This window comes from Vicugna pacos, chromosome 13, assembly GCF_048564905.1.
Source record: "Vicugna pacos chromosome 13, VicPac4, whole genome shotgun sequence".
NCBI lineage: Eukaryota > Metazoa > Chordata > Mammalia > Artiodactyla > Camelidae > Vicugna > Vicugna pacos.
In genome coordinates this window covers 41949581-42237938 of record NC_132999.1, presented here as the reverse complement: position 1 = coordinate 42237938, position 288358 = coordinate 41949581, and the positions used below count along the sequence as shown (strand labels likewise).

At 39.7% G+C, this 288358-nt stretch overlaps 7 protein-coding genes and 2 long non-coding RNA genes across 20 annotated transcripts in view; 5 read left to right on the top strand and 4 right to left on the bottom strand.

Moving 5' to 3' along the window:
* CLSPN (claspin) overlaps window positions 1-2983 on the bottom strand; it is a 24143-nt gene extending 21160 nt beyond the window's left edge. Inside the window, exons 1-3 of the mRNA XM_006212693.4 lie at window positions 2853-2983; window positions 614-722; window positions 1-90 (exon numbers count right to left, since the gene is read on the bottom strand). The exon at window positions 1-90 is cut by the window's left edge and continues 359 nt beyond it. Coding sequence (XP_006212755.1) covers window positions 1-90; window positions 614-722; window positions 2853-2876 — 223 coding nt within the window. The 5' untranslated portion in view covers window positions 2877-2983. The remainder of the gene's footprint in view (window positions 91-613; window positions 723-2852) is intronic.
* Window positions 2984-39997: 37014 nt separating this feature from the next.
* Window positions 39998-73617, top strand: LOC102542337 (protein argonaute-4). Its single transcript, XM_072974806.1, has 18 exons — window positions 39998-40195; window positions 45519-45684; window positions 50029-50149; window positions 51298-51479; window positions 51664-51800; window positions 51902-52036; window positions 52728-52815; window positions 54835-54982; window positions 55241-55360; window positions 55487-55615; window positions 55861-55994; window positions 57014-57198; window positions 58235-58394; window positions 61048-61363; window positions 61525-61659; window positions 67166-67267; window positions 67528-67727; window positions 69791-73617. The coding sequence occupies exons 1-18, from the start codon at window positions 40177-40179 to the stop codon at window positions 69897-69899; spliced, it is 2586 nt and encodes an 861-aa protein (XP_072830907.1). The 5' UTR covers window positions 39998-40176; the 3' UTR covers window positions 69900-73617.
* A 17505-nt stretch (window positions 73618-91122) lies between these two features.
* Window positions 91123-125062, top strand: AGO1 (argonaute RISC component 1). 3 transcript variants are annotated; one of them, XM_072974804.1, is made up of 19 exons: window positions 91123-91378; window positions 96364-96547; window positions 98893-99013; window positions 99457-99638; window positions 100033-100169; window positions 100395-100529; window positions 100680-100767; window positions 101406-101553; window positions 105333-105452; window positions 105826-105948; window positions 106087-106220; window positions 109278-109462; window positions 114788-114947; window positions 115133-115223; window positions 116313-116507; window positions 118644-118778; window positions 119392-119493; window positions 119821-120020; window positions 120262-125062. In XM_072974804.1, the coding sequence occupies exons 1-19, from the start codon at window positions 91354-91356 to the stop codon at window positions 120368-120370; spliced, it is 2574 nt and encodes an 857-aa protein (XP_072830905.1). In that variant the 5' UTR covers window positions 91123-91353; the 3' UTR covers window positions 120371-125062. The 3 variants fall into 3 exon arrangements, with proteins under 3 accessions (XP_072830905.1, XP_072830904.1, XP_031539882.1); XM_072974803.1 differs by having other exon boundaries at window positions 105826-105957; XM_031684022.2 differs by lacking the exons at window positions 91123-91378; window positions 96364-96547; window positions 98893-99013 and having other exon boundaries at window positions 99572-99638; window positions 99951-100169; window positions 105826-105957.
* On the bottom strand, window positions 110581-116769 carry LOC140700713 (uncharacterized). Its single transcript, XR_012079297.1, has 2 exons — window positions 116676-116769; window positions 110581-110778 (listed from the first exon to the last, which is right to left on the bottom strand). It is a non-coding gene; the product is annotated as an uncharacterized lncRNA (long non-coding RNA).
* A 6158-nt stretch (window positions 125063-131220) lies between the features above and the next one.
* Window positions 131221-227408, top strand: LOC102541657 (protein argonaute-3). Of its 2 annotated transcripts, XM_006212689.4 has the most exons (19): window positions 131221-131546; window positions 147400-147571; window positions 159661-159781; window positions 163392-163600; window positions 164428-164564; window positions 189411-189545; window positions 193676-193763; window positions 193888-194035; window positions 194466-194585; window positions 196960-197082; window positions 197408-197541; window positions 200257-200441; window positions 209166-209325; window positions 210667-210757; window positions 213896-214090; window positions 214429-214563; window positions 217176-217277; window positions 226420-226619; window positions 227096-227408. In XM_006212689.4, exons 1-19 carry the CDS (start codon window positions 131528-131530, stop codon window positions 227202-227204), a joined length of 2583 nt encoding a protein of 860 aa, XP_006212751.1. In that variant the 5' UTR covers window positions 131221-131527; the 3' UTR covers window positions 227205-227408. The 2 variants fall into 2 exon arrangements, with proteins under 2 accessions (XP_006212751.1, XP_072830903.1); XM_072974802.1 differs by lacking the exons at window positions 131221-131546; window positions 147400-147571; window positions 159661-159781; window positions 163392-163600; window positions 164428-164564 and adding an exon at window positions 171310-171394.
* Window positions 227409-244855: 17447 nt separating this feature from the next.
* Window positions 244856-247166, bottom strand: LOC140700712 (uncharacterized). The gene is made up of 2 exons (XR_012079296.1): window positions 246986-247166; window positions 244856-246133 (listed from the first exon to the last, which is right to left on the bottom strand). It is a non-coding gene; the product is annotated as an uncharacterized lncRNA (long non-coding RNA).
* Window positions 247167-247252: 86 nt separating this feature from the next.
* On the top strand, window positions 247253-251045 carry TEKT2 (tektin 2). Of its 4 annotated transcripts, none has more exons than XM_072974799.1 (10): window positions 247253-247325; window positions 248100-248308; window positions 248392-248517; window positions 248719-248924; window positions 249442-249585; window positions 249670-249784; window positions 249951-250058; window positions 250185-250328; window positions 250492-250571; window positions 250737-251045. In XM_072974799.1, exons 2-10 carry the CDS (start codon window positions 248153-248155, stop codon window positions 250939-250941), a joined length of 1284 nt encoding a protein of 427 aa, XP_072830900.1. In that variant the 5' UTR covers window positions 247253-247325; window positions 248100-248152; the 3' UTR covers window positions 250942-251045. The 4 variants fall into 4 exon arrangements, with proteins under 4 accessions (XP_072830900.1, XP_015102003.2, XP_072830901.1 ...); XM_015246517.3 differs by having other exon boundaries at window positions 247291-247325; window positions 248097-248308; XM_072974800.1 differs by lacking the exon at window positions 247253-247325 and adding an exon at window positions 247346-247400 and having other exon boundaries at window positions 248097-248308.
* Window positions 251046-251547: 502 nt separating this feature from the next.
* Window positions 251548-256431, top strand: ADPRS (ADP-ribosylserine hydrolase). The gene is made up of 6 exons (XM_031684026.2): window positions 251548-251796; window positions 253737-253833; window positions 254088-254295; window positions 254393-254577; window positions 254914-255014; window positions 255585-256431. Exons 1-6 carry the CDS (start codon window positions 251586-251588, stop codon window positions 255875-255877), a joined length of 1095 nt encoding a protein of 364 aa, XP_031539886.1. The 5' UTR covers window positions 251548-251585; the 3' UTR covers window positions 255878-256431.
* Window positions 256432-258313: 1882 nt separating this feature from the next.
* COL8A2 (collagen type VIII alpha 2 chain) lies at window positions 258314-280373 on the bottom strand. Of its 6 annotated transcripts, XM_031684025.2 has the most exons (4): window positions 280235-280373; window positions 272592-272636; window positions 262455-262669; window positions 258314-261803 (listed from the first exon to the last, which is right to left on the bottom strand). In XM_031684025.2, exons 3-4 carry the CDS (start codon window positions 262651-262653, stop codon window positions 259885-259887), a joined length of 2118 nt encoding a protein of 705 aa, XP_031539885.1. In that variant the 5' UTR covers window positions 262654-262669; window positions 272592-272636; window positions 280235-280373; the 3' UTR covers window positions 258314-259884. The 6 variants fall into 6 exon arrangements, with proteins under 6 accessions (XP_031539885.1, XP_072830894.1, XP_072830892.1 ...); XM_072974793.1 differs by lacking the exon at window positions 272592-272636 and having other exon boundaries at window positions 280235-280370; XM_072974791.1 differs by lacking the exons at window positions 272592-272636; window positions 280235-280373 and adding an exon at window positions 268788-269132.
* Window positions 280374-288358: the final 7985 nt, after the last annotated feature.

The window sequence follows — 288358 nt, the reverse complement described above, 5'->3', positions numbered from 1 at the left end:
AGTTATTTGTGTCCTCTTTTTCAGAATCACTGTCTTGTAGCACCTTCCTGCTTTTCAATTTCTTACTGACGAATATCTCTTCATCTGAATCTGGAGGAAACAAAGTATTTTTTAGAGGTCTACTGTTAGTCAGCCTTCATCCTAGTCCCACTACTCCTTAAAAACATATCCAATTATCCAAGTGATAGATCACCTTGTGAAATTATGTAACTAACATTAAGAACTGATCGTAGCAAAGCAAATCTAAAAATACATTTTGAAAAGTATTTCCCCTGGAAAATATCTCTTACTGAGAAATGTAATTATACATATTTACAATGTGTAAAGCTGTTCTGATCCTCTTGGCAGGTGTTAAAAATCCTTTTATTATAGGATGAATGCATTTTACCAGGCAATGTGGTAGTTTCTGGATATTTTAAACATTCAATAATATAATAGAAATGGTTATTTTCAAAAGGGTACAAGCACTATTATTTTGCCTTTGTAATAAATAAACAATAATGTTAGGCATTAATAATTTAATAAAAAGAGAATCATGAAATTAATCCAGTCTACTTACAACTCAAGCTTCCACATTCTATTCCTAAAAATAAAAGTACTGTCTATTACCAACCTTGTTCACTTGAGGGCCCAACTGTTTCAGAGCTGCCCTGTCCACTGTCTGAAGGACTATCTGCTGCTTCTTGTGAAAAGAGTTTTGAATCACTGACTTCTAGGTGAACCTAGAAAATAAGAATATACTTTGCATTAACCAGCAGGTGACCAAAAGCTCTAAGTACATAAAGATACACAAATCATCATGGAATCATCAGGCTGAAATAAGGAAAAAAAATCAATATAATGGTTTAACAATAGGATGACGTTGAGAATTACTGGACAAAAAAACAAACAAAAATACATCATTTACCTTTAAAGGATAGTATAATACCAACTCTTTATTTTGAGTTATGGTAAATAAATTTAAAGAATCAAGCATTTATTGTGTTTTTCTGTATGAATTGATTCTCACTGCATCCAAATGACATGTTAAATTACACCAGAGAGGCAATCCAGATAATGGAAACTCTATAGGACAAACCATGTGGTTTCTTTAACAGTAAATTGCAACAAAAAAAAAGGGAGAGGAAATAGAATTAAGATCTATACATACATGCATATCAATGACTGCAATATGTAGGCTTTGTTTGGATCCTGATTCAAACAAACTGAAAGTATATGTATGAGTTAAAGAAATCTGAACACTGGCTAGGTATTTAATATCAAGCAATAATTCTAAATTTTTTAGCTGTGGTAATAACATTGTAGTTATCTTTTTTGGAAAGACCTTACCTTTTGGAGGTGCATAGTGAAGTATCTGTGGTTTAAACATGTGTGAAATTTTCTTCCAAATAATCCAGTAAGGGGTACAGTGGGTGGGGGTTTAAATGAAACAAGATTGGCATGACTTGATAATTGTTGAAGTTAGGTGATATTTTCATTATAACAGCCTTTCTACATTTGTTTATGCTTGAAAATTTCCCCAAAAAACAATTTTTTTAAAAGCCACAAGTGAAAAAGCTAAGGAGGAGTGGGTATGTTAGGTGACTTTACCAGTTAGTGACCAAGCTGACCCCAGATGCCATGTCTACTACCTCCTTGGTGTTCACAGGGCTCTGAATCAACTTATTAATAAAGGGAAAATACTAATATCTGTAATATATCATGGCACAAGTCCTCACTAATTGTTTCTCAAACAGCGATTAAATTGACTTGAATGTTGAGTATCATTATTAAAATAATAACCAAAAATAACAAACTGAGGAATCACTGAGGATCATCATGTTTATGCTGATGATCCTCCGAACAATCCAAAGCAGGAAGGCTATTTGTGGATATGGAAACTGAGTTCGGGTAACCACATGCCTAAATACATGGCGATGCTCTTAATCACTCTATCCTAGGCAATCTGCAGCAGAACCAGCAACAGTCCCGGGCAGGAACACTCAGTAATCAAGGTATTTTAGTGCAGTATTAAAAGAAAAAATCAAATTGGCCAATTATGGCTCATGAAGTCAGCCACTGGCTTTTGTAAATAAAGTCTTCTTGGAACCAGGGTCGGGATGAGGGTGCGGTGAGTGACACAGAATAATGCAAAGGCAGGGCTGGATCTTGCCTTCATTTAAACGCTTGATATTTTGTTCAAATTAAAATCAAGGAATTGTTTGAATTAATTTTTGTTTTTAAAAAGACTGCATTAAAATATTATCTTGATTACTGAGTATTTTGGTGCCCTCTTACATTTTGCTCCCAAAAGAGTGTCTCACCCTAGTTCCGGCCCCAGAAAAGAACACAGATCTGGAAACAGATGTCGCTTCTACGTCCAGTTCCGACAGGGACCAGCCAGCCACCACCCAATTCAAGACCCAATTCCGAACTCCCTAAGGCTCCCGCCGTCCATTTACCGAGAATGCTGCCCGCACCCCAGTGGCCGGATTCTGCCTGGTCCTCCCTCTCTTTTGGGGCGCTGTAAGAGGAAGAGCTCCCGCCGCAGGAAACGCTCCAAAGGGGCGGGCGGAGCAGGCTGAGCAGGGAGTTAGTAGCCGGCAGCGCGCGCCGCAAAGACCAAGAGCAACACGGCCGAGGGACCCCGAAGCGCGGGGACCCCAGCGTCGAGACCTGCAGCGGAGTCGCGAGTGCGCGGGGCTAGCGAGTTTATCTCCACGGGGCCGCGAAGCCGAGACGCCGCGGTGCACGCCGGGAGTTGTAGTGCCCCTAGCCTCCGTGACCTGCTCGGCCCGGCTCGACCCCGCGCCACCTCACCCCTCGGCCCCTTGCCAACGTAGCCGCGAGTGGAGGCAAGTGCATGAACTCACCTCGGAAAACACTTCGCCCGTCATGACTCCGGCTTCCTCAGTGCGCCGCTTGGGGCGAAGCAGGCCCCCGGTTCCCTCACCCGGGTCGCGGCTGCTCCCGCCGTCTCCTGCCAGGCAGCGGCGTTCGAGCTTTCGCGCCCAGCTAGAGTGGAGGCCCCGCCTTCGACGATTTGGGCCAATCCAGAGGAGGCTTTCTGCATGAGGCTACGCCTCCGCACCTTCCTGCCAATCAAGAAGCGCTTTCGGCCAGCCGCGCAAGTATAATCTAGATTGGGTTGGCGGGTCTCCACACTTCTTGTCAACTGAGGCTGGGGGAGGCTATAGTGTTCCGACTGTCAGGCAGCCAGACCCTCTGGCCTTGCAAGACGGTACCATGTGAGTGGTGGTCTTTAACCTTTAACCCCTGCCATAGCGCGACTGCTCCCATCAAGCGCAATTTGAGGAGTAAGAGGGAAGTGAGCTGAGAAACGATTCCTGGGCACCGGAGGGCATCCCCTGTGGGGATTTTCTCCAGGACCTCCATGCCGGCAACGGCTAGATCCCGCTCCTTCTTGGTAGGTGACAATTAACACCACTGGACATCAATACAAGTTTTGTGGTTTTGCAGATACCAACTACTATATATAAAATAGGTAAACAAGTTTATACTGTATAGCATAGGGAACTATATTCAATATCTTGTAGTAACCTATAATGATAAAGAATATGAAAAGCAATATATATGTGTATATGTATGACTGAAACATGCTATACATCAGAAATTGACATAATGTTATAAACTGACTATACTTAAATTTAAAAAAAAAGAAAAGTTTTGTGGACTTCTCAGATACCAAAGAATATCCTTAGATAACCTTTATAATTTTATTTAAGGTTAATTTGAGTATGAAGAAACACCTACCCATCCCACTCCTATACTCTTTGGACAAGTCAGGAAAAAAGAATGAAAGGTCTGGAGTCAGACAAATCCCAGACAATTCTAATCCCTTGTCACTGTGCTGGTTCCTATCTTTTTGCTCCTCCAAGTCCATTCTCTGTCTCTCCTTATCCTGCTTTGTTCAAACAAAGCTGACTTATCCCCTCGGCATTATCTGAGCTCCCTTACCCTCCAGATTCTTGCTGAGTCAAGATACTAGAAGATACTTTACACGATTACTGTAAGGAAGAGATGAGTGCACCAAGAAGGAAAGGTCACAGTAGTTACCACCCTGACTTCACCCTCCATGATCGTATCCACTGATTGGGTGACCAACTCATCCCAATTTTCCCAGGACTTTCCCAGTTTTAGCATTGAAAGTCCTACCTTCCAGGAATCTCAGATGCAGGCAAACCAGGATGATTAGTCACCCTGTCTACTGACCTCCTCTTCCAAGTTTCCAGCTTTAGCTGGGTTCAAATAAAAGTTTTTTCTCCTCATCTTCATTTCTTTACCTCCTCACCACTTCTCAACACATTTCTGCTCCCCCCAACAAGAGCCCGTCATCCATTCTCTTCTCTCACATCTCAGTCTATCCACCTTTTCTCACACTTTACTATTAATTTCTACATTGACGATTCCCAAACAAACATCTCTGCACTTCTCCCTCATATTTGGAGGGCTAACATTTATTGGGGACTTAGCCTGGAACACAGTTGCAAGAATTTTGCAAACATTATGTTATTTAACCTTTAGAGTCACTTTGCAAGGTAAATAATATTACTACCTCCATTGTGGCAGATGAAAAAGCTAAACCTTTAAAAGGCTAGTAACTGGTGGAGCCAATATTCACACCCAGCTCAGTCTGACTCCAGAGCTCATACCTCCTCGGAGAGACCTTACTGCTACATTTCCCCTCTGTCCCCTGTCCTGGTTTCCCTGATAGCACTCACCTCTGCCTGAAATTTTATTTTTATCTATTTGTATATTGTCACTTCAAGAGGACAAGTACTTTGTTTTCTTTAACACTATATCCTTATTATCTAGAATACGCATTCTCAAACTTAAGCATGTATCAGAATGACTTGAAGGGCTGGTAAAAACAGATTGTTGGACCCCACTCCCAGAGCTTCTGATTCAGTATGTCTGATGTGAGGCCCAAGAACCTGCATTTCTAACAAGTTCCCAGGTGATGCTAATGCTGCTGATGTGGAGACCACACTTTCAGAACCGAAGGCTTAGAACATACCTGGCTCATGGCAGGGAAATCAGTGTTTGTTGAACTAATTAACTCAGTCACTTGACAACTATATTATTCTCCTTGCACCCCCTCTGGAAGTGAATAAATGAGATGATACTCTTGATATTAGCATTTTCAGAACTGATTAGCACTTTTCTCTATTTGGGGAGCACCTCTTCAGTCACCAGAGAAACTGAGAGCTCTGATTTGGAGAACAGGTGGAAGGAATGAGCTATGAAGGAGAAACCTTTTATTCTATATATTAACTTGTGCCAAACTAAAGTCAGCCTGTGTTTGAAATGAGCAATCTATATTCTAAATTTTAGAGAGAATATAGCACCATAATCCAACAGTCACCGGATCAGAAATCTGGACGTCACCATGACTCATCTCTGTCTCTTGACTCTCTAGGTTAATCATCCAACAATCTCTGTCTATGAATTTGAAAGATGGCAGCAAGGGAAAGGTCTGGATTATTCACTTTGCAGGGATTAGCCTGAAGCTGTCTTATAAATGGCTTTGTGATCTTAGGTAAGACATTTAGCTTCTCAGAGCATTGTTTTCCTTATTTTTAATTAGAAAGCATTGGACTAGATCATGATTCTCAATGGGTTTGATTGGCAGAGCACCTGAAAGTATGGTACAGTAGGAAATATTTTGCAATACTGATACACTTATTTTGGGCACGTAAATTAGGAAATGTTTTCACGAGTGGTGATATCTATCATTATATCAAACAAAATCAATGTAGAAAACCAATTATGAATAAATAAGTCATGTAATTTAATATGCTCCGCCCATCCCGAAGCTCTATATTTGCTTGCTGGCAGCAAACAAAAGCAGATTCCAAAGGCCTACGAAAGTTTGGAGGGAGAAAGTTGACTAAATTCCCATATCTTTTACTTCATCTTTTCTGCAAATTGAGACAGTCTACCATGTTAAATTTTTAGTATTCTTCCTCTGGGATTCAGTTATGAGAACTGCTTGCTTTTCCGAAAGGGCACTAAATCTTCATCCCTGGAGAAGCGCTGCCACCATGTGGCAGTGCTTGCTTATGTCAGTCCATCTATTGCCTGTAGTCACTCTATCCTAAAACTTTTTTTTTTCCCACTTTAAGATTATTCAATGAGTTGTTTAAACTCTGAAGTCTACTTTGGAATGGTGAAATAATTACATCTCCCAGAATCTTCTTTCAAAAATAATCTCGTGCTGTAATTCCATATAGTTATAAAGCTTCCTTGGAGAGTGCCTGCTTGAAAGCCAGGGTTGTTTTTCTTGCTTAACATACTGTACCCCCTAACCTTTAAAAATGGCACAGGATGTGGATACTTAATAAATAATTGCTGAGTAATTGATTAAAATATGCCTAAAAAACAAAACCAAAAAATACCAGGGGCTTTTCCCAAGGCACAACAGCACACACACCATCTGCTATTTTGTATGCAGAAGCTCCTTTACTACAACTTTTGACAACCTAAAATACCTGTCAAATATTCATCCACTCATTCAGCAAAACTTGAGCCCTTATTTTAAGCCTATACTAGACACAGAGAACATAAAATTAAATAATCAGCAAAAGAAAGGATAAAAACCACATGATCATGTCAATAGATGCAGAAAAAACATTCAATAAATTCAACATCCATTTATGATAAAAACTCTTACCAAAGTGGGTATAGAGAGAATATATCTCAACATAATAAAAGCTATTTATGACAAACCCACAGCCAACATAATACTCAATGGTGAGAAGTTGAAAGCCTTCCCACTAAAATCTGGGACAAGACAAGGATGCCCACTCTCACCACTTCTATTCAACATAGTATTGGAAGGCCTAGCCACAGCAATCTGTAGACAAGAAAAAGAAATAAAAGGATTCAAACTGGAAGAGGAGAGATAAAATAGTTGTTATGCAGATAACATGATACATAAAACTCTAAAGACTCCACACTAAAACGACTCGAGTTGAATGAATTCAGCAAGGTAGCAGGATACAGGATTAACATACAGAAATCTGTGGCATCTTTTTACACTAGCAATGAAATATCAAAAAAGGAAAGTAAAAAAACAATCCCTTTTAAAATTGCATCAAAAAAAAAATACTGAGAGGTCCAGGACCAAACTTAACCCAGCAGTGGGCAGGCACTGATTCCTCCTGCCAGGAAACCTGCATAAGTCTCTAGTCCAGCCTCATCCACCAGGGGACAGAAACCAGAAATAAGAAAGCAACAACCCCAAAGCCTCTGGAAGGAATCCACAAACACAGGCCAGACTCTACACTGGGACTGGCTGGACCCTGGCCCTTGGTGACAAGAGAGGAGTGTACTGCTGGGACACATAGGATGTCTCCCACAAAGGGCCACTTCTCCAAGGTCAAGATACGTAACTAACCTACCTAAAAATACAAATAGAAAGATAGACAATATGAGGCAGCAGAGGAATATCTCCCAGGCCAAGGCACAAGATAAAATCCCAGAAGAAGAAATAAGTGATGAGGAGATAGTCAATTTATTTGAGAAAGAGTTTAAAGTAATGATAGCAAAGATGTTCAGAGAACTCAAGAAGAGTATAGATGTACAGAGTGAAGTTTTTAGCAAAGAGTTGGAAAATATAAAGAATACCCAGAATTGAAGAATAAAATCACTAAAATGAGTAACACACTAGAAGGAATGAAGAATAGAGTAAATGATGCAGAAGAACGGATCACTGAGCTAGAAGACAGATTAGTGGAAATCACTACTGCAGAACAGAAAAAAGAATGAAAAGAAATGAGGATAGTTTAAGAGAACTCTGGGACAACATAAAGCTCACTAATATTCTCATTAAAGGGGTCCCAGAAAAAGAAGAGAGAGAGAAAGCACCTGAGAAATTTTTGAAGAGATAATAACTGAAAACTTCCTTAACTTAGGAAAGGAAACAGTCACTGAAATCCAGGAAGCACAGAGAATTCCACACAGGATCAACCCAAAGAGGAACACACCAAGGAACATAGTCATCAAATTGACAAAAATTAAGGATAAGGAGAAAATATTAAAATTAACAAGACAAAAGCAACAAATAACATACAAGGGAACTCCCATAAGGTTATCAGCTGATTTTTTCAGCAGAAACTCTACAGGCCAGAAGGCACGATATATTTAAAGTGATGAAGGGAAAAACTAACAACCAAGAATACTCTATCTGGCAAGGCTCTCATTCAGATTCGATGGAGAAATCAAAAGCTTCACAGACAAGCAAAAGCTAAAATAATTCGGCACTACCAAACCAGTTTTACAAAAAATGTTAAAAGGAACTTCTCTTGTCATCTAACCACAAGAAAAGATAAGAAAAAGAAGAAAGAGAAAAAAAGACCTACAAAAGATTGCTTTGGCAATCTGGGGTCTTTTATGGTTCCATATAAATTTTGCAATTGTTTGTTCTACTCCTGTGAAAAATGTCATATTTTGACAAGAGTTGCATTGGATCTGTAGATTGCTTTGGGTAGTATGACCATTTTGATAATATTGATTCTTCAAATCCAAATGCACAAGGTATCTTTCCATTTCTTTGTATCATCTTCAATTTCCTTCATCAATGTTTTACAGTTTTCAGAGTATAGGTAACCCCCTTGGTTAAGTTTATTTCTAGATATTTTGTTGCTTTTTATGCAATGGAAATGTTTATGCCAGTTATAAAATTCTGTTTTTTGAAGTGGAAAAAAAAAGTGAATGAAGGGCTGCATGGCAAAATGGCCTTCTTTTTTATGGGAGAATTGTATTCCATTGCATATATATGCTCCATCTCCTTTATCCATTCATCTATCGATGTGCACTTAGGATGGTTCCGTATCTTGATAATCATAAATAATGCTGCTGTTTTAAAAAACTGTATAGGACTAAATGTACACACCCAAAAGACTGTAAGATTAGAGTATTTTATCAATGTCAATATCCTGATTGCCGTATTGTACTATAGTTTTACAAGATGTTACCATTGAGGGAAACTGGGTAAAGAGAATTTGAGCTCTCTCTTCATTGTTTCTTATGACTGTGTGTGGACCTATAATCTCAAATATTTTAATGAAAAAAATTTCTTGGTTCTTATAACAGATTAATCTCTAAATAATTATGCTGAGTGTAAGAAGAAGACCAAAAAAAGGGGGGAGAATACATACTGTATAATTCCATTTATATAAAATTCTAGAAAGTGAAAAAAAAACCCTCCCCCCGGGACACACCTCCCTTTCCCCAACTTGCAAACCCAAAAGCTGAGTCAATTTGCAACTATGAAAGAGACTATTAGTTGCCTTCTAATTTTCACTTCCTCTCCTCTCTACTGAAAAAAACTCAATTTTATTTCATGTGCCATTGTGACCAGCAAAAGGAGTATTTCCAGGCCTCCTTTACCACAATAGTTAGTGAATATTATACAACAATAACTTGTTGGGTGGATTTTTCAGGGAGGTTTCTTAAAGAAAGCTGTTTCATCTAAGAGATGGACCATAGGTCGTTGATGACCATGAAGTCACATTACCAAATCTAAACTCCTACCTCTGGACTTCTTCTATGTACAAGAAAAATAAACACCAATCTTATTGAAAAAAATAAATAAATAAAAATAAAATACTTAGGAATAAACTTCACCAAGAAAGTGAAAGACTTATACACTGAGAACTATAAAACACTGATAAAGGAAATTAAAGATGACTTAAAGAAATGGAAAGATACCCCATGTTCTTGAATTTGAAGAATTAATATTGTTAAAATGGCCATACTGCCCAAGGCAATCTACAGATCTAATGTGATCCCTGTCAAAATACCCAGGATGTTTTTCACAGAACTAGAACAAATAATCCTAAAATTTATATGGAATCACAAAAGACCCAGAATTGTCAAAGCATTACTGAGGAAAAAGAAGGAAGCTGGAGGCATAACCCTCCCAGACTTCAGACAATACTACAAAGCTACAGTAATGAAAACAGAGTGGTATTGGCACAAAAACAAACATATGGATCAATGGAACAGAATAGGGCGCCCAGAAATAAATCCAAAGACTTATGGTCAATTAATCTTTGACCAAGTAGGCAAGAATATATAGTGGGGAAAAGATAGTCTCTTCAGCAAGTGGTATTGGGAAAGTCGGACAGCTGCATGTAAATCAATGAAGTTAGATTTGATACCATACACAAACATAAGCTCAAAATGGCTTAAAAGGCCTTTCTCTTGTCTTGAGACAGCCTGCACTCCATCTATGGATAAATCTACTTTTACTAAAAAAAAAAAAGGCTTAAAGTCTTACATATAAGAAGGACACCATAAATCTCCTTGAAGAGAACATAAACAAAACATTCTCTGACATAAATCATTGCAATGTTTTCTTAGGTTAATCTCCCAAGGCAATAAAAATAAAATGAAAAATAAACAAAAGTGACCCTAATTAAACTTATATATTTTTGCACAGCAAAGAAAACCATAAATGAAATGAAAAGACAACCCATGGACTGGGAGTAAATATTTGCAAATGATGCAACTGACAAGGGCTTAACTTCCAGAATATACAAACAGCTCGTACAACCCAATAACAAACAAACAAAAAGAAACAACTCAATTTAAAAATGGGCAGAAGATGTCCATGAATGACTGAAAAATTGTGCTGAACACTGGAATTTTACACAACATTGTAAAATGATTACAAATCAATAAAAAATGTTTAAAAAAATGGGCAGAAGACCTAAAGAGACATTTCTCCAATGAAGACACACAGATGGCCATGAAAATATGCTCAATATTGCTAATTTTCAGAGAAATACAAATCAAAACTACAATGAGGTATCTCCTCACACTGGTCAGAATGATCATCATTAAAAAAAAATCCACAAACAATAAATACTGGAGAGGGTGTGGAGAAAAGTGACTCCTTCTACACTGTTGGCAGGAATGTAATTTGGTGCAGCCACTATAGAAAATAGTACAGAGAGTCCTTAAAAAACTGAAAATAGACTTATCCTATGATCCAGCAATCCCACTTCTGGGCATATATCAGGAGGAAACTCTAATTTGAAAAAACACATGCACCTCAATGTTCATAGCAGCACTATTTACAATAACCAAGACATGGAAGCAACCTAAATGTCCATTGACAGATGACTGAATAAAAAAGTTATGGTGTATTTATACAATGGAATGCCACTCAGCCATAAAAAAAAGAATGAAATAATGCCATTTGCGGCAACATGGATGGACCTAGAGATTGTTATACTAAATGAAGTAAGCCAGACAGAGAAAGACCATATGATATCACTTATATGGGGAATCTAAAAAAAATGACACAGATGAACTTATTTACAAAACGGAAACAGACTCACAGACATAGAAAACAAATTTATGATTACCAAAGGAAAAGAGGGGTGGTAAATTAGGAGTTTGGGATTAGCAGATACAAGCTACTATAAACAGAATAGATAAACAACAAGGACCTACTGTACAGCACAGAGAACTGTGTTCACTAGCTTGTAATAACCTATAATGAGTAAGAACGTGAAAAAGAATATATACAGAAACTAACACACCATTGTAAATCAACCATACTTCAACTTAAAAAAATAAATAAATAAAATACAGTCTTGTTCTCAGAGAGTCTCTCAATGCTGGTTGAAGACAGACAAGTAAATAGACACATGTAATAGTAGAAGTGTTTGCAAGTAGCTGTGGGGACCCCGAGAGAGAGGCAACTGATTGTACCAGGGGCCGTTCATGGGGAGATGACTCCTGAACTGAATTTCAAAGATGGATTGGAATTCTCCAGGCTGGCACTGGGAGGAGAAGGCATTCCAGGTATGTGTAGGGGCTTGATAAAGCATGTTGTGTTGGGGAAGTGAAAGTAGGTCAGTGTGACTAGAGCACAGGGTGTGTGTTTGGGGGAGGGGGAGGGGTGGCCAGAACCATGGCTGAAATTTAAACAGGGAACAAAAAAGTCTGGAATGCTATGCTTGGAGTTTAGTTTTTCGACAGTAAGAACTGGGCAGCTGGGCGTAGGGGAGGTGTTACGAAGGAGAGCAACATGGTTAGATGTATGTTTGAGAAAGATTATTCTGGCGGCATATGAAGGATGGATTGGAAGGGGATTAGACTGCAGGCCGGAAGACCAGTTGTCTAGGTGGGAGATTATAGAGACCTGAACTAGGTCAATGGTAGTAACAATGGAGAGGAGGAGATGAATTGGGGGTGGGGGTGGAAACAGGCAATATTGACAGGGCTTGTTAATGATTAACCTTGAGGGGCGAGGGACAGTGCAGTTGATATAAGTGACTCTCAGTTTTCTGGATTGGTGAGTGACAGATTATGGTGCCAGTCTCCAAAACTGAAAATATAGGTCACTAATTCCAAATATAGACTCACTTTAGTTTGGCACAAATTAAAACGTAGAATAAAAGTTTTCCCTTTTCTAGCTCACCCCAGTGTGCCCATTGTCCAAACTGGAGCTCTCTCTCTTAGCTTTTTTGTTGAGTGAAGAGGTATTCCCCAGGAACATGCCTTTCCAGTTCCAAACTGCTAGCTGTGCAGCACCCCAAACCTTAACCCAGCAGTTTACAGTATTCCATTCATGTATTTTCTCTTCAATTCCCTTTTCCTTTCTGGCTACCTACCCAGGAAAAATGTATGAGAAATTCCTCTGCCCTGCTTTATTCAATATGTTTACCTCAGGCTTTTTGTTTCAGTTTTTGTAAAAACTCAAGTGTTTTCACAATCCAATCTTCCATGGCTTGTGATCTGAGTAGTATTTATTTAGATATTAGCATCCTTAGCACTTGCTCAATTACATCTCAATCACATATACCTCAGCCAGTCTAGGGAGAATTTATCCATATACGTATGTTTAGCAGAAGGGGATTCCATCACAGAAGGACAAAAGTGGTCTGCTCCATTCCTACTTTCTATTAAATTTCACCACCTGCTTATGAGCAGGCTAGTGCCTGACATTCTTCAGACATGCCAGATAATTCAAATGTACCTAGAAGAGCGGAGTCTTATGGAAATATAGTAACTTCTTCAAGAACAGTATAGCTGGAGTGGGGAAGAAACGCTTCCTAAGCCAGGAGGTGGTACTGGGCAGACAAAACAGTATTATTCCCACAGTAGACCCAAAGGATGGTCTTATTAGCAGTATTTGACCAGGGGATTTATCATGGTTGTCATAATGACCTTTAGTGGGTAGGGCCAGAGTTGCTAAATGTCAGTAAGAAACACTGAAATAAGCAAAAAGGAAGAAGGACGGTATTCTAAATGGGGAAAATGAAATGGGTAAAGGCATGGAGACAGGAATGATGATAAGATTTTCAGGGAAATATTCAATTAGTGACTTTATGATGATGGAACAGAAGATAGGAGATACGATGTCAAGGTTATTAAATTAAACTAAACTAATTGAAGACCTACAAAGTGTCCCTTTGGAGCCTGAATGTCTTATACATGGAATATACAGAAAGAATAAGGTAAGATTCCTTCCTTTGAGGATAAAACACACACACACAAGTAAATATATTATTGAGCAGATTGTGGTGAGAGTTCAGGAAAGATATGAGATTTGTGCTCTGGAAGCAAGATCACAGCAGACCTAAAATATAAAGCATGGAACATTAGACGTGATATAATACATCCATTCACTCCACAAACCTTTATCGTGATATAATACATCCATTCACTCCACAAACCTTTATCGAGCAATGTGATACATTGTTAGAATAATCACAGCTGTGTCCTCACCCTTTTTCAGTGTGATTTTGCTGCACCTCTCATCTAGTTCTTGATCTCTTAAATCTGGGCTGTCCTTGTTACTTTCATTGATCAACAGAATATAGTGAAAGCAACATTGTATAGATAACTTCTAAGGCTAAGCCTTAAGGAACTTTATAGCATTCACTTTTATCATCTTTTTTATAACATTTTTTTATTGAGTTATAGTCATTTTACAATGTTGTGTCAAATTCCAGTGTAGAGCACAATTTTTCAGTTATACATGAACATACATATATTCATTGTCACATTTTTTTTCACTGTGAGTTACCACAAGATCTTGTATATATTTCTCTGTGCTATACATTATAATCTTGTTTATCTATTCTACATTTTGAAATCCCAGTCTGTCCCTTCCCAAACCCTACCCCCTTGGCAACCACAAGTTTGTATTCTATGTCTATGAGTCTGTTTCTGTTTTGTATTTATGGGTTTGTTTTTTTTAGGTTCCACATATGAGCGATCTTATATGGTATTTTTCTTTCTCTTTCTGGCTTACTTCACTTAGAATGACATTCTCCAGGAACATCCATGTTGCTGCAAATAGCGTTATGTTGTCAGTTTTTATGGCTGAATAGTATTCCATTGTATAAATATACCACATCTTCTTTATCCAGTCATCTGTTGATGGACATTTAGGCTGTTTCCATGTATTGGCTATTGTAAATAGTGCTGCTATGAACATTGGGGTGCAGGTGACATTTTGAAGTAGAGTTCCTTCTAGATATATGCCCAAGAGTGGGATTCCTGGGTCATATGGTAAGTCTATTCCTAGTCTTTTGAGGAATCTCCATATTGTTTTCCACAGTGGCTGCACCAAACTGCATTCCCATCAGCAGTGTAGGAGGGTTCCCTTTTCTCCACAGCCTCTGCAGCATTTGTCATTTGTGGACTTTTGAATGATGACCATTCTGACTGGTGTGAGGTGATACCTCATTGTAGTTTTGATTTGCATTTCTCTGATAATTAGTGATACTGAGCATTTTTTCATGTCCCTATTGATCATTTGTATTTCTTCCTTGGAGAATTGCTTGTTTAGGTCTTCTGCCTATTTTTGGATTGGGTTGTTTGTTTTTTTTCTTATTAAGTCATATGAGCTGCTTATATATTCTGGAGATCAAGCCTTTGTCGGTTTCATCTGCAAAAATTTTCTCCCATTCCGTAGGTCGTCTTCTTGTTTTACTTATGGTTTCCTTTGCTGTGCAGAAGCTTGTAAGTTTAATGAGGCCCCATTCATTTATTCTTGCTTTTATTTCTATTGCTTGGGTAGACTGCCCTAGGAGAACATTTTTGAGATGTATGTGAGATAATGTTTTGCCTATGTTTTCTTCTAGAAGGTTTATTGTATCTTGTCTTACGTTCAAGTCTTTGATTCATTTTGAGTTTATTTTTGTGTGCGGTGTAAGGGAGTGTTCTAGCTTCATTACTTTACATGCTGCTGTCCAGTTTTCCCAACATGATTTGCTGAAGAGACTGCTTTATTCCATTGTATATTCTTGCCTCCTTTGTCAAAGATTAGTTGACCAAGAGTTTGTGGGTTCATTTCTGGGCTCTCTATTCTGTTCCATTGGTCCTGTTTTTGTACCAATACCATGCTGTTTTGATTCCTGTAGCTCTATAGTATTGTCTGAAGTCTGGGAGAGTTATTCCTCCAGCCTGTTTCTTTTTCTTCAGTAATGGTTTGGCAATTCTAGGTCTTTTGTGGTTCCATATAAGTTTTATTATGATTCATTTTTATTATCTTAAAATATTGCTGCCATTTAAGAAACACACGACATCTTGTTGGATGTGCCTCATAGAGGAAAATCAAGGCTCTTAACCAACAGCTAATTGCTAGATTTGACTATCTTGAACCATCCAGTCCCACTGAACCTCCAGATGAATGCAAGTATCGAGTGACCAAAGGTGAGATGAGCAGAAGAACTGACCAACTAAACCTAGCCAAATTACAGAATCGTGGGCAAATAAACAAGCCACTATTTCAATATGGTTTGTTATGCAGCAAAAGATAATTAAAACAAGCTCCTACCATGGGTCAGGAACAGGAAGTACAATTTGAAATAAAGTTTCCACTCTTGGTGATTATATTCTTGTAGCAGAAGATAGACAATAGCAAATAAGTAAATAAATATATAATGTCAGATAGTGATAAGGGATGTCAGGGTGGATCCCAAATAGCCAAAGCACACTTGAGAAAGAAGAAGAAAGCTTAAGGCATCATGCTTTCTGATTTCAAACTCTATTACAAAGCTACAACAATCAAAGAGATACATAGATAAATGGAACAGAATAGAGAGCCGAGAAACAGATTCATGCATATATGGTCAATTAATTTACAACAAAGGAGCTACGAATACACAATGGGAAAAGGACAGGCTTTTTAATAAATGGTGTTGGGAAAACTGGACAGCCACAAGCAAAAGAATAAAACTGAACCACTATCTTACATTATACATAAAAATTAAATCAGAATGAATCAACAACTTGATCATAAGACCTGAAACCTTAAAACTCCTAGAAGAAAACATAGGCAGTAAGCTCCTTGATAGCAGTTTTGGTAATAATCTTTTGGATTTGACACCAAAAGCAAAGGCGACAAAAGTAAAAATAGGTAGGTGGGACTATATCAAACTAAAAGCTGTACAGCAAAGGAAATTATCAACAAAATGAAAAGGAATTCTACTGAATGAGAGAAAATATTTGCAAATCATATATCTGACAAGGGGCTAATATACAAAATATAAAGAATCCATACAACTCCATAGCAAAAACAAAAACAATTTGACTTTTTAAAAATGGGCAGAGGATCGAATAAACTTTTTTCCAAAGAAGACATACTTACGGTGGACAAGCACATGAAAAGTTGCTCGACATCACCAATCATCAGGTAAATACTACAGTGAGATATCACCTCACACCTGTTAGATGCCTGTATCAAAAAGGGCTAACAAGTATTGGCAATGATGTGGAGAAGAGGGAACACTTGTACACTGATGGTGGGAATGTAAATTAGTAAAATAGTATGGAGGTTACTTAAAAATTTTTTAAATGGAATTGTCACATGATCAGTCAATTCCACTTCTGGGTATTTATTCAAAGAAAATAAAAACACTAACTTGAAAAGATACATGAACCCCCATGTTCATTGAAGCATTGTTTACAATAGCCAAAATATGGAACCAGCCTAAAAATCCGTTGATGGGTGAATGGATAAAGAATATGTGAGATATATATATGTAAAATTCAGCCATAGAAAAAGAATGAAATCTTGACATCTGTGAAAACGCAGATGGACCTTGAAGGCATTATGTTAGTGAGATAAGTCAGACAGAGAAAAACAAATACCATATGATCTCGCATATATGTGGAATCTAAAAAATAAATTGAGTTCTTAGATATAGAGAACAGATTGGTGGTTGCCAGAGTCAGGGAGTAGGGGGCAGGTAAAATGGGTAAAGGGGGTCAAAGGTACCAACTTCCAGTTATAAAATAAATAATGGGGGAGGGTATAGCTCAGGTGGTAGCTCGCATGCTTAGCCCACACAAGGTCCTGGGTTCAATCCCCAGTACCTCCTCAGAAAATAAATAAATAAATAAATCTAATCACCTCCCAAAATAAACTAAAATAAGAAAGATTAATAAATAAATAATAAATAAGACATGGGAATGTAATGTACAGCATGTGGACTATAGTTAGTAATACTGTATGGCATATTTGAAAGCTGCTAAGAGAGAAATCTTTACAAAGCTCATCACAAGAAAAAAATTGTAGCTGTGTATGGTGATGGATGTTAGCTAGACTCATTGTGGTGATTGTTTTACAATATATATATATAAATATCAAATCATTATGTTGTACACCTGAAACTAATATAATGTTATGTGTCAACTATACAATTTTTTAAATGTTTATTTAAGAAAGGGGGTTAGAGGATGACAGGTGTGGTTGGGAGCACAGGAAAAGAGATGCTATTTTAGAAAAATAAATCCTTTGAAGAAAATATGAAAATAGTCTAGAAAAGAGATTTTCATGCCTGTTGATAACTATCAGGAAGTTTTTCTGTTTTCTAACCCCGATCCTTCTAACTGCATTAAAATCCATTTATAGATTCATGGAAGAAACTTTAGAAGTCAGTTCATCCTATCTCCTTACATAAACAAACTGAACCCCAGAGAAGGTGTTATGGTATCTATAATTTACATATATTAAATATTATAATATGTAATATAAAATAGATGATGTATAATATGTTAACGTGATATGTATTTAAATATTCTGGGCTAGAAAGTTTGAGATACATGTGTGTTAACTCCTTTTAGTGTAAACCTTGGAGGCTATTAGTTAACTTTTGAAGTACCCTAATAAGAAATATATACTCTAGGAGTTAGTACCTAAGAAATTCTAGTCAATAGTCCACATTCCAGTAGCAGTTACAACAAGAACTTCAACTACTTTCATCTTAAATCAGCAGTAGAAGGCTGTTAAATATGGTTAGAAGTTAGATGTGTTTTCTTCATGGGTGAGATAAAAAGTGTCTAGATATGTGATTTGGCTAGAAGTACTGTATTATGTCGGTACCTCCACCCTTGCTTGGCCAAGATATAAGAATCTAGTGAGCCCAGCAACTAGGTTCTTCAGAGTGATGTTATGAGCTAGGAACTATTCAGTCCTTTTCTCCCTCTTAGTGGAGGATCCGGTCATCAGATTCTAACTAGCAGGTTAAATGAATCCTGCTGCTAGGATATGGTCTTATTTACTTACAATAAACCTTTCGTGCAAGGTACTTGGCACTGTGTCTAAAAGGATGAAGGGCTGGGACTTCATTGAGCTTACAAGTTGTATGACTGGTTTTGCCTGCTTGTTAATAAATATTTTGAACTTGTGGAAGATTTCAGTCTGAGACTTGCTTTCATTGTAACACACCACTTGGCAGTAAGGTTTTGAGAAAGAACTTATGGCCCATCTCTCACTGTTAGGGGCTGCTACTATCTGCCTCTCACCTCTGCAATAACAACAATCCAAAATACCACTCAATAATGAATAAATAAATGTTTATTAATATAATATACTTAATAAATGAGTAAGTTGGCTTGGGTCAGTTTGTGACAGGAGATGATCTGCCTAAGATCGCATAGCAAATTGATTCTTGTCACCATCAAATGCTAAACAAACGACTTGGACCCACAGTACCAAAAAGAAGCCAACCAGTGTTGAGTCAAGGTAGACAATGCAGTGTTTTAGGAAGTTCAGTTTGCTGCCATCAAAGAATGGGTTGGGAAGAGAAACCCTGGAGACAGGAACACCAGTGCTATATCATTGCTATATCACCCAGGTGAGGCACAGGCCAGAAGGGCAGCATGGTGCAGTGGAACAAGCATGGGCACTGGCATCACAGAGATCTTTCTTTGTTCACAGTCTGGCTCTGCCACTTATCAGCCATGCAACTGGGAGGAAATCGCTTCCCTTTTCTGAGTCCATTTCCCCAAATGAAATAACCATTAAATGAGATGGTATATGTTAAGACCCCTAACTCACTGATTGGCACGTGGTAGGCATTAAATAAATGCTAATTCCTTTCATCATCATTAAACCATAAGGTAGAAAGATGGAATGGATGCAGAAAAAAGACTAGTCTAAACCTGAAGCAAGGGCTTAACCTCTTGCCTGTAGCAAACATTAGAAGCAAAATTTGGGCTCTAATTTGCTAGAATTCTATTGTTCTTCTTGCTTGACAACATCATTTCAAATAAACAAACTTTTGTTAAGCAGAGTACTTAGTCTTATTCAAAGTGCAGAGATGATAAATAAAGATGATGTCTGTCTTCAAGGAGCATCTAGTCTTAATATTTTCTTTGTGTCTATTAATGCTTTAATTTCTCCCCCTTTGAGCTACCACTAGCCTTCCAAATACTGTGACATCAGATTCAACTATTATTTTTTAGAAAGAACTGATGTGCCAGGCACTAGACTAGACCCCTCACGTACATTGTTTAATCAACACAACAAACCTTCAAGGTCTGTATTGTTATTATCCCCATTTTATAGAAGAAAACTAAAACAGATAGGGAAAGAGGGTTTATTATCCAGGGTCACATAGTTAATTAACAGCATAGCTAGGATCCGAATCTAATCTAACTCCAAGTCCAATGCTCTTTCAATGGTTTCAGGATGTTTCTTTTCTATATTTATAGATACATGACTTCACTGTCTTTTTAGAAGTCAGATATCAACTCTGTTAAAAATGCCAAGTTTTTAGGGGGCTGTTAGGTATAAGAGTTACTAGTATAACAATATGTATTTGAGCAATAACCCCAGAGCTACCAATAATACTTGAATAAATTACCAAATGAAATGTCTGGCTTTGCTATAATTTTTTTCTTCTCATGGAAGCAAATGAGACTTATACATTATGACCATTACTCAAAGTACAGCTATCACAATCCTCTACCATTTCTTACAAGGTATCCACATGAATGAATGAAGAGAGATAGATGAACAAATGCAAATACCCTTTTTAAAGGTTCTTTATTTGGAAATCCTGGCTTTTTTTTTCCAGCGTGAAAAAAAATGTTTAATTGGAGTGCTTGATCTGTTTACATTTAACATAATTATTAATGTGCTTGAGTTTAAGTCTGTCATCTTGGTATTCGTTTTCTCTTGGTCTCATCTGTTCCTCATGTCCTGCTTTCTTTTGGGTGAATTTAATGTTCCATTTATTTCCTCTACTTCTGGCTATAATTCTTTAAATATGCATTTGTAACTTATCACAATCTACCTTCAAATGATACTGTACCCTTTTATGAATAATGTAAGAAATCTTACAATAGTATTATTTCATTAACCTACACCTGCCCATTGAATCCTTGTCTTATATTTGTAAATCCCACAACACATTATACACTTACATTATATATATGTTATGTGTATAAATAAAGTTAGATATTGTTTCTGAAAAAGTCTTCTATATTTATTCAGATATTTACCATTTCTGGTGCTTTTCATTTTTTTCCTGCAGATTTGAATTTTTACCTGGTATCGTTTCCTATCAGCTTCTAGAACTTGTAGCATTTCTTGTTATGCAGGTCTGTCTGAAATAAATTCTCTTAGCATTGTCTACCTGCAAATGTTTTTATTTCATCTTCGGTTTTGAAGATTATTTTGGTTTTTATTTCTAGCACTTTAAAGATGTCACCCGTTGTCTTTTGGCCTTCATTTCTGGAAAGTCATCCATCCTTTGTAACATTACTTTCCTGTATGTAATATGTCTTTTTTCCTTCTGGTTCCTTTTATTTTATTTTATTTTATTTTCACTTAAAATTTTTTTTTTTGTCTTGGGGAGAGGTAATTAGTTTTATTTATTTATTTTAATGGAGGTACTGGGGATCGAACCCAGGACCTTGGGCATGCTAGGCATGTGCTCTACCACTGAACTATACCCTCCCCCTCCTTCTGAATCCTTTCAGAATGCTACTTTCATGTTTGGTTTTCAGTAGTTTGAATAGGATATATCTAGGTGCATTTTATTTTTTGTTGTTGTTGATGATTTACAATATTGTGTTCATTTTTGGTATACAGCAAAATGATTCAGTTATACATATATATTTCTTTTTCATATTCTTTTCCGTTATGGTTTATTACAAGATATTGAATATAGTTCCTTGTGCTATACAGTAAAACACTGTTGCTTATTTATTTTATATATAGTTGTTTGTATTTGCTAATCCTAAACTTCTAAATTATCTCTCCCCTCTACCCTTTCCCCTTTGGTAACCATAAGCTTGTTCTCTATGTCTGTGGATCACTTCTGTTTTGTAAATAAGTTCATTTATATCATATTTTAGATTCCACATATAAGTGATATCAAATGATATTTGTCTTTCTGTCGGACTTACTTCACTTAGTATAATAATCTCTAGGTCCATCCATGTTTCATTCTTTTTTGTGGCATTATTTTCATTCTTTTTTGTGGCTGAGTGGTATTCCATTGTATAAGTATACCACATCTTCTTTATCCATTCATCTATCAATGGGCATTTAGGTTGCTTCCATGTCTTGTTATTGTAAATAGTGCTGCTATGAACATTGGGGTGCATGTGTATTTCCAAATTAGAGTTTTCTCCAGATATACGCCCAAGAGTGTGATTGCTAGGTCATATGATAGGTCTGTTTTTAATTTGTAAGGAACCTCGATACTATTTTCCATAGTGGCTGCACCAATTTCCATTCCCACCAACAGTGTAGAAGGGTTCCCTTTTCTTCACACCCTCTTTAGTATTTATTGTTTGTAGACTTTTTAATGATGGCCATTCTGACTGGTGTTAGGTGATACCTCATTGTAGTTTTGATTTGCACTTCTCTAATAATTAGTAATATTGAGCATCTTTTCATATGCCTATTGGCCATCTGTAAGTCTTCTTTGGAAAAATGTCTGTTTAGGTCTTCTGTCTATTTTTTGACTGAGTTGGGGTTTTGTTGTTGTTGTTGTTATTGAGTTGTATGAGCTCTTCGTATATTCTGAAAATTAAGCCCTTGTCAGTTGCATCATTTGCAAATATTTTCTCCCGGTCTGTAAATTGTCTTTTTATTTTTTTATGGTTTTTCTTTGCTGTGCAAAAGTTTTTATAAGTTTGATTAGGTCCCATTTGTTTATATTTGCTTTTTTTTCCTATTACCCTGGGAGACTGATCTAAGAAAACATTGCCTCAATTTATGTCAGAGTATTTTGCCTATATTCTCTTCCAGAAGTTTTATGTATCATGTCTTATATTTAAGTCTTTATGCCATTTTGAATTTATTTTTGTATATGGTGTGAGGGAGTGTTCTAACTTTATTGATTTACACATGGCTGTCCAGCTTTCCCTGCACCACTTATTGAAGAGATTGTCTTTTCTCCATTATATATTCTTCTTTTGTCTAAGATTAATTGACCATAGCTGTATGAGTTTATTTCTGGCTCTCTTAGGTGTGGTTTTATATGTATTTATTCCTGCTTAGGATTTGCTAAGCTTCTTGAATCTGTACATTTTATCTTTCATCTATTTTAGAAAAATCTCAGCTATTACCTCTTCAAATACTTTTTTGTTGTTGATTTTTCTCTCCCCTCTTTGTCTGGAACTCCAATTACACATATGTTAGAATATTTAATTTTGTCTCAGTTCTTGGACACTTTGTTCCATACTTTTTGCTCTTTTTTCTCCTGTTTGTGTTTAGTTTGGATAATTTATACTGACCTGCATTCAAGCATCTGATTCTTTCCTCTGCTGTGTTGTGTCTGCTGTTAAGCCAATTAAAAAACATTCTTCTTTTCTTATATCTTGTTTTTCATTTCTAGCACTTCCATTTGGTTCTTTTTTATAGTTTATATCTCTCTGCTAAAATTCTCCATCTGTTCATGCATTTTATCCACCTTTTCCCTAGAACACTTACTTATTTATCATAGCTGTTTTAAAGTCCTGTCTGATGATTTAAAATCTGAGCTATCACTTTATCTGCTTCTAGCACTATTAACATTCTTAGCCACGGGTCTTTTCCTTTTCTTTTCTTTTTTTTTTTTTTTTTTGGTTCATTGTGTGTCTCATAATTTTTACTTATTTGTTTTTGTATAAAAGAACTGTAGAAATGAACATAAATAAAAAAGTGCACCCCTTTTTTTGTCAAGTTACTAGTGTGGGGGAAATTAGTCAATCTACCTATAGTTGAGCTGGGTCTGAGCATTGTTGTAGCTCTAGGTCAGTTCACTACTGGTTTCAAGTGTTTTGAAGGTTGATCAGGGCTTTCCCTTCAGCAAGACTGGGACTGTGAGCATCAGTGATATTCTGGTAAACTCCTTATGCTTTAAGCCAGTTCCCAGCTGAAATGTGGGAGATATCTTTCTACTTTACAATTTAGATGATAGATTTGGGAGTTACTGGAGAGTTAGTCTCATGCCTGATTTTCTGTGCCTCAGGAGATCTCTGCTCACCCTGCTGCTCTGTTTCCAGCTTTTGTAAAGTGGCCGCAGTATCCTTTGTTATCCTTTGTTGAGGCCTGCAGTACTCCTGCTCACCCCTCCCCTGCCCCCAATGGATGCATCCGTAAATAGATGAAGAAAAATTTTTTTCCTTTTATATCTCAAATAAGAAAAAAAGGAAATTGTAATTGACTTTTAGTATGGGCCTGCAAACTCTGCTCCTGGGAAAATAATGAAAATGATCAGAATGACCCTTCCTGCTTGTTGGAACTGCAACCTGAATCAAGTGCTTACGTACTCAGAGGCTGTGTTGTAAGGTTGCAGACATTCATTTCATCACTGACTCCAACTGCAGGGAAGTAATACCACCTCTAGGGGCCAGGACTATTCAGCTGGTTGACAAATCCCAATTTAAAGCAGAAGGCTAAAATCATGGAGAGTACCATCAAGACGTGGTCTGGGTGTCAAATTTAATAATACATAAATGGTATGGAAAAACTTTGATTGGTTTCTGAGACTCAGCAGTATAAAATTTTTCATCTGATGAGTTAAAGAAGGCAAAATATGATCTTGCCCTAAGAAGAGAGGCAGCATAGGCTAGTGGTTGAGCATCTGGGCTCTGGAGTTTGAATGCCTCAATTCAGTTCCCTTCACCTTAGCTTTGCATTTAACTCCCGTGTGCTTTAGTTTCTTGAGTGGTGAATTGGAGAAAATGGTAGTACCTACTTCATAGGGCTGTTGAGGATTGTGTAGTTAATATATAATTATTTATTTTACAAGTTAATAGATAAACACTTGAAATAGTACCGGCTCATAGCAAGCATTATAGAAATGTTTCCAGTTATTATTAGCACCAACTTTGGCAGATTCAGAATCACCAGGATGTGTAGATAATGATATGAAATAAAATTTATGGCCTGAGTCTCTCCCACCTACTCCATATACACACTCTCAACCCATAGTTTCCAAATATTTTCCCCATATAACTTGGAGATTCCTTTTCATGGCTTACCATCACTTCCCAGACTTAGCAGACTTGTGCATGTATATTCTTCCTGTGTGGATATCACGGGCATAGAAGGATTGACAAAAGGGAGAAATCAACCTAAGTTGGCTCTTTGGCAAGTAGGAAATGCCTCCACAGTCAGGTAGCTGGGAAATAGATGAATTAAATAGGCAGAAATACTTCTGGTCCAGTTCTAGCCTCTGGAAAAAATAAAACAAGAGATACTCTAGAAGACCAGAGACATGAAGAATTCAAGTAATGTGGCTTCTCCGGGGAAGAATTTACACCTCTCTTGAAATTCTGGTCTGAGAACCTAGAAAACTGCTATATATTTGATGGTCTCAAAATACTATTGTTGAGAAAGAAAAATGGTAGTTTGAACATGTGTTTATCTCTTTTCCTTCTTAGAACCCCACACAAATGAAAGCAAGTGAATCAGACCAGAGTAAACCCACAAGGATAAAGAGAGTGGGAGAGGAGACAGAGGATGAGAAGGTGGAAAGCCACTTGGGAAAGTTAGCAGGGCTGAGAAAGCTGCATGCCAAGTGTCTGCAGAGGTGGTACTTATGAAAAGCAAGCCATTTCCCATCATTCAAAAGTCCGCAAACAATAAGTGCTGGAGAGGCTGTGGAGAAAATGGAGCCCTCCTAAACTGTTGGTAGAAATGTAGTTTGGTGCAGCTGTTAGGGAAAACAGTATGGAGATTCCTCAAAAAACTAAAAATAGGCCTACCATATGATGGAGCAATCCCATTCCTGGGCATATATCCAGAGGGAACCTTAATTCAAAAAGATACATGCACCCCAATATTCACTGCATCACTATTTACAATAGTCATGACATGGAAACAACATAAATATCCATTGACAGATGACTAGATAAAGAAGTTGTGATATATTTATACAATGGAATACTATTCAGCCATAAAAATAGTAAGATAATGCCATTTGCAATAACATGGATAGCCCTGGAGAATGTCATTCTAAGTGAAGTAAGGCAAAAAGAGAAAGAAAAACACCATATGAGGTCACTCATATGTGGAATCTTAAAAAAAAAAGGACAAACAAACTTATTTACAAAACAGAAATAGACTCACAGACATAGAAAACAAATTTATGGTTACCAGAGGGGAAGGGAGTGGGAAGGGATAAATTGGGGGTTTGAGATTTGCAGATGCTAACTACTATATATAAAATAGATAAACAGCAAGTTTATACTATATAGCTCAGGGAACCATATTCAATCTTGTAGAAACTTATGGGTAAAAAGAATATGAAAATGAATATATGTATGTTCCTATATGACTGAAGTATTATGCTGTACACTAGAAATTGACACAACATTATAAACTGACTATATGTCAATAAAAATGTTTTAAAAAAACAGTGTATTTTAGGGGTCCTTCCATGTCAATACATGTAGAAGTATCTCATACATTTAATACATACATTTTACTTATTATTCCATATGAATGTAACCTACTTTTTAAACCTTTCCCTTTGGTGAATGTTAAGGTCATTTCCATTTTCCCTATTGCAGTCAATGCTGTAATGAACAAATATTCTTGTTATACGTTACATATGTACAGAAGTTCAAGTAGTTTCTCAAGAACAGAGACCAAGAATGAAATTAAAGGTTTGAGGGAGGGCACAATTAAATTTTTCATAGACACTGACAGGCTATCTTCCAAAAAAGTTGTCCCTACAATCCCACTGATGCTGCTTGAGAGTATTAATTTCCCTCATTCTTACCACTGGATTTAATCAATTTAAAAATATTTTTCAAACTATGAGTTTTAAAAAGTTAATTTTTGTACGTTCCTTTTCTGATTGCTGATGATTGCATACCTTTTCATGCTTGTTAGCATTTGTATTTTTTCTGTAAACAACCAGTTTTTCTACTTACAGATTTGTAAGGGCTCTTCACAGTTAATTTTACAGTGGTTTTGTGAGAAGTTTTAATTTTTCATGTAATTAAATCTATCAGTCTTTTTCTTTGTGGTTTTCAAATTTTATGTCTTGTCAAGAATGCCTTTCCTACTCCCCCACCACAATTTGGAAATATTATATACTTTCCACTGTTACGTTGTTCTTAGAGTTTACCTATTTTAATCAAATTGGAATTTATTTTTGTGTATGGTGTGATGAATGATTGAAACATATTATTTTCCCTAAATGGATAGCCAGTTGTCCTGACAACATTTGTTATAGACATTAATTTCCCCTCTAATTTGAGAAGACATCTTCTTCATGTACTAATTGCTAATAGAGACAGATAGATGAGAGAAGTGGGTAGAGAGGGAGAGAGAAAGAGGATATATCTGATCTTGGACCCTCTATTCAGTTTTTTTTTTAATGTTTGTCTACTCCTTGGCCAATTATATCTTATTTTAATAATTATAGCTTCATAGCACATTTTGATATCTGATAGGGAAGTCCCTCTTCCTACTTGGTCACTGGCTATTCTCACATTTTTTTTCAACCTGCCAAATTTCAGTTTAAAAAACAGATTAATTTCAGTAGGGATGACATCTTTAATATAAGCAATCTCCCATATGTGTTTATTTATTTGGATCTTCTTTTATATCTTAGAGTAAAGCTTCATAATTTTATTCATATGGAACTTTCACATTTCTGGTTAAGTTTATTTCTTGTTTCTTTATAGATTTTCCAGCAATTGTGAATTAATCCTTTTCCATGACATATTTTAATAAGTTATCACAGTCTATAGGAAAATTATTGATTTCTATACAGTAATTTAAAATGTAACCATTTTATTAATTCTCTTATTCATTCTAATAATTTTTTCAGTTGGCCTACTTAGATTTTCTAGGCAGTATTTTTTATCTTCAATAAATGCTTGTATCTTTTTTCTGATATTTATACCTCATCTCTTTTTCTAGTCTCTCAGTAATAGTTAAGTACTTCAAAATGATGTGGACTAGTAGAGATGATCATTGGCATGCTTTTCTTGTTCTTTATTTTAATGGGGTTTGCAGTTTCCCATTTTTCTTGTAAGAGGAAATTTGGGGCATAGACTTTCAATTAACAGAAGCATGAATGTATTATCTAAACAAATTGTTTACTTAATAGTTGCTTGATTCAGCAGACAGCAATACATCACAGAAGAGATTCTACAGCTGAACTCCCTTGGTCTTATAGAAATATCTTGATCAGGGAACAAGATGTTACCAGTTTATATGAGGTGAGTTTCGTTGAGACTAAGTTGTTGCTCAGATGCTTTCTCAGTTACTCTTTTCTGTGCATGGGTAGCACAGTTTGTGCATATTACAGTAACAGGTTCAACTTAACAGGATACATCTGTATTTAATATAAAGTATTTAATATAAAGTATTTAATAGAACACATCTGTATATAACATTTATGTATTTATTTCACTCTGGATGAGTGCCTTCATGGGGTATTGTGGACATCCCCTTATGGGGAAGCTCCACTACAAGTAAAATGTTTGCCCCTGGTTTCCGGTGGATACTTTTTTTTTTAAATCACATTACAGAAAGATAGTAATAATAATAAGAGCAAAAGTTATTGTACGTTTAATTGTGCTAGTTACTGTTGAAAGTGCTTCATATACATTAACTCATTTAGTTATATTTAACTCATTTAGAAAATTTCCCTTTATTCTCAGCTTACTAATAGTTGTGTTTGTGTGTGCGTGCATGTGCATTAACAGGAAAGAGTGTGGGATTTTACTGAATGCTTTTTTCAGTGTCTATTGGGATAATTGTATGATTTTCCTCCTTTATTCTGCTACTGTATGGAATAATATGAATAGGTCTAGTGTTAATGCAGTCCTCTAATCCATCAACATCATCACTTTTCACTGTCTTATCCTCCTCAAGTTCTCATTTTTTTCTTTCCTCGTCTAGATTCTATGGTACATCGTTGCAATCACCATATTGGTAATATTCTTAATTATCTTGTCACTTTCTCTTCATTATGCTCACTGACAAAACTCCAGATCCTCCTAAACCTGATTAACTCAGTAGTCTATGTCTGCACCTGAGCAGCTGGAGAACATCACACAACTGGGCTGTCTCAACTAAAATTTCTGACTACAAATGAGCACTCATTACTGCCCAGCAATCCTGCTTTATGCCCTCAGCAGTTTTGTTTTCCCACTGTCCAATACGACTTCTCCTCTCCCTTCAAGCCTCCAACATACTCCCCACGCCCCCCACCTCATTCTCCTATGACCTCAACTTACAACTCACTGAGAAAACAGAAGCATTCAGGTTCATTTTCCTCCCATCTAATCTATCAACTTTTCTGACTTGTCCCAGGATTCATATTCTCTGCTTTTTCTCCTCAGTCTGCCCTACATCCCATATCCTTCTGCCTCTTCAGGGATCAAATTCCTTCTCTCTGCTGCATCATCAATTCCTCTTTCTCTACTGGATAATTTCCATCCAGCAAACACACATGACTTAGAATCTCTCACCTTAAAACACATATACATACAAGCAAATCCCTCCCTTGACACTATGTCTCTCTTCAGCTACCATTCCATTTATTCCCACTCATAGCAAAACTTATGGGAAAGTTGTCTATATTTGCTTTCTGTGCCACTTAACCTTCCATCATCTCAGCATGGTCCAACCAGCCTTTTAACCCCTTTGCTCCACTGAAATCTTGTCAAAGCTATCACTGACTTCTAGTTTACCAAATTCACTTGTCTGTCCTCTTGTTATTTGACCTCTAAGAAGCTTTCAAAATGGTTAGCCACTTCCTTCTTGAAACCCTTTCTTTCTCTGACTTGGGTAACATACCACTCTCCTGGTTTTCTTCCACCTCACTGGCTGATTCTTCTCAGTCTCTTTTGCTGGCTTCTCCTTGTCAAGCCAACCTCCAAATGTTGGAGTGATTCAGAACTCCATTCTCTGCCCTCTTGTCTTCTCACTCCTTTGGTAATTTCTTCCAGCTCCAGTGGTTTTGAATACCTGGTGGCTGACAAAGACTCTCTCCTTGATTAAACTTTGGACAGGTTCTAGGCTTCATCCTTCAGCCTTGTCTTCAGCCTGCCTAGCCACTTTTAGCTAAGTCAGTTTATCAAGAATGATCCCACTCTTCACATCTGATCAAGTTCCTCATCCCCAAGCCTTGCTGTCTAAGTTCTTGGCTTGCTATTAGCTACCCTTGATGTCTCCTCTTAGTGATTTTCCATTAATTGACTCCTTTGCTCTGCTCATTGACTATAAATCCCCAGCTGTCTTTGCTGTATTCTCAGTTGAGCTCAGGCTCTCTCTCTCCTGATGCATTGGTCTTAAATAAAATCCGTCCTGCCATCTTTAACAAATGTCTGGTGAATAATACTCTTTAACTTGGCTTCCAAGTTTTTATCTTCAGACCAGACAAGGCCTCTGAACTCCAGACTTATATACACTATTGCCTCTTTGACATCCCCTCTCAGATATCTAATAGGCATTTCAAACTAAACAGATCTAAAACAGATCTTTTGGTCTTTCCCTCTCACTTAATTAGAATATCTTCCTCAACCAGACAGGCTGGCTATAAGAGAAGCTAGACACTGAAAAGTCTCCAAATCTCCTAGTTTTCCAGTTTTCAGGCTCCTTCCTCTCCCTCCAAGCTTCTTTTTCCTTTTTTTTTTTTTTTGGGTTACTTATTTATTTATTTTCAGAGGAGGTTCTGGGGATTGAACCCAGGACCTCATGTATGCTAAACATGTACTCTACCACTTGAGCTATACCCTCCCTCCCTCCTCCAAGCTTCTTAACCATAGCAACTGTGGTGGTTTTAAACTATAGCAATTCTTTGACATCTCTCTCATCAAGAGATAGTGTCTGCATCCTCTCTCCTTGAATATGGGTGGGTTTGTGACCACTTTGACCAAGAGAAATGGTGAAAGTATACCATATGACTCCTGAAGCTAGGTCATAAAAGACCGTGCAGCTTCCACCTCACTCACTGGAACACTTTCTGGGAGCTCTGAGCAGGTACGTATGAAGTCTGATTACACTGAGGCCACTGTGCTGAAGAAGCCATGTGTAGATGCTCTAGTTACCTGTCCCAGCCTGAAAGCATAAAGGTCCTATGCTATGTGCTAAACATTAAGGATGCAGAAATAAATGAGGCAGGGTCCTTACCTTTAAGATTTCCCACTAGCTACAACGTCAAGAAGAGAATATAATTGTTTTCTCTGACACACACATATTGCTTTGGTATCATGGGATCTTACTTCTCTTTCTCTTATTCCTTGTCCTCCTTATGCTTTTCTTCTTCTTACTCATACTCCTCTTCAACCTCTTCCTCCACCTTTTCCACCTCCTCCTGTTCTGCTTCCTCTTTATGGCTTTCTGTTTCCTCCTTCTCTTTACAACCTTCAGGTCATGTCTTCACTCATTTATACTTGCAGGAAGGAGATTCAAAATTGGGAAAGAAAAAGAAACTTATCTGTTGATGTTATGGTTATCTATTTCTGGCTATCAAATCACCCCTAAAATTAGTGGCATAAAGAAATGACCATATTATAACAAGTTCTGGCAGAGATGTGTAGAAAAGAGAATCTCTGTGCACTGTTGGGGGCAAGTAGATTAGTATAGCCACTGTGGAAAACAATATAGAGGTTCCTCAAAAAATTAAAAATAGAAATACCATATGACCCAGCAGTTCCACTTCTGGGTATTCATCCAAGGAAAAAAATATTTTAAAAGATATATTCACTCTCCACCCCCATATTCATTGCAGCATTATTTGTAATTATCAAGACATGAAAGCAACCTAAATGTCCATTGGTGGATAAATGGATAAAGAAAATGTGAGATATATAGATATAGATATATAAATATAAATATACATACAATGGCATATTAGTCAGCTCATAAAAAAGAAGGAAACCTTGACATTTGCGACAACATGAATGGAACTTTGTGGGTATTATGCTAAGTGAAATAAGGCAGACCAAGAAAGACAAGCACCATATGGTCTCGCTTATATGTGCAATCTAAAAACAAACAAAAACCAAATTCATATATACAGAGAACAGATTGGTGTTTGCTAGAGATGGGAACTGAGGGGTAAGACAAAATGGGTAAAGGGGTCAAAAGGTACAAACTTCCAATTATAAAATAAATAAGTCCTAGGGGTGGGTATAACTCAGTGGTAGAGCTCATGCTTAGCATGCATCAATCCCCAGTACCTTCATTAAAAAAATAATAAAATAAATAAGGCTTGGAGATGTAATGTACAGCATGGTGACTATAGTTAATAATATTGAATTGCATATTTTAAAGTTGCTAAGAGAGCAAATCTTAAAAGTTCTCATCAAAAGAAAAAAATTGTAACTATGTATGGTAACTGGATGTTAACTAGACTTACTGTGGTAATCATTTTGCAATATATACAAATATCATATCATTATGTCATACACCTGGAACTAATATAATGTTTATATGTCAAATATATATCAATTAAACAAAGACAAACAACCATTCTATTACGTTCATGGATTCTGTGTGTCAGAAATTCGGAAAAATAATAGTGGAAATAGTTTGTCTCTGCTCTGCAATGTCTAGAATCTCAGCTAGCAAGACTCAAGTAGATGGGGGTGACTCAAATGGCTGGAGGTTGGAATCATCTGAAGGCTTTTTACTCATGTGTCTGGCACTTTAGCAGGAATAGCTGGAAAGCTGGTCTTAGCTGGGACAGTCAACTGGAGCACCTACACATGGCCTCTCCAACATGATGGCCTCACGGTAGTCAGAGTTCTTATAAGGCAATTCTAGGCTCCCAGAGAAAGGCTCCAGCAAGCAAGACAAAAACTGCATGACCTTTTATAACTTAGCCATGGAAGTCCCACAGCATCAATTCTGCAGTTCTTTGTTGGTGAAGTGCTCACAAGCCCACTCATATTCAAAGAGAGGGGACATAGATCCATCTCTTAATGGGTGAAATGTCAAAGAATTTGGGGCCATGTTTTAAAACCACCACAAGTTCTCAGCTCAAATGTCACTGTATCAGAGAGGCTATCCCTTCCCATTTTTTCTAAAATTGCCTTCCTTAGGTACTTAATGTCATTTGGTTTATTTATTCCACAACTCTTATCAGAATTTGTAATTATCTATTCTTTTTTTTAACATTTTTATTGATTTATAATCATTTTACAATGTTGTGTCAAATTCCAGTGTTCAGCACAATTTTTCAGTCATTCATGGACATATACACACTCATTGTCACATTTTTTTCTCTGTGATTTATCATAACATTTTGTGTATATTTCCCTGTGCTATACAGTGTAATCTTGTTTATCTATTCTACAATTTTGAAATCCCAGTCTATCCCTTCCCACCCTCTACCCCCCTGGTAACCACAAGTCTGTATTCTCTGTCCATGAGTCTTTAGATTCCACATATGAGCGATCTCATATGGTATTTTTCTTTCTCTTTCTGGCTTACTTCACTTAGAATGACATTCTCTAGGAGCATCCATGTTGCTGCAAATGGCGTTATGTTGTCGGTTTTTATGGCTGAGTAGTATTCCATTGTATAAATATACCACATCTTCTTTATCCAGTCACCTATTGATGGACATTTAGGCTGTTTCCATGTTTTGGCTATTGTAATAATTATCTATTCTTTTGTCTCGATTTGTCTTCTTTTTATTGTTAGTCTCACTTCAAGATTGTGAATTTCATCAGGACAGGAACCCTGCTTCTCTGGCTTGCCCTTGTATTCCCATGACCTAGGCATAGGGTCTGGCACATGGCAAGTACTCAGTAAATAGTTACTTAGAAAATTGAATAACACATAAGTCAATAAATATTTTCACATAACTTGATAGACTCTTACCCTTTCATCATCTCAAATATGCTTGAACACCCCCTGGAGCCTGGAGTTCACTACCTCCTGAGAACATTTCCTTCTTTGGACTTGGGTATTGGAAAAATCTTTTAAAAATTAGTTGTTTCCCCTAACCTACAGATAAAGGAGGCTTATTCAGGGCTAGGGAGAAAATCAAAGGGAATGGGCATTTCTTGAGCCTGTTCTAAGTGCTAAGCATTGTGTGAGGTACTTTCCACTCATTATCTTCTTTGAGTCTCTCAATAACCCTATGAAGCATCCATTTTACTGATGAAGAAAGCTAAGGTGCAGAGAAGTGAGGTTACAATGTCACATGGTCTATAGAACTGAATTTTGAGAATTACAATATAAAATTGGAATTCAAGTCCAGGTTTATCTCATTCCCTAATTCATTCTCTTTATTTCACCTTGAAGAAAAGAAAGAAAAATCAATAGTCCTCATTAAAAAGTGTAGTAGAAATAAAGACTGAAAGTAAAAGCAAACATGTTTATCTGTTTGTTTGTCAAAGCCTCATGCATCTCATTGCTAGCTATGCCATCTCATTGACAGAGATGGAAAAAATCAAATGGCTGCCAAACCATGAATATGTAGAAAGCTGCTTGCAAAATACACAAGAGGATCACTTCTGTTTGATATTGTACTGGAGGTTCTAGCCAGGGCAATCAAGCAAGACTGTAAAAGGGAAAGCATGCATATTGGAAAAGAAGAAGTAAAACCAATCTCTATTTGTAGATAGCATGATTTTATATATAAAATGGTAAAAAAAAATACACACATGCAAAACTATTAGAGGTAATAAACAAATTCAATAAAGTTGTGGACACAAGATTAATATAAAATATCAGTTGTATTTCTATACATTAACAATGAAAAATCCAAAAATGAAATTAAGAAAACAATTCCTTTATAATAGCCCCTCTAAAAATAAAATGCATAGGAGTAAATTTAACCAAAGAAGTGTAAGATATATACTCTGAAAACTACAAAACATTGTTGAAAGAAATTAAAGAAGACCTAAATAAATGGGAAGATATCCTGTATTCACAGATTGGAATATTCAATATTGTTAAGATGGCAATTCTCCTCAAATTGATAAAGCAATCCCTATAAAAATTCCAACTTTTTTTTTTTTGCAGAAATGGACAAGCTGATCGTAAAATTCACATGGAAATGAGAAGAGACCCAGAATCTTCAAAACAATCTTGAAAAAGAAGGACAAAGGTGGAGGACTTATACTGCCTGATTTCAAAACTTACTACAAAGCTACAGTAATCAGGACAGTGTGATAGTTGCAAAACAATAGACATAAAATTGAGGGACCAGACTTGAGAGCCCAGAAATAATCCCTTACGTTTACAGTCAATCAATTAATTTTGACAAGTGTGCTAGACCATTTGTTGGGGGAAAGAATAGTTTTCAATAAATAGTTCTTGGACAACTGTGTATCCACATACAAAGGTATGAAAGTGAATTTCTACCTCGCATCATATACATAAGTTAACTCAAAATAAATCAAAGACTTGAATGTAAGAGCTAAAACTATAAAACTCTTAACAACTTAGAAATAATTCATGACCTTTGATTAGATTTCTTAGATCTGATGACAAAAAAACACAAGCCATCAAATGAAAATTGGACTTCTTCTAAATTAAAAACTTCTGTATTTCAAGGGACATCATAAAGAAAGTGAAATGACATCCCACAATATGGGAGAAAAGTTTTACAAGTTTTATATCTGACAAGGGACTTAGTATTTACAATGTATAAAGGACCCCCACAACTCAAATACAAAAAAGATAAATGGCCCAATTTTTAAAAGGCCAGAGGATTTGAAAAGACATTTCTCCAAAGACATACAAATGATAAATAAGCACATAAATGGATGCTTAACATCGTTAGTCCTTAGGGAAATGCAAACCAAATCCACAATGAGACACCACTTCATACACATGAGGATAGTTATAATTTTTTTAATCTGAAAATAAGCATCAATGAAAATGTGGAGAAATTAGAACCCTCATACATTGCTGATAAGAATGTAAAATAGTGTAGATGCTGTGAAAAATAGATCCTCAAAACGTTAAACACAGAGTTACCATATAATCCAGCAATTCTACTCTTATATATATACCAAAACAATTGAAAACATATCTACACAAAAACCTGTACACAAATGTTCATAGCAGCATTATTATAGTCAAAAAGTGGAAATAAACAAATATCCATCAACTGATGAATGGATAAACAAAATATGGTGTATACATACAATGGAATATTATTCAGCCATAAAAAGCAATGAAGTATTGACACATGGATGAACCTTGAAAACATTATGCTAAATGAAAGAAACTAGGTTCAACAGACCACATACTGTATGATTCCATTTATATGAAATATCCAGAATAGGCAAATACATAAAGACAGAAAGTAAATTAATGGTTGCCAGGGGCTGGGGGTGGAGAAGGAATAGGGAGTGACTGCTAATGGGTACAGAGTTTCTTTTGGGGGTGATGAAAATGTTCTGGAATTAGATGGTGGTGATGATTGCACAACCTTGTGAATACACCAAAAACCAGTAAATTTTACACTTTAAAATGGTGAATTTTATGGTATGTGAATTATATCTCAATTTTTTTAAATGCAAAAGAGCAAGGGTGCTGATGGAGTTGGGGCAGGTAGGCAGAAATTCCGTTGGGATGCCAGGCTCTTGGCATGCTAGTCTAGTTCAGGAATGTGCAATGCAGGTCCCCATCCTCAGCCAGAGTGGCTCCATTTCAGCTCCCACTTAAGATTTTTGTATGAATAAGGGGGTCCCCGGCTAGAGAGGCTAAAAAAAGCTCCTAGCCTAATTGATTGCAAAGAAACTCCTCCTAAACTTTTTGAAAAACATTTTCTTTCTTTTCTTTTTTTTTTGGTTTTGGGAGGGGATTAGGTTTATTTATTTATTTAAGGGAGGCACTGGGGATTGAACCCAGGACCTTGTGCATGCTAAGCATGCACTCTACCACTGAGCTATAACCTCCCCCTCCTCCTCAACTTCTAAAGCTCCAGACTTGTGGAAAGATAGTATGAGGAGTGGCTGGATGGTCAACACTCCAACAGAGACCAGCAGCCCAGACAAGGGTTGGAGTATCACAAGCAGCATGGGTGGCTGGAGCCCTGCCATCTGGCACAGTGTCCACTAGCAAGGCTCCCTCTGGCACAATCTGGTCTCAGGGGAGCACTGACACATTCAGGAAGTCCAGTTCCATTCATAAACCTTGACTGAGCATGTTCTGGCTCTCACTCTCAGATAGGTGCGCCAAGTCCCTGTCCTCAGGCGGCTCAGACACAAGACGTGTAAACGTGCACTGCTGACTGCTCTGCTCCCCTCTCTTGAACTGAACTGGGATCATGAGCTCACTGTCTCTCAAGGGGCAGCAAGACAGCAGCAGGGGAGTAGCTTTTAGCTGGGGGAAAGGAGGGAAGGGAGGAGAATGAGTTATGACTGGGCACTTACTCTGTGCTAGACACACAGGAACAGACACCTATATGGTTTAGCTTCTTCTTCACAACATCCTTGAGCAGTAGGTGAAGGGATTTGTCCCAGGTGCTTCGAGCTAGTATGTTGTGGAACTGGGACCGGAACCCAGGACTACCTGATTGGAAAGTCTGTGCTCTGGAGAAGCTGGGAGTTCACCCAGAGTTTTTCTCATAGGCTCCTCCACTGGACAGTTTCTAGCTCACACGGTTTACACATTACTTGCTCATTCATTCATTCCACAAATTTCCCTGAGTACGTATTTGGTGCTAAGTAATATATTAGGCAACAGAAACACAAACCTGAATTCCTGAAAAAGGCATAAGCCCCGCCCTCAAGGATTTATAACATAATGGGAGCCAGGCCTGAACAGAGACATAAGACCAGGAGCTGAGTTAATTATACCACCAAGGGAGGACCTGTGATAGTGTGGCCAGATGGCAAGGGGTTTTAATTTGAGAATGAGAATTCAAGGTTTGGTGCAATGGGGACAAATCGATTGCCAATTCTCTGCCCATCCCCCACCCTGTTCCATAGCTGTGTGGGGTTTGGGAGAACAAGCAGTCACCATCAGAGAGAGTTGAGGGGAAGTGGTATTCTGGGGCACAGCTTCTCCACCACAGCAGGAAGTGGAGAGAGGGCTTGCCGAGCAGGCTGAGGTTTAGGGGGGGTTATTGGCTACAGAACTTTGGTTTGGGAGGGCTCAGTCAGAAGGGTCTTTGGAAAGCGGGCAGTGGGTGCCTGAGTGGGAGTGAGTTTTGGAAGGAGGATGTAGATAATCAGATCGGTCAAGGGTGACAGGGATGAGAGACTGAGGGACTGAGACATTGCTGTCCTGATGGAAACTATGGGGTTTCATTTCATACTCAGGTTTCTGAGGCTATTTTCAGTACAGGAAACAAGCTATGGTCTCTGCTCAGCATACCAAATAGAATACGGGGAAAATTTGTTAGGAAGTGTGAAGGGGAAATTCAGCCTCAAATCAGGCTGGAAGCCACCAGCTCTGTGTAAATTGTGGGAAGAATTTAGCCTGGGGTGGGGAAGGAAGGTGGCTACTAGGTTTAACTCAAACCTTGATGTTTAGTTGGTTTTTCTTATCCTCTTAACTGTCAACCTGTCTGTTCATTTAGTGAATACTTCCTCCCCTTCAAACTTTCTGTCCCTTATCATTGTTTCCAGTTAATATCTGGTTTAACGGAGAAGTGGCATGGTGCTATGGAAAGAGCTTGGAGTATGGTACCAGCAGACCAGAATCCAATTACTTGATGAAAAGTCCCAATTCCATAGTTAGTCAGGGACGAAATCAGCTAGGGCTAGAATGCAGGATTTAGAACTCCAATTTTTCCATGTTTCTCTGCCATACCATGTAATGCAGAGCCTGACTTTCTTAGCTTCCCTGAGCTTCAGTTTCTTCATCTGCACAAATACCTTCCTTAATAATATCTACCTTACAGAGGAGTATGAAGATTAAATGACATGTGAATCCCATAACAGAGTGCCTGGCCACTGTGTGCCCCAAATATGTTTTTAAAATAATTTTTATCATACAAAAATTACTTGGTTCTATGGCTGCACATGATAGGTGTTTAAATGAATTTCACTATACATGTTATGGGCTGAATTGTGTCCCCCTCAAAATTCATATGTTGAAATACAAACCCCTACTATCTCAGAATTCAACTGTATTTGGAAAGAGGGTCTTTAGAGAGGTAATTAAGTTAAAATGAAGTTCGTAAGGCGGGCCCTAATCCAGTATGGTTGGTGTCCTTTTAAGAAGAGGAAATTCGGTCACAGACTTGTACAGAGTATTCCATGTGATGACACAGGGAGAAGATAGCCATTTACAAGCAGAAGAGAGAGATCTCAGAAGAAACCAATCCTTATCTTGCATGTCTAACCTCCAGAACTGTAAAAAAAAATTAATTTCTGCTATTTAAGCCACTCAGTCTATGGTACTTTGTAATGGCAGCTCTAGCAAAAGAGTACAACACATACAAGTTATACCTTTTAAACTGGTGGACAGAGAGCTCCCACATTCTGAAGAGTAGAAACTGTTTCTTGCTCTATGTTGTCCAAAGTTCCAACAGAAAGCACCAATGATGCTGGGCCTACTGGGCTGACCAGGCCACATTGGAGGGAGTTATTTCTCCCTTGGCTCTTGGCTGCTAAGGTCATTCGAAAAAGTAAGACTTTTCTTTTATGAAGCGACTGGTGACTTACTGAGCAGAAATGCTTGTCATGGTCAGCGAGAGAATGCATTATTCCTCATGGTCCATTCCCGTGCTGCTTTCTGGCTGGAAGGGTGTGCGGTCTTGGATGAAGACATGGAGGGACAGCGCTGCGTCTGTGGTGTCCCTGGTGTTCTCTGTCCCAGGACAGTGGAGACAGAGGAGACAGAAGAGAAAGAAGTAGTTTGAGGTGGAAGGAAGGAAGAGAGATGCATGATGTGAATCTCAGGACCCTTTCCACTCACGGAAGTGGAGAGCTGTGTCTGTGGATCAGCGGGATTTGGAATCCGATCTTTTGCTGGGCACTGTGTGTCGGGAGGCTCTGGGAGGACCACATTTAGCCCCCCACAGCACTTTGCTTGGGAAAGCCGCCCAGGGCTAAGGGCAGTGTAGGCGGGCGCGCGCGCACCCGACACGTCCTCGGGGCGCTGGCCCCTCCGGGCGCGCGCCCGCCCCCGCCACACCCCGCCCCCGCCCCCCGCCGGGCTGGGTGGACCCGGAGCCCCGGGCCGCTCCCGCCCTCTCGGCGAGCCGGGACCCCGGGCCGCGTGCGCCCTGCGCCCCGCGCCCCCTCCCCGCCCGGCGGGCGCGCGCGCTGGCTCCCGCTCCCGCTCCAGCTGGCAGCGGCGGCGGCGGGGATTGTTTTTGTTGTCGCTGAGGCCGGAAGAGCTGCGGGAGCCGGGTCCCTGTCCCCGGGCCGGGCGCCGCCGCCGCCCCCTGCCCAGCGCCCGCGTCTCCGCGGCGCCCCTCCAGCGCCAATATTCCGGAGATCAAGCGTTACGCGGCGGCGGCGGCGGCGGCGGGGCCCGGAGCAGGAGGCGCCGGGGACCGGGGCGAGGCGGCCCCCGCCGCCGCCATGGAGGCGCTGGGACCCGGTGAGGAGCGCGCTCGGGCTGGGCCCCGGACCGGGCCCCGGGACTGGGCAGGGCGGGGGGTGGTTCAGCGGGCCGGTCGCTCCTGGTGGCCCCTGTCGGCTCATGCGTCCCTGGTTTCGGGCCGTCAGGCCTGGGGAAGGGGACCCGTGCCCCACATAGCACAAGGCAGAGGGAGCTGACCCGGGCCTCTGGGGGGCGGGGACCGCACCCCAGTCTGGAGAGACTCGCCAGTTCTCGAGGTCTAAGGGAAGGAGGTCCAGGAAGGTGACCCGCCTTCCCAGGTAGGGGGGAGACCTGATCCAACCTCAGGGAGGTGGTCTGGCCTCCAGTGTGGGCCTCAGTGGGGACGATCTGTGCTAGGTGCTGGCGGAGGCCTGGCCCGGACCAGTCCGGGAAGGACACCCTCCTCCCCTACTACCAGGGGCATTCTTGGCTCGGGGCCACACCCCTATTTTTCTTTGCACTGACGGGCCGGAGCCCTCAGATGAGGAAGCAGGAGAACTTCCCCTAAACACTTCTCATTTCCCCCCGAAGGCCAAGGGGCAAAGCGCCCACCCTTTCTCAAAGGCCCTGAAGTCTTGGAGAATATGGCCCTATGCCTCTGTTTTTTGTCAGTCTGTGCGACAGACCCAGAGTAGTCTGGTAACTCGCCTTAGTGACAGGCGAGTTACCAGCCAGCGCGCTCCAGCACAGGCTTTAATGCCCCGAGTGTCTTCTAATTGGGTTATGGGTAGTTGTGAGGATCAAATGAAGGAGAAAGTGCTTTAGAAACTGTAAGTCCCCATCGTTATGAGTGGCCTCTGGTTATCTCCCTGACTGCCCAAATCGAAGGAACCATTCCAGGTTGTAATAGATGCCCTGAAGATTGGAGGCTGGTGCTTCTACCTGGAACTCCAACAAGTTTCTGATGTCTTGGCTAAGCAGGGTAGGGTTTAGGGGCTGTGATAGAATTAACTTATTAAACCTTATCTACAGTGGACTTAGTTGTAGAGCATTTCATTTTTTTAACGCATAGAAAATTCAGACTACCATTTGAGTTTGGAAAAACTTTGCAGATTTACTTAACACTTGTTTACATAGCTGAATGATTAAACCACACCTTAATTTGCCTCTTGGAGTATTTCTTAAAGGCCTTCATAATCAAATTTCATATGCCTTTAAAAAATAAATTGGTTTTGCCCCATTAATATTATTTGATAAACCTCAGTGTGAGTGTTACACTGGGTTACTGCAGCTATGTCCCCAGGCTAAAGGCATGATCAGGTTTTTAGGAATGTAACAGACTTCTGTTCAAATCCAGTCTAGTAATTTAATAGTTGTACAACCGTGGGCAAATTGCTTGTTCCTTTAGACTTTCATTCCCTCATTTATAAAATGAGGGTAATAATAATTATGTGCTGCAAGTTTGTTGTGAGAATGAAATGAGATAATCTATGTGAGAAAACTTGTAGAGAATAATGTGTTATAGATACTCAACAAATATTTCTTCCCTCTCTCCCCTGTTAATAACTCATAATTGAATCAACTGTTGCTTTTATGAGCTGATAATGAAAGGACTATGTAAGTGTGTATACAAACTAAATTTCATGGAAAAGATCAATCTGGTGGTGTTAGGAACATCCCGGAGACTCTTTTTATTTTTGGTTTGATTTTAGCTTTTGCAGGTTTGAGGGCTTATCAGTTCACCTAGGATTGTGGAAAATTAATTCTCATTTATAAGACACTAGTGAGTAAACCAAAATGTCACATAGATATTTTTTGTTGACTGTAATATTTTCTTGTCTGCTGTCTAGCAAACTCCTTTTTTGGTGTCACAGTACCTTGGAAACCCAATTAATAACAAGAAGCTGCTTGCTGAGCATGGAATCAGAGCAAAGGGAGTTGGTAATCTTGTGGGTTATTTCATCCAGGCTGTTTAAGAATCCAGAGAAGCTTTCCTGCTTCTTTGTTAAAGCTCATGGATGCAGTGCCAGTGCCCTCCCTCTCTGGAACAATCACTGAAGCATGCTTAGTCTTGCTCTGCTCTCCCTCGTCCAATTTCAATTTCTGACAACAATAACTTGGAAATAGATTTAATTAGATTACCATTTATTTTGCTTGCATTAATGATAACTTTTATTTTTATACTGCTTTACCGTTTGGAAAGTGCCTTCACAGCTGTTAGCTCATTTGATCCTCTGTGAGATAGGCAAGGCAGGTATTATCCCCATCTTACAGATGAGAAAAGAGGTTCAGAGAGCTTCAGTGACTTTACCAAGGTCTCAAGGCTGAGTGATGAAATGAGGATGAGTCTCAGTCCTCTGACTCCTAGTCTAATGCCCTCCTCTTCTTTTTAGCTGGCTTCATCTGGTTTATGTTGGGTTATATTTGTTACCTTTTTGAAAGATGTAGTTCTCTGACTTGGTCACCAAATTTTGGAGATGCTCCCAATATAAAGACCTTTGAGCACTGGCTATAACATTTATGCAAGTGCAGTCATAATAGCTAACAGTGACCATGTGCTTACTATTCTGAGGCACTGTGCTAAGCCTTTTGTATACACCATCTCATGGGATCCTCACAGTAGCCTTAGGAGATAGTTGCTGTTTTTACCACATCTCCATTTTAGATGAGGCCACTGAGGCACAGAGAGGCTAAGAAACTGGCCCTAGGTCATGCAGTTAGGGAGTGGTAAAACCAGGATTGAAACCCAGGTGGTTTGCTTCCAGAGCCTTAGTCACTGTGCTTGTTTCTTCATAAATATTTTTGATAATTCAAATAAACCAGCTTTTGGAAAAGAATATAGAATATAGTTTTTAGAATGTAGTTTTCTAAATAAATCTTCTAAACTTATGAAAAGAAATGATCACTCACCTTCTAACTTTTCTCTCTTGCCAGGGAAAAGAAACACACTATTTACTTTTCTCTGCTTCTTAATCTCTTTTCTTTCATTTTCTCTGCCTCTGTCTCTTTGACATAAAATACTTCAGAGAGGTATAGATGCCATAGGATTGTGAAGAATATTGGGGGGAAAAAAGCACTGGACTGGAAATTAGGAGACCTAGATTCTAGTCATGATTTAAAATCAAAGTTGTGTATCCTTGGGCAAGTCACTTGATCCAGATTTCTGTTTCTAAATGTATACCATAAAGTTGGATTTGTGATTCAATGATTACTTAAGTGTATCTTGGAATATGCAGGACTGACTTATCTATATGATTTAATTGGGTTAGTTCAGCATGCCTGTCCACCTCCGATACTATTTATTACTTACCTTTTACTTTGTTTATAAACACCTTATCACACCAGAGTAGATCTTGTCCACCAGAAGAGGAACTCAACCCCAAGCTATAATAATATTTTTATTATGAATTGTGTCCTTTTGCTTTAATGAAAAATAATTGTCAATTCTTTTGTTTTAGAAATGACTAGGCTTCTGTTTGGTTTCTGTCTGAAACTGCTACTCAGATTGTTGGTGCTGTTCAGTTCAACATTTGTTGAATTCCTACAATGTGCTCGCCATTGAATTAGGTATTGAGAAGGCAACAATGAACTAGAAGTCAATTTCTTCTAAGAGTTTACAGTCTAGTCGAGGAGATAATAGTTTAACAAGTTGTTTCTACGTACTTGTGCAAGTGCTCCCTTATACAGAGGGTCTTGGAAACACAGAGGATTCATTGTCCAGTTTGGGAGACTGTGGGAAGTCTTTCTGAGGAGGTCACACTTGACGTGAGTTTTGGAGGATGAGTATAATTTAAGGGAAGAATGAACAATGAATTTAATACGTGAAAAGATTTTCAGTACTTTAAGAATTAGTATGTGGTGATCTGTCAACACAAATTTCATTGAAGTATTTGCTTTGATTTTCCTGTGATGTTGGACCAGAACAGCTTCTTGCTTTGAAGTTTTCTCTCCTTAGTGAATTATCTTTGTTCTTGGTGAAATACAATTGCAACAAGAGAATGTGTTGTAACTTTCCTTTGCAATCACAGCTCACTTTACTCCACACCTATTCATAGCAGAAAAGATGTTTATTTTTTAGGCCAGTGTCCATTTGACATTATCATCAAAAAGGAGTAAGATTTTCTGTAGACAGATGTTTACCAGACTGTGTTTCCCTAAATCCTTATCTACTGAAAATTGATAGATGTTGATTTTACAAACAGAGAGAGTTAGTGTGTGTGCGTGTGTGTGTGTGTGCATGCACGTGTGTCTGTGTTCTGGAGAAAAATAAGTTGGGTAAATGATGAGTTAAACAGGTTATTTATTACATGACTTATTAGAGAATTTAATATGATAATATATATTGGAATTTTAAGAAGAGGAGAGAATAGGCAGTTTCTTTAGCTTATGGGATCCTTTCTTTTTACAGAATATCTTGTGAGCCATCAGTGGAATGATTTGGAATGACTGCTCTGTCTAGACCAAGGTTTCTCAGCCTCAGTGCTGTTTGATACTTTGGGCTGAATGCCTCTTTGTTGGGGGTGGCTGTCCTGTGCATTGTTGGATGTTTAGCTGTATCCCTGGCCCCTACCCATTACATGTCAGTATCACCTCCCCCTGCAAGTTGTCACAAACAAAAAGGTCTCCAGAAGCTTGCAAATGTTTACTGGGGAGCAAAAACTCCCCCAGGTTGAGAACCACTGGTCTCCACTGTAAGTTCCTTGAAGGCAGAGGGGGCTCTTTTTCCTGAGTCCACAGTACAGGTTAGACATGTAATAAATGAGTAAATGTCTGTTGAAGAAATAAACTGGACTTTATGATCAAGAAATATCAGATTGTCCAAATTTTTAAAATATCAGGTTATAGACAAGAAAGTCTAGCATTATTGGTGTTGTTTCACTACTTAAATTAGCAATTAAATTGATAAATATAGCTGCTGTTTAATCTCCTACAGTCTGTGCAAACTATAATAAAGTAGATTAATTTGTGGAGGATTAATGGATCATCTCCAGCCTTAACAGGTGATGGCCCCCAGAGTTTAGAAATGGTACTAAGATGGTACTATTAAAATGCACATAATTTTATAAGCCTAGCTATGGATCTACTGATGCTGATAAAAGATTTTGTACAGTAGACTGCCTCTGAGATACAGTATACCTCATCATACTATATCTAATGTTGATGTCCTCCATATTCAAAACAATAGCAACATGGCAAAATATTTAGAAATCTAGAGAACCTTAGGTCAAAAGACATTCCAAACTCTTTATATCAGATTATGTTCAGTGAATAATAAGATCTCAGTGATTGTAGCTGTTACCAGCCCATCATCATCATGATCTGAAGGGAATGTTATCCTTCACAACCAAAGAGCACATCAAATGTCTTTCAATCTCTTCAGGGCCTCCAGCCAGCCTGTTTCAGCCACCTCGTCGTCCTGGCCTTGGAACTGTTGGAAAACCAATTCGACTGTTAGCCAATCATTTTCAGGTTCAGATTCCTAAAATAGATGTGTATCATTATGATGTCGACATTAAACCAGAAAAACGGCCTCGTAGAGTCAACAGGTAAGGCTTAGAAAGAGTAGACTTCTATGTGTATTTAAATACGTATACTTTATTTATTATGAATCTTATTCTTCCCTAAATTCATATAATATGTAGACTTTGTTTTTCTTAAGATGGTAAGTTTCCTGATAGCAGTTTTGCTGTCTTATGCTTGGGTATCCTCCACAGATTCTAGCAGAGTGCTGGAGACATCATTGTTCAATCAGTACATACTTAATGAATGAAGATGAAAGGTCTTTCTTTCATTGTCTAAAGGCAGCAGAAATGTATAAAAATAGATGAAGACATTGATGTCATTGGAAAATAGACATCTGGAAATTACAATTTTATTATTGTGTTGGATATGAGAAAAATATCAATGTAAAGACAGAAGAATTGTTTTGGCATTTTGAACAAAGTAAGCTCAGAGAGAAGCTCTGTTTAATTCTAGCATTATCCAAGAGGGGTCTAGATGAGATGATTTAAGCCTTGTGGTCTGTATGCCAGGAACTTACCAAGTATGAAGACATATCCCTGTAGCAGATAGTCTTACAGTGTTCTGAGATCACCCACATTCCTTTGCTCTGTTTCCACACTGGGATTTCAGGCAGTCTTTAATATTACAGTTCTTGTCTTTCCAAGGATACTCTTGCTGTTAAGTGAAATATTTTTTGCTGCTTGATTTTTTTTTTCTCATTATAGATTATTAGTTTGGCTTTCTGGCATAGTTCAATCTCATGCAAACCCTTTTTGGCTGTTGTATAACTGAGAGTGATAGTAATAGAAGTGGTGGTAGTGACTAACATTGATCCATTCAACATATGTTCTGTCGGGTGCTCACTGTGTGTCAGGTATTGTTCTGTGTTCCGGGAATACAACATGAACAAAACAGACAAACATTCCTGCCCTTGAGGAACTTTAATGAGGGAAAAGACCAAAAATACATGAATAAGCAAACAAAACATATTATTTGATAGTTGGTGATAAGTGCTGTGAAGAAAAGTAAAACTGGGATAGAATATGAGGTGGGAGTTAGCCACTGATTATATATGTTGTAATTGTATATATAGTGTGTATGTATATGATATGCATATGCATATATATTGCACGTATTATGTAAGATGTGTATGCATATATACATATATATGTACATGTGTATATATATGTATATACAGATAATGTTTTAAAAGAGTAGTTAGGGAAGGTCTCACTGAAAAGTGATATTTGGGGAGAAACCTACAGGAGGTGAGGGGTATCTGCATGAAGAGAATCCTGGACAGAGGCAGCAGCTTGCACTGTATATTCAAGGTACATCAGATAAGGCCTGTATTGCTGGAATGAGTGAGGGGGAGAGTGATGCGGGTTGAGGTTAGAGAAATTCTAAAGGGCCCTCACATGCAGAGTCTTGTAGGTAGTCATGGGACTTTAGTGTTTACTCTGATTAAATGGGTTTTGACATTTGATGTGACTAACTTAGATTTTTAATGTATCATTCTGGCTGCTGTGTTAAAAATGAGCCGTAGCAGGTAAGGGTGAAAAGCAAGGAAATCAATTCAGAGGCACTTGTAGTGATTCAGGTGAAAAGTAATGGTGGCTTGAACTTGGGTGGTACAAGTGGTAGTGAAAAGAAGTGGTCAGATACTACAAATAGTTTAAAGGTAGTGTCAACAAGATTTGTTCACGGATTGAACATGAGGTGTGTGAGAAAGTAATGAGTCATGGTTGATTCCAGAGGTTTTGTCCTGAGCAAATGGAAAAATGGAGTTGCCGTTTATCAGGGTGGGGACAACTATGGGAGAAAGCAATAGGGGTGACAGATTAGGAGATCTGTGTTTTGGACATGTTAGGATTGAGATGTCTGTAAGACATCCCCTTCAAGATGTTAAGCAGGAAGTTGGATGTTTTGGACAGAACCAAATGTCCTGCGAGGAACAGGCTTATTGTGTGACAAAGCACCTCATAAAAACGTGAGGTTGGATTCAGGGGAGAGGTCCAGGCTGGAGACAAATGTTTGAGAGTCATCAGCATATTGGTGATATAGCCACAAGGTTGGTTGAGAACTTGTAGAAAGTGAATGTGGTTAGAGAAAATAAGACTCCAAGACTGAGTCCCAACGTAACCTAATATTTAAAAATTAGGGAGATGAGCAAAAATCAGTGAGGAGACTGGCATGGAGAGGCCACTTGGATGGGAGAAAACCAGGACAGAGTGAGAAGGCAAGAGAAGATGGTTTTTTTTTTTCTTCTTTTTTTCTTATCCTTTTTTTTTTTATTGATTTATAATCATTTTACAAGAGAAGATGTTTTAAGTGAAAGAATTGATCATCTAATGTTTGAGGAGTGTTGAATTTCACAATGTGAAGCTCACCAGGGACCTAGACAAGAGCAGTTTTGATGGAGGAAAAACCTCATTTGAGAAGATTGAAGAGGGAAAGGAGAAGAACAATTAGAGACAACTCCTTCAAGGGATTTTGATGCAATGGAGAGCCGAGAACTGGAATGTCCAGATTAGGAGGATGTGGGATCAAGGAAGTTTTTTTTTTTTTTCAAGATGAGAGAAATTATAGCATATTTGTATGCTAAAGGGAATCATTCAGTAGAGTGGAAAAAAATTGATGATTCAGGAGAGAGGAAGATTCCTGGAGTGATATCCTTGAGCATACCAGAGGAAATAGGCTGGTTAGCAGACATATTGTCTTGTCCAAAACATCTATAAAACATTTGTTCCACATCAAAAGGTCCCTGAAATTTGGTCCTATTCAAAACATCCATGAGTATATTTGACCCATGCCAAATGGCTTTGGACAGAACTGAATATCAAGGACCCTTTGGTGTGGACCAAATGTCTCCATGGACAGTTTGGACAGGACTAGGAAAGACTGAATATTAAGGACCTTTTGGCATGGACTAAATACCTTATGGACCAAATATCTTGTGGGTGTTTTGGACAGGACCAAATGTCCCGCAAGGAGCAGGCTTATGTAACAAGCACTGTTCTACATACTCAATGTGTATTTATTCGCTTAATGTAAGAACTTTGGTGGAAGATATTATGATTACCATAATTCTACAAATGAAGAAACAGATGTGGAAGATTAAGTAACTTGTCCAAGGTCATACAGCTCTGCCATTTAATCATTGTGTGACCAGGGGTAGGCCTCTTACCCATTCTGAATTTTTATTTTTTCTTTTTAATATGAAGATAATAATCATTGCCCTACTTGTCTCACAAGGTTGTTGTGCAGGTTAAATGAAAACAGAGGTGAAAATATGCTTTTACTGTAAAACTCTTTATGGTTATATTTTAAGAATGTAGGATGAGAAATTACCCTTCCACTGAAAATGTATTGTTCTTAAGTCAGCTTTTTATAATTAGAATGTGTAAGACTACATTTATCTATCAGTTTTTATTTTTAGTTGCCTGGTGTGGTTTGAAAACATGTGGCTTACCCAAAGATTTCATTTGTAATAATATTTATGCCTTTAGCTAGTTGTGATATATTTTGGCTTTTAAGATACAGTCCCCACACATGGGGCTCACTAGTGTTGCTAAGACATAGCACCTGACTTTTCACTGACTCTGGCATTCCAAAATCTCACAGACTCAGACCTGTCCATCTTAAACTGTAGACTCTTGTTTCCCCACAACTGCGTTTATTTCAGGTCCTGCATACAGTGTGATCTGGCATGTATGCAAAAACACTTAAATAAAGCTCTTTGTGCTTGATTGAGAGCAAGGCTTTCATTCTAAAAAGAAAGAAATTACATTGGTAATCTTTATGAACTGAGGATATTTTATCACGTTCTCTTTATACTACTTGGGAGCAGTTTAGAATAAAACAAGACAGTATGCAGAATAATAAATTACTAACATTAGTCAAAAGGGTTGACTTATTCCTTTGCATGCATTCCGATGCATATTAAATTTATTGATCCTCAGATTTCTGAATTTCTGCCCACTTTCTTTTCCAAAGCCAGTATACTTGAATAAGAATGCTTATTTGATGACAAACTTATCCTTCAATTATAAGCATGCCAAACTTGGATACCTAAGATAGGTTATTCTTACAAGGCTATGTTTATGATAGGAGAGGATTTTGGAAAGCAGGAATTGGGAGGATGCTATAAATTTTATTCTCATTTTCCTTTTATTCCTCTCTTTCTGTTATCTTGTAGTTGCTTTTGTTCACTTGCCTACCTTTCTTTAGTTAACTTTTTTTTTTAATTACTTGAGTCAGTTGTAACTTTAACTCTTACTTTTTCCAAAGAGTTTTGAACTGAATGTAGATGATTAAGTTATGGTGAGAGTTTCCTTACTGTTTGCCATTTCTTAGCACTAACCTCTACTGTCTCCATTACCGTTAAGGGAGGTAGTGGATACAATGGTGCGGCACTTCAAGATGCAAATATTTGGTGACCGGCAGCCTGGCTATGATGGCAAAAGAAACATGTACACAGCACATCCACTGCCAATTGGACGGGATAGGGTAAGTGTTAACAGCAAGAAACATTTATTAGACTTAGGTCACTTAGTAGTAATTACATAGGACAAAAATGTTTCCCTTGCTAATAACAGTTCAATTCTTAAAAGTTGTTTCTCTTGGTGATGATAGATTTGTTATTCTGTCTGTATTCTCTTGTCCCTTAGTTAATGATTGATTATGTCATCTTTCCATATATTCCAAATTTCTCGTGATGTTAAAGTGCTACCTAAATCTGAACAATGGAGTTTTTATTACTGGTAGATTATATAACACCCTTTTATGAAAATATTTATAATACCACAATAACTTTTTAAGACATCTATTTTTAAAATTAGAAAAGCAATGCATAAATATATACTCATTATAAAACTTATTCAGGCAATCTAGGAATGCTATGGTTTCCTGCCTCCCCACCTGCCTGCACCCTCAATCCCATTTTTCTTTTCAGAGGAAACTACTATAATAGTTTGGTATGTATCCTTTCAGATATTTTTATGTACATTAGCTATTTATGCATATGTTTATATGTATTCTTATTTGTTTGCATATTGTTCTATGATTTATTTTCTCATTTAATAATATGCCTGGGAGATTTTTCCATTTGTATACATTTTAATCTACCTTATTTTTTAACTTACATTTTTATTATGGTCAAGTATTTATAACATAAAATTTACTATTTTAACCATTTTAAAGTGTACAATTCAGTGGCATTAAGCATATTCATGTTGTTATGCAACCGTGACCACTATCCATCTCTAGAGCTTTTCATCATCCCAAACTGAAACTCTGTACCCATTAAATAACTCCCCATTTCCTCCTCCCCCAGTCCCTGGTAACCACTATTCTACTTTCTGTCTCTATGAATTTAATTATTCTAGGTATCTTATATAACTGGAATCATATAATATTTGTCATTTTGTGCCTGGCTATTTCACTTAGCATAATGTTTTCAAAGTTCATCCATGTTGTAGCATATACTTTGTTTTTAACTGTTACATAATATTCAATATTAAATTATTCCCCTACTGATGGAACACAGGTTGTTTCCAATGTTTTGCAATTACAGAAAGTGTTAAAATAAATATCCTTATGCATATACTATATTGAACAGCCTTTGTAAATAGGTATGTATATGTACTTTCCCTTAGGTTGATATGGAAGTGACCCTTCCAGGTGAGGGTAAAGACCAAACCTTTAAAGTGTCTGTTCAGTGGGTGTCAGTTGTGAGCCTTCAGTTACTTTTAGAAGCTTTGGCCGGGCACTTGAATGAAGTCCCAGATGACTCAGTACAAGCACTTGATGTTATCACAAGACACCTTCCCTCCATGAGGTTAGTACCTTAGTTTGAATTCTTTGCTATAAATGTCAGACTCTTTTTGGTAGGTTGCAGGAAGCCATTGAAAGTTTTCTTCATAAGTCATAGTTCAAACTTGGTTTCAGTTTACAGAACTGAGAATGAAATGAAAGACCTTTCAAGTTTTTATTGTGAAACATGCAAACTCTTGTTCTTTCAGGTACACTCCGGTGGGGCGCTCCTTTTTCTCACCTCCAGAGGGTTACTACCACCCTCTGGGAGGGGGCAGGGAGGTTTGGTTTGGCTTTCATCAGTCTGTGAGACCTGCCATGTGGAATATGATGCTCAATATTGACGGTAGAATGGGATTCTTTTTACCCTTTATTCTTTTTACTTTTTTTTTTTTTTGATCCTTTCCCTTTCCTGGAAGCTAAGTATCCTTCTTCTTTGTTTGTTAGTATCTGCAACTGCTTTCTATCGGGCTCAGCCTATCATTGAGTTCATGTGTGAGGTTTTAGACATTCAGAACATCAATGAACAGACCAAACCTCTAACAGACTCCCAGCGTGTCAAGTTTACCAAAGAAATCAGAGGTAGGTATTTGCATTACTGTAGTCTTCTGAGGCAGCTCAGCATGGTGCAAGGAGCATGGTCTTGGAGTCAGACACACCTGGGCTTCCATTCCATCCCAGTCAGTTCTATCATTGCAACCTCGGGCAAGTTACTTAGTCGCTGTAAGCCATAGTTTATTCATCTCTAAGTTAAAGATAAGTATCTTGTAAGATTGCTGTGAGAATTAAATGCAACTAGATGTATAAAGCTTCTAGCACACTATTTGACACGTATCAGGTACTTAGTAAGTATTATTCTTACTTACTTGAAAACTTCCATTTTAATGAAATAAGACAAGTTCATTTATTCTCCTCTGAGAAATTCTTTTTTCCCTTACTTGTTTTTAGCTGTCTTCTCTCATTAGACTGTAAACTTCATTAGGGCTGTCTCCAGACCCAAGAATAAGCACAAAGCACAGCTGATGCTTAATAGATATTTATTGAATGACGCAATACATTAAAGTAGGTTGCAAATCTTAAGTCATCTGGGTTCTAATTTTTTTCTGCTTGGCAGAAGCTTTTTTGCCTATACATGATGAAATAGTTCCCATATCCTTGCAACTTTTGTCCTGTGCAATGTCAAACCTTTCCGAAGACAACATTCAAATCATTTTTTTCTGTCTCTGTGATTTTAATTAATACTGTTTTGATCTTTTTTTTTTTTTAACTTCAGGTCTTAAAGTTGAAGTAACCCACTGTGGACAGATGAAACGAAAATATCGAGTTTGTAATGTGACTAGACGGCCAGCCAGTCATCAAACGTATGTTAACCGCATCTAAAATAATGCCATTATGTTTTTGGTAACAGAGGAAGCTAGCATAATCATTTGAGAAATTAGGATCCCATATTGTAATTTTAAAAATCACTGAAATCTTCACTTTTAAGCACTCAAGCTTAAAAAAATTTTAAATATTTTTGTTAGAGCTCTTTATAAAACGTATTTCCTGCCTTTAATTCATTTCACCTCTTAGAGTAAGCTGAAACATAGATTAACTTTTATATAATCATCCAGAGTCATTGTTATAACATCGTTTATTATAGTTTTGTAATTCTCAGGGCATGGCCGGAAGGATCTATTAAGTCATAAAGGCTGTCATGGGAAGATATGTATTGCTTTATGTTTTATGTGGACTTTTCTTCCTCCTTTTGTAGCTAGCTGTCACGTCTTCCCAGCTGTCCGTGTGTATGGCATGCCTCCAGCAGCACACTCATTTTCACTCCTCCAGTCTCATTTTTCTAATCACTCAACTTCTCATTTACTGTGAACTATGCCTAATGAGAAAATACATATGCAAATGCTTTTTAAATGACCGTATCTGTAAGTTTTATTCTTGTAATCATTATCATTAAACTCATGTCTGACAGAAACATAAATATTGGCTCTTCTAAGTAAAAAGCATAAACTTGACTATATAAATTTTATACTATTTTACTTACTCAGAAGACTTTTTCAAACAAGTGTACATCAAAATCACCTGGAGGGCTTTGTTCTAGATAGTTGAAATTTTGAGGTGACCTCTGAATAGATACAGTATATTAATTAGTCTGATTTGAATAAATTATTCAGTACAAACTCATGTACACATCATTTGAATTTCTTGAGTTGTAAAGTGACATTTCATGTATTCTTCGTGTTATATCATTGACTTTATTCTCTAGGGAAAAAAAATGTTACCAAGGCCTTATGAGGTCACTATTGAGAATTGGGCCATTTGTTTCAAAAAGAACTGTGTCATAGTCATTTTAAATGACTATAACTCAATAAAAAATGTTTATATATATATATATAAAGCTCCTGGCATAGAGTAACCATTAAAAAAAAAACTGTATCTTTTTCATTATTTACTTACTTCACATAACCCTGTAAGAATAATTATACTTATGGAACTATGTAATCTTTGCATGAAAATTAAAAGCACATCAATTTAAATGTCTCATAGATAATCCTCAATGCATTGTTACTTTGTGGGGGGCATTAACAGGTAAAAAAGCAAAGTTAAAGTTATTATTATGCCAAGTGTTTGAGATAATTTGTCAACTGGAAGAGCCAAAGAAGGAGAGTTTCTTAAATCATGCTCCCCAGTTTATACCAAATATCTTCACACAGTCTCGAGTTCGTGTATTTGGTCTTGTGGCCTCCAAATCCACATATATTTGTCCTGGTTTGGGGATCTGACTGTGTGGCCCCAGTAACTATGATATACCAAAAGTTCTCTTAAGCAAATGAAACATGTGGATGATCCAGGACCTTATTTGAATCTAATCATCTCTAAGAAGCCAGCAAGAGATTTTACTTGAATCTAATCATCTCTTAAGAAGCCAGCAAGAGATTTTATTTGTATCTGTAGGTGTTAACTGACCTCTAATGAGTCTCTGTATTTTCTGGTTCTGCAGCTGCTTCTTGTTTTAAATTCTTTTTCCATTTTCTTTTTTTTTTTTAGGAGTAGTAATTTGGTTTGTTTGTTTGTTTATTTATTAATGGTGGTACTGGGGATTGAACTCAGGACCTCATGCATGCTAAACACACACTCTACCACTGAACTGTACCCTTCCCCCCTTTTCCGTATTAATTAAAAATTATTTTCCTCCTAGCTTCTAGAAACATGGAAAATTCCAACAGAGTTGCTGTCCTGATTAAATACTAGTGAAAATGGCCAGATAAAGATTGACTTTTGTTTTTCAAGTGATTAGTCAAGGTAGAAAATGTTAGTAGGCTTTTGTTTGTTTGTTTCAAAAAAAAAAGTGAAGAAATTTCTAAAAAAGACATTCTCTCCTATAGTTTTCCCTTACAGCTAGAAAATGGCCAAGCTATGGAATGTACAGTAGCTCAATATTTTAAGCAAAAGTATAGTCTGCAGCTGAAATATCCCCATCTTCCCTGTCTCCAAGTGGGACAAGAACAAAAGCATACATACTTGCCACTTGAGGTAAGCTAAACAAAATTTTCTTTTGCCAATCTATAATCTCTTGAATGAGTTTAAGAGAAAAAAAGAGTCATGTTCTAAACTAATTTTAGAATTTAGTATTAATTTTAAAATATATTGTACAGATAGCTTCAGTATATAACAGAATTTTCTTTCTTTTTTTTTTTTTTTTCGGAAATGGAAGATGTAAGATACTGTTCAGCAAAGGCTTAAGATACAGAAGCCCATTACACAAACTGATTCCGCTTTGCCTCTTGGTAGGTCTGTAATATAGTGGCAGGACAGCGATGTATAAAGAAGCTCACAGACAATCAGACTTCTACGATGATCAAAGCCACAGCAAGATCTGCTCCTGACAGACAGGAAGAAATCAGTAGACTGGTCAGTAAGGCATGGTCTTTAAGATAAGCTAGCTTTCAGATGAAAAAAAAAAAACCAATAGAAAACTCCTGATGGGACACAGTTACTCTTTGGGTTTTTATATATGCAGGCTTTCCTGTTCTTTAGGTGAAGAGTAACAGCATGGTGGGTGGACCTGATCCATACCTTAAAGAATTTGGTATTGTTGTCCACAATGAAATGACAGAGCTCACAGGCAGGGTACTTCCAGCACCAATGCTGCAGTATGGAGGCCGGGTAAGCCTTTTATTTTATTCAGCAAGCTTCTTCCAACAACCAGTCAAAAAGAGATGAATCCAGGGTTTTTCCACAACACCGCAGTGAATTTACCCATAGTTTTACTCATTATTGCTTTTTGTCTTTTGACTAATACCAAGTAGAGTTTTGTCTATCCCCTCATCAACTTTAAAATGGCCTTAGATTGTAATGTCTTTTCTCTTTTCTTTTGTTTCTTTTTTGTTTTTTGTTTTTTGTTTTTAAAGAATAAAACGGTAGCCACACCCAACCAGGGTGTCTGGGACATGCGAGGAAAGCAGTTTTATGCTGGCATTGAAATTAAAGTTTGGGCAGTTGCTTGTTTTGCGCCTCAGAAACAATGTAGGGAAGATTTACTAAAGTGAGTATCTTCATATTTTCAGCTTAGTAATATCCCTTCCAGATATGAAAATACCATCTTTATGTGAATGTGCTGTGTGCACTGGCACTGAATCCCTGACTCCTATAGTGACACCATCTGGCTGTAGGAAAAAGACCTTGTTCTTATAGTAAATTGCAAATGGGAATTATGTTAAGAATCTGACTCAGCTTCCTACATTTAGCGCAGAAATTTGTGACTAACAAGGCTGAAGCAGTGCCGGTTGGCAAATCCTTGAGTTCTTAGTGAAGCTTTCTTTGGGATTAATTGTATCTTTTCAGCTAAGAGAAAAACTAGTTCATTTTTAATCATTATAATTTACTAGTGAGCTTGTTTCCTGCAAGGTCACTGACTAAGATCATTGGTTCACGTCTTACAGATGCAGTTATCTATATAAAGGAAGTTAATGAGAAAGGTGGAAAAAATCAAGGCAGGAAAAGGGAACTGGGATGAAAGAAAGGAATCCTACAAAATATTGGCAAATGCACAAAAGAAATTATTCTGAAAGCTTTATACATAGATTGAAGTAACTTCTCAAATCCAAATTAGAACTTCACAATGAATTTTGCTTTTTCATAAAGTGGTGATTTCTTTTGACATTGTTATTGAATCACATCTTTTACAAGTTTGAATGTAATCCTAAATATGCTAATTTTGTGACCATGTGTTTCCATGTTCTCAGTTGAACACAAGCTTACCCAATTATTTTTGTACCAGACTTACCACAGTACACATTATCTGCAATTTTGACCTTGTTTTTTTTCAGTCCAGAATTACTGACTTGAATGTTTTTTAAAAAATCTTTCTGCATTGTAATTGCAGTGATACAACTGCCAGTCTATTTTTGGCAACCAGTTAAAGATTTTTTTTTATTTGTTTATTTGTTTGTTTCTAATTTTGGCTAAGAATTTACAGAACTGAAAGAAGTATCTTAGGGGGAAATAAATGCTAAGAATATACCCTGAAATGAAAGCACTGTGCCACTGGTTCTATTTTAACAGGAGTTTCACTGACCAGCTCCGTAAAATTTCTAAGGATGCTGGAATGCCTATCCAGGGTCAGCCATGTTTTTGCAAGTACGCGCAAGGTGCAGACAGCGTGGAGCCTATGTTTAAGCACCTGAAAATGACCTATGTGGGCCTACAGCTAATAGTGGTTATCTTGCCTGGGAAGACACCAGTATATGGTATGGACCCCTTTAATGTTGAATGAGATATAGCAGTCAGGATACCTAACTAGGTTATGGTGCAGTCACAAATAATCCTGAACTCTCAGTGGCTCAAAGCAATGGAAGTTTATCTTTTGCTCTTGCTGTGTGCCCATTGAGGGTAGACTGTGTCCTGTGCTCTGTATAATTTTCACTCTGAGACCCAGTTGCTACTTGGAATGTTGCTAGCCCCATGGCAGAGAGAAAAGAGAGCTCTGGAGGGTTCTTAACTTCTGCAGTTTTTGGCTGTGACTAGCTGAATGGCCCACCCAACCTATGTGGGGGAAGTGGGGGGGGGCAGGAAATGCAGTGGAAATGAGGGCCAGGGCATGCAGGGCAATTCTACCATCATCCCCAAAGCAGAGAGACTAGGACTGTCTTGTGGAAAGCACTTAGGCATATCAGCATGGGGGAGGCTATCACGTCCAGAAAGGGAGCTCCTTGGTTTGTATCTCTTTCAAGAAGGATGATACCAAAGTTCTTTTGGCTATCATCTAAGTAAAGGATTTGGAAACTACATAGACCAGCCATTTGAACTTTATAAAATGTATTCAACCCTCTCTATATTTGTTTCTTTTGTTGCCTTCTGTTTATCTTCAGTGTTTAGAGATGGGAAAAAGGAAGAAAAAAAACCTTAAAATTCAAAGGGCTGGTGTGTGTACTGAGAGGGAGGAGCTGGGAAGATTGATTCCTTTGCTAGACGGGTCCTGTGGGAAGAGGAACCTCAAGGGACAGAGTGAGTGGTGGCAGGCAGTGGAAGAATAAAGGAAGTGGGCTGGCTTTCAAGGCATACAGGAGGGAAGAAAAGGAAATGGGGAGGACCTACCCAAACTCAAAAAAAAAAAAAAAATTGCCCTTAGGGTTTAGCAGATGAAAGGACCACAGATGAAAAGCCTCTAGTACAGTGTACAGTATATAGTAGGCACTCTGTAAATGTTAATCTGTGGGAGGTTTCCCTCTACTTTAGGAGAATATATAAACATTTTAAAATTAATTAATAAGCTTATTTTTGTAGCGGAGGTGAAACGTGTTGGAGATACTCTCCTGGGTATGGCTACACAGTGTGTCCAGGTAAAAAATGTAGTGAAGACCTCACCTCAAACCCTTTCCAACCTTTGCCTGAAGATAAATGCAAAGCTTGGAGGAATTAACAACGTGCTCGTACCTCATCAAAGGTAGGATCCTGAACTCTGTTTTTCCTTTTTTTCTTAAGATCTAACTTATGTAATTTACAATAAAGTACACAAATCTCAAATATGCGTCTTGATTACCTTTATATACTTATATACTCATGTAACCACCTGCCAGGTTAAGATACAGAACACTTCCAGCACCTATTCAGCTCCCTTGTGGCCCCTCCCAATAGATAACCCCCAAAGGTACCACTCTGACTTCCAGCTCCATAGATTAGTTTTGCCTGTTTTTGAACTTCATATAAATGGAACCACACAGTATGTACTATTTTGTGTCTGTCTTCTTTTGCTCAGTATTATGCCTCTGAGATTCATTCACATTGCTGTTTTAAGTGGAAGTTTATTCTTCTTTGTTGGGTATTATTTCATTATATGCATATATGACAAATTCTTAGTTATTCTTGTACATTCATTAGACAAGTCGTCTACATTTTTGGTGGAATTAAGTACTCTTTCTCTTGTGTATTTATCTAAGAGTAGAATTGCTCAGTTATAGAAAATGTATGTATTTAGCTTTGGTGTATACTGTCAAATACAATTGTCCGCCTCCCCCCAATCCACAGTTTCACTTCCCACGGTTTCAGTTACCCGCAGTCAACCTCTGTTTGAAATGAAAAATTCCAGAAATGAACAGTTCATAAGTTTTAAATTGCATGCTGTTTTGAGTAGCATGATGAAATCTCGAACTGTCTCTCTCTGTCCAGCCGTGGATGTGAATCATCCCTTTGTCTGGCATATTCACACTGTATATGCTACCCATTAGTATAGGAGAAGCTATGGTATATTTAGAGTTTGGCACTGTCTACAGTTCCAGGCAGCCACCGGGAATCTTGGATCATATCCCCTGCAAATAAGAGGGCACTGTAGTATTCCAAAGTGGCCATACCGATTCACCACCTCCACTGAGAGTTCTAGCTACTCATGTTCTTGCCAACACTTGGTGATAGCAGTCTTTTCAGTTTTAGCCATTTTGGTTAGGGTAAGAGTATTTCATTATGATTTTAATTTCCATTCCTCTGATAGTTAAAGCATATTGAGCACGTTTTCATATGCTTATTGGTTATGTGGGCATCCTCTTCTGTGATGGACCTGTTCAGTCCTTTCCCCATTTCTTAGATTGGGTTGCTCTGTATTAATTTGTAGTGTTGTTTATGTTTTGAAGTAATGTCTGACTTGTCAACCCTAAAATATTTTTATGTGAAATCCTGTATGTGAAAGTGATTCAGAAAGTTAAATTTGGGCTGCGATCTTAGTCATTGCCATGCTTGAGAAGAAGGAGAACTTGATTACCTTAGTCTTGCACAGTCAGGTCACAGTTCTCATGTGTGTCCTTGAATGAACTTCTAGGTAAATAAATTCTTCCTGAAACATTGGTAGATGAGGTGTACAGGCCATAGGGGAAGTTAACCTAAAGCATGATTTAACTTCACCCCAAATACTGTAACATAGCAGCATAGAATGCATACGTTTTTGTTAGACTTACTGGGTTTGGATTCCAGTTTTCTCATTTCCTAGCTGTATCATCTTGAGCAATTTCCTTATCCTCTTATATCTTATTTTTTTTAAATCTGGAAAATTAAGATGATAATTGTACCACCTTCATAGAATTGTTGTAAGGACTAAATGAATCCGTCCATGTAAAGAACCTAGCACAGTGGCTGGTACATAATATATGTAATATATGTTCTGTATATGTATGTTTTATATACATATTATTCATATATTATATATACACACACACTCTTATACCGTTCTGTGCCAAGCCCATGTTGTATGATGATATAGATAGAGAAATACAATACAGTCTTTGTCCTCATAGAAGTTCATCTTTAGTACCTATTACATGAGATTGTGAGATTTTGAGTGCCTCCTAGATTATACTTTAAAAATCAATACTTGCAGTCTCAAATCTTACCTTTAAGAATTCATCAAAGAAGCATGTATGATATTTTTCTCCTTGGTTCCTTCAATGGAGAAATCAGTGCCAGATAAATGAATTTGTTCTTTCAACAAATATTAGTTGAATGCCAGCTGGGAGCTAGGCAGTGTTCTAGGCATGAGGGATACATACAGCAGTAAACAAGACAAAGCAAAACAGAATTCCTGCCTTCATGGAGCTAATATTTGTATGTGTGTGGGGGTGGGTTAATTTGGTAAATAAATTACGTAAGTAAAATATGTGGTAAAAATGATAAACACTACCGAGAAAAATAAAATAGGGATGGAAATAGACTTTATTATCTTCCTTAAGTCTCACATCTTGGGGATTTTGTCACAGTGCCATGTGCATCCTGCAATTTTGTATCCATTGTAGAAATCCTAGGATCCCAAGAGAGGCTGTTCTGGGAAGTTTTTCCCTTTACACACAGAGATTTTGTTAAATTTGGGTCAAGTCCTCTTCTTGATTCTTCCCTTCCTAGTATTACAGAAGAACCATGTTGGCTTCTTCAGTCAATTCAGATTCATTGTACTGGGTGGCACAGCTACTCAATGGGCCTTAGAGTTCTCTCTCAAAGGGCACAAGTCTTCATTCTCTCTTGTAAGATTGTATCTCTGATTGTATCTGGTGAGCTTGCTAAACGAAAACACTTGCAACTGTATGCCTGAGTGGCAATGTCTCCTTAAATCTGAGCAGGCCCTCGGTGTTCCAGCAGCCCGTCATCTTCCTGGGAGCAGATGTCACGCACCCCCCAGCAGGGGATGGGAAGAAGCCTTCCATCGCAGCAGTGGTTGGCAGTATGGACGGCCATCCCAGCCGGTACTGTGCCACCGTTCGGGTGCAGACCTCCCGCCAGGAGATCTCTCAGGAGCTCCTCTATAGTCAGGAGGTAATCCAGGACCTCACTAACATGGTTCGAGAGCTGCTGATCCAGTTCTACAAATCCACACGCTTCAAACCCACTCGGATCATCTATTACCGTGGAGGGGTATCCGAGGGACAGATGAAACAGGTATTCTCATTATCCTACACTTGCCCCCTGGGGCTTCTAGGTGTCTGATGGAGCTTCCTTCCATCTGCCACTCTGGGTAAATCAGATCTGAGAGATACCTGAGAGATATCTGAGAGATAAACAAGTTCTCAATTAAACATCATTCCATTTCTAACTCCTAGGTAGCTTGGCCAGAACTAATAGCAATTCGAAAGGCATGTATTAGCTTGGAAGAAGATTACCGGCCAGGAATAACCTATATTGTGGTGCAGAAAAGACATCACACACGACTCTTCTGTGCAGATAAAACAGAAAGGGTAAGAACACATAAGATAAGCTTTATCATCTGATGCAAGTGAATGTGTTTTTTTGTTGTTTGTTTTTTTGTTTTTTTAACATTTTTTATTGATTTATAATCATTTTACAATGTTGTGTCAAATTCCAGTGTTCAGCACAATTTTTCAGTCATTCATGGACATATACACACTCACTGTCACATTTTTTTCTCTGTGAGTTATCATAACATTTTGTGTATATTTCCCTGTGCTATACAGTGTAATCTTGTTTATCTATTCTACAATTTTGAAATCCCAGTCTATCCCTTCCCACCCTTGAATGTGTTTTTGAGTAGGCATACATACAATTTTTCTCCTAAAAGCAGAAGTGCCTAATAATATTTTAATGAATATACTGACTCCAATTGAGGTTAGATGAGCAATTCTAAATGATACAGGTTTCAAGACTGAGTATTTCTCTTATGTGACATAAATACTTGTTTCTAGGGTCCTTAGGTGGCGGGGGGTAGGAGGGAGTTGGAGGTAAAAACATGCCAGGTACACTATGGTGATGCAGGCAGCCTCCAAAGGGAAGGTTTATCTATTTGGACTTTATTGCCATTTGCTTCTTTTTCCTACCAGTGCCTAAGGCATTGTTCTAGGATGTAAAGAAGAATTTCTCTTCCAAATGATTTTACATTGGTGCACGGGATTCTTAGGGTACACACTCCGAACACCTGTGATGTCACACTTACTAACCATGGGCGAGTTAACTTCTCTAAGCCATAATGTTCTCAACTGTAAAGTGTGATAAGATCAATCTCTATCTCACAAGGTTATTATTAAGGATTAAATTAGTAAATGAATGTCAATTTGGGGTACAGTTTCCAGCATTTGATAAAAGGCATTTTGGATAACCTATTTATAATCTGATATTGTGTATAAACTAGGAAAATTTTAGGTACATAATGTTGGATGACTTTACTTCTATGATCTTTTCTATGACATCATCTTTTCCAGACCCTCCCTGATCTACCTCAAGAGAGACCAGTTCTTTCTGTTACCTAATCTTGTGGGTCACTCCCACTATTTTCTAATACATTCTTAGTTTTTGTCTCTAATCCAAGGCTAAGCTGTTTCTTCTTGTTTTCAGAATCATTGGAGAACTAAGATTTTCTCCTTGGGCCCCAGTTCCACCAATCACCCAAACTCTGACTTGGTAATACTTCTTAGATTCTGCTAATACAAATTCTCTTAACTCCTGCCCGAGCTCTGAGCACAGAACATCCTGGCACCGCTCCTTAACTGGGTTGTCACTCTCCATCCCTCTGTCAGTTTGCTGTTAATGTAACTTTAGGACCTGGATTATCTTTCTGAAACCCCAAGATATCTCATAGCTTTGTTCTTTACCGTCCAGTGTCATTCCTGACCTTTGAAGATTGACAGTCCCAATCCTTGGTCTGCTTTGTACCCCTGACACTTACTAACATCTTCAGTTCTCTAAACATGCCTCTTGCCAGTCTCCAGCTCTGACTTAGTGCACTTGCCCTTTCCTTTCCTTCTACTCTTAGGCTGATAGAGGTTGCTGAGGAAGAAAAGTCATTTATTTAACAATAAACCATATTACAGGTTTGTGATAGGAAATCTCAGCTAGGCCTTTGATGCTGTAATTGTTTTCATTTATTATATTTCCCCATAGCATCTGTTCCAAACCTTTATCCTCTTCTCAGATCCCCAGACCTATCCATAAGGGCTTCATTGCCAGCAATTTACATTGCCATCAGTAGAACAATCTTCTGTTTCCTCCAGAAAACAAAATCTGGAAGACATGGATTTTTCTCAGCTTCTTCTCCTCTGCATTCAAATTTAGCTAAGTTTTGTGTTTTATCTTCTTCCTTGAATCTCTGAGGCTAATCTCTCCATCTATGTGTTCTGCCCTCCCACCTATGCTTTTCTTAAACTTTCTGCCTTCTCTAGAGCCTCACTTCATTAATAACCCATTATTTTTCAAAATTTCAATTTTCCTCCGTCTATTGCCTCCCTCTCCTCACTCTCTAAAGTTTCTCAGCCCTTCCACAGGCACCCCCAAAACTTCCCTTCACTCTGCTTCTCCTTCAGCCCACCTGTCATCTTTTCTTTCCTCCCTTTCATGACCAGACTTTTAGAAAAAAAAAGACTTGATTTTTTTTTCTGTACTTCCTCACATCATACTTCACTTCTCTGTAGCCTAACTTTGATTTCAGCGACTCCACTGAAGTTGTTCTCTCAATGACTTGCTCATTTTGAATCCAGCGATGTCTTGTCAAGTCCCCATACTGACTTCTTCGCATCACTTACGGACAGTTGCCTTCTTTGGCCTTAGCAGTGTGACTTTCCAGGTTCACTAGCCACCTCTGTAATTAGGCTTTCTTTGACTCCTCTTCCTCGTCTGTCCATTAAACCCTGATGTTACCTGGCATTTCGTATTTCTCTCTGACTTCTCAATTTTGACTCTCTTTATTATATGAGACTTATTTACTTATAGATTGCTAAATCTGTACTTCTAGCCCCAGATTTTCTATGCAGCTCCTGCTCTGCCCTTCTAATTGTCTACCCGTTTACTTAGATGCTCTGTAGGCATTGTATCAGTCAAGATAGGCCAGGCTGTGCTGTGGTAACAAAAGACTCCAAAGTCTTAGTGGCTTACAAAGATTTGTTTCTTGCTCATATTACACATTCATTGTGGCTGCAGCTGTGACTCCACTGTCTTCCCTTTGGAGCCTAGGCTGACAGAGGAGCATCTATCTGGAACATCGCCAGTCATTGTAACAGAGGGGAGAAAAGATACATGACAAGCCACATGCTGGCTCTTAAAGCTTCTGCCCAGAAGTAACACATTTCAGGCTACATTTTATCAGCCAAAGGAAGTTTCATGGCCACTCCTGAGTTAATTGGGTGGGGATGTATAATCCTCCTCCAGGGAGGAGCAGCAGAATATTTGGCACCAGTGATACAATCCACCACAGACATTTCAAGCAAAGCACGTCTAAACCTTCTCCTTATTGTTTTATCCTCATCTGAAACCTATTCCTCCCCCAGTTTTTCTCTTCATCTATTGCTTGACATCACTGTATATTAATCAGCCAAGCTAGAAACTTCAGAGTTGTCTTTAAATTCTTCTCCTCTGTTCATGTCCCCCCTTTCCATGTTCAGTTGGTCAAATAGTCCTCTGTGTTCTGCCCTGAAATCTCTTGTCTCAGTTGTTCCTCTTGTGTGTTTCATCTGCCCTAGGCAGAACTCTGAGGCTTTGCAGGCATTCGACACCCTCCACCAGCTGTCAGGGCTAGGTTTTTTAAACAAAGGTTTTGTCTTGCCACTCCACTGTTCAGAAAATCTTCATATATCCCCCATTGCCTACCAAATGCTGTCTTATGGTGTTCCATGTTTTCCCAAGGTAGCCAAAATGTAGCATTTTAGTTTGATCTTTCATCATGTCCTCATTCACCTTCCATTAGCAATATGACTGTTTCCATTTCCTATATACGTTGTGTATTTTTATCCCTGGAATGACCACATCCATCCTACCCTTTTTTCCCATTGTTTTTATTAAGATATAGATAGAGTAAAGTTACTATTTTTACTGTACTGTTCTGTAAGTTTTGGCAAATTCATATAGCTGTGTGACCACCAGCTTAAAAAACTTATAGAATGATTCCATCACACACAACAATTTTCTCATGCCCTTTGGTAGTCAGCCTTTCCCCCCACCTACAGTCCCTGACAACCACTGATGTATATTCTGTCTCTGTAGTTTTGTTTTTCCCAGGATGTCATATGAAAAGAAGTCATAGCCTTTGTCTGGCTTCTTTTACTTAGCATAATGTATTTGAGATTCATCTGAGTCATTGTGTGTATCAATAGCTTGTTCCTTTTTGTTGCTTTGTAGTATTTTGTGATACAGATGAACCACAGTTTATCCATTCCTGACTTTAAGGATTATTTGAAATGTTTCACATTTTTATTCCATCCCCACTTTCAACCCTACTTATCCTATAAGGCATGGCTCAACCATTCCCTCCTACCAACTTTTCCCAGTGCCTTCCATAAGGCCCTTATTACATTGCATTGCAGTTCATTGCATATGGTTTTCATGAAGGGCAGGAGGGCAAGTTCATTAGTTCTCTCTGTTCCTTTGTCTCTTATCCCCAACATTTGCTGCAGAGCCTCACACGTGGTGTTCAAGCGATAATGTTTGAAATGAACATGCTGGACCACCCCCCACTTTTGCCCCAGGGCAGCCCCTCTTTAGGCTCTCATCTGTAGATTCCAGAAGATTTTTAAAAAAGGGATTCTACAATCAAATAAGTGTGGGAAACGCTTTATACTCTGTCTCCCTATTAAAAATTATACATTATTAGATAAAGGTTCTAAGAAGTCATATAATAGAAAAGCCTTTTAACTTTGGTTTAGCCCAGTATTACTCAATTTTATTTGACCATAAAAGACCTAAACACATCCTGCAGAACTAATATTCCTAAGTCACACACTTTGGGAAACAATGCTAGAACAATTGTAACTCACTTACATTTCCCCTTGTCCAGCTGGGTACCCAAGATCACATATGGAATTTGATGGAATGAGACTTCTCTGTACTCATGTATATTATTATATGCATTGAGATATGATCTTCAGCTGACAATAGTTAGAATGGAGCCAAATAAATTCCCATCAAATTTGTGCCAGTATGCTAAGTGAACTTCCTTATATGGAGCCCTGCTGTGCATCAGAAGTGGATGCAAACTCACCAAATAAAATAGCAAGATTTAATTCCTTTCCTTGCAAATATGTTTCTGAAATTCCCCTCTCTGCTTTTCCAGTTTGATTTTAGAGTTTGACCATAGAAGAACTTTAGAATTTTAAAAGTATAAGAGATAATCACCTAATTTTACAGATGATCAGATTGAGGCCCAAAGATACCATGCTTTGTTCAAGGCATGTAGTTGCAAGGCTGGGCTCAGAACTGAAACTCTGGTTTTCCTAATTCTCATTTCAATACACTCTTCCTGATAATGCACGTGTCAGTGAGTTCTTTTATTGATCCTATGAAAGTACTAGTTTTATGGAACTTGGTGAATCAGTTCAAAGATTCCTTCATCTTAACTTTTACTGAAAAAAAAATTTTTCTTACTCCAAGTAAGGAATTAAACCAATTTTTTTTTTTCCTCAGAAAGCTTATCCATCTTAAATGTCTCCCCTCTCTCCTCCACCGAGAACATAGCAATGTGTCATTGGTAAAATAGATAGCAATAATGCAGCCCAAAGCCATAGGTAAAATAATTCTTTGTCTGGATTCCCCTAGAGTATATTTGTTTGGGAAAATATTTAAGGATGAAATAGTAGGTCTAAGGGAAAGTTACAGAAATTTCAACATCTTGAATTAAACTAGTTTTCAAGAGTTCACTTAAGAACAGTTTACTAACTCGTTACTAATGAACACATAAAAGAAAAAAATGGTGTGAGCTCAGTTTAGCAGTTTGATGACTAATTATACTTTTTTTTTTTTTGGTAGGTGGGTAAAAGTGGCAATGTACCAGCAGGCACTACCGTGGATAGCACCATTACACATCCATCTGAGTTTGACTTTTACCTCTGTAGTCATGCAGGAATTCAGGTAATTTGGAAGCTGGTCCAGATCTGTGACTTGATAGGGAAGTGTTTGCAGATTCAGCAACCAGCTTGAGTAGACTTGTTATTAAACACCGTATGTAACTTTGTTAATGCTTGCATCTTACAACTGTTATCTTTTGGTCTAGGTATCTGCTTGTAGGTGTACTAGGCGGGAATACTTATGAATTTAAGAAGTGTGTTCCAATTCTTCTCTCAAGTAGTCAACCCATGTTGGAAACATTAATCATAAAACTCTTTCTCCAGGGAACCAGCCGTCCTTCACATTACCAGGTCTTGTGGGATGACAATTGCTTCACTGCAGATGAGCTCCAGCTACTAACTTACCAGCTGTGTCACACCTATGTGCGGTGCACGCGCTCAGTCTCTATTCCAGCCCCTGCCTATTATGCCCGGCTTGTAGCATTCAGGGCAAGGTATCATCTGGTGGATAAAGATCATGACAGGCAAGTTTCTCAGGCAAATAAAATCTTTCTATCTATGTTAGCAGCATGCTAAAAAAAAAATATTAACTACTACAGAAAGCTTTTTGGAAGAGTTAAACTTCCTTTTAGAGTTTAAATTTCAAGGAGCAAATAAAATTGCATGTGCCTTTGAGAGCTGATAATGGGACTTTCGGTCCAAGAAAGGCCCAGGCTTGTTTGTACTTGTGTGGTGTGTCTAAAGTCTGCCCCCCAAAAAGGAGTCTAGCTTAGAACTGTTTGTGGTTTTCCCATAGAGCCAAATGCATTTCTGTTCTGCTCGAGTTGTAAGCAGCCTCAAAACGTGTCCAGCTCAGTATCCTGGCTCCAGTCAGAGCGGTCGTAGGCCTGTGGATTCCACTTCATGCAAAGCCTGACTAGTTCACTTTGCTTTCAGTACCATCTGGAAGAAAGCACCAGAGGGAACCTGAGTGTGTGTTGGGGAAAGGTGGAGTGCTAGACCATTCTTATCTCCAAATAAGGATCTCAAGAGAATCAGACGTTTTGACCCGTTACTGAGCTACTATTAAATAACTAAACAAGTTCTCTGCGTTAATTTTTTTCTTCTCCCAAATGACCATCTGTGAAGTGTAGCAGTTTCTGGGCTCTTCCCCAAGTATGAATTCAGCTGCTAAATAGTAGACATTCCACTGCAAGTCTATTTCTGTAAGGGTTGAAAATACGCTATTATGGAAAATGCCCAGCTGTGGCTTTGTACCTTCCACTCTGCAATATACAAATTCATTCAACACATTTATTAGGTATTGACTATGTTGCCCAGCACTGTGCTAGGTACTAAAAACACTACATTGAGGAAGACATGTTTCTTGGGATTTTATATTTCAGTATGGGAGATAATACAGGCAAACATAGAACTGACAGTTAGCCCAAAGCAGTATAGATGAAAGTGCAGTTGAACATCAGAGGAAAGTCTGTTAGAGGAGATTTCATAGCTGGATGGATAGGATTTGGCTCTACAAAAAAGAGAAAAGGATTTTTGAAGCAGAGGGAGTAATGGACACAAAGAAGAAAAGTGACATGTTTGGACAACAGCAAGTTTTTCTTGGCTGGAACATTTGAAAGGGGAAGAGCAGGCACGAAGCTGGAAAAGTACATTAGAGCAAGATTGTCTTTGTTAAAAATAAAAGGCTATTCCTGGGATTTAAAAAAAAATTATTCAATAGTTAAGTGGGTGTGAGTGGCAGAGAAGAGGATGAAGTAAAAGATGACTAAGACTTTGAGCCTAGATGATAAGGGTAATAATTATTTAAGTAGAGAAATCAGAAGAGGGATGGTGATTCCCCATTTACTGAGCCCCTTTGGATCCCATGGTGCCCTGAAGAGGTATGTCCAGAAGTTGTTATTGTCATTCTAAAAGATCATAGTTCAGAGGAGTTGCTGCTTGTCCAAGGTCGTATGGCTAGTGAGGGGAACACAAGAAAGTCTCGTGGCAGAGTAACATTTGCTGAGTATCTACTATGTTCTAGCACTGTGCTAAACATATTCATTCATTCATTCAACAAATCGTTATTGAGGCAACGCTGTGTGCAAGGCACTAGAGATTCAATGGTGAGTAAGATAAACAAAGTTGCTATTTTCTTGGCGATCACATCCTAGTGGGCAAATAAATAATAATCTTTCAAATGAAAGAAAAGTACAGGATTCTATGAGTGTATATTCTAGGTGGCTCTAATCTGAACTTTGGAGTCAGGGAAGATTTCTTTGGGGGAAATGACATTTGACTGAAGCCTAGAGGACAAGTAGGCATTAGCCAGATATAACAGGCAGTGAAAGTCCTTATGTAGGCACTGTTAAAGATTTGGGTCATTGCAGACATTATTCTATTTAAGTATTGCAACAGCCTATTAAATAGGTTATATTGTATTTTTCAACTGAGTGAACTGATGTTTAGAGAGATGTTACAAGTTATTTAAGGAGCCACAAGCTGAGCCTCATCTTGAATCCAGGATTATGTATGCTATTTGAAACATGTGCAGTTTGAAGTGGTCTTTTGTGATACATGGTTTTTTGCTTTTTTCTCTTTACAGTGCGGAAGGCAGTCACGTGTCAGGACAGAGCAATGGCCGAGATCCTCAGGCCTTGGCTAAAGCTGTGCAGATCCACCATGATACCCAGCACACAATGTATTTTGCCTGAGAGTCTCAGAAAAAAAACTCAACCAATTTGACACCCCATGCAGCCTCAAAATATTTCAAATGCCTACTGCCTCTAGAGAGCCAAGTTGACTTCAGATGGTCTTCTACCAGCAACACGAAATAGTTGCACTGAATCTATACTTTGCAGTGCTGTCTGATGCATCAACAAAATTGAGCCATTTTTTTAAAAGTAATAGGTACTCATAGATTGTCTTTTCTGATGCACTGGACTGAATTTTTACCTCATCATGTAAAGGCTGATCAGCCTGAACTTTCTAAAGGACTTTACAAGAAAGGTTTCTATGGAATATTTTGCTAGCTGTGGTGTTCACCGCATCCCTCTAGTCTTACAAGAGAAGGTTATTTCTTTTTTTCTGTATTCATCGAGTGGGGTGTGTGCATAAATGGGAGAGAAAAACCAAACAATCTACTTCAGTTCAGTGTAACTATTTAATTGTGTGGGTCCATAGAGTTTTTAATGGAGATTTCTGACTTTGCCACTGTAAATGCCTTTAACGAGCATTAATTTTTGAAAGTTTTACAGAGTTTTATTAGTTTTATTACTTTATCTTTTTATCTCTACAGACTTGTGTTGGTGCAAGTACAGGCTGCCAGGCAATTGCACTAAATTTGGCTGCAGATTCAGACAGGCAGTTATCTTATTTGGTTGACTTTTGTGAATGTGTAACACAAACCGATGTAATGCATGTCACGGTGACAGATAACACTGCCATGGTAAAAGTACTCATGTTTCCCCCACTTAGAAAAAAAATTAGCTTTTAGTATTTTTCAAAGTTTTCAAAAGTGCCCATTTTATGCTGCTGTGTGGTTTGTTAGAGCTAAATGATTTTTAAACTTTTCTCATAGAAAGTTAACTTTGGCAATAAACATTTTTTAAGGTCCCTCCTCTTCCTCCCCCTGACAATGTAGTTTTTTAGATGAGATTTCGGTATGATTTTTATCAGCTATTTCTTATAGATCATAATCTGGCAATTTCTGAAACCGATCAGAAAAAACATATATTTCCTTCTTTTTAAAGAATTATTTTTATCTGTTTTATAGTCACAGTTGGTGTCCTGTCACTTCGTTTTAAAATAAGCTAGAACCAGGATGCTTCCTTATTGGATAGGCTTTTGTCAATCCTCAAGGTACATTGAGTGATGCTGCAACTTGCAAAAAATGTACCAGCATTTAAAACCTTTTTCCCTGGGAATCAAGGTTACTCACACAACTACTTGCAGTGCAAATTTTCTGTTTCTCTTTCAACCTGAAATATATTTGGTGGAGTTTCCTTCCTTTTATTAAACAAAAACTGCATAGAAAAGGTTGATTTTTCTTAATAGATTCTGGATTCAGTTCACAGGGAGATGGGATTCCTTTCTTGTCCAAACAAAAAGAGTTGATCTAAAGCAAGCATCAGTTAAAATGTAGGGGTAATGTATTTTGTATTTAGTGTAGATAACACTTTGTGAATGGACAACAGTTACATAGAGTCTTGATAGTTCCAGCCAGTGTTTCCCAGCCCAAATTTTAGTGACTTGTAATTCTTTGTCTTGGAACATCAGGAGTGAAAGCTGGAGAGGAGGATAAAAGGCCCAGAGCCACTCTATATGACTGAGGAAGGTGCTGGGGGAAGAGATAGATGCTACATGGTAAAACGATTTTGCCACCTCTGTCTGCAAACTGCTGGTGGGGGAAACACTGGATCTAACGGTGAAGGATGTTTGCTTGAACTCATTAGCTGGTCCAAATCTCTTAAACTAGCCTTCTCAAAATCCCAGCAATATAAAGCACTGTTTCTCTTCAGTCTTTTAAACAAGCTTGTAAATACATTAAAGTTTACATTTCTATGTGCTGTTGATCAGCAGCTCCACCAGTGTTTGCTGAGACTGGTCTCTGAGAGTTTTATAATGTATATCAAGTCCTAAAGCTCATTAAGATAGGAGTGCAGACATCCTTGTTCTCTGCATAGAGTGGGATGAAAGCAAGCGCTGTAACTGAGGCACAGCATAGGCAGGAGTGCAGAAGATGGCAGGTGTTAATTTCTTAAGATTTTCCTTTTTTGCAAATACCTCACTTGGATACTACAAATCAGGACATGTTGGTGAGGGGGCTGGCTGCTGCTTTTTATTCACACTTGTTCAGGGAGAGCACAGAAAATACCCTTCAGCTTGGCCACCGTGGACCCAAGAGGAGGAAGAACAGAAGCTTTTTTTAGAAGAACTGGCTGGAGTCCAGGATGTGAGGAACTCTTGGAGGCTGGCTGGCTGGCCAGTGGGCACCACACCTGCACTTGTGTGCCTCGGACTTGCTTGATAATAATGCACAGAAGAAGCATCACTTCTCACCATCTCCTGGCATGTATTGGAGCAGGGAGCGAGGCAGAGTGCCAGGAAGCCCTGACTTGCTTTCCTGCAATTGGGCTATACGCTCGACCTTGAACTATAGTTTATATGAAACTCAGTCAGTCCTAGTACACTGTGGGCAAATCAGTGTGGCAGAGGAGGAAAAGCCAGGAGGCCTATTTTTATAGGAAAACAGTACCTTTAAGGGTGCAATGCTGTCGTTTTGGACAAACGGAAAGAAATATGGAAGAACTAGAGTTGTTGGGAAAAACTTGCTGAGGGGTGAATTTTTAAGAGGGAATCACTGCAGAAACAGAGTTGCAGCAATACTATTGCAAGCAAGTCTGAATGCATGGTTTTAATTCAGCTTGACAATTTGAATACTTTAACCTCTTGGGACTGACTGAATCATTATGCATGTGTCAATCAATGGGAGGTGTGCATTCTCTAGAAGTAGGTTTAGGCTGTTTGTTTTTTTTTAAATGCAGTCTGTTTAGGCACTGTCATGTGGTATGAAAGATTTAAATGTAGCAATGCTAAAGAGTAACAATTTGGGGCTAAGGGGCAGGGGACATTAAAAGAGTGGTGAAGATCCAAATGTTGAATCAGGTATGTTTTGTTGTTGTTGTTAGCTGTAACATGAACTAGCTGGCCTAAAACAGCCAGCAGTCTGGGCAGGCAGAACACAATCATTCTTACTGTAAATTCTATTTGCTGCTTCCAAAGGTGATGATTTACAAGCAGACATATTCTATATGGTCTGTATTTTAGGATCTGGTGCCCAGCCTATATCAGAGCTTACCTACCTGGCTCAGCTACCTACTCTTCCTGTGGGAAAAGGTAATGCACTGTTTAACAAGGCTCACCCTCTCTGCTCTGCCCTAGCTACCCTTTGTGGATGTGCTGTAAGATTTTCTTGCTCAATAGCAAGGCAGTAGCTCTGCTTTCATTTTAAGAAAGTGGAGGCTGAGGGCATTGTATCAATACTGCATCAACTCCAAGGATTTTTCCTTGTAAAATTAAAGGGAAGATCTTGTTATTGATTAACCATTTTCTTATCCCTTGCTATTGACATATTCATACTCTTTCTATGTCTAGTGGCTGAAAAATGTTTGCATTTGTTCATTTGACTGATGGTGTCATTTTTGTTTCTATATTGTTAGGCCTGTAATGTTTTAATATGTATTTTATTAAATTTGGACTGAATGTCTCTAGCAATACGAGGTACTTTCTAAACTATTGAGGGATGGGTGGTATCCCCCTGTTGAGATAAGATGATGGTTGTTTCAATTTTGCAATTTTTTTTGGCCTGCAGGGATATTTTGTGTTCATGTGTCCAAAAAAGAATAAATTGGCATTCTTGTGCCAAACGTTGTTCTTCTTGTCAATTTTCTAATAAATATGGAGTATACTGTAACAGCAGCACACATCGTTGCTTTTTAAAAACAATTTCCTCAATTTAAGAAACCTGAGAAAAAAGAACAATGGGAAAACTGTGTTTTTAAATCCTAGGGCTCCCTATTTTTAGAAATTGTTATTTGGAAATTTTAGAAGAGCGTCTCACAATATTTCACGTGTAAGAATTTACGAACTTCATCAGGGTTCTAGGTACAGCTCTTAATGGGATGATTTCAGTATTGTTTTGAGAAAAATCTGCAGTCTCCAGAGGGCAGTATGGCCACATACTTTGTAAGACTACTTCTCTAGAGGAAGAGCTGCTCAAATTCACCTGTCTTGGGGCGATCCAATCTCATGTCTTTAAATTCTTACCAGCAAAGCTTTTTTTGTTAAGTCATGGCAAAGGTAATGAAGAAATTTATGCAATATAGCCCTTATCCTTAGGGAATTTATAATTTACCAGAGGAGCAAGTCTTACATACAACCAACTTTACTGCAGGTAATTGTTTTTTCCATCACTGCAATATCCCCTTCTCCATATTTGTCTGTTATCAAACATTTATCATGAACCCAACATATCCCTAGCTCTGCCTAGGTGCTGGAAACACAGAAGAGTAAAAACTTAGTTCTTTGAAGGATTCATTCTCATATGGCATAAGTTGTAAAGGAGGAGGCAGCAAGATTAACATTATCTGAGCACCTAGTATATGCCAGTCACTTTATATTGACATCTTTAATCCCAGCAACAGTCCTTTGAGGTTGATAGTTGTATCCCTGTTTTAAAGATGAGGAGTCAAAGCTAGAATTTGAATCCACGCCTATCTAACTTCATTATATCTGCTACTGAGCATGAAATTATAGGAACTTAAAAGGGGAACAACAACTCTTATCATGGGGACTCAGAAAAGACTTTACAGGGTCATGAAATTTGGAATAGATTATGAAGCATGAGTCAAACTTTGCCAAGTGGACAAGGGGGGAACAAGGGGATTCTAGACGCACTGTTTGTTCCCTTACAATAGATTATAGCAGCTATAATTTCCATCTACCCAAATGCTTTCCCTTATTACTTCTTTGGGCGATAGAATCCTTCTTTCTTATGGGAACCCCATCATTTTGTGTACTTCAAATGAGTCCAAATGGCCTTCCTCCCACTTCATCCCCCACTATTTGTATCATGTGAATGTCCATCCTTGAACCAGTCACTGGAGGATGTATTACACCATCCATAACAGCTCATGTGCCCACTCCTGTGTCGGGGGCATGGCCAGCAAGTAAAGAAGTCGCAGACTGACCAGCACCATTATAAGACATGGGCCTCTTCTGTCTCTTTTCTCCATCTCTTGGCTCTGATTTCCTCTGTGTTGACTATATTCTCCAGAAGCTATTGACAAATCTATAAGAAGAAGAGAGACAAAATTAGATGGGGAAACTAGCAATTATATTACAAACTGACTGGAGAAAAAAAAGAAATTATTTAGTTTAACAAACATTTCTGGAGCTCCTATTATGTGTAAAGATGAAAGACATATATGCTAGCCATTGGAAGGTTCACTTGTAAACTTGGGGGCCACATGTATAACAAGGTAGCTTTGAGGGTTAAGTATTATGAGAAATGTACATGGAACCATGGGACCACTTAGAAAGGTTGCTAACCCAGCCTGGGGGATCGAGGAAGTCTCAGAAGAAATGATGACTAAGCTGTCTTATAAAAATAAATGAGTTTTGTAAATGAACAAGGTGGAAGAAGGCATTCTAGGAATTCTTGTCATGGGCAAAGTCACAGGACGGAAAAAGATCATGACTTGTTTGGACGAATTACAAGTAATTTCAGTACTCTTAGATTATAAGGGGGGCTTAGGGGAAGTAGAAGTGATAAGTTTGGACCACAGAGGCAAGCACCAGTTCCCAACAGGACAGGACTTGAATGGCATTTTCTGGAGTCCAGAGTTTGTCCACAGGTACAGGGGAATAGCAGAGTCTGATCTGTGTAGTTATGCTGACAGTAGTGTTGTAGGTAGGTTAAAGCTGAAGTTCTGAAGGAAAGTTAGATTTTTATTTTGATAACTCAAGCAGAAGATGATGAGGCTTGAACTTGAGCAGTGATAGTGCAGTTGGAGAGAAGGAATGAATACAAGAGATATTCAGAGAGTAGAAAAAGCAGCACTTGGCAAAAGTGGACATAGAGAGTGTGGGGAAGGAAATAGTCTCATTAGAAGGGCTCTCAGTTTTCTGGCTTGGTTAGCTGGGTAGATGATAGTGCCAGCATGAGAAAGAACACAGAGAAAGGAGCAGATTTGTGATTTGCTGGAAGGAGGAAGGTGATTAAGTTCAGTTCTGGACATATAAGATTTGAATGTGGTGTATGTGGACTGGAGAAAGAGATTGGAAGCCATCAGTATATAATATCTATATATATCTATCTATATCTATAACTATATCCTATTGGTTCTGTTTCTCTGGAGGACCCTGACTAATACAGGCTGCTCTTGGTACCTTCTCTTTGATTTTCAATTTCAAAATTTTTACTTTAATAGGCCTAGGTATCTTTGTGTTTATCCTGTGTAGGACTTTACTTATTCATCTTTGTGAAACCAGCCCACAATGTCTGGCATATAGTAGGTGCTCAATAAATGTTAGCTAATATTATTATTTGAGGAAATTCCCCAACATGGAAGTTAGAGAACAGAACAGTGAACATGTCTCAAAGGAAATAGAGATCATGCAAATGGATCACAAGAAAACTTCCTCCCCAGATTGTACTTTATATTCTCAGAAAGATTTTAAAAAGATACTGAAGTCTTTAAACAAGAGGAGATTATAACAATAGGAACAACTTAATTAAAGGAAAATAGTAACAAAAAATTTAAAACTCATACATGAAACAAAATCCACAGACTCCCACAGATAATTGAGGAAGTCATGTTTGAACTCTCCTCCACCCTAAACTTTGCCCTCCAGTGATCCTGTCTCTTCTAATTCTGAACTCCAGTCTCTGTGGTCTTTTTCTTTGACCCTACTCCTGGCTCCTGGGCTTGCTTGGCATTTGGACTTGGTTTCTCTCGTGTTTAACCTTGCTTTCTCCAATTGCCTTCACTTGGCTGCCCTCAGAGTCTCAGTGTCCCATGCGACATTAACCCTCATCCCCAACCTATATGTGTATTAGGGATATAGATTCAGATATTAGAAATAGTGAAGAGTTTTTACATTCTTATTAAAAAGATACCAAACACATCAGCAATTTATCTCACATATCGCCTTTCAATGCATACATGTTTTTATATTGTTGTCATCTTAATGCATACAGGATTTTGTACTCTGTTATTTCATTAACAGTTACATAATGAACAGTTATCCTTTTTTGGAACTGAAGTCATGTCGTTTTATGGCCATAATAATTCATTAGGTAAGCATTATTGAATACTTATTGCCTGCCTGACATTGTGTTAAGCATTGAGGCTGCAAAGACAAGTAAAGTATGGTTTTTCTTCATGCTTTTGAGATTTTTACACACTTAGAGCAAGGAGGAAGGAGAAGGCTATATCAACAAAGGAGAGCAGCTAAGCGTTGCCACATGCACCACAGGAAATGCAAGCAGGGACACAAGGGAGGGAATGTCAGGAAGTTGTCATGAAGGCAGGAAGCCTTGAACTGAGTTTTGAAATACAAGTAAGTTTCATCAGTCAGATGGAGGAGATGTTGAGGTTTTAGGGGGTTAGTAAATCATACCCTTTTCCCTACAACAGTTCAGAATCAACTGTAAAATAGACACCGGATATCAGATAGTTGGACCAAGGACAAGATGTGAGCTTTATTATTGCTGATAACACTTAGATAAGAGGACTTGCTTAGAAGTGAGGGCAAATGGGAGTGTAACATTCCACTTTATTTAACATGCTTTCCTTTGTAGTCACAGTAAGCACAGGTTTTCCTCACAGGGAAGAATCTACTTTTTAAATTTTATTAAGTACTTCATAATGAAATGGAAAAAGTTTAGATCCCATTTAAATGACATCAAAAATTAAAAATGCTTAGGAATAAATTTGAAAAAATGTGCAAGATCTGTACACTGAAAACTAGAAAGTATTGCTAATAGAAATTAAAGACCTTCATAAATGAAGAGATGTACTATGATCATGGATCAGAAGACTTGATAGTTTTGAGGTGTTATTTGTAACTCACTTGATCTGTATGTCAGTTCTGATCAAAACTCCAGCAGGCTTTCTTGGTAGAAATTTACTGCTAATTCTAAAATTTATATGGAAATGCAAAGGACATAAAATAACCAAAAACAACTTTGAGAAGAAGAATATAGTTAGAATTTACACTACCTGTGGAGTATGGATTCTAAGACACTTTAGTGAGAGCAATCTTTTCAACAATTGGATAGACTTGTGCAAAAAAAAAAAAAAAAAAAAAAAAAAGAGCCTGAATTTTGCCTCTCACCAAACAGAAAAAGTAGCTCAAAATGGATAATAGAACTAAATGTAAAAGCTAAAACTATAAAACTTCTAGAAGAAAACATGGAAGAAAATCTTAATGACCTTGAATTTGGCAAAGATTTTTAAAACATAACATGTAAAGCATCAATTATTTTTTAAAAAGTATCAATTAATTACATTTTATGAAAGTTAAAAATTTTGCTCTTCATAAGACAGTTATGAAAATTAAGAGATATGCCATAACCTGAAAGAAAATATCTGCAAAACATATATCTGATAAAGGACTTGCATCTAAAATATATGAAGAATTTTATAACTTAAGAATACAACCCAATTTAAAAATGACTGACAGATTTGAACAGACACTTCACCTAAGAAAATGTACAAAAGGCAAATAAACACTTGAAAAGATTCTTTATATAATTTGTCATTAGGAGAGTATAAATTGAAACCACAATGGGATACCAACATACTCCCACTGGAAAGACTAAAATAAAAGACTGTGGGTACCAACTGTTCAGGAGGATGTGGAGCAACTGGAATTCTCATACACTTACGGTGAAAATGTAAAATTATGCAATCACTTTGAAAACAATTTGGCTACTTTTGAAAAAGTTCCTCAAGTTCTTTAAAAGTTATGCACCAAAATAAATAAATAAATAAATAAATAAAATAAAAGTTATGCACCTACCATAATTCCTAGTCATTTGACTCCTCCGTGTTTACCCGCACAACTGTCCTAAAGACTTGTAGCAGTTTTATCTGTAATGGCCTCAGACTGAAAACAACTTAAATGCCCATTAATATGTGAATGAATAAACAAATGGTCATATATCCACATAATGGAATACTATTTCTCATGGAAAAACAATGAACTCTTGATACACACAATAACATGGGTGAATCTCAAAATAATTATGGTAAGTGAAAGAAGCAGTCCCAAAAAGAATGTATTCTTGTTATATAAAATACTAGAAAATGAAAACTAATCTTTGGCAACAGAAAGCAAATCAGTGGTTGCAGGAGAGGAGAGCAAGGAAGAGACAAGAGATAGGATTACCAAGGAGCAGGAGGAAATTTTTGAGGATGATGGGTATGTTCATTGTCTTGACTGTGGTGATGAGGTGGAATGTGTATACTTTAAAAAAAAAAAGTGTAGTCAGTTTACAATGTGTCGATTTCTGGCTGTGTGTATACTTATGTCAAAAGTAATCAGATTGCCAACTTAAAATATGTACAGTTTATTGAAGATCAAACCTCAGTAGAACTGTTACGGACGGGTTGCAAGAAGCCAAGCTTTCTGCAGCCCTGAGAGTCTGAAATTAGGGGTGGTGGGAGGGGCTAGATCGGGCGCATGCTCAGTCGCCTCTCTACACTCACCAATCAGATCCCGGTTGGGCTACCGGGCTCGCTGCGGAGGCCAGGAGGCCTGAGAGGACGCCATGATGAGAGAGAGCCCCGCGAGACGTTCGCAGGAGCGCTGTCCGAGGCCTTTCAGAACTCGGTGACCTTTTATCCTGAGGGCACAGAGGCACCATGGAAGGGACTCTAGACAGGCAAGTGATTTAAACCTGTGTTCAGTTTGAAACAGTATTTTGAAGCTGCGTGGAAAATGGGCTGGAGAGGGTGGGGAATGACCCGTCGAGAGGCTGTGGTAATTTTTTTTTCCTCAATGGTCTCCACATTGAACCATGAACTCTTGGAGGGATAGAACTATTTTGTACTTATCACCAAAGTACCCCTTCTCACATACACCCCTGCCCCGTGGCTGGTGGTCAGTAAATTTTTGTGGACGAGGTTGAGTAATCCCAGGTCACACAGCTTGTAAGTAAGAGCAGGGTTCAGATCTAGCGCTTTTGGACTCCAAACCCGGAGGTCTTTCTTCCAAATAGAATGAAAATCTTTAAAAAAAAAAAAAAAAAGAAAAAAAGGTTCATTTTGGGATTCAGCCGTCTAATGGATACAGTGACTTTGCTAGCCGTGAAATGCCCGCCATCAATAATTAGAGATTTCTGATGGTGAGTTGTGGAGGGATTTGTGTATTCTCAAAAATTATGCTCCAATGATTCAAAGAATATTATACACCTACTCTTTCCCAGACACTGTGTTTGGCACTGGATGTATCAGTGAGGAGGGTGGACCTTGTCTCTTACCTCACATAGAACAGACAAAATAATAAACAAAAAAGTGTGATAAGTGCTCTGATTGAAAGCTCTAAGATGTCTCTCTTTTTTTTTTCTCCTGAAATTTTGAAATTTTACCATGATCTGCTCTTATGTGGGTTTGTTTGTTTGTTTGTTTATTTGTTTACCTCTCTCCCTCTTTTTTCCTCTCAGTGTGCTGAGCACAGAATGGTCCCCTACTGGAAACTCAGCCTTTTAGGTCTGAGAAAGTTTTTTTGTATAAGATCTTCAATAATTTCTTCTCCACTTTTCTTCTTCTCTCCTGAATTGGATCTGCTATTGTTCAGCTGTGAGACCTACTGGATGGCTCCTCCAATTTTCTCTTCTATTTCCCATCTCTGCTTTTTGTTCTACTTTCTGGGATAATTTTCTCAACGTTATCTTTGATGCATGAATTTTAAATGTTAGCTGTTTTAATATTTTCCTTTAAGTTTTTCCTATTGTTATAGGCTTGTTTTGTTTAATTAGTGAAGTATCTTATACTTTCTGTGAATGTAAAATGCAATTTGGGGGGAAAGTTTTCTTGTGTTCCCTTTGTGTGGTCGATTTCCTTTGAGTTGTGTTTAGTTTGTTTTGTTTTCTGACTTTCATGTTGGGGACTTTCTCAAATAATATTAGCTAACATTTATTGAGTACTTACAGTGTTATAGTAAAGTTCTAAGCTCTTACAAATACTAATTTATTTAATCATCGTAACAACTAATGAAGTAGGTGCTAGTACCTTCAATTTATAAATGCTGAAATGAAGGAAATTAGAGCTTGAGTAATTTAAGGTCACAGCTTAAAAGTGGTGGAGCCAAGATATTAACTAACCAAGGCAGCCTAGGGCGTGTGTTCTTAACCACTATTCTACACTGCCTCGCATTTAAGAGTGAGACCTTGCTTCTGGTTACAGATGGTGGATTACACACCCACATTTACCTTTTTCCTCCACTGACCCCACAAAAACAAAATTAAATGAATAAAGTAATAAACAAACAAACAAATAAATAAAACTTTTTTTTAAGGTACAAACTCATAAACATATAGCAAAGGAGAGGAGGAAACAGGAACAAAATTTTGGGATTTAGAGGTCCTATGGCCAATGGTAATTGACTTTGCATATCTCAGAAAACTAAACCTAAAGTGATGTGGGAGGAAGTCAAAGGGCAAAATAATTAATTTCCCCTGCAGACCACCTTCCTTCTCTCTCTCAAGCTTCCTCTCTCTCTCTCTCTCTCTCTCTCTCTCTCTCACACACACACACACACACACACACACACATACCCTACACACACACACACACACACACACACACAGGTTACTAATTGGAGGCACCAAGAGCCTCTGGACATGAGGATGAAGATGGGGCTGAAAACAGGAAGATAGGTTGAAAGAATGGTAAAAATCTGTTGGATGCTCAGATCCTCTCCAGCTTCACAATAGTCAGATGATTGCCCCTCTCTGCTATATCCAACCTGGTGTAAGATGAAGGTTTATTCTCTAGAGAGGATAAAACAGTCTTAGTCTGGGAGACATAAGTATAACTGAGGTAAGGAATACCGTACCAAAAACAGGCAATAAGTGAATGTTTCCACATCAAGTTGAGGCACTGTTGTAGGCACTTTGTGTGTATTAAACAATTATGTCACCCAGCAGCCATCTAGAGGTGGGTATAATTGTTTTCCTGGTTATAGAAGGAAAAAACTGAAGTACACTGAGACTGAATTAGTTGCCTAACATTACATAGATAGTTACAAAAGAATATTTATAGCATTACATATAGTATAAAGAAGAATGCTATAACAGACACCTATTACCCAACATTCCACCATTCAATTTACCAAAAAAAAAAAAGAATTTTTACCTTCGTGGATTTTTTTTTTTTTACCTTTAACTTTTGAGTTGTGTTCCTTCAAACTCCAGTACCATTCTTTTCCCTCTCAGATGTAACTACCATCTTGAAATTTGGGTTTACCATTCCCTTTCTTTTCTGTATTGTTTAATACATATGTTTTAATCTTTAAATCATACAGTTTATTTTGCATATTTTTGAATTTTATATAATCTGAGCCACATTGTATATATTCTTCTGCAACTTGTTTTGTCCCTCAGTTTCATGTTTCTGAGATTTATAAGTATCACAGTTTGTTTACCTGTTCTATTATGGATGGTGTTAGTATTGTTTTTGATATTTTGATATTACAAACAGTGATTCTAAGAACATTCTTATACATATCTCCTCTTGGCACAAGTAGAAGTTTCTCAGGACAAAAATTGCTGGATTATAGTGTATGCACATTTTCAACTTTACAAAATAATGTGTTCATTATACCAATTTACACTCTCACCAACAGTATCTAAGAGTTCTCATTAGTCTACATCTTTAATTTTTACCCTATTTGGTAGGTGAAATTCATGTCTCTCTGTGATGTTTGTATTTTCCTGATAAATAATGAGATTGAACTTTTTAAATATGATTTTTTATTCTTCATATTCCCTCTTCTGTGAAATGGCTGTTCATTACTTTTGCCTTTTAAAATATATACAACTGTATGTTTTTCTTATTGATTTGTAGTTCTCAGTATGTATTGTATACTTATAATTTGATGTTTATATGTATATTGTATTTTTCCTTGGCTTCACTTTCTTTATATTGTCTTTTGATGAACTTAAGTTCTTAATTTTAACCTAGTTGAATTCATAGTCTTTTTTTTTTTTAGTGGTTAGTATGTTTTTGGTTAGTATGGTGTGCTTAAGAAATTCTTTTCCATCTCAAGTTGCTTATATCTTTTCCTACACACTTTTCAAGATTTGCGTTTCACAGGAGTTGATTTTTGTGTGTGGATTGAGGTAGATCTCCAGTTTTATATTTTTCCATGTAGATAATCAGTTGTCCCAGTTCCATTATTGATTATTTGTTCTTTGCCTAGTGGTCTGCAATGCTACCTCTATCATACCGGTTTTGTTTCCATATGTTCACAGGTCTGTTACTAGACTGTATTCTGTTATACTAGCCAATTTATCTAATCCTAAGCCATTACATCACTGTCTTAATTACCACATTGTGTAATAAGATTTGATATCTGGTAGGACACATTCCTCCACCTTACTATTTTTCTCCTTAAGTGCTTGTGCTATTCTTTGGGCCTTATTTCATCTATAAACACTTTAAAATAAGCTTGTCAAATTCTGTACACACAAACTCACACAAACCTGCTGGAATTTTTTGATAATTGCACTGAATCTGTAGATGAATTGAGAAAACATCCACATCTGCTCCTGTCCAATACATCTGCACCTGTCTAGCAGCAGTTTTTCTCTCCTTTCTCTCCATTTTAGGTCTTTTAAAATATTTTTCAATAGAATTTTTATAACTTTTTCTATAGAGGTCTTGCGTAGCTTTTTTTTTCAGATTAATTCCTCAATGCCTTGCTATTTCTGTTACTGTTACGAATTATTACCTTTTTGATGCAGTGTATTTCAAAGGATATTAATCTCTTACTCATCAGTCTTTCTGAAACTCTCTTATTTCATATGTAATAATGTGTCTATAGATTATTTTGGGTTTCCATTTTAGACAGTCATATCATCTTTCTAGTCTTCTAACTTTTTTCTTTTGGCCTGACATGTTGGCTGGACCACCAGTACAATGCTGAAAGAAGTAAGGGCCTGTTTGTCTTACTCCCGATTTTGAAGAGAATGCTTATGATATTTTACTATTAAGAATTAAGTTTGTATTTTATAGTTGTTATATCTGGATGATGGGTACATGGGAGTTCATTATGCCAGCCACTCTGATTTTGTATATATTTGAAAATTTTCACAATATAATATTTATTTAAACAGTGTTTGTTACATGATCTTGGTAGATACCTTTTAACAGTTGGAGAAACTCCCTTTGTGTTAGTTTGCTAAGAGTTTTTATTTTAATCATGAATAGGTGTTGAATTTTATTAAGTCACTTTTCTGCATCTACTAACTGGTCATATTGTGTTTCTTTTTTAACATGACATTTATAGGTTTTCTAACATTAAACACCTTGCTTTCTTGGAATCAGTACAATTAGGTCATAATACATATCTATACATAAATATATATAATATATTAAAATACATTATTAGGTTTAGTTTCCTATTATTTTGTTTATATGTTTTTTACATCTTTGTTCAGGAGTGAGACTAGCTTGTAATATTCCTTTCTTGTACAGTCCTTGTTTCTTTTGGTATCAAGATTATACTGACTTGGAGAGTATTCCATCTTCTCTTCTCTGGAAAAGTTTGTAAAAGGTTGAAATGATCTGTTATTCTTTGAATGTTTGACAGAACTCCTGTGTAAAACTTGTTGATATATTTTTTCTTTTGTGGGAAGATTTTTTTAATTAGTTACTCAATTTCTTTAAACATTCTAAGGTATTTAGTTAATGGTTTGAATGTTCTGTTTCTATACTATTCTATTTCTATTCTTTTAATAGGTTTTTTGAAGTTTTATCATGTATGCTTACCGAACTCTAAAGTGAATCAACACCTTTATCTGTGTCATACACAATACAAGGACCTTTAGAACACTTTAATTCTGATCACTCCACCTCCCAACTTAACATGTTTTTTTGGTGTGTGTGTGTGAAAATAGACTGTATGTATGTATGTATTTAATTGAAGTACACTCGATTACAGTGTGTCAGTTTCTGATGTACAGCACAATGTCCCAGTCTTGCATACACATACATATATTTGTTTTCATATTTTTTTCTATTAAAGGTTATTACAAGATATTGAGCATAGTTCCCTGTGCTATACAAAGGAAACTTTTTTAAAATCTGTTTTTATATATAGTGGCTAACATTTTAAATATCAAACACTCAAACTCCCACCCCCTTTCCCTGGTAACCATAAGATTCTTTACTAAGTCTGAGAGTCTGTTTCTGTTTTATGGATGTGCTCATAGTGTCCTTTTTTTTTTTTTAAGATCCCATATATGAGTGATATCTGTGGTGTTTTTCTTTCTCTTTCTGACTTACTTCACTTAGAATGACGATCTCTAGGTCCATCCATATTGCTGCAAATGGCATTATTTTATTCTTTTTTATGGTAGAGTAGTATTCCATTGTATCAATATACCACAACTTCTTTTATCCAGTTATCTGTTGATGGACATTTAGGTTGCTTCCATGTCTTGGCTATTGTGCCAACTTATATGTTGATGTTCTGTCCTACTAGTGAAAGTCCTTCATCTTTCTTGACATCTGATACCAAATAGTTACTGTCTCCAGATATTCTCTTATTCTGTCTTACAGCAATCTTTTCCTTCAAAGCGTTTATCTTGAAGTAAATTTTGTTTTTCTTACTTGTTTGTTGTCTGTGATACTGTAATTTTCCTGAGGGCAAGGAATGTACACGTCTGCTTTTGTTCACTGCTTTGTAGGCATTTAGTAAATGTTTGTTGAATGAATGAGTATATATTTGTATTTTGGAAAGATCACTCTGGATGTAATTAATGAATGGATCTGAGGGTGCAAGGCTAGATGTAGAGAGATAAGATGCTGTTGCACTTATCCAGGTAAGAGTTAATGGTAACCTGGACTTGGATAATAGCAGTAGGCATTTAGTCAAAGAACAGAAACATTGTTAAGACTGTTGATAACTGTCACCAGATTGCTTTCCAAAGGATCATACTGGTATAATATTGCCAGTGTACCGGTCCCATCATGATATCTTGATCATTGGGTATGTAATAAAATTTTTAATGAGTATAGAATTATTATTCTATATTGACTTTCTTATGAATGAATGATAATTATATAGTCCTACTTGTGCAGACTGTCCTTTTCCCTGGCCCAATGATATACTAAGACCATATTTATTATAAGTATTTGCCCATTGAGTCCCCTTGTGCATTAATGGAGATGAGGGAAGATAATAGAAGTCAATTCTTCCCCTATTCTTTCCACTAGTCAGGAGCTTGGTAATACCCATCCAGGTAGATTCTGGGTTGAAAGTTGAGTTGTTAGTTTACATTCCTTAAGGGGTCAAGATAGGACACCACAGGTTGACTACCATCTTTGGGGTTCATTTTGCATAGTAGGTACATGTCTGCTTTTAAAGAGGATGCCTTTCCTGGGCATAACCTAGCCCTAGAGTTCTGTTCCTAAACTGGGGTGTTCCTAAAATCCTGTAACCCACTCAGGGCCAGGCTATCCAAAGGACTCTCCTGTTCTGCCAGGCCACGTGTAGGATTGTGGGGCTTCCATGTATGCTGCAGAAGATCCAAGGATATAGGCTTGATCTGGGTCAATTCTAGCTTGGGAGGAATTGAAATGTGAATCTGTCTTGGATGTCAGAACCAGGGACAGCTCCTTCAGGCCCTCCCCCTTGCTGCCCCTCCCCTGGCTTGGGCAGGAGAGAGAATGGGCAGATTTGGGAATGCGGTACTTCTCTAGCCTCTTCTCAATGTTTCTTACTTCCTTCTTTATGCTAGAATAGCAGTACTGGTAGTTCCTGGTGTAAGTGGTGTTTCACATCTTCATGCTCTCATCTGATGCTGCTTAGTATGCCATTCTCCTATCCTTTGTCTGGCTAATTCCTGCTCATCCTCCCAGGCCTGTTTAAATAGGTATCTCTTCTAGGAAGCCTACCCTGAGTACCACAGACTGGGTTAGACATATTTCCTCTTAGTTCCCATGGGACCCATGCTTGCCTCTGTCATACTCAAAATTGCATTGACATGATCATATGTGCTGTCTGGTACAGTAGCCATTAGCCACATGTATTAAGCACTTGAAATGTCACTAGTCTGAATTAAGATGTTCTGTGAGTGTAAAATACACACCAGATTTCAAAGACTTATATAAAAAGACTGTAAAATATTAATGATTTTTTATATTGATGACCTGCTGAAGTGATATTTGGGTTAATAATTGGGGTTAAATAAAATGTATTATTAAAATTCATTTCACCTGTTTCTTTTTACTTTTTATGATGTGGCTACTGGACAATCTAAAATTACATATATATCTCACATGGTATTTGTATTGGATAGCCCTGATCTATACGTTTGTCTCTTCTTTGGGGTAGGAACTGGCTCTAATCCATCTTTGTCTCTTTGTATTTCTGAAGCATAATACATGGAGGATGGTGGAGATACCTGATGCTAGTCCTCAGAATTTGGGGCTAGAATAGCAAGGGCCCAACAGACGTTATTACATTATTTGGTTCTTCCATCCATGAACTTGGCCTCTTTCTCTACTTAACCCAGGATTTTTTATATGTCTTTTTTAAAATGTCTTTATATGTCTTCTTATTGATTCTTACAGATTTTCTTACTTAATATTAAGGAAACAATAACATTTAGTAATGTTAGCTATTATTATTATTATTATCATAATTATTATCATAACTTTAATTATTCTCTTATAGAATTCTGTAGGCTAGTATTTGACTTGTGAATTTTGCATCCATAGCTCTAAGATCTCTTTTTGTAATATCATCATACAAGAGATGAAGATCTTTATCTGCTGTTGTGAACAAATTAGGAAAATTTCCTTTTGTCTCATGTTCTAGAACTGTTCATATAACATGGAACAGAATTATCTCTTTCAGGGATGGTTGGAAGTATTAGACAATAAACCTTCTTGGCCAGATGTTCTTTGGTAATGTTTGATAACTTTCTCAGTGTCCTCTTTAATTGTGGCTCAATTCTTGCTTTTTAGTCCTTGTTTTGCATTTTTTAAAGAAAAAAATATAATTTAAAATTTTACTGAGGGTATCAGATTTGTTAGTCTACAGTTACATAAAAAGTTCCCTTATATTTATTAAATCTCTGTGATGAGTTTTAAAATTGGGGAGCAATAAATATGTTCACTGTCTTGATTGTAGTGACGGTTTCACTGGTTGATACATATGTTAGAATAGCTTAAATTGTACACTATATATATATATATGTATATAGTGTACAATTTAATATATATATGTATATATATATACAATTTATATATGTCAATGATACCTCAATTTTAAAAAAGTAAATTTAAAAAGTCTACCAATTTCATAAGTTTTTTCAAAGTACCATCTGACATTTATTAATTCCATTGTTCATGATTTCTGATTTTTAAAATAATCTCCTGAAATATATAAGAAGTAGATTTCATTATAGGTAAAAAGAGATGGTATGTGCAGGAGGTGTTGATGATTGATTTCTTGATAGTAGGGTATATGATTGGTCTTATGTCTGTTATATTACCTTGATTTCATTATTCCCAGGCTGTTTTTAAATATTAAGAAAAGGGAAATATAGATGTAGATACAGGGTTTTTTTCTCCCTCAGGCCATTCTTTGGGGCCAGGAAATTCTGGGTTTAGAGAAGGTGTTTAAGTGGAAAGACCTTGGGTGTGAATGAACTGTGGATTGAGGTGCAAGGATTGAACTGGAATAGAAGGAGTCAGTAGTTTTCTGGGTAGATACCTCAGGAATTACTGAAAGAAGTTTATCTGCATAAAAAAGCAAGATGCTATCTGGAATTCCCTTATACTCTACTGCTTTGCCTAGCCAAGAGTGAAATTCTTGATGATGAAGATACTCTGCAAAGAGACGCTGTGAGGCTAGGGCCAGGCTTGACTCCACTAGCCACTCTGAAGGTGGATCAGAATAGTGACCAGTGCCTTTCCACAAAGTTAAGTGTGAGGCTTGGTATTTAGAACAGGGGATTCAAACTCTTCTTATGGAATGCTGAGCTTCCAGCTTGGTTATATCAAGGCTATTTCTGAGGATGTTTTGATGCCATCTATTTGATTAAGATCAACCCAAATTTATTGATCATTCTAGGCACCGCTTGTGCTAGGCACTAAAGGGGGAACAGAAGTGTAGCTGAAATGTTCCCTGTTCATAGAGAATTTAGAATGTAGTACAAGAGGAAGACAATAATTATAATAGCAGCCAATACTTTGCTTTATTCTTCTGGATACTCTTCTTAAGTTTTTGTATGTATTTACAACAACTCAGTAAGGTAGGTACTATTTTCACCCCGTAAAATGAGGGAGGAGGAAATTGAAATACAGATGTTAAGTAATTTGCCCAATGTTTCACAGATAGTAAATGGCAGCAGCAGGATTGAAACCAAAACAGTGTGGCTCTAAGGTCTTTGTTCTTAACTTTATATTGTAGAGCAGTAGGTCTCAAAGTGTGGTCCCTAAATCAGCAGCCTCAGCCTCATCTGGAAGCTTATTAGAAATGAGTATTCTTTGGATTCCACCCAAGACCTACTGAATACACAAATTCTGGAGGCAGTGTTCAGCAGTGTTTTAACAAGCTCTCTAGGTGATTCTGGTGCTGGCTATTTGAGAACCTCTATTAGAGAAAAGCAAAAAACATACTATGAAAAATGTCAGAAATTAATCTTCTCAATGGGTAGAGACTGGGTATGGTCTCTCTCTTAAGTTCTTAGCTTCTGCACAGCATCTAGTGTAAAGTGGGCATCAAAAAATACATATAGATGGAGACATATGAATGAACATATGGAAAAGTGATGTTTGAGCTGGTCTCTTACCACCTATCAATTGAAGCATATAGAATGGGAGAAATGTTCCCAGAAACTGTGAGACTAGCAAGTGTTACTTTTGGTAAGGCATGATAAGGGTCTGCACCAGCACAAGGAGCCATCAGAATGGCAGGGAGATCATGTGAGAGCAGATGAAGAGGTAAATATATTAGGACTTGGTAAGCAGTTGAATAGGGGAAGAAGCAAAGGAGAGAGAGAAACTGTCATTTCTGGGATAAAGGTACCCTTCACTGGACAAGCACGTTTGTGGGGGAAAGATAGAGTTTGATTTCAGACTTTTAAAATTTGAAGTGCTAGTAGATCCAGGTGGAGCTGTCCAGCAGACACTTGGAAATTTGAGTCTGAGGCATGGCTGGAAATAGAGATTTGGAAGGACAGTTGAGTCATAAGAATGGATGAGACCTTGAAGGGGAAGGTGGAGAGTGGAATGAAAAGAGAGCTGAGTTTGAAACCACGGTGAACACTTATTTAATGGATCAAAAGCAAGAGGTGGGGGCCCTTGAAGAAGGCTGAAAAGGACTTAGGCAATAGAAGACCTCAGAAAATGACGAAGCCAAGTAGAAGGCTCAAAAAGGAAGGAGAGGAATAGTGTCAGATGCTGCAGAGAAATAAGAGTGGAAATTATCCTTTGAGTTTCGGTACAAAAAGTATTTTAAGTGACGTGATGAGGGCAAAAGCGGATTGACTGAGTTCAGGCGTATACTGTAGATGAGAAAGTAGAAGCAAGTGCTTCCTAGGTCCCATAGGTGGAACTCAGAAGCCGCTCTTAAATTGAGACTCTGACATCTTCCAGGGTAGGCAGGGTCTCTTTCATATCTGTGGTCTCGGCGCCCATCACTTGGCCTGGAAGAGAGGGTGGCGTCAGTGAGTTCAGTGACTAGGGACGGAGAAAGGCTTCGCGGAGGCAGTCGCTTTGCAGCCAAGGCTTGAAGGATGAGGGTGATTGGGAGGAGAGGTGGGAGGCAGGGCCCCTGGGTGATGGGGCTCTCGGAGTGTGTGAGGGTGGCTTGGGAATGAGATGGAACTGTGTGCGAGGCTCTGTGCGAAGTGGGGAGGCTGTTTATAGGTTTGGAGGGACCTGTTTGGGGGAAAAGACAGGGCCGGAGGCTGCTGCGGGAGGGTGTCCTCCCGCCCCGCCCCAGTTACGCCGCTGCGCGGTTCCGCGGCGCCTCTACCGGAGCCCTTCTGCCGGGCTGCATGGTGACGGGTGACCGCCAGGGGCCGCTGCCTCCGGTCCCCGGTGCCCCCGCCCCTCTCCATTGGCCTTTGTTGCCGTCGGAGCGCCCCGTTTGACTCGTTCCCGTCCGCCCCCTGGGCCTGGCGGTCGCGCCTGCGCACTGGCAGCTGGCCGGGCGCTCGCGGGGGGGAGCTGCCGCAGGCTCCGCGGCGGCGGCGGCGGCAACGGAGGCTGCGGGGGCGGCGGCGCGAGCGGCCGGGCTTGGGGGGGGAGCCGAGCCCGGCCCGGGAGCCCAAGCAGCTAGAGTGCGGGGTACCTAGGCCCCTCACGCTGGACTCCACAGTCTCCAGGCCGCCTGACCTCCGCACGGGTATATGGGATGGAAGCGGGACCCTCGGGAGCAGGTAAGGGCCCCCCAGAAGAGGGGGACGGTGCATGCTCCAAGGACCAGGGGACTCCCGCGTGAAGAGCAGAATTACCGAGTGAGAAAGGGTTTCCTGAGTGAGGAAAGGGGCTCTTATGAGATGGGGGGCCCAGTTTGAAGGGGTTGTGTGCAGTTCCGGGGGAAATCTTGAGAAGGGAGCGCTGATACGGGGGCCGTTTATCAAAGGAGGCTGTATGCACTCCTGGAGGTGGGAAGTGATCTGATAGAAGGGCCTGAACACACGTAAGGACCCCCGGAGATCCCGGGAGGCCTGGGGAGAGGCCCGGCAGGTGGCAGGGGGCGGGATCCAGGTGTCCAGGAGAGGAGGGGGTCGACACAGATGGGCCCAGAGCTGCCGCATGCCGGGGGCGGGGGCTCCACGGGGCTGGGCTGGCCTTGGCTGGTGTCTCTTGGGAGAAGGCGCCAGAGCTGGGCTGTGAGCTCCTCCCCAGCCGGGCCTGACGCTGGGGCGAGGGTCAGGGGGCGGTGGGTGGGGATCCAGCCGCGGGATTCCCCCCCGTGAGTCTGGGGAGCTGGAGCGGAGGCGCCGGAGCATGCGCGGAGGTGGCTGCTGGAAGGGGCTGCCCGATGTGGTGGGGGCGTGGCTGCCCGATACCCACCCCCCCCAACATCCCTCCAGGTTTGGCTTGGAAAAAGGAGCGCGCTGTTTGGGTGCATTCTCTCTAAAGTCATCGCTAGCAGAGCACAAGTGGAAATGGGCCCCTTCCTCATCTTGGGGCTCTTGCACTTCGTTCTGAAAACCCTGTCACAATTTGCCAAGAATGGGTTGAGGGAAACTGCCAGAGTGCCTTTTTCTGCCACTGGGATTAAGAAAGAATGTGGAGACCAAGGCAATGTTTTGAGGACGGGTCCTTCCTGAGGACAGGCCTTAGAGAATGTGTTGGTTACTGAGGGACTAAGGCCAGGACGAGGTTTACCTAGGAGCTGTCTGCCTGGTTTGCACGTTTCTGATCGTGTAGTAGAGTTAGGATCTTTTAATCCAAGGATAATGATGTCAGAAGTGTCTCCTAAGAGGACAGCTTAATCTTTCTATACCTAAATGTTTTCATGGTTGCTATCCCCCTTAGGGTATCTTTGCTTTTTCCTCTCTCTACTCCCCAGAAACTGTCGGGGCCATGCTATTAGACCCAAGGTTGCCAAGCTAGCCTTTTGTCACAAATAAGTTGTTTGGGATAGGAAGGATTTTTTAGACTTCACCGTGGTGGATCCCAGGTGATAGCCTTAACTTCTTATTCACAGTCAAGAGAAAAAGAAGTAAGAGCAGAAAAGAAACTGAGGCAGGGCTGCCCCAAGAAGACCAGAGTCCCCAGGATGGGCTGTGGAGTGGTAGCAACTCCTGTGTCCTAGGTCTCTTACCCTTTTGATGGGGGAACAGTCTGGACCTGGGAATCCTTTAGGTCTTGTCTCACCACTTCCTTCCATTTGATCTAGGGGTGGGAATAGGATTTCCATTTGGGACATGAATTTCATTTCACTTGGGATATGAATTTCATTCTAGTTGAAGGAACTTTGACTTTTATACCAGATCTAACTCCCTCAAGGAAATAGCTCCTATCAACTCATTCAAGTCATCCATTCAGTAGTCTATAAGTACTTAGTGACTTCTTTCCCTTTACGAAAACAACCTTATAAAGGCTATGTAAGTCTTAAGATGGCATTTAGGAAGCAACTGACTTCAGAAAACCATTTCCTCCTTCTTTTAAGCCCCTTGCTCCATTCCAGGAACTCTCCTGGTTTTCTGGGTGGAAGACTATTTGTAACAACCCGTGGACTAGAGTGAGAGTAGGTCACAGAGGTCCAGATGGATTGCTGGGAGCTGGCATCCATACCAGACTGCTAATGATTTTATTCTGATGAATTCCTAATGGGCTCTGGTGTGATGGAAAAATTTACTTTGTTGTTGTTGTTGTTACAATAAGCTTCTAGGGAAGAAACTAGAGCTTGATGTCTAGAGTTGGCTGTAGCCTAATGGAGCAGGCTTTAACTCATCAAAGGATGTAATTGAAATTAAATCTGGAAGCTGTGAATGGAGGGACCCCATAACTGCCTCATTCCTAGGCCCAGACTATTCTCTTGGAGGTTGGGGGACATAGTACACAAAGCAAGGTATTGTTGCTGGCTTCACTGGACTTATTTCCAGGTGTGCCTTCTGTGCTCAGGTGTGTTTCAGGCACATACACTGGACTGGGAGCTCCCAGAGGGTAGAGGTGGTGACTGATTTATCTGTGGAATCAACGAATGTCTAGGCCCTGCCACAAGTACGTGTTTGTTTATTGAATTGAATGTGTGAACATAAATGGTTAAGCACGTGTGGATATTTAATAATTTATGTGTACTCACGTGTGGACAGATTCTTTTTGAAGGGATTGGCCTCTTATTTGCTTACCGGACAGCTAACCCAGCCTTGAGTTTGTCCTTTGAATGGTCAGTCTAGCTTCTTGGGAGGTATGTGGGCCTTGGAACTGCAGGGAAGGAACCTCTGAGCCAGGCCTTTCGGCTCTGTTACTTTTCCTTGTCAGGGCTGGTTGGGGATGGGGGAGGGGGAGTGTCCTTTACATAGCCCCTCCCTCCTTGCTTTTGTCTGCAGGGAAGGGCCCCGCCCCTTTCCCCCAAGGCCCAAGCTTTGTCCTCTGTGCTGGGGCCCTCATCTGCATCACAAAGTGGCCGTCTGTCCCTGTCTGGATCTGAAGGGAAGTGTCTCCCTTTCTCAGACTAAAAGCTGGGGGCAGGGTGGGGTTGGGGGGAACTTTGTACTGCTGTAAGTCTTGCAGAGGGTTGGAGTGGGAGAGAGGTTCCCTCTTACTTCTGCCTTCCCTAGTTTGGGGGTGAAAGGGAGGGTGGGGGCTCTCTCCCCTGTTTTCCCAAAGCCTCCTTGGAGTGGAGGGTGCCTAAGGCTAAGTCTGGTGTATAGTCCTATTTTGGGGGAAGAGAAGGCTTTGAGGCTAGAGTGTCTGTCCCATCCCCCATCATTTCTACTGAGCTCTAGGGGATGTCTTTCTCCCAAGACTCCAAACAATTATTCTGCCTGGGAGGCTAAGGAGATGAATGGAATGTAAGAACTTGGGGAGGGGAAGGTTGTCTCTTATCAGCTACATCCTTTTAGGGTCATGTTTGTCCTGTTCAGGGTTTATAATTGTTCCTGCTGTTTTTAGGTGTTCATGTGTTTGTGTGTTGTGTATGTATGTGTGTTCTTTGTAGTGTGTCTATGGATCTATTTGTTCATTCATTTAGTATCTGTATAGTGAACACCTCCTGTATGCCAGGCACTGGAGATTCAGCACTGACCAAGGCAGATACAGTCTGAATCTTTGAAGAACTCACAGTCTAGGGTGGTAAGGCGTGTGTGTATAAAGATAAACTGTTAAGGTCTAAGCGTGTGTTTAGATGTGTATAGAATAGAGAAATGTGTCCTTCTGTGTGTGTATATCTGTCTATGGCTTGTGTACAATTTCTGTCCAGCTCTTTCTGGAATAGGTAGCCATGCTAGTGGTTAAGCTTTCACTTCCCCAGATGGCTGCATTCTGAAGGCCTTTTCCCCCCAGGCTGGGCCTCCATTTCCCTGTCTGCAGAGTGGGGTAGGCTTGACAGGTGGTTAGAAGGAGACACAGCAGCTTAACTCTGGGAAGCATGCCCCTCCCTTAAATGGTTCTGACCTCTTCCTGACCCCCCAACTAAGGATATGTCCCATCCCCCCAGCTTGGCAGACAGTGAAAGCAGATCTCTGGTGTTAGGAGGTTCTGGGCTGGTTTATCCCTCTCTCTTCCCACCTGGGCTGGTCCCCTACCGGCAAGAACAATAGTAGATGTGGAGAAAGAATTCTCTTAGGCAGTTTCCCTTTTTTCTCCCTTTCCCCTCTAGCTAGAAAATAAAACTAGGGGCAGCAATCAGGCTGGTGGCAAGAGAGGAGAAAGTAGTGGGAGCTGGCGCTTCCCTAGTCCTTTCCCAAAGGCTTCCTCTCTCTTAAATTTGATCCCTTCTTCTGTCTGGGCACTGTGTAGAAGGAGCTGTGGACTGTGGAGAGAATCTTGTGTTCTCCTTCCCAGAGCCAGTCATCTCTTCCTTCTCCAGCCATCATGCTAATGGCTGCCCCTCCATCCCAAGTCCTTTCCTGTAGCTTACTCTTGCCTCAGTCTCCTATATTTAGCCTGTCTTCATTCCCTAGCTTTTTCTTCTTTTGAACTTTTTCCTCATTGTCTCCCCACTTGCAACCTTGCTTCTTGCCTGGGGCCCCAGCTCTAACCTGTCTTGCCCCAGCCCCTAACTTCAGCCTTTCTTCTTCCCAATTCAAGTGTTTTTCTGCTGTGACCTCTAGTTTCAGCTTCTTCACCAGCTTCCCGCTTCAGCCTCTCTCCTTCCCTTAGTCTCCAAACTCTGTCCTTTTAGTCTTTTCTCCTTTTCTTTTTCTCCAACATCAGCCATTCAGTTGCCTTAATCCTTTCTCAAACACTGCCCCCATCCTTCTTGCCCCCCACCCCCATTGGCCTTCTTTGGATCTTCCTCCTACCTGCGGTGCAGAGGAGCATTAAGATGATGCTATTTCATGTTCAGGGTGGTGATGAGTGAAGTGAGCATCAGGCTGACAGATAATAGGGCTTTCTTGGTTTGCTAGATAGCTGTTGGAGGCAGATGTCTTAATCTAGTAGAAGAAAGAGTTTTTAGTTACTGGAGCCAGATTTAGCCCCCTACTTAACATGTAATAGGAAGTTATTATGTATTCACTTGGTGAATTTAAGATAGATAACAGGGGTAATTTTCCTACTGGAAAGTTTTTAAAAAATGAGCCTAGATTGTCTGAGCCAGTAGAAGCCCTCAGTTGGACTGGGTAGGCAAGAAAGAGACTTCCCCTATAGTCTGCTGCTCCTGTTCTAGGAGGCCTTGACCTTCTCTGATTAGAGTGGTAAGAATATACAAGATTCTACCCTCACCAGCCTCTCTGTCTTATAGCTGCAGGCGCCTACCTGCCCCCTCTGCAGCAGGTGTTCCAGGCACCTCGCCGGCCTGGCATTGGCACTGTGGGGAAACCAATCAAGCTCCTGGCCAATTACTTTGAGGTGGACATCCCTAAGATTGACGTCTACCACTACGAGGTGGATATCAAGCCGGATAAGTGTCCTCGCAGAGTCAACCGGTAAGTGATATACACCTAAGCCGCCAAGTCCAGGAGTCCTTATTTTCCTGAATCTCAGAACCTTGAAAGAGAATGCAAAGAGGTAAAAGAAAAACTAGTAGAAGGTAGTATCACCAAATTCAAGAAAGTTTTTGAGAAAGAGACTCTAAGTAAGGCAAATGTTGAAAAATATCACTAGATCTGACTTAGGAGATAATTGGTACCTTTTGCCACAGCAGTTTCAGTGGAGGAGTTGGGCTAGTAATCCTAATTGTGAGTTAAGGAATAAGTGGGGGGTAATGTGGTAGGGATAGTGAGAGCAGATAGCTTTTTCTAGATAGCTTGAGGGTGAAGAACGGTGAGAGAGGGAATATGTTGGCTAGAGAGGATTATAGGGGTCAAGGACAGTGCCTACAGCATTTCAGTATTTGTTGAAATGAATAAATGATGAAAAGTTTTAAAGAATGAGACATGAATATGTTTATAAATGGAGAAGGAGCCAGTGAAGAGAGGTTAAAGGTACAGTACAGAGAGGGACAGAATGAATGGGATGTCCTTGCTGAGGCAGGAGGACATCTAGGATACACAGTTGGAGGAATTAACCTTAGAAGAAGCAATATTTATTCTTAAAATTAATTTGTTTTATTATTATTTGGAAAATATATATGTGCAATGTAAAAAGTTTTAAATACTACAAAAAAAGTAGCAGTGAACAGTATCTCCTATTACCCTGGTTGCCAGTCTCCTAGTCCCTTTCCCCAGAGACATTGATTGTTACCATTTTTTAGTATACTTCTAGATTTTTTAAATGTATATGCGAGCATATATGTATATAGAACACTTTTTTTAAATGCACAGAACGTAGACTCTTATATACCTTGTTCTGCACCTTGCTTTTTCCACTGAACAATGTATTTTGAAAAATAATATATATCATTACATATGTATTTGCCTCATTCTTTTGCATAACTCCATAGGTACTCTATTGAATGGATGTATTATAACCTGTTTAATAAAACTGTTAAGGATCGTTTAGGGTGAGTGCAAACTTTTGCTACAAAAATGAAACTGTGGAATATTAATATAGATAAATTTTTGCACTCAAATATGAGTGTATCTGTGGGATAAATTCCTAGGACTGAATTGCTGGCACAATATGTTTAAAACTTTTGAGATATTGCCAGTTTTTTTTAAGATAAGTTGTACCAACTTACACTCCCATCAGCAAGGTATCAGAGATGCCCCTTTCCCATATCTGCACCAATCCACTATATTGGATTTTTTAATCATTGGCATTCTGCTAAGTAGAAAATTATATCTTGGTCTAATTTTAAGTTGTGTTTCTTGAATGAGTGAAGTTAAACATTTTCATGTTTAAAAATTATATATGAAAGGGATATTTCAAATGTGAAAGGAAAGAATAGAAGAGGCATGTATATGTAAATGTGTTTGTTTATGTGACTGGGAACTTGTAGATGGCCTCACCTACTGCACTTAACTCTTTTGAAAGTTATTAAAAATGCCTTTTGATACCAGATAGGAATGAATTCTGGAAAAGATGTGTCACAGTCCATTAAGATGGAAGATCAGGGATATGAAGAAGATTGCTGGGAGCACTGAAGTTTAATTAGGATTGAAACCATGTGTTTATAGTTGCTTCCAGTGTTCATTTTGAACCTTTTTATCCAGTAGTATTAAAGAGCTTTGGTTTAGAAAGTGAAGAGGTCAGATAGTTGGATGAGCTGGGATTTTGAAGGACAGATAGATACTCTGAAATCTCTGAAAGTGGCAGAGGACAGGAAGGGAAATCAAGAAAGAGATGATAATGGAGAGAAAGCTGGGTGGTGAAACTAAGGACTTCAGAGAGATGCAAGAGATGAGGTTCTTCTTCCACAGTTTATTCCTATTCCAGTTCAGATCTCTTCCCCACCTACCATTTTTGGTTATCAGCCTGGGGATTGGAGCAGCCTGAATTTTGTTTCTGATTCTAGATAGACCCTGGGATTAAGCCCTTCTCTTCTCAGCCCCAGGCCCCCTACCCACCAGCTCAGAAGGTGCTCACACCCACTCTTTTAGGTCCTTCAGAGCCTTGGTGATCTGAGGACCAAAAATATCACCTGGGAGCATGTTAGAAATGTAGAATTTCAGACTTTGATCTAAACCTACTGAATCAGAGTCTGTATTTTAATAAGATCTACAGGTGATTTGTATAAATGTTGAAGTTTGAGAAGCACTGTCATAGAGTAGAGGTTAGTAGCTGTTAAGAGAAAATGTAATAGTTGGGATGTTGCCCAGACTTCACATTACTTCCAAAAGCTTGAAGTATTAGTCTTTCAGCTCCCACTTGCCTCTCCTATTCCCCACAGGGAAGTGGTGGAATACATGGTCCAGCATTTCAAGCCTCAGATCTTTGGTGATCGCAAGCCCGTGTATGATGGAAAGAAGAACATTTACACTGTCACAGCATTGCCCATTGGCAATGAACGGGTAAGGTTGGGAGTCAGGCTGGACCTGGGTCAGAGGTCTAGGGAGGGGCAGAACTCACAGAAGCTTGTTTAGAGTCTGACAATCCAGAGATCCCCTTCATCTTTTGTGTTAAGAAAGTGCATCTTAGGGTGAGGAATGGGTAGGTGCTGATTTTTATTTAGCCTACTGTATGTCTGTCCCTTTTGCAAACAGACTGAGGCTAGACTTAAAATAGACCTAAAGGACTTTCTGCTAAGTATGGTTGAGAGGGACAGAAGCAGTGAGCCAGTGTGGCTGGAGACTGAGGGACTAGATTTACTCTGAAGTCTTCTGTGCAAGTCCTTGTCAGCTTAAGAAACAGATTCTTGGCAAATCTATTGAGTGAAGGACAGTAGGGGTATGACAAGGAATGTTGGACTATGGGAAAGCATTGACAGCCCTTCACCCCTTTCTCTTTCCTGAAGGTTGACTTTGAGGTGACAATCCCTGGGGAAGGGAAGGATCGAATCTTCAAGGTTTCCATCAAGTGGCTAGCCATTGTGAGCTGGCGCATGCTGCATGAGGCCTTGGTCAGTGGCCAAATCCCTGTTCCCCTGGAGTCTGTGCAAGCCCTGGATGTGGCCATGAGGCACCTGGCATCCATGAGGTACTTGATGTAATTAGTGTCTGGGCTACTAGTGGTGGCAGAAGTGCTATGAGGGGAGGAGGGGAATGAGCATATATTAAGGTCCCACAGTGTGCCTTTCAAATAAAATATTCTTTGAAGCCCTACCATATGCCAGTCAAATGTGTACATTTAGATGGTTTAAAGCTTTGGCCCTGTCCCTTTTAGATACCTTTGGACCTCACCTCATCTGTCCCTGCAGGGCAGAGAAAGGGTAGAGATTTGCACAAGGTCAGTCACACAACTAGTGAAGGATCAGAGCTGGAATTAAAGCCCTGGTGTCCTGCCTTCCAGGCCAGGGCTCCTCCGTGCCCAGGATGCCTCACAGGGTGGGGGCCTGTGCCCGAGGGACCAGTTCTCTGCCTGTCCCTGCCAGGTACACCCCTGTGGGCCGCTCCTTCTTCTCACCGCCTGAGGGCTACTACCACCCGCTGGGGGGTGGGCGCGAGGTCTGGTTCGGCTTTCACCAGTCTGTGCGCCCTGCCATGTGGAAGATGATGCTCAACATTGATGGTGAGTGGGGAGAGCTATGGAGCCAGGGGCACCCTGAGTCCAGTGACCACACTCCCAGCCTCATCCCTCCCAGCTCTGCAACCACACTCCTAGTCTAATCCCTACAGCCCTGGGACCCCCTCCCCCATCCCAATACCCTATAAGGAAGAGGGTGTAAAGAGCAGTGCCTTCATTTATTTTGGAAGACAGAACCTGAGCTGAGCTTTCCCTACCCTGTCCCCACAGTCTCAGCCACCGCCTTCTACAAGGCGCAGCCAGTGATTGAGTTCATGTGTGAGGTGCTGGACATCAGGAACATAGATGAGCAGCCTAAGCCTCTCACGGACTCTCAGCGTGTGCGCTTCACCAAGGAGATCAAGGGTGAGGATCCAAACAGGCCGGGAGGGAAATCAGTGCTACTTTCTCTTTAGTCCTAAAAGGAAATCCCCTTGGGCTATGTTCAGGGGAGAGGCCAAGCCTGGGCACAGGAGCAGCCTTTTCCAACCCTGACAAGCAGTATGTGTATCCCAGGCCTAAAGGTGGAAGTGACCCACTGTGGACAGATGAAGAGGAAATATCGCGTGTGTAATGTTACTCGCCGCCCTGCCAGCCATCAGACGTAAGTTGACAAGGCTGCTAAGCCCTACCATTGATGGAAGAGGGCTGATATTTTAGCATACTCTCTTCACTCTCTCCACCCTACACCTTGCCCTGAGGACAAGCCCTGTTTTCAAAGATAAACTGTAGAAATTTGATATCCCTCCCATAACCTTCCCAGGTCCATTGATACTCTCCTACATTTTTACCTTCTTAGTCTCCACCTGTCCTCCTTTACTATAGAGCAAGCATCTTCCACTGACTCCTGTCTGAGTTGTATTAATGTTAGAATCTCTTATTCTTCTTCCTGAAAAAGAAAGCTGAGATCCTAGGCTAGACCTTGGGGAAGCTGTCGCTGATTCCATCCACCTTCTTCACCTCATACTATACTGGACTATGAGTGCCTACTGTGTGTCAGGCTTCGTTCTTGACACTAGAAATACAGATGAGTCAGATATGGTCCTGACTGTTTTGGAACTTACCTCTCACATCTTTGGCTTCACGCTTTGAGCCCCGTTTGCCTGCTTTCCCATGAGTGCCGATGGTGTTTAAAAAGGCTGGGTAGGGATGAAGTCAGGTCTGGAGTTTCCCATGGTTGTAGGTGTAGAAAGGTGGTATTGAATGCTGGGCTATGACACCTCTTTCCCTTTCCTCAAACAGGTTTCCCTTGCAGCTGGAGAGTGGACAGACTGTGGAATGTACAGTGGCACAGTATTTCAAGCAGAAATACAACCTTCAGCTCAAGTATCCCCACCTGCCCTGCCTGCAGGTTGGCCAGGAACAAAAGCATACCTACCTGCCTCTAGAGGTGAGGCTGCCAAATAATGACTAGGCTGAGGAACAAACATTGTACCTGTACGCTGATCATCAGAGGTCTGTTCTTCCATTTGTAGTCTCATCCTTATTTTGAAGTTTGGAAAATTGATGTTCTGGAGAACATTCTGTGAAACGTAGGCCTCATTCTTACCTATTGAGTTCTTTCCTTATGCCCCGTACTGCTCTCATGTTCTTTCAGGACTGCCAGGCAGAGGTGAAAGCTATATTTACTGTTTAATAAGTAATTAGTTCGTTCTGGACAGAGATTTCAGATACCCACACTCATATTCTCTTAATTTCTCTTTCCCTGTTTGGAGCTGGAGATCCTAAATGACCTAAAGATACAAGTGTACCTTATTTTACAGAAAATGGAGATGAATATTACCTGTAATGTGAATCCTGTTTCCTCAGTGATCAATGTATTCCTTTTGAAAAAGTTTTAGCCCAAGATTTGTCATGTTCTTATGCTTCAGCAGGCCTTTGAAATCCTGCAATTAAAGAAAAAATAGTAATACTCTTTAAGTCATAGAATACAAGTGGAGACCCACTGGGCTCTATTTGGTTTGGTATACACTAGCCAAAATGTATAATGAGAAAACTACCTCTGAATGCTTCGTTGTTTAGTCCGGTGCTGCTCAGAGTGTAGCCAGTGGACCAGCAGCATAGGTATTACCTGGAAGCTTGTTGAAATGCAAAATCTCAGGTTCCACCTAGACCTGCTGAATCAGGATCTTTTAACAGAACCCAAAGAAGATTCATATGAAAAAGTTGGAGAAGCACTTGATTATCATCTTACTGTGTTTTAGCAGCAGGAGTCAGATAGCTGGGACCAAAGTTTAAGCCTTCTGTGAGCTTCTGGGATTTCAGAACTCACCAAAGGAAATTAGACTGAAGGGAGAAGAGATCCCAAAACCCAAGAACTCTGACTCAGTTAATAGCTGTTGATGCACAGAAAGTGGAATGATGATAATATGTTCTTTGAGGTGTAAGCAGAAGTCTTCAGGGGCAATGCCAGCTAAGTAGATAGGGTGTGGGTAATATCTACTGCAAGCTCAGATTTGTTAACAAATTAACATTACTTCTGTTTAAACATAGTTTCCAAGGTAAATAACTTATATAATGACTTGTATTTTTTAAAATTTGGGGTTTTTTTAGTTATTTTTTTTAAATGGAGGTACTATGAATTGAACTCAGTTCCTCATACATGCTAAGCATGCACTCTACCACTGAGCTATACCCACCCCCCAATATAATGACTTATATTTTGATTTTTACTGTTGTTCATTTAACAAATGTTTATTGTGTTCTAGCTATGTGTCATATGCTTTTAGGTGCTGAGAATATAGAGATTAACAAGACAGACAAGGTCCCTGCTGTCTTGGAGCTTACAATCTAGAAGGGGGTGGTAGACATTAAATTGATAAATAAGATAATTTCAGATGGTGGTAAGTGTTATGAGAATAATAAAACAGGTTAAGGGACTAGGCATAGGGTGGAGGGGATGAGAGAGTCACTTTGGCTATTATGGTCAGAGAAGTCTTTTAAGGAGACATTTGAGCTGAGTTCCAAATTATGAGGTAGAACCAACCTTGTAACAACTTGAAGGAAGAGCCTTCTGGGCAAGAGGTAAATAGCAAGTCTAAAGCATCAGGGAGCTTGGATCTTCTTACGGAGAGATAGGAGACGTAGTGGCTGGCATGTAGTGTATGAGGAGAAGAGTAGTAGGAGATGAGTTCAGAGAGAAGTGCAAGGTCAGATCACATAGGCAATTGTAGCCAGGTTTTTTGTTTTTTTTTAAAGAATAGCTTTATTGAGATATAATTCAAATACCATAAAATTTACCCTCTTAAAATGTACAATTCAGTGGGTTTTAGTATATTCACAGAGTTGCACAACCATTACCATTATCTGATTCTAAAACATCTTCATCACCCCTAGAAAAAAGCCCATACCCATTAATAGTCACTTACCATTCCTTCTACCCTTCCACCACCACCTACTAACCACTGATCTACTTCTGTCTCTGTGGATTTGTCTGTTCTGGACATTTTATGTAAATGGAATTATATAGTATATAGCCTTCTTTAAAAAATTAGATTTATTTATTTATTTTTAATGGAAGTACTGGGGATCGAACCCAGGACCTCATGCATGCTAAGCACACACTTTACCACTGAGCTATACCTTGCCCCCAATATGCGATCCTTTTTGACTGTCCTGTATCACTTAGCATAATGACTTCAAGGATATATTGTAGCATATGGCAGAATTTCCTTCCTCTTTAAGGCTGAATAATATTTCAATGTATGTATCTACCACATTTTGTGTATCCATTCACTCTTTGATAGACACTTGGTTGCTTTCACTTCCTAGCTATTCTTAATAATGCTACTGTGAATATAGGTATACAAATATTCGTTCTAGTCCCTGCTTTCACTTATTTTAAGTTTATACCCAGAATGGAATTACTGGATCACATGGTATTTCTGTGTTTAGTTTTTTGAGGAATCACCGTACTGTTTTCCACAGCAGCTGTATCATTTTACATTCCCACCAGCAATGCACAAGGGGTCCAGTTTCTCTACATCCCTGCTTTAGTCTTTTTTCTAGTGTTGAGTCTGTAGTTGAAATCATTTGTAAAGAATGCTACAACTCCAAGGTGCCTTTAAAAGAACAGCCTCACAAATTTTAACAGTTCTGGGTTTTCATTCAGTGAATTGACTAACTTGTGTATTCTTTGAGACACAGAGTTTAAGGTCAGCTGACCTTGTCCTGGTGGTTTTCCCTACCACTGTTCAACATGAACTCTGGAAGTTAGGAAGAGAACTTACAGTGTTGGCCCTATGGGAGCAAGTTTTACATTTCATCTGAATCCTCACAACAGCTTTAGTAGAAAGCTAGTGTTTTTTTCCCATGACTGAAATTAAAGAAGCAGAGTCTTAGAGTGGTTAAAACTCCTGTCCAAGGTAACATCATCTAGAATTGGCAAAGCTGGCCTTCAAACCTAAGTCTTCCAAACCTACTGTCTCTCTCTGCCCTGCCAAAGGCTTTCTGTTCACAGCTTCCTGAATATAGTATATTGGGTAATGAAAGTCTTGTGTATCACTAGAAAGTTTTTCTGATTTCCATTGTGTTCTTTTGGGTGCAATACAGAGGAACCATGTGGCAGGATATTCCTCACAACAACAGAGGACACTGTCAGCCAATAGAGACAGTGATTTCTGTAGTCCAAGGGCTCAGTGATTATCCGTAGACTGAGGCTCAAGAGTTAAGAGCTATTGTTCGTTCTCCTGGTGTGTTGCAGTATGGAGCAACTGACTGCCTGCCACCATTGGAGAGCTGCCTACTGTCTAGGAATCCAGTTTGTGTATATAGAGTTTTTCAGTATTCAGAAGAGCTCTATTTTGGGCCCTTTGGTAAATAATAATTTATGCTACAACTTATTGAGTATTTACTATGTTGCAGAACTGTACTTGGTTCGTTAAGTGCTTTATTTAGTGTCCAAACAGCCCTATGAGATTATTACTGTTCTCATTTAACAATGCATGAAACTTGAGCCTGGATCTGGCTCTGGATCCCAAGTTCTCAATCACAAAGTGGCCATATTGCCCTTTGTATTGCACGTGGATATTTTCTAACTTGTCTGTGCACAGGGATTTTGTAGTCTTCTTCCCAGGACTGACAGCCAAGATCTCTTCCCTTACTGTGGGGCTCTGGGTACAGGGTGGACTGTACTTAAGCCAGAGCTACCTGTTCTTCTCGTTTCCTTAGGTCTGTAACATTGTGGCTGGGCAGCGCTGCATTAAGAAGCTGACCGACAACCAGACTTCGACCATGATAAAGGCTACAGCTAGGTCGGCCCCAGACAGACAGGAGGAGATCAGCCGTCTGGTCAGTGGGGCTGTAGAGAAATGTATGCGTGGTTGCTCAGTCATTGGGGTCCCTGGTAGCATAGATGCTTTTCTGCCTTGGCAGGACCCTTAGGAAAACACAATCCTGGATTTGTTGCCTGGGACTCCATAGGACTGCTGTTGTTTCTTGACCCTGTAGCTACTTTCCTTCCTATCTCTTTTTCCCTCCTGTAATACGTCCCTGTGTTGTCCATTCCCTCTTACTTCATCTTCCACTCGCCCCCCAACCCCACTTTTTAGGACTATTGCTTGCCAGCCTCAGCTACTCTTCAGAGCTTTCTGCTTGGGACCTGGAAGCTGAGCAGTATTTCCAAACTTCGGCTCCCCTGAAATCCCCTTTTTTTGTCTTGCAGATGAAGAATGCTAGCTACAACCTAGATCCCTACATCCAGGAATTTGGGATCAAGGTGAAGGATGACATGACGGAGGTGACAGGGCGAGTGCTGCCGGCGCCCATCTTGCAGTACGGCGGCCGGGTGAGCAGGGTCAGGGCCAGACAACATCTCTGGGGCATGTGGGGGGAGGTTGGGTTATATAGCTAGGAGGAGCTTTTGCTCCCCTGTCCACCTGGCTTTACTGAGGCTCACCTGGGCGCCCCCTCTGCCTATCCCCAGAACCGGGCCATTGCCACACCCAATCAGGGTGTCTGGGACATGCGGGGGAAACAGTTCTACAATGGGATTGAGATCAAAGTCTGGGCCATCGCCTGCTTCGCACCCCAAAAACAGTGTCGAGAAGAGGTGCTCAAGTAAGGAGGATTGGGTGTATGGGTGGAAGGGAATGGGAAGGATCCTAGAGCTGCCTAGCTTCCTCTACTCTCAAGATTTGATCAGTAGCTTGCTCTTTCTGACCCTTGACTCTGCCCCTCTGTGCTATCTGGCTCAAACTTCTGCCTGCTTTTTTTCTGTCCATCTGTGGTCAGGGGTCTTGATAAGGAGCCATATCTGTGTCAGAGAAGATGATTTTAGAGCATGCATCTCCTAGTGGAGACCTGAATTATTTTATGGTTATAATTATTAACAATGGTAGTAAACAGTAGTAGTGATGACTATAATGTTTATGCCAACACTGTACCTAATTTTATGTTCTCTTATTTCATCTTCACAGTGAGTGGGTGGTGTTATTTCCATTTTAAGGAGACTGGGGCTCAAAGAGGTTAAGTAACTGGTACAAGGTTTGCATATCAAGAAAGTGTCAGATTGCGATCAAATCAAATCTGCAGTTTCAAATCTTATATTCTTAATTGGAAATAAAACTTCAGCTGATACTCTTGAGCTATCCTTTCCTGTGCACAGAATTTGTTCATTTGGGTCCAAGTGACCTGAATTAGGTGAACAAGAGTTGTAAGGGCCTCTGAACCAACTGTGGCTGAAGGGCTGGGAGTAGATGACAACAGTGAAGAAAGAACAAAGTGATATAGCCAAATGGTTTAAAGGAACAAGTTAGGGGAGCAATGTTCTTGAGTGACTGAATGAGTAAGTGAGGAAGTCACTGCAGTTTTTTTTTTTAGCAATTTTATTGAGGTATATTTCAAATACCACAAAATTTACCTATTTAAAATGTATAGTTCAGTATTCTTGCAGTCTTCTGAAGTGGTGGCTCCTTCCCTCTGGATCTGTAGTAAGGTCAGTGCTCCCTGGGGCTGAGGAAGTTGGTAGAGCTGACCACTTTGGGCAGTAGCGAGGGTAAAACAGATGTGTGCCCTGGTGGGTTCAGCTGGCCTTGGGGTTTTCGTAAGAATTAGTTACAGCAGCATCTGATGAATGTGGGGACTCTGGTACCCCCTCTCCCCTCACAGATACACAACTATCACAGTTAGAGTTTCTCTTAAATGAGATTTTAGCCCTATTTAGGTCAGGCTGCCCTTAGCCTTGGCCAAGCTTTGGAGGGCTGGCCCTTAGCGATATTAGAAAGGCTCCCAGCTCTGTGCCTTTTTGTCACCTTGTTGGTAGCTCAATTCTCAGCGTGCTTCTCTCTCATTCCCACGTCCTTCCCCTATCCAGTTCTTTTGAGAAGCAGTTCATTGTTTTGGATATTTCTGGGTACAGAAATTGATAAACCTAGAATCTCAGTGTTGGAAGGAGTCAGTTCATCAGACAAGCCCTTCTTGTAATGGTCCCTGGAAGCAGGAGATAAAAATGTGACTTGTATACTTGGGTCAATGATACCCAGTTGGATGGATGTATGGTTCTGGGCTAAAGATTAAGATTTGAAAGTTTTTAGCTATGGCAATGGATGAGATTGTCCAGGGAGAAGGCGCAGTGAAAATAGAACTTAGAGAAATGAGAAAGGAAGTGGAGATAGTTCCTACATGTATATGAGGGAATGGGATCCAGAGCATAGGAGAAGTCATCCTTTCCATTGAGACAGAAGGGGAAGAGATGAAGGTGGAAGTGGAGAAATTGGTAATTGGGGATGAATAAAGGGTCAACCCTGAGAATTTTTATTTTGGCTAATCAGGCCCTGTTATCTCAGCTATGTCACTTTTAGGACAGGATTTTAAGACCTTCCCCATCCTAGACTTCTTTCAACACTTTGTAGCCCCCAGCACTAGACATAATATTCCAAGTGTGACCTGGTAATAGAAGATTGGAAATAACACTTTATTTGAAGTAGAGACCCACTTATTAATGGAATCTAGTAACATGTTGGCTTTTTTAGTAGCCATGTTGCAGTTGTATACAAAGCAGAGAAATGGAGGAAACACTGTAGTCCATCAGAGCCCTGGCTCTTATTCATGTGAAATAATAGATTGTATTTTTTATTCTAGCTTTTATTTTGATTTTTTTTAATTTTGAAAAGAATAATGTGGTAAACACCTATGTATCCATCATCCAGAGTATTGTCATATTTATTTTATCCTTTTTAAAAAAGTAAATAAAATGTTACAGGTGAATTTAAGATTCCTTTATATCCTCCATCCTAGTTCCATTCCTCCCTTCTGATGCAGTCACTGTCATGAATTACTATAACCTTCCTATCCAATTTATGTGTTTTATATGCCTATATGTACATAAGTGATTTAAAATTTCACACAACAGTATTGTATTTATCTTGTGTTTTTTCACTGAATAAGTGAGAAAACTTATTTTCTCACTGCATAGGCTTTTGAATCTATCATATTGGTATTTATATGCTGTGTAATAACATCCACTAAGCAATTGCTTTTATTCTTTATTTATACATTGTTGCTTTTAATCTAAATGCAGGATTTTCACAAATTAAATTTCCTGCTGCTCCTTTGAGTCTGTCATTATATTTATGTAGCTTGATTTTTTTTTTAATCTACTGTATGTGTACTAGTTTTCCAACTTTGTCTTCCTTTCATAGGGTAAAGCTCTAAAGCGAAAAGAAGACGCTTGTTTAATAATTTGTTCTCAGGCTTCAAAGAACCAATGGGAGAGGAGGGAGCTCACTTTTACTGAGTATCTCCTGTGCTCTAATCACTGTTGGAACCTTATTTATTTTAATTTGAGCAAAGAGGCCTTCCATTTGGGCACCTTCCTATTGCTGTGCACTTAGAGCATAGGAACCAGCTGCTTGAGTGGGACAAGGTGGAGGACTTTGAGAATTCCTGCAGGTCCCTTTTCTGGGCTCCCTCAGCTCTCTGCTTGTACCGTTGAACACTTAGCAAGCTCTCTATTGTCTTACTCAACTATAAATATGTTTTTTACATTAGATGTGATGATGTCTCATTATCTTAGAATGTGTCATAGTGCTAGATGCCTAGCACTATGGAGACTTTTGGTCAGAGATATTAAAATGGGACTTACTGCCCCCTGTTATGACCATGCTTGTGCTACAGGAACTTCACCGACCAGCTGCGGAAGATTTCCAAGGATGCAGGAATGCCTATCCAGGGCCAACCTTGCTTCTGCAAATACGCGCAGGGGGCAGACAGCGTGGAGCCCATGTTCCGGCATCTCAAGAACACCTACTCAGGGCTGCAGCTCATTATCGTCATCCTGCCAGGGAAGACGCCAGTGTATGGTACAGTTCTCTTGGGATAGTGATTACAATGATAAGTCTCTTCTTAGGGTAGCTCCCTGGAAGCTCCTAGGGATGACTCAATATGGATTCTTGGCTCTAGCCAGGGCTATTCTTTAATGTCAGTGTTCTTCTTGTAGGAGAAATATCAGCTTATATGAGCCATTTAGTCATTCCAGGTCCTGCTTACCTGCTCACACTCCCTCCCAGTAACATTTACTGGGATCTTCTGTGTGCTGGTCTTTATGCCAGGCTAAGCTTGGCCAGTTACAGAGATGGGTCAGTTCAGACTCCCATCCGTAGGAGTGCATTGTCCGTCAAGACAGAGTGCAGCACACTCAAGCAGAATTTATAGTGGTTCTGTTGGTGTTCCATTCCCTGAGAATGACTTGGACTTTTTCAAAAGTTTTCCCTGTCTTTTCCTTTCTTTTAGGAATGAGAATGACTATGTACATCTCTGACTCACTGCTTTTTTCTTAGTCTTTTCTCCCTCTCCATCTCTCCTGCTTCAAAGGAAGAGGTGTCCTTCCTCTTACCTTACTCACCCATGTGTGCTCTTGTTTCTGTTCCATCCTGCTACCTTTGGGACGTCGTACCCTTTAACCCTCAAACATCTTCAGATTCCCCGTCCTAGAGCACATGGCCACAATCATGCCATCTCCTTTAGCTTTTGTCTTCCTATCTTCTTGTTTTTCTTCATCAAACTTTTTGAATGCGTTCTTTACATTTTCTAACCCCACTTCCTCACCAGTCACATAGCCTTTTTCATCTATCTTAGCTCTGCCATTCTCCTAAACCTCTGCAGAGGGTCACCAGTGACCTTTCTCAGTTCTCCTCTTTTTGACATTTTCCCCTGTCTCTCCTTAATTGTTTTTGTCATTACCAGAAATGCTTGGTATTTTCCATATTTCTGTACTCTGCCCTCTCTGTGTTTTTATTCTAGTGAAATTCTCATCTATTTGTTGTTTCAGTCATCAACTATTGTTATTATATGTAATAATGTATTATTAAAATCTTGATTCACCCCTTGACCTCTCTGCAGCTCCCATCCGTCCCTTTGACCTAACTTTACAAGAGTTTATTGATCATTTATTATGTGTGAAAAAAAACACTGCTAGATCTTTGGTGAATAAAGTATATGTGGTCTCTGCTATTGTAAAGTGTTTTGGTGAACCATCTCTTTAGTAGTTTGTCTTCTCTGTCTACCAATAAGCCCTTCTCTTTACTTCTGTCTTCAGTATTTGGCATCACAGTTGTTTCTGGGTACCTCCATCCAGACTTTAGAGGTGGTCTGTCTTCTCTTTGCTTTACTACTAATGCTGTTTAAAAAAAAAAAAACAATATTAAGATGATTCCCTGCTTTCCACGCACTCTTCTCAACTTAGTTCTGTCTTTTTTTTTTTTAATTTTTTTTTTTTTGGTTGGGGGATGTAATTAGGTTTATTTATTATTTACTTATTCTTAGAGGAGGCCCTGGGGATTGAACCCAGGGCCTCATGCATGCTAAACATGTGCTCTGCCACTTGAGCTATACCCTCCCCCCTTAAATCTTTCTTGAATAGGTTACTGGATGAGACTTTGTGATTATACTCCCCCCAAAACCTTCATTGATCCACATTCACAAAAATAAAAGTTTTTTAGGGTCCTGATCTTAGTTTAACCTTTTCAACTCTATCTTCTACTGTTCCCTTTGCCACACATACAGGAAAGATCATTTGTTCTGGAGTTAGGTAGAACTGGATTTTAATCCTGGCTATGCCAGTTTACTGGCTTAGGCAGATTACCAAACCTTTCTGAACCTCATAATTAATTACATAAAAAGCAGCATCTAACACAGTGCCTGTGATGTAGTAGATACCCGAAATGATGCTCATTCTTTGTCTATGCTTTCCAGACTCTGGTTTTGCTAATATCATTTGCCTTTGCCTAGAATACCTAATTCTAATCTAATATTCTAATCCTCTACCTTGCCCTTAAAATTCTCTCCATCTTTCAAGTCCTAATTTAAATGTGCTTATTCCTGGAAGCTTTCTTTTGTCATCTCACCTAGTAGATGAACTTGCCTCTTTCTGGATTCCTCTAGAAATCTTATCAGGCTGCTGATCAGTTATTACCTAGCTTGATATTGTTTTGAGCATGGAGTAGATCTGATTCTGCTCTGAAACCTTCTTCCTTCTTCACATATATACCCAAGGTAGGGCCTTTCACTGACGTGATACTCAGTACTTATGGAGGCAAGTTGTTTGACCTCCAATACATGTCTCTCTTAAGCTTTAAATTGAGGGCCCTTTTAAGGTTGAGAAAACAAGGATGCTTTTTAGGAGAACTGCCTTGAATAATTATCCATGTTTCTGGTTCCCTTCATAAAGGGAGAATATAGTGTTTTGGCTTGCCTGGGGAGTATAGCACAGCATGCTTGTGGAAGGCAGTGCTTACTCAGAGAATTTTCCCTTCCCTGAGCTCAGTCATGTTACACCTCTCTCTAGTCTCATACCTTGATTAGGACCTTGGGTTTCTTCCACTTACATGCTATTCCTTGGATAATGAGGCCATCTGCCTAGAATTAAGTCTGCAGATAAGAGAAGTAGTCAAATTCTTCTAAAAAATCCTTCACCTTCCTTCCTGGGGGCCAAATGATGGTCAAAGCGAGGTCCACTGTGGTAGCCCTGAGACTGCAGAAGAGCAGTGTCACATTTGCCCAGTTCTAATGTGGTACCATACTTCTTTCTGTCCTTTGTATTTTTAACTCCTTCATCTCCACTAAATTGATACTATCATCTTTTTTAATATAAATTTTTTGTTGAAGTGTGATGTATATATAGAGATCTTATGTGTTCAGTTCAGTGAATTCTCACAAAGTGTCACAGCAGGGTAACTACTACCTAGTTCTGATAGTAAAACATTAACACAACCCCAGGATACCAATCACTACAATTCTCCGTCACTGGCAACCACTATTATTCTGGCTTCTAACACCATAAATTAGTTTTGACTGTCTGAACTTGATATAAATGAAATCATATGTTATGTACTTTTTTTTTTAATATCTGGCTTCTTTCACTAAACATTATGTTTGTGAGATTTATCCATGTTTACTTAGTTTTAGTTTATACCTGTCCTTTGAACATATATGTCCATTTCTATTGGATATCTATCTAGGAGAGGTTTTTAAGTGTACGAATGTATACTTCCACCAGCATACCAGAGATCTGGATACTCCACATCCTTACCAAACTTGGTACTGTTCCCTTTCATTTTAGCCATTCTTATGTATGTTTAGTGACTTGTTGTGCTTTTGATTTCTCTGATGATTGGTAAAGTTGAGTCTCTTTTTATTCTTCTGTTGTCTGTTTCACTAGCCTCTTTTGAAAAGTGCCTGCTCAGGTCTTCTCCTTTTTTTGTTGGCTTCAGTATCTTTTTCTTATTGATTTATAGATGTTCTTTATAATTCCTTTCTTATTTAATATTAGGTTTATAATATAATATCATATATATGTGATATATATGATATAATGTATATAACATATAATAAAATGTATTATAATATTTAATATTAAATTTTATTTAATATTAGTGTATTAGACATGTCCTCTTTGCTCCTGGCTTGCCTTTTTATTTTTGTAATAGGTTCTTTTGTTGAACAGAAATTTTAAATTTTAATTTAGTCCAATTTATCAATATTCTTCCCTTGTGGCTAGTACTTTCTGAGGCCTGTTTAAGAAACCCCAAGGTCATGAAGGTACTAGTCTGTGGGGGTTTTTTTATTTTTATTTTTTAACCTTTCACATTTAGAACTAGTCCGTCTCTGCCAGAAATTCTGTTGCTTTCTCTGTCCCCTGGCAGTGGTTCTTCTGTTAGTGCAAAGCCTGGAATCTCAGCCTCTTGCCCACACCTAGAGTCAGCAAATGTACCCAGGGTAAAAGCAGCTGCAGAAGGTGGCTCACCTCTGTGAGATTTTTCTCCCTCTCTGGAGTGTTAGCTCTTCCAGTTCTTGTTGTCTTGGCACCTCTCTGCTGTCTTCAAAAAGATGTTTATATTTTATCTGGCTTTTCTGAATGTTCTCTTTAGAGACACTGGTTTGCCACTATCTCTTGGATATGGAAATGATCCCTTTAACTTTTTAAACATGTTCAAGCCTTGTCCATTAAAAACATATCAAACCCTTCATTGATCCTGTATCTCCTCCTTGGTACTTTATAGCACCAAAATAGTTTTTACCTCTATACATTAAATTTTGCCTTACTGTCACTAAATCCAAAAGACATTTCTGATCTTCATTTTTCCTATCTCAGCAGCATTTGAGTTGGTTGAACACTTGCTCCTTTTTGAAACACTCTCTTTCTTCCCTTGGCATTTGTGATAAAACACTGTCTTGATCTTCCTCTGAGTTCTTTGAATTTTTGTCCTTTGCAGACTCATCTTCCTGTTCTGCAATTATTGTGAGTTCTTCAAGATCCAAATCTAAGCCCTCTTTTTCTTTCACTCTGTTCTCTTCCTTGATGATATCAAAGATCATGTCTTCAGTTACTACCTGTACCTACATATCTCATAAATTTGTATCTCTATTTTACACTGCTCTTGAACTTCCAACTACTGTACTCAGTTGCCTTGTTGATATCCTCACTGGGTTGACCAAAACGCTTCAAACTCAAGATGTCTCAAAAAGAACTTATGATCTATCTATTCAGTTACAAAAGCTAGAAACTCATAAGTTATCCATAAAAATTATTTTCCCTTACTCCCGTGTATAGTCTCCAAGTCTCTTAAATATCTCTTGAATCTATTTCTTTCCATCTTAAAAACTATCTTCTTAGTATAAGTTACCCTCCTTTCTTCCCTAGATCAATCTAATGACCACATTCTTTCTCTCACACCATGGTTCATTTACTCTCCTGTGTAGTTACTCTGGTCTTTCAGTTTCTCAAACATATGTTGCTGTCTCCTATCAGAGTGTGTTTTTGCATGCTGTTCCCTCTGCCTGGAATGCTGTCTCCCATACTCCCCCATAGTCCCCTTCCCTTCTAAGTTCTTTTCTACCTTCAGATTTCAATTTAGTCAGTACTTACTCAAGAATCCTTTCCTGACTAGGTTATTACCCCATATTATATACTCTTAAAGCACCATGAGGTTTTCTCTTGTAGCATTTATCATTGTTGTACTCTTCATGATTTTTAAAATTAGTCACTAGATAGTAAGCACTAGAAAAGTAGTGACCCTTTGTGTTTCTGGTGACCATGTGTTTCCTAGCACCGTGTATACTTCTGGCATCTAGTAGGCATTCAGTAAATATTTGTTGAATGCACTAATCAGTTCTCTCCCTGCTCATAGCTGAAGTGAAACGTGTTGGAGATACACTGTTGGGAATGGCTACACAGTGTGTGCAAGTGAAGAATGTGGTCAAGACCTCACCTCAGACTCTGTCCAACCTCTGCCTGAAGATCAATGTCAAACTTGGTGGCATTAACAACATCCTAGTCCCACACCAGCGGTATGAACTCTATTGCCCACTTGCCCTTGTCAAACAAGGTACTATACTGGGGATTGATGAAAAGAGAGGACCCTGTCTGGGCAGAGTGAATCAGACACAAGGGAGAGAAAACCAAAGTGGGTGCTGGATGGTGCCAGGAAGAGAAGACCCAACTCCTCACCATTTGTTTTCTGTCCCTTGCTTAGCTCTGCCGTCTTTCAACAGCCAGTGATATTCCTGGGAGCGGATGTTACACACCCCCCGGCAGGGGATGGGAAAAAGCCTTCGATCACAGCAGTGAGTGATACTCTCTAACTTCCTTATAAAGTTCTCTTAGCTCTGAGTTCCTAACATTACACATGATTTCCTTCCTTCAGCTTTGATGCTTGACCCTTCATGAGATCTTTTTATTTCAGCTGATCATCCCCATTAACCACTCCCTTGGTATCTTAATAAAACTAATTCTGTATGGTGTCGTCTTTTCAGAGACAGCTGTGAGGGTGTAGGTTTTGGCTAGAGACTTGGCCTCGTCTCCATCAATTCTGCTTTGTGTTCCAGTTTCCCTCTCTCTGTGTCCACTTTTGGGATATGAGAACGACTATATCCTTCTTCAAAATCCCTCTTAAGGGAGTTACTTAGTTGCTAGGATTGTCCTTTACTCGTCCCCATTCCTACCCCTAATCCACCTAGTAGATTAAATATCTCTCCAGTCCGTCTCCTGATTTCTCTGTTCCCCTGTCTCATAGGGGCTTCTGAATTACTAAAGGGACCAGGCCTCTTTTTCCACTTCTCTTTCCTCAACCCTCACATTTCTCTAAGCAGACTGGGCTTATTTCAGTGAATGCAGGGGGACCCTATACTATCCTTATCTCTATTTTCCTTGTGGCCATCCATCCTAGGCTCTGGCCACCGTCCCCTTAGGAAATGATGTTATTCTCACCACTCACAGGAACACTTCTCACTATGGTTCCTGGGGTTAGCAGTTGAATTGAAAAAAAAAACCAAACAGAGTTATATTTGTATGAAGTCACTCTTTGAGCTAGTAGTGCCAGATCGTCACATACCCCTCTACAAGGGACAGGAAATCAAACTTATCAAGTATGTACTGTGGGTTAGGCCCTGTGCACCATGCCTTATTTGTGCCGCAACAGCACTGCAAGCAGGTAGTATTACTGTCTCCATTTGAGAAGAGGAACAAGATCAGACGGATTACATAACTTACACATGTGTGATAGAACAAAGATTGAAACCAGGGCTCTTTGAATCCAGAAACTTACTCATTTGATTGCATAGTTTTCTTGCTAAGATGCCTTTCCCAAACCCACAGCCTAACAGTGTTGGGAGGGTGGAGGTTCTGGGAGCTGAACCTGCCTCTTTGATTATCAGGTGGTAGGCAGTATGGATGCCCATCCCAGCCGTTACTGTGCTACTGTGCGAGTGCAGCGACCACGGCAGGAGATCATTGAAGACTTATCCTACATGGTACGTGAGCTGCTTATCCAGTTCTACAAGTCCACCCGCTTCAAGCCTACCCGCATCATTTTCTACCGAGATGGTGTTCCTGAAGGCCAGCTCCCCCAGGTAGGGCTCACAGTAGGTTAGAAAACCTTTACATTGAGGCAGTGGGGCCTAATGGTAGCAGAGGATACTGCTGCCTTTTCTAAGCTAAGTTGTATCACAGAGATACAACTGAGAGGTGGTGTGTACAATCACCAACAGACCATTCTTACAATAGAAGACCCTCAGTACCTAGTTAATAGTTGGTTCATGTTGAAGAGTGATTCTTTAGACCAGTGGTTCTCAAACTTTAGCATCCATCAGAATTTTCTGGAGGGCTTTTTAAAATAGCCTGCAGGGCCCTACCCTTAGAATTTCTGATTCAGTGAGTCTAGAATGGGGCCCTAGAATTTGTAGTTCTGACAAGTTCTTAGGTGATGCTGCTGGTCTGGAGGCCACACTTTGAGAACCACTGCTGTTGATCTTACTTTTTACAAGGTTCCTGCTATTCTTCCTCCCTGTTCAGCCTTCATATTCTGTTGTTTAGACTAGTGTACTGAACTGAACTCTTTGAGTACCGTTTAATAAACAGTACTGTAACTACCATTTACTGGGTACCTCGTTTGTGCATGAGCTGTACTAAGCACTTTGCATGTGTTCTTTTTAATACTTACAGTAGCCTTATGAAATAATAATTATTATTATTCCATTTGATGCATGAAGAAACTGAAGCTTGAAAATGTTAAATGATTTCTTCAGTGTCACCCAAGCTAGTACTAAGTGGTAGAAATGGGATTCAGACAAATTGGTCTGATTCCAAGATTTATGCTCTTAACCATTATGCTCAATTTTCTCCAAGTCATCCAGTGTTTCCTAAAATACCAGGTAAATTTATCATATCACTTCACTGTTCAGAAATGTCTAGTGGCTTCACATGGCCTGGGGTTAAAATTCAAGCTGTTCAGCAAAGCAATCAGCAGTTATTAAGCCCCTACTAGGATTTTTATGCTTTTACTTATTTGTTTTAGTCTTCACAGCAGCTTTGTGAGGCTGATCTTATTAGTAACTTTAGTAAGTGTGGAGAAAATGAGACTTAAAGAGGTTAAGTAACTTGCTCAAGGTAGTATACTCCATAAAGCCTGGATTTAAACCTAGTTCTAATTGATTCCAAATTCTGTTTACTCCTGCCATACAGTTTTGACTCCCTATATCTGACATCCAAGGCCACAAGGCAACTACTGCCTATGGCTTTTCACTTGTGGCTTTTTGCGGTTTTTCACCTGTGCTTTTTTTTTTTTAACTGCTTTTTTTGTAGTACTGAATTTATCTATTCCCTCTATACCCATTCCTGAACTATGTGTCTACTCTACTGTGGTGGTCCTAAACCTGCGTGTTCTTAGAACTCATAGGGAACTCTCGTTTTCCTCTTGATCCTGAAATTGCCCTTTGGGCATTGTGACTTCTCTGTGAATCTTAGTTCTGCGTCTTGATGTTAGGTCTCATTATGCAGAGGAACCAGGTGAGTTCTCTTTGCTGATGCTAAGCCTCTAAGCCAAGGCTTTATAGGAAAATATCAGGTGAACCGAGTACAGGTATACCTGTTTTTATTGTACTTCACTTTACTGTGATTCGCAAATACTGAATTTTTTACAAATTGAAGGTTTGTGACAACCCTGCATCAAGCAAGTTTATCAGTACCATTTTTTCAACAGCAGTTGCTCACTTCACGTCTCTTTGTCACATTTTGGTAGTTCTCGCAATATTTCAAACTTCTATTATTACTATATTTATTATGGTGATCAGTGATCTTTGATATTATTACTATGACTCAATGAAGGCTCACATGGTGGTTAGCATTTTTTAGCCATAAAGTATTTTTAAATTAAGGTATGTACATTGTTGTTTAGACATAATGCTGTTGCACACTTTAAATAAACTATAATATATTGTAAACATAGCTTTTGTATGCACTGGGAAACCAAAAAAATTCATGTGACTTACTTTATTGTAGTGGTCTGGAACTGAGCCCACAGTATCTCCAAGCTATGTCTATATAAGGCTGATTTGGGCAGGAAGGGGTCTTATCGTCTCTAATGGTTGGTATCAGCTTATTAAGGGAGACTGAACAAAAAGCCTTATTACAAGTGGCAAACCCTTAGTTCAGAAAGTTGTGTGAACTCAAGAGGAGCTGTATGTCTCTTTGCCTCACCCTGTGCCTAGATCCTCCACTATGAGCTGCTGGCCATTCGTGATGCCTGCATCAAACTGGAAAAGGACTACCAGCCTGGGATCACTTATATTGTGGTTCAGAAACGCCATCACACCCGCCTTTTTTGTGCTGACAAGAATGAGCGAGTGAGTGAGGGATTGAGGAAGCCACCTATACCCCTCATCTTGTCTCCCTTCTCTCAATATGGAAGAAACTGTTGAAATAAAATCTGGGAAATTAGTCCTTTGCCTGTCCATCCTCCCTGGCCCCTTTCTTCCCCCAGCTCTTGTGGCCTTTCCTCTACCACTGCCTTCCTTTTGTTTCCTCCTTCTCCCCTCCTTCCCTTATACTTCATCTCCCTCCTCCTAGCTCCCTGGCCTATAGACCCTATATATAGACCAGCTCCCAGAGAAGGGAAAGGGAACTACCATTTATTGAACTTCTTCTATGTGCCAGACACTGTACAAGGCGTCTTCCTCACAGCAGCCCTGTGAGGTAGGTACTGTTATTATCTCCAGTTTAACCTCAGAAAGGTTAAATGACTTGATAAAGTCACACAGCTAGTAAATGGTGAAAGCAGCACTTAAACACAGGTCTGTGTGACTTTAGAAGCCCATTATTTCAAGATGTAGTACCCTCTGGGAACAGCAACTTCCACTTTACTCTTGGGGTTCTGGTGGAATCAGATTAGAATTGAGTTGGGGCCCTACTTAGGGCCAGGCAGGTCTTGGGATCTTGGTTGTCTTTGTCTCTATACAGATTGGGAAGAGTGGTAACATCCCAGCTGGGACCACTGTGGACACCAACATCACCCACCCATTTGAGTTTGACTTCTATCTGTGCAGCCACGCAGGCATCCAGGTAGCTGGGCTATGTCCTCGGGTTTCTGGTGGGTCAAAGATTAGTTGATCATCCCCACAACCTCTAGAATGTATCAGTCATTACTGAGTGGCATTCAGATCAGGATTATTCTCTCACTAAAACCTTGGTGCACTTGAACAGAAGTGCAATTTGAATGTCTTAGGCAGGTTTGCCATAAAATGAGTGCTTTATGACATAGGTAACTGTGTCTGCCTGGTTCATGGGTGGGTCTTCCAACACAGCTGTGCACTTCACAATGATCCTGTTCCTTATCATCATCCATCCCCTCTGCCCAACATGGGGCCACTCACCTTCCTATCTTCCCAGGGCACCAGCCGACCATCCCATTACTATGTCCTTTGGGATGACAACCGTTTCACAGCGGATGAGCTCCAGATCTTGACGTACCAGCTGTGCCACACTTACGTGCGATGCACACGCTCCGTCTCAATCCCAGCACCTGCCTACTATGCTCGCTTGGTGGCTTTCCGGGCACGATACCACCTAGTGGACAAGGAGCATGACAGGTGAGGCCTGGGATCAGGCTTCCTTTTTGCTTCAGCCTCTGGTACCAGACAGACCCTCTCAACTTTCCCTAGGTAGGAGGAAATGAGTGTTGTCCAATTTGGTGTCCTTGGGCTCGTCTGCCCAAGTCTGGGTTGGGGTTTTCTCTTAAGTTAATATGGGAATTGGCACTGTAGGGGTTGGGGGAGGGATTAGTAGCAGCTCAATTCACTAGGAAGGACTTATTTCATCTTTCCTTTTCAGTGGAGAAGGGAGCCACATATCGGGGCAGAGCAATGGGCGGGATCCCCAGGCCCTGGCCAAAGCCGTGCAGGTTCACCAGGATACTCTGCGCACCATGTACTTCGCTTGAAGGCAGAACGCTGTTACCTCACTGGATAGAAGAAAGCTTTCCAAGCCCCAAGAGCTGTGCTGCCCAAATCCAGAGGAAGCAGGGAGGAGGGAGGTGGGGTAGGAAGAAATGCAGAAGGCCTTGTTTCCTTCTACAGAGTGGATGAAAGAGTGGGGAACAGGGCCAGTAAGCCAGACCACCAGCCAGAAATCTCTGATATTCACCTCATGTCCTCCACCCCTCACCCCATCTTGTCACATCTGGCCCTGACCCCACTGGACCAAGACGGGCAGCATCGGTGCCCACCATACACACAGGTGTCTCATGTGACTCACAGTGCTAAAGACTCATGCCTGACAGCTTGGTAAGGTCGGCTCTGCAGCCCTGCGGACAAAAGCTGGTAGGTTTGGGTTTGATACTTTAGATGGGAAAGTGAGGGGCTTGAGAAAGTGGGTGGGAGGAGGGAAGAATATTTTAGGAGCCTTAATCAGAAAAGGTCTAGATTTGTTTAAGAAGAAAAACGAAACCAGACCCAGATCAATATTTTAGGATACTAGATGTTTTAATTGGTTGATAATCCAGTTTGTAGGAAGATTTTTAATGCTAATGGTTTTGGTTGCTCCTCCCCCAGCTGTCACTCCCCTTTCCCTATTCCTCTCTTTCCACCTTTTCTACCCCGCCTTACACCTCCTCCCTGTCAGACAACCAGCCCCTAGTAAGACTTAAGGCACTATGGCACTTAGCTCCGAAGTGACATGACCCTGTCTTCCTTCCGCCTGCTGGTGGGTAACCAGTGCCTTCCCTGTAACGGTAATGCTGCAGAACTGCAACCTTTTGTACCTTTTGGGTGGGGGACGGGGAGGGGTGGGAGAGGAGGTAGGTGGGGATGAAATACCCCTAACCCAACAAGCCTCCAGCCAGAGCGCCAGCTATTTTGCATTTGAAGGAATTGACTTCCATATTCATTGAGCTTTTTAAAAGATCATGACCTCAAGATGGTTAAAATCCATTGACATTTGCACTTTCAGACCTGACAAGTCTCAGAGCTGCTGAGATGACTGGCCCCTGGCCTTTCCACTTATGTCTCCTTTCTTCCTGTCTCCCATTCCTGGGTCTGGAGTTACTTTCATAGCATTTCTCACTCTTGGTTTCTTTTTTTCCCTGATGGTCAAGTCTCTTTACGTTTCAATATTTCTTAACTGGGGTGTCTTATAACAAACGATCCTTAGGTCTAAAATAAGAAAAAAGCAAAAACTAAATGTTATTTTTATACCATAACTTGAGTCTATTGCCAAAATCTGGAAATCCCTCCCATGCCCAATGAGTTTACATCCCAGAAACATTGAGCCATCAGAAGGAACTATATACCTGACTTGTTCTTTGGCCTGGCTAGTTAGGGGGTGGTTATCTCCCCAGGGTGGGGCTCAGGCTCCACCCTTCCTCTGTGCAGATAATATCTTTTTCTTGCTACAGGCTCCCTCTTCTGCACTGCCCTGCACTCTTTCCTGCAAATGCATCTTCCCTTCCTCTGGACTGTTTTCTGACACTTTGGCTCATCCCAGATTTCAGCGTGTCCTGTGGATAGGCTGGGGATTTTGCTGCTCCCTATTGCTTCTGTTTACACAAATGAATTTTTCCTGGTTTCCCACTAGGGCATGTGAGTGGGTAGCATGGGCTTTTTTTTTTTTTTTTTTTTTTCCATCTCCCTGGGTAGAGATGGGGTTTGGCTGTCTTGCAGAACTGGAAAAGTAGGGGGTTCTAGCTTGGTGCCTGTGACCTTGAAGCAAGGCTCCCTCTTTCCTTGACTGTTCATTTTTTTCCTGTCCCACTGTTTGGGATGCGGAGTTCAGCTTCAGTGTGGAAATTCCTCTTTTTGAGGAACCTGGGCTTGGATTTGCCCTAATCTGGTGATGAAGCCATGACACTTTAGACCTAGCTTGTGCTCAGAGGCCAGCCAGAGGAAGGTCGGTCTGAATACGGGCCTGTGCAGTTAGAGCTACCATTTCCCCTCCCCAGCAGCCCTTGTACAGACCCAGATTTGCTATGCAAAACAGTCTATCCCAGGTTCTTTTCTGGTTGGCTACTTCATTCAGCAACTTCACAAAACGTAGCACAAACATTGATTATGGAGAAGGCATCAGGACTGTTGAGTAACTCCTCCTTTACTTCTTTTGTACTGGTATGGGATGCCCCATGGGCACAGCCCAGCTGAAGAACAGAATGGAGGGCTCTGGGAGGAGGCAGCTCACTGGAGAGCCTACATTCCTTACACAAGTGCCTAAAGAGAGTGATGCCAACACTCCATCTGCCCTGTCCATCGCCTTCATACACTGTCTACTTCGTGTTCAGTCACCCTTTGGGGAGGGGAGCTCTCTTGGGACAGTGGGCTCTGCATGTTCTCTTCTTGGGTGTGTTTTGGGGCTGGGATCAGGGCAGCATTCCTGGAGGATCCAGTCATTCACCAGCATTTGCAAATATCCATTGGGAGCTGGTGGTAGCCACCTACTCTCAGCAACGAGTTTGTGTTCTCTCTTTTTTCTCTCTTTGCCTCACTCTCTCCAGTTGGGTTTTGAACTGGGGCTTGAAATGTGTATTTTAGCCCTTTGGCATTGTATATGCCATTTAGGAAATAAAAGCAAGAAAAACAGCTTGGGCAATGGCAAGAAAATGACTTCTTGCTGTGATTTTCTTTCTTTTCTTTTCTTCTTTTTTTTAATCTTTGAAACTTGAAAAATGACCTTGAGGATTATTCTTGTTTGAAAGGTGGTGCATGCAGATTGAGCAGTGGTGTTGGCAGCAAGCTTTGGCTTTCTGGGATTTGGTTAAAGTGGTGCTTCTTACTTAAGCTTTGAGGAATTGCTGGGGGGACCCCAGCCTCATCCTCTTAAACAGGTCTCTTCTCCCTTTCTTTCACTTTTTTGCCTTCCTTTTCCCCTTCTCTCTTCCTCTGATCTCTTTTAATTTTTTATTTTATTTATTTTTTGTTGTTGTTCACTCAGCTTGCTGGCTGGCCTGTCTGCCTATGTGATAATGAATTCTCTGCATGGCTACAATGATCCCACCGTTAGCTGGCAAGGTCAGGCTTAGCTCCTTGGCTGTAGGAGACCAAGAATCTGTTTCCCAGGCCCAGTGATGTCCACCCTGGGCTGTACTGCCCTCCAACTTACATGAGGGCATTAGCAGAAGGCCTGTCCAACTAGCATGATACCAGGAGGGCTTCTGGCAACTTCCACACTTGTCCACTCTTTGGAGTTGGTTTCTCTCATTGCTTTTTCTAGATCTGGTTTCATTTCTCTCTTCTTGGGGCCTCCCTTTTCTGAGGATGTCCTAGAGTTGAGCTACTTGGTCATCCGGAGTTGGAGGGTTAGGAGATGGACATAGGGGAAGAAGAGAGTGATAGGAAGAAAATGGAGAGAGTGTGGCTTAAATGTGGGAAAGGAGGGCATTGATCTTATTGATCACTTTTCCAGTCTAGCCTGACTCATTGGGGGTTGAGGTGCTACTGCTAGCCACTGGGGATAATCCTGGGGCTGTTGTTCCTGCGAACTTAGGCTTAGAATAATGCTGAAGAAGAAGGTACCTAAAAGTATGACACCTCCCTTAAAAGTTCCGGTTCTTTCCTATTCAGTAGATCCTCTCTGGCCTCCTCTTTGGCTAAGCAATGATGTTGTTGGATAGTTTTCTTTTTCTTGTCCAGAATTCTGTAAATGAGGCTAGCAAGATGGACAGCCACGGAGACACTTTGACTTCTTAGCTGGCCCAGGGGATATCTGCAAGGCTGACTGGACAATGTTTTTAGACTTGGCATCATGTGTAATAAAGAAGGATGAAAGTTCCTTCCCCTTCAGGGTAGAAAGTCATCTCAAACTAACTAAAATGTTGTTTTGGAAACTACATTGGGGAAGTTATTTTTATTTATATTTACTGGGCCTAGGCCAATCCAGGATGGTAGCTGGGATGCCTTCCTTCTTAAAGTCTGATCATGGCAGGGTTTTGCAGGGCACTGTTTCCTCTTTGGCCTTCTAAGCAGACTGGGGAGAAGGGATTCTCTGGTTTTCTCTCCCTCCCTCCCCCCACCATTTATTAGGACTTACCTTCTCCCTGGGCAGGGAGAGAGGCTAGGTTGGTGCTCTCCCCTTACTCTACTCCTTAGAACCTCTAGCTGCTGTTTGGGAGCCCAAGAAAGGGGATGGAGGGAATGAGCTCAAAAGAAAAGAAAAGAAAACAAAACAAAAAACAGAATAATGTGGGGAAGGCAGATTTCCTTCTTTAAAAAGGAAAATAGGAAACCCTCCAAGGATTGTGCAAGTAAAGACAATGTGTCGAATGCACTGAGTCCCCTGGTGTAGTAGCAATAAGGAAAAATGAAATGACTTTCCTGTGCACACAGTCCAGCCTGATTGGTGTGTGATGTTGCACTTAGCAGCCATCTGGTGGGCATGTGTGACTACTCTGGGTTTCACTTTAGTTTCTAAACTTTTTATCTCTCTCAAGTCCAGCATGGATGGGGAAATGTTCCTTGAACCCCACAGCTGTGTACTTGTTTGCATTTGTTTCCCCTTGAGACTTGTGTTTGTGTCCTGCTTTGAGCTGTACCTTGTCCAGTCCATTGTAAAATTATCCCAGCAGCTGTAATGTACAGTTCCTTCTGAAGCAAGCAGCAGCAGCACAATTCTGTGTTTTATAAAGACAACAGTGGCTTCTATTTCTAAAGTGCGGTCTCTCTCCTTTTTTTCTTAGCAAAGAAAATTCTTGGGATGAATTATATCTCTGATAGGTTTTAGATTAGAATAATAGATTGATATAAGAGTAGAACCATCACTTACTAAAAGGAGGACAGTGGGTAAATCAAATTCCAGAGTGTTGAAACTGCAGATCATATGTAATCATATTTCATAGGGCCTCCACTTATTCTTCATTCAACAAACATGCAAAGCACTGTATCCCACAGTATTGTGGGGAAGTAGGCAGGCACAATTCAAAAATGAGGAAAATAGCTCCTTAAGGAGCTTAAAAAGTTTGGTGGGGGATGTGAGTGGTCATATGGTTCCCAGGTACCATTTAGAGAGAGCGATTGAGGGACTGAACAAGCTGTAAGTCAGTAGCAATGAAATAGCAAAGGGCAGACTTGATAGATGCTCAGGAGATAGACTTATTTGGACTCAGTGAATGATGGAACGGGAAGAGAGAAGTAGAGGCTAATGCTCACTCTGCTTGAGCAAGTAAGTGTATTGGGACAGTCCTCTAGCCAAGATTAGGGGAAAGGGGAGGCAATAGAAGGAAGGTGGTGAATTTTGCGAAGAAATACAATTAACCTTGTATAGACTCAACTTTTAGGTTCCCAAGGGGCAACAAGGTTAAGGTTTCCAGTAAACACAATGTTTTGGTGCTCAGGGAAGACTACAAAACTGCAGTTATAGACATGGGATTCACATTCATATAAATGGTAGTTAAAGCCATTGGAGTGAACAAGTTGGCTTAGAAAAAGAGTAGAGCATGAGAAACCTAGTGTGCAACTCTAGGAAACACAGTTTAAGGGATGAGGAGAGGAAGCAAAATGGAAAATGACTGTCAGATTACTGGTAAATACCTTGTATATTTTTGCTTGATTTAATGAGGTGGGAGATTAGTCAAGAGAGTAGAATAGGATTCAAGAAAAATGTTATTAACATCATGACAACTGATTTTCACCATGAAAACTGAAAAGAGGGTATTTTTCTACGTAGTTTACCATCCTCCACCCCGTCTTTGGGATCTTATAACTATTGGTCATTCTCCAATATTTCTTAAAAATGAACATTGGAAAAACCTAACTTAAATAACGTTAAGACTGGGACTTCCAAGTTGTTCACCACCACCTCCACCTCCAGCTTCCTTCTATCCTCAGGAGATACTTGTAAAAGAATAAAATAAACAAACCTAATTTTGTTCCTAACCAGTGTCATAGATGGTGTTCCAGTGTACTTGATAGCTCTTAGCACCTTTCTCTATTTACTTTCATGACTTGTTTTCCCCAGAGCCCGTGAACTCCTAGAAGCAGAAACTACATTCTAATCATTTTTGTCATCTCAGAGCCATAGCATATATCAAGGGGTCAATATTTGTGAGTAGAATTGAAATGAGCTAGAAATCTGTGGTTCATGAATACAGAGGCGGGAATCAAGAAGTGATATTGAGTATACAGGATGGACTCAGCATTCCTGAATCTTGAGGTAAGCAGAGACAACCAGATTATCGTCACCTTTTCTCACTCTCATCCCAACACAGGGGTTCTATGATTTTGTACCTTAAGCTGTTGGTGTAGTTGTCAAGCATGTAAGTTCAGGCATTCCTCCCTGGTGCTTCTAGAGCATTGTTATTTCTGTGTATTGGGGGAAGGTGCACAGAAAAGGATTCTGGCACAGGGCCCAGTAAGAAATCTTCAGTGGCAGCTAGTATGTATGTATATGGGCCTAGCAGTCCTCTGGGGGCCAAGTGTTGTAAACTTTTCAAATTTCAGAGATAACCTGTAGCTACCACCTGCCAGATTCTCTCAGAAGGAAGCCAGCCAGACCCATGCTCCCTTTTAGCAGCAAGGACTAGTGAGGTTGGTTGAACTTGAAGAGCAAATTGGAACATGGGGGAGATTTTTCCCAGTTGAAACAAGACTTAAACTTATGACCTTTAATGAAGCAGAAATAAAGTGTTTAGCAGGGTGAATGGGAAGATGATCATTACGGCACATTTTTGCTATAAATTTCAGTTTCAGAAATGATTGGTGTTAAATAGGTTTCAGGACGTTGGTTGCTATTCAAGAGGAAAAGATGGTGGAAGCCCACGGCCTGATTTGTTTGGTGCTGGAGCTCAAGGTTTGAATTAAGGCTTATCCTGGCACCCCTGGACATCCTTTTTCAGTATTGGTTGAGCTGCCTTCCTTCCCTCTGCCCTGTCAGTTGGCATCATATACTGTAGCACATCCTGTCTATCAAGTGGCTTTGGGGCAGGATGAGGTTGGGTGTTTGTTGGATATCACTTGGCTTAACAGACCCCAGAATCACATGGCAGTTAGGGGTTGGTAGCTAAAGGAAAGGGTTATAGTGCAAAAAGAAGAATATTTTCAAGTTCTGAGCCTGGGCTATCCTCAGACTTGTCTGTACTGCTTGAATAGCATTGAATTGGAAAATTATCTCTCCCTTTTTGTTTCTAGCTTTCAAGACATTTATTCTTTTGTCTATTGGCTAAGGAAACCTGGCAGGCTTAGAAGGTGCACAGAGCATGACAGAAGCACTCTTTTAAAGTAGTAGTTGTCAAGGGGGAGCTGAAAAGTGGACTTGTTGGAGATGAGGTGCATTTAGAAGTTCTCCATTTAAGTACCACTGCTGCCTTCCCCAGGATACCATATCAAGGTTTTTAGACCATTGTGGCTTACCCTGAAGGAATACACTGTCCTCTTGTTCTAGACTGCAGCGGTTTCACCACTATCCTCTTGGCAGTGTCTTTTAGGGACAAAGAAATTTTGAGGACCTTTCTAAGGAGTCCTCTGTCCCTCTTCCCTACCTTCTAGAGGCAAGGAACTTTCCTTGGAAAAGAGGCAGTGGGAGCTCCCAGCCAGGTTTTTGGAAAAGGCCTCTGGGTTGTTAATGGAAGTGAACTGGAAAACGAATAGGGGCTTGGGTACTTTGAAGTATTTGGTTAGGTGTTTTGTACAGTATCCATTGTATTATTTAGTTGCATCTTCATGGTATTCATGTGAAGTAGTGTATCAGTTACCTTCAATTGCATATAACAAAACCCAATGAAATTGGCTTAAATACGGAAACCTTCACATGACAGGAAGCCCTGATTTAATATGGCTCCAAGGTTGGTTAATTCAGTGGTTCAGTGATAACAGGCTCTTGGATCTTTTTGCTCTGCTGTCCTTTATATTGATTTATCCTCATGCTTGTTCACCTCAGCATGCCAACATGGCTACTATAATTCCAGGAAGGAAATGTTGACAGAACAGTGTCTAGGAGAAGAGGGACTAATTTCTCCCAATATTTCATTTTAAAGAAAGGAAATCCCCGGAAGCCCCAGCAGGTCTGGCCTCCTGTCTCATTTGCTAGAAATGGATCATCTTCCCATTATTCTGCCATTGGCAAAGCAAATGAGATCATCCATCTTGAGTGGCTTAGATTAATTAGGAGTTATCCTATGAGTCATGTGGATTAGAAAGACAAGTCATGTTTGCTAAGCAAGAAAGAAAAGGATAAGGGCTCTTGGGTAGGCATCCAGCAGTGTCTGCTCAATGTAGGTACTCTGGTTTTTACAGATGAGGAATGTGATGTTCAGAGAGAGTGACTTTCCTAGAGTCACAGATAGTAGCAGAGGGCCTTCAGTGACAGCTCTGACTGTCCCTAAAGCCAGTATATTATATATTGTGCTGCAGTATAAAGTAGCTTGCTTTCTGCTGTGTAAAAATGCTGGTCTAGGAAAATATTTCAAGTGTTATGTTGGCTGACTTCAATCCATGCAAGAGGAGAGGATTCTGTCCAGTTGCTTTTCTCATCCAGTCATGTTTATCTAGCACAGGAAGCCTAGGAATGCCACTTTCAGAGGACACAGATTTCCTTGCCCCCCAAATTTGTTTTCTTTTATAGTTTTCCCTTCTGAGAGCAACCAGTATCACAAGGGATGAGGGCAGAGTTTTAGCCTGTTTCCTGAGCCCCATTCTTGAAGCCCAGTTATCTATTTGTCCATCCATCTTGCCCCACAAATATTTACGAAGTGCTGCTATGTGCCAAGCATTCACACTGTTCTAGGCACTGGGGCTATGACAGTTAAGATACAAAAAGACCCTGCTCTGTGCCCTTAAGAGCAGACTTGTGGAAAGTGAGGTTATCCAAATATAGGGTTTGCATGTGATCAGGGGAGAGCCTCCTTCAACTTTGCTTTTGGCAGAATCATTCAAACCTTTTGCCTTCCTACTTCCTGATTTTACAATTCACATGGGCTTATAGGTGAGGAGGTCTCTGGATAGCAGAAGTAGATGGGAAGGCATCATTGACATTTACTAAATTGGACTGAAGTAGAAGGTCCAAATCCTGCTTCACCCATCTCAACAAAGAAGAAGATGGCCCACTTCCAGGGTTCATCATCATCACTATGCCTGATCTGGGAGACACTGAGGAAGCCTGCAGTCATTTAGGGAACCAGTTGAGGGTGTGATAGGCCCTTGATATTTACCCCTGTCGAATGCTGCTACCTGCTTGGATTGTGTATAGTCAAGGGTTGAAAATAACTTTTAAGATACAGTGTTTAATCTAGTGACATTTAATTTGATACTTAAAATTGGGGAGGGCATTTTCAGTAAGAGGGTTTTATGATTGGAAGGAAGAAGTGAAGCAGAATTAGAGTCAGTGTGGATTTGAATCCCATCCATTTACTGTTTACAGTAGGTGCATCTAATAAGCGCTTTAAAAAGGTAACTATAGTAGATACCTTTTTTCTTCATTAACATCTAGGGAGGGTTTTCTCTGTGCTTTATGTACATTTCCTAACTTCACAACAGCTGAGGAAACTGAGCCCCGTCAGGATCAATTGACTGATCCAAAGTCCCACAATAATTGGGGGGAACTAAAAATAGGATTTTTCCCCCTTTCCTCTTTGTCCCAAGCTTTAAAAAAAAATACGTATTTTTGATTATTAAAACTCTAAACATTACTGATGCTTAGGGACATAGGGAGAAATCATGAATCATTCCTCGGCCTAAATAAAAAAGTATCACATTTCTTTACGGCAACAAATACTAATGTGCTGGTCCTAATAACCTTATAAAGCCTACATTCTAGAGGGAGAGAGGGATGCAAACTAGTAAAAACTGCTGACTGGGATAAGGGTTACTAAGAAAATACTGTAATAGTATACAGGAGTGCCTCACCATTGATCGGAGGTCTGGAAAGGGCCTCTGAGATGTCCTTAAGTTGAGGTATGAAGAGTAGAGGGGAAGGAGTGCGGAAAAGAGAACAGAGGGTTCCTGGCCAAGGGAACCAGAAGTAGAGAGGCTCCAAACCCAAGAGAAGCGCTTTGCCTGGTGGAGGAATTAGAAGCAGACGAGTATAGCTGGAACATAGTAACGGGGAGAAGTCTTCTTTGAGGGGAAAGACAGGGCCCCTTTACACCATACGGTTTGGCCCTGTAATGGAGTTTGGGTCTTAGTGTGACCAGGCGTTATTGAAGAGTTTTAAACATGAAAATTATTCGATATGATATTTGTGTGAAGTCCTGTTTCTTAATCTTTCCCTAAGTTATATTGTACATCCCCACCCCAACCCCCCCGTCCCCAAATGGTCGTCAAAGCAACTCTACAGACTTAAGAGTGATCCTCGGTGGTGGACACTAGACCGCGGGTTGAGTAGGTGGCGCGTGGGGCATCCAAACGGGGCGTGGCGGGAGGGCTGGAGAAGAGAGCCTCGCCCCGAGACAATATCGGCCCGGGGCCGTCACAGCTGCAGGTTTTGGTCCAGCACCTCAGGCCGGCCACGCTCCAGGCTCCACTCCCTGTTACCTACGCCGCCTTCAGCGACGTCGTCTCAGGCAGGCGCGGCCCCGCACCAAGGTGGCGGGAGGGGTCCAGTACTTCGGGGTTGTCTCCGGCCGGCACGCCCCGCGGAGGACCGCGCGAGGGCGGACCCGTCCTGGCTCTCTGGTCTCGGCCGCGCCCCGCCGCGCTCACCCCAGGCTCCGCCCAGGCTGGGCGACTGCTCCGCGACACCTCCCCTGCGTCCTCCGCGCCGGCCGCGCCCGCACCGACGTCGCGCCCGCAAGGCTTGGGCGGAGAGGCGAGGCTTAGACGTCGGGCGAGCCGGGGCGGCGGAACTGACGCCATCAGGCTTCCGGGGGCGGCCCCCAGGGAGGTCGGCGGCGGCGCCGCAGTCGTGGAGAGGCAGTGGGAGCGTAAGCGGGCGCGGGCGACGCAAGTTCCGCACGGAGCTGTCCTCTTCTCGCCTCACGCTTCTTCCTCTCTCCTAGTCGCGTGCTGCCTCCCCACGGCCGCTCTTCCTGACGAGAGCCTTAGGAGTGCGGTTGCTGAGAAGCCGTCGCCACCCCGCCTCGGGGCCGAGTGAGGGTTCTGTCGCGCCGCTTCGCCCCCCTGCGCCGACTCCTTGCCCTCAGTGGCGGGCGCCCTTCTCGCTCGAAGCACTGCCCCCAGCTCCATGAATGGAAATCGGCTCCGCAGGTGAGTCAGAGCTGCTGGTCCGGTCGGTGGAGGTATCCGCAGAGCATCGTCGCTCCCTCCGCCCCGGCCCCGGTGAGCGAGGTGAGCGCGGTCCGGGAGGCTCCCCTCTCCTCCCGGCCCCTCCTCCGCCGCCCCGCAGCCCCGCCGCAGTTCCCCGGGGCCACCGAGTAGGCGAAACTGCGGGGAGGGGACGCTGCTCAAAGGATTGAAGTTTGGGGTTCTCTAGGCGCTGTTAACTCTTTTTTTCTGGAGTCTAGAAGGGTTTGCCATCGCTTTTGTTATTCCAGTTGAAGATGTAACGGTGTGTGTGTCCTTTAACCGTGTTGTGTGTCCTGTAGAGGCACTGGGCGGCTAGCCCTCTCCCTTATTTATCTCGTAAGGTATTCGTGAAGATACATTGAGACGACAGATGAGAATTAAGTTTGAAATAGGTATTAGTGCAACATCAAATGCAAGATGGCATTTCTTCCATCCCCTGGTTCTTTTCTGATTGTGGCAGTATGATACAGAGTTCCTGACGATCTTGGAAATGTCATATCAGCCTGGATCACTGCTTATGTGAGGAGGTAGATCTTAATATTGCTGGCTATATATATATTTTCCATTTTCTGTTCCCTAGTGAATCGTTTGTCATATTCCTGGAAATTTGGAATTTAAGAAAACTGCTTCTCTCCTTGGGAAAAAATGACAGTCTTGAGAAAAAATTGCAATATGGGCAGTACTTAAGAAAAAGCACCCTTTACCGTCCGTAATTAATTGAAGGACATAAAGTAGATATTACATAACGGTTTGCTTTCCAAATGATCATACTTGCTAATGTTAAATTTGGAAATATGCTTCATCCTGTCACAAATTTATAAATTAATTTTTAAAATACTGAGGGGTGTCTTGTTACTAATGGTATCACAAGTTCCTGAATTTCACATCTCATTTTGCCGATTCTAGAGGCACCTAAATATGAGATAACAAAAACTTAGATGAAAGAAACCAGAGACATAATGATGATAAAAATTTTGTTGACTGTGTTGAGGAGTTTTAATTGTTAAGGAGTCTAATTGTTAAGTAGATGCAGAAAGCACTTAGAAATTGTAGAGGTGGACTGAGAAGGATTTATTACAAGTTTTATTATATGGAATTTTCTCTAATCCATTTCTGCCACTTCTCTTGCATGCTCCATTTTTTTGCCTTATTTGTATCTTCTTAAAAAGGGAAAGTTTGTCTAGATTGTGAAGAGTTTTAGACTCTCATTTGTTTATCATTGATTTGTATATTTCTGAAACTGTCCTTTGTTTTTCAGTTTTCTACTACACTATTTAGGGAATGTGATGATTTGGGGGCTACATATGATTTTTTACGTTAGTGTCTTTTTGTTGAGCCTGGAAAACAAACATGAAAGTTAAACACTGTACTAATTATCTTAAATTTTAAAGTTTTTTTTTTAACTCTTAAAGTTTTTTATTCTTTTTCTTTTTTGGGTTTTTCATGCGAAATTATGCCCAAATATATGGACAGCATCTTAGAAAATAGTTCTGAAGTCAAACCACCTAGCCAACAAGTCCAGTTAGCCAAGTACAATTCAGTAAATGCTCCTATGAATTCTTGAGCTACAGATAAATTTTACCTCTTTTTTACATGTGCCATTTCTGAAATACATACCCATTCAACTGTCTTCACATCTGCGGAAGTATAGTTAGACTTATCAACCATATGCTTGGACATCTTGAAGCACAAAATTATTCTTCAGTGCAGTTTAGACATGATTGACTTTAATTTAATAATGAAATAAAGTATAATTTGGCTCAAGATTGTCATCAAAAACAAAATTTTCATTCTTTCTGAGACTTACATGTAATTGTTATGCTGCAAATGAAATTGAAAGCATAGTTGGGAAAAATGTGCAAGTAAGTTTAAAATCAAGATTTTGACGGATACATATTTTGGTTTAAAAAATTTTAGAGGCAGATGTTCTCTAATAGTCTGTTGAATCAGTGTGGGATCTTGGCTCTCCAACTCTAAGTTTTTCTTTTGCGTGGAGATTCTCAGGAATCATCTTATGACAAGATACTTTAAATTCTAGTTGTCAGATGGATACATAGAAAACTTAAATTTATTTACATTAGAATATTTCAGATAGAAATTCTATATAATTGTTTCTTGGTGAATCATTCTTCACTAAAAGTAAATATTTGTGTATTCTTCCCATTCACAGGTGATATTTTAACTGATTTTTAAGGGTGTCCTTTACAATGTACTGATTTAGTACTGTATAAAACTTCGATTTAACTGAAAAGCTAGCACAATTTGTTTTTAAATAGTAATAATCAATAGTTTAGCATCTATGCCTGTGACTCCTTAGGGGAGCTTTTGATGAAACCCTATTTTTTATGGTTTAATTACAACTAGACTAATGGTATATATGTTATATTTTTGGTCCAAATAAAATGTAAATAGAAGAAACCGAAATGTTCATTAAGATACCAGTTCTCAAAAAACAAACAAACAAACAAACAAACAAATACCAGTTCTCCTGAGTAGCCATTTTTTAGGACCATACCATTCTAGTCTGTATTTTCAAGTAAAGTCAGACTACTGTTTAGGATAGAAAGAATTGTACTTACCTACCAATGGAAGAAAAACAGTTTGTACTACTTTAAATTAGTGATAATGCAAAGGATTTAATGTGTTTGGTAGTTGTCTTATACAGTCTTACAAAAGTGAATAGACTGTTTCTTAGTTGTATTCTCAAATTCATGTTTGAATGTAGTTCTTTTAGGACTGTGCATTGCTTTAATAATGAAAGTCAAGAAAAGTCATTTGAGAACAAGTTCCAAAGGAACAAGAATTGCATTTATGGAAGCTAGAATTGAATGAGATGAATAAAAGCTGTGGGTTCAAAATACTAAAATATATAATGCCATTAGGTTCTCAGTTTAGTATTTAAAATAAACAATCGTTTTTAATCACCTGGGAAATGTTTTTATTGTTATATAAATTTTCTCACTTGTAGATTTTTGTCTTGAAGGAAATAAAATGCTGCTCTGGGTAGAGGGCATGAATTTTAAACATCGAAAAGGTTTTTCTAGTTGGTTGTCGCTTAAATTTTAGCTAGTGCTGCTCTGGAGTGGCCATTATAACTTTTTTCCTAGTATTTGCTGCCCTCGGCTGGAATTGGGACTTATAAAAATGTGTTAGATTATTTTGATTTTTGTTTTAGAATTTAATTTCTCTGACAGTGATAGAATGCCCTGAAGGAAAACTGAAAAGGAGGCAAGAAACAACTTTTTTCTTGTAAACAAAGACTTTAAAAAGTAAAGAAGAAAAAAAGAACACATATGTAACTCTGAAATGTAATTAGATTAACATGATGAAGACTTTTAAAAATTATCCTTGATTTCATCACCCTAATATAACTACTCTTTAAATTTTTAAACTAAATTCCAAGCTAATGAATATATTAGTTAAAAAAATTTTTTTAAGTAATTTTGGAGAGCAGTTAGAATGAATGAAATGATTTCTAGATGCTACTTTTGCTCTTTTGGAGATTTTCATGTAATAAGTTGGTAATTTAGAAGTAATTTATATTAGTTTATATTTTTCAATGGGAACATTGCATTTGTTTGGTTCTATAAGCCTGGTCTGATAGTATGCAAAGAGGCCAGGGGCCCTGTAAGGGGGACATTTCCTGGAAGAATTCTCTGTTGTATATGGAAAAACCCTAGCTCAGGGTAGAATTCTTGCCAAATTGCCATAAACTGTTGGATTCTAATTGAATACTATGTTGCTTTATATCACACCCATCTTTTTGCATATTGGTTTCTGTGGTCTTTAAATACTTGAGGATCTACCTGAAAGATGAATTAAATAAATATTTTTTTAAACTTTCTCTTATAATACTGAAAACTAGGACTTTTAAGTAATTTTTGTATGTAGAGGGGTTTGTTTGGTTTTTTATTTTTAATGGATGGGAAGAAAAGGCAAGTTATCTATTTGCAAGAAGGTAAAACTAAAAAGATAATTTATTTAAGAATAGTATTCTTTCCAAACCTGTTTGTCTCGATTGGTTGGGATGAACAGCATTCACCAGACATTCCTACTTCTAATTCAGTTGTCTAGGATACTCAATAGACCCTCATTCTTGGCTCATTAACAAAACAGATGTGAGAAAGAATATTGTGTGGTTTTTCAACCATAGTGGTTATGCTGTTAGGATACATGAACAGCCTTTCTGTGTTTGGAGTTTCTGTAGTTTTCTCCCATTATCTGTGTTAATATTAATAACTTTCTTTGGCTACTCATTGCTTAAAAAAACCCAGACTATTGAGATTTAGCAAAATCTTGTCACATAACTGATGCTTTCTCTTATATCTTAAATGTGGGCTCTGTGGTTTGGTTGCAATAAAAAATTATGTCCATTAGTCTGGAATGTCAGTTTAATGAAATAATTTGAAAGAATTCTGTGTTTCACATCAGCCAGTTTTTCTTACATTGTTTCTAAATCATCAAGTTTTTGAGAAATCAGAAGATATCTATAGGATATAGACATGTAATATTTTTGTATTGTTCATTGGCAGAAGAAATTTTGCAAGAAAATGTTTTCAATTGTAGGCTTATGTAATGCTGTTTTTGAGTCATCACCAATACTTGATATTTTAACTGATTTCTAAATCTAACATCAGAAGTTCGTTAGTGTATCTGTGAATTTTAAAAAAGACTGAAGAATAGATTGCAAAATAGGGTTATACCACAGCAATGAAGTTCTTTTTTTTGTTGTTTTTTGAAGAAACTTTTGGCTTCTAAATTAGGACTTTCTATCTGTATATTTAACATAAAAGTAGTGATTCTAAAATTACTGAATTTTTCTAAAATTTTTGCTTGGATGATCGAAGTTTTTCAGAACTGTCCAACCTTTAATTATAAAATAAATCTCAAGGCATTTCCATACAGGGTCTACTTGTTTTCCAGGGGGAAAAGGCTTCGAAAAAATGGTTCCTCATACTGCCATCTGAGAAGTTTAACCCTCAACAGACTGAATATTCTAGAGTAATTATTTAGCTGTAGTGAGTATAATAAATGTAATTATGTAAGTGCATTGTATTTGTACAGGGTTCATTGAATGAATAGGTAGAATTAGGTAGGAAGTTACTAAAATCTCATGCTGATGTTTACTGGTTACCTCATGGATTTAAGTAGTAAACAGAGGCATTTAGTTATGTCACATTCTGAAGTCAACACAATTTATGTATTTTTCCAAAACAAAAATAGAAATTTTTTTCTGATTGCAAAAAATGTATGTTTATTATCTTTAAAAAAGCAAACAATATAGGAAACTCTAAAATAGAAATGAGAATAATATGATCCCATTTTCCAGATAAAACCATTGTTAACTTTTTCTTGTATATCTTCCCAGACACCCATCCATGTTTCTTACTGTCAATCCATCATATTGTTTTTAACCTGCTTTTTCTACTCAAAAGTGTCTCATGGACATTTTTTTCCCATATTTTACCTACATCTGTATAGCAATATAATAATTTTTACTGAGTACATAACATGTAATTTTATATATTATTAGTCTTATGGATGATGGTTTAAATTTTTTCCAGTTTTTAAAAAATTATGAGTAAAATTTTGGTAAGCATACTAGCATATACATCTTTGTATAGTGGTTCAGTGATTGCTTTAGGATAAATTCCTAGAAGTAGAATTGTTGAAACAAGAAGTAGTCCATGAATATAGAAGCCGAAGTTCTCAGTGAAAATTCATAATTTGGTAATAGGCTATAGTAATGCTATAGTTGATTCAGATTTATTTACTACTTATTTTTAATTAACCCCATTTGCTATAGGCTGTTATTTAGCTTTGGATTCACAACTAGTACATTTTAGATTGTTAGGTCAGTGAATGCTTTGAAAATGTATGGTTTTATGTTTGAAGTTTAATGTGGTTAGTTGTTATTAGCCATACTTGCTACAACTACTAGAAAAGTTTGAGGTAGAGATCAATTTCAGATAGTTTTCTATGTAATTACATTTTCAACTCTAGTGGGCAGTGTATATATTTGTTAAATAACTAAAGTGTGCTTCACTATAATTTATTCTATTGACAGAATTGTTTCTTCCGTTAATTTACTTTAAAATATGTTTGATACTTAAACTTGATGATTATTTTATAGTTAGTAACAGTAGAATTCTGTTACATTGCTTATTTATGAAACAGAATTTTGGTTTTTGCCAGTTTGTATAAAAAGCACCGGGCTTGGTTTCTCTCCTTTATAATGATAATGGAGAAAAAAATTGTCAGTATGATATAGTGTAGAAAGCATGGGTTTTAGAAGCAAATCCTAGGTCTCAAATTAATTGTGACTTGATAATGATATGTCTTTGTAGGTTCATTGATTGTAACAAGTGTACCACTCAGGTGCAGGGATATTGATAGTGGAGGAGGCTGTGCATGTTTAGGGGCAGGAGGTATATGGGCAGTGTCTACCTTCTGCTCAGTTTTGCTGTGAACCTAAAACTGCTCTAAAATATAAAGTCTATTAAAAAAAACTGTGACTTTGGGTAGTGTATTTAATCTTTGGTATCCTTAATTTCATTATCTGTGTAATGGCATAGTAAAGAGATTAAATATGCAAAGGAAATGGTATTCCTATCTTCCTGTTTTTTAAGACAGTTTATTATAGAGAATTAAGGATGTATACGCAGACTTGTATAATAAACTCCCATGTACGCATTACACAAACTCAGCAACCACCAACCGTGTCCAGTTGTGTCCATTCTAATTTTCTCTTCCTCTATGTATTTTGAAGCATATTCTGAAGATAATAACATTTTATTTATAAATGTCTACTATCTATAAAAGATATCAACCCTTTAAATAAGCCACAATACCATTATCACAGCAGAATAGTAATAGTAATCATCTTTTACATCAAATATCCAATCAGTGTTCAAATTTCTACTTGTCTCAGATATTATACTTTTTTTAAAAATCAATTTGCCTTTTATTTATTTCATTTTTGAGTCAGGATCCAAATAAGTTTCACACATTGTGAATGGTTGATATGTCTTTTAAGTGCCTTTTAATTTATAAGTTTTCTATCCTTTCTCCCATCTACAATTTATGGATTGTTTGTCCTTTTAGACTTTCTCAGTCTGGATTTTGCTGGTTCCATGTTCATGGTGTAATTTAATATGCTTCTCTAAATTTACTGTAAACTACCAGGACCTTAAGTCTTGACCAGATTCAGGGCATCCTTTTTGAACTTACTCCAGTCAGATTTTTGTCCCCACCACTTCATTGAAATTGCTCTTATCAAAGTCCACAAAGAATTTGCTAAATCCAGTAGTCACCTCCCAAGTCTTAATTTTATTTGACTCTTCAACTGCATTTGATTACATTGCTTCCTTCTTGAAACACCCTTTTTTGCGCTTGGCTTCCTGGGTACCATATTCTCCAGATCCTCCTCCAACCTTTTTGGAGATCACTTTTCTGCTTTTCTTTTGCTGTTTCTTCTTCATCTCCCAAATTTCTAAACACTGGGAGTGTCCCAGGGCTTATTAGTAGTCTTCTGTATCCTGCCACAGTCTGGGTGATCTCTGGTGCAGTGGTTTCAAATACCTCTAATATACCAAGGACACTCACATCTGTATCTCCAGCCTGGACCTCTCCTTTGAACTCCACACCTATCTAACTGCCTACTAGACACCTGCTTGTACAGAAACCTTAAAGTTAACATGTTCTAAAAATCCTCTTGATTTCTTCTCAAAACTTTCTGCTGTTATGAGTCTATTATCTCAGTAAGTGACACTTCCAATTCTGTCAGTTGCTTAGACCAAAAAAACTTTGAGAGCTCTATTCTCTCACATCCCACACCTAATCCATTAGCAGTTCTTATCAGGTCTGCCTTCTAAAGGTTTTCCATCCACATTGCCATCGTTCCCTAGCTGTTACCACCCCTGCCCTAGCCAACATTATCTTTTGCCTGGAAAGTCAGCTAGCCAGTCTCCCTGCCTGTACTCTTATATTATTTTTCATACAGCAGCTGGAGTGATTGCTTTAAAAAATTTAAGTCAGATCATAATGCTTCTTGACTCAGAATGTTTTGTTGGTTTCTCAGGTCTCAGAATAAAATCCAAAGGCCTCATCATACAAATCCTGTATGATCTGATCTCCCATTAACTTTCTGACCTCATCTCCTGTCATTCTCTCTCTTGCTCACTCTGCTGCAGACTTAGTGGTCTCTTTGCTGTTCATCAAACACCATGCAAGCTTGTGCTTTTTCCTGTGTACTTGATTTTTGCTCTGCTTGGAATGCTTTTCCAGCTATCCACATGACTTGTTCTCTCACTTCTTCTGTTTTCTGCCTATTTGTCACCCTTTCAAAGAGGCCTTCTAAACCTATCTAATATGGCGAGCTACCCCCCCACCACACATACATACACTTTCTATCCCTTTAACCTATCTAATTTTTTATAGCAGTTATTACTACCTAATTGGCAAAAAAGAAATACAATATAATCTGCTCCCCACACCCCTATAAAACCTTCATGAGGACTAGGTCTTTATTGTTAATATTAAAATTATTATTCACCTGAATCTGAACAGTGCTTGGCACTTAAGAGACAGTCAGTAAATATTTGTTGAACAAATTAATGAGTCAATAAATTAATGACTTAATGAATGATAGCCTTTCAGCAAATATTAGTTTGTAGTATAGTGTAATGATTAAAAATGCAAGCTCTGAAATCAGACTATTTGCAAATCCTAGCCTTGCTACTTTCTAACTGTGAACGTGTTTTTTAATCTCCCTATGTTTCAGTTCCTCATTATAATATAGTACCTCCTTCAAAAGTCACGTTGTTTGTAAACTGACTATACTTCAATTTTTAAAAAGCCCCCCCAAAATTATGTTGTAAGAAGTTCACCTAATGTATGTAATACTCAGTACATGTTAGTTGTTTTTATTGTTACAGTGTTGGGGTACTTCCCAATATATTATGAACTAATTAAGCAAAGTAAATGTGACTTTAATTAATCCATGTATCTATAAATTTTGAACATAATAATTGTTCAGTAAATAGAGAAATGACTTTATGATTTTGATTTTTTTTAAATTATCTATGGGGACAGTGAGTTTCATAAGGGAATGGGGGTATAGAACAATAAATCATTATTTTTAAGCCAATCTTGATAGAAATCACATGTAAATAAAACTGCCGGAAGTTATTTTTTTAAAACACATTAAAGGTTTTTTAAAATTGTAATGCTTAATGCTGGAGAGGGTAAAGAAGAGAAACCTGGTGATAGTAATGTGTTCATATGCGGTTTGGCAGTAAACATGAAAAATCAGAGACATGTTTCTGTTTCTACTCTTTGACCTGGAAGGTCTACTTCTGAAATTTATCTGAAGGAAAAAATTTTGTTTACTAGTTTCCCTCTCTGGCTCTCCCAAATAAAACAATAGGTGCTTGATGCAGAGAAATTCACTTAGCATATTGTGTGACATTCTGTAGATGTTGATTAATATTTATTGCAGAGCTACTATTTTTTAATGGCTTCTGTGCCAGGCACATCTAGAATGTGTAGGTCGTTTTATCTTATTTTTAAAATAAGGCAACTGAATGTACCTCAACATAATAAAGGCCATGTATGACAAGCCCATAGCTAATATACTCAGTGGTGAAAAACTGAAAGCTTTTTTTCTCAGATCAAGAACAAGACAAGTATATCTATTCTAACCACTTTAATCCAGCATAGTGCTGGAAGTCCTAGCTAGAACAATTAGGCAAGAAAAAGAAATAAAAGGCATCCAAAATTGGAAAGAAAGGAGTAAAATTGTCTCAGATGACATGCTATTATTCAAAGAAAACCCTAAAAACTGCATGAAAAAGCTGTTATAACTAATGAATTTAGTAGAGTTGAAGAATGCAAAATCAGCATACAAAAACTATTGCATTTCTGTACACCAACAACTATCAAAAAGATTTTTAAAAAATCTCACTTACAATAGCATCGAAAACAATAAAATACTTAGGAATAAATTTAACGAAGGAAGTGAAAGATCAACACATCAAAACTATAAGACATTGATGAAAGAAATCGAAGAAGACACGAATATATGGAAAGATATTCTGTACTCATGGATTGGAAGAATTTAATATTGTTTACATATCCACACTCCCTAAAGTGACCTACAGATTTAGTTCAATCCCTATCAAAATTCCAATGGCATTTTCCACAGAAACAGAAAAAACAGTCCTAAAATTTATATGGAATTATAGAAGACTCCATAGCTAAAGCAATCTTGAGAAAGATGGAGAAAGTTGGAGGCGCCACACTTCCTGATTTCAAACTATATTACAAAGCAGTATCAAAACAGTATGGTATTAGCATTAAAAATAGACACAGATCAATATGAGTCCAGAAATAAACCCATGCATATATCATCAATTAATTTTTGACAAAGGAGCAAAGAATATACAGTGGAGAAAGGATGGTGTCTTCAGTAAATGGTGTTAGGGATACTGGATAGCCATATGCAGAAGAATGAAACTGGACCCCAACATATGTCATATATAAAAATTAAAATGGATCAAAGAGTTGAATGTAAGACCTAAAGCCATAAAACTCCTTGAAGGAAACGTGGTGAATGAGCTCCTTGACATTGGTCTTGGCAGTGATTTTTTTTGGATTTAACACCAAAAAGAAAAGCAACAAAAGCAAAAATAAACAAGGAATACATCAAACTAAAAAGCTTCTGCTCAGCAAAGGAAACCATTGACAAAACTAAAAGGATGCTTATAGAATGGGAGAAAATATTTGCAAACCACATATCCGGTAAAGGGCTAATATCCAAAATATATAAGCAACTCTTACAACTCAATAGCAAAAAAACCCCAACTCAATTGAAAAATGGGGAAAGGACCTGAATAGACATTTTCCCAAAGAAGATATGCAGATGGCCAGCAGGTACATAAGGAGGTGCTCAACATCACCAATAGTCATGGAAATACAAATCAAAACCACAATGAGATATAACTTTGTATCAGTTAGGATGACTTTTATCAAAAAGATGAGATGAATGCTGGTGTGAGTGTGGTGAAAAGAGAACTCTTGTGTACTGTTGGTAGGAATGTAAACTGGTACAGACACTATGGGAAATAGTACGGAGGTTCCTCAAGAAATTAAAAATAGACCTATCATATGTTCCAGCAATCCCATTTCTGGATATATATCCAAATGAAACCATTATTTCAGAGATTTAATTGTACTCTCATGTCCTTTGCAGCATTCATAATAGTAAAGAAATGGAAACTATCTTAAGTGTCCATCAGTGGATGAATGGATCTAGAAAATGTGATACATACACACACAATGAAGTATTATTCAACCTTAAAAAAGAAGGAAATCCTGTCATTTCTGACAACGTGGATGAACCTGGAGGGCATTATGCTAAGTGTAATAAGACAAAGACAAATACTGTGTGGTATCATTTATATGTAGAATCTAAAAAGTCAAACTCAGAAACAGAATAGAAAAATGGCTACCAGAGGGTGGTGGAAATAGGGAGAGGTTGGTACAAAGGTATAAACTTTAAACTATAAAATGAATAAGGTCTGAGAATCTAATGTACAACATAGTGACTATCGTTGATAACACTCTGTTGTATAATTGAAATTTGCTAAGAGAGTTGAAGTTCTAAATCCTCCTTCCTCCCTACCAAAAAGGTAAGTATATGAGGTGATGGATGGATATGTTAATTAACTTGATGGGGAGAATATTTTCACAGTGCACAGGTATATCAAATCATTATGTTGTGCAGTCTAAATATAATTTAAAAAATAATAGTAAGGCAACTGAGTCTTAGAGGTTGTGACTTTCTCCTGGTCATTAAATCTGGATTTTGAAGTCAGGTCTGAGACTATAATTCATTTGAATTGATTAATTTAATATACTCACTCTTTTTATCAGTTAAGAGTTTTAGTTACAAATGACAGAAATCCAGCTGAAATTAAGCAAAAGTGATTTACTGACTCACTGAATCCAAGGAAGGTTGAATAGCAATCGGAAGAACAGGTTGTGTAGCTGAGCTTGCATCTGAAGCGATTGGAACTAGGAACTCATGGTATCAGACTGCTCTGTTATTTTGGCTTCTCTCTACATGTAGCTTCCATTTTCTCTCACTGTTGATTGGCTTTTTCTACACATCAGGACACCTACATCTACAACAGCTATTGTATCTCATAGCTTTAGGCCCTGGAGAAGAAATGAACAGTTTTGTTTAGGTCTTAAGTTAAAACAAAATTCCAGGGGAAGGACTTATTACTTTGTCTTGGATCTGATGTCCATCCATGGGCCAATCAACTGTGGGGTCAAGTTCACATAGGATCATAGCAATTGTTGATATTCATGTAGTACTTGAGAGAGGGTACAGTTTTCAAGAGAATAGCCAGTAGATGGAGGAAAAGAGTAGGATTGTGTTTGACATACAATTCTATGACTATCCACTACAACTGCTTATGCTTCACTATCTTTAATAGTGAAGAGGTGAAAACAGGCTAAATATCCTTGAGTGGAGCTTGGTCAGTTGTAGTTCATCAACTTAATGGATTATTATGTATCCATTAAAATTGTGACTATGAAGACTGTAGTAATACAGATACGCTTATGATGCTATGCTATTTTAAGTGGGAACAGAATATAACTTATTATATGTAGTGTGTTTGCTACTGTGAAACTTTAAAATGTAGTGGGAGGGATTCAGATTACTCAAACAGAAATGTATGAGGTAATATGGCACAGGATCACTGTGATCCAAAAGTCTAGTCCCTAGCTTTGTAGATCCTGACTCTTGGTTTTGTCAGGGCATCCGGAGCTGATGAGGGACTGATTGATGCTAGCCAAATTCACAAGAAACTAATATATAAATCATAATGCTAGTTTAATAATTTATAGAGAAAATACTTCCAGAGCATTGAGAAGATTCACATTGACTAGTCAGCAGCTTGTCTCCTTCAAGTGGTCTTTATGGGTAGCCAGACAATAATCAGAAGATTGCTCTGTAGTCAGGGAATCAGAACAAAGGATTTAATCAAATTTACTCCTAAGTATTAGAAATAGGAATATGAATCACTCTTAATCTCTGTCCTTAGATCACTCAATTTATATGAAAATACAGGTAGTAAAATAACTATAGAATTTTCTCTGTGTACAGCAGGCAGGTTATTTTATTAGGCTCTACTCCCACTAAAGAAAACTAAAAAATCTGGATAAAATAGAACAAAATGCCTTCTTAAAAGTATGGAATACTTAAGAACAGGTTCCTGAAGATCAGATATTCTACATCACAACCACTAATTAACCTCAACTAATTTCCCAAAATATAACTAAAACACATTAAAATATCTGTATATCAATCACAAAGTATCATGTTAAGATGTAAAATGCTTAAGAACATCTTTCCTGATCACCAGATAGTTAATATGGTTAGTTATAAACAGTTGTTTCATGAGTAATGACATGACAAATACATGAGCTTTTTAAAAAATAGTTTTGTTAAATTCATTTCTTAAATTGAGATATAATTAATGTATAACATTATTTTCAGATGTACAACATGATGATTTGATACTTGTAAATATTACTAAATGACCACCACAATGAATCTGGATAACATCTTTTACCAGACATAGTTAAAAAGATTTTTCTGTGGTTAGAACTTTTAAGATCTACTCTTTTAGCAACTTACATATATGCAATACAGTATTATTAACTATAGTCACTATGTTGTATATTCCATTCCCATGACTTACTATTTTGTAACTGAAAGTTTGTATCTTTGACCCCCTTCACCCATTTTGCCCACTCCCTGCTTCTGTATCTATGAGCTTGGGGTTTTTTTGTTTTTTGTTTGTTTTTCTTCCTCTTTTATATTTCACAAATAGATGAGTTCTTGTGGTATTTGTCTTTCTCTGTCAGACTTATTTCATTTAGCATAATGTCCTCAAGGTCCATCTATGTTGTTACAAGTAGCAGTATTTCCTTTTTTATGACTGAATAATATTCCATTGTGTGTGTATGTATATCACATTTTCTTTATCCATTCATCTGGTAAGACACCTAGGTTGTTTTCATATTTTGGCTATTGTAAGTAATGCTGCAATGAACATGTATGTATATGCATGACTGGCACACTGTGCTGTACACCAGAAACTGACAAATTGTAACTGACTGTTCCCCAAATAAAATAAATAAATAGGTAAATTTTTAAAAATTAAGTAATTAAAAAAAAGAATCAGGGTTTTTCTGGCATTTTGGTTGAATTGCGGTATGTTTATTTTCCCACCTGTTCTCTGGAAGAATTCGTGTAAGATCAGTATTATTTACTTGCTTAAATATTTGGTATAATTCTGTACTGAAGCCATCTGCATCTGGAATCTTTTAGTGTATGCATGTGTATGAATATTTTAAATTGTGGGTTTAATTTTTTTCAGATAGTTACAGGACTTTTCAGATATTTTAAATGTAAATTCATTCAGATAATAGTTATTAATCTACTAACTAAATTGTTTGAATTTTGTTTCACAAAGCTACATTTTGAGCTTTAAAAACTTAATGCTAGATATCATCTAGGGTTTTTTTTAACTAATAAAATATGCATAACATTAAATTTGCCATCTTAGCAATTTTTAAGTGTACAGTTCAGTAGTATTTAAGTACACTCACATTGTTGTGCAACTAGCCTCAACTTTTCATCTTGCAAAACTGAAACTATACTCATTAAGCAATAATTCCTTTTCTCCCTTTTCCCTCAGTCCCTGGCAACCACTCTTCTACTTTGTCTCTATGAATATGATTACTCTAGGTATTATTAAGTGGAATCATACAGTCTTTTTGTGACTGGCTTATTTCACTTAGTATGACCTCCTATGTTATAGCATGTGTCAAAATTTCCTTCCTTTTTAAGGCTGGTTAATAGTCCATTGTATGGATATACCAGATTTCATTTATCTATTCGTGTATCAGTGAACTCTTAGGTTGCTTCCACCTTTTGACTATTGTTAATAGTGCTGTTGTGCATAAATGTATAAATACCTCTTCAATACTCTGCATCAATTCTTTTGGGTATATACCCAGAAGTAGAATTGCTGGATCATGTGATAATTCTATTTTTAATGTTTTGAGGAACCACTCTACTGTTTTCCAAAGCAGCTGTACCATTTTACATTTTATCAACAGAGAACTTTTCAAATTTTATATACTTTCGTATATCAGTAAGCTGTATTTTTGTAGGGATTTGTTTATTTTATCAAACTTTCAGATTTATTAACAAGGTTTGTAATGTCTTCAGTATCTGTAATGATACTTTTTTTTCCTCACTGATATTGGTTACTTATATTGACCTTTTTTCTCCTGTTATAAAAATCAGTGTTGCCTGCAGTTTATCGATTTTATTTGTCTTTTCAAATAATTTATTTTGTGCTTTGTTGACCCTTTTTATTGTATACTGTTTGTTATTTTGTTCATTTGTTTTTATCTTTCTTTAAGTTTACTTTGCTCTTGGTCTCATACTCTCTGGATGTGATTTGTGCTTGCTTATGCTCACGTGGGTTTGTAGGATTGTTCTTTCTACCCCTTCCAAAACAGTGTTCCAGAAGTCCCCAGTTTTTGTTTGTTTGTAGTTTGTTTTAATGAGAAAGGTAAATTGGGATGAAAGAAGTTGGTGTTAGAAATGACGTCTTTCAGCACTAGGCTTTAACCATTATCAGCTGTACTTGACCTACTCTGGTTGACAAGATTATCAAATGCAGCTTGTAACAGTGTTATTCTTTTTTTTTTCCTTCCTTGGCAGGACCCGTTGGGGCCCAGCCCCTACTCATGGTGCCCAGAAGACCTGGCTATGGCACCATGGGCAAACCCATTAAATTGCTGGCTAACTGTTTTCAAGTTGAAATCCCAAAGATTGATGTCTACCTCTATGAGGTAGATATTAAACCAGACAAGTGTCCTAGGAGAGTGAACAGGTAAGAATCTTGAAGTCACAGAGATCTTTTGCTGTTGTCTTCGCTTTAGTAATTATGTTTATCTTATACATCTGAATAAAATGATAATGTCTACCAGTTTGACCAAGAACACATGGTAATTTGCTTTGAAATTGATTATACCTCAGCAGTGTCATGGTGGGAAGAATCTACAAACAACCTTGAAATTTTTCCATTACAACATGAACTCATATGTTTCCTCTGTGATAATAGAAAAGTCATTTTTATATGTTCTTGGAATCAGATTAAACATCTTTTCCCTTGCTGTTAGGTAGTATTTATGTGTGCTTTCTTTTTTCTCCCCAACCTACCCCCACCTTACTGACCCCTTTTATAATGTTCCCTTTAAGAAAATGGTGTTGGTAGCAATGGTGGATAGAGATGGTGGTTGTCATGGTTTCATGCTTTCTTTTCTTATGATCCTCAACTCCTAACTGTTCCTTACTCTTATATAGGAACAGGTATATATGATATATAACATTTTATCAATCTGCTTTCAATAAGCTTCTCTCTCACCTCCCCCAAATACTATATAGTATATATCTATATATAGTATACATAGATATAGATGTGGTTTAGGTGATACAGGGAATAGAAAAGGAATTTATGAGATGCTATACACCGTGGAAGAGGATTTTTTTCTCCCTTGATGGTAGGTTGTTTTTTTTTTTTTTTACATCTTACAGACAAAACATTTAGAAAACAATTATGTTCAACTTAGCATTTTGGTTTATAGTGTCAAATACCCCAGTCTTTTCTTATACAATTAGTATTATTATTAGGACCTTCATTTAAGACAGATTTATTGCTGTCAAGAAACTTGTAATTTAGTAGAAGAGATAAAACACATAAGAAAGTGAAGTGAATGAGCACTTAGAGACTTTGTAATAACAGTGAAAAAAATTTGTAGTATGAATGTTACAATTAGCATGTAGTGCAGTGTTCTTTCTGAGGTCAGGAAGTGAGCTGTGGAGTCTTACAAGTGGAGGAATCTAAGAGATCAACTAATTTGATAACTTTTATATATTTGAAATCGAGAGAGGTTGAGAGGCTTACTCAAGAACACACATTTCTCGTAGCAAAGGTGAGACCAGAACTCCAGAATCCTGACTTGGTAGTCATTAAGAAATACTTGTAAAGCAAGAAGGAAAGGAATTGAGTTAATCTAAACAATTGGTAGAATTGCAGATAGCTGTAGTAAAGAGAACACTTTTTTTTTTTTTTCCAAGATAAGGCTGAAGTAGCAAAGTTACAACAATTGAGAAGAACTAGGTGTAGGGAGAATAAGCCAGGTTCATGGAGGAAGTTCTAGTCAGATACTACAATAAGCTACCATCTATGAATACATGATTTCCTTATCTTGCCGTAGCCTCCACCTCTTTCCTGAGCTTCAGACTGACGCCTGAATTTCCCTAAAGTGCTTCAAACACAAGTCAAAACAACTTACTCTTTCAATCCCCATCCCCAAATTCTGCTCATACTGTTGTATTCTTTTTCTCTACCTAAACTCCCAAACTAGACGTCCTTTTTCCTCCTATTGGTTATCAAGTCCTATTGCTTCTATTTCAGAAATTATTCCCTAATCTGGCCCCTCTCCATTCATACTACTGCCACCTTGGTTTCAGACCCTTTTTTGTTATTTAGACTATTGTAATGATCTTGTAATTGGTCTCCCCAAACATCTTTCTGTTTCCATTCTCACTAAGTATCCACACTTCTGGCATAGTTATCCTTTTAAATCAGATACCTGATTATATCACCCTCCTGCTTTAAAATGTATTCAGCTCCCTATTGCCAAATTTAGTACAGCATATCCTTCTTATTTTGGCTCACACCTGTATCTTTTTCCATATTCTGTAACTCTGGAATGCCCTTTCTCCTCTTACCTCTCTTCCAAACTTCTATTATTTTTGAAGACAAACCTTTTGAACTCCATAGTCAGATGGTAGTTCATTCTACTATGACATTGTAATACTTGGTTGGTGTACGCTTTTGTTATAGTATTTTTAGTGCATTGTGGTTATTTGTTGTTACCCTCTCAATATAACCTCTTCATGAAAAGTAATATTCTTTGTCATCATCTTTGTATCCCTGATCTTAGCTCAATGATTGGCACATAATACATACTCAGTAAAGTGCTTATAAAAATAAAATGGGTTGACACAACATTGTAAAATGATTATAAATCAATAAAAAATGTTAAAATAAAATAAAATGGGTTGAGTGTGATGGTGTGGGATGGGAGAGAGAATTGGACATTATAGAAGGATTCATATGCCTCGATACGGATTTTCAGTACCCTGTGCTTCTCTCCTAGGATCTAGTCTTTGTCTTAATCTTTCTCTTTCATCTATCTTTGTGCTTATAGGGACCAACTATCTCATGCTGCACTTTCAAATTCCCTTTTTCTTGTTTCTCAAAACTAGAGTGTTAATGTGTAAATTTAAATGAAGGATAATCTTGACCTTTTGATAGACGTTTACAGTTTTTTAAAGGCCTTTGTTAACCAAAGGAAATCTCTTAACTGATAGAATGTCTAAGGCAGATGTTTCTTAGCTGAATTCCTTATTGCTACCTCTCTACCTTGCCCTGCCTAAAAAAATCACCCCTAACTTAAGCAGTGGAGTATTACAGGTTATTTATTGAATAGAATTATATGATGAAAATATTATGAAAATGAAATCACTTGAAGATAAAATGAGTTGGAATTCAGGGAATGGTGGGAGGTGAAGGCTTGGGACCTTAGAGGGATGTCAATTGAGGTTTCTGTAGTATTTCAAATGAGTTATGAGGGTCTAGGACAGTGGCAGTAATGTTAGGTAAAAAAGAACAAAATTGTTTATTAGATTTGTTCCTTCTCCTACCTTTTCTTTGGTAGGAGGGTAAGGGAATAATCATGTGTTATATGTGTATATATGATGTTCCATACCATAGAGTTTTGCATGTAGATGCTCAACATGCAGATTAAGTTTGGGGGGGAAAAGTATATGCATTCTGGTTTTAACTTACAGTCCTGTTGACATCCCTAATTGTATTTCATCTTTATGTTGTTTTGTCTTACATTATTTGCCAGTAGAAGTAAAGAATCTGTAATTTAAAGGTTTCCAGGTGGAAATTTTTTAATCATATATCTTTTTTTTTAATTAAAGTACAATCAGTTACAATGTGTCAGTTTCTGATCTACAGCACAATGTCCCAGTCATTATCATGTACCTTTTATTTGAGTTTTGATAGGAGCTACAGGACTTCTTTTGGACTCTAAAATTAGCATTAATTGATTTTGTACTTTGTTAATAATATTGACTTGGTTTTAATCAACATACACAAAACTTACTCCCTTTATTTTCTTCAAAAGACTAACTTTTATGCTCATTTTTTGCAGTGTTACATAAGTAGTTAAAATTGTTGGTGGGCTTCTGAAATTGGTTCAGTTCCTGTACTTCAATAACTGGAATTCTAGAAGTTAGAAAAAAACAAAATAGAATTTTGTAATTCCTTTTCAATATTAGCTAAATGGTTATGGGCCAAAATACAACAGTATTTAAGTCAACACATATGAGGCTTCCCTTGTCCATAAGCCACATGCTCAAATACTTGGCAGTATAGCATTAATAATAATAGTAGAATCATGTATTGCAGCCAAACAAGTTTCCACTTTAGTCAGAAGAGTTTTCTTGGACAAAATATCCAGGAAATGCTTGTGAATCATTTTGTGAGTCAGTTTTTCTACTTTAGACTTTCTGTTCATTGCTTTTTTTTGACCTTTCCTCACTTCTTTGGGGACTGTTTGTGTTTCTTTTTTTCCTGTTTAATGATTTGATTGGAAAAAAATCATTAGTTAAAAGAGCATGTTTGTTAAGCAGATTTCAAATGTTTCTCTCTTTTTTTTTTTTTACAAGAGAATGGTCTAAAAATTAAATTTTAGAAATATAACATAGAATATAAATTCTGTAAGTTTATGCTAGTTTGTCCAACTACTAAATATATATATGAGGATAAACCTTGAGCAGACTGTTACATATACTTATTCAAAATCATTAAATTGTGAAATAGATGGGGAAAATTGTGTATACAGCTGGATTATACATGCAAGACCTATTTTCAAAGATTTAAAAGAATCTTGAAGTAGTTGATAGTAGGTTGTGATTGAATTTTTGATGCAGTTTTCTTTTATAAATTAAACATTGTCTTATAGTCATACTATTATGATTACTCTTGTTATTCTATTACAGTTAATGACATAGTGCTGAATATTTGTGCATGTTGCATATGGACGTAATGTAATTCTGATGATTAAATTTTAGAAGGGAAAAAATAAATCTATATTGATACTGTTTGGGCTTTTAAATAGAAATCTCAGATCAAAGTATTTGAAGAACCTCTTCTGCTGTTATTAGGAATATTATTGGCACAGTGTTATAACAGGATAGTATGCCAAGAGAGGGACATTCTTTTTTAAGTAACAGTTTTATTGATGTAAAATTCACATACAACACAGTTCACTCATTTCAAGTGTACAATTCAGTGGTGTTTAGTGTGTTCACAGATACTACAGCTATCACCAAAATCTAATTTTAGAACATTTTCTCCTTTCCAAAAGAAATCCCATACTCTCCATAACAGTCACTCTCCATTGCCTCCCTCCCTGCAGCCCCTGCCCGACACTAATCTATTTTCTATCTCCATAGATTTGCCTTTTCTGAACATATCAATATAAATGGAATCATACATTCTAAGTTATTACAAGATAATGCCAAAAATTTCCTGTGCTATATTGTATATCCTTGTTGCTTATTTATTTTATACATAGTAGTTTGTATCTGTTAATGCTATAGCCCTAATTTGTCCTTCCCCACTTCCCTCTCCCCTTTGGTAACCACAGGTTTGTTTCTATATCTGTGCATCTGTTTCTGTTTTGCATATACATTCATTTTGTGTTATTTTTAAGATTCCACATATAAGTGATATCATACAGTGTTTGTCTTTCTCTGACGTATTTCACTAAGCGTAATATTCTCTAGGTCCATCCATGTTGCTGCAAGTGTCAGAATCTCATTCTTTTTAATGGCTGAGTAATATTCCATTGTGTGTTGGGGGTGTACCACATCTTTATCCATTTGTCTGTTGATGGACGATTGGGTTGCTTTCATGTCTTGGCTATTGCAAATAGTGCTGTTGTGAACACTGGGGTGCTTGTATCTTTTCAAATTAGTATTTGGTACTTACTTTTTAAAATTAGAGTTAGTGTATTGTAAGACTTAACTAACAGCAGTGGCAGTGGTGATGATGGGAGGATGTAGATAGAAGATTTAAAAGAAGAATGAACAATTTAGGTGTGTGAGGGAAAGGGAAGAGATAAGAATGGCTTCATAGTTCCTTGCTTGTGCATTGTTGATGGCTTTAACAGAAATACAGATTATAAAAGGGCCCAGTTTCTTACTTTCTTTTTTGGATATTTGGAGGTTAAAATGTGTAAGAAACATCAAAATGAAGAAGTTCAATAGATTTTTGGAAATAAGTGCCTAGAGCTCAGGAAATAAGATGGAGATTGAGGTTTGAGATGTATCAGCATATAAGTGATAGTTAAAATCTAGGGGAAGTGTGTATAGTTTAGGTAAGAAGACTGAGAACAGATCTGGGGATACTGTTGTTTCAGCCTTCCCAGTGAAGACACTGAGAGATTGCAAAGGTAGGAGAACCAGAACAAAGTAAGTAGAAGCTATTTGAGAGAAAGCAAGAAAGGATCATGATTTTCAAGGATAAATCACAGTGGCAAATGCTAAAAGAAGCCAGGAGTTTAAAGGCTGAAAAGAGACCATGCCTATTAAGAAGTCAGTGGTGGCCTGAGGGAGAAGTGTTCTAGAGGAGAATTGTTAGTGTAAGCCAGATTAAGTTAAAAATTTATTTCTTAACCTAAAGTAATCTATCACTTGTTTGTGAATACTAGAAATGTTTACTAGATTAGCTTGTGTGGTTATATAAGATTATGAAAGAATTCACACCCATGTGAATTGGCAATGAAGATAGTTTATAGTAAAATGCTCTGGTGTACTACAAATTTTATAAAGTACTAAAGTTTAAATCTAAAATGTAACTTCTTTCTTCTCTACTCTACATCTTTAAACTATGTTGATGCAAAAGTACATATTGGCTACCTTCTCTGTTACTTTGTAAAGAATTTGAAGATAAATCAGAGGTTGGAAGGGTACTAGGAGATGCTGCCAGTTGTTAGTTGTGTTTTATAAACCTCTGGGCTATTTTACTATCTTGTTATACTTTAGCAATCTTCCTTCATTCTGTCTGTACTATAATGACAGATGAATTTATTGTAGCTGGGAATACTAAACTAAGGTGAATATTTTCCACTTTTAGAGGAAAATATTACTTCATGTCTTCTCCTAAAGACTAAAGTAACATTTCCCATTCTACCTTTTGGGAGCAGAGAATTAAGAGGTACCTAAAAATGAGATGAAGATGGGTCTCTATGAGCTTATAATAACAATTAACCAGGAAAATAATTTCTTCTCCTGTTTACATTGAAGTTTCCCTCTTTTACCACTTTTCTTCTGTATGAGTTAGATGGTAAATTGGAACTTACTGAAACCAATATTAAATTTTACTTTACAGTCTGTGCACCAGAGCATGATGGAGTCAAAAGTCTTGGTACCAGAATGTAGGAAGTGGTGGTTGAGGTAAGAGTGGGAAGGTAGGCTGTAGCCCTTTTTTAAGACCTAACATACTCAGGTAGGCTCTTCCATTTTTTTAGTAATCGCCAGATATTCTTAAGGATTTTTAAATTCTATATTGAGGTTCTACAAAAATGCATCGTATTATTCTCTACGAGAATTGTTCCCTCCTCAGACTAAGGTTATTAGTAGAAGGAAGCCACTAAAGATTAGTTAGAAGTTTTCATCCCCATTTACTCAGATTTTCTTTTTCAAACTTTTCCGCTAAGTACTGCTTTAGAAGTTAAAATATTTTATGTATTTTGGTTATTATAGCTTCACTTTTTATCATAAGCTAAGAAGCTAGCGTAACAGTGTACACATAAAATATTGTCCTGAAATTTCTACATCTGAACAGAAGATCAAAGGATCCCCCCATCGTTATAATAAAAGACTACCAGTGCTCCACAATTACAATATAGAGAAAATCTCATTCACAGTTTCTGTTAATTATCAGACATTGTTCTTTGTATTAATTTACTATATTTGATGCTAATGCATTATAATGTGTTCTTTTGTTACCTGAAAGACTTCAGTACTTCAATATAATTCTTAAAGTATTTTTGAGATAATTGTGCTTAAATTTTTTATAAAAATAGTATCATATTTACTTTTTTTTCCTCAGAGTACTTTCACTAATATCCCACATGGTTCCTGTAACAGCCCTTTTTATCATTTTTTTTGATAAAGGAACTAAATTCAGAGAGATCAAGTAAGCTTCCTAACAATTTAATGGCAGAGTGGTACTGAAAACTGGTGTCTACCTATTTTTTCTCTGGTACATATGTTACCACATATTTTAAAGGTTTTCACATTGGCAGTTTCCCAATTCAAACTTTCTTCATAATACACTGAATACCTTTGCTGCTATAGATCACTAGATAAATTACTATATTAGAGAGTTTTTCCTCTAGTTTCACATGCCTGCCTGATGAACATTCTAATAAATTACACTTTGCCACAGTATCTTTTGAGATAAAAAATGAAAATTTGCAATTCCTGGATTTGTTACTTTGTTAAGTTGCATACTAAAATTACATTAAAAGTCTAAATATATCATTTAATTACATCATATTAGAGGTTAAAGTGAAGAGTCATGATAATAAATGATGGTCCCATAAAAGCTGATTCCCTTTGAAGCATAGATTTTAGCAGTTATGAACTTAAAAGTAGTTTAACGTTAAAATTGCCCAATGTATATAGAATTCTAATACCATTCTGTTAATGCTGTAAAGCCTTAAGTTAAAACCAGCATTTAGTTAAATTATTCATAAAGGAGTTTCTATATCTGATGCCATGATCAAATCTTCAGTTTCATTATTTGATATTCTCTTCACTAAATTTTACTATTAGAGGGATTATAGACATTATTCACTTCAATCTCCTAGTTGGTATCTTCCCTGACATAACTACTCTTTGAACAGTTCTAGCAAGGATGAACTCAGGTACTTCATGAGATAGTGTAATCCACTTGTGAATAACCTGGTGGTTAGAAAATGTTGGAAGTTTTTGTTCCAAAATCTGGCTCCTTATATTTTTCCAACTATTTGTCTTAATTCTATCTTTCCATACAAGGTAGACTTTCTACTCAGTTTTTCACGTGAGGATCTATCAAAATAGCTGAAGACTTCCATAATTTCCTTTGAGTCTTTCCTATTCTAGACTAAAATTCCTTACTTTGATTTATTTTTACTCATAAGGGTTTCTATCAGGATTACTTTCTTCTGGTTATGTTTCATTTTTTAGAGTCTTAAGTTTTTTCCAAATTGAACAGAGTACTACAGAATTTGAAATGACCTGTGTAATATATGATGGGATGGTTACTGGCCTTCTACTGGGTATTTAAATATATGCAACTGAGTTCTTTAGTTTTGAGGAAGCTACATCACACTATTAGTTCATTCTGGATTTATAGTCACGTAAAGCTCCTTTCCATAAGAGCAGTGGATAAGTTCAGGTCCTCTAATTTGTTCTTACTGCAGTTGAACTTGTGTTTAGACTTTACAGTTACCCTTATTATATTTTATCTTCATTTAGTTTATTGTTGTAGTTTGTCAGTAGCTTTTAACATACTAATTTTTTTTAGCATAATAGCCATGTGTCTCAAGTATGTATCATTTGAGGGTTTCTTAACCAACAGATATTTTTAAAATTATTTACTGTATGTAGGACACTAAATATGTTTCTTTTGCTTACGGTATTTATAGTTTTTTGTGTGTAGGGGGAGGAGGACTTCAGAAATTTATTCTGAATAAAAGTTTCCATGAATATCTAAGTTAACTTAGAAAAAGAAAAGGAACTTGTCCTGCCCCAAATTACAACATAATAAAACACTCTAGTAATCATGAAAACATGTGCTGCTGCTCCAAGAACAGACAAGTAGACAATATAGAGAACTCAGATCAGAACTTAAAAAGATAAAACTAGCATTACAAATTGATTGGTTAAGTATAGACTGTTTAGTAGACCGTGTGGGAGAACTGGCTCACTAAATGGAGAAAAATGAAATTGAGTTCTTATACAATTCTGCTTATAAAAAAGAACCTCACATGGATTAATGACCAACATATATAGATAAAATAAAATTAATAAAGCATAATACATCCTTGTGACTTCGTATTAGGAAACTATTTCTTAAAACCTCAGAAACATGAGACCGTAAGATGAAAAAATTATTATTTTGATGATACAATATTGAGGATTTATTGTTAACAGGCAGATAACATTTGTGGGGAAGATATTTGCAATAATTAAACCTGTTAGTGAATTAGTATTGAAATATCAAAGAAACTTCTTCAATTCAACAAGAAGACTGGGACCAGAGTGAAAAAAAATGAGCAATGGAAATAAACAAGGAATTCACAAAAGAAGAAATGCAGACACGTGAAGGGATGCTCACATTCATTAGTAATAAGAGAAATCTAAATAAACCAAGATTTTAGTTTTATCCACTAGACTAGCAAAAATTAGAAAGCAAAGCCAGATAATGCCAACTCTTGTCTGGGATGTAGGGAAATAGGAACCTCCAGGAGCATGGTTTAGTATAGCCATTCTGGAGAGCAGTTTGGCAGTTCTTCATCATTTTGTTGATAAAATTCATTTGGACCTAGTGGTTCTGTTCCTGGGTATATATATGTATAGCCAGAGATTAATTCTTACACAAGTTCATAAGGGGACATAGAAGGATATATTGCATTGCAGCATTGTTTTGGTGGCTGACAATAAAAGATACTCTGAGTCTGTATTGCTGGGAGAGTAGATGGACAACATGAGGAGTACTTCGCATTGGTCAGAAGCAATGAACTAAGTGTACCACAGCAACATGAATAGATTTTGAAAACCTAGTGCAGAGGGTAAAGTGAGGAATATGTACAAATAGAAGGATCACCAAACACATTAGAAAAAAATAACTTATTGGGAAAGAGAACAGGAGTATGGAATGAATATGGAAGGAAAGAAATCAATTAGTTAAAAGAGGGGTCTTATACAGATGAATGATGATAATGTGGCATGAACTGAGGAGTGTGATTAACTTAACCTTTTGTACCTGGGGAATGAAAGTGGGGTTTGGAGATTCATTTGACAGTGGTTTGTAAGTTGGGCCAGAGAAGAAAAAATTAAAGGCATAAAAAACAAGAAACTTAAGATAATCCACATACTAGGGCATGAAGTTTTAATTTAAGATGGTAGTAGATGGGAATCGAAAGTAAAAGACTGGTGCAAAAAATAGTGCAGAGAGGTGAAGTCGACAACTAAGTGGATGAAGAGTGATCCAGATTTTGAATCTGGGTAAGTGGGAAAATTGAGGCATCAATAATTAAAGAGAAGTACTAAACAGAAGGATAACCAGATCGAATTTGGGGGAGATATGTTGAATTCAGCTTTAGATAAAGTCCTTTGGAGGCTCTATCAGATCATTGAGGTAGATTATCTACTGTTAAGAACATTAAGAATATACTGTGTGCTAGGCATCAAAGCAGAACAATTTTTTATCTGTAAGATGTTTTGAAACTCTCTACTATTTTGATCTCTTCTACCATTTTGATCCTTAGAGTGGTTTGATTGGGTTGCCAGGATTTGATAAGCTTAAAATTATATACCAATTTACTGCTGAGTAATAAGTGACAAAGCAGTCAAAACATCCTGACAAATTAGATCTGTAAAATCTCACCTGAGAAACCAGAATTGATGATAAATCGCAAAAGAAAACTTAAAATGGCAGAATATCTTTGAAATTTTGTTTTGTACTCAAAAACTGATCAGTGAATCAAATCCTCATTGTAATATTTACTCTAGAAAAGACTTGATCTTCATTTAAATAGTTTAAGCAAAATAAAATTGAAGGGAGGGGAGATAGAAACTTTGAGCATTTGGAAATTTCTCTGGGTATCAAATAAGCTTAATTATTTTGTTCCAGAAAATGCTGTTTTGTCTTCTTTCCCTTCTACTTGACTGGGCTAGAATTGAATCCCCCCCCCATTCTTTAAATTATATTGTTTTATAACTTATACCAGTACTATGTGAACATACTGCCATTGTATTTAGATTGTATAAACAAAATAAAAAATCATTCTCTCCACTTCTCTCTCCAGAGGTAACTAACCACTGTATCTATTTGGTACATATCCTTCTAGATATCTTTCTACTGCTTTTACAAATTATGTGTACATAAAAATAAATATTTGTGGATATTTAATATTATTCTGTCTATAGTCTGTAATTTTTTTAAATGTCTAAGCCTTGAATATTTTTCCATGTAAATACATCGGATAAGAATTTTAGTTTGCTGGATAAAAACAGAAGTTTCAAAATATCCTTACTGACTAGAAACTATTGGAAGAATGGGGGGTGGGGGTACAGGTGTGTTTATTGCCCTCAGAAATCTCACAGTCTAGTAGAAGTGAGGTGTATAATAATTATAATACAGTAAAGTAAGAGTTTTAATAGATATTTGTATTAGGCACTATTAATAGATATATATATTAGGAAAGAGCATCAAGCTCTTTGATAAAGAGAGGTGAATGTGTCAGGTAGTGCTTAGCGATGGTGAAAGAGATTTTGGATCAATTTCTGAGGATAATATTTTGCAGGTCAGCTGTATCCCAGAATGATTAAGTAATTCCCTGGATTCATTCTTCTTTCTTTTGTGAAATTCACACCATCTCTTGCCAGAAATTAATCTTTCTGGTTTCCTAAGCCATGCTCCTGAAAGCAAAATTTTAATCATGTATGATTATCTTTTAGAATTTTGGTAGTTTTAAGTAGTATAAGAAATTACTTTAGTTAAGATTTTTGTATTTCATCATGCAGAGGATCATGTGAATGCATTTTTTTCCCCTTTTTTAGGGAGGTGGTTGACTCAATGGTTCAGCATTTTAAAGTAACTATATTTGGGGACCGTAGACCAGTTTATGATGGAAAAAGAAGCCTTTACACAGCCAATCCACTTCCTGTGGCCACTACTGGGGTAAGATATGCATTCCTTTATTGGAAAGCTATACTTTTGCAATGTCTTTTAAATACATTTATTACCATTTTATATATAGACTCTATATGGATTATTTATGTATTTTAGCTTTTTGTTTTGAAATAATTTCAAACTTGAAAAAAAGTTGTAAGAATCATGCAAAGAATTCCTGTATACCAGATTCACCAGTGTTGTTAAAGTTTGCCACATTTGTTTTATCATTTTTTCTTTTCTCCTTTCCTTTCTCTTTGTATCTATAGAGACAGCTGTATACAGAGATACACATATATACTTATTTTTTTCTGAAACATTCAAGAGTAAGTTTCATACATCATGCCCTTTAATGTGTTTTTCTTCAGAACAAGGATAATAAATGATAGTAGAATGATCAACTTTCCTAAATTTTACACTGATATAATATTATTGTCTAATCTACTCCTATTCCAGTTTTGTCATTTGTTCCCGTGATGTCCTTTAGCATTTTTTTTTTTCCCTTCAGTACAGAATCCAGTCTGGGTTCCTGAATGTATTTAGATGTCCTGACTTTTTAGTCATCTTTATTCTGAAACAATTCCCGACCTTTTTTATTTTCTTTAATGACATTAACATGGTTAAAAATTACAGACACGTTATTTTGTAGGCTATCCCTCTGGGTTTTTCTAGTGCTTCCTCTTGATTAGATTCTGATTAAGCATTTTTGGCAGGAATATTACACAGTTCTTTCATTAATAGTACATCATATCAGGAGGCACATAATACGTATTTTTTCCATTAATGGTAATGTTAACTTTGATCACTTGATTAAGTTGATATCTGTCAGACTTCTCTTGTGAATTTTTTTTTTTCTTTTGTGGGGATATGGAGATAGTTTTTTGTTTTTGTTTTTTTTTTAATTGTGATAAAATACACATTACACAAAATTTACCATCTGAGCCATTTTAAGGTACGGTTCTGTGGCATTAAGTACATTCACAGCCATCAATACCATCCATCTGCATCTTATAAAACTGAAGCTCTGTATCCATGGAACACTTAACTCCCCATTTTCCCTCCCCTCAGCCCCTAGCAACAACCATTCTACTTTCTGTCTCTGAATTTGGCCTTTGTCAGTGCCTCTTATGAGTGGAATCATACAGTATTTGTGATTGACTTATTTTACTTAGAATAATACCTTCAGCATTCATCCATGTTGTCATGTGTCAGAATTTCTTCCCTTTTTAAGGCTGAATAATATTCCATTGTATATATGTACTACATTTTACTTATCCATTCATCTGTTGGTGGACACTTGGGTTGCTTCCTCATTTGAACATGTGTTTACTCTAGGGACCTCATGTAAGTGGATCTATACAATATTTGCCCTTTTGTGACTGGCTTATTTTACTTAACATAATGTCCTCAAGGTTGTTGCATGGGTCAAAATTTCCTTCCTTTTTAAGGCTGAATAATATTCCATTGAATGTATATACCACATTTTGTTTATCCTTTCATCCATTGATGGACACCTTTTGGCTGCTGCAAATAATGCTGCTATGAACATGAATGTACAAGTATTTCTTCTAGTTCTTGCTTTCAGTTCTTCTGTGTATATACCCAGAAGTAGAGTTGCTGGATCGTATAAATGGTAATTCTTTTTTTAGTGTTTTAGGAAATGACCATACTGTCTTCCACAATGACTGTACCATTTTACATTCCCACCAACAGTGCAAATGTCCCACATACTCCACACCCTTGCCAAAATTTGTTGTTTTCAGGTTTTTTTGATAATTGTCATCCTAATGGGTATGAGGTAATGTCTCATTGTAGTTTTTGATTTGCATTTGCATAATGATAGTGATGTTGAGCATCTTTTCATGTGCTTATGGGCCCTTTATGTATCTGTTTTCGAGAAATGTGTATTCAAGTCTTTCGCCCATTTTTTAATTGGGTTGTTTGGTTTTTGCTTTTGTTGTTGAATTTTAGGAATTCTTTATATATTCTTATCAGATATATGTTTTGAAATACTTTCTCACATTCCATAGGTTGCCTTTTCACTTTGTTAATTCTATCCTTTGAGGCATGGAAGTTTTAAATTTTTATATGAGAGATACTTTTAAGGATCCTGTTTCTCATTAGACTTTTTTAGTAATTGATGATTTTTGCTTGAAAGGATTACTGCTGTGTAGTAATGGTGATTTTCTACTTCTGTCATTCCTTCTATATTAATAGTTGGTATTCTCCTGTAAAAGCATTTTATTCTCTGTTTATCCTTATTTACTTGCCCAAATCATCCCAGATTTGGCCTGTGGGAGCCCCTTTAAGCCGTTCCTGTGTCCTTTTGACATGACACATCTTTTTTTTTGATTATTTCCTCACTTTTGGGCATAAGATGTTCCAGGTTCATCTTGTTTTCCCTGCTGCAGTCCTGCAACTAGCCATCTCTCAAAGGTACACTGATTTCTTTTAGTTTGGGAATACAATTTAGAACCCAAAATCTGGGTACTGGATATGCTCATTGCTACTAAGGTATGTGTGCATCTAAGCCCTTTCAATGGATGGAGGTAGAAAATATAAATATATAAATAAGTAAATAAGTAAAACCCATAATAAATAATAAATAAGTATTACATTCATATAATAAACCTAACATGTATCCTGCAAATATCACTTATTGTATGCAGTATGTTTATTGGAAATCATGAGTTCAAACTAATTCTTCCAGTTCCAGTCTAGCCCCACTGGATTCTTTACTCTCTACATTGCATATTTGTATTTTCCTTCTTCTTTAAACCCCTGCCTCCTCAAAACATCACTTTTACTTATTTGTTTAATCCTATAGTACATATACAATAGTTTCTAAATTACTACACTGTATCAGTACAGAAAACAAACCTGGGGTAGTAAAAGTTCCAGGTTTTATTTTGTGTGCAGTTCTTCCCCAGCCACACCCCTCCTCCACACCCTTAACCAAGAGTATAGTCAATATACTATGTTCAGGAGTTACCTGCATTAGAGTTTTCTTATCTCTTCTTTTTTTTTAAAATATTCTTTTAATGTGGTTATGTTGTTTGAAATGCATTTGGTTTCATTTGATTTTGTTTCAGTTTTAGTTTTTTCCCTCCATTTTTGTTGATCTTATTTTTTTTAATGTTATAGAACTTAATGTGCTTCCAGAAGTCAAAACTATTCTGAAAAACATACCCAGAATTGCTAGTCCCTCCTTTATTTCTTCCAGTTTGTTCCTTCCTATCCTTTGAAAATAACTAATTTTTTTGTTTCTGATTCATGCTTCCCTTATTTCTTTTTACAAAAATAAGCAGATATATAAATATTTTTCCATTTTCCCCTTTCTCACATGAAAGATGGCATACTATTTGTGATCTTGTGTACTTGCTTTTTTCACGTAACAGTATAGATTGGAAATTATTCCTTAGCATTTCCAACAGCTCTTCCTCATCCTTTTTTTTTATAGCTGCCATTGCGGTGACAAAGAATGCTGGCATCAATAACTTGCCATTGGGATTGTTTCTTACATTTGCTTTTTCTCTCAAACATTTTTATAAGTTAAACTTAAAAATAATTGTATTTATCTTTTTAAACTTTTACCAGTTGACTCTTTTCCCATCAATAGGTAGATTTAGATGTTACTTTACCTGGGGAAGGCGGAAAAGATCGACCTTTCAAAGTATCAATCAAATTTGTCTCTCGAGTGAGTTGGCACCTACTACATGAAGTACTGACAGGACGGACCTTACCGGAGCCACTGGAATTAGACAAGCCAATCAGCACTAATCCTGTTCATGCCGTTGATGTGGTGCTACGACATCTGCCCTCCATGAAGTGGGTGCTTCTGGATTTTTGTCCTCTTTAGATTTTACATGTGAAAGCTTTCTTCCCAAGAGTGAGTTATATAGGCTTCCTTTGGTTAACCTTTAGATGTTGTGTATTTTGATGATTTCAGTTGAAGAATAGCACACATACAAGTTCATTGACAAAAGTAAGTTACAGAAAATTCTCTGACTTGTGAAAGTAAATGAACATCATTAGCGTAGCTATTCTAATGGGTATTTTTTCAGAAAAAAAAATGTCTAACCCTTTCTCTTAGGAGCTATAAATCTTGAATAACTGATACATCTTTAGTTTTAGTGTTTTAGTTAAATCACTTTGTTTTAAAAGTAACTTCATTTTTTATATAATAGTATCAGATTGTGTTGAAATTGTTACTCTTCTGATCACACTGGGTCTCACATATGTATATCTGTGTGTATATATATATATATAGGATCAGTGTGTCTTTTCAAAGAAAAATAATGTGTCTTATAAACACACAGAAGTAGCTTTTTGATCAATGATTTTTTATTCAGCATTTTCTAAGGTTGGAACTATTTTTTAAAGCTATTTTCAATAAAGTGTTTTAAATTAAAGTTATTCTTAGTCAAACTAATGTTAGTTTTAAGAATAGAGAATTTCAGTGAAGGATGCTGTTTTTTCATTTTGAGTAGCTACTTTTTGCTTTCACAAATTTGGAAGATGTTTAGTTTCATATATTCATAATGGTAGGCAGCATTATGATAAGTTAAGGTTATGTGCTCCACACTCACCTGTTCTGCAGACTTAAACACTTGATGGGAAGGAAAAGATTGAACATGCCATTTTAATTTTTGTAGATATACACCTGTGGGACGTTCCTTTTTCTCAGCTCCAGAAGGATATGACCACCCTCTGGGAGGGGGCAGGGAAGTTTGGTTCGGATTCCATCAATCCGTTCGGCCGGCCATGTGGAAAATGATGCTTAATATTGATGGTAAGGGAATTAAAACCATAATCTGTGTTGAGTATTGAAATCTATATGGCCTCTGTATGTATTTGTGTGTATGTGTGTGTGTGTGTGTGTGCGTGCATTTTATATATAATTATACTTACTAGTGTGTTGAAGTAATATTTGGACATAAAACAAACTGAAAAAAACTTTATTTTTTATTACATTTTATTTAGAAAGCCTTTACACAGAACTTTCCCTAGAATGCTACTAAATAAGCATGAAGTAAGCACATGAAAACAAATATAAACGCTTTGACATAATCATCTCAGAAATTGTAGTTCATTTTTGTCCTTAACTGTAAGTCAGGATTTCATTATGTAATACATATTTTAAAGGAAGAGTAGTCTGTCGTTCGTGATCACCCCAAGTAATCTTCGCATTTTAGGTGTTTTTCGAGAATATTTTTGAACATATATAAAAGTAGAGAGAATAGTATGATAAACTGCTACCTATGTTGCCATTATCCAGGTTGTCAGAGTTTTTCTGCCTTTGCTTAAACTGTCTACATTTCTTCCTCTACTGTAGTATTTTTAAAGCAAATCCAGACAGCGTGTTATTTTGTCCCTGCTACAGCATGCACCTGAAAAATTATGGGTGTTTTCTTATATAGTCATAGTGCCATTATCATATGGAAAAAAAAGTTTAAATAATTATGTATTTGTAGCCTCTAATTCCCTATCCAAAATTAGATTTCCCTGATTGTCTCAAATATGTCTTTCTATAGTTTCTAGTTAGGATCTAAATAAGATTTACACATCACATTTGGCTATTATGCCTTTTTAAAATGTAGTAGCACTATTTCCTTCTCTCTGCTGTTACTTTGTTTTTCCTTTTTTTTTTAATGCCATTGACTTGTAACAGAAACTCTTCGGCTTTTCCTATAGAATATCCAGAAATCTGGATTTATCTTTTGTTTTCTTATGGTGTCATTACCTTGTTCCTCTCTTCCCTGTATTTCCTGAAAATGAAAGTTGGCCCTAGAAGCTTGATTCAATTCTGATTCATAAGTGCTCCATATTGTATCATATTAGGGGCACACAGTATATAGTGGTCCTAACTGTAGTGATACTAAATTTGATCAATATGTTCAGAGATCAATAGGCCTGATCTCTCCGTTGTAAATTTCCTAGTCTTTCAATTACTAATACTGCATTCATTGATCATTGTTACCTGAACTATTTATTTTACTAGGAATTACCAACTGGTATTTTTTCTAATTCTGTTATCCTTTTTCATTAGATGGAATTCTTTTGAGGAAAATCACATTTTCTTGTTGATAATTCATTAGTCTTTGATAGCTTTCTTGCTTTCTGGCACAGCAGAATGTTCCAGATTCAACTTTATGTCCTCCCCTGGAATCAGCCATTCCTCCAAGGATCCCTGAATCTTTCTAGAACAGTATATAGTTTCATCATTATTTTCAGCTGCATCTACCATTGTGGGGATATGTCATCAAGAGGATTTATTTTTAAAGTCATCTTTAGATATATATACTAGGGCTGTTTTTAATCATTTGCCATTTAAGAACATCATTTCATATATATGTAGGTGTACCTTTAAGATAGATTCCAGGAGGTAAGATTGGTCAGCCAAGGGCAGATGTGTTTTGATTGTTATTGCCAGGTTGCCCTCCAGTGAGGTTGTAAACATTTTGCATTAGTAAATGAGACTGCCTGTTTCCCTATACTTTGCCCCTAGAGGTGTCAAACTCTAGATTTTTGACAGTCAAATTTGCAATAAATAGTTTTCTTATGTACTGTTATTTTTCATTTGGCCATCTTTTCACGTATGTAAGGCCCCCCTTATTTCTTTTTTTATTACTGTTAATGCCCTTCCTTTTTTCTGTTGGATTTTTGGTCTTATTTACTGAAAGAGCTGTCTACATTAAGTAGATTAGCCTGTGGTGATATGATTTGCAGGCATTATCCCTAGGTTATTATTTGTCTTTTGATATTTGGTACTGTTTTGTTTTTTGTAGAAATTTGTCTGTTGTGGGGTTGGGATGTGTCAATCAGTCCCTTCTTTTATAATTTTTAATATCTGATAGGGCTAGTCTAATTTTTCTCTTCAGGGTTTTCTAGGCCATTCTTACTTATTGTGCCATATAAGCTTTAGAAACACCTGGTCTAGATCTAGTGAATGTGAGAGGATGGGCTGTTACCTTTATTGTGATTCATTATATTTTTAAATTAACTTATTGAGTCTTTCTGTCCAAGAAAATACTATGCCTTTTCATCTGTTCAGGATTACTTTTGTTTCCTTCAGGAGTGTTTTAAAATTTTTCTCACATAAAATTTGCACATTTCTTGTTGTCATTCCTAGGTATTTTCACTCTCTCTCTCTCTCTCTCTCTCTCTCTCTCTTTTTTCCTCTCTGACTTACTGAATTCCATTGGCTTTTCAAGTGATTTCCTTGGACTTTCTAGGTTATAATTATTTAATCTACAGATAGTGATAGGTTTACCTCTTCCTTTGAATTTTTATACTTCTAATGTTCTTAATCATAATATTGACTGATTAGATAGGACAGTATTAAACTTTAGTTATCAGTGGGCATCCTCTTTTTATTCCTTAGTTTAGAAAGAATTCTTCCAGTGTTTCTGCTTTAAGTATGAGGCATGCATACATGTATATATATGTATAGGAGTGTGTGTTGGTTCCTATTTTATTGAGTACTTTTAATCAAGAATGGATGTTGAATTTTGTCAGATGTCTTTTTAGTATCTATGGAACTAATAAAATATTTCTCTTCTTTTTAACAAACTTTGAACTAAACTTGGGTTTTTGGATTCTGTTAATGTGATGCCAGATTTCTTTTTGTTAATACTATACCTTTTTATTCAAAATGCAAAAAAGTAAGATTGATCTGATCTGCAGTCTTCTCTTTTTTTGTGCAGTCTTTTTCAAGTTTTGGTATTAATGTTTTATTTCATAAAGAACTTAGAAGTTTTCCATTTTCTAAAATGTACAACAGTTTTAAAATAGTACTGAAATTATCAGCTCTTCTAAGATTTGGTCGAATTTCCCTTTAAAATCTTGTGGCCTGGTTTGTTTTGTTTTGTTTGATTGATAGTTCTTTTAAAACTTTCATTTATTTTGTGAAAATCTGTCTGTTTAGGCTCTCTGGGTTCAGTTTCAGTACATTGTATCTTACTAGAAAATTATCTGTTTTATCTATATCTGATAATTTTTATAAAGTAGTGTCTTATTTTTAAAATTTTCTCTGTTTCTATGGTTTACCCCATTTATTTGTTTAATGTTTGTGTTTTGTCCTTTTTGCTGTTGATTAGAAGAGGTAGTAGTTTAATCAACTGAGTTTTGGGGTTTTTTTTCTGCTTCTAGCCAAAGAGCTTTTGAAATTTTTTCTTAGTTCTCTGATTTTCTGTTTTCTCACGCCTTAATTTCTATTTTAAGCTTTATAAATTTTTTCTTCTACTTTTCTTCAGTTAATTTAGTTGTGTTTCCTAACTTTTTGAACTATATTAGTAATTCATTTACTTCAATTTTTTTAATTGAAAAACATGTTTAAAACAATGAATTTTCTTCTGATCACTGTTTTAGCTATGTTCCAAAGCTTCTAATATGTAGTTTTTATTACATTCTAGAAAGACCACAAATTTTACTTATTTCCCCTGTTATCCAAATGTTGTTTGAGAAACTTTTGTAATTTTCAGATTGAAGATCTTTTTGTTTTCTGATTCTATTATAAGTTTCTAGTTTCATTGTGTTGTTAGAGAATGTGCTTTGTATTTCTACTTTTAGAATTTGTTGAGACTTTTTTTTTATAGCCTAATATGCAGTCACTTTTTGTGAAATTTCAATAGCTATTTGAAAGTAAGGTATATTCAATTACTAGGGTACAGTTAAATGAATATCAATCAGCACTTCCATTTTTATTATATTGTTTAGGTCATTTATTTCCTTGTTTATTTTAGTTTACTTGTCTCAGAATGGGAGAAATAAATTTAAACATCCTATTGTTTTTCTGTCTCTTTCTCCTTATATTTCCTGTAATTTCTGCTTTCTTAATGTTGCTGCTATATTATTGGGAGCATATGTTTACCTGTCTGTTTTCTTCATTGTGAATTGTACTCTTTACAATGATAAAGTGATTTTTTGTTTTGTTTTGGGCCAGAAGTCTACATTGTCTTACAAAATGCTCCACCTAACAAAATGCTCCAATCCATGTGGTTTGTTTTCTGTGCTTTTTATAAAAGCTAATTCTGATATTATGAAGGTTTTTTCCCTACCAGTAGTTACTTTTATACCATATGATATAATACTAATCTTTCTCTCTCTTTAAAGCAGTGTCTTTGGCTTTCCTTAATGAGAGACAATTAGATTAGCTTTATTATCTTCCTGCCCTTCTTCCGTCCCTCTCCTTTATTAACTAGTTTTAGCCAATATAGCATTATTTTATTGTTCTTTATAATTTTGCTTAAATTTTTACTACCTGACTTTCAACTTTGACTCCTATTACTATATGTGCAGTGAGTTATTCTACTTTTTATGTTTTTTCTGTCATCCATTTATTTGTACATAGTGCTATTCCTGTGTTTTTTGAGCATGTAACAGTTACTTTCCATGCTGTCACCTGTATGTTCATTTTTTTTTTATCTTAAATCTCCAATTATATGTATCAGTGCTGGCTTAAAGTCCTTTTACTGAAATTTTTTGTGTCATCTCTTGGATGTATTTTGTCCTCAAGTTGTTACTTCAGGAAGGGCTCAAATAGTAAGAGTTGAGTTTTTGTGTATTGAAAACCACTTGTTTATAGGCTTGTTCCTGAAGGGCTGCTTGGCTAGACATAAAATTATTGGCTCACACTTTCTTGAGTTTCCCATTAGATATTTTTCCACTGTCTTCTGACAATCAATGTTCAGTAGAGAAGTATCATGTCAGTTCGAGGGTTTTTTTCCTTAGAAGGGGCCTGGTTTTTTGTTTTATTTTGTTTTTTTGTCTGGTTACTGAAAGTATTTTTTACAATTATTTTACTAGTTTTTTTTTTCCTCTGTGTTGACCTTTTTGGGTCAGTTTTGTTTAAAATGTGGGATTACTTTTCAAAATGTAGATTCAACTCTTTTATCTTTTTATTTTAATGTGTCATTTTATGTCTTTGAAAACAAATTTTATCCTATTTGCTCTTTACTGTGCCTTTTGTGGTATAATTCTTACCATTTGCCCACTGTAGTTTAGTCTTTAATTTTTTAATTTAAAAAAATCTTTTTCTTCTATTTCTTTCATGAGTTCTGCAGTGCTTACTTATTTCATCTCCTTCTCTCTCTGTCTTTTTTTCATCTCCTTCTCTTGATTGTCTCTTCCCTGAGTTCTTAAATTTCTACTGAGATCTTTCTTTATAGCTGCATTAAGAATTTTTGAATTTATGTTGAAAAGTAATGTTATAATTTTTGTCTACTTTGTGGTGGAATTTTCTGTTGAGTTGTTTTTTGTTTTGTTTTGCTTTTGTCAGGGATGCTGTGCTGCTTTTTAAAATTTTCTAAATGGTGTCTTTTTATGGATACTTATCACTTTTGTCATTCTTATTTGAATGAGATGAGTTTTCCAAAATCACCTATTAGAAGAGACTGGAGTGGGAGAGGGAAGTGGATAGGACATTAGGAGCAAGGTAGTTTTCCAGATTTCTCTGCTCAAGGCTTCTGTCCTCTTATTCTGATGGGTTCTTTCTTTAAAATATAGCCACATCTCCTTTGCCTCTCAGTAAATTCCATGTTTAAGCAGCTTCTGTTACAAGGTGATACAGCTCCTGCCTTAAAGTGCCTACTCAAATGTTAACAATTACAGGATTTGTGAAGGATATATGATAGTTCTTTATACTATTCTTTTAACTTTTTCTCCAAGTTTAAAATTACAGGAGAAAAATGCATGCCTTAGTTTTAAAAGGGTAGTCAGTCTGAGATTTGTCACTTCTAGTTCACCCTCCACTCACTCTCATGACTTTTTCTACACCTCCTTTCTCAGCTTCCTTCTGTGATTCTCCCATTCAAACTCAGTTCTAAACATTGTAGTTCCCACTTAGGATGGGACCCTGTTTCTGGGAGTGAAACTGCTCTTCCTCCAGTAGGATCCTTTCATACTTCATGTCTTTCTCCCTTGCATAGGCTCTGCTAGTCCCAAGTAAAAGTACTTTTGTTTTGGGCCATATTTACTTAGAATTTGGCATTTTCAGGTTTTTATTATCTCCTAGGTTCATTGAAGATGTAGGGTTTTTTTCTTTTCTCTCTCTTTCTTTTACATTCTTTTTGTTGCTTTGCATTGAGTTCTAGGAGGAAAGTAGGAAATTTTGAAAATAAGTTGCTGGTATTTACCTACTGGAACTTAAAGTTCATCTTTGGATACTATTAAAAAATAATTTATAAATAATCTGTTTGTCAAAGAAATCACAAAGAAAATTTTAAATATTCTGAACTGAAAGATAATGAAAATAGTACATACCAGAATTGGTATGATTAGCTAAAGCAATGCTCAGAGAGAATATAAAACCTTAAATGCCTATTAGAAAAGAAGAAAAGCATAAGTGACCTATGCATTCTTCTTAATAATTTAGAAAATAACATAATTAAATGCAAAGAAAAGTAGAAGGAAATAAGAGTTAAAAACAGAAATTAATAAAATAGAAAACAAATTTTCCTCTATCCTGTAGGTAGAAAGACTTCAAAGATTTTTAAGAAGGATAGTGACATGATCATATTTGTTTTCCAGAAAGAGACCTCTGGCAGCAGTGTGGAGAATAGATAGAGGAGAAAAAACTAATCTGAGAAGCCAGTTAGGAGGCTTTTTCAATCACTAGTTCAGGTAAGAGATGGTGATGGTCTAATGTGGGATGGAGAGGAAGGAACATATTACAAAGGTTAAGTTGTAAAAATAGGCTTAAGAACCATGTCCAGAAAAAAACTTTGGGTATAATTACTGGTACATGGAACTGATTGGAAATGAATAGACCAGAAGGTTGACTAGATTATTGAAGGGATTGTTTTTTGGAAATTAAACTATAAACTTAGTGTATTACTCCAATTCAACCAGAGAAGCAGAACCAGTAGGAGATAAATAGATTGAGCTTTCACAGTCGTAGGGGCTAGCTAATCAAGTCTGAAACCCTTAGGGTAGACTGTCAAGAAGGGCAGGCTAGAACTCATGGGCGTGGGCTGAAGCTGCTGTCCATAGAAGGAAGTTACTCTCCTTGGGGATACCTCAGCCCTTTATCAAGACCTTTCAACTGACTGAATGAGGCCCACCCAGATTACCCAGGATAATCTCTGTTACTTAAAGTCAACTGATACGGACTGTAATTACATCTATAAAATACCTTCATAGTAATATCTAGATTAGTGTTTGGTTGAATAACTGGCAACTAGTAACCTAGTCAAATTGGCATATTAAAAATAAAAAATTTTGGAAAAACATACCTGGCCTGCAAAATTCTGTGATTATTCAGTCTTTCAAACAACCTTCATAGTTCCAAACCTTCAGGCTCAGTGACTATGCTGTATTAGAAACTAGTTTTCAAGGACATACTTACCAACATACATTCAGAATGTACTTATGCCAAGTATGAATTACAATGTTGAGTATGGGAGGTAGCTCTGCTGTGGCTAGTTAGTTGGCAGTATATACCGTGTATAAATAGATCAAATGTTAATATGCCTAAAGCTTGAGGATTCTATGGAACATATGGGTAGAGTCATCTAGTATGTAGTTGGAAATTCAGGTATGAAAATCTGTAGTGGTAAGAGCTAAAAGTAAAAGTTTTGGGACTTCTTAGACTATAAATCCATATTTGAAACTCTGGAAATGAAAAGACTTCTTTAGAAATAGTATTTAGATTGAAAACAGGAATGAGAAGGATAGAGTCATAGGGAATACTAGAATTTAAGGAAGGAAGAGGAACCAGTGAGCAATTAATGATTATTACAGGCAGTATGAGAGTCAAAAAATGATGTCAAGGAAACCAAGAGAGGAAACGTATTCAAAGAGTAGGTCATTTCACAGTTAAGCAGTGGGAGCTTTTCCAATAAAATCAAGAAAGACAAGGATGTCAGTACTGTGATATTTAGTTACTATTGTGTTTGCTAACTTCTGTTCTTCTTACAGGTTTTAGTCTACATGTTACTTCCTTGAGAAGCAATATTTAATACCCTTCTCCCCCGTATCCAGCCATCCCCCAGATCTGACTTATATACGTATTTCTCTTATGTATTCCCATAGCACAGTGTACTCCCCCTGTAATAGCATGTGTCACCCTGAATTATAAATATTATTCTGTGTCTCCTATCAGAATGAAAGCTCCATGAAGCTAGAGACTATCTATCCATCTTACTCATCAGTATGGGTACCCTCCATGCCTGGCACAACTCTTGGTCATATTAAGCTAAGAATGAATGAATAAAACCAAGAACACAGAGGAGGAACATTCCAAATGAGCCTGGAAAGTTTGAAAAATATTTGTAGAAATGAATGACGTTTTAACTGAGCTTTACGAAATATGATGAGTCAAGAGTTTGGATTGAAAAGGAGATACGTAGGAAAAAAAAGATTTCTGAGAAGTCTCTAAAATGTAAAACTTTATTGAAAGATGTAAGTGAAAATCTAAATGAAAGAAATATATTAGTTTTATTGAGAAGACTCAGTTTGATAAGATATCAGTTCTCCCAAAATTAATCAATAAATGCAATTTTAAGTAAAATCCCAGTAGGACATAGAGTGAAACTTGATAAGTCAGTATTAAGATTTATTTTTTAAAAAATGGAAAAATAAATGACCATTAAAAGTCAATGTAATTTTAAGGAAGAATAAAGAGGAAGGAACTACCTTCCTTATTTTAAAACTGTAACAATTATACCACACTTCCTTAACTGCAGGGACAGACAGATTAATGAAGCAAATACAAAGCCTAGAAACAAGCCCTCTGTGTGTGTGTGTGTGTGTGTGTGTGTGTGTGTGTGTGTGTGTCTGCGCACGCGCGTGTGTATAAACTTTGTTATTAAGTTGGCATTTCAGATCACTGAAGAAAGAGTGAAATATTTAATGAATGGTGTTTATACAGTTGTTAACTATATGAAAAAAATATACCCATCTCACATCATATCCCAAATTTATTTCTAGGTGAATTATAATCTAAAATTTAAAGCAAAACTTTGAAGTTCTTTCAGAGAAAAAATAAGAGACTATCTCTAATATTGAACAAAATGTAACATGTATAAAAATACTGATAAACTTGGCTGCATCAAAATTTAAAACTTGTTTTTTATTAAAAGACACATAAAGTTAAAACGCTTGGAGAATATTTACAACACATATAACCAAGAGCTTTACAGACTCTAAGGAGATTGGTAAAAAAACAGTTCACAAAAGAGGAAAACCTAATGGCCAATGAACACATGAAAATCAGATTCTCAAATTCATCAGTAATCAGGAAAATGCAAAAAAAATCAATAAGGTACCATTTCATACTATCAGATTTGTAAAAATTTTAAAGTCTTGTATCAAGTGTTGGTGAGGGTGAAGTAAAAGAAACTCACACACTGTTAGTAGGAGTATGATTTGATATAGCTACTTTGGAGAGCAGTTTTTAATACCTAGAAAAGAAGTAAAGATGAAATCAAACATCTTAAAACCCTTAATATACCATACATATATTTTGCACATGTGCCGGAGGCATTATTTGTAATAGAAAATTGGGAACAGCCTGATTCCTGTCAGTAGCAGAATAAGTAAACATTCGATTGAGTACATAAACTGTTACATCGTGGTGTACTATATAACAGTTAAATGAACCAGATCTACTTATATCAACATGGATTATTACTGAAAACAATGTTGGGGGGATGAGCAAATAGCAAAAGGATATGTTACTATTTATATAAATTTAAAACAACAAAAGTATATCCTGCATACATACAAATGCTGTAAAATTATCAAAACATAGATGAGGCAAATACACATCAGTTTCAGAATAGTAGTTCCCTTTAGGAAGAAAGAGGAAAGAAGAATGGAATAAATTGGTTGGGGTAGCGAGAAGAGATGGACTAAAAGGCTGCATGTTTCAAGAAAAATGTGAAAGCATGTTTGTGTGAACAAAGTATGTAGATAACTTTAGTTGCCATTGTGATGCAAAGAAATCAAAAGATAGGATTTTTTTTAAAGATTTGTAGTATCTTAATGAAATGAAAATAAAGCCTAAAATTTTAAATGGGTTTATTAAAGTCAATAGTATGTACTGTTGCTGTGAAAAATAGTGAGGGAAAATATTGCACTGACCACCTTACCTATTTATATTGCCTTTTTTATTTGTGTAATTTTGATTTTGCAACCCTTGCCCTCGGTATATTGCACGGAACAAAACAGCCTTTATTGAACTTGAAATCTACTGGAAAGGATTGGTATTAAACAGTATAATGAGTACAGCAAAGAAGTACTGAGTCCAATGGGACCATGTAACAAAGGAATCCATTCTGGTCTCAGTGTTTGAGGAACATTTCTCTTAGGAAGTGACAGATGGGAGCTCGGTGAAATTTGGGTTGGGGATGAGTATGGAAGAGTACTTTAAGAAAGCAAGCAATTTAATTCTAATTGCATGACTTAAATCGTGTCTTCAAAATGATTGTTTTCACGGTATTTAGTATCCTAACTCTCAACTATGTAATTAAACTTACTGAATTTTACCAATCTAAGATACAAAAAAATTTTTTTCCCATTTCATCATCTCTGAAATTGGGAGAAGTCTTACAGTGGATGGTTATCACAATTTTATCAGCAAATTTCTCTTTTAGGATGTATGAAATATTGATGTACCTTATCATCACTAGCATTTTAGAGTCAATAAAATGCAGAATATTTTTTTAGTTTAGCCTGCTTTTAGGCCTAACTCATTGGCAACATGCATTTTGTTGTTGTAATTATGCATTTTCAGAGCATTAGAGTGAATCTGGCATTTATTAGTTGTATCTCCCTGAAGATATTTTTGTTTACCACTCATGTCCCAGGTAGAATGCTAAGCATTTTACATTAATTATAGTCAGCCCTCATTACCTGGGTTCTGTGGATACTGAGGGCCGACTGTACTATGCCATTTTATGTGAGGGACTTGAGCATCCACTGATTTTTTTGATAATCTGAAGGGGATCTTGGAACCAATCTCCCACAAGATACCAAGAGACAACTGTATCTCATATGAACTTCATCACAGTTGTTTGAGTTAGGTCATACCCCCAACTGAAGTTTAGAGAGAGAAAATCTCTAAACTTTCCCTCTCTAAAGTGATTTTTCTCTTTCTAAAGGTCACATAGTTTATATTCCATATTTATATTAATTTATATGTGCTATAACCTATTAAATGTGTATTTAAATATAACCATAGTTTATATTTGAGGTTCAGTAGTTTATATTTAAATGATAGAGGTCAACTTCTCCAATTCCAAAGCTTATGCCCTTACTATTCACAGCTCTTTACTGCATTCTTAAAGAAGCAACATTCCTGGCAGACAAATCTCAGACCCAGGAAAGAGAAATGTTATTTTATTTTTATTTACTCTCTTGTGCTTTTAAGTGAAAAATAGCTTTCTATAAAATATTCACTATGTATTTTGCTGCTAGAAGGAAGTAGTCAGAACATATAAGTGGTTGTAGAATTTAGTAATTGTAATTTATGCTGCTTAAGAGTCAAAAGTTCACACTGAATATGTTTCCTTTGCAAGGAAAACAGATTTCTAGTAAGTAATTTATTAATCACAATATAAATATTGCTTGCTTCGTATGCTTGTCTTGAGTTCAGGTATAAGATCCCTAAGGTTAAGAAATAATCTGATGTTTAAAGTATTCAAATTAGTCCTCAGAAGTAGATCAAAGCAGAACATTCCTTTAGGGTAAAATGAGAGTCTAATGTCAGGCAGCAGGGCAGGAACTTTATCAACACTGGTCAAGCTAGGCGAAGTAAAGATCTCAGTACCAGGCTTAGCCAGTCTATCCTCGCATTAGAAAAACAGTATAATGGCAGCAGGAGTTCCAGTGATAGTCTTTGTCAAATCTTTTTCTTGATTCACAATGTTTCAAGTCCGATGAATATGCCCTTCATATTTGATGCACAAGGGCCTCTTGCTATCTGTATCCCTTCCATTCCCCCCTTCTTTTTTTTAATGTTAAGAAGCTTCGTGAGAAAAGGGTACACAGGAGGCAAATTTTTGATGCGTTTCACATTGGAAAAGGTATCAGCAAACCTAAATGAAAGTTTAGCTGGGTTTCTGTGCTGGAAATAATCTTCCTTCATAAATGTGAAAGTGGTGCTCTATTTTTTAAATAGCTTTAGTGAGGTTTTGTTTCCCTTGTTTTACTTTACTTTCTGATAAATTCACTCACCTTCATCTTCTAACCCTCTTTTCACTTTTTCATTTTTGCTATTATTTTTAAAAATTTTATATATATATATATATTTAATTGAACTATAGTCAGTTTACAATGTTGTGTCAATTTCTGGTGTACAGCATAAAGCTTCAGTTATACGTGAACATACATATATTCATTTTCATATTCTTTTTCACTATAGGTTACTACAAGATATTGAATATAGTTCCCTGTGCTATACAGTATGAACTTTATGTTTTTAATTTCTAATCATTTTTTATTCCTTGAATGTTATTTTATTATAGCATACTATTTTTTTAAATAGAGATATAGTAGATTTACAATATTGTGTTAATTTCTGGTATACAGCATTGTGATTAATATATATATATATATTCCTTTTCATTAGAGGCTATTACAAGGTATTGAATACAGTAGGACCTTGTAGGACCTTGTTGTTTATCTCGTTATATGTAGTAGTTAGTATCTGCAAATCCTGAACTCCCAATTTATACCTCCCCAATTGCTTCCCCCCACTAACTATTGTTTGTTTTCTGTGTCTGTGAGTCTGTCTCTTTTGCCAATCAATTCATTTGTCTTTTTTTTTTTTTTAAGATTCCACATATAAATGATGTCATATGGTATTTTTCTTCCTCTTTCTGGCTTACTTCACTTAGTATGACGATGTCCGGGTCCATCCATGTTGCCGCAAATGGCATTATTTCATTCTTTTTTATGGTTGAGTAGTCATCCATTGTGTATGTATACCACAACTTCTTTATCCAGTCACCTGTCGAAGGACATTAGGTTGCTTCCATGTCTTGGCTATTGTAAATAGTGCTGCTATAAACACTGGATGCCTGTATCTTTTCAAATTAGAGTTTCCTCCAGATATATGCCCAGGAGTGGGCTTGCTGGACTGTATGGTAAGTCTATTTTCAGTTTTTTCAGGAATCTCCATACTGTTTTCCATAGTGGCTGCACCAAATTGCATTTCCACCAACAGTGTAGGAGGATTTCCTTTTCTCCACACCCTCTCCAACATTTATCATGACTGGACTTTTTGATGATGGCCATTCTGACTGGTGTGAGGTGATCCCTCATTGTATTTTTGATTTGTATTTCTCTGATAATTAGCAATACTGAGCATTTTTTTCATGTGCCTGCCTATTGGCTATTTGTATGTGTTCATCGAAGAAATGTTTGTTTAGATCTTCTGCCCATTTTTTGATTGGGTTGTTTGTTTTTTTGTTATTGAGTTGTATAAGCTGTTTGTATATTCTGGAAATTAAGTCACATCATTTGCAAATACTCTCTCCCATTCCATAGATTGGCTTTTCTTTTGATTTATGGTTTCCTTTGCTGTGCAAAAGATTGTAAGTTTAATTAGGTCTGGGGTTTTTTTGCTTTTATTTCAGTTGCCTCTATCGACTATTCTAGGAGAACATTGCTACAATTGTATCAGAGAATGTTTTTGCCTATGTTCTCTTCTAGGAGGTTTATGATGTCTTTTCTAATTTTTTGAGGTGAAAGTGTGATAATTAGGTTTGTTTATTTTTTAACAGGGAGGTACTGGGGATTGAACCCAAGACCTCATACATGCTAAGCACATACTCTACCTCTGAGCCATACCCTCTTCCTGTGGTATTTTTTTCTTATATTTAAGGCTTTAAGCCATTTTGAGGTTTTTTTTTTTTTGAGTATGGTGTGAGGAAGTGTTCTAATTTCATTGATTTACATGCAGCTGTCCTGCTTTCTCAACACCACTTGTCAAAGAGACTGTCTTTTCTCTGTTGCACATTCTTGCCTCCTTTGTTGAAGATTAATTGACTGTAGGTGTGTGGGTTTATTTCTGGGTTCTCTATTCTGTTACATTGATCCATAATGTCTGTTTTTGTGCCATTACCTATAGCGTACTATTCTTGTTTCATATATGGTAGTAGCCTCTCTGAGCTCACTGAGAATAATTTATTTTGGAGTTTTCTTTCTCTTGCAGGAGCTTATGCTCTTTTTTTGTTTGTTTTGGTCTCTTCTATTTTGGAGGCTTTCCCGAAATATATAGTATCCTTGATTATTTATTCATGATGCAGTGGGAGTCTAAAACACTGACTAGATACTCTGAGTGCATCAGTGGGGCCTGTTGACTTTGAGCTTTATCATAGCATAACTTCAGTGGTTTAATATTGGGGTACTAATATTACGGATAATATTCGTATCCTTAGGTCTTTATTCTTGCCTTCAAATTACCCAAAGATGAGTCTTCCAAACTCCTGCCTGAAGAATAGTAGTTTCATTGCCTGCATTCTGGAAGCCAGGTTAGGGATTCTGGCTTGGGAATTGTCTGCACTCAGTATTTAATATTTATGGTTATTTAATTTCTTGTTTGGGGTACAGTCCTGTGCCCTCAACTGTATCTGACATCCTCTCTCCAAAAAGTCTTTTACTTTTTCCAGAAAACAGACCTACAGATTATGCCAGGATGAAGAAGGGGCAGTTGTTCAGCAATATGGATGGAGCTGGACAAGGGATCTAGGACTCTACCTGCTTCTCAAACAGCTTTCCTCTTTATTTTTCTGCACTACCCTCATACTTTTAGCACCGGTTTCAGAGGTACCTAGTACTACCATTTCTCATGCCTTTTGAGGATTCTGTAGTGTAAATGCAGTTGATTCTTATCTTTCCAAACATAGCTGGACTGGGATTTCATTTTCTTGGATCTGTTGTGTCAGTCACAACTTGTCCACTTGCTTTTCATCAGCTACAATGCTGATGCCTTTGTTTTCTGTTCTCCTTTCCTTCTAGGTTTATGTCTTCTTTTTTTTTTTAAATTTGTTACCATAGTTATAGTGGAGTTTGGGGAAGGATGAAATGAGCTGCTTGTAGTTCATCTGCTATCTTAACCCAGGATCTGTTCTTAAAAGACAGGCTTTATCTAGTTCATCTCTAAATTCCAATCCGGAAAGGAGTTCCTGATATAGTAGGTACTTGATGAATGTTTAGATGAATGATTAAGTCTTGTTTTATATCTGTAAACTCAGTTGGTAACAAGTTTGTGCTGGAAGCCTAATTTCTTGCCACCTGGACCTCTCAGTAGGGCTTATTAAGTGTCCTCATGATGTTGTAGTTAGCTTCCTCTGTAACAGGTAATCCATGACAGAGCAGAGCAGAAGCTGTAATGACATTAAGGCCTAGCAAAGTTACATTCTGCCATTTTTATAATGTCCTGTTAATTATACAAATCAATTATATTCAGTGTAGGAGAGACTTACACAAAGATGTGAATCCCATGAGGCCAGGCTTATTATCAGGGAACATCTTGGAGGCAGGCTACCACACAAAATTTCTGTCTTAATCTAGAGAAGAACAAATTAAACCCCAAATAAGTAGAAGGTAAGAAATGATAATCAAATCAAAAATTAATTAAGTAAAAAAATAGTACAGAAAAATGAATGAAACAAAAAAGTTGGTTCTTTTAAAAAAAAAAGTTAATAAAATTAATAAACTCCTAGCAAGAGTAATCAAGAAAAACAGAAAAAAACAGATTACTAGCATCAGGAATGAAAGAGGAGGTTATCACTAAAGGTTCTTCAGTTTTGAAAGATTAGTAAGGGAATGTTAGAAACAATGTTATATCAATTAATTTGATAACCTAAACACAACTTTACAAAAATTGGCTTAAAGAAAATTGATTGTAATAGCCTCATATCTACTAAGGAAATTTAACTCATAATCTTTTCTAACAAAGAAAACTCCAGTCCCAAATGATTTCACTGGTGATTTTTATCTAACATTTAGAGAAAAATAATACCAATCTTTCACAAATTATTTCAGAAAACAGAAGAGGAAAGGCTTTTCAACGTAATTTTATGAGGCTAGTATACTCCTGAATCTGACACCTGACAAAAACAATACAATCCTCTCAATAGACAGAAGTTCCTTGACACATTTTAACATTTTCATGATAAAAATTTACAACAAACTAGCAATAAAAGGAAACTTTTTCAGCCTGGTCAAAGCATCTAGAAAAACATACAGGCATTGTCATACTAAATGATAAAAAGAGTGAATGCTTTTGCTGTAAGATTAAGAACAAGTCAAGGATACTGGCTCTCACTATTTCTATCCAACATTGTGCTGGTATTTCAAGAAAAATAAAGGCATAATGTTGTAAAGGAAGTAATATGACTATCTCTGTTTGCAGGAGACATACTTGTCTACATAAAAAATCCTGAGAAATCTACCCTCTCCCCCAGAAAACCCTACTAGAATTAATAGATGAATTTAGCAAGATCACAAGATACTAGTTGTATATGCAAAACATAATACTAGCAATATAATAAGAAATAATACCAGCATTCAACAATGGGAAAAATGAAAAACATATGTACCATTTTTAATAATATACAAAAATGTAGTATTTAGGAATAGATTTAAAGAGAGACGTTTAAGGCCTCTACCCTGAAGACTACAAAGCTAAGAAGGATAAGGAAGATACAAGTAAACAGAGATACCATATACTTGGCCCAGTGGACCCAAATTATTTCAATATCCATTATCATCCCCGGGTTGATCTGTGTACTCAACATAATCTGAAAGTCTCATCAGACTTCTTAAAAAATACGTAAGCTGGCAAGCTGATTCTAAGATTTATATGGAAATGCAAAAAAACCTAGAATAGCCAAAACCATTTTGAAGACGAACAGAGTTAGAGGATTTATAATACCTGATTTCAAGTTGTGCTGTAAACTACAGTAATCGAAACTGTGATACTGGGGTTATAGATGGACATATAAATCAAGTTTCCGAATAACTGTATATACTACACTTAGTCAAAAGGCTAAGGAGCAATTAAAATAGACACGGAAGTAGACCCACTCATGTGGTTGATTGGTATTTAACAAAGAGGCCAAGATAATTCACGGGGAAAGAATAGTCTTCTCAGTAAATGATGCTAGAACAACTGGGTATTTGTATGAAAAAAAAATATTAACTGCTGTTTCACACCATACTCAAAAATTCAAACTATATCACAGGCAAAAACATAAAAGCTAAAACTTTAAAAAAAGGAAAGATATTTATGTCCTTGAGGTAGACAAAGATTTCCTAATACATTGGAAACCTCATCTAAATGAAAACCCTCTCGACACTGTTAAGAAGATGAAAAGGCAAGCTACCTGTGGGGAGAAAATATTTACGTAACACATCTGAACAAAAGACTTGTATCCAGAATATATGAAAAACTTGCTAACTCACAGACAATTTTAAAAAGTGGTCAAAAGCAGATATTTCACAGAAGAATATGGGAATGGCCGATAAGCACTTGTGAAGATGCTGAACATCAATGGTCATCTAAAAAATGCAGATAAGAACCACAGTGAGATATCACTTTGCACCCATTAGATTGACTAATTTAAAAAGACTGGCAATATCAGGTGTTCTCAAGGATATGGAGCAATTAAAAATGGTAGGAGTGTAAAACTGTACAACCACTTTGAAAAATATTTTGGCAGATTCTTTTAAATTTAAACATTTTCTTGCTGTGTGTCCCACCAATTCTATTTTTAGAACCTTCTCCAAGAAAAATGAAAACATAGTTCCATGCAAAGATTTGTGCATGTATATTTACATGTTCATAATAACTAGGAATTGGAAACAACCCAAATGCCCAGCAACAGGTGAACTGAGAAACAAGTAATGATTTATTTATACAATGAAGGACTACCCAGCAATTAAAAAAACTAACTACTGATTTATACAATGGTATGGATGAATCTCAATTAAGATGTGCAAAAGAAGCTAGATGAAATGGTATGTATAGTATAATTCCATTTATATGGAATTCTAGAATCATTTAATCTATTATGAAAGGAATCAGATAAGTGGTTGCCTGGGGCAGATGTGAAAGGAACTGATTACATACAGACAGGAAAGTACTTTCTGGGGCAATGACATGTTCTGTCTTAATTGGGGTGGTCATAGCATAGATGTATATACATTTGTCAAAATTGTTGAATTTTACAATTAAAATGCATTTTATTATATGTAAGTTATACCTCAGATTGTTTTTTAAGTGAAATATCACTGCACATCCACCAGAAGAGCTAATATTCAAGTCTAACAATGCCAACGATGAAAATTTGGTACAACAGTGACTCTTACGTGCTGCTTGTGAGAGGGTCATTTGTTAGAAGCACTTTGGAAGAGTTTGGCATTATCTAGTAAAGTTAGAAATACACATCCTTCATGACTCATAAATTCTCCTAGATAATCGCCTTTTCTACTAGAGAAGTATATGTGTGTGTGCATCAGAAAGACCATCTATAAGATTATTCATAAAGTTAATCTTAGTAACCAAAGGAAAGTACCAGTACAAACTGTCCACCAACATTAGAGTGGATAAATTATTTCGTCAATAAAGTTTTTAGGCAGAACAATGAAAATGAAGAAACTAGTTACATTTAATACAGATGAGTTAGAAACAATCTTTAGCAAAAGTCTCAAAAAAGATTACATGCTTTTTATGTTTCCAGTTACGTAAAGTTTAAGAACTAGGAAAACTAAATTGTGGTACTTTGTGATCTGTACTTATGTTGTAATTCTATAAAGAAAAGGAAATGATTACCATCCTTTTGGTTACCTTAAGAAGAAAGAGAGGAAGTTAAAGTTGGGAAGGGGCTAGGGAAGAAGCTTCTAGGATACTCGCAGTATTTGGTTCTTGATGTGAATGTTGGTTATGTGGACATTCACTTTATAATTTAAGTGACACATTTATGTTTTATACACCAATAAATATGTGATATTTTATATTAAAAATAGAAAAAAATCCTTTAATCAGTATCTCCAGAGTATTATGTTAATAATATTTTGCTAGGTGATAATAGGAAATGCAAAGATGTTTAACATGACCTCCAAAGTGCTCACTATTACCATAAAGAGGCAATCTGTAATAAGTGGTCTTAATTTCTGTTCTTACACCTTCAGGCATGGAAGTACTTATAAAATTGAGGCACATAACTCAAGAGGTTAAAGTATGAGTGTGGTTATGTTTTTAACAGGATCTAACATTATTTACTGCTTTATTTTATACTCTTATTTTGGACCTAGACTCATTTGATACTTGTAGTCCTAGTTATCTTAAATATGGCAAATATTTATTATTTTCTTTTTTCTCATGTTATTTTACTTGTGTCCTAACAGAAATTTTTAGTTTTGACATAGTGAAAAGCAAACTCAAGAATCCTAATGTCTTCTTCATGGACCATTCTCCTGTACAGTGTCTTTGAGTTAGTTTACATTGACAAAATGATTTTGCCAAGAATTAAAATCTCAGTAGATAGTGAACAAAAGACATAAGTAAACAATTCTTCAAAAAAGAGAAAAAGAGCTCTGATGAACTCCTGCCATCTTCTGGGCATAAATAGGTACCTTACATTAAATGCTGGACCTAAAATTAAAATCAATTTCATTTCAAACTTACCCTTTCCTTGTTATTTTAATACTGCTTACCATGAAAAGAAGAAAATAAACCTAGTTTAAAAAAACAACATGTGACAGTAAGTTACGAAAGATTAAAGGATCCATTTCCAACAGTGACAAAATTTTTTATCAGTGAATAAATCTATTAAAAGATATGTGAGTTATAAGGTATAGCATAAAACCTTAATGAAATTGGAGTGACATTAATAAATTATGTTCATGAATTGAAAGACTAGCCCACTAGTATTCCAGTCTAGTTTCGTAAATTATTTTGCCCTAATTGGATATCATACATGTGTAGATACTTGCAATCTAAGTAGTTGGTAATATTTCATTTTCTACCAAACTCATCTCAAGTTTTTTATTTCTTAATTTTATTTATCTCAATTCTAACGCTTGCCCATTAGTTTTAATTATATAACCTAGTACAAATTTATCCAATTTGATAAATGATTATTTAGGTTGTTTCCTTTCTTTTTATTATTAAAAATGGTGCATCAGCTGCCTTATTCATGTCACTTTTAACAGATATGGAATTTTTCTAGAGTATATATTCCAATAGAGTAAAATTGTTAGTTTGAAAATTATGCTCATCTTCAAACTTACTTTAAATTACCATTTGCTCCTAACTGCATCAGTTTATATTCCTGCAGTCTATATGAGAGCTTTCATTCTTCATTCTTCTTTTGGCTTGTTGTCAGTTTGTGTTACCAGTCTTGAATTTTTTGCCTATCTTGACTGGTGTAAAAATGATAGCTCAGTATAGTTTTTATGTGTATTTCCTTAATTACAAATAAAATAATTAGTGAAAATTTGTTTTTTGACATTTAGATTTTCTCTTCTATGAAATGCCAAGTCTTATCTTTTGCCGTTTTTATTGTATTATCTTGATTTGTAGGAACTCATTACATATTATGGATAATAATCATTTGTTACATGTATTACACATATCCAATCTATAGCCTGGGTTTTTTTGGGTTTTTTTGGTTTTGTTTATGATATCTTTTATATTTTGTTTAAATTCTTTCTTGCCTCCAAATCATAAAGATGTTCTATATTTTCCTCTAAATGTTTGTTTTTCTTTTCATATTTAGTTCTCTGGAGAAGAATTTGTTTTTGTATATGGTATGAGGCACGCTTTCAAGTCTATTCTGCTGGTTAGTGTTTTTGTTCCCGCGGTCTCTTGACTTGAATAGGATTATAACAAATCCTGATGAATGATAGATAAGATTTCATTCTTTAAAACTGTCTTGGTTATTCTTGTTTCATTGCTCTTTCATTTTAATTTTAGTATCAACTTCTTAAGTTCCAGAGGTCAAGGGGGTTATATCTTGTTGGTATTTTGATTGAAATTGCTTTGAATTTGCAGATTAATTTATGTAATTAATTTTTAATTACATTAAAAAGGTACATTACTTCATTTATTTAGCTCTTGTGTAATAGTGAAGTTTCCTGTTACTTCTATAGGTCTTATACATCTTTTGTTTAGATTTCATCCCAAGTGTCTTACGTTTTTTGTTGTGATATTAAATGGTATTTTTAGCTAACTTTTTTTTGGACGGGCAGGTAATTAGGTTTATTTATTTATTCATTAATGGAGGCACTGGGGATTGAACCCAGGATCTTGTGCATGCTAAGCATGCACCCTACTGCTGAGCTATACCCTCCCCTCAAGTAATATCTTTTCTTAATTACATCTTAAGTTGATTGCTAGTGTGTAAGAATGTAATTTATTTTTATATATTGATTTTAAATCTAGCAACTTGCTGAACTCTTATTCTAGAATTTATAAAATATTGGGTTTTCTATTTAGACAGTCATAATATAAATAATAATAATTTCATTTCTCCCTTTCCAGTCATTTTACCTTTTATGTCTGTTAACTTGCATTACTATGCTCACTAGGACTTTCTATTAAATGAAGTTGAATTTACCATAGATTTTTGGTGGATAACTTTAATTGAGGAAGCTCTTTTCTAGTCCTGGTACAGTGAGAGTTTTAGTTGTGGTCCTAAATTTTATCTAATGCATTTTGGGGGGGCCATCATCTATAGAAATAATCGTATGTTTATTTCCTTGTTGCCATATATTAATGTAGTATATTTTGTTAGTAGGTTTTTAAAATATTAAATGTAAATACTACTTTTTCAATTAAACTCAGCTCATTTATGAAAGGGGAAGAAGGAATAAAATGCACATTTATGTAAGTTTATAAAATGCTTAGGATTCAACCAAAGGGTAGAGAGGCACATCCTTTTCTCATTAAAATTCATGCCTATTTCAGCTGTACTCACTGATTTCATCCCGTCTTTTGTAAGAACTTTTCTTCAGTAGCTTTAATTTTTACCTCAAGTGTCCACATTACTGTAGAGAAGATGATAAACTTTAAAATGATTAGAAGCATAGTGGGATAAATACTAGGGAAAATTAATAGAATGTTGAACAGGGTAAACGATGTTAGTAGTTTCAACTCTGTGATATAAGACACATGAGAGCTAGTATTATAATAATCCAGTGAAGAAAATTTACCTGTAGGATTAAAGGAAAAATAAAATAAGCATGTTACCATGTATTTATTTTTCTTTATCTATTTTTTGAATTAACACAGAAGCAATTATGTGGTTATTTGATATGTATCCTGCCAGCCTTGTTTTATGCACAATATTCTCACGTTTTTAATAGAAGAATATAATGTATACATTTTTTAAAGTACTGTGGGTTTGAGTAAGATATCCAGAATGCTGATATAATCTTATCAGTTGCTCTTTTTTTTTAATTAGTTATAAATTGTAGAGGTATTTCTAAAGTTTATTTGGATGGAAGTGTAGCAATGCGTATTGATTCCTCTTAAATCTTTCCTACAGAAGTACCATGGTTGTGCGCTTATACACAGACACAAACAAGCAGGACATTCATTGGACCGTCTTTCTGTAATGGTGAAAAACAAAACCAAAATAATTATCCATCATTAGGGACATGAAGTACATCCATACAATGAGAGATCCTACAGCTGTGAAAAGAAAGATATAACTCCATATTGGTACATATAGATCTGTCTCTAAGATATATAATAAGAAAAAAGAAATCAAAGCCCAAAATAGTGTTTCTCATGTTCTATCATTTGTGTTCTCTTTCATTAAGAGAAGAACAGAATATATATTCACTTAATTATCATGCACTGAAACGGCAGAATTATATGAAGCCATTAAAAAGAAAGTATTGATATGGAAAGATCTCTAAGATATACTGTTAATTTTTAAAATAATAATAAAGCAAGTCATAGAACATACTATCTGATCTCATGTTTAAAAAAGTATATTTTTATCTGTATTTTTTCATTTTTCATTTTTATTAGAATTGTTACAATATGACTGCACATATATAATATATTGCATGTAAATACATATATACAATATACTGCACATATTTTTTCAATTTACGTATATGTAGTGTTCATTGTTTCTAAGAACAGTTTAGAACTTTAGCTTTTTAAACTTACATTGTTATCAAAGGAATAAAGCCAACCACATATTTCTAAGTACTTATTAAAAGAACAGGATATATACATACCTAACTTAATAATGGTTACTTCTTAAAAATACTTGAAGACCAGAAGTCTTTACTGTGCATATCTGTATTGTTTAATTTTTTTATGATGAGACTTCATTCATATATTATTTCTGTAATAAAGGAAAAAGTAATATCTGCTCACTATTTAAAAATGAAGATTTAAAGATAAAATTAAAAAGAAGAAGATTTTAAGTATTCACAGTAGCCTTACCACTCTGAGATAACTACTGTTAAAGCCTTGATAAATACCTTTCAGAGATGACATTTTGTGGAAGATACTTAATCCTAAACCAGGGAGAAGGAGAGACAAAGCTCCACAGTGGGCATGTTTTTTAAGTAGAAAAATAACATGAAAGCATGTAGCTTATTGTCTGTCATGGTTTTGATTTTCATTGTATCCCCAGTGCTTTTATAGCACATAATATCCGTCAGTAAGTATGTGTGTAAGAAATGAGTGATGCTGATCTACTCCCTGTGTTGAAGCTCTTCCGGTGCTAAAACCCAAGGGTAAGAAATCATACTTGTTGGCTGTTAGAAGACTGCTGACTGTAACTAGATAACATTGGGCAAATAACCCTCACTATTACTACATCTTGCTTGGATTAGCACACGTAACATTTAATACCACTCTCTTCTCACATCTGTGTAAGACATGGAAAGCTCTTATTAGAATAGATAAGCCATCTAGGGTGGCACAGAAAGCTTTGTTTAAGAAAAAATACCTAACCTCATCTGCTAAGTTGCTCTAGCCTTTGTCTCTTTACAGGCCTTGTCTCATAGCCAGAACACTGCTCTGTAATGTAGTAGGGAATGGAATGTTTCACTTACCCGTGATGAAAAAGGTAGATTATAAAAACTGTAATATTAGGCTTTTCTGTTGTACTTATCTTCCAGTCACACAGGTCAAATTAAAACTGCTTAATCTTAGAAATATTTTTATATGTGTATAAGTATATATAAAAGGGTAATTTTATTTTTTTAACTTTTTTCTCCTTTTTCAGTTTTATTAGGTAGAATTATTACAGTTCAATTGCACATACACATTATATTGCATGTAAACACATATATACAGTATACTGCACTTTGTTTTAGTTTACATATATGTACTAATTATTGTTTCTAAAAACAGATTAGAGCTTTAGCTTTTTAAACTTATATAGTTACCAAAGAAATAAAGCCAACTACAAAATAAGAATCAACAGAATGCGGTAATCCAATCATAAAGGACAGTCAAATGTGCTTACACATATTCAAGAAATCAATCGTCTTAGTTATAAATAATAAGTAGTTCATTTGTGTCCTTATTATTATTGTTACTAAAAGGGTAATTTAAAGTCTATGATTAGTTAATTATCATGAAGCCTGAGATCAAATTTTTGAATTTTTTTAAGGAAACAGTAATTTGTATTATTTGTGTTTTTCTTCTTAGTTTCTGCCACTGCCTTCTACAAAGCACAACCTGTAATTCAGTTCATGTGTGAAGTTCTTGACATTCATAATATTGATGAGCAACCAAGACCTCTGACTGATTCTCATCGGGTAAAATTCACCAAAGAGATAAAAGGTGAATTAATTAACATTTGGAACAACTTAAGTATAAAATGCATGAATATAACAAACTTTCGTTGAAAGTTTTTTAAGTTAAAATCTTTTCATGTAACATCACCAGTAAAAATGTAGATTGATTATAAAATGTCACGTTAAATTCATTACCATAACATCTTAGGTAGTGTTTCAATGAAAGAAATACCAAGTAATGAAATTAATATTGATACTAACTAGTTTTTTGTTAATATTTTCTTTTACTAGCTGAAGAGATGAATATCTCATGGGAAAATGCTTCTATGATATTGTTAAAAATAGGAAGCTTATTCCAAAAACATTGTTACTTCAGAACTGGAGCCATTCTTTGAACATATTCTAATATAATGACTTCTTTATTTTTCTGAAATGATAGCAGAATATTGTGGATATGGGGCTAGCTTGTTTCATGTGTTATTCTAGAATTAAAACTTAGTTATTTCATATGCATTGTACAGTTGACCATTAATCTTGCCTCTTTTAGTTAGTAGCTAAAATTTATACAGTGGTGTTGCATCATATGTATATTTTACTAATATAAATTCATCTCTAAATGGTCTTCCAAAGATAAAAAGAAAAAATTAATTTCAATTGTATTCTAAAATTTATATTTTGCATATATTTATTCTTTATATATTTGTACATTTTTATGTACATATACAGTTTTATGTGCAAACCCATATAAACTGTACTTTATCAGCAATTTAGGGGATTTTTTCAAGAGGAATCTCCCCCACCCCTTGGGTTTCTTTTTTTTTTTTTTTTCCCTACTTTTTTTTTAATGCAAGTACTGGGGATTGAACCCAGGACATCATGCATGCAGAGCACACACTGTACCACTGAGCTGTTACCCTCCCCAAGAATAATTTGATTATGTAAAATCCTTGCCTTGTTCATAACTTTAGAACCTAATCCTCATATAAGATGTGACTCCACTGTATTTAGTTCTTTATTATTTAGACACAAAGAGAAATTAGATATTCTCTAATTAGAATGAGTAGGATAAATTCTTCTTATCATGTTAGATCTTAAATAGTCAGAAATACTTGTGTTGTTTTATTTTAAGGTTTTACCTATTTGCTGCAGATAATTTTCAGCTTGTGGTTTGAATGAAGTATTAAAGTTTGTTCTTTGAACATCTTTCAGTTCCCCAAATCAATTAGTGTAGCTGAATACATCTTACTTGCTCCAGTAATCATTTTTTGCCATTCAGTAACCAGGAGAGAGAGAGTCACTGTAATAAAACATTAAAAGGAAAATCCTTCCTTCTTTGAAAATAAGCATCCATTTATCACAATTTATTTAAGTGTCAGAATAAGAAAGTGTTATATATTCTCGTATTGCAGTCATAGCGTTGTCCTTTCATAATCTGTATTAACTGCACAGTTCGCATTGTTAGGAGGTAGTGCATTACCCACCATTAATATGTGATCATCTAAATGCCATGGTTTCCCATGGAGTTGCTGCTTAGTTACCACCTCTGATATCATGAAGTCACTTACATTATTTTGCGGTAACTATGCAATCAACTCATATCACCACTCTATCACAGAAAATACAAGATGTACAGAACAAGGATTCAACTGCTGCCCGAAGAGCATGGACTCGATCTTAACGTCAACTGCTCAGGGGGCCAAAGAAATGACTGAAAATATGACTAGACAAAGCATAATAAAGTTGATGTTATAGTGAAGGTAAAGCCAAGTTTATAGGTTAAATTATTTGATTTATTAAAAGCCAAAAACATTTTTGGTTGGATGGAGGGTTTGGGGAGGGATCTGGGCAGAGAATTATCTAGTCCATTTTTTTTTTTTATTTAACTTTTTGCTAACCCCTGAATTTGGACCTAATCCTTGGCAATTATGACCATAGATTTGGGTTAGAGAAATCTGAGTTGGATCTAATTGACAAACTGATGGTTTTTTCCTCTATTCAAAGTCAAGAAGGCTTTTTCTAAAGAGGACTCTTTAAAGTACATCATGTATTCCTACCTCAGTAACTCAGAATCAAATTTACATATTCTGTGTTGTATATTTAGGTTTAATTTTTAGTTGACATGAGAAATTTGATAACTGTTAAATAGTGATACAAAGTATGCTATAATGAATAGATTTTCTTGTACTATACACATTTGACTCCAGTTGAACTTTTTTCTAAATATTTAATAATAACTTTAGGATGGTTTCCTTGTGCAATAATTCATCATAGTTAAGCAGCAGAAATAATGGGGGAAGTGTATGGTAAAAGTACCATATGTATGTAAAAGTGTCAATTTATTCTTGATAAAAAGTTATGTAGTAGGTTTGCAGAATCTTACTGATTTTTTTTTAATTCATGGGGGAGATTTGAAAAGAAATTGCTAAGTGGTGTAGTTAATAGAAATTTGTTTTAAATTTTTCTATCATGTTTTCACCCTAAATATTTTTATATCTTGCTTTCTTCATAAAGATAGTTACTAATAAAAATTATTTCTCACTGATTCAATTACGAGTACTTCTCAAGAAAACCCCTTACCTATCTAGTACAGTGACAATGTGTCCATTTAACATCTTAATTTATGGTGATATATCAGAAGAAAATATTACTGATTGAACTTTGTGTTTTGTACTGCAGTTGGTAGATAGGAAAATAAGTTATACTATATCAGGATTTCTCAACCTTGACATTATTGATATTTTGGGCTGGATAATTCTTTGTTGTGGTTGGGGATGGGAGGCAGTGGTGTCCTATGCATTGTAGAATAATTTAGCAGCATCCCTAGATCCAAGTATTCCTAAATCTAGCATCCACTAGATGCCAATAGCACCCCACAGTCATGACAATCAAAAATGTCTTCAGACATTATCACACAGATGTTTCCTGGAGGATAGAATCACCTCTGATTAATAACCACTTCACTGTAGGATTCACAAATGTAGAAGGGAAATAATACAAAAATAATAACCATTAACACTATCAGGGAACTCAGAGTTGTATGCCATCTACCCCTTTTTAGATTTTCCTCCTTTGAAGTGTAGGCCTTATAAATAGAGTTGCTTATCTGTGACCAGTAGCCACTGTGTTTGCTTGTTAGTTCTTTAGGTAGTTCTAAGACTGCATTGGCCAGTGTGGTAGCCACTAGCCACGTGTAGCTGTTTAAATTTAAATTTTAATTAATTAAAATTTCAGATTTTCAGTCACACTAGCTATATTTCATGTGCTCAGTAACACATATTGCTATTGATTTTAGTGCAGATATAGAACATTTCATCATCTCAGAAAATTCTGTTGAACGTCACTGCTTAGGAAAATTCATTCCAAATAATTTCAGCTAATGGTTTAAAAGCCTATGGCTTCACTTTTCTAAAGTAGACCTGGGATCCTCAAACCCTTAGGGTCCACAGATGGATACAGGGATCCAGGAACATCTAAAACCATATGCTAAATTATGTGTATGTGCATTTTTCTGAGAGTTTATTGCCTCCATCAGATTCTCAATGGGCTCATTGATTCCATAAGAATGTCTGCATCATCTGTTCTAGGAATTATTTTGGTTACATTTCATTTCTAATAGTCAGTAGTAAAAGAGCTATGTTACTATATTATGCTTCAACAAAGGGCCTGGGGGAGGTTTTTTTTGTTTTTTTTTTGTTTGTTTGTTTTTTCTTCCTGCTTTAAAAATCTTTGAAGGACTTTCTTCTTGAGCTTTATGAAATTCTGATCTTCAGTCAGTATGTGACAACTGGACTATTTAAATATCATGTACTTTGAAGGTTATAAAATATCTTGAGAGTTATTGCAAGTCCTTTTTCATTGCTCCTTCCCTCTTCCAGCATAAAAACCTGCATTATTAACAGAGGTTTTTATTAATGGAGAACTTTGTCCCTTGATCTACAGGCTTTGGAAATTTTATACTATTTTTCAATAGCTTAATAGAATAGGGAAAAGATTTGGAGTTAGGTCTATTATTATTTTAACCATTATTAACAATGTTGTATATAAAATCCTTTGTTGATATCACATTGCCAAATTTTCTGTTTAGAGTTTGAGTTTTCATAGGAGTGAATAGGCTTTAAATTATAAGTATTTTACATGTGACAGTTCTATAACCTCCGTTTTTCTTGTTGGGAACAGGTCTGAAGGTTGAAGTGACTCATTGTGGAACAATGAGACGGAAATACCGTGTTTGTAATGTAACAAGAAGGCCTGCCAGTCATCAAACGTAAGAAAAGCTGGTGTTTGTCAGAGCAGAGATGATGTGAGGCAGCTTGCTCTAGTTAGTGGATTGGGAGTTTTGCTGGCTCTTAATGAGATAAGAGTTGTTAATGTGCAATTTTTTTTTCCAGCTTTCCTTTACAGTTAGAAAATGGCCAAACTGTGGAGAGAACAGTAGCACAGTATTTCAGAGAAAAGTATACTCTTCAGCTGAAGTACCCACACCTTCCGTGTCTACAAGTGGGGCAGGAACAGAAACATACCTATCTGCCACTAGAAGTAATGTGTTTAGGCTGTTTATTAATATCTTCTTATTTATCATTCTGTTGGGGTTTTCTTAATGACTGTAACTTACTTTATACTTTCACATTTATTTTGGAGATTGAACTGTTTTTAAATTTCATTTTCATCTAAATTTTCAGTTATGAAATAATACAGGGAAAAAATTAATCCCCTGTCCTAGTACTATAAATGTAACCACTGTTAGCATTTTGGTATACTTCTTTTCAGCCCTTTTATCCAATATACATTTTGCCTAATTATAATAATACTATAAAGCAGTGTTGTTTACCACTTTTTTACTTCACATGATATTAAAAAGAATTGGTTTAATGGAGTAGATTTTAAAATTTAATCTCACATGTAATTGGCACTCAGAATTTTTAAAAAAGATACATACATCAAGCACAAACCTTTTTTCCATTTGTAGGTCTGCAATATTGTGGCAGGGCAACGATGTATCAAGAAGCTAACAGACAATCAGACCTCCACAATGATCAAAGCAACAGCAAGATCTGCGCCAGATAGACAAGAGGAAATTAGCAGATTGGTTAGTACTTAGCCCTAGAAATGGAAATTGAAAACATATTGTGGACGGTGGGGCAAGGTATAGCTCAGTGGTAGAGTGCATGCTTAGCATGGACAAGGTCCTGGGTTCAATCCCCAGTACCACCACTGTCAGTCAATCAGTCAATTAATCAATCCATCCTCCCCACACCAGAAAAATAATTTTTTAAAGGGACAAACAAATAAATAAGCATAATTACCTCCTACCAAAAAAAAAAAACATTGGGGTAAGCTACTAAAGAACCGTGTCCTTACTACCATTTCATAAAGTATCAGAATTAAAAGAGATTATGGAAGTAATCTAGTGGTATTCTAGGAGTAAACCTTATTGGTTCTATGAGAAGCGTTAGATCCTTCTAATTTAACCCTAAGCTCTTTAGTTAGATCCAGAACAGATTCTCTCAGAACCAATGTTTCAGTTTAGTGAACTGGACCTTTATATCCTCCTACTTAAAGAGGAAGGGAAAAGGAAGAAAAGTCAAGGTATTATGATGAGCAATGGTGGGAGTCTTAACACGCCAAGTAGGATTGCTTAGCCCTAGTATCAACACTGGTGACTGTACAGGATGAGTAAAGAAATACAAGACCATATGGGATCTCTAAGGTGTCTCCTTGTTCTGAATGGGTAGAAAAGAAGAGATGTCAGTACCACCTTATACAACTGACAGAATAAGGCAAAATGAAAAATAAAGGCACCTGGATCTTATCTTACTGTCTTCTTGAATATCATGTAAATCACCCAAGTTAAGAGAAAAAAGTCCGGAAATATTAGTATTTACCCAAAATTAATTTAATAACACTTTTCAAAAACAATTTTAAAGATTGTTGGAAAAGGGTCACAGAACTGGCTCTTTCATTTTGTAAGCCAGTTACCCAAAAAAAGACCTTTTTTTTTTTCTGATAGTTCTGTTAAGAGTAGTTATTACATGATATTTAATTAGGAAAATACGGCTGGTTCTCACCATGGATTTTTCTCTGATCTACTATAACAAAATTTTAAAACCTTTAAGAGACTAGAACATCTCACTGTCTCTATAAAATTTTAATAACTAATTTGACTCATTTATTATAGCTTTTCTGTTCAGAGAGATAATATTGTACAGTGATTAAAAGCATAGGCTTTGGACTGTTAATAGCTGAGTTCAAAGTCTAACTTCTCCACTCATTTACTGATACTATTATTGCGTTATAAGTATAACGTCTGGCAGGCTAGTGCAGTGACTGAGAGTAGGAACTCTAGCATCAGAACGGTTTCAGATTGTATGTCACTTGCTTAGCTATGTGGTTTTAGGCCAATAATTTTACTTTACTAACCTTTAGTTTTGTCCTCTGTAAAATAAAGACGATAAAAGACTTTTATAGTGGTAAGTCATAATTAATTGTGAAATTTAATTGTAAAACATTTAGCACCAAGCACATTACCCAGCAAGTCTTGGAAGGTAGTAGTTATTGCTATTCTTTATAACCTCATAAAAATGAATGGCATTTAAGCTTGAAGAAAAGATACATTAGTGCCTAATTTAGAAAACAACTTTTCCTGCTTATTGTAGGGAAATTCTTCTTACATAGTTACATTATATAGTGTGTTTTAATAGATTGTTACTCAAAGACTTGAACACTGCCTTCTTTTTGTAACCTTTGCACTTTACCCTGAGACTAAATATGTTTTGAAAAAGAGTTATTATGGCACACTATAAGCATGAATTACACTTTGAGATCCAAGCCTATATTGAATTACAATAAGTTCTTTATCTTTGAACGTATGGATATATTATATAAAAGTTATAATCTGTATCTCAAACTGGCTTTTTTGTCTGTCACAAGTGTATCTTTTAAATTTTTAGTGTGCTATATTTTATCTGAAAATATGTAAGTAGATTTTGTATAATTTGTAAATCAAGTAATTAGGGAAAAAGCCTTAGGATTATCAATATTTGCTATCAAACTGTACATAAAATAAATTTTAATAGTGTACGTATAGATCCTTTGATTAGAAGTTTTTAACCATTTTTAGGTCAGGTATTTCTCTTGCAGTCTCTAGACTACCGTCCCCAAAATATATTAGGCTTAATCATACAAAATTACCATTTTCGTGAGTTATAAATAGTTAAAATTTCTTTTTAATCACTCTAATACATTGAAATGTTCTGTAAATTACCAGAAAGTTCAGCGACTTCCTGCAATCCACTCATGGTCTGTGGTCTCCAAGTTTAAGGTTCTCTGCTTTATAGTTGGGGTATCAATATCTAGAACTATTATAAAACATTGTTGACACATGAAGGAAAAAAAATAGATGGTTCTAAAGCAGGGGATTTGGGGGAATTTTGACAGTAACTACAAACTTTTTATGTTGGTAGGTAAGAAGTGCAAATTATGAAACAGATCCATTTGTTCAGGAGTTTCAATTTAAAGTTCGGGATGAAATGGCCCATGTAACCGGACGTGTACTTCCAGCGCCTATGCTCCAGTATGGAGGCCGGGTAAAAAACCTCTTGATAATTTTTAAATTATAAACATACAGTTTCTGTGTATGGAGAGAAGGACATCCTAGCTGAGTCTGGAATTTAGAAACATGTTTTATTGTTCTAACAGTTTTTAAGATGAGTGCCTTTGCTTGAGCTTTAGTAGAACTTTTATTTTTCTATGATAAAAATATAAGATACTGATTTAGAATAGCCTATTCCATATAGAATATCAAATAGATACCAGTTCAGCAATTCGAGATGCTTATTTTCAGCTCATTCAAATAAATTATATGTTAAGTATTTGTTCTTTTTTGCCTTTTTATTTCTTTTTTCTCTGTAGAATCGGACAGTAGCAACACCAAGCCACGGAGTATGGGACATGCGAGGGAAACAATTCCACACAGGAGTTGAAATCAAAATGTGGGCTATAGCTTGTTTTGCCACACAGAGGCAGTGCAGAGAAGAAATATTGAAGTAAGGCTTGTCATTAGTTTGGCTTTGGGACCTTTTTGTGTTTAAATTTTGTATTTCAGTTTAAATTACTCTGCTAATATTCTAACAAATATTGCCTCAATATGAAGTATATTTAATCACTGAACTTTTAAAAATGTTCCTTCTCGATAGTTTTACGTAAGATTCCTGAATTCGTTGGTTATAGCAAAATCACTGGCTTAGGAGTATCATTGGCTTTGATGGCAAATAGGTTAGGTTTAATTCCCAGGTTTGCTACTTCCTAGTTTTATTACTATGGATAATTTATTTAACTTCATTATGCTTCAGTTTTCACCTTTTAAAAATAGAGATAATAGGATCTATCTCCTGGATGAGGATTAAATACCATCCTTCTCAATTGAGTTCCTTGAAAGAGTCATTTAACTTCTCATTTTCACTTCCTTACTTTCCAAAATTTGGCCTTCATCTCCACCACTTTTCCTTTTCTCCAGATTCTTTGCCTCAACATCTAAGTGTTCAACAATCTTCTGTTTAAATTTAAAGTAAACCCCCACAAATCTTCAATTTTCATTTTACCCGATTTATTCTCTCAGGCTGCCAGTCTTCCATTCTCTCTCCTTCCTTAAAATCTTAGTGTTTGCTGAAACTGGTTCCTGGAAGATCCTAAAGATCTTTGTGCTTATCAATTCTAATTGATAAGCCATTCTCTTCTCAGTCGTTATTTTTCTCAAAATTTGTGCAGCATTAAGAGATAATTGATTAGCTTCTTGACAGTCTCTCCATTTTTGCCTTCCTGGTTTCTTTTTATCTCTGTAGCTTCCTTTCTTTATCACTTCTCCTTTGGTACTCTCAAGTCTTTGGGGCTTTGGCAGTCTCAAGGACTTCTGCTGGCACTCTTGTTTGAGGAGTCGTGCTGTTACGAAAAGAGTACCAGCTGCACTTGTGACTACCCCCACTAAAATTTTTAGGCTTCTCTTTTAAAAGAATAACATTAAAAATCAGTATGACATTTAAAATTTTTCATTCGCCTAAGTCCTTTCTCCATTTTCATATATTCTGGACAAAGAAACTGAAGCAGCGTATTCACTCTATCTCTGGTATTTTTTTTCCATTCCACTCATGCTGCTCTTTACTGAAAATGCCTCCTTTCTATCTCTGCTCTTCTAAATAATACCCAATCTTCTGTGATTTGTGATGCTAGAAATAATCCATGGTAGTAAACATAGTAGTTTATTAATATCCTCTGTTTGTACTTGTCACTTCCTGTGTAAAATAGAATTGTATTGTAATTATTTGTGTAAATTTATCTCCCTTCTAGAATCTACTTTTCTTAAGAAAATGTTTACTGTCTAATTTAAATCTCCACTAATAGATCCTATAAAGTATGATAATGAATAGTTCTTGAGTAACGTAGAGACCAGTTTACCCCAGATCAATTCAGAATTTGCTTTGCTTCCTTCGTGTGAGAAATAAAAATTTTTTTCTATTTAGTTTTGTTCCCTCCTTTTTATTACCTCCAGATCTCTAAATAGATGTCTGAAGGTTAACTTAGTATAGTTTTTTCTCCAAAGTTTTTATCCCCTGGCTTTCATATAAAATATCATGAGGAGGGCAGTTAAGTACAATGCTACGGTTATCTTACTTGACCTCCAGTGACCAAAGAAAACACCTCCAATTGTTTTTCAAGCTTCAAGTTATTCTTTTCATTTTACATTGGGCTTATGACTCTTGTTTAGGCTGACTGAAAATATTTAACTTCATACTTCTTGAATTAAATACTAACAAGGAAAAGGAGGAGAAGGGAATTCCTACAGACTTCATCTCTGTCCTGAGGGAATCAGTGTTTTTGAGCAAAGATCACTTAGATCCTTGACTTAGGACCTTATTTGTTTTAAAAACAAGTAAAGTGATTGTTAAACCCCGACATTATTACTTATTTATCCTAGGCTAAATGCAGAATTCTGTTTAAATATGGAATTACTAGTCTTTCATTTTTTCAGTATGGATAAAAATGCTTTCAAGTGCTGTCTGCCTCATTTGTTTTTAATTTTTTTTTTTAATCTTTTCTGAGGACAGAATCTTTTCTGCTATTCTAGTTTGAGATAGGTAATACTGTAGAAGGAAGTTCTGGACTAGGTCATAGTTTTGACTCTGCCATTTGCTAAGCATTTGACCTTGGTCCTTGGTCAAATACTTAATGTCCCTGAACTGTTTCCTGATCTATAAAATGGGAATGATACCCTACTTACCACTTTCTTATGAATTTGGTCAGGATACATTAGAAAATGTATAATAGCTTAAATTTATCAAACTTTTACACTGTATCTTGGGCAGTGTGTAAGTGCTTTACATGTATTATCTCGTTTAATCTTCATACCAACCCTATAATGGAAGTAATCATTTTACAGATGAGGAAAATTGAAAAATTTTGCCTGAAATTCCATAGCTAGTAAGTAATGGAACTAAGATTGGAACCTGTCATGCAAATTCTAGAGCTGATCTCTGAATAAGCACAGTCTATTACTAATGCCCTTTGTAAACTACCAAATGCCACATAACTGTATAGCAGTGTTCTTAGTTTGCAAAATAGATTACTAGCCATTGCCCTTACCTCTTCATATATGGAGCACACAAATCTTTGCTTTATTCTTTATTCCCTTCCCAAACTTTCCATTACTACTTTGTAGGTGTTGATAGCTAAACAAAGTTTTTATTTTTAGTGATTTCTCCTTCTAGGGGTTTCACGGACCAGCTGCGTAAGATTTCTAAAGATGCAGGGATGCCTATCCAGGGCCAGCCTTGCTTCTGCAAGTATGCACAGGGGGCAGACAGTGTGGAGCCCATGTTCCGGCATCTCAAGAACACTTACTCTGGGCTGCAGCTCATTATTGTCATCCTGCCAGGGAAGACGCCAGTGTATGGTAAGGATATCATATTAAGATTGCATTTTTCCCCAAGTACTCAATATTCCTTTTAGAGTTATGCTAACGATATTCTAAAATTTTCAAACATTAAAATGTATTTTATAGCTACAGTGTTTAAAATCATGTATTGCTACTATAAAAAGACAAATCAGTAGAGCAAACTCAATAGTCTAAGACCCTGTAAAAAGAATTTCTGTAGTTAAAGGAGGTATTACAAAAGAATGGTTAAGAGAAGAATTATTTATTAAAAATGTCATTGAGATATCTTGAATATCAGCATAATGTAGTGGTTGAAAGCACAGGGTCTGGAATCAGACTGTGCTGCTTAATACCCAGATATTGCCAGGTATACTGCATGTGTGATCTAGCTGAATTACTTAACCACACCAAGCCACACTGAGCCTTCCTCATATTTGAAATTAGGATGCTAAGAATATCTAACCCATGGAAGATTGTTGTAAGGCTTAAATAAATTTACATATGTAAACAGAGCCTAGGATATAGCACCTGACATATAATAAACACCCAGTAAATGTTAGCTGTTATTACTGTAAACAAATTAAAGTTTTTTTGAGATTAATAAGTTAAATATAAATCACTGAGTCATGGAAAAACACAAAGAAAGTATAATTTTCAAACTATTAAATGGAGTATAATAATTTACATTTAGAAATGATAGAATTCACAGACGAGAAGTGTTAGATTTGACTACATAAAAAAATTAAATTTTCTGTGTGTCACAGATGTATAACTAAAATTAAAAGGAAACCATAAACTGTGAAAAATATTTGCAATAAATGGAGACAATGAGGACTAGCTTATTATTATTCAAATACATCTGTTATTGCATTCAAAGGAACACATTTTTATATTCTTTTAGAGTAATGAGAAAAGACTATAAACCAAAATTTCTCAAGAAAAAACAAGTTAAGTATTTGAGAAAATGTTGGCTTTCACCAATAAAGTAAAAATTAATAAAAGGAAAATTTTTATGGTACTAAATTAGCAAATATGTTTAAATACTGTAATACCTAGTGCTTGTGAGTATGTAGTGAATCTAATATTTTAATACATTGTTGATGGCAGTATAAAGTGATAATATCCTTTCCTTGAAAGTATAAAAATGTGTTTTTAGTCAGAAATTCAATATTTCCAATTCCAAAAATGTGTTTTCAAAGGAAAGAATTTATAATGTAGAAAAATCTCTATGCATGAAATTTTCATACCTGTGATGTTAAAAAAAAACTGAGAACTGGTTTTAAATAATGAGTGCGTTGTAGTATGTTGGTGAACTGGTATGTAGTGATTAAAAATGATGGTTATAAAATTCAAAAGATACCTTTTAAGTAGTGGTAAAATGAGGAAGGTTTTAAACTCAAAGAATTTGTAAATTAAGGAAAGAACAAACAACTGAGCTGAAAAATAGGCAAATACCTGAAAGAGAAATACAGATGGTCAGTTACCTTATGACAGGATGCTTAACCTCATTAATTGTTAAAGAAATATGACCTAGTATTTTTCACCAATGATAACACCTATTTTGGGCAAAGCTGTTACTAAATATACATTCTTATACACTATTGATGGGAGGGAAAGTTGATATTACCACATCCTCCAAACTGGTGGTCTTGCCTGCATTCCTTTTAGTTCACTTTCAGTCCATTTTCTACACTACTTCACTGAGTGATTCACTCAGTGATTTTTCTAATTAATAGATTTCATTTTTTAGAATAATTTCAGGTTTACAGAAAAACTGAGCAGATAGTAGAGAGAGTTCCTACATACCCTTCCTCCCATCTGCACAGTTTTTCCTATTAACATCTTGTATTAATGTGGTACATTTAATGAACCAGTACTGATTAATTATTATTAACGTATTGCCACAGTTTACATTAAGGTTTAGTCTTAGTGTGTGCAAGTCTGTAGGTTTTAACAAATGCATGATGTCATGTATCTACTATTACAATATCAAAGAATAATTTCACTGCTCTAAAAATCCCGTGTGCATCTCTCCCTCCATCTCTTCAAACCGCTGACAACTGTTGGTCTTTTTATGTCCCTCTAGTTTTGCCTTTTCTAAATGTCATATAGTTGGAGTCATATGATCTGTACCCTTTTCTAATTGGCTTCTTTCACTTAGCAATATTTAAGATTCTACCATGTCTTTTTGTGGCTTGCTAAGTCATTTCTTTTTAATGGTGAATAATATTCCATTATATGGATGTACTACAGTTTGTTATACATTTACTTGTTAAAGGATATCTTGATTGCTTCCAATTGGGGGCAATTATAAATAATGCTGCTGTAAACATTTACGTGCAGGATTTTGTGTGGACAAAACTTTCCAACTCAGTTTGGTAAATAAGTGGGAGCACAATTGCTGTATCAGATGGAAAGACTGCCAAATTGTCTTCCAAAGTAGCGGTACCATTTTGTATTCCCACCAGCAATGAATGAGAGTTCCTATTGCTCTGCATCCTCTTCAGCATTTGCTGTTGTCAGGTTTTTGGATTTTAGCAGTTCTAATAGATGTGTAGTGGTATCTTACTATTATTTTAATTTGCAGTTCCTTAATAACACATACTATTGAGCATCTTTTCATATGCTTATTTACCATCTGTATATCTTTGATGGAGTGTCTATTCCAATTTTTTGCTCATTTTTTAATTGATGTGTTTTCTTATTGTCAGTTTTAAGAGCTCTTTGTATGTTTGACTGTGGTTCTTTATCAGATACATATTTTTGCGATTTTTTTCCTCCCAGGCTGTGGCTTGTCTTCTCTTAATAGTGTCTTTTGTAGAGCCCAAGTTTTAAATTTTAATAAAGTCATCAATTTTTTTCTTTCACGGATCCTTTTTGGTATTATATTTAAAGGCTTATTGCCAAACCCAAGGTCACCTAAGTTTTCTGTGTTGTCTTCTAGTAGTTTTATAGTTTTCCTTTTTGCATACAGGTTTATAATCCATTTTGACTTAATTTTTGTGAAAGATATAAGGTCTGTATCTCGATTCATTTTTTTGCATGTGGATGTCCAGTTGTTCCAGCACCGTTGGAAAAACTATCTTTCTCTATTAAATAACCTTTGCTATGTTGTCAAAGATTGATTGACTATATTTGTATGAGCCTATTTTTGGACTCTTTATTTTGTTCCATTGGTCTGTATGTCCATTCGTTTGCTAACACCACACTGTCTTGATTAATGTAACTTTGTGGTAAGTCTTGAAGGCCGATAGTGTCAGTTTCTGACTTTGTTCTTCCTCCCTACTAATTACTATTACTATTAGTTAATAAGTTTCTTGCCTCTCTAAACATTAGAGTCATTTTGTCAGTATCACAAAATAACTTGCTGAGATTTTTATTGGGATTACATTGAATCTGTAGATCAAGCTGGGAAGAATTGACAATGTTAAGTCTTTTGTCCTTGAACATGGCAAGTCTGTATTCAGAGCTTCTTTGATTTCTTGTATCAGAGTTTCATAGTTTCCTCATTTATACAAGTATACCTTAGGTATACCTAAGTATACTGGTTTTTTTCTTTTGGTATTAGTGTATATGGTATTGTGTTTTTAATTTAAAATTTTAGTTGTTCATTTTTAGTATTTAGGAAAGCAGTTGACTTTCATATATTTATTTTGTATCCTGTAACCTTACTATAACAACTTATTAGTTCCAGGAAGCTTTTTGTCAATTTTAGGAGGATTTTCTGCATAAATAATCACTTTCCCTGTGAACAAAGACAGTTTTTTTTTTCCTCCCTGTCTGTCCACTTTTATATCCTTTTCCTTGCACTAGCTAGGACTTTCATTACAATGTTGAAAAGCAGTGGTGAGAGGAGACATCCTTGCCTTGTTCCTAATCTAAGAGGGAAGACATCTAGTTTTTTCAGCAGTAAGCATATTGTTAGCTATAAGCTTTCCGTAGTTGTTTTTTGTCAAGTTGAGGAAATTCCCCTGTAATCCAGATTTGCTGAGGGTTTTTATTATGAATGGATGATAGTTTGTCAGAGGTTTTTTTCTGTATCTATTGATATGATCATACAATTTTTCTTCTTTTTTCTCTTAATATGATCGATTAATTGATTTTCAAATAATGAGCCCAGCCTTGCATGCCTGGAATAAATCCCACTTGGTCATGATATGTAATTCTTCTACTTTGTTGGATTCAATTTGGTAATATTTTGTTGAGGATTTTTGCATCTGTGTTCATAATAGATACTGATCTGTAGTTTTCCTCTCTTGTTATATCTTTATCTGGTTTGGGTATTAGGGTAATTTTGGCCTCAGAATAAGTTAGGGTATATTTCCTCTGCTTCTATATTCTGGAACACATTGTAGAGAATTGTTATCATTTCTTCCTTGAATGTTTAGTAGAATCACCAGTGAAACCATCTGGGCCTGGTACTTTCCTTTTTTTGGAAAGTTACTAATTATTGATTCAATTTCTGTAATAGATACAGGCCTACTCAGGTTATCTGTTTCTTCTGTGTGAGATTTGACAGTGTCATTTCAGAGTTGGTCCACTTTATGTAAGTTAATAATTTATAGGCCTAGAGTTGTTCATAATGATCTTTTATTATTCTTTAACCTTGGGGCCAGGGACCCTTTTTTCATTTCATTAATAGTTTCTGTCTTCTTTCTTGAGTAGTCTCGCTAGAGGTTTATCAATTTTTTTCATCTTTTCAAAAATGTTTTTGGTTTCCTTGACTTTCTCTATTGATTTTTTGTTTTCAATTTCATTGATTTCTGCTGTTAATTGTTAATATTTTTTTCCTTCTGCTTGTTCTAGGTCTGTATTGTTCTTCTTTTTCTATTTTCCCAAGGTAGAAACATAGATGGTTAATTTTAGATCTTTTCTAATATATGCATTCAGTGCCATCAATTTTTCTCTTAAGTACTGCTTTCACTGCATCCCACTAATTTTGATAAGTTGTATTTCATTTTCATTTAGTTCAAAATATCTTTAAATCCCTCAGGAATTTCTCTTTAACCCATATGTTATGTAGAATTATGTTGTTTAATATGCAGGTATTTGGGGATTTCCTGGCTATCTTTCCATTACTGATATCTAGTTTAATTCCATTGTGGTCTGAGACCATATTTTGTGTGATTTCCATTCTTTCAAATTTGTTGAGGTGTGTTACTGGACCGAAATGTGGTCTATCTTGGTGAATATTCCCTGTGAGCTTGAGAAGCATGTATATTATGCTGTTATTGGGTGAAGTATTTTATAAATGACTCAGAATCAGTTGATTGATGGTGCTGTTCAAGTCAGCCATATCCTTTGATCTTCTACCTGCTGGATCTGTCAATTACTGGATCAAAGTGTGTTGAAGTCTCCACTATAATAGAGGATTTGTCTGTTTCTCCTTGCCAATTCTATCAGTTTTGGCCTCATTTATTTTGGAATTCTTTTCTTAGCAGCATACGTATTAAAGATTGTACTGTCTTCTTAAAGAATTGACCCTTTTATTGATATGGAAGACCACCCTTTATCTCTGATAATCTTCCTAGTTCTGAAATTTATGTGTGAAAATAATATAGCTACTCCAGTTTTCTTTTCCTTGGTGTTAGCATGGTATATCTTTCTGTATCACTTTATTTTAAGCTGTATCTTTATATTTAAAGTTGGTCTCTTTTTTTCCCTTTTCCAGTTTTAATTGAGCATTTTATGTTATTCGGTTTTCTCTCCTCTCTTATCATATCAATTATACTTGTTTTTAAAAAATTTTTAGTAGTTTCCCTAGAGTTTGCAGTATACGTTTATAGCTAATCTAAGTTCACTTTCAAGTAATTCTATACTATTTCACAAATATTGTAGATGCTTTATGACAGGGTATTCCCAGTTCCTCCTGCCCGTCCCTTAACAGTATTGCTGTCATTCATTTCACTTATCCATAAGGTATAACCACCCAATATATTGTTGCTATTATTATTTTGAACAGTTATCTATTAGTTCAATTATGAATAAGAAAATAAAATATTTTATTTTACTTTTTTTATTCCTTCTCTGACCTTCCTTTCTTTAATATATATCTGGACTTTTTTTTAATTTTCCTTCTCTTCTGAAAAACATCTTTTGTCATTTCTTGGAAGGCAAAGTATACTGTCAACAAATTCCCTTAGTTTTTATTTGTCTGAGAAGGTATTTCCCCTTCACTTTTTAAAAAATTATTTGCTTATGTTTACTTATAAATCAGATTATCCACTCACATAGTTACCAGTGTTAAAAATAATTCCGAAATTCTTATTTTCAGAAACAGCCCCTTTATAGCCTTTATCTCATTTGTTTTTCTCATAGAAAAACTCTTTCATCATTTGCCACTTTTTTAATTTAATTTTTGGTTTTTGAGTGTGGCTACCTATTTCATCCTCTTCTGTAGTATTGCCCTCTTTTGCCAGAGCCCTGGAATCTCTATATTTGTCATGTTGGTATAGGTGATACCTTCCTTAAGTTAATCATTTGGTGTCAGATTTTGATTGTGGTTTTCATTCCTTCTGAGGTACTGTTTTCATGGGAGTGTTCCTTAGTTAGCTACTTTTTAACAAGTTTCTGTGTGTGTGTGGTAAAATATACATAACATAAAATTTACCATTTTAACAGTTTTTAAGTGTGCAATTCAGTGGCATTAAGTATATTCACAGCATTGTGCGCCATCACCACTATCCATTTCCAGAACTTTTTCATTGACTCAGACAGAACCTCTATACCCATTAAACAATAACTCCCCATTCCCCTACCCACCAACCCCTGGTAACCTCTACTCTACTTTCTGTCTCTGAATTTTCCTATGCTAGTAACTCATATAAATGGAAGCATATAATACTTGTCCTTTTGTTTCTGGCTTATTTCACTTAAGGTAACGTCCTCAAGATTTATCTATGTTGTGGCATGTATTAGAATTTTATTAGCCTTTTAACAGGTTTACAGTTCAGTGACATTAAAAACATTCACATTTTGGGGCATCCATCACCACCATTCATTCATCTCCAGAATTTTTTCATCATCCCTATCTGAAACTCTGCACTTACTAAACAGTAACTCCCCAACTCCCCTCTCTCCCCTCAAACCCTAGAAACCTGTGTTCTTTTTGTCTCTATGAATTTGACTATTCTGGTTACCTCACATAAATGAATTACAGTTTTTCAGTTTGTTCAGCTTTTTATTGTTGTGAGGTAGGGAGTGATGACTTCTAAGATTTTACATGTTGATACTATAACCAACGTCCAGAGTAAAATTTTTAAAATACAGATCTGATTGGGTCTCCTTCCCTGTCACCCCCACTTCAGTAGTTTTTCATTATATAATTGATAAAATTGATATTTAAAATTATCTTCCAAGGGTTTGCATGCTCTAATCCATGAATTCCTACCTCTTCAGAATTCAGTTCACTTTATGCTCTTTTTTCCCCACAGAAACTCTTTGTTCACCCTCTTCCTTCTACCTGTATTACTTCTCATAACTCATCTTCTTCCCTTCACCAACTAAATGTACATTATTCTTTTGAATTTTAGTTAAGACATCCCTTCCATCCAGAAGCTCTACCTGCCCTCTCTGACAAGGTCAAATTCTCTCACTTTTATTGTCTTATAGCACCTTGTATCACTCCTTTATGTTGTTTCATAGTTGTAATGTTAAATTTGAAGTTATTTAATTAATGCCTATTTCTCTGACTAGACTGTACTTTCTAAGAGCAAGAAGAATTTCTCTCTTGAGTAACCAGAGCTTCACACAGTGCTAGCATGTTTAGGTAGACATTAAACATTTGTAGAATGAATGAATAAACCTTTTTGGAGGGTAATTTGTCAGTATCTGTTAAAATGTTAAATTTTTATGTATACCTCTGACTCCTCAATTCTACCTGAGGAAATTAATCCTGAAGCTATAGTTATATCAACCAAACAAAAGTAAATATACAAGGAGGTTACTCATAGCATTGTTTGAAATAATGAAAACCTGAAACAGGCTAAATATATGTCAGTATATGAGTGGTTAGGAACCTTATGGCATTTAAAAACAGAATAACTGCTGCCATTATAAATAATAGAGTCATCTTTATAAGAAGGTATATACACTGAACTTATGGTAATTACAGTGACAGAGGAAAGGAACAGGGTAAAAGCCTATTTATACTGTAATACTTCTATAAATTTTGAAGAATAGGATTGAAATCTGTAAATATACTGTGATTATAACTGCATTAAAATAATATAAATGAGAAAATTATTAGAAGAGAGTACAATTAAATGCTAAAAAGGGATTATATATATTTTTCTCTGGTTTTTCAGTTATTGTGGTTAAGCTGTTCTTATGATGACAAAATATGCTTTTTTAAAATTTTTTATTGAAGTGTAGTTGATTTACAATGTTAGTTTCAGATGTACAGCAACGTGATTCAGTTATACACGTACATACATACATATATATATTCTTTTCAGATTCTTTTCCATTTGTATATTATAAGAAATTGAATATAGTTTGTGCTATTCAGTAGGTTATCCTTTCTTACATGTGAAGAAAAAATGGAAAAATTATCACTAAATATTTAAGCTAATCTTCAAGGCAATATACTTTAAATTTTAATAGCCTTGTTTTAGTATTGATATAATTTGGGGGATCCTGCAGTACAATGATGTATTTCGCAGAGGGAAACCTACATAGCAGCTTAATTTTGAGTAAAATTTGACCTTTTTCTAACTAGAGGTATTTGTATTTGTTCCTTAGCGGAGGTGAAACGTGTCGGAGATACACTTTTGGGTATGGCTACGCAGTGTGTTCAAGTCAAGAATGTAATAAAAACATCCCCTCAAACGCTCTCAAACCTGTGCCTAAAGATAAATGTTAAACTCGGAGGGATCAATAATATTCTTGTACCTCATCAAAGGTAAAATAAGTGAATCACATAATAAAATATTCATTATTTTTCATATCTTAGTTTTTCTATATATTGCCACGTCTAACATCTGTGTAAGGAGACAGGTTTGATGATTCCTGCCGTAGGAGATAAGTGGACATTATGGCAAAAAGTTAAGAGTTTGGATTGACAAGAGTTAAAAGATTCCATTGTGAAAAATCCGCTTCCACCTCCATTTTCATTTAGTATGCAAAGTACCTTTTTCCCTAGCTAGAAAGTATTGAGAACTTTATTTATAATAATTTCTCACTAGCGACCCCAGCTTGAAGAATCTTCTCTTTGTTTGATAGTTGTCTTTAATCATCTTCAATCACGAACCTACTCACTTACCTAGAAAGTGAAGGAAGAAAGGAGGGGCTTGGGCGGGGGCGGGGAGGGGAGGCACATGTCAATGAAGTAAATCAGCCATATCAACTCCTGCTGGAGTCACTGAGACAACAGTTGTTAACTGTTAGATCACCATCTTGTCTCAGAGTTCTTAGGCTATATGGGGCATGATGACCTAGAAACAGGGTGCTGGGAAGAGACAGTTATTTGGGGAATGAAATGATAGGTTTCCTTTTAATAGTTGAAGCAATTAGGGCTCTAAAAAGTTAAATATCTTGACCAGTGTGCACCACAAATAAGCATTAGAGTAAGGATGGGACCTGTGTATGTTTGACACAGAATCTCTTTTCCTGTTTTTCCATGTTGCCTCTATTTTCCATCCCTATTAAATATGAGATTCATAAATGAGATGAATGTAGAGTTTTAGCAACAAGTCCAAGAACTAAGAGAAGCAGTCATTTGAATCTTAAAGGATATAGTTTTAAAATAAAATGAGCTACTAGCTACTTTATGACTATTAAATACGTTACTCAAATTTTATACTTTTGGTTATAGGTCCCATAATCCCTCCCAGTGTAGTTTAATGATTGTTTTTCTCCTTGAGAGATTACATTGGCTTAAAATGTAAGTAGATTAAAGAAAGATTGATATAAATTGGTGGATTAATAAGAGGAAGTTTATCGTTTTATGCCTGTTATGAAAAATGCTAGCAGCAATTGCCCTTTGTAACCAGCAGCACCACTGCTTAAGGCAGAAAACTGCTCTGAATAAGACATTGGGTAGATCCCTTACGACAACTTTTACTTCATTTACTTAGGGATTCATGAATTAAGAGAATAAAGCTGTCAGTAGTTCAGGCCTATGAAGCTGTCTATAAAGGACCTCCACTGTGCTATACCAGCAACCTATAATTGTGTTGCAGTAGTATGAAACAGATAACTGGATAATGAGAAAAAATGAATTATCTAACTCTTTGTGTTTAAGACCATCTGTGTTCCAGCAACCAGTGATCTTTTTGGGAGCAGACGTCACTCATCCACCAGCTGGTGATGGGAAGAAGCCTTCAATTGCTGCTGTAAGTGTCATTAGGCACTTTTATCTTATCTAAAGTTTATACAAAGATCAACATTTTGGTTTCAACTTTTTGAATTTTAGTATTTTCTTTGAAACCAACTTTTATAAATATAAAGTTTTTAAAATATATTTATGAAGTTTTATAAATATATATCTATTTATAGACATAGCTAGGGCCAACTTTTAAATGTTCTTTGGGTTTTTGAAAAGAATGATTATTCTCTGATTTGGAGGCTACAGGTTCCGTATGTATCTGTTAAATCAAGTTTATTAATATTACTCAGCTTGTCTGTATCCTACTTTAATTTGAACTCTTCATGTTGTATATTTTCAGTTACTTTTTGTAATTCAAAAAGTTTAATGTATTTTAGTAGTGTCTTTGTTACAGAAATGTGCATTACCTATAAGCTTGGTGGATTGTGTTTTTTTTCAGTGTATCTGCCACTTTTGTCCAATTAAATACTTTGCATTTGAATTCTTTGTTTAATACTGCCCCTCTTACTTTTAATATCTGCCCGTTCTATCTTTTGCCCACTTTTACATTTGTAACCTTTCTATGTCAATTCAAAAACTGTATTTCTTATAAACTTCATAAAGCCAGCTATTTTACCCAACTTGAAAATTGCTTGACTTTAACAAATGCCAACATTGTGAAAATGTCAATATTTTTAGGCATACTTGATAAATTTCAGAAATTACACAAACTTTTTATGTTTTTTCTATCATTCATTATAAACTACATTTTAATTTTAAAAATCTAATAAATCTTAATCCTTGAAAATTATAGTAATATTAAATTTTTATTTATTATTCTAAGCTACTTTTATTAGTGAAGAAAATTAACTTTTATTTATTAATAAATTACATAATCTTTGTATTCTTAATGTTATGCATAAATTGTGTACATTTCAAGGGTCCTAGAGGTAGTATTGAGCCATCTCTGATATTCATTAAACTATTCTTATAGAAGATAAAATGATAAAAAATTCAAGAGACTCAACTTTGGATTTGCCTTTTTTGCAGTTATTTTCCAAGAAAGTTTAAACATATTTAGATTCTTTGAAAATTCTGGGTTGTCATTGTCCTTTTTTGCTAAATCCATTTTTACCAAATATCCACTTTCTTTTATGATTATCAGAGGTTTTGTAAGTAGGATTTGATTCTTTTTGCTGTATGTCTTCTATTCCCAAAAACTTAGACTAGTGTGAGAAACAATGTAAGTAATAAATGCCACGTAGTATAATAGATACTACCATGATAGTGATATAAATTAAAATTAAGCATGCAGAAATCTAGTGTGTTTGGGGATATTCCAGATGCAGGGAATTGGAATGTAATACAGTAGGTTGTTGGGCTAGTAAGATTTTGTGAGGATTTTTTTTTCCCCATCAGAAGGGGTATGGATTTATTTTTTTTAGTAGTGAGAAAGAAAAGGTCACACTTCCTTTTTTTTTAACATAGAGAAGATAAAGAAAAAGCAGATACAATTCCATGTACATAAGTAAGCAGCAAGTTCTGGCTCACTTTTTTTTAAAACACTTGATTATTTTCTAATCTGACCTGAGACAAGAGAAATATAAGAATTTTCCATGTTTTGGTTTCTAGTAAGACATTTAAATTACTGACAGGAATTTGATACTCTTGAAATACTGTTTACTTTTATTTATTTATGTTGTAATTGAAGTATAATTGACATATAATATTATTTTAGTTTTAAATGCACATGATTTAATATTCATATATGTATTACAAAATGATCACTACAATAAGTCTAGTTAACGTCTATCACCATGCATATCTACAGATTTTTTTCTTGAGATGAGAACTTTTAAGATTTACTCTCTTAGCAGTTTTCAAACATGCAATACAGTATTAACTATAGTCACTCTGCCATATGTGACATCCCCATGGCTTATTTATTTTACATCTAGAAGTTTGTACCTTTTGACCCATTTCACCCATACCCCACCCCTCTGGCAACCACTAGTCTAATCTCTTATCTGTGAACTGATTTGGAGTTTTTTATTTGTTTTTTGTTTTTAAATTCCACATATAAGTAACATCATATGGCATTTGTCTTTTTCTGTCTGACTTATTTCACTTAGCATAATGCCCTCAGGGTCCATCCATGTTGTCAAAAATGGCAAGCTTCCGTTTTTAATGGCTGAATAATATTCTGTTTTATGTATATGCCACATTTTCTTCATTCATTCGTCCTTGTACATTTAGATTGTTTCCATGTCTTAGGTATTGTAAATAATGCTGCAATGAGCATGACGGTGCAGAGTTCTATTTTTTAAGCATGACTATGGTATAGAAGGAGAAGCTAAAAGGAGAATAACCAGCTGGTTCTCAGCTGAGGCTCTGATCACAATGATGTGTGGACGTTTGTAAATATTCTGTTTCCAGAGATCCTGCTTCAGTAGGTCTGTGAGTGACAACAATCAAGGTGAACTTACAAGTTCATGCTTCAAAGTTCCCTCTGCTCCAGACACATAACAATATTAAGACACAGAAAGAGAAAATTAAGTTAGCTACTCTCAAAACTAAGATTAACTTCTATGAGGACCAGATACAAAGCAAAATACAGTGCAATAAGACTGAGTATAGATTCAAGCCTTCTTGTCTAAGACGTTACAGTAAGAGAGGAAAAATTATTTTATAATTTATGAAGTATAACAGTTCTAAGGTATGCCAAAGTCTTGAGTATGACTCCTGGGATGGTTTGCAGGACTGTAAGAGCTATAAATAGAAATCAGGGGTTTGAATGGGCCCTCTGTTTTACTTATCTCCTTCCTCTTATTCTCTTTATGTACATCTTTTTGTCTCTTTCTGTCCTTACGAACCATTAAGTCTACCTGCAACACCTATGAATTAGAATCTAATTGTTAGATGTAAAGTGCAGCCTACTTATAGGCAAATAGTTTTTGACCCTAACTGGGTCTTTTATTCTTTTCTTCACTGGAATTATCTATTTTTATTACTTTCAAAATGAACACTGATAGCTAAGGTTATAGTAAAGATACAAATTTAAATGAAATCCATGTACTTCTAAAAAAATTTTTTTTGGTGATAAAATTCATGTTAATATAGTTTTGGTTATCTAAATTTCTATTTTTCTTTACTTTTTCCAACCTAGGTTGTAGGTAGTATGGATGCCCACCCAAGCAGATACTGTGCTACAGTAAGAGTTCAGAGACCCCGACAGGAGATCATCCAGGACCTTGCCTCCATGGTCCGAGAACTTCTCATTCAGTTTTATAAGTCAACTCGGTTCAAACCTACTCGTATCATCTTCTATCGGGATGGTGTTTCAGAGGGGCAGTTTAGGCAGGTTGGTTGCCTGAGATCTCATACTGTGGTTAAATCAGATACTGTGTTCATAATATGGTGTCTAGTTGTGAAGTTAGAAGTCTTAATTAAATTGAAAGTTCCTAAAGTCAAATTTTGACACTTCCTTAAATTTTTTCCCTTTTAAAATGTTTACTGTGAATGTGTAAGCCTTGATCACTAAAACCATGCTCTGATAATAGTTAGGATGAACTAGAGAAGTATAATTAGCTATACAGTGATGAGACTAAGAAATCCTGAGACTAAATTATTAACTGATCTTTCAAGTATGCGTAAGAGAATAGCTGACTATATCAAATCTTTCCATTTTATCTTCTCTAGGTATTATATTATGAACTGCTAGCAATTCGAGAAGCCTGCATCAGTTTGGAGAAAGACTATCAACCTGGAATAACTTACATTGTAGTTCAGAAGAGACATCACACTCGATTATTTTGTGCTGATAGGACTGAAAGGGTAATCTTTTATCTTTTGTAATACTGTTATAAGCAAAGCTTACTTAGCATAGTTCATAGAGCACTTAACAAAGGCTCTCTGCCAACAGCAGTTTCTAATGTATAGTAGCAGGTTACAACAAAGCAGATTTTGAGTACTGAAGCATCAGAATAGGTTAATTTTTAACTTTCTAGAATATCTGGTAACACTATAAATGTTCAGAATCCCATTATGCTTTTTTATTGTGAAGAAACTCATAGTTTTAAAATTGTTCTTTTTCTTCATATTTTCCTTAAATGTTTAGAAGAAAAAAGTTATGTTCTCTTTTTAAAATACCTTGTAAAAATTATTTTTACAAGTGAGGCACTTTCTAGAGTGGGTTAGTGGAAATTCATGCAAACGGACTTTCATTTCCCATACTCTGCCCCCATCTTACAAACCTTAGAGCAGAGAAATCTGAGGATTGCAAGTGTCAGTGTCCCCTTGGGAAAGGGGTTCAACAGAAAAGGAGAAAGGGAGGAGTGTGTCTTGTCTTTGGTATATATTTGATCTTTGATTACACTCATTGAGTAACTCTGGACAAGTAACTTAACATCTCTGTGCCTGTTTATTTCTCAGCAAGGTTTGGATAATATTAGTATTTACCTTATTTGCATTTTTGAAAGGATTGAAAAATTAAAATTATATAATGCACCGAGAATGGTGCTTGGCACATCCTAAGCACTCAGTTAAGCTTAGCTAGTTGTAGAGTGGTGGTAATGGTGGCAATGATAAAGAAAAAGAAGTCATAATAGCAGACACTGTTCAGGATATTTTTTGTAAATAACTCATTTAATCCTCACAAACAACACTATGAGGTACTTACTATTATTTTTATTATTATTATTCCCATTTTCCACAGGAGGGGACTGTGGTGCGTGGAGGTTAAGTGAGCTCTAAGGTTACAAAGCTAGTAATTGATAGAACTAGAACTTAAATTAGGCAGTCTGGGTCCAGAGTGCTCTTAATCACTGACCTATACCACCTCTTTAATAGCAGTGATAATAGTTTTATTATGGCCTCCACATTGTTAAAGGCCTTTGATCCCAAAATTAGTAGGTACATTTCTGTACCTAGAAAACCAAAGGCTTCTTCAAAAGTAGAATTAGGAAAACCTAAGTTAGATTTAATAATTACTAGCTTCTGATGTCTAGTCATACCTTTTCTTCATTTGTTTGCTTCTCTTTCACCTCTGCTCTAAATAATTCTAATTATATTAGATGAGAGATAATTGTAAATGAAGAAACAGAGGCACAGAGAGGAAAATAGCATGCCCTAGATTTCACAACTAGAAACTGGTGGAGCTGAGATAGGAACACGTGTATTCTGCTGCCTCTCTAAATGGAGTAAACTTTTCTTTTTTAATGGAAGTATAGTTGATTTACAGTGTTGTGTTAGTTTCAGGTGTACAGCAAAGTGATTCAGTTATACATTTACATATATATATATTTTTTTTCTTTTCAGATACTTTTCCATTATAGATTATTATAAGATAGTAAATATAGTTCCCTGTGCTATACATTAGGTCTTCATTGTTTATCTATTTTATATTCTAGAGTAAAACTTTTTATATGTATTAATTAGGAGATTTGTGTGTTAAGAATAGGCATATAATTTCATAGATTATGAATGGTTTTCTTTGTTTTGTGCTTTGGTAAAGGCTAGCTGGTTGGTCCACACAGTTATAATTCAAGCCATCACTTGATAGCAGTCCCTCACACAGAGGAAATAATGTCTGAGTCAGTAAAAAAAGTTTCTGATTTGCTAGCCGTGTAAACCTCAACTTATAATTAATGATTTTAAATGTGTTAGGGATAAAGAGATAGAGGTGAGTGTACCTATGCATTTTAAAGTGTTTTATTAAGAGCATTTCATTATCAGGCATTTCATACTATTTCATTCACGTGATACTCTACTCAGAGAAAATCATGATGCCTCATTTTTTTTTTATAAGATATTGAAACTGCTAGTAGGAAGTAAAAGGAATAGAGCCTTTGCAGCCATTTCCATATTTGACTGTCGGTTCTGCCCTTCATTTTATGCTATTGAGCAAGTTATTTTGTATTCCTGAGCCATGATTTCCCCTCAAACAAATGGGAATAATGCCTAATTTTCAGGATTATCACAATTAGAAATAATTTATGTAACGTACGTGGCATGTAAATGGTTAACAACTGATGACTCTAGTTGATGTTATCAGCATTCTTTCCCTCTTAAAATATAGGGTTCTCCAAGGAAAATGCTAATTTTCATAAAATTACATATTCAAGAGTACCTGCCATGCACAGATACCATAAATTAGAGCACTTAAAGTAACTTTAAAAAAAATTTTTTTTAGGTCTTCTACCCTCATTAGGATCAACTACCAGCTAAGCATCAATAGAGACTAATAATTCTTTGTTGTTTATCAGCTCTCTCAGCAACATTTAAGAGTAGAAACTAGGAATAGAATAAGATCTGCTCTTAATGCCTGCTTAAGTAATAATGTAGTGACACAGGTGATCAGTGTATATATTTATACTTTTTTACAAGTGCTTTCAGCCACATTCTTTACCTTTGTCTTGTTTGTTTAAATTTTGACCAAACAAATCTAGGTCGGAAGAAGTGGCAATATCCCAGCTGGAACAACAGTTGATACAGACATTACACACCCATATGAGTTTGATTTTTACCTCTGTAGCCATGCTGGAATACAGGTAAGCCTATAAACTTGGGGTGAAATGTTTCAATTCAGGAACTTCCGTTTTTACGCTTTTTTTTTTTTAAATCTCAGAAAAAGGAGAAATACTCTTCTCTGCAGTTCAAACTGTTTCCACATGAAATGAGATGAAACTTTCAATAACTAAACTGTATCCCCTTTCTCACCTTGAGAGGGACTTATTTCTGTGAAAATACCATAGTATAAGTAGTTTAATAGAATGAATCTCCCTAAATGAGGTCCCTAATTTAACACAAAACTTCAAAAAAATCTGAAATACCTGATTATTTCTTTGACATATACTTCTTTTTGATAATACTTCTTCATAAAAATCTTTGACATTTACTGGCAGATACTGAGTATGTGAAAGAGTTTAATTGTAGAATTACAGCTTTAGGTTTCAGTTAAATAATTTTAAGAGTCTTTTCGTATTTTCAGAAAATCTTTTTGTTAATTTGTTAGCTATACTTAGTAGAGCAGAAGCTTTATTAATTCAGTGCTTCTCAGCAGCAGACAGTGAATCCATAGTTTCAGGATGTCTGAGAGAATGTAGCCCAAACCTATTTTAGTTTACTTGTCGTTGATTAAAATAGAAATTTCAGGAAGATGTACCTAACTGTGCATCTCTATCTTTAAGCTTTGTGTGTCACACATGCACTAACCCCAGTTTCACTCTTACGGCTTTAAAATTATTATCCCACTCATTTATGTATGTTCTTATATCTGCTCCTCTTTACAATGTACATTTTCATGGTGGGTGGTAATAGTCAGCAAAACAAAGTTAAAAGTATCTTCTAGAGGTAAAATCTGTCTCATTTGAGTACATGTTTTAACCTAGTGTTTCCCTCTACGTATCCCAAGGAACACTACTGGTATGACTTTTTAATAAATATAGCAGAAGGGAGAAAAAAAATTCTCTGTTCATGTAAATTTTAGAAATGTTGGTTGAACAGATTTTTTTTTTTACTCTAGAACTCTTGGGTTCCAATGATATGCAAATGGTTATTATGAATCCTTAAGACAGAATATTTCCGCAGTGCATTTAACCAGAAACTAGGGAACATTTTGGGCGGGGGAGGGGGATACCAAATTGAAACGTTACTCTAGTCAGCAAATAACCAGGAATATTTCACAGGAACTAAAGACAGCTCATTATACACCTTCTTAGCATTATTAAAATTTTCAAACTTTGAGATAAAAAAAAAGTCTTGTTTTTTACCAGCTAAAATTAAAACAAAATCATTTCTAGCCAGTATAAGAGATTATTTTTTCATATCACTACTTTTAACTTTACCATTGAGTAGCAACTCCTTTATGGCCAAATTCCATTACTTAACATTTATACTGGTCAGCTTGGTCCCATTTCCTCCCCTCCCCATTTTATTTTGAGGTAAAATTCCCATTCATTTTTAAAGCTTAAATTTACAAATCAAATCAAAGCTTGGCTCTTCCCTTCTACCCTCCACCTGCCCAAGACAGGCTAGAGCTTTGGTCTTAGTGTTTTGAACAGGTAAGAGGACCATAGGCTGACTCTGAAATACCCACTTCCCTTCCTCCTTCTAGGACTCTTAACTCATCTGGTACCACTGACTGCCAGAACGTCAGCAGTGGAGAGGCGACACAAGTCTTTCTGTAGTCCATTCAGATTCTTTCTAACCCTTTAGCCTCCATGGAGCTGAGGACCCTCAAAGGGCAGCAATGTCTTTCTTTGGCCCCTTCAGTGGTATAGACCCCAACTCCTTTAGGTTAGATTATTTCATTGCATGGCGCCAAGGCTCCTCCTTCTCTGCTCATTTTCATTTTTTTAAGCTGCCAAAACTGCTTCCAAGAACTCTCACCACTCTAGCTCTGTGGAGTCAGCAGAGTGGGCCTGTGGACTCTGAGCTCAGAAGTATCCAGTTGTGGAATGAGATGATAGTCTCTCCCTTTCTAACAGGTCTCATCTTTATAACTGATTCTCTTGGAGTGCCCGTTAATTCTCTTCAGGGGAGAGAGAATGACTTTCTTCACAACTAAAATAACATATTTTCACAAAAACTTCTGCCTCTTCCTATGCTAAGAGGATGAGGGTAAGATGAGAAGAAGCTAGAGCCAGGGATTTGGTGATCTCCTTCATTGAGCCCTTGAGAGAGGATGGCTGGCTCCAAAGATTGGTAGCTGTTTACAATGTAAGCTGCTCAGTACCTTTAGTCCTCTGCTTTGGGCCTTAGTTGAAATTCTAGAACAGCAGGGGAAAAAAAATCCCACTTATCATACTGTTAGAAACATATTAACTGGATGGAGCATGTGACCCCTCTGACCCACTGAAGGAAATTCTCCTGAAGAGACGAATGCACCCTATTGAGTCAGAGTGGGCCGTGTCCTAAATTATGACTTCCTGATATAAATCGGCAGAACTTCAAAGATATCCTTCACTGTCGTTTAATAGTTCTTTGACTCCTCATTCATTAACTCTTTTTACCTTTTTCTGTGGGTTCCTAACCTTGGTCTGTTGCCTTAACACTCAGCACGTGACCCCTTCCTTTTACTTCATTAAGAAATTATATTGTCAGTCATGCCTGTTTTCTTCCCTCCTTTCTCACCGGAAAAAGGGTCAACCTGTAGGACTGTTCTCATTTGTTCTTGCCTGCCTTAAGTTGGCCTTAGTTCACCAGTTATCCTCTCACATATCTTCAGTGTCTTCTAAACTTCTGATTCCATTCCCTTAGCTTATAGTTACCCCTGTCCTAAAATACGGTTCCTTGATCCTGCTGTTCTTTTAAGTTATTGCCCCATATCTTTCTTCCATTTGTCACCAAACCGTGCTTAAAATAATAGCCTAAACATACCCACCAGGATGGCTGAAATTTTAGAAGACAAACAATATTAAGGATATATAGCAACTGGAACTCTTACACTCTCCTGGTAGGAGCATAAATTAATATGAACATTTTTTAAAACTACCTGGCACCTACTAAATTTAAATATATATATGCTCTATGACCAGGATTTCCACTCCAAGTTAGCCAACAGAAAAGTATGTCTATGTTCACCAAAAGATAATATGTTAATATTCATAGTAGCACTGGTCCTAATAGTCAAAAAATATAAACAAGTCAAATGGCTGTGATCAGTAGATTGGATAAATAACTATACAAATGAGCTTATACAACAGAATATTATACAACAGTGAGAATGATGCCAACAATATGAATGAATTTCATACACAATATCCAACCAAAAAAGCTAGACCAAAAGAGTACATACATTATAAAGTTCAAAAACAAGCAAAACTGAACTATGATGTTAAAAGTCAGGTTACGAGGAGCAGGGTGGCAGGTGGGATAGTGACCAAGAGAGGGCACAAGAAGGCTTTGTAGTTGCAGTTAATGTTTTTTCATTTGGGTGCCAGTTTCGTGGGTATATTCACTTTGAAAATTCATCAATCTATATGTGAACATGGTCTATGTACTCTTCTCTATATGTTTATACTTCTATAAAATGTTTCCATTAAGAACAAAAAAAGACTAAGCTTCTTCTTCCTCATCAGCTTACAGCAGCCTGCCTTCTGCTCCGCCACTATTGCTCCTTGATCTCCCTAACATCTGTTTTCACGCACTCAAGGAAACCACCTACCATTTGACTTCCACTACATGTTTTAGCCTACCTGTCATCTTGCCATCGTTTTTTTTTCCAGATTTAGTTCTTCTTCCATCCACTCTTTAAAATTTTAAGTTCAAATAATATTCATGACTTTGAAATCTTTTTACAGACAGAATGTTTTTACGGATTTCCAGGTTTTGAAGCTATTTTTGATTGTACCCTCTCACGTACCACCCTTATGTAATGAATCCCTCAACTCTACAGAATCTACCATCTCACTCTTAGATCTAGTCTTTATTCTTATCCTCACCTCCCCTGCTTAGTTCCAGTTCTCATTATTACTTTCCTGTACAATTACACAATGATCCCGAGTGCCCTCGTTGAGTCTGTTCTCATCAGATTATTTAAAACACAACTAAGGCCTATCATTCTTCTACCTAGTGCTTCACATCCAGTGAAGGTGAAGTCTTATCTTCCTAGGACAACGTGTAGATTCTATTCCGTATATCTAACTATCTTACTCCCTTCACTTCTGCTACACCCTCAGTCTCTGTCTTTTGCTCTTTTCTCCCATTCTTCCCTCCTACTCCTCCCCTCTCCTTTTCTTTTCCTCTCTGTCTCCTCTCTTTACATATACAAACACACAACACATCTTCAGCCATTCTAAACTACTTTTAGATAGTCTCATAACTGTCTTGCCCATGCTACTCTCTTACCTTAAGCATTCTTTCCCTAACTCCTGCTCTTCCTTTAAGACTCATCTCAGACAACAGTTCTTCCCAGTAGCCTTTCTTGTATTCTTCCCCAAGACAAATGCCCTTCCCCTGCACTGCCTGAGCACCCTGTGCATACTTCTTTGTTGCATTTATTACACAGCATTGCAACCATGCTTTTGTTTCTCTCCCTGTCTCACTAGTCTATAAGGTGAGAAAAGGAAGAGGTTACTCATTCATTCAATCAACAGATGTTTATTGTGTACCTCTTAGAAGATAGGTGTTGATACTAGGTATATGGAGTGAGCAAATAAACATAATCTCTTCCTCTTTTAGTTTATTGGGGGAGATGTATTAAGTAAGTAACCTCATAAATATATATTTATAAATGGGGTAAATGCAATAAAAGGAAAGTAAAGATAGGAAGAGAGACTTTAGTGGGAAACTAATTTAGATTGGGAGATCACAAAAAGCTTCCCTGAGAAATGGCATTTAAGATAAGATCTTGAGGGATGAATAAGAGTTAACCAGGCCAAGAATTAAGAAGCAGCACATATATAGGCCATTTTGGTGGAAAGAAATTTATCCATTGAAGGAACCAAGTGGAGGCAGCTACTGCAGTATGAGAGTAGATTAGAGAGGTAGCCTGAGCTGGACCATATAGGTCTTGTTGGGCAAAGATGAGGATTTGGATTTAGTCTAAGTGCATTGAGAAGCCATTAAAGCTTTGACTGGGCACTAACATAATCAGGTGTGTGTTATGCTTTGTTTTTTAATTCACTCTTATTGAAGTACTGATTGTACTAAGTAAGAGTAATATTGAGGACATCAGTTAAGAATCTGTTACCATAGTCCGAGCAAAAGATGATGGTGGTTGGGACTAGAATGGTGATGGGAGAAAATGAATGAATTGCATATAGTTAAGACTTTTGCCCTATCTCTTCCCTGTGCCTGAAATGCTCTTTTCCCTGGTCTCACCAGCCCTCATTATCATACAAAGCTCACTTCCATGTCTCCTTCTCAGAGAGACAGGCCTTCTCTGACCACCCAATCTAAAGTAGCCACAGAGTAATCAGTCTTCTGTGCTATCCTACATTTTAATTCTCTTGATAGCTCAGTTTCTGATGGTTTTATTTATATTTTATCTGTTTCATCGCTGGGATATGTGTCTTACTCATTATTGTGGGCCCAGTACCTGATACAGGACATGACATATAGTGAATGTTCAGTAAATACTGAATGTGTGAGTGTATAATATATTATATATGCATTATAAACATATAATTTAAGGGAGGTTGGATCCGGTAATAGTTTGAATTTTATCTTCCAAATCTTGCACAACATCTGACAAATGGTACTCAAACAAATGTGTGTTAAAGTATGCGCTGATCTTTCTCCTTTTCTCCTTTGCCACTGCCATTTTCTTAGTTCATACGTTCATCATCTCACAGCAATACAAATGCAACATCCTCCTAATTGTTCCCCTTGCTTTCAGTTCAGTCTCTTCTTTCCTTTTTCTTTTTTAAATGATACATGTTTTTTGTTTTGGGGGAGTGGAGTATTTTTTAATTCATTTTAAATTGAAAACAAAAACAGTTCACCCTTTTTTCACCACACCCCACCTCTGATAACCACCAATCTGCTCTGTGTATCTTTGACCTTGTTTTATTTTGTTCTGTTTTAATTTATTCATTCATTCACTTATTTTGCTTCCACATATATGGCATTTGTCTTTCTCTGTCTGACTTATTTCACTTAGAATAATGCCCATATATACGTACGTATGTATGTATGTATGTATGTATGTATGTATATCACAATTTCTTTATCCATTCATCCATCAGTGGACACACAGGTTGTTTCCGTATCTTGGCTATTGCAAATAATGCAATATAGGAATGCATACATCTTTTTGAGTTAGTGTTTTGATTTTCTTCAGATAAGTACTCATAAGTGGAGCTGCTAGATCATATGGGCTATTTCTATTTTTAATTTTTTGAGGAACCTCCATACTGTTTTCATAGTGACTGCAACAGTTTACTTTCCCACCAGCAGTGCATAAGAATTCCCTTTTCTCTACCTCCTCACCAAAACTTGTCATTTCTAATCTTTTGGATAATAGCCATTCTGACAGGTATGAGGTGATATTTCATTGTAATTTTGATTTCCATTTCTCTGATGATTAATTATATTGACCATCTTTTCATGTACCTGTTGGCTAACTCTGTGTCTTTGGAAAAATGACTATTCAGATCATCTGCTCATTTTTTAATTGGATTTTTTTCTTTTGTTATTGAATTGTATGAGTTCTTTATAATTTTGTATATTAGCCCCTTATCAGATACATGATTCGCAAATATTTTCTCCCATTTAGTAGGTTACTTTTTCGTTTTATTGATGGCTTCCTTTGCTGTGCCGAAGCTTTTTAGTTTGATGTAGTCTCACTTGTTTATCTTTGCTTATGTTGATTTTGCTTTTGGTTTCAGATGAAAAAAAAAAATTATCAAGACTTAGGTCAGGGAGCTTACTGCCTGTGTTTTCTTCTGAGAGTTTTAAGTTTCAGGTCTTATATTTAAGTCTTTAAACTATTTTGAGTTAATTTTTAGCGTGTGGTATATGATAATGGTCCAATTTTAGTCTTTGCATGTGGCTATCCAAATTTCCCAACACTGTCCTTTCCCCATGGTAAATTCTTGCCTCCTTTGTCATAAATTAATTGACTATGTATGCAAGGGTTTATTTCTGGGCTCTGTATTCTGATCCATTGATCTACCTACATGCTTGTTTTTATGCCATTGCCATACTATTTTAATTAGTACAGCTTTGTAGTATACAGACATTCCCTACCATATGATGGTTTGGCTTACTATTTTCTGACTTTACAGTGGTGTGAAAGTGATATGTATTCAGTAGAAACCGTACTTCAAATTTTGAATTTTGACCTTTTCCCAGGCTTGTGATATGCAGTGTAATACCCTCTCACAATACTGGGCGGCAGCAGCAAGCCATAGCTGCCAAGACACACCATCGCTAGGGTAGACAACTGATGTGCTTACAACCATTCTGTACCCAGACAACCATTCTGTTTTTCACTTTTAGTACAGTATTCAATAAATTACATGAGCTATTCAGCATTTTATTTTAAAATAGGCTTTCTGTTAGATGATTTTGCTCAACTATAGGCTAAGTATTCTGAGCACTTTTAAGTTAGGCTAGGCAAAACTATGAAGTTTGGTAAATTATGTGTATATTAAATACACTTTGACTTAGGGTATTTTCAACTTAAAATTGGTTTATCAGGACATAACCCCATCATGAGTCATGTAAGATCTGTGTAATATTTTATTTCTTCTTCTTGGCTAATTGCTGTGGCTAGGACTTCCAGTACTATGTGAATAAAGTGGTGAGAGTGGCATCTTTGTCTTGTTCCTGATGTTAGAGGAAAAGCTTTCACCCTTTCACCACTGAGTATGATGTTAGCCATGGGCTTGTCATATATGGCCTTTTTTATGTTGAAGTATGTTCCCTCTATACCTGCATTGTTGAGAGTTTTTATCATAAATGGATGTTGAATTTTGATTTCTATTTAATCTGCTTACTAGTAATCAGTCTGTTAAAATTTTCTATTTTCTGTTTCATCAGGATTTTTTATAAACTCCAATCTCATCCCTCCTGAAAACCCTCCTGTTTAAAAAGCTGTGCAGTGCTTTCCCTGCTGCCCCTAAGTGAAAGTCTGAATTCCTAAGCATGTCATTGAGTCTGATTCCAACTGTTCATATCACCTTCATCTTTTCCCTCTCATGTACCATATACTCTGTTCATTCTAGTCTGTTAGCTATTCCCCAAATATGCCAAAAAATTTTATGCCCCTTGTGCTTTTGTTAAGGCTGTTCATTCTGCCTGGTGTCCTCATCTTGTCCACCCCAAAAAGGCCAAATCTCACTCCTCCCCAACTTGGTGAAGGGCCCCAGGACTCACCCTCACCATTTGTTCCTTCAGTATTCTCGTGCAGGGCTTAGTAGTAGCAGTACTATAGCCATGTATTAGGTGTTTTATAATTGTAAATGCTCTGTTTCCTCTGCTCCTCTGCTAAAGTACAGTTTTTCCAGAGACAATAAATTTTTTTACTTTGTTGACTTTTTCTTTGAATTCATAGTAGCCAATACATAGGAGCTCAACTAAATGTGCTAGGTTTTTATTATGGTATAATGTGTATACATAACATACAGTTTATCATTTTAACCTTTTTAAGTATATAGTTCTGTGGCACTAAGTAATGTGCACTATTGTGCAGCCATACCACCTTCTGTCTGTGGAACTTTTTCATCTCTCAACTCTCTGTACTGCTTAAATACTAACTCCCCATTCTCCCCTCCCATCATCCCCTGGCAACCACCATTCTACTTTGTCTATATGAATTTTACTACTTCAGGTACCTCATATAAGTAAATCATACAATTTTTATTTTTTTGTGACTGGGTTATTTCACTTAACATAACATCATCAAGGTTCATCCATGTTGTAGTATGTGGCAGAATTTTCTCCCCTAATAATAATATTATTACCATACCACCTTTTATTTATCTGTTCATCCATCAGTAGATACTTGGATTGTTTCCATCTTTTGGCTATTGTGAATAATGCTGCTTTGAACACAGGTGTGCAAAAATCTAAGTCTCTGCTTTTACTTCTTTTGGATATATAAAAACTAAATGTGTTTTTAATTGATTGTTAAATTAGAATGTTTTACTAATGTACAAAGTTTGTTTTTTATTTAACTTAGTCCGTAACTAATATTTACCGGGAAGTTTAGAAATCAACAGAATACGCCATTGCCTTTTATAGGGTACCAGCCGTCCTTCACACTATCATGTTTTATGGGATGATAACTGCTTTACTGCAGATGAACTTCAGCTGCTAACTTACCAGCTCTGCCACACCTATGTGCGGTGTACACGATCCGTTTCTATACCTGCACCAGCGTATTATGCTCACCTGGTGGCATTTAGAGCCAGATATCATCTCGTGGACAAAGAACATGACAGGTAATATAAAAGCATAACAAATACAGATTCTCACCCAAATCCAAGTATGCTCTGTATGAGAATTTTCTTTGGAAATTTCTTTGTTTCCATGTAAGAATGTGCCTCTCTGTTTGCCATAAAGCACTGTCGTTTAGAATTAAAGTTCCATGAGCTATTATTAGTAATAGTATGATATAGTGATTTTGTTGCTTTACCTAGTTAATTCAAGGGAGAGGTTATTGGTGACAAAAGTGATATAAACAGACAAAATGATAGGATGTCTTGGATTTGCTTCTGAATAATCCTAGGGAGGTGAGAGAAGTAAAACAAAATTGGCCTTGAGTTAGTAATTATTGAAGCTGGGCGATAGACATGTATGAGTTCATTATACTGACCTCTTTTTTTTAATGTGTTTGAAATTTTCTACAAGTAATATTTTTCAGAATTATTATATCAGAATAGGATTGGGTTTGTGTTCATTGCCACTTTTCTTACAGTGCTGAAGGAAGTCACGTTTCAGGACAGAGCAATGGACGAGATCCTCAAGCTCTTGCCAAGGCTGTACAGATTCACCAAGATACCTTACGCACAATGTACTTTGCTTAAAAAGTTGAAGGATATTCTCTGAGAGGAAGAACTGGAAGATGAATCGACATACAGTATATGCTTCCAGTGGAGTCAGTTGAGTGGGGAATGCCTCCAGCCATACAGAAACCAACACTGTGTGGGGGCCAGGGTCTGATCTATATGTTGATACAAGGAAGATCGTTTACTTCATCAAGGAACACAGCACCATTATGCAATATGAAACCAGCCAACTGCTTTTTTGTGCGGTCTCCTGTAGGAAGTATCGCAATTGTTTCGTTTTCACTTTCTTGTAGTCTAACCCTTTTAATGCCTTTACCTCAAGTTGCTTGGCAGCACAACTCTTTGCAAAAAAAAAAAAAAAAGGTAAAGAAAAAGTAAATGATGATTTAAAAAAAAAATACCGATATGAATAATCAAAGTGATTGTTCACAATTATGTGTGCAAAAAAATTAATGTGCATTCGTGTATTCTTATAAAAGATATCTGTATATTTTACATATATACATGTATACTGCATATGCATATATATCTGGATCTACATTGACAATAGATATATATGTGTCTGTGTATATATTTTATAGTTCATTCCACTGGGAAACTTTCTTTCCCTTTTATTATTCTCCCACCACCACTTTTATTTCTCTCTCTACCTTCCTTGCCTTCATCAGCTACATTTTTTTTCCCTAATGCTACCAGTGACATTCAAATGTTCATGTATCTGGTTCATTTGAATATGAAGCATGGCAAACTAGATTTTGATTTTTATTTTTATTTTGCACACCCTACTCCGGTCTCTCGTCTCATACACAATTCTGAGTCCTCAACTCTTAACATTGCTTTCTTAAGAAACAAAATTATTTTTGTTTTTTTGTGAGGGTGAGTGGCCCTTCCTGCTCTGCTCTGAAGTTACATTTGCCATTTGTACAATGTGTACATAAGCAGTAGCAACCTAAACTATTCTTTTTCTTTAGTGAGTTTGTTAAAGCTGCTATAAATATAAAACCTTCTCAGAAGTTGTAACTCTTTCTCTCTGTAAGTGATATACATTCTAAAGTCTTCTGTTTCTATGGGTTATACATGGAAATCCGTTAAAGCTTTTATAGAAGATAAATATTTTAAATGATTGGAACTGTATAGGGTTGAGGCCTCTGAAATTAGGTGGAGAGAAGGGGTTGTGGAGATCTCTTAATTTTTTTTTTTTTTTGCTAGTTTACTTGCTGCCTCTCATACCTTAATGTGATGTTCATATATATATTTTTATATATATGTGTGTATATATAAACATATATGTATGTGTTTTGAAGTATAGCTTCCTTTTCTTTATATTTATTAGAATAGCGCTTTAATAATTATAGAATCATATTGGCAACATCTTTTATAGAAATATAATCATGTTTATCTTAAGAACTGACAACTTGTTTTTGCTATCTTTTAGTGCAATAAGCAGTTTTAAAAGAAAGCTGTGTCTGTTTGACATCTCTACCACAGATAGTGGGAGAAACAGGCACCTCCATAATTTTAAAAGGGCAAAGTAATACAGCCTTAATTTCAGAAGGAAAGTTTTGTAATTTTCAAATTTCAAGTATGTCTTTTTAAAAATCACAGTGAAAATGAAGGAAGTTAAATTTCCTAAATGAGTCTGACCTGAATATTAGAAATAAAGTTGAAAACTTTAAGTAATGACAGTAACTAGCTTAAGATTTAGAAGATATTTAAATTCTTTGAAAATAGATCATGTTTATTAAAGAATCATACTAGTGAGGTGTTCATTTTCATTTACTGAAATGAATCAGAAAAATGTAAAATGACATTTAAAAAAATTTTTTTTGCTAATTCATCACCAGTGTAACTTTCCTTTTAAAATTAGGGTAATGGTGACAGAGGAAGTTAGGCCTTTGATCATTCTATATGAGTTAAATAACTGAAATGTTGGAAACAGTTTTGCAGAACTTTTGTTTTATTGATTTCACTTTAAGATATTAATAAGTACTATAAAGCTGTCAAACCGAGTACATCAGTAACCTTGGATTCAGGGGAGCTTTGCACTTTGTAACTCATGAAAATCGCATTTTAATTTTTTTTTTTTTTGCACTGGTTCAGAGTATAGATATTACAGATTGTTTCCAGTGGGCATTGTTGTTAACCTTTCAGAATTCCATCTGCACATGAAAACAAATGGATTAGCTCTTTTAGTTTCTCTCTTACCTGTACCCACATTTATTGTCGATTTACTGTATTTTGAGCCTAAAATCTGAGCCCATGTCCTCTAACAGTTAGGAAATCTTTTGTCCCTCTGCCAGAAAACTAACAAAGTACTGTATTTTGTATGTCTATTATATTGAAGTGTCTGAAATGCAATTTAAAACACTGTTTCCAAGCTCTTTACATAAGGTAATATTTGTGTAATATATACATTTTTCTCCCAACCCTCTCCCCCCAAAAAAAATTCCTGTAAAGGATGTGTTTTTTTCATTGAAATTTCGCTGAATATCAAAAATTGTTGAATTTTTTTTACACTGAAAATTCATAGAACATGGGCAAAAGAAGAAAATAGTATATCCTAGATGGTAAAAACTTGATTGTATATGTTTCCTCAGTATGCATAACACATCTTCCTTTATCAGTGGGAATTGCACAGATTCACATGCGAAACTTTAGGTCCCAAGAAAGAACTTTAGATAACCTTTCCTGATTTACTGCTTTACCTAATTTTTAGTCACTTAATCTCACATGTGCTAAAATAAAGCCCACAATTTAAACCTATTTGGAAGGGCTTTTACAGAGGAAAAAAAAATTTTTTTTAATATAAATTTTACGTTGGAAGTGAGTTCTTTTTAGGGTGCTCTTAGAGTTTCAACACTGCTAGTTTAAAGTTGGTTAACTTGAAAGAATATGTATAGTGTATTTCTGTTTTGCTAGCTAACAGATTGGTATATTGAACTTAATTACGAGAAAATTTGTGCTTAGAATTTTAAGGTAAAAGACTATGTGGCAAATATGTTTTGAAATTTGTTTTAATTGTTACTACACTTCTGGTGTAGAATTCCTGATCATTTTTATTTAAAAAAAAAAGTTTTGAGTTTAATGGTCATGAAATTCAACAGTGACCTGTCTGTTCCTGCCTTTGCTCACTATACAATGAATGTCTGTTGTTTTCTATGATATATGAGTGACAGGGTGACTTTAAAATGTCAGTCCCAGCAACTGGTATAATTGATTTTCATGTAAAGAAGAATTGGGAGTTTACTGTATATTCTGGATGGCAAATGTGTCCGTGTAAAGGGCTGATACATATTTTACATTACAGTATCAAGTTACTGGCATTGAGGACCATGCATTTATAATACTGTAGCTGCTATATTTATTTAATGAAGTGGAGTCTGACAGTTACTGCATTAAACAGTAAGGAGATGAGCAGGATTCAAGGCTAGTGTTAGACCCTTCTTTCTTTCCTTTTCTTTTTTTTTTTTACCCTAAAAAGATTAAGAGCATAAAATATCAAGGTAACAAAGGGTGCTGCCATTTTAGTTTCAATTTAACATCAGGATACTCTTTTTATGGTTTTAGAAATGTGGATTTTGACTTTAGCAGTTTTGAAAAGGGTACCTCAACCTCCTCAGTACTGGTTTTTGGCATATTTTTACGGAAGTATAGATGCCCTTTATTTTTTTCTTAGTATTTTACCTTTTAACAAGTTTCTCAGAAAAAGTATTCTTCTATGGAAATCTTCCTGTTTATAACCTATTAATTTATTTATCTTCCTAGAAGAGAGTCTAGCTAGAATTCTAGTGGGAATGTACTAGGTTTTTCAGAAGGCACCTGATAAAGATTCATCTCTACCTTCTAGCACAGAGACTCCTAGCCTTCTGAAGGCCTATACTAGTTTTCCAAACTAGGTTCTCTGATGACCCACCACTGCCTAAAGTTTACTTGTATATTCTGTAAGGATTTTAGTATGACAGACCTCATGACAGGCTTAGTCACGGCAGACTTAAGGTATGTCTAGGGAAATAAAAGCTGAGCTGCCATTCAGTAGAAACGGCTAGCAGAGGATTTCAATGTTTAAGGAAAAGGTGAACACTCAGAGTGCCAGTAATAGATCTGAAGTAATTAGATGGATTATAGACCAGGAATTAGAGATACTGTTCAAAGAATTTGGTGGGTGTTTGATTCAGAGGCCAACATGAATTTGCTGTGAGTGGTGGTTTTTATGACGCCCATGAAGCTAGCCACTTGGATTCATCCAGAATATTTTGTAGTCTTGCTAGTTGAAACTTGATAGTAATGTTTTGCCAAGAAGCTTAACTGAAAACTCAGTGATTTTTATTCAGTATCATTAGACTTGAGTTCAATATTTATTTAACTCATCCCCTTAGATATTCTCCTATTGAAAACTTTTAAAGACACATTATCCCTAACAGGAACTTGCTGCCTAAATAATCTTTTAGGAGTTATCAGTCAAGCTGCAAAAAGACATCATTGGCCTGGCAACTTTATTTTATTTATTTTTATTGAAGTATAGTTGATTTACAATATTGTGTTTGGCCTGGCATCTCTATTTTGGCTTTTTTATCCATATGAATTTTAATCCTTTTCATTCTTTTTTGAGGATTCATGGTTGTCTCAAAGCTTCAATAATAATAGTTGGGAGAGCTTACATCAAGTGAGGCCTTTGTGAGTGACAGTATAACCCTGACTCTAAAGTCTGTCTTTATTTTCCTTTTTCTCTCCCATTTGTTCATATAAAGCACTTTGTGATTCTATAGGGAGTCAAAAAATAAGCCAAGAATAATGTGTAAAATCAGAACATAAATGTGAAAGTGAGAATTTTCTCCAGAAAACTCATTTCTTTTTAAATTCCTGATTATACTAAGAACACTCTTGATCAGTGGCAATGTTAGAAATGATATTGTGATTAATGAAACTTAAGCTGACTCCCAGGAGAAAAAAATCTCAACCTTTCTTCCCCTCTCCCGACCCCCTTCTCCCTCTCTCCCTCTCTCTCCCTCTCTCTCTCTCTCTCCCTCCATATATATATATATATATCTATCTCAAAGGGGGGAAATATTTTTTACTCTTCCTGTTTTTAAAAATGGTACATTTCAGCTTATAATTTTCCATGTTGGTCAGAATAATTTCTTTCAGCTAAAATATAATGGTCAAGACTTGTGCTAATATTATTGACTGCTAATTGAATTTTATTTTTATTTACCCATCAAAGATAGTGCTCTAGATTTTTCCATTGCTGTAAGAATCTATTGCTCTTAAAGTTTGGATGTTAAAGATTTTTATTTGAATTAAAGATCATAGGTTAATAAATTTCATATGGAGGGCTTGAGATTGACCAATGAGAAGCCCTGTTTGAAGTTATCAGGTCAAAATTAAGATTCTGTCAGACCATCCAGCCATTCATTGGTCTCCCTTCCATTTTGAAATCAGTGTCTAAGGTAACCAAAATTTACTCTTGTGTCTATGTTAGGGTCTCAGTAAAGCAAAAATGTTCTTCAGGGTAGATGCTGGATTAAATTTTTAAATCATTTTTAAGAGCAAGGCGGTTCTTAGAAAGTGCCTTTTCAGAAGATGGTGCTGTAGATTTTTATTTTTCAAATAGCACAAGGCTAAACATTTTAAAGATGAATTATTTTAGGAACTCCAAGGGTGTGACCGTTTCATATAAATAATGTTATTTGTTGTCCTGAATCTGGTCCAAAGGAACCAAGTAAAGCTTTTATTCAGCAAAGTATCTAGGTAAATGCTCACCAAATGAATTTTGTAAGTTTAAAAGCAATTTTTAACAGAATTAACCTTTTCATTTCTCATCTGTGTTGCAGGTAATTTATAAGGCACATAAAACAGCAGATCTGCTTAACTTTTTGACAAGAGTATGGGTATAGTAGCAAGTGCCCAAAGGCAAAGGTAGCTTGCCAGGAATTACGTCATAGGCTACCTTTCCCCCCCAGCATAGATTGACCCTTTTGTAAATATCTATTGGCAACCTTTCCTGATTAATCTTTATTAGAGAAGACTGTATATAAGGGTAGAGCCAAGTGACCATGGGAATCAGTCTAAAGGAAAAAGTAAAATGATTATGTCTCTGTCTTTAGGGAAGTTTTCTTTTTCAGGTACCAAGAAATATTCTAAATGATTCTCTCTCTTTTCTAGCATAGATGAAAAACAATGACAGTGCATCTGTATGATCAGTTAATTAGAAATAGAACATGTAAAATTGGGCTTGGGGGGAAATAAGCAAAAGGAAGGATAATAGCAGGAGCATCATGCTTGTTAGAAACCTGGTGATCTACCAGAAAGCAGTTTTCCCTGAGCTAGGAAGTAGTAAACCGTAGTAAATGATCACCTAACCAGTTCTTACTTGTGAATTTGGTGAGCATTCTTCCAGAAAAGAATAGACATAAAAACAGACAAAAAAACATTACACCTCAGTAACCTTGTATGCTGCATTATGTAATAATGATAGTAAAATTATATTGACTGTTTGGAGTGTACTATGTCTGTCTGCAAATATACATGCACATTAAACTTTTTCATTTTTTTTGTAATGTCTTAATAGCAATTATGAGTTTATTTTTTAATATTAATTTTCTATTGTGATGTTTGTATTTATTGGCAATTTGTGTGCAACTTTTATATTTTGCTTAGATTAAGGTATTTTTTTAATAGATATTTCCAGCTTTTCCTCTTTCTTTGTTATATTAGCAGAGGTTAAGATGGACTGTTAATATACCAACCAAACTACTAATTCCATAAAGTCTAGAGTTTGGATTTTTACCAATAAACCAGTAACACTATTTTGTAACTTAGAATACTTAATGTTGTTTATATAGTGGGCATTAAAGACAGTCTTTAGACAAATTTCTAAATGTGGAGGGGAGGTGGGTCTTTTCTGTAAGTTAGATTTCTTTCCCTTAAGTAGCAAACTAACATTAACGAATTGGATTTATTTTACCTGATCTGTAGTTTGGGGGCAACTTGTCAAATAAATGATTGTTAAATTTCTTTTTCTAACTTCAGCTACATTGAAACTGCTTAAATGGTTACATCATCCAGCATTAGGATTATGATACCATTTTTATAGGCCTGGAAAACAAATAGCAAATGATCAAGAAGTCAGTGATCATTGACTCTGAAATGGAGTGTCCCTTCCCCTACCATAATTATATTATATGGAAGATTTGCTACCCTGATCTTTTCCCTAGCATAGTTCTAAAGATGAGTCAACCCTGAGCATCAGCGAAGGAACAGAATTTAAGTGGCTAGGTAGAACCAGAGATAAAGACTGATTAATACAGTATTTCAGTTAATTAAAACTTTAACTAATAATATGAGTGTGAATTAATTGGAAGGTAGTGAAAAGTATGATTATAGAATATTAATTTCAAGCATTTATGGTCACTCCAGTTTCCTAGTGAATAGACCAAGATTATTTGTATTGACATTAATCTTTTATAAAAATACATTTAAAATTAATTCTTTTAAACAGGTAAAATATTTCCATTGTGTTTTTACATGGTGAATTTGCTTGATAAGCCATTTTTTCAGTAAGACATTGAAAGATAAATTTTATCCCATTCTCTGAGTTTTAAATTCTAAATTATCACGTTTCAATGTATGACATTTTGTGGTACTATATTCTATTCTTCCACTGAGAGGGGGTAAATGAAAAAATTTTAAGTAATTGGGAAAATGTTTTCATATTACATGAAATTTTACAGTTTAAAATGAATCCACATATTATTTCATATAGACATTAGCCATTTGTGTATAATATACTATTCTGAGCTACTTCCTTCACCCCTGTGTCAAGTATTAATGGAAGGTTGGTACTCTGAGGATAGGAATTTGTTGCTACTAAAAAACTTTTGAGCAGTCAGATATATTTTTGTTGCAAATACATGTCCTCCTCTTAAGGATGTTTATTGTGGTTATAACTTTAATAGTTTTATTCATTATGTTTCAACGTTGTCCTTGGTTGATAAGCATATAATTCTTGTAGAACAGTATTTTTAAGGCAGCTTTGACTAGAAATCATCCTTCACTTTCTTTTCTTCCTTCTGAAAGATCATAGGAATCTGACACCTAGAGCTTATTTTGCTCTTTTAACTGGTTGGCTTCATAAATCAGAGTCCCTGGCATCAGCAGTGAATTACCACAGTGAAGTACTTGGTGACTTGTTCAAGTTTACAGTCCCCCTCTTAAGAAAAAAAAGTATTTCTGCAGTAATAGTACATCCCAAAAAAGAACATCATGAATAGTCTTACGTGAGTCGAAAACAGAAGGGAGAACTGGTCATTAGAACTTTGCTTTGGGGATTTTATTATTTCTAAAAACTGTGTGCACCTCTATAATTTTATGTTTAGGAGGCTGTGCCAGAGACTAGAGAGGGAGATTAGTCTTGTTTAATGTCTAAAACTTTCCATCCTTATTTATTTCATGGCTTTAGTTGGAAGGGCAGACAAACAAAAATCCCTTAATTAGGCCCTTTAATAATAATTTTAGAACCAAAGAAGGACAGACTCTTTGTACAAAAATGTTACAGGTGTGACAGGAGGTCTCTGTGAAGAAATGGAGTAGAAGAATTGTGAGAGTATGTAGTGAGGGGAGAAATGAGGAAAAAGAAAGGGTTTCTTTCCTGGAATCCTTGGATAGAAACCTTACAGCTGTTTAACATTTGTCCAGTTCCCACAGTCGCATTGTAAAAGAGGGACTGTTGCTGTTTGAACCTACAAGAGAGACCTGAGAAGAGTGCTTCTCCAACGTAAATTTATTTTATGTTGTTCTCCTAGACCTAAAGTTGCATCTGTTTTCATTAAATTAGAGAAGTTGTGTCTGAATTATAATAAACAAAATTAAATGAAGTATTTACTCTTAAATAGAGCCATGGCATTGCTATCAACATGGCTTCTCTAGCTTTTCCCTTTATATAGAAAACACCGAACAGGGCCTTTCTAGACAAGGTATTCTTTCCTATAAAGAAAATGTTTTTGGTGAAAGATTTGGGGAAAACACTGGTAGGTTGTAATAAGGGGGGAATTTTGCCTAACACACACAGTCCAATCAGGTTAATGGATACAGTAATGGATACAGTTTGGTCCCAGGGAGTTTGACACGAGGAAGGTTTGGTTTTGGTAGCAACAGACTTGGATCTCTGATGATAAATAGCTCCCTGTTTTACAGAAAGGGAATGGCCTCATAGTATTGATGATCCTGCAAGTGTGCATGTGCTGTTTTTCTAATTCAAAAATCAGGAATGGGGGGAGGGTATAGCTCAACTGGTAGAGCACATGCTTAGCATGCACGAGGTCCTGAGTTCCCCAGTACCTCCTCTAAATATACATGAATAAATAAACCTTAATACCTCCCCCTCAAAAAAAAAAGTATAGAAAAGGAAAGGAAAGGAAATCGGGAATAGCAAGCACAAAATCTTCTAATGCTTTATCCCTATAAGATTCATTAAAAGTTTTCCAGGAGTTTCTCATTTCTTAGCCCAAGGCGCAACTGTTTTCTCCTCTTTAAAAAACAAAAAGGATTTAGAGGCAGCTTCTGTAGAATTCTACTGTGAGTAAATAATAGTCTCTAAAAGACTTGAGAAAGGAAGATCACATGCCACAAGTTATAGCGTGACTGAGAGACTCTTTGAGCACTGTTTTCATGTTCATGTCAGTTTTTCCTTCAATATATATCACTCTTTGATTTACCTGAGTAACATCATTCTGTTTTGGGATATAATCAGTGTTGTATGCCATTTATGAATTGTGCGGTTCTCTCCCCACCCCCATACACACACACACACACTGTTAAAAATAAAAAGAGGAGAGATTTTGAAGAGGGAGAGAATGAGAATCATTAGGATGTAACTTCAGTTAATACAGATGGAAAGAAATCCTAACTCAGTTAAATGATAATTAAGATTGAAAGTGTTGATGCTGCAGGTATTCTCTCTAGCCATAGAATTTTTTGCTAGCTATAGAGTGATAATGTGAATAGAATATGTATCTGAAATAGGATGTTATAACAAAGTGACAAAAGAAAATTATTCTTGAAAGTAATATTTCAGTCTTCCGCAACAGAGATTTCCCATATTATGGATAATTAATATGGCTTTTGGTTATGATGAATCAGACTGATTTAAAATTCAAAAGATTTGTGACTTTTATTCTGACATATCTTCTTAAATATATAAATATTCTATCAAATGAATACTTAGACTATTATTTCCTCTTAATTGATTTTGTCAGACCTCAGTTCTGTAGATCTCTCTCTCACATATGTGCTTCTTGGTGTGTGCAAAATTCTATATAAAAAACTTTTTTTTTTAGCTCAGCCTATTTCCTTGTCAAACCTGACCTGTAAAGGAGAAGGCATAAATAGGTCTCAAATGCAGGAACTTTTGGAAGATCACAACTGGAAAAAAACGGTTGAGAACTTGTTGCCTTTGAGAGTAGGAAGGGCTCTAACACTTGAGCTGAGATTTTCAGTTAGAGCTCTACCACTGATTTGATCTGTGTCCTTAGGGCCATTTTCTTAGTTTCTGCGTGCCTACGTGCTCTGTGTGAAATAGTGGCGATGATACCTGCCCTCACCTACCTCACAAAGTAGTAAGAGTAGAATAATGTTTATGACAGTGCTTGAGTTCTCCAAAAGAAAAGCTATTCAGAAGTTCAAGATTAAAAAATGTTGTATGAAGAGTTCATTTCCAATTTGCCTCTATGAGAGTGTCTTTACCGTACATCATTTTATCAAGCAGGTATAGGAGAAACTGAGGCTTTATCATGGTATGGTGTTCACATACAAATGTATCCTGTTCTGTCCCCCCCCACCCCCACCCAGCACACAGGCTGAATTTTTCTTTATAGGAAAACTTTGGGAAAAGTGTAACTTCAACAACCAAACTCCTTTTAGTGGTGCTATGGCAGCTAGATTAATGTGGTGAAATCATCAGATAATCAGAAATTAACTTTGCCTTTTGCCTTCAGGCATTTTTACTACATTACTGGCATCAGAGGCTGTTGTACAACCAGATAGTTATCCCTTTGTGTCTTGCAGATTTTTGGTACCTTTCTTTGGAATAGGGGGTTAGGTCTTAAGAAGGAAAATGTGCTTATTTCAGTTATCACTTTGCAGAGTTGAACCTTGCTTTCCAATCGCCATGTTCCTCTAAATGTTAAAATACAGCAAAAGTTTTTTTCCTTCATTTCAGTTCAGTGCTGAGCACCTGCAGGTGATATCAGGCAGCCCGTTGGTGTCTGACCCAGTTATCTTTTTGGATCATGGGCAGAACCTTACATTTCTACAGGCTTACCCATTTCCCTGGGGGGAAGGGACTCCTGTTTCTAGGAAAAAAACAAAGGGCACAGCACCACAGGTTGTGTGAGCAGTTCCTTGTTGAAACAGACAAGTTTGGTTTTTTGGTTTTTGTTTTTTAAGGGAAAAAAAAGGATGCATTTTAGGTACACAGGGTATGAATGCATTCAACATTTATTTTTATCTCTCTAGATGCTGACCTCCCCTTGTTGCAGGCAGTCGGGCTTTTCTAGCTCATCACTAACATGGGTAGAATCTGCGTGAGTTTTTATAGGATAATGAAAATTACAAGTACTAAAAGTTGGGGAGATTCATGCTTGGAAAATGAACAAAAAAAACTACCTTGCTGGGTGAGATAGCTAAGAATAATGGATATATCAGGAATACTTTTAAACAATTTTTGCTGTAATGTGTAGCTTTAATATCTGTCTTCAGTTATAGACCCATAAAAGTATTACTGTATCTTGTGAATAAAGATCATTCTTGTGGACTAGTGTATGGATGCATTCATAGGCTGAGGGAAGCAGTGGGGTGTGTGTGTGTGTGTGCGCGCGCACGAGTGTGTAAATATTCTGTGTTTATAACACTGTGTATTACATAAGTTTATATAGAAAAAAATACTGTGTTTCTTTAGTGTTTGGGGGACTAAAATTGTGATATAACCATTCCAGTGTAATCTGACCACTCATTCTAGAGAACATTTATATTACACACAAATGCACACCCCTAAAGCGTTGCTAACTGCTCCCACTTTAGATAATTGCTGCTTTTTTTTTAAACCCGAAGTGATGGAGGAGGAAACAGCACTCTTTTTAAAGGGGCTTTTTTGAAAAGTAAAATGTAAATACAGGACACGTGGGGAGGGTGGGGCCACCTGCAAATGTCCTGCAGATGGACAAATAGCCTTTTAAATTTTACTTTTTAACCATCTTAACCGTGTGTGCCTATTTGTATTGCAGATGTGAACTATTTTTGGGAGTTGATCTCAGTATGTTTTGAAACTGAATTATTACATAAAATCAGAGTAACCTCTTTCTCCATCCTCCTTTTCCACACTGACTATTCTTGCCAAATATTTCTACTGATACCAAGTTTCAGCATGGTAAAATGACAGACTTTCAAACCTCCTTCCTCATCTTCCCTATCCTGTCTTATGCCTGGCCTGGCCTTACATTTTTTGTTAGCTTTTCATAGGTAAGAACAATTTACTGTAGTAATTTAGAGACTGCAGAGTTTCAAAATGTTTCTCCATAAGCCTTCCTTTATTAATGTTTGGTTACACAGTAGCATCAGTTAAAACAATGGAGTGAGTGTGAGTTTGTAATATGCTGTAAGATAAAATCTTGAATGATACTAAACTGACTGCCACACTTTATTAAGAGGAAATTGGATTATATGGTGGGTGGGAGCAAGTCTATGATATATATGTAATCACTGTATAATTAGAAACACCAAATGCTGAATCCTGTCACTGTGTACTTGGGGGCCAGGCTTTGAATATGGTGGTTATTTTAATTCCTTGAGGATAAACGTAATTAAGACAAGCAGAAGGCAAATAAAGTTTTTAAACAAAAGTGCTTTTTTTTGGTATTTAAATTATCTTCCCAAAAAAGATCACTACAAAAAACTTAGGGTTGAGATTGAGAAGCTTGAAGAAGCCGCTTTTTAAGCAGTTCAGTCACTTACACTATTTTATGTTGAAGAAATTGTTATAATTCTTTCTGAGCCAAACTGTCACTGAAATGTCCTGTGACAGAACCACTCCTCTTTTTTCTGCCATTCTGTGTATCGGAAGGGTTCTATGTTGTATTTGTTTTTAATCCTTGATTTTAAAAAATTAATGGTTTTAGTGTTGCTTAGCTTCAGTTTGAAGTGTAACTTTCACTAATAACTGCAATAAAAAGAAAAGCTTTGCTCCAAACTTTCTGTCGTGTGGACATCATTATGCTCTCTCTTCAGGCTTAGGTGAAGGGAGCCACTGTGATAGAGTGGGAAGAATGTAGGTTTAAGAATCATGACATCCTGGGTTCAAACCTGGATTGCATGACATTCTGGACAAGTTCCTTGATGCTTCTAAATCTCCACTATAGAGAGGCCTGCTGGAATATTAAATGAGTTAATAGATGGAAAATGCTTTATAGTGCTTGGCATGTAGATGGAGCTCAGGTTTTAAAGAGATTCCCCCCCCCCCACCTCCATTTTCCCTTAAATATAAGACATTGAGTGGGGTGGAAAGGGGGAAGCAGGATGCCAGGCTTACGAACTCTGCCAGGCAGTGAAAGAACTTAAGAACGGGTAGGAAAAACAGAAACTGAAATGAACTGGGGGAATCTTCACAGGCCTTGAAGTGGATACACAGCTCAGGTGTGCTGTGCAAGAAAGCACTCAATTGAAATTTTGGAAACCAGCTCTCAACTGTCATAACTATATAATTTCAGGTATATAACTTTTCATTTTATAATTGAAGTTAATAGACAAATGAGAGGTCTCAAAGTGGGCAGGTCAATTTCAGTTTACAAATAACTTTTGTTTGGTATTTAAAATATTTTTTTAGTTGCTAACATTTTTAAAAAATCCCGTAAAAAGTGAGGTGATTCAGCAGCTTCACTCTTCCTGCAATATCCTTTCACGGCTGCCACCAGGGGGAGCTCGGGAGTGGTTGCCCCCTTTGGATGGAGTAGACTCTCCACAGCCCCCACAGCTCATTGCCCAGCCTGCACATTATTTCCCTTGCCATCGCTGGACTCAAAGGAACCCCAGGGTGAGGTGAGGCCTCCAGCCAACCCAGGAATTTCTACAAGGACATGCTCCTTACCCGGGGGTAACTCACTACTTTGAAGCAGTCCAGCCTAAGAATCAAAAATGTGTCCCTTCCTGATTTCCATTTACCCTATTTATGTTCTGATGTTCTCCAGGACATCAGAGAATTCAGTCTAATCCCTTCTCGCTATTACGTATTTTGCACCCCAGTCTTCTCCCATCTACATGTCCCCACACCCTGTGCAATCCTAACAGTACAGTTTGTGTTCTTGAAGGATCTTGTTACTGATGCTGAGGAAGCGCTAGTTACCTTAACTAACCTGCTGATGGATTGTGTTTGGTCTTTTTTTTAACTATATGTATCAGTTAAGTTTGACAAATTGAAGAGAATCACTCTAATGTCAGTCTGCCCAGTAACTACACTGCTATAAAAAAGTTCAAAAAAGATCATATTGTTATACTCAAATTCATATGGTTCAGTGGGGGAAATATGTGTAACTGTGATGCTAAGGCCATCCTCTGAAAAATCAGGCTGAAGCACAGATAAGTGTAGTACCAGAAAAGCAAAACGGTTATCTAGGCAGATGGTAATTGGCCTGTGAACAATCCCTTCCGAATCTCCAGTCTGTTGGAACATCAATAAAAGCAGGCTTTGATTTTCAAAAAAAATTTTTTTAAATGTTCTAATCGATTAATAAGACAGCTAAACTGGACAGAACAAGTCACTAATTACACTAGAGCCCAGCTGCTTGAAACTTTCTTCTGAAGAAAAGGATGCTCAGAGCACTACATTTAAGCATGCAGAAAGGAGGTGGCAGTCTAAGGTAAAATTCCAAGGTGGTTTGTTTTTGTTTTTTGTTTCCGGAGGGGGGCCATACACCTTGAATTTTAAGTTCTCATGGTTACCATGTTTCAGTCGACTGATCAATTAAAAAATTCCTTGGCTGCTGAGACTTGCATACCCTGTTGTTGCTTTTGGGAAATTAATTAGGTTAATCTGTCAGTGCCAGGAAGGGAGGGGATCATTTTTACAACATTTGATAGGATGTTTTTTTATCACAAAGGGGACTGGAATCTTTAGTTTCATCTGTAGAGAAAGATGACTGTTTGCCTGTCTTCTGTCACTTTTGTTACTTCTATAATTACCACAGTCTATAAAGAGCTTTGCAATGCCTTAATAGAGCAGTACTGTTCTCGTACTTTTCTCTATTAAAATCTTTCTCCTTAAGAATAATGCTTAGGCTCAAATTTTACTTATAATCAAAGCAGACACATTAGTGGCTTAGGATTTTGAAGACTTATATAATTTCTGATTCTCTGCTGAAACAAAACACCAATAGGCTTTTTTGCTAACTGACCCAGAAATAGCCCCAAAGTACTTAAAACTGCTAAAAATACAATATTACTTTTTTTAATGCAACACAACTTGCTAAATGGAATTTGTACATTATGTTGCAAAAGCTGAAATCAAAAACAACTTAGGAATTGTTTGGATGCTGCACCGGGCAGGACTTCAGTCACCACCATCATCCAGATGGTTTTCATGTGTATTTTATATAAATGTAAAATTAAGTTGTTTAACCATATTATGAGTTTAATTTTTCTAATTTATTTTTGTACTTTTATAAATATTTTAGATTACAAAAGTTTTCCATTGGTGGTATCCCTTTGAATAGTTATAATATATTAAGTTTTAATATATTAAGAGGTGTATTCGAAACCTTTAATTAAGAAGTATTACTGTTATGTACGTTAAGACCATTTAGATATTAATTTGAAAATCTGCACAAAAGTATATAACACTTTACTTTGAGTGCAGTAAAGCTACTTTTCATTCATTTGAACCAAGAGGCTTTTCTTTCTTATGCAGTAAGAGTGGGCTCGGAAAATAAGAAGGGCAAATCAAGTCGGGGGAATGTTTGCTTCAACCTCCAGGGCAAATCATCTGCAGCTGGGTAGTGGAAGCAGCAGCTCCTGCTCTCTGACTAATGTGCTGTTCAACACTGCTTGGCCTCACATATGTCTCAGCCTTGAGAATCAAAACGTGAATTTATTTGGCCTGAGACAAGGGCAAGATCAACAGAAGAGTAAGCTGGAAAAAAAAGCCAGAGTCAAGCACTTTCCTCTGGAGGAAGCAAACAAAAATGTCTAAATTAAAGGGAGCGATGTCAATTATTCCCACCCACTCCGTGTTTAAAAAAAAAAGTGTAATTTCACTCAGGGGCAGGTATGCCCAATTCCTTTGGCAAACAACTCTTATATAAAACCTCAAAATCTTACACTATACCTTTAAGGAGGGTCACTTTGTAAATAGCCAAAGCCAGTCCCAATTTAAAGCAGAAATCTTCTAAGGTGACACTAAATTGTTCTTGCTTGAAAGACACTTTCGCAGTCACAGTTCTCACATTTCTAAAATAGCAATTTGCAGAGGGAAGACCAGAGTTTAACAGTAAACTGTAACATAAGTCTTTGCTGTCATTTGCCAAACACATTAATAAGCTGATTAGGACTTAATTTTAATTATCTGCATATAAAAGAAAGAAGGTAAACAAACAAACAAATCTCCAAATTTGTACTTAAGAGGGAAGAAAGGCCGAAATAGCACAGCTCTTAAGATGTTCAGTTTTGCATTTTTGCATATTTTAGCACATTTCTAACCAGACAAGGGTGAATAAAGTCATCATTCACCCTCTGAATTGTCTTTGTATCTATTTTTCTTTTAGATTTAAATTTAACTGAAAACAACCTCAAGTCAACACCAAAATAGGAACTACTATTTTGTTACATTGGCCACTTGAAAGAAAAATAAGGAAAGATAATTTACCTGAAATCTTTCCAGATAAAAGGTACTTATCATGGAGAAATTATAACCCAATATTTAATTAGTTTGTAATATCTACAGACATCAAGACACACGGTAGGAAAGCAGGGAGATAGAGTATTTCAGTAGGAAAGACTTGGGAGACCAAGTAATCCTATGTCTGCCTCTGGACACTGGACGTATATTCTAAAGGAAGATGCTAAGGCTTCAGAGGGCAGTGCCCAAAGCAGGCTGTGCAATTATATACCTCCAGGAAAGGCAATACAGTTCTAACTTCAGTAGCTAGATGTGGAGATCGATAACAAGATATTATTTTTCATATTAGAATAAGATCAGCTGACCAAGTATTAGCTAAAGCACTTTTGAACATTGTCCTGCTTCAACTGAAGGTGTATACTCTAAGGATTTTAATCACTGGAATTGACTAAGTAAGGTAATCTGTGACATTTACTGGGAGGAGAAGGTTGAGAAGAATGAAGAAAATATACATACCATAACACTTCACAGATTTTGAGAGAAAATGGCTTGTTATTGCTAAGGCACTAGGTGTCTCCTTTGGCTAAATCTCAATCACTTAAAAAAGTTATGAGTGGGGAGGGTATAGCTCAGTGATAGAGTATGTGCTTAGCATCCATGAGGTCCTGGGTTTAATCCCCAGTACCTCCATTAAAAAATAATAATAAATAAATAAATAAACCTAATTAGTCCCCCAAAATTGTTTAAAACAAAAAGAAGTTTTAAAAAGATAAGAATAAAAACAGGAAAAAAGTTATGAGTTCATATCCTTCTGTTCCATTTTTTTTTCACATTTAAAAGAATTTCTTGCTTCATTGTCTACATTTCTGGGATCCTTTTTAATCCATGAGAATGCGGAATGGATAGTTAGGTTCTTTAAATCTGAAGAGAGAGAGCAGCCAACTGAAGAATATTAAAACTAGACACATACCGACTATGGACATTATCTTCCTCTTTATAATGTTCACACGAGAGATGGCAGCTTCATCTAAGAGCACCATTCCCAGGGTAATGGACACATGAAACAGAGAAACGATGTACATTTCTGCCATGAACTGAGAGAAACTCACTCCATGAATATAATGGGTATGTCCTGTGTGAGGATTGCTTTGAGCATATGGGGCTCCTTTTATATAAGTCCACATTTGACCAGAAGTCATCAAGATCACAAAACACAGAACTAAAATGGCCCAAAAATTTTTGCTTAAAATAAATTTCCTATTCCATTTCAATACATACACAATTCCACCAATGAGAGCCAAAGAGACCCCTAACTTGAAGGGATAGTAATTATGCGCCTGCTCTCTGACTTTGATGTTGACCATCCTTTTCTGGGTTCTCTCAGCTACCCATGCAGACATTTGCTGCACTGTGATACCCCTTTCTTCCAAATGATAAATGTCATCTGGTGTAAATGTCCTTTTAGCAGAAAAGTGGAGGAAACTTGGAATTGACATCAACTGGAGCATTTTAAAGATCTCAGGGCTTTCCTCAAAATCCACCATAGCAAAAAATACCTTGTTGCCGAATGCATTGGAGAATTGCCAGGAATTTGCCAAGATCTGAAATTCTTCAGCAGCAGGTTGGCATATTACACATGAGCTAAACTGGAGAGTAGTAAACATCACAATAACAGAATAGTTTCGTGGTGTTTCTAATACAAAATGACTGAATGTGGCATCATTCATTTTTATCACTCTGTTTTTCTTGGTCCAAGTCATCAGCTGTCTGGTCTTCTCTGCCAGTATCTTCTTCCGTCGGTCAGGATGTGCAGGAACTGCAGGAGTCATGAACATCAAGGCCACCACTGCAGTCAGAGATACCCGCCAAAGCCACCACCATTCTGCCATATTTGTTTACTTCTTTCTGTTATGTTTCCAAATATCTATGCCAAAATTGGATCATTCCTTCTGGCAATTAATTTGTCAAGGGCCTTTTTTAAAAATCTTCTTTAGTCCTAGTAAAAGAGCTTTATCACAAATTCCCATGCATGTCTGGCTTATAAGCCATGTATTAGAGTTCAGAAAATATTCTGTGGGGGAAAAAAAATTGTGATCAAAGAAGTCTGGGAAACGTTCCAGGCTCTATATCCTCCACAAGCACCTCAAACGTCTCTAAAGCCAACCTCATCCTCCCCTTGCCTACCAAGACATGGGTTTTCTGCCTCTCTGCCCTCTGTGAAGGATAACCGCATCCCATCAATCACTGAGGTTCTAAGACTGAGGACTCTTCTTGGATTCCCCTCTTGGCCTCATCCATCAAACCTGAACTTAGCCACTGGGGCAGACTGCCTGGGTTCGTATCCAGGCTCCACCACTTAGTTATGTGACCCCGGGAACGTTCCTCACTTCTCTGTGCCTCAGTTTCCTCGCCTGTAGCACAGTCGTAATAGCACCCTCCTCCTAGGATCTTTTTGCACAGCCTTCTGATGGGGAGCGGGTCGGCACGCTGGGGATAGCATCCCTGCCTTCCTCTTGATGTCCAGCACCACCACTAGAGGCAGTGCGGAGGCGTAACTGGGAGAACGTAGACCAGGGGATCAGACACCTCCGGCTTTTCATCCCTGACAGTCTCTTAATTTACCGACGAAAATGGGGATAATGCCTACTTCACCTATTAGCTGTGTACATTAACTGTTAACATTTCCCAAGGCCTACAATGGTACTAGCGAGGTTGAATTTTTTCCCCTTCCTTTTAAATAAACGGTTGGATTTTGAGCACTACTTATAATACCTCAGTTAACCTCTCCCAGGGACGTGCCCTCTCCAAATACGATGATCATTCCTTCTATATCGTCAAGCAGATGATGAAATTGTTGGGAAAGACAGGATCAAAGGAATGTGCATAAATAAAGTTAAATATATACACAATTTTGGAACGGTACCTGCTGTGAAGTGAGCCCGAGCAAGAGATTAGTTACGCACGGCCGTATTTTTTTTGCCCTGTCGATGCGTAACTCTTACCAAAATAAAAAAGTTAAACTTGTAAATGAAGTGAACGCGATATCCTGATGCCCTCCTCCTCCCGCGCCTCCACCAGCAGTCCCAGCCCCGCCGCGGGCCCTTTCCTACCCCGAAGGCGTCTGGCCCCGCCGCAGCCCGGCGGTTGCCAAGCTAAACAGGCGGGCGGTGGTGACCCGCGCGCGGAGGGGCGGGTACCTAGCAACCGGGGGCGCTCAACAGAAGAGCGGGGGAGGCGAGGCGGAAGTGCGGGCCGGCAAGGAGGTGAGGGGACCAGGGGAAGAGAGGGGGTCTCATACCCAGGGCCCAGCTCCCTCCTTCTCCCTTCTCTGCGCCGGGGTATTAATTTAAACCAAAGATGATTATCCTAGGAAGGGAAGGGAAGGGAGGGATTCGGCTGGGAACTAGACAAACCCCAGCTCCTCCCACTGGGGCCCCTCACACACACGCTGTTTCTCCTCCAACAAAGGGCGGAGGGAGGGAATGTAACGACCAGATGGGGAGGGGACCATGCCGCCCACACCCTACCCCACCCGCAATTCCCTAGTGCCAATTCATAGCCCCTGCGAATATAGCCCGTCCTCTCTGGCTGGAGAACAGGGCTTCTCTTAGATACCCTGGGGTCCTAGCCCGAAGTTGGAGCAGAGAAAGAAAGTTCCACAAGACTTGGTTGCTGGAAGTAGGGGTGGAAAACTAGATTAAGGGCTATTTTTCCTGCTACCGCTCTCCCTCTGCCACCCCACCAAGCACTTGGCAACACACACACACACACACACACAGCCCAAGGGACTCCATTATTCCCTTCCACCTGCTCCAGGACCTGTAGTGTCCAGCAGTTTGTGTCTGTGGATCGATGGGCGGGCGGGAGGAGACAGTTAATGCCTCACACAAAGTTGAGTGTAGGGGGAGTTATTCCCAAGCTTCCTGCAGAGAGGGGCTTGGAGCAAAGTGGGAAGGAGCACATCCTTTGGAGGGGCTTTGAACCAGGAGAGGCTCTCATGAGTGGTCTCCTGCAGCATGGTTTGCTATCTCCAGCAGAGGGGAGTGCCTTGGAACAGGCCTGAGGGCTCTGACCCTTCGGCTCCTGCACCATGGCCACGCTGAGCGTCAAGCCCAGTCAACGCTTCCGGTTGCCAGACTGGCACACCAACAGCTACCTGCTGTCCACCAATGCGGAGCGGCAGCGAGATGCCTCACACCAGATCCGCCAGGAGGCCCGAGTCCTCCGCAACGAGACAAACAACCAGGTTCGGAGTCGGAGCCCAGCTGGATGGGAAAGGGATAGCCCCCAACCCCCAACACCCTCTTTATCTGTCTCTGTCTCTTCCAGACCATTTGGGATGAACATGACAATAGGACTCGATTGGCAGAGAGAATTGATACTGTCAACCGATGGAAGGAGATGCTGGATAAGTGTCTGACGGATTTAGATGCTGAGATTGACACCCTGACACAGGCATGGAGCTAGGGCAGGGTGCCAGGAGACTCTGCTGCAAGGACTTCCCCTCCCTCCCCACTTCTGGAACAGGGAAGCCTTGATGGGGGTATTTGGTGGCATGTCCATCTGAGTCCCTCAGTGGCCCCTCTGCTAAAGTGGGGATGAAAACTACTTTCCAGCCAATGGCCCCACCAGCCTCCTGTGCCCTTTCTTTTCTAGATGAAAGAGTCAGCAGAGCAAAACCTGCAGGCCAAGAACCTGCCTCTGGATGTGGCAATTGAGTGCCTGACCCTGCGGGACAGTCGGCGTGACATTGATGTGGTGAAGGACCCTGCAGAGGAAGAGCTGCACAAAGAGGTGGAGATCATTGAAGCCACCAAGAAGGCCTTGCAAGAGAAGATCAGCCAGGCCTTTGAGAAGCTCTGGTAAGGGAGAGACGTGTCATTCTCACGTTCACCGGCCCTTGAAGGCTGTATCTTGATGTGGAATGCGTGTACCGTGGATAACGAGTCACTGGCTCTCAGGCTACCTTCTGCCCCTGCTGCCCATGGCAGAAACCACTCACCAATTGGAGCACCTTTTCTACCACCTAGACATGGTCTCAGAATACTTTTCATGACCCTGCTCTAGGCAGCCATTGTCAATTGACTGGGAGCACAAGAAAGGAAGCCCATTGGCCACCACCCCTGACTTTCTGGGAGTGTAAGCCTTCTGAGTATAGTCACATGCGTGTGCCCCATGGGATGTACAAGCACTTGGGTGCCAAAATTTTGTCTGTGGGAGCTCATCCAGCTGTGCCCATCTTTGTTTCAGCTACAGCAGTAGCTCCATTGTCACCCCAGCCTTCCCATCCCCATCACTTGTTGTCCCTTCAGTGCCATGTGGGCTGCATTCCAGGGCCTTGGAGAGATGGTTCCTGGATCGAGTCTGTTCCTTCCCCAGCCTCCTACAGGAAGTCCGACAGCAGCTCAACTCTGACCATCGGGGCAAAATGGAGACACTGGACATTGACAGAGGCTGCCTCTCTCTCGACCTCAAGTCTCCAAACATCTCCCTGAAGATTAATCCCACACGTGTCCCCAGTGGGTAAGAAGAGTGTTTCACTCATTCTCTCTTCCTCCCTGCAGAAGCCATACTCTTAATGACCCCAGTATTTCCTGCTACCTGCAGCTCTTCCACACTCCAGCAGTGGGATGACTTCAGTCAGTTCAATAAGAACCGGGCAGAAGCTGAGATGAAAGGAGCTGTAGAGCTGAGGGAGGCCATTGCCCTAACTATTGCTGAGGTGACTGAACACTCCCCGTACCCCGATCTTCCCAGGCTAAGGGATGGCCCCAGCATGCACTCAAGTCCTTATCAGCCATGTGGCATCTCCCCCCCCACCTGATCCACATCCTCAGATGGCCAGAGCTCATACCCTCCCCTTGCCCATTCTACTTCCTGTCCTTCAGACTAACAACGAACTTGAAGCCCAGAGAGTTGCAACGGAATTTGCCTTCAGGAAGCGGCTGCGGGAGATGGAGAAAGTGTACAGTGAGCTCAAGTGGCAAGAAAAGAATGTGAGCCATCTCCGTTTGGTCTCCTGGGGCCTGGGCTTCCTGTGCTGGGATGAGGAGCCTGGTCCCTGCCAGGAAGCCCTGGGGACCGGGTACACCAGGTGGAGACCAGTCACTCTGTCCCTGCAGACCTTGGAGGAGATCGCAGAGCTGCAGGAGGACATCCGGCACCTGGAGGAGGATCTGCGCAGAAAGTTACTGAACCTGAAGCTATGCCACACCCGGCTAGAGACTAGGACCTACCGTCCCAATGTGGAACTCTGCCGGGACCAGGTGTGCAGGCATCCCAGTGGAGCACCGAGCCTCTGCTAAGGTTTCCTCAGGATGCCTCACTCCCTGATGGAGCAGGGGTGCTGGTGTGGGGCAGTGCCCAGGCCTGTGGGCAGAAGGAGAGTGTGCCTGACCTGGGACTCCCAACTTGCCCCTCTGCCTCTAGGCACAGTACGGCCTCACTGACGAGGTTCACCAGTTAGAGGCCACCATTGCCGCCCTGAAGCAGAAGCTGGCGCAAGCGCAGTAGGTTTGGAGAGTGGGCAGGACAGGTGGGGAGACGCCTCCCGCCACTGGGGTCTCTTGCTGCCTGTTGGCTTCCCCGCTGTCTTCCTGACTCAAGGCAGGTGAGCTCGGCCCTGACCTCCCAGCCTTACGCCAGGGTGGTGGGATGTTAATTCTCCTCCCCAGGGATGCTCTGGACGCCCTGTACAAACATCTGGCCCGGCTGCAGGCTGACATTGCCTGCAAGGCCAGCTCCATGCTGTTGGACTCTAAGTGCATGGACACCCGTCGGAAGCTGACTGTGCCTGCTGAGAAGTTTGTGCCCGAGGTGGACACTTTCAGCCGCACCACAAACCGCACCCTGAGTCCATTCAGAACCTGCCAGCTGTAGCTAACCTAGGGAGGGGGCTGGGGGAGGAGGGGAGGCTGGTGGGAAATGAGAGCGGGACAGGGGCTGAGGGAATGAATCCAATAAAGGTTGGGGTTCTCAGTCCAGAGATTCTCTGCTACCCTTGCATGCAGTCAGCAGGGAGAGGGCTCTTGGCCCTCTGCTCTTGGAGGAGCAAAGATGAGGAACATCACCCCTCAAGCTCTGTGTTCCAGATCCCATGCCTTCCCTTCTCTCTCCTCAGGGAGCCCCTCTCTGGGCTAGGCCAGTACCCCTGGGCTCCAGCGGCGTGACCTCTAACCACTTCTGTTTCTTGCCCACTTTTTTGATGCCTAGGGGAGGCGCAGAAGGGGCTGGGGTGCCAGGGCACAGAGCGACACATCATTAAGGCAGGACGCGGAGGGCAGTGACCTGAAGGTCTTGGAGACCATTTAGTGGCCGTCCCTCCCGGCTGTGACACCGTTTACAGGTGGGGGAAATGCGGGCTAAAAACAAGCCAAACCCAATCGCACCTGGGCTGCGGGACCGCCCCTAGCCACCCGCGCGGCAGCTGCGACTCCGGGCCGCGGGGCGGCGCTGTGGGGCCGGCTGAGAGGCGCCGTGGGGCGCACGCCGGCCACACCGGAAGTGGCGGCGGGTCCGCGCGGATGGCGGCGGCGGCGATGACCGCGGCGGCCTGCGGAGGGGCTGGGGCAGCCCGCTCCCTCTCGCGCTTCCGAGGCTGCCTGGCGGGCGCTCTGCTCGGGGACTGCGTGGGCGCCATCTACGAAGCGCGCGACACCGTCGACCTGACGTCAGTCCTGCGTCAAGTCCGGGACCTGGAGCCGGACCCCGGCTCGCCCGCCAGTGCGGGGACAGGTGGGCGGGGCCGGGCGCACATGGGCACTGGAGGGGGCCGGGGGCCCACGAGAGACTCGGGGAGGGAGGGGACCGCAGCCGAGAGGGGCCAGATCTGCACGACCAGCAGGCACCTCGGACTCAGCTTAGCTAAATCCGAGCCCGGTCTTCACACCTCTCGCCCCGAAGGTTCGCCAGCTCGGAGCGTGGCCACACTATCCTCCCAGCCGTGCAAGCCACGCCTAGATTTCGCCTAGTGCAGTACTTAACATCCCTGTAGATTTTACCGGTTTCACCTGGTTCTCCTGAATCATCGCGCCACGCAGCTGGGAGTGCGCTTCTCAAAACATAGCTCTGATCGCGGCCTTCCCCGCGTGAATCTGCAGGGATTTTCCATTACCCTTAGGACAGAGCCAAACTCCTAAACGTGCTCTCCGTGGATGGCGCTCGCCTGCGTCTCCAGTTTCATCTTACAGCACCGTCGGCCGTGCTTTCTGCGCTGAGGTTGCTCTCGCATCATGCCTCCCTAACCCAGGCCTTCGCCATGTGCTGCCGCCCCTTTGCCTGAAAAGCTCTTTCCTGTCCGCTTCTCCCTCCCCTTGTTCGGGCAACACATCACCCAGATCTCACCTCAATATCACAGCTGAGGTCAAGCATGTAGAATAGTAAGGAAAAGGAGCCATATTCAGAACCCTGTAGGAGGAAAAGGAGCTAGAGAAGGAAACCGCTGGGTAAGAGGAGAAGCAGGGGAGAAATTAAAGATGAAGACACTGGTTACTGGCGTGGGGCTACAGAGAGGCCAAGTAGGGGGAGGTCTAGAATTAGAAAATTATTTTCAGTAGGTTGAAGCCTGGAAGTTAGATTTCAGTGGGTTTAGGAAGAAGTGGAAAAGGAGAAAATAAGAGTATGGTTTGGAATGAAGGGAAGGAGAGAGATGAACTGTGGTTGAGGTGAAGACAAGATGGAGGAACAGTTTACAATTTCATTTTCAGTCTGATGTTAAGACAAGGAGAAAACACTTTAGGTTGAGGTTTTAGGACAGTTTGAGTGCAAGGGCAGAAAACCCAACTCAGAATGGCCTGAGCCAAAAGAGAATGCATTGGCTGATGTCACTGAGAAATCCAGCGGTAGATCTTGCTTTAAGCAGAGCTAAATCAAGCCGTCTCCTCAAGACTCAGTTCCTCTCCTTGTTCAGATCTGCATTCTTCTGGAGGAACTTCACTCTGTCAGACCCTTCCCATGAGGAGGCCCCCAGCAGCTCTCAGCTCAGTAACTCCAGCAGAGGAAGTTTCTCTTTGCAGTAGCCCCAGCAAAGGTCTCCGATTGAGTCTCACTGGCCTGGTTCAGGTCACCCGTCCATTCCTGAACCAGGGAATGGGGTATGCTGTTTGGCTAGACTAGAGGTGGCGCTGACTCCATGCCCTAATCACCTGGACTGGGAATGGGAGCAAAGTGGTTCCCTGGGGAAGAGCAGAGTGCAGGGACCAAGCAAAGGGAGAACAGGTGAGACAGGAGAGGAGAAAAAGGAAGGGCAAGGGCCCGGGGAACTGGGCAGGGGGTGGACTGCAGGAGAGACTCAGTCTCTTTGAGGGGAGACTGGAGAGTACAGCCCTGGATAAGGTCCTGTTAGCCTCTCTTCCCAGTGAAGTAGGGGGTGGGGACCTCCTGAGAGTGAAAAGGGAGGGGAAGGTGGGCCGAAAGTAGGTCTGTCAAGACTGGAGGTGGAGTGATAGCAGAAGGGAGTGGAAGGTTTTCCTTCAGAAATCAGCAGGATGTGGTGACTGACTCACAATAAAAAACTGCTGAAAATCCCAAGGCTTAGAGCCCAGGAACCTGGATGGGAATGAGAGGCTGACTTAAGGCCTTCTAGAAGTAGTAGATAAAAGGAATGAGCAGAAAGCCAAAGCTACTGCCTTCAAGCCCTGCAGCTTGATCTCCGCTCCCCCGCCCTGTCCCTGCAGAAGCGTTGTGCTACACAGACGACACAGCCATGGCCAGGGCGCTGGTGCAGTCCCTGCTGGCCAAGGAGGCCTTCGACGAGGTGGACATGGCTCACAGGTGAGGGGCATGGTCCTGGAGTGAGGCAGACCAGGTGGACAGAGTTACTGCACCCCTTGACCAGAGCAGTGATTCCTGTGCATGCCGGGTCCCCCACCCTCGGCAGGACACTCTCAAGGGCTGCTGCAGCTTCCCAAGCCAGAAGCGACAGTGTCGCTGGCACAGGGTCCTTCAGTCCCCAGACCAGCTGGGTTCTTCCCTCCCAACCCTGACAGGCATCTTTTAAAGGCTGTCTTACCCCTTCTCTCCCCTAGGTTCGCTCAGGAGTACAAGAAAGACCCTGACCGAGGTTATGGTGCTGGAGTGATCACTGTCTTCAAGAAGCTCCTGAGCCCCAAGTGCCGTGATGTCTTTGAGCCTGCCCGGGCCCAGTTTAATGGGAAAGGCTCCTATGGCAACGGGGGCGCCATGCGGGTGGCTGGCATCTCCCTGGCCTATAGCAGCGTCCAAGATGTGCAGAAGGTAGTCCGGGCAGGCTGGCTTCTGGGCACTTCCCTCCCTCCCTCTGCAGCTTGGGTTCGGTGACAGCAGGTCTTTGCCTCCATTGCCTTTGCCCTAGTTTGCCCGGCTCTCGGCCCAGCTGACACATGCCTCCTCCCTGGGTTACAACGGTGCCATCCTGCAGGCCCTGGCTGTGCACCTGGCTTTGCAGGGTGAGTCGTCCAGTGATCACTTCCTTGAACAACTCCTGGGCCACATGGAAGAGCTGGAGAGTGATGCCCAGTCCGTGTCGGATGCCAGGGAGTGAGTATGTGGGATGGAGGCAGGCTGGAAGGGTGTTCGCGAGTGTGCATGCTGGAGGGGTGACACTGTCGCAAGCTGAAGCCTTCCTTCTGTAATTGCAGACCCCAAGGAGGGGTGGGAAGAAGCCCTTGGCCTTGGCTGTGCTTCAGGGCTCTCTGGGTCCCAAAGAACAAAATAGCTGGCTCACACCTAGGCCTTCCCACTACTTGCCCGGCACCTGTCCCTGGTGTCTGCCTGCTCACATCCCGCCTCGCCCTGCCCCACAGCCCTTCCTCCTGGCTTCCATCTCCTCCCTGCCGGCTCTGACTTCCCTGAAATCTCACCCCTGACGCACAGGTTGGGCATGGAGGAGCGTCCATACTCCAGCCGACTGAAGAAGATTGGAGAGCTTCTAGAGCAGGACTCAGTGACCAGAGAGGAGGTGGTGTCCGAGCTGGGTGGGTAGCACCCCCCCATCATCATCATTCAGGGTCAGACTTAGGCTCAGGGGTGGGAGGGCTGCCTGGAGTCGCACTTTCGCCAGAGCTGCCTTGACATCAGAGCCGTGATCTGTAGGGTCCTTGGCAGGCTGTGAGCATAGCACCTTCTTGCTCAAAGGCCACGGCACCCCTCAGCCTTATGGATCAAGGTCCCCAGAAATGGCAGCCGACTGCTAGTTTTTACAGCTAATGGTGATAACTGATGTTTATTTATACAGCACTTTTACTGTGTTCTGGGCACTATGCAGAATGCTTTACCTGTATGGTGTCATTTCACCCTCATACCAGCCCTGCAGGAGTTCCTAACTGTATTTACTCTTGCGCAAGCAATTGAACCCAAGATACAGGAATCACACAGCAAGTAGGTAGGAGAGCCAGGATTTGAACGCAGGCAGTCTAACCCCAGAGCCTGTGATCTTAATCACAGCCTAACTTGAAGCTGAGAGTGACAAGGGGTGGGAAGCCCCTTGGGGCACAGTTGGGGTGGGTAGTGGGCGGTCAAGACCCCATAGTCTGACTTCCCTACAGGGAACGGCATTGCTGCCTTTGACTCTGTGCCCACCGCCATCTACTGCTTCCTGCGCTGCATGGAGCCTGATCCTGAGATCCCCTCAGCCTTCAATAGCCTCCAGAGGACTCTCATCTATTCCATCTCACTTGGTGGGGACACGGACACCATTGCCACCATGGCTGGGGCCATTGCTGGCGCCTACTATGGGATGGAACAGGTGCCAGAGAGCTGGCAGCAAAGCTGTGAGGGCTACGAGGAGACAGACGTCCTGGCCCAGAGCCTGCACCGGGTCTTCCAGAAGAGTCTGTGAGGCCACAGCTACTGGGGCTCTGCCAGGTCCAGCAGGACGACTTACAGCCCAGATTGGAGACTCTGGGCTTCCTCAGGCTTGGCTCCTGCCTGGGTCTTCCTGCAGTGTGGGCGGAGTGCACCACTGGGACTCAGGTCCCTTTTGGGGAGGTCACTGGAACAGCAGGAGAGGGACCAGTGCCTCCTGGCGTTGGGTTCCTGGCTCCTGCAGAGCCTCGGGCGTTCCTGGGGCCTCAGTCAGGCCTGAGGGACCAGGGGAGGTTTTATTTTGGAGGGGTTCTTGTGGCGTTTTCCTTTATTATCTAGGATATGGGATTTGGGGAGGTGGAAGTGGTCTGCAGTAGCATCATTTCTTCTTGTTCAGATTTAGCCAGTTTGCCAGGAAGCCTGTCTTTGACTGGGTGGGGCCCTCGAGCATAGAGTTTGTATGGATCGAGGAGGTGGGCACATGAATCTAGCTGATCTAGATACACACCTGGCCCTTGGCTGTCATGGGTCTTGTTAACAGCTTCCAGAGGAAACCACAGAGCAATAAACAGTCTTTGGTAAATCTCACCACTGTTTCCTGTGTTTCTCCTCTGCCCTGAATGGATTCTTCCCCTACTTCTGTGCCTAGTGCTTCTCTGTCTGGGCCTCACTCTCCTGGGAGCTAGGGACCCAGGGTGGTGAGCTGCTGGGTTGTGGAGGCAGATTCCTCCAGTTCTTCCAGCAAGCTGTGTTGTTCGGGCAGGAAGGGCAGAGCGGGCATGGAGGTCACTCAGAGTGGCTCAGGCAGTGAGTGGGAGGAACAAGCCAGATTCTCCTACGCTCAGAGCCTGACTTCTCCATCCATTGTTCCCCAGGTAGGGCCCAGGCCCATGGGCCAAGAACCGGAGCCCTGTAGGAGGCTGCAGAGGGCACCTTCTATCACCGGACTGCCGACCTCTGGTCGAAGAGGGTGCATCAACTCAGGTGAAGGCTGTGCCTCAGTCTACCTCTCGGGCCCCAATCAAAGGGGGGCCCTACCATCCGTTTTGAAGAAAGGAAAGTTGAAACGGAGGACACTTCCCCTCAAACTTGAGGAATATTCTAGACCCAGTAGAGACGCATGCTCAGCTCTGCGGCTAGCCTGAGGTTTCAGGACTGTTGGGCCTGCTTTCAGCCAGGGTGGGGTTTTTCCAGGCTGGGGCAAACCACAGGACTTTTCAGGGCATGGACTGGCCTCGGGTCTGCCGTCCCCACCCCCAGAGGCAGGGACAGATCCCTCGTTGCCTAGTGTGGTGAGCTGTGGGGCAGGAGCTCTCTCCCAGAACAGCTCCCCCTGCCCTGCCTGCGGCCCTGGGCCTGGCACTAGCGCCGCTCACAGGAGCAGATTCCTCATTTCATTCATAATTTGTATCAGATGTTGAAACTTGGCCCATGGGCTCCTGAGCCAGCTGTCATGCTCCACTACCCCTGAGAGCTTGCAGGAATGTTCCATCTCCCCCAGCTCCAGCCACTGCCTTTCTTTGGTTTCTTAAAATGCCACTTGGTGCAGAGCCTCGGCAGCTTCGGAGAATCAAGCACTTCTGAATCAGTGGTGACAGAAGCCCTGGCTGGGGGCTGGGGAGGAATGCAGGCTCTTTGAGTAGAGGGGGCAGAGCAAGAGCCCCAGGGAAGCTCCCTGGTGCCTTATGAGATCCAGAGGCTTGAGACACCTCTGCCTCAAGGCCAGTTTCAGCACAGCACTGTTTATACAACAGGTTTTATTGAGATTGCGTCAATACAGTCAAGACCATTTTTCTTTTAAAAAGAAGTCCCATTTTCTTTGATTCCCAAGTGCATTTTTCCCGATTCTTCTGTGACACAGGGCACATAATAGGTATGTAGAGAACTAAGCTTCCTATACCAGGTTAGACATGAAATTACTAATGGAAAACATTTAAACCTTAATCTTAAAAAAAAATGAGGAATCAATATAAAAATACCCAAGGTAAGTGTAGTTCTCATTGTTAAAACCCAGCATCATTTATCAAAACGAGTAAGTTAAGTGGACACCTGAACTAAACCCCATAAACATTTCAGAAACACCCACCTCTCCCCAGAGGCTTCAGGAATGATATTTAGCAGAAGCTCAGTTCTATGAAATAGATCTTTTTTTTTTTCTTTTTTTTTTTTTTTTTGGCTCCTTGTAACCCTCCTTAGGGCCCTAGGCTCCCACCGGGAGCTGATGAATTTCCGCCCATCGGAACCCTTGCTATCAGGTCAGGTAGTGGTGGCTCTGACCTGGGAAGGAGGCTGAGCAGATGGTCCCCACGAGGTAAGGTTTGAGACTTAGTTCTCGTGGATGCTGATGAGTAAGAAACCTGCCAGGAACCCCAGCCAAAACCTGTTAAAGTGCCAGTTGGACAGATTGGGGTTTTCATTTCTCTTTTTGAAAGTTAAAACGAGCGGTCAAATGGCCTGCTTTTTGGAGAAGTTTTGGGTGGGGAGGAGGCCTGGCGAGGGGCCCAAGGGAGCCACAGTGTGACAAGTCAGAGGTCGTGGGTCAGCCTTCATTCCCAACACTGGCAGGCTGCCATTGGCCAGAACCAGAGCAGGGCAGCAAGAGCACGTGGTCTGGCCCAGGTTCACGCTTGGCCCAAACCTCAGTGGTATCCACTCGACTTGAACTAGGGGCTGAGGGGACAGGAGGAGGTCCTGCCTGTTTCCTGCCGAGGGAGCTCTGATTGCAGAAGATGGCAGAAACATGCAGGATGAATTCATTCCAAAGGGGCCTGTTGGCACCCTTTTTCTCAGGGCCTCAGCCTCCCAGGCCCTGATCCTGCCTAAAACAGGAAATTGGAACCAGAGGGTGGAAGGAGAGGAAGCCCCCACAGGTTAACCCCTCTAGTCGGCACATAACCACCACATGGTTCTTATTAAGGACAAGTAGGCAGTTGCCTTCTTCATCCCCGAGCTCGTGAGCACCTTGTTCTGAGGGCAAAGAAGAAGCTGTCTACCTTAGGGATACTGGAGTTGGGGGGTGGCAAGGATCTCTTACAGTCTTGTCTGAAAAAAATCAGCCCTCCCCCAGCAGGTGAAAGGAGAAAAAGGGAGGCATACTCATGGTCGCTTATTGCCCATCCTGCCTCCTGTGCGCCTGTGGCTGTCCTGAGGAACCTGGGCGGCTGCCCTCGTACTGAACAGAGCCAGAGCTGGTGGGGGCAGCCTGGGAGATAAGAGGCGCACTTGAGGAGCTGCCATCCTGCCCGACCCCCATCTTTACCCCTCAAACTGCCATTTCCCATGAAATGAAATGAAATGAAATGAAAGCAATGAAAGGGGGTCGGCCCTTCTCAGGAGCCTGCAGGAGGGGCCATGCACCTGTACCTGCCATGGACAAGTCTGACACCACTGCGCCACTGCTGGGGTTGCAGTCCTGGCAGGGTGTCCACACTGGCCACCTCCGTGGCCCCCCTCATCTCCCTTTCCCCTGGAGAGAAACTAAAACTCTCCCAGGGGACCCATTGTCTTATGCTGAAGGTCCCGGGGGAGCTGGAAGAGCCCCAGCCAAGTAGTGAGGGATGGGCCACGCCCCATTCCCCATGCAGGTGCCATCAGAGGGCCAGCAGAAAGGGCAGGGCTTGGGAATATGTCTCCCCAGGGCGATGGATGGGGGAATTCACTCCCCTCTCAGCTCTGATTCACAGAGAAGCAGCATCCTTCACCGCCCAGCAGAGCCCAGGATTCACGGGGGCAGGGATCTCTGCCAGCTGGGACGGGTGCCCTGGGGCCCTGTCTGCAGGTCAGGCAGGGCTGGAATTGGGGCACAACCCCAAAACTGCACAGACACTTGGGGGAGAAGAACTCAGGCCAGCTTCTTCCAGAAACAACCTCAGCCAAGGAGGGAAACACCCAGTCAGTCTCCTCAGGCCAAGGCCACGGCCGCCTCTGTTCCCGCCTCTGTTCAGCCTTTGGTTTTTTCCTTTAAGTGGAGGTTCTTTGTAAGTGAGAAGGTCTCTCTATCACTAAAGAGGACGAGGCCAGGGCAGCAGGGGCCCCCGCGGGTTATGTGGGGCACAGCAAGAATCCTGAAAAGGAGGAGTGGATGTACTCGGTGGAGTAGAGGCCGTTGGCCTGGTCCGAGGGCATCTGAACCCAGACCTGGTCGTTGGGCCGTAACTGGAGCACGGCCCCGCCAGATGCCTGGTCCAGGTAGCCCTTCTTGTACTCGTCGTAGGTGTAGGTGGCTGGCACGTTGTTCTTGTATAGGGCCACCCACACATTGGTGCCCTTGACGTGCACGTGGTAAGCAAAGTAGTAGACCCCGCCCACAGGGCAGGTGAAGATGCCGGTGGCCGGGTTGTAGCCACTGTGGCCATTGTAGAGAGTCCGGTCAAACTTAACGGGCATGCCCGAGGCGGGGAAGGGCGAGGTGAGCACAGCGGTGAAGGCGGGCGTGGCGTGGGCCGACAGCTCGCCCAGCCCAAACTGTGGCTTGACTCCCTTGCCCAGCACAGCTCCCTCCACGCCACCGTTGGGCAGGTGCAAGCCAGCGATGCCAGTCTCATCAAAGGCCCCAGGGGCACCAGGGGGGCCAGGAGGCCCGGGAGGCCCAGGAGGGCCCGTGAGTCCTGGGGAACCAGGGACCCCAGGGGGCCCTATAGGCCCGGCCATGCCAGGTTCCCCCACTTTCCCCTCTCCAGGGGGCCCTGGCAGGCCTGGTTCACCCTTCATGCCTGGCAGGCCCTGGGGCCCGATAGGGCCAGATGGGCCCTGGAGTCCTGGGATCCCTGAAGGCCCCCTCAAGCCAGGCTGCCCAGGGAGCCCCAAGTCACCCTTCTGCCCCAGGGCTCCTGCCACCCCTGGTCCTCCAGGGCGGCCCGTGAAGCCTGGCTCACCTTTGGGTCCAGTCGGTCCAGGGGGTCCATGGGCCCCTGGAAGCCCTCTCTCTCCTGGGAGCCCAGGTTTCCCAGCCAGGCCACTAGGACCCTGGTCACCCCGAATGCCGGGCACTCCTGGGGGTCCTCCAGGCCCTGCTTCTCCCTTAGGCCCAGGGGGTCCACGTCTGCCAGGGAGCCCTGCAGACCCTGGAAGTCCAGGGGGGCCCCCAAGGCCCTGTGGGCCCTGTTCCCCCGGCTCCCCATCCTCACCTGGCTCACCCCTGTCCCCCAAGAGCCCTGGAACCCCAGCTGGGCCCCTGTCCCCCTTGGGACCTGGCAACCCTGGCATCCCATAGCCAGTGGGGCCTATCAGGCCAGGGGGGCCCCGGGTTCCTGGTTCCCCTTTGGCCCCTGCTGGGCCCTGAGGGCCTGGCATCCCTACTGACCCTGGTACCCCTATACCATCCACCCCGGGGGGCCCTTTTGGGCCCAAAGCCCCTGGCTCCCCCCTGGGTCCTGGTACCCCGGGAGGCCCAGATTCACCCTTATCTCCAGGGGCCCCAGGAAGCCCATCCAAACCTGGTTTGCCCAAGCCAGCTGGACCAGGGAGACCAGGGGGCCCGGGGGCACCCCCCTGCCCTGGGGCTCCAGGCAGCCCTGGCTGGCCCACTCCATTTTCCCCCTTGAGGCCTCTGTCACCCGGGGGCCCAGGCTCTCCCTGGGGCCCAGGCTCCCCCCCAAATCCTGGGGGACCTGGAACCCCCTGGGGGCCTGGTTTTCCAGGGACAGCAATGCCTGAGGGCCCAGGTAGGCCAGGGGGCCCTGGGGGTCCCCGGAGGCCCTGGTCCCCTCGTATCCCTGGCTCCCCACGAAGCCCTGGCTGCCCTGGTGGTCCAATCTTGCCCGGGAGCCCTGGGGGACCAGCCTTGCCCATTCGGGAGAAGCCAGGGGGGCCAGCAGGGCCAGGCTGCCCATGTAGCCCAGGTTTTCCAGTGCCTGGTTTTCCTGGGAAGCCAGGAGGGCCAGGAGGGCCCCGAGGACCAGGCTTCCCAGGGGGGCCGGGCTCTCCTTTCAGGTCCATCGGCAGCAGCGGGAGAGGCATTTCTGAGAGAAAGAGAAGAGGCAGTCAGGGGCCTGGACAGTGGGGACAGGGGACCCGTCTTCCCACTCCCCACATCAGCATAGAGAGCAATATGAGACAACAAGATTCTGTACCCGCTCATGAATGACACCCACGCCCTGGTCTCCCCCTCCCTGCTCTCAAGGAAGATGGAATTTAGAGACGGTCCAGGGACCACCTTGGGTGCTAAGAGCCCTGGGTGTGGATACCCAGGGCTCTTAGCACCCAACCTATCCAGGCTGGGCCTTCCCCAAAAACTTCTCATCCCTGCACGACTCGGGGTGGACTGGCCACCAGGTGGCACCAGCAGCCCTCCCTAGAGCCAGTCGGATCTCACCACCCCCTGCCCCGCCCCGAGCACCCCCTCCTGTCAACTTCACCACATACCTTCCCCCCAACACATCCCACCTAAAGACCACTTCGGCCAGCCAGCCGTCCCCCACTTCCAGGCTCTCTTGGGGTGGGAGGCCATGGACCAGCATCAAGAAGAAAGTGGAGATGGGATGGTCTTTAGTGGGGACTGAGGGGCTATGGGAGGTAGGGGGGGTGCGCCGGGGAAGAGCTGGTGGAGGTCAGGAGGCAGGGAGTTGGGAGTCAGAGCTGTCCCAGACTGTGAGGGGTGGGGAGACACTCACCCAGGTACTGGCCCTTGCCCTCGCGGAAGGGCGGCCCCACGGGTCCTTTGTGCATGGGCTGCACGTACTGCACTGGCGCGTAGCCCGCTGCCCCGGCAGCCCCTCCGCTGGCGGCCGTCCTAGGCCCACACCCCAGCACCAGTAGCAGCAGCAACAGAGGTGGCGGCAGCGAAGACAGGGGCGTCAGAGCCCCCCGCATGGCGTCCAAAGACGTGCTGCAAAGAGGAACAAGAGAGGCCGTCAAGCCAGCCCATGGGGTGGTTTGGCACCAGGCCCAGGGAGTCACAAAAAGATCAGAATTTAGACATTAGTCACAAGCAATTTTCAAAGTCCCAAGAGTCTATAGAAGTTACTAACCTCTCCTAACCCTGCCCATAGCTCTCCACTGCCACCAGAGTGTGTCCCTTCCCCGGGGGCCCCTGCCAGGGACAACAGCCTCTCCTAAACCGTTCACTTTGCAGCCAGATGCCATTCCAGAGCACCTCTAACCTTCGCACAGCCCTGCCAAAAACCCTTTGATGAGCACACCTGCTACCTGTGCTGGGCTGGCTCTCTGCCCAAGACAGGGCTAAGCTCTCTAGAGATGGGAGCTCACTTAATCCTCCCAGCGCTTTACCAAGGTGTTATTATTATCATCCCCATTTTCCAGATGACAAAATTAAAGCATAGGTCTCTAGGAAGCAGAACTAGGCTTTGACTAAGGTTTGTCTGGCCTCACATTACATCAATGGCCTCTGGGCCTCCTCACTGCCTTCAGGATCAAGTCCATGGTGACAGCATGGCTTTCAAGGCCTTTTAGTCTAATCATCAATTCGGTGCCTGTGTCTCCAACCTTACCACCTACCACCCCTTTCTCTGCCTTTCCCCTCCTCCATACCTTTGTGCAGGACACCAGGCAGCCTCACACTTCGGGGCCTTTGCAACTGCCATTTCTCTGCTTGCAATGTTCTTCCCTTCTCCTACTTGTCCTTCCAGGCCCAAGAAAGCTGTCACTCTGTCCTCTATAGAGTTACCTCCTCAATCCTTTGTGTCGTGACCTAGCCCTGTCACAGCATTTAGCTCCACTCTGAGAAGAAGGCCCAGGTTGGGAAGAAGCACAGGCTCTAGATTTGGACAGGTGGCCTGAGTCCTCCACTCACCAGCTGGGGAAGGCTGGACAAGAGGTTTCCACTCTGTGAACCTCAGTTTCCTCATCTGTAAAATGGAAATAACACGTCCACACAAAAACGTGTACATGAATGTTCATAGTGGCATTAGTCATAACAGCCACAAAGTAGAAAGAACACAGATGACATCAACTGATGAATGGATAGTGTGGTATATCCACACAATGGAATATTATTCAGCAATAAAAAGAAGTATAGTACTTGGCGGGGGGAGCGGGTATAGCTCAGTGGCAGAGCACGTACTTAGCGTGCCTGAGGTCCTGGATTCAATCCCCAGTACCTCCATTAAACAAATAAATAAATAAACCTAATTACCTCCCCCCAGAAAAAATTTAAAATTAAAATTAACAAATTAAAAACCTTAAAAGAAGTGAAGTACTGATAAAAGCTACAATATAGGTGAATCTTGAAAACATTATACTAAGTGAAGAAGCCAGTCACAAAATCATATATGATCCCACTTGCATGAAGTGTTCAGAACACGTAAATCTATAAAGACAGAAAGTAGATTAGGGCTGGAGGAGGGAGGAGAATGGGTAGTGGCTGCTAATGTAATGGAAACAGGGTTTCTATTAGAGGTGATGAAAATGTTCTAAATTGTTGTACTATTCTGTGGACACCTTAAAAAACCATTGACTTGTACACTTTAAATGAGCCAATTGTATGCTATGTGAATTGTATCTCAGGAAAGTCTTAAAAACTGTGTTAACAACCTGCTTCTCAGGCTGCTGTGATGATTAGAGATACTGTGTCTGCCTCACAGCAGGCACCCTTCAATATCTGAGTAGGGGACTAGCCTGGTACTTTGTACACCTCAGGGAAATCCCACTTCTCCTGGCATCCCTGCTCTGGACTCCCCTCACCCCACCCAGGGACCTCTCCATGCCTGTGCTTGGCTGCAGGAAGGGGATGGGGGTGAGGGTAAGTTCTGCCCACCCAGGGATGCATGCCGGGCTGAGTCTGGAGCTGCAGTGCGGTGTCCCTCCAAACTCAGTGTCACACGGGGCTTTGCCAGAGTGGATGCTGGGCTCCTGAGAAGGTCGGTGAAGCTGCCAACCCTGCTCTGCCATCAGCTTCTCTGTAACCCTGGGCAGGTCACTCAGCCTCCCTGAGCTCCAGCAAAATAGTAACACCTGCCACCTATGGACTCTCCATGCGCCAGGCAGGGCTGCACCAGCTTCCCCTCACTTATCCTCTCAGTGACCCCCACCAAGGCTTATACAGTTATTATCCCCCACTTTATAGTCGTGGAAATGGAAACTTAGACTAAGAATCTTGCACACCTCAACACAGGCCCCCTGCTCTATCTGCACCGTGACTGGTGCGGGGACGCGTGGGGCCGAGCCCATAGAGGCCTGGCCCTCAGCCACTGCTGATGGAGGCCCTGGCCAGGCACTCCCCTAACATTCGACATTCTGTCCACATTCAGCTCTGTGAGGCTTAGCAGCCCCATTTTACAGATGAGGAAACCAGGATGCAGTCAGAACCTAAACCCAGGCAGTCTGACTCTTGTGCCCCAGCCCCTGATCACGGCACCATCTGAACTCTCCAGAGCAGGATAGGGCCCCCTTGCACGGGCCACCTGAGCTAGGGGGCCACTGGGTGGGGGGTGACGCTCATACTTGTGCAGAGCCAGAATGCTCTGCCTGGTGGGTGGGCAGCAGAGGGGGGGGTCTGGCGGAGGGGTAGAGCTTGCAGCAGGAAGCAGTGCGAGGGGAGTGTGTGGCTCTGGCCTGTGGGCCAGAAGCCAAGGTCATGGCACCACCATAGGAAGCCTCTGGGCAGCTTTGGCTCTGGGGAGCCCTGGCCCCCTTCCCATGCTGACCTCAGGCCTCACTGGGGGTTGGAGCAATGGAGGGTGCAGGCAGCCTCAGGCTCAGCTGGGAGGGTGCCTGTGGCGAGGAGGACTGTGGGGGAGCACAGGCAGGCAGGGTGCCAGAGGAAGAGCCCCAGGTCCAGTCAGGAGCTGGGGCAGGACACCTCACCCAGCCAGCTCCCCACTTCATTCCTCCTTGGCAACACGGGGCTCCAGGAAGCATCCCTGCCCCACACCCTGTAGCTCCCCGAACTTGCCCGATCCCAGCACCCCCTGCACCGAGTTCCCTCTGCTGAGGTGGGGCAGGTCGGCCACAGGACCCCAGAGCAGGTGTTTCCTCTGGAGAAAGGAGTGTCTGAGAGAGGGTGGCAGCTCACACCTCCCGTCAGGCACTGCCTAGGTGCTGTGTATTCTGTGTATGATTTAACTCCCACAAGATCCCCGAGAAAGAGGAGCTATTGTGAGTCCTCTTTCTATAGATGAGGAACCTGAGGCTGAGACAAGTACAGTGATCCACCCACCAACTAGACCGGGCAGCCAGGATCTGAGCGGAGGTCTGTTAGAACCTGAGCTCTTAACCACTGGGACAGATTGCCATGGGGGAGGAAGCGGGGAGAGCTAGACAGAGAGAGAAGCAAACCGAGAGAGTCTATTCCAGCTCCAAGCCGCCTGTGGGTTTGAGGAGGGAAACATTACTCCAGCTCTTAGAGGGGAGGAGGCTGTGCCAGTCCAGGTGGGGGCTGGGGAGGAAAAGCACGCGCATGGCCAGAGAAGGGGTGCACTGAGCCTGTTCAAGGAGCTGCACAGAGGATTGATGGGCTTGGACTGGTGCATCATGGCAGCCCAGGTGGGAGGGACTGCCCCCTAACCCTGGCCACCCTCACAGCCGAGGGTGCCTGGGAGCCTCTGAGTCCCTGCCTCCTTTTCAGTGGCACCCCTTTCCCGCCTCCCCCACCCCCACCGCAGGCTCCCAGAGGCTCTCTGGCCGCTGCACATTCGGTTTGCCCTACTGCTTCTCCACCTCCTAACTTACTCATTCTTGGACGTCCAGGAAGTCTATTGGATGCCTCCCCAGGGCTCTGCTGATGCTTGCAGGTCCCCCTCACAGCTCTTGTTTCCCTCTTTGGCTCTTCTACTCACTCTACCCGCCCCACTCCCCCGACTCCACGCCCAGCACAGGACTTGGCTGGCACAGAATGATGCTCCATAAATATTAGATGAACTCAGTTTGCTGTCAGATTTAAAGATCACACCAATAACTCACTCAGACTTTGCACAGATACATCTCACACAGCCCTGGGAACCCCTCCCCAGGCCAGAGGGGCTTATGTGTTGGCTAGAATGAGAAGAGGTGGGACATTCATGTGGCCACAATCAAGGAACTTCAGCTAAGAACAGCTGCATAGGGAATAGAGGCACACAGGCAGGATCTGATCCATTCGCTTGCTCCCCACAAGGAATGACGGCCAAGCAGGGGTGTCAGGGGTTGGGGGAGGGCCCTGAGGCTCAAGCCTGACTCTGCTGTGTGACCTTGGGCAGGCCACCACCCTCTCTGGTGACCTCTTAGGAAGGAAGGCAGGAGCCAGGGCAGCTGGGAAGGGACTGGGCTGGCAAGGGCAGGAGGTGGGATGCATAAGGAGTCGCTGATTCAGGGGATGGACTGGTGGCGGCAGCAGGGTAGACGCAGTGTTTGGACAGCTGCAAGTCCTTAACGGGGATTTCCCCCCTTTTCAACAAATCCCCGTAAAACAGCGTTTTGTCCAAGTCAGCGTTTTGTGGCAGCCTGGGTCTCCTCCCGGGGCAGCCAAGGAAACTGGCTGGGAACGGGTAGTGCTGCAGGGTCTTTCAGACCAGTGGGCAGTGGGGGAGGGTGGGTGGGAGGGGGATGGACCCTAACAGAAAGAAAAAGCGGCATGAATGCAGACCCCTCTCCCTCTGACTGGGCAAGGCTTCTAGAGGGGAAGGGGCATCAGCAACAGTGACCACCAGCCCAACCACCACCAGTCCCCTCTCAAAGGAGTGACCTATCCCAGGGGCGACCAGCAGAGGGAGCCCAAGCGGTCCTACGGAATTTAAGGGCCTGCCCACTCCCCATTCCATTTCATGCTATCAGGGGTCCAGATAAAAAGGGCGGGGCGCGGGCTCCCAGCGGACCGTGCAGGGGTGTGGCTAGTATGGCCCTGGCAGCCCCCCGTCCCCAGTTCTCCGGGTGGGTGGATGGAACGCAGCTCTGCGCAGGCTCCCGTTGCTCCAAGCCCCCAACCCCAGAAGGGCGGCTGCAGCTGAGGGAGCTGTGGGGAGCTCAGGCAGACCCGGGGCCTGGCCAAACCACAGGTATGTTATGAGACGCTTCCTGTTGTGGAGACATTTCTGCGGGATCGGCTGCCCCGCTTGTTCCCCTAGAGCCTCCTGTCTCCCCACTCACCCAGCCTTGCTCTGCTCTCACCCTGGGTCTCTGGCCATGACTTATTTCTCTCTGTCTCTCTTTCTCTCTCCAACCCGGTCTCTGCCATTTCAACAGGTGAGCAGCATTTCTTGCTCAGGCTCTCCCTATCAGGGGTCCAGCCCTGGGGGGCCCTAAGGCCCTCTAGGTCCCGGGCAGCCCCTGAACTTCCATTCCAGCACAGCTACTTACCAGCTGGGTGACCTTGGGCAACTGACTTAACCTTTCTGAACCTCAGTGCCCTCATCTGTGAAAGGGTAAACTGAGATGGTCTGAGTCATCAGCCCCTCCACACTGCCCTGTCCTGCTTTCCTGATGGCCAGAAAGTCCTCCCTTCAGTCTAACCTCAGTTCCTCCTGCTGCAAAGTAGCATCTCCTCCAACCCTTAGAAACCTCAGGTGACTTGCTGCGAAAGGCCAGGACCTTGTGAAGTTCCCTAAAGTAAATTTTCTGGCCTTCTAGGTTTTTTCCTAACCGCTCCTGAGATGACACTGATCAGAGGTCACACAGCCTGCTCAAGACGAGGATGGAGTTGAGCTGCCCTCCTCACCCGCTGGGCTTGATGCCCACCCCCACGGCTGAGCCAGGAGGCTCCAGACTTCTCCTGGGTTCCTGAGCCCCCATGCCCCCACCTCTTCCCAGCTTGCAGAAATCAAAGCACCCTTTCCCACCCCACCCCCCTTCCCTGAGTCTCAGATGAAGGGGGTCTGGTCCCCCACTCAAGGCCCGGGCCCCTCCATACCTCTTTCTCCACCTCGAGGGGCCTCTCACTGTCTGTGGATGCCTCCCCTCAGTCGCCAGCCTCTCCATCCCATGTCCATACAGGCCCAACCCCCGCCGCAGGCCACCCTCCTCTCTCTGCAGCCCTTCTCAGCCAAGCTTCTTGTCTCTACCCCTCACCCTCTCACCTCCGTTTCCTTCTCTCCAGCACTGACTCCCACCTCGTGACCCTGCCTTCCTCCTTCCCAGAGAGGATCCTCCTCACATTCTTCTGCTCCTTCCCTCTGCCCATTCTGCAGACCCAGGCTTGCCCCAAGGAGCTGGCTCAGACATCCTCCCTTCTCTCTGGATGTTTCTCCCACAGATTCCAGCTCTCCCCAGCTCCCATGGTTCCAGTCCCATCACCAAGGACTCCCACATCTGTTTCCAGCTACCTCTCCCCGAGCCTCAGACTTGTGTTCAACCATGAGCTGAGCCTTTTCCCCTGGCTGTCCCTCAGACACCTCCACCCAAACTGCTGTCATTACCTTCTCCCCTACTACTTGCTTCTCCTCACCTCCCTGGTGCCCAGGCCAGAAATCTGGACGTAACTTCTGACCCTTACTTCCTTACATGGCGAAGGTAACGAATCTCTCTAGCCTGAGCACAATTAGAAAAGACTACCCCTCCTTCCAGCTAACTCAGGCCCTACTCATTGCCCTTCCTTGGTGCCCTTGTACGATAACCAACCTGCACAACTGTACTTGGCAGCCCTGTTCCTTTACCCTCAACCCCCCAATCCAAACTTGGGGACTCTGTCTCCTCTACTCCTCTCACTTCTGTTCCTTCCCCTCCTCCCCATTCTCTCTGCCCTAATACAGACCTTTTACTCACCCAGAGCCTGGCACGTTCCAGCCATTCAAGAAAGGTTTGTTAAATTCAATTGCCAAATCTTCACCTGGATTATCATAACAGCCTCTCTCCACCTCTCCACCTCAGCTTCCCTGTTTTCCTCAATATAGCCTAGAGATACTCCAACAGTGCTTCTCAAACATCAGATGGTGTTTTAAAACAGGTTCCTGGCTAGACCACCAGGAATCCTGATTCAGTAGGCATGGGTAGGGCCCAACATCTGCATCTCTAACAAGCTCCCAGGTGATGCTGATGCTGCCCGTATGTGGACCACACTTTAGCACAGCTCTGCCCATGGCTCTCCTCTGCTCTGGATTCTCCAGTGGCTCCCTAGTACCAACATGATAAATTCCATGTTATTCTGCAATTCACATGGCTTCCTGGAGGAGGAAGCATATATTCTTCCCTCTGTATCTGAAGGGGATTGGTTCCAGGACCGCCTGCAGATACCAAAATCTGCAGATGTTCAAGTCCATTATATAAAATGGTGTAGTATTTGCATATAACCTATGCACATCTTCACATATACTTTAAATCATCTCTAGATTACTTATAACATCTAATACAATGTAAATAGTTGCTGGGAACAAGGCAAATTCAAAGTTTGCTTTTTGGAACTTTCTGGAATTTTTTCAATCCACAGTTGGTTGAATCTAAGGACGTGGAACACAAGGATACAGACTATAAACTGTAACTTAGACTCAATAGGATTTGGACCAATTAGATGAAGAAGGCAGAGAGAGTGGAAAGATTCGTGAGATCAGCAAAACCCCCAGATCACGACTGGGGGCGGACACACTCTAGACCTAAGAGTTCTGTGTGTAAGGAAGAGGATGGGGGCCAGCTCACTGCGGGAACCACATGGGTGTGTGCCATGCCCATCTGTGTCCCTTCCTCTGTGTCTCCATGTCACTGCATCCAGACCCTCACCTGCCTGTGTGTCTCAGGCATCCACTGGTGTGTCTCCCTCCTCCTATCCTGTGTCACATCCCCCTCTCTCTGTGACCCTGTATTTTTCTGTCCTCCCTTATGTCTTTGTAACCAGATCCTGTCGTAGTTCCAGGCTCTGAAATCTCTAGCTGTTGGTCACTTGATGGAAACCTCTGAAAAGCCAGCACTTATGACCTTAATGCTAACGTCAAGTCTGGGTCTGACCTCCCTGGACGATCCCTGAGCAGCCCCACAAAGTCTGGGTGGAAACTTGCAGGACCCAGTGCCCATGAGCTGAGCTCACTGTCCTGCAGGATCGCTGGAACTCTGAACCCCTCAAATTTAAATGTGCAGATGTGAGGACTGCTCCAAAGCCAAACAGCTGCCTGGAATCTGGGAGCGGGGGTGGAAGGAGGTGGCCAGGCTGGGACAGGGTTGCTGGGGGGACAGCTCATCATCCAGACTGATGGCAGGACAGGAGTGCTGCCCTCTGCCCACCTTGTCTACCCTACCAGGCTTCAGTTCCACCAAGAATCCTAACATCCCTCACCCCTGCAGGTGAGGCTCTCAGACCACCGGGGACCTCAATTTGGGAAGCAGCAATGGAAAGAGATTTGAAGGACAGGTCAGAGTTCAACATGCCCATAGGGGCAGGCACTGGTGGAACATTCCAAATTGAGAGCAGAGCAAAAATCTGAGCAAGGAAGATGGGGACTTCTAGGGTAGGGGATGTCTAAAAGGCAGAGAACATGTGGGTCTGAAACTTGAGAGAGAGAGAGAGGCTCTATGGAGGCTCTGTGTCTAAGGCTATATAATAAGGCTTCATCGGTGAGGTTGCTGCAGCTTGGATGAGGGCCTTGGACTCACCCTTTGGGGAAATCACCCACATTTAGGGGGTGAGAGGAGCCCACTGCACCCTGAGCCCCAGCGTCCTGAATCCAGACACCCCAGACTTCTCAATGTTTCCCTGTACCCACCTGCCTGCCTTTGCCTGCACAGTCCTCTTCGCTTGAATTGCCCTTTCTATCTTTCTCCTTCAGGCAAATACATTATTCCTCATTTCAGACCCAGCTCAAATGCCTCCTCCTTCAAGCAGCCTTCCCTGCCTTCCTCAGGTAGAACAGCTCCTCCTCCTCAGCACGTCTTCCCCAACCCCTACCGCATTCATCCCCAGCTGGGGCTCGACAGTCGGTGCTCAGTACAGTCTGCAGCCCGTTTGCTCCAGCTCCTGGCCTCTGACTACCCACCTCCCACTTCCAGCCAAGCCCGCAGGATAGCTTCTCACAGGGTCCCTTTTTCTTTGTGGCTCTTCTGGAGTCCTTCTCAGCTCTGGGCTGGAGGGGGCTTGGGCTGAGCCTCCCTCATGGCAGGCAACTAAGTTCGCCTCCCAGACCTCCAGCTTCTGCCCATCTCTGAGGCTAGACACCCCACTGCTCCCCTAGGGAGGAACATCTTGGGGGGCAATAAAGTGTCCAAGGAGGTCGGAACTGCCAGGCAGCAGCAGATGAACCAGAAGAGGCCCAGCAGTGGACAGGACCCAGGGCAACAATGTATCCTTAGGCAGGTGGCCAGAGGACCAGCCTCTCCCCGCCTGGGGCTCAGGCCTCAGCTGGTGCCATCGCTTGCTTCCCAGAAGAAGCCTTGAGCTTCTGACTGAGACTGGACATTGGAGAGCCCCCCGACCCAGGCACCCCCAGGCTCCAGGCTGTCAGGCGGGGCCTCCTGAGCCGCCAGTCCCCCGCCTTCTGGTTCGCATTTGCAGCCTTTTCCGGAGCGCCACCCGCCGCCTGCTGCCTCCCCGCGCCTGCCAAGATTCCTGGGCCTTCGCGGCTTCCCCGCGTGGTGGCGGCAGCTTCGCCGTCGGCAGGAGGGGCTGGGCTGGGCAGGGAGGGGGCCCGTTGGGAGTGCAGCCAGGCCACTGCACCCGGGCAGGCCAAGCAAACACGGCCGCGCCAAGGAGCCAGGGCGAAATAGTTCACAAATGAGAAAAGGCTGCTTCCGAGTTGGGCCGGAGGGAGCTGAGGTCACCTGCAAGAGGGGCTGCCTGCTAGGACACCCTGAGCCTGGGAGGGGCTTCCACTGCAGCTGGAGGGAGCAAGGGTAGCTAGCAGCAAGCACAGGCCTCATCCACCTGGGGACATCAGGGAGCCCTGCCCCCAAATCTTGCTTACCTTTCAGGTCAGAGGGGCCTCTGAAGGTCCCAGCAGAAGCAAGGCCTGAGAAAGAAAGAGAAAAACAGTGTGGAAGATGCCAGGAGCTGGGGAACCCTCCTGCCATAACTCACAGCCACCCCAGAGCCTGCCATGGGCTTTTTACCAGGAACCCCTGCTGGAACATCCCCTCCACCTCAGTCTCTTCTCAGGGAGCCTGAATATGTGCCCCACCCTGACTGACTCCATTCATTCCATGCACTCTTAGCAGTGCCCATGGAGCCTGGCCCTGGGTTGATGGCGTTCCTTCTGTCCTAGGGTGCAGGCTGAGGAGAACCCCCTTCTGTGTGCCAGGGTCCATGTCGGAGAAGTCCCTGCGCTATGTCAGGCCCTGGGCTGGGGGCACCCCTACTATAGACTAGGGATCCTGCCTGGGGAAGTTCCTACCAGGTGGGGGACCCAAAGCTAGGCCTTGGGACACAGAAATGGCTCAGCCCCATGCCCTGCCCTGAATTACCTGGAGGCATCAGACAAGAGGCTATCACACAATTGACTAATGTCTCTGGGCCAGGGGAGTCCAGAGCAGGGAATATTGTCCTCCTTTGAGTTTCCCCAAAAGGCTTCATGTAGGAAGGGAGATTGGGGCTAGATCCTGAAGGGTAAGTAGGAGTCTGGAAGGCAGACAAAGTAAGAAAAGGAATTTCAGGCAGTAGGAAGCTGCTTGGCAGATACAGGGAAGGCCCAGAAGTGCCGTGGGGTTGAGAAGACAAACAGGAACTGAGAAGGCTGGGGCAATTTAGTGTGGAGTCTTAAATGCTCTGCTTGCATTTCTTGGGAAGGCAGTGGGGAGCCACAGAAGGTTGTTGAGCAGGGTAGATGATGTTTTCGACATCAGTGATGTTGATGGCCAGGTCCCCATTTCTGGCTCAATCAGCCATGATGCCAGGCTGTCATAAGCTCTAGTCCTGGTTACACAGGATAGCTGGAGCAGTAGCCCAGGCCCCGACGTGAATACTGGGTGGATGGGGAGGGGACGCCTAGCCAGCCCACCTGGCAGGGAGGCCTGCCGGCCGCGTCACTCTCTGCCCCAGCTGCTTGCTCGCCTCTGCCCACTCCCATGGAAACTCTGACATCCCAGGCTTCCCGCTGCACAAGCAGCCAGACGCTGAAGCCAGCGGCTCCTAGGCCTTCTATCCAACTCAGCTGAGCCCTGCCTCCATCCACACCGCTCTGAACACCACGACCCCAGGGGTGGGTCATGAGGCTGCTCTCTCTGAGGGCCCAGCCTGCCTGATGGAATATGGCTGGGAGGTCCTCACTGCCCAACTTGACCCTAGCTTCTCTGGCCCCAGCACCCACCTCACCATGAGGCCCAGGGAGGGGAATTGACTTATGTTGGACCTGGGCTTTGAAGGATGAACATGGATTTAACTGCATGGTGATGGGAAGAGGTGATCAGTCCAGGCTGAGGGAACAGCATGTGTGAAGGCATGAAGGTAAGAACACCCTGAACAAATTCAGGGTATGGACATAATTAAAATAAATAAACAAATGAACTGATTATAGCTAACATTTATTGTGTACCTACTATGTGCCAGGCACTGTTCTTGGCTCTTCTCATGAATTGGCTCATTTAATCCTCACAACAACCCAGTGAAGTAGGTCCTTCATCTTCCCTTTTTACAGAGGGGAAAACCACGGGACAGAGAGGTTAAGTAACTGGCTGAAGGTCACACAGCTCATGAGGGATTGGAGCCTGTTGGCTCCAAAGCTTGGGCTGTTAACCTCTCCACTGCACAGATGGTTTGAGATGAGAGGGCTGGCTGGGATCAACCTGAGAAATGCCTTGAATGACAAAATCAGAGACCCCAAGCACAGCTTCAGGCTGGCTCCCTACCCGCTCCACTCATGTTAGCCCTTAATGATAATGGTCTTTAAAAATCCCAAGTACATTTTATGCACCAGACAAAGCACTAGGCATGTTCCAGGCATTATTTTTTAATGCTCTCCCATAACCCTGTAAGGCAAGAATTTCTGTTCAGTTTTTCTGAGGTGGAGCATTGAGGCCAAGAGAGATGACATCCATTATCCAAGGTGACAGGAAGCACTGGGGCCAAGATCTGAACCTTGGGGCTTGCCCAGCCCCTAAATGGCCAAACCCCTGTACACTTGGGCTTCCTGGCAACCTCAGCCACGGGTCCTTCTCCCCACTTTTCCTCCACTCCCACCTTGTGCTGCCTCAACCCAGATGGCGACAGAAACCAGCAAGGCTGCGAACAGAGTGGGTAGCTCCTACCAAGGGATTCAGAAGCCCACTCCAGTTGACCAAGGAGGCTCCCTCGATCCGACGAAATAGGAAGGTGGGGCGGGTGGGTATGCCAGGGCAGTGCCTGAGCCCACTTCAATGGCACTCTGTTCTTAACCTCTGCCCTCGGCTGCCTTCCCTAATCTCCCCCTTGAGCCCCTCCCCTGGCGACATCTCCTCCTTGCACAGAGCTTGCCTACAGCTAAATCCCAGGCCAGATGTGGGGCGGACAGTCTATACCCCTGTCCTCCACCAGCTTCTGAGAGCTCAGGCTCCCAAGGAGGCTGGCCTGGGCCCCAGGGCCATGTCCCCATCCCCACTTTCCAAACTGAGGTGCTGAGGGCCATGGAATGAACAATCAGCTCCTCCCAGAGGGAGGCTCATGGGAGAAGAAGTCTCCATTTTCTGAGCCCCCACCATGAGCTGGCCCTGGGCTAAGAGTTTCGCTTAAAAGTTCCTGACGGGTTAAGAACCATCTGCTCATGCTCTTCTCCCAGCTCTGCCTCTTACTAGCACATGAGTCTTGTCTGTGCCTCAGCTTCTTTCTCAATAGCTTGGGAGTAATTCCCATGTCACAGAGCATTCAAGAGGATTAAACGAGTTAATTTCACATAGCCGACTTCAAGCAGTGCTTGGCATAAAGGAACACTCAATATATGTTTACTATTATTATTTTCATCCTCATTATCACCATGACGCCTCCCCAAAGCCCTGTGAGGTTAAATTGTAAACCCTATTTTACCGATGAAGAAACAGAGGCTCAGAGAGAAGTCACTTGCCCAGATTCACCAGCCAGCCAGGCCCAGGGTTTGGACCCAAGCTGAGTGAGTCTACAGATGAGGACAGACTCGCGGCTCAGTGTGTGTGTGTGTCTGTGTGTGTGCGTCTCAGTAGGTGTGTGGGGGGGTCGTCTTCCACATTCTCTCAGCCCCTCCTGTCTGACCCCCAGGGGCTCCCCTGCCCAAGCCCCTGCATTCCTGGCTAAGCAGCCGGATTTGCTGTGCTCCGGGAACTATGAAAAGAATGTTTGCCACGAGCTGAGCCGTGGTCGCCTGTCAGAAGGAGCGTGGCCTGGAGGGCCCACGCAGAGCGGTGTGGCGGCCAGCAGCCACCACAGTGGGAGGGGAGGAGGCTAGACAGAAGAGAGAGCTTCTGGTCTGTGAGGGCTGCAGACACTGGGGTGGGGACCAAAGAGTCAGCCTCCTGCCTCCTGGGGTCCTTCAGGAGAGCAGAAGTGACCCCTCCACCCCACCATCTACGTTGCTCCTCACCTCAGGCTCCGAGGAGGGCTGGGAAGGCATTACTGGCCCAGCTCAAGAATGGGATTATGGAGACCCAGGGGAAAGCTCACTGCCAGTGGCAGAACTGAGACCCCGGGCCAGGACCCATTCCTCCCTGAGGCTGCCCTCCCTCACAGGGCCCACCAGGACCACAGTGCATTCTGAGCTACTAGAAAACACCAGGCCAGCCCTCATTGTCCAGGCCTCTCTCTGAGCCTGACCCTCTCATAACTGCTAATCCCCATGTTCCTTGCCCCTCAAAAAAGCACCTTGTGTATGAAAGTGCCTGGTACACAGTGGATGGATGCTCAGCAATTAAGTTTCCATTCTTTTCCTGGCCAAACGAAGCTCTGGAGAGGGCAGTGACCTGGGAGGTCAGTGGAAAGAACACGAGCTCTACATCCTCAGAGACCTGGGGGTGAATGAGTCCCAGCTCGGCACACAGCCAGGGGATGCTTGGCCGGGTGATGGGCCTCCCTGAGCCTCCACATCCCCCTCTGTTAAATGGGCTACTGACCCCTCCTTGCAGCACTGTTACAAAGACAGGACTAGTGCACAGTAGGTGCCCAATAAACTCTTATGTTACCCTCCCCTGAGGGGACAGAAAGAATCGAAATTAGAGAACCTCAGGTGACAAGGTTCCTTCCATCTCAGGTTCCTGCTGGGGGAAGGCAGCCTCTGGGAGGATGAGAAGGCGGAGCCCACTGGCCTCGGAGCTCAATTCTGCCACTGGCTGCTGTGTGACCTGAGGTAAGTTCCCCTCTGAGTCTCCATAATCCTACCCAGGAGATGAGCCAACAATGCAGGCCTGGCTATCCCCTGAGGCACTGACCCTCTACCACCCTTTTCTGTGCCCGGTGAGAGCCAGAGACCTCAGCCTATCCAGGCTGCATGGGGACCGTAACTTCTCAATTCAAAACTTTCCAAGAATCTGAATGGGGGCAGGGCCAGGCCCTCCTTAGCCCCTTCCCAGGATCCAACCAGAGAGGTGTCACAGGCTCTGATCAGAAGCCTGGGTGAAAGTTCTCAGTGCTGCACCCTGATCATGTGTGTGACCTGGGACCACTCCTCACCTCTCTGCAGGCAAAAGGACCCTGGAGACAAGTATTTGCATTCTCATTTTATAGATGAGGAAACTGAGACACAGAGATGGGAAATCCCCAGGGTCACATGGGGTCTGTCTGACACCCAAGGTCAGCTCTTCCCCTCACTACACGTGCTGCCTCCACTTCAGATCTGCTGTCCACACCACCCTGGAGTTGTCCACAGAAGAGAATGGGTCTGGAATTCCCTTTCTGGGACCGTGATGTCTTTGGCTGATATCTGGGCACACATGTGCCCAGATGTGGCCTCACATACCCACTTGGGCGTCTAGTCATACATACCTAGGCTTCCCAGACACTAACTATCCCCTGACTCTTGGCCACACTCAACACTCAGCTCCCTACATCTCAGCATACCAGGCCCTGGGGTCCAAACCCACATCTCCCCTTGACCTGTCTCCTCTGGGGCTAGGCCACAATCACCCAGGGCAAGTCTCCTGGCCTGCTTCCTCCTCACCTCTACAGCCAAGCATCTCCAAGGCCTATCCAGTCTCTCACCTTATTCCTCTCCATCTATACTGTCCTCTCATCCCCATGGCAACCACCCACCTCAGACCCCATCACCTTCCTCCTCAAACTCTGCCCAGCCTCCTCAGTGGCCTCCTTGCCTGTAAGATCCCTCTTCGCCCTTGCCCCCCCAGAGCAACCAGAGTGATTTCCAATTTGCATCCCTCTGCCGCTCACACCCTTTCTCTGAATAAGGCCCTAGGAAATCTGACTTCAAAGTGGTTATGTCACTCCCCTTCACTCTCCCGTTGTATGAGCCAATAAGCACTCACTGTACCCAAGAGAACCCTGCAGCTTCCCACCACCACACCTTCGCACATGCTGTTCCCTCTGACTGGAATGCCCTCATTCCCCCTTTCCATCCTCTGCACTTGTCAGAGTTCTTGTTCTCCCTGAAAGCCCTGGCCAGAGTCACCTCTTTGCTGCCTCCCCTCATGGTCCCTCCCCTACACATTTGGCTTACAAGGTGCCTCCCCCTTGTGTACCTGGGCCAGCACCCTGAGATGAGCTGTACCCCATATGAGAGGCCACTGTGCCTCCCCAGTTCTTCCACCCCAGCTCTGTAAGTGCCTCGGGCCACAGATGGGACCAGCTCATCTGAGTCCCCACTTTCCTACAGGGGAGCCCCATGCCTACCATTGTGGGGTCTGGAGTGGGCTGGGGGTCAGCAGGGCAACCAACCTTCAGTCTGGCCTAGGCCTGGAGCAGGGGAGGTGGTGGGCTGCTCAGGCTGACAGCCTTGTTTGGTTTCTGACCCCCTCTTGCTGGCATAGTCACCTCCATTTTTCTTTCCCTTTCCTCTGAGCCAACGAGCAGAAACACTCATTTTCACTGTGTGGACAGAGTGAAACCGGAGAGAGAGACCCTGATGAGTGTGTCTGAGTGTGGAGTGTGTGTATTGTCCTGTCTGAGTATGTCTGGCTGGGCCATGTAGGGCCGACCGTGTGTTTGTAGGAGTTCATCTGTAGCACGCGCACACATGCACATGCCGTCTGTGGTTTCAGCAGTGGTGTGGGTTTCAGTAAGCATGTTCTGGTGCGTGATTGTGCATGACTGTATATGTCTGTGGTATGTCCTCATTACCCTCATTTTCGTTTTGGGGTGATTGTGTGCTGGAGGGTCTATCAGCGTTCACCAGCCCAGCTAGAGGTCAGTGGGGGCATCTATGCCCCGACTGAGACCACCAAGTCCCCCGCCCAGGTTACTGCCCCCCATCTCCTCCCCTGGGTTCCCTGAGGGCCCCCCACCTGCTCAGGGCAGTAAGGGTCAGTCCCCAGAGAGGAACCCTACACTGTCTGACCCTCCAGCCATCCCAGCTCAACAGCCCCCAGAGCTTCCAAACACCCAAGGCAGCTCCCTGGGAGTCTGCCTTCGCTAAGGGCACTCCAAGGAGGGGATGGACCCTGTCACCAGCAAGGTCACAGGGCTTAGCAGGAGATGCTGAAGGCAGACAGAAGGAAGGACTTCTGGGTTGCCAGAATCCCTCAGTGGCATTTCTGTGTCCGGAGCCTAGCATGTTCTCACACACACTGAGGGCCTCACACAAGCACACACTGACTGACATACACATGAACAACACAGTGGCAGACACTCACTGTCCCCCTCACACCCCACAAACGCACACACTGACAGGCTCATACATGGCTCCACACATTCACACAAGCGAGCTCAGCTGGGTCTGCCCTTCCTCAGCTCCTGGGCTCCTCTGGACAAACGGTATCTCTCCTCCTGGAACTCCTGGGGCCACTGTGTCTCCCGCCCCAGGACAGACACATGGGGAGGCTGTTCTGGGGCCGAGAGACCCCAGTCCCGCTGGGCCAGGCAACAGCCCCCTCACCCCTGCAGGTCTCAGGCCTGGGCTACAGGAAGGTGCTGGGCCTCTGGCAGGGGCATTCCTCAGAACCTCAGGCTCACTTTTAGGGGTGCTGCCAAGACATCTAGAGTAGGAAGGCCTTGGGGGCAGAGGCAGAAAAAACGAGAAACTGGGAGGTTGCCAGCAAACTAGAAAGGGCACAGTGATGGGGAGAGGAAAGCTGAGGGGCTTCCCCTGCCTGGGGCTGCAGCAGGATGTCTAAGGCCCCGGCTCCCTCCTCCCGGCTCCACCATCCTGCGATGCAAGCTCTGTCATCCCCACTTTACAGGTGGGAAGGGAGACTCCCCGAGATGAAGTGACTGCTCAGAGTCGCATTGTCAGGAATTCCACCCGGGACTGTCTGAAACTGGAGCCCCCGCCCCATTTCTGGGAAGGAAGGGAGGAAGGGGCTTTATCTGGGCTTCCGCCGAGGTAGCAGGGAACGGAATGGGCTCCCGCATCCCAGCGACGACCCCTGGCCCGAGTCCCCCATCCCATCCCCACCCTGGAGTCCAAGGTACCCCTCACTGTCCCATACAATCTCAGAGGAAGCCCAGGCTAGGTCCTGCCCTCGGAGCCCCCAAGCCCGGCAGCCCGGTCCGCCTCCCCGCGGTTACCTGCAGGGGAGGCCGCCGGGCGCCGCTCCCGGCCCTCGAGGGCGGCCAGGGGCGCGCGGGCTCCGGGCAGGGGCGTCGTCGGGGTCCGCGCCGGCGGGGCTCCGCGTCGCTCTGCCGGCCGCCCCTCGCGGCTGCTGGAGTGGGCGGGCGGCGCGGGGGGGGCGGGAGGGGCGCGGGGGGCGGGGCTTCCACCGTCCTCTTTCCACAGCCACCGCCAAGGCCCGCGCCCCGCCCGGCCGAGCGCGCGCCCAGCTCGGCCTCGACAGCCGCCGCCCTCCCGGGACGCACGCGGAGACCCCTGCCCACGCACATCTCTGGCAGCTCGGCCCCCACTCACGCTCACGTACCCTGTACCTGCATCTAGGGTCCCCTGCCCTCGGGGGCGACCCGTCTAGGGGGACATAGATCCAGACCCGGCTAGAAAGGGGGCATGGTGTGCTCAGTGCGGGGAAGGGGCAGCGCAGGGATGGCGGCCCGTAAATGAGCAGTCCGCGGAAGGCTTCCTGGGAGCGGGCAGTGACCTAGGCTGAGGAGGAGGGCTTACAGGAGAAGTAGGAGGAGGGGCGGTAGTGACTCGCACATTCTGGGTTTAGGGAGGTGAGCCTGTGCTCGCAGAGGCAGGCAGTCGTGCTGAAGCTGGTTAGATTTCACTTCAGGGAAGTAAGGAGCCACTGAAGACTGGAGCAGCGCACTGCCGTGGTCAGTGTTGTGCTTTAGAAAGAGCCCCCTGACTTCTGTGCAGAGGAAGATAGAGGCAGGGACACTGGTGAAGAGGCTGCTGGAATAATCCTGGCTGGTCCAGTGAGGCGGACAGTGGGGGCTGGAGGGAAGGATCAAATGTGAGAGGAGTAAAGGAGGTAGAATAGGTGGGATTTGGATGTGGGGCTGAGAAACCTAGAAAGAGGGAGGTTCTTCACTGGGGCCCTTGGGAGTGGTGGTCCAGAAGGAGGATGGTCGGATGCACTGGGTTGCACACCGCTGCGGGACTTCCACGGATCCAGAAGGGAAGTGAGAGTTCTGAGCTAGAGACAGGGCCCATAGTGTATAGATGGTGATGATGTCATGGAAGCGATGCCCAGGGAAGGAGTGTCCAGGCCAGGACATGGAGACCATTAACATTCAAAGGAAATGTAGAGGAAAAGAAGTCAGAAAAGAAGACTGAGAAGATGGGGCTGGGAGATGGGGGGAAACCAGAAGAACAGTGACTCAGAAAGCAAAGGCAGAGTCTTTCCAGCGGGCCAGAAAGACCTGTAGGGTCAGATGTCACAGTCCTTTGGGAATGGCAGTTAGAGGATGGTGGTTGGGGTGGCGGGCAAGGGGAGGGGCAGGAGCCAGGCTGCAGAGGCCAAAGGAGCATCGACAGCTGAGGAAGTGGAGGCAGCAGGTGCAGTGGTGGAGTTTAGAAGGGGGGTGGAATTGTATGTGTCTGTGTGTCTGTCTGTTCTAAGTGGGAAAGAGCCACATCCTCCACAGGTCTAGAAAAGGAGCAGGGAGGGCCCAAGGCTGTCTGTCTCTGGGTCTGGGCCCACCTCCACGGCCCACTCCCTCTCCTACCGCCTGCCCTCCAAGGGCCTCCCACTTTGCTGTCCCCCTGCCAAAGTACACACCAGCCCCGCCACTCCTTGATGGGGCCTCTCGCCCTCACCCACCTCCAGAGTCTGGGCCCACTCCCATCCTACCCCTCAGATTGGCTGGATTGCAAGGGATCTTTGAGTCTGGCCTCCTGGCCTGAGTCAGCCCAGAAGGGCTGCAGGGGAGCTAAGCGGGGCACTGCCCAGGGAAGGGGATGGGGCCTGGTTGGCAGGGTACCTAAGAGGACACTGGTTGGCGTGGAGAGCAGCAGCCCTCCCCCAAAGCTGGTGTGAAAACCAGGCCCTTGATGGGGATGGGATAGGGGTGAGTGGGATGGGGGTGAGTGTTCAGGGATGGGGTGGGAGATGAGCAGCAGGGACTCTGAAGTTAAGCCATCTGGGTTCAAGTCCAAATGCCACCACTCACCAGCTTCATGTCTTGATAAAGTTACCGAACCTCTGGCACCTCAGTTTCCTCATCTGAAAAGCTCTCATAGGCTTGTTGTGAGGATTAAATCCATTAATCCATGTAGAGCTCTTAGCTCTGAGTGTGAGCTGGTCTTAGAGAGGGGGGAGGGGAGCTCAGTGAAGGGGATGCAGGTGAAGCAAGCAGGCAAATGAGAGGGTGTGCTGTGCTAGGGAAAGGGCTCCTGTGGGCTCCACACACACAGCCATGGCAACACACTCTCAGACAGTCCCCCACACCATTCCGCCTGATTCTCCTGACTCACCCCTTCCTTCAGCTTTCCTGAGGGCCCCGGCCTGGTTCTCCGTGACACGCACGTTCCCAGCCCTTCTCTTCTCCCTCAGCTGAAGGCCCTGCAGGGAGGGCGGGCTCCAGCTCCTTCTCCTTTCGGCCCACCCTGGGAGGCCACCTGGGCCCTGTCCTGTTGTCCTGCAGCCCCTGGTGTTCACTGGACACCCCCAGATGGGCCTCAGCTGTCCATCCCTCAAGAGGCTGAGACAGTCTTGTCATGACCCTGCTGCCTGTTCTACCAGCTCTTTGCACAGCAAACTTCAAGACAGGAAATGAACATCCTGGAGCCAGAGATCACAGACTTTCCCGCCAAGGCTCACCTCTGGGCTAGGCCACGCCAGACCCCAGCCAGGTTCCCCATCCCACCTGCCAGGGACTTCCATCTTTGATCTGTCTCTGGTGATGTCTAGATATCAGTGGGTCAGCTCTGCCTGTGGTCACCTGCTGTGTGGCCTTGGACAAGTTGCTACTCCTCTCTGGGCTTCATTTCCTTTAGCCAGAAGAAGCAGAGAGTTTGATTAAAGGACAGTTCTAGGCCTGAGCAGGAGTATGAAATGGGATGCGTAGTTAAACTGAACCAAAGAATGTAACCTGCTTAGCACAGCCCTTGGCGGAGCTGATGCTGGCATCTGTCTGGTGGTTCAGAGCATGGGCCGAGGAGTCAGGCAGATCTGGGTTTGCCTCTCCGTGACTGTGGGCAAGTGACCTCATTTCTCCAAACCTCAAATTCCTCCTCTTTAAAAGGGGGATAATGATAGTCCCTAATGACAACAGCTAACCCTTGTGGGGCTCTTAGTCCATGACAAGCTCTATTCTCAGCACTTCATGTAAATTAACTCATTTAATCCTCACACCAACCCTTTGAGGTTGGTATGAGTATTGCCTCCACTTTGTAGATGGGAAAACTGAGGCACAGATGGGTTCACTGACTCACCCATGGTCACAGAGCTAGGAAGCTGGGAATTGACTCCAAGCAGGCTGACTCCCCAGTCTTCCCATTTCTCACTGAGCCATAGGGCCTCTTAGAAGAGACAGTGAATATAAAGGGCTTAACACAAGCCTGGCACATAGCAATGACTCAAAAATGTTAGCCCTTGTTAGTACTGTTACCATGATTCTCCCATTCCTTCTAAATTTCTATCTTGATCTGTCAATAAGAAAACTCTCTGGGCTCCCACCACCCCAGGTCGGAGCCTAGGGAGGACCTGGATGGTACCTTCCTCTTGCCACCCCTTCCATTGGTCTGGTAAGATGAGGGAAGGGAAGGATGTTTGCACAGATGTGTGGCCCGGGGTGTGCAAATTGTCTGGGGAGGGGGTGCAGTGTTAGTAAATTCCTACTCCACCTTGGGATTCTGCATGCCCCTATCGCCATCCCTGACTTTCCATATCTACCAGAGGACTGGACTCTTGGTTTTACCATTCCTGGGAAGTCCTTCCCTCGGTCTAGCCCTCCTTTCTTCTTTTTAGTTGCCAGAGGCCTGTCTTACAGGACTAGGGAAATAAGGACCCCTCCTGCACCCCCACCTTTCTCCTCTCTTCCACCCCAGGGGATCTCTCAGCCCCATCCTCAAAAATCCCAGTAATGTCGTGGAAATTAAAGTTACCTTAAATATTCTAATCTTATAACAATTCTGCTTCAATCAACATCTAAATGTGACCACATGTGCCCAGACCACCCAGCGGCCTGGTTGGTGGTTTGGGGTGGTGGGTGAGCTCCTAGAGGGATGGAGAGTAGAGGGCTGTTCTCAGGCATGGCCTGGCTCGGGAGGGAGGGGCTCCCTGGGAGAGGTCTACAGGCCATTGAGCCCCTCCTTCTGTTTTTCCTGGCCTGCTCACACTGCGCAATCCTGCCCCTTCCTCCCCTTTGCTCAGGCAGCCAGCAAAGCACAGCAGGCCACGGGTGGAGTCTCCTTTACACCCTCCTGAACAGCTGGGCTGGGGAAGACTTGGGGCTGGTGATGCTCAAAGGCAAGGAGGCCAAGGCTGGCTTCGTGGGTATGCAGCTCGGAAGGGCTGGGTTTAATGCTCTCCTGGGTCATCTTGAAATTCATAATAATTTTTGGACCAGGGGCTCTGCATTTTTCCTTTGCACTGAGCCCCATAAAATGTAGATGGTTCCTGTGAAAACCCACACTGCCCACTCACCACTCTTTCTATGAGCCCACCTCACTCTCTTCTTACACTCGGTTGACAGTGAACAAGAATTTATTGAGCACCTGGTTTATGCTGAACATAGTGCTAGATGCTTGGGAATACAGCAATGAACAACAGAGACATGACCGTGATTCCACAAAACTACCATCTGCACACACTCAGACACTCACGGATCCACACACAGCAATTTTGCAAGACACTTCCCCTAATATCATGTTCATCGTATCTGCCAGTTAGGGAACACTCAGCCTGTGCCAGGAAATGTACATACTTCATTTTGTTTTATCCTCAAAACAGTCAGCAAGGTAGGCATTATTATCTCCATTTTCCAGATGAAAAAACTGAGGCTCAGAGTTAAACTCCCTTGTCCAGTGTCACATAACCAATAAGCGGCCGAGCTGAGACCTGCCTTTGGCTTCTATTTTCAACCTCTCCTCTCCTCCCCTGCCCCCCACCACACATGCCTTCAGCTGCTTCCCCATGGATAGAGGCTCCCAGCATTTCCATGGCCCCAGCCCCCAGCTCAGGGCTACACTTCTGTTAAATGAAAGAATTCACATACAGACACACTCCCCAAGAAACACAAGGCAATAGTCACCCACTGAAACACAAAAATATACATATGCAACACATAATGTACTGGATAAGAGCTTGGTGTCCAATACTGGACTATTTGTGGTTCAAGTCCTGAATCTGCTATGTATCAGCTGTGTGTCTCAGTTTCCTTATCTGCAAAACAGGAATAGTAATAGGGCTGTTGTGAATGCTAAATGAGAAATACACGTAAAGTGCTTAGACAGCACTGGGACACAGTCATCCTGCAATAAATATTACCAGTTGCTATGAATAACATTTGCCCGCCCTCACTCACACATGCTGTCATGTCCATCTTCCCAGCCCTCCTCTAGCCTGACTCAGTCCTAGATACCCTCATGACTGACAGTCCAGGCTCCCAGAGCCAGGAGGGAAGAGCAACTGCATCTCTCAGCATCTTCCAGGTCTGGCTATACCTGGGCGGGCCCACGTGTGTGGTGGGGGGCAAAGGTGCTGCTCCTCACCAGCTCTGGATCCATCAGAGAAGCCTTTCTAGAGGAGGTCTCCAGCCAAGCAGGTTGAACCAGGCTAAGGCAGGAGGGTGCTGCCCTGTGCCTTGGCTCCCTGCATTGTTCCTGACAACACCCACCCCCCAACCTCTATTGCAGCGCCCTCTCTCCGCCCCCTTCCCCACAGTAGAAAATTTCCTCTCCTCCTGCCAGGAGTGTAAATTGCCCCCAGGAATGCGCTGCGTCCCACAGCTCCCCTGGCAGTGGCCAGCGGCTGTCCTGGGGTCAGGCCTGGCCCCACATCAAAGGCTGGGGATTGGTAACAGTGAGGCTCCTTGCCTGCCGCCACCCTCCCCTCCCCTCCCGTCCCCTCCCACCGGCCCTTTGGCTTTCAGGGAACAGCACATGGTAGCACTTAAGTTCCGGGAGAACCAGAGGATGCTTTTCCTGCACACACCCCCCCCCAGCCATCCACAATGAACTGCTTGTTAGGAGACTATTTTAATTTTACTTAATGCAATTTCTGTTCCTGGGCCTCTGTTGCCACCTCCTTCTCAGACCTGGATGCCTAGTACAAATGTAGGGGTGGCCAGTCCGCCAGGGAAAAGTGTAACCTAAATATGGAAACGTCATTGGTGAGAGTCTGGGGCAGGAACTGGACTCTCTTACATCAGGGGAAAAGGGCTGGTTCTCTGGTCTCAGGAAGTAAGGGGGGTTGGTTAGGGGAGGGCTCAGAACTAGCTCATCCAACTCAGGAGGCCAGCATGAGAGTTTGGGGTGTGTATGGAAGCCAGAGACTTCCTAGCCAATGTGCTCTGGCAGGCCCTTAGCCAGGCAGCATGTGAGCTTTGTTTTCAAGTTCCTTGGTTGTGACTAGAAGAAGGGGTCACTTTCAGGCTCTGCCTAGCGCCTGAGATTTTCTCCATCAGGTGCATCTTCTGGCAAATTCTGAAAACCAGGGATCCAATGTTACTCTCTGGGACAGTACAGTGATGATTTGGAGACCCCTGGTGGCCAAAGGCTGCAGAGCAAGGCCTTTTCTTAGAGCTCTGCCCAGCAGCGCCAAGCCCAAAGGCCACCAGAATGGACTCCTCTAGTCACCGAGGCTCTTTGGGAACCCCCCTCATTAGTCAGATCCCCCCTGTATAGCCTGGCAAACCTGCCCCATCTTGCTGGGAGGGTGTTCGAACATATCAGGAACGTGGAATGGCCTAGCCTCTGGTGGGGGATAGGGGAGAGGGCAGCCTCAGTCATAGTAAAGCAAAGGGATATGCAATCTACAGCTAATTAATTTCAGGAGTTGGGGGACCAGCTGTCGGGTAGCTGGGACTTGTATGTTTGGCTCCATGGGAGAGATAGCGAGGTGATGTTCTGAACGGCTCATAATCCTCAGCCCTTTCCCTTCCTTTAGCCCCTGAGTGCACATCACACAACTGTGGGGTTGTAACTGGGAGAACTCACTAAGGGGGCTTTGTTTCAACAGCTTGCAGACCCTGTAATGTCGCCCAAGTTAAATTCTGGGAAAGGAAATATCTAAAACCTCACGCCATACAAACAGCTGCTGGAAAGTAGGCTGTGGTACTGGGAGGAGAGGAAGGGCGAGGGCCCCCCCTGGAGAAGGAAAGGGTGGTGCAGCTCACTTTTCTTGGCAGGGTCCAGATACCACACAACGCTTTCCACATCTGGGCCCCAGCATTAATTCCCTTATTCTCTCCTTTATTCACTCAAACTCTGCTGTGACTGGACCCCGCCCTAGGCTGGGTGCTAAGGATACAGTTGACTAAAATAGGGTGCCTTGGGGCCTCAAATTGTACCTGGACAGAGAAGTAAAGAGGCTCAGAGATTGAGATCCTTGAGGGAGCATGAGCCTTCCTATATTTGGGGACACAAAAGTGGCCTTTCCTTCTCCCCTAGGGCTTAAACCAGCTAGAGGAGGCAGGCTGTGTGCCTCTTACTGGTGTCCCAGAACCTGGGTCCTAATCTGTATGACCAAGACACACTTCAAGCACAATGCTCCCATCTCAGGCCTGTCTACTAACCCTGGGGAAGGTCTGGGGGCTCTGTTTCCTCCTAACAATCTGAGTATCTGGACCTCAAGGCCCTAGGCTGTCCACAAGAATAGTGCTACCAAATATAGCCTGACAACTTCTGATCCCTCCCTTTAAAAACTGTCCTGAGAGGAGGGTATAGCTCAGTGGTAGAGCATGTGCTTAGCATGCATGAGGTCCTGGGTTCAATCCCCAGCACCTCCACTAAAAATAAGTAAATAAATAAACCTAATTACCTCCCCCCCCAATTTTTTTTTTTAAAAACAAAAAAACTATCCTCAGTCCTGTGAGACTAAGAGGGAGCCACAGGCCTGCCCCGCCACCCCTCCGCCACACACACAGTGCCAACCAGGCATCAGTGTTAAAAACAGGGGCTTTGGAGTTTGGCTAGCTTCTCCACTTACTAGCTATATGACCTTGGGCAACTTGTGGCCTCCCTTCTAAAAGTGGAATTATTGTGAATTAGGTAATGAACACACAAGAGTTTACATGGTCCTTCTAGCCAAATCCTCCAACCTGGTGGCCAAGAGCCCAGGATAGTCCATTTTA

What these genes read in the sequence shown, in the direction of transcription:
- LOC102541657 (XM_006212689.4), top strand. An exon ending in AGGCCTGCCAGTCATCAAAC is followed by an intron (nt 193,764 to 193,887) that starts GTAAGAAAAGCT and finishes TTTTTTTTCCAG; the next exon opens with CTTTCCTTTACAGTTAGAAA. An exon ending in AGAAGCCTTCAATTGCTGCT is followed by an intron (nt 210,758 to 213,895) that starts GTAAGTGTCATT and finishes TTTCCAACCTAG; the next exon opens with GTTGTAGGTAGTATGGATGC.
- TEKT2 (XM_072974799.1), top strand. Translation starts at nt 248,153, where the DNA reads ATGGCCACGCTGAGCGTCAAGCCCAGTCAACGCTTCCGGTTGCCAGAC. An exon ending in TCAAGTGGCAAGAAAAGAAT is followed by an intron (nt 250,059 to 250,184) that starts GTGAGCCATCTC and finishes CTGTCCCTGCAG; the next exon opens with ACCTTGGAGGAGATCGCAGA. An exon ending in TGGAACTCTGCCGGGACCAG is followed by an intron (nt 250,329 to 250,491) that starts GTGTGCAGGCAT and finishes CTCTGCCTCTAG; the next exon opens with GCACAGTACGGCCTCACTGA.
- ADPRS (XM_031684026.2), top strand. Translation starts at nt 251,586, where the DNA reads ATGGCGGCGGCGGCGATGACCGCGGCGGCCTGCGGAGGGGCTGGGGCA. An exon ending in GCCCGCCAGTGCGGGGACAG is followed by an intron (nt 251,797 to 253,736) that starts GTGGGCGGGGCC and finishes CTGTCCCTGCAG; the next exon opens with AAGCGTTGTGCTACACAGAC. An exon ending in GAGGTGGACATGGCTCACAG is followed by an intron (nt 253,834 to 254,087) that starts GTGAGGGGCATG and finishes TCTCTCCCCTAG; the next exon opens with GTTCGCTCAGGAGTACAAGA.
- COL8A2 (XM_072974791.1), bottom strand. Translation starts at nt 268,891, where the DNA reads ATGGGCAGAGGGAAGGAGCAGAAGAATGTGAGGAGGATCCTCTCTGGG. An exon ending in CTGGAGAGAAGGAAACGGAG is followed by an intron (nt 262,670 to 268,787) that starts GTGAGAGGGTGA and finishes TCCTCTTTGCAG; the next exon opens with CACGTCTTTGGACGCCATGC. An exon ending in GGGCAAGGGCCAGTACCTGG is followed by an intron (nt 261,804 to 262,454) that starts GTGAGTGTCTCC and finishes TCTTTCTCTCAG; the next exon opens with AAATGCCTCTCCCGCTGCTG.
- AGO1 (XM_072974803.1), top strand. Translation starts at nt 91,354, where the DNA reads ATGGAAGCGGGACCCTCGGGAGCAG. An exon ending in TGTCCTCGCAGAGTCAACCG is followed by an intron (nt 96,548 to 98,892) that starts GTAAGTGATATA and finishes TATTCCCCACAG; the next exon opens with GGAAGTGGTGGAATACATGG. An exon ending in CTTCACCAAGGAGATCAAGG is followed by an intron (nt 100,530 to 100,679) that starts GTGAGGATCCAA and finishes TGTGTATCCCAG; the next exon opens with GCCTAAAGGTGGAAGTGACC.
- LOC102542337 (XM_072974806.1), top strand. An exon ending in CGGCCTCGTAGAGTCAACAG is followed by an intron (nt 45,685 to 50,028) that starts GTAAGGCTTAGA and finishes ATTACCGTTAAG; the next exon opens with GGAGGTAGTGGATACAATGG. An exon ending in TGCCAATTGGACGGGATAGG is followed by an intron (nt 50,150 to 51,297) that starts GTAAGTGTTAAC and finishes ACTTTCCCTTAG; the next exon opens with GTTGATATGGAAGTGACCCT.